The sequence below is a fragment of the Macaca mulatta genome, chromosome 4, assembly GCF_049350105.2.
Source record: "Macaca mulatta isolate MMU2019108-1 chromosome 4, T2T-MMU8v2.0, whole genome shotgun sequence".
Lineage (NCBI taxonomy): Eukaryota > Metazoa > Chordata > Mammalia > Primates > Cercopithecidae > Macaca > Macaca mulatta.
In genome coordinates, this window is record NC_133409.1 from 165923962 (window position 1) to 166212319 (window position 288358).

At 39.9% G+C, this 288358-nt stretch overlaps 1 protein-coding gene and 1 long non-coding RNA gene across 3 annotated transcripts; one reads left to right on the forward strand and one right to left on the reverse strand.

Moving 5' to 3' along the window:
* Positions 1-34747: 34747 nt before the first annotated feature.
* Positions 34748-139618, reverse strand: STMND1 (stathmin domain containing 1). 2 transcript variants are annotated; one of them, XM_078001353.1, is made up of 6 exons: positions 139615-139618; positions 62132-62221; positions 51350-51527; positions 45082-45233; positions 36578-36709; positions 34748-35530 (listed from the first exon to the last, which is right to left on the reverse strand). In XM_078001353.1, the coding sequence occupies exons 2-6, from the start codon at positions 62210-62212 to the stop codon at positions 35243-35245; spliced, it is 831 nt and encodes a 276-aa protein (XP_077857479.1). In that variant the 5' UTR covers positions 62213-62221; positions 139615-139618; the 3' UTR covers positions 34748-35242. The 2 variants fall into 2 exon arrangements, with proteins under 2 accessions (XP_077857479.1, XP_014991090.2); XM_015135604.3 differs by lacking the exon at positions 139615-139618 and having other exon boundaries at positions 62132-62419.
* LOC144340754 (uncharacterized) lies at positions 76265-207574 on the forward strand. Its single transcript, XR_013417068.1, has 4 exons — positions 76265-76482; positions 104426-104517; positions 206248-206309; positions 206461-207574. It is a non-coding gene; the product is annotated as an uncharacterized LOC144340754 (long non-coding RNA).
* Positions 207575-288358: the final 80784 nt, after the last annotated feature.

A 288358-nucleotide genomic window follows, 5' to 3' on the forward strand; every position in this document is an offset into this window, starting at 1 on the left:
TCTGTCTCTATTAATTTGACTACTCAGGGTACTTTAGATCAGTGGAATCATACAATGTTTGTCTTTTCGTGACTGGCTTGTTTCACTTAGCACAATGTCTTCAAGGTTCATCCAGGGAGTGGCGTGTGTCAGAATTTCCTTTTTTTTTTTTTTTTTTTTAAGAATAATAGAGATAAGACTTTCTGACACTTATTTTCTCTCTCCTACAAATACGCTCAATGATTCCATCTCATGATTAAAAAAATAACAAAAATAATAATAATCCCCTCTTTTTCTCAAATAAATAGCTCTCAAACTTCTGTTTTTCCTTTTTATTTATCCTGAATAATCCCTACCTTTGCTCTCTGGGATCTGTTTTTCTTTTTCTTTTCTTTCTTTCTTTCTTTTTTTTTGAAATTGAGGCAGAGTCTTGCTCTGTTTTCCAGGCTGGAGTGCAGCGGTATGATCTTGGCTCACTGTGGCCTCTGTTTCCTGGGCTTAAGCGATTCTCCCACTTCAGTCTCCCAAGTAGCTGGGACCATGGGTGTGCATCACCATGCCCAGTTAATTTTTTGTATTTCTAGTGGAGATGGGGTTTCACCATGTTGGCCAGGCTGGTCTTGTACTCTTGGCCTCATGTGATCTGCTTACCTTGGCCTCCCAAAGTGCTGGGATTACAGGCGTGAGCCACCACGCCTAGCCTGGCATCTGGTTTCTGTCTCACCACTCCTCTAAATCTCTTTTCTCCAAGAGTGTTAAACCCTTCTGGAATAAAACAATTATTTTTTGAAATAAAGTGCCCCTGTTGCATGATGCATGCACAGGAAATCTATTTCTTGATTATGTTTTCTTCCAGATGTGGTTCTTTTTCCACCTTTTGCATGTTGTCTTCTTTTCACCTTTAATTTTCTTTTCACTTAATTTTCTTTTTGGCCTTGGAATCCCTGTAGAGCAGACAGAAATTACTCATAAATAGACAGCTCTGCTCAGATGACTAATTGCTGTCATGTAGTGTAAATCATTCTTCTTGACATATTCCCTGCTGTATTTTGAGACTGGTTAGTTTATTGCATGTTTCCAGTTTTAAGGCTAGGTGTTGCTTTTAGTTTATTTTTATGTGAAGCCAAGCTGGGGCTAACGTCTGAGCCTGGAGGATGTGAGTTCTGAAAGATCTTTGAGGCCAGGCACAGTAGCTCATGCCTATAATCCCAGTGCTTTGGAAGGGCAAGGCAGAGGAGGACCACTTGAGGCCAGGAATTTGAGACCAGCCTAGGCAAATAGTGAGACCCCATCTCTACAAAAAAAAAATACACATAAATAAGGAAAAGGACGTTTTTGGAGACTGCGTCAAATTCAAAGGGCCCACTTGATTCAGCAGCACGCGTGAGGTGAGGGTCATTACCCCTGCCCAGCATGGTGTCTTGCAGGGTGGGAAACCTTGGTGGCCTTTCTAGCATTTTTCAAAGTTCCCTAGGGGAGAAGGGCTTCTAATCTGGGGGGCTTATCTATATTTTTTCACAGGACAGGGATGCTGTGTTAGTCCATTTGTGTTGCTATAAAGGAACACCTGAGACTGGGTAATTTATTAAAAAAAAAAAAAAAAAGAGGTTTATTTGGCTCATGGCTGTACAGGCTGTATAAGCATGGCACTCAAATCTCCTCAGATTCTGGTGAGGCCTCAGGAAGCTTTTAGTTACGGCAGAAGGAAAGGAGAGCCAGTGTGTCACATGGCAAGAGAGGGGACAAGAGAGACATCAGCCTCTTTCATTTCTTTCTTCTTTTTCTTTTTCATTTGTTGAGAGAGTCTCACTGTGTTACCCAGACTGGAATGTAGTGACTGTTCTTGTCTCACTGCAACCTCTGCCTCCTGGGTTCAAGCAGAATGGCAAAACTTCTCAAACCGTATGAGATGCCAATCCATGCCCTGGGTCTACTTCTCTGGAAATTGGCAGGCATTATGAGTGAGATAGTTCAAGATTTTATTGACTAACCTTCTTCCACCATGGTGTGTCTGGGGAGAGGAAAGCAGGCAGAAGCCACACCATATTGTACCACTGCAGAATCTTTTGGTTTTTCCCTTGATGCTTCTCTCTCTTTCTTTTCTTCCTTTCTCTCTCTCTCTCTCTCTCTCTCTCTTTTTTCTTTCTCGCTCTGTCACCCAGGCTGGAGTGCAGTGGTACGATCTCAGCTCACTGCAACCTCCACCTCCTGGGTTCAAGCAATTCTCCTGTCTCAGCCTCCTGTGTAGCTGGGATTACAGGCACGTGCCACCACGCCCAGCTAATTTTTGTATTTTTAGTAGAGATGGGGTTTCGCCATGTTGGCCAGGATGGTCTTGAACTGCTGACCTCAGGTGATCCACCCACCTCGGCCTCCCAAAGTGCTGGGATTAGAGGCGTGAGCCAGTGCACCTGGCTGATGCTTCTTTTTCCAAGTATATAATAAGAAGTTGTTCCTTTTTCCTTGTTAAATTGCAACTGGGAAATTTTTATTGTTTCCTTTTGGCTTCTGTGTTTGTTCACGGTATTTTGTTCATTGTCTTAGCTCGTGGTGAGAGAGTCTATGAGCTGGTTTTGTTCTGTTGTTTGTGCCTGTAAGTCCAACAGTATCATCCTCATTACTAAATTTGATGACCTTTTCTTGGTACTCGTCCTTCTCTACTTCTTAAGCATTTTAATACAGTTGACTGTGCCCTTATTTGACCCAAATTACATGATACACTCCTCCTCCCTGCCTCTGGCATCTCTCTTTTTCTGACTTCTTCATCTCACTAAAATGAAGATGTTGGACTGGTCTGCAATTCTTAGTGCTAGTTGCATGTTAGAATCACCTAGGGAGCACTTTAGAAACATTTTACTCGCAGGAATTCTAATTTCTTCAGTTTGAGGTTGAGACTGAGCATCAGTATTTTTTTTAAAAAAAAAAACACTTTCCATGGGATTTAGTGAGTGTCCAGAATGAAGAGCCGCGGACCTCTGCAGTGACAGCTGCTCCCTGATCCGAGGCTCTCAGGCTGTATTCCTCTATCAAGAAGGCAGGTGGGAGTCACCAGAAGTCCCTGAAAAGAGCAAGCGGGTGAACAACTTTAGCAAGAAGAAAGATTCCATGCACAACAGCCACAAAATTCAAAGAAGACTTAAGAACAACTGAGGAAGAGAAGCCCCAAACTCCTCTTCCTCAAGAGAAAGAAGGAAAGAAAAAAAATGTGCTGATACTGCTTAGTAAGCTTGTTAACTTCTTGGTGGGACATAGAAGTTAGATTTTCAAACAATCACCTGGATAATTTTGGTACTCAATGAGATTTCAGAACTCGCGCTCTAGATATTTTTTGCTTGTCTCCTGCCAAACATGAGCTTTCAGAAAGGTCACTCTAATCCACCCTGTCCTGCCCAAACTCATGTCCCTGGCTCTCCCGCCCTCCAGGGCTGAGCTATTTGGAACAGTCTACAGAGCTTCAATCTGCCTTTAACCCACCTCATCTGCCACTCTGTCACTGGAGCAGTGGTTCTCAAGCTTGAGTGTGCATCAGAATCATCCAGATGCCTTGTTACAAACAGATTTCCAGACCCCATGCCTAGAATTTTAAACTCTGAAGATTGGGGTTGGGGCCAATAATTTAAATTTCTATCAAGCTCTTTGGTGATGCTGCTGCTGCTGGTCCACAACCACACTTTCAGAGGAACTGGACTAGAGGGATCGTCCCAAAACAGATCAGTGCATTCCTCCATTGCCAAAAACCCTTGAATGTTTCAGATTAATTCCTGCTCATTTAGCCAGGTACACAGGCTCTTGAGCTCAGCCAGCCACATCTCCTTCTACTCCACACCTCTGGTTCAGGCACTCAGGCATTTTCCTGTCCTATCACCATACCATGTTTGTTCACACCTTCAGCCTTTGCATATAAAATTCTCCCCCTGGAGTCTTTTTCTCCTATTTCTCTGTTGGGCAGACTCCCACTCATCAGTCAAGAGTCTGCTGAAATGTCACTTTCTCTATGAAACCTTCACAGAACCTTTCAGCAATATAGTTTCTTTCTCCTCTCCTCTGTACACTAATTTAGAACACATTTCAATGCATTTTGATTACTTGTTTGCACATTTCTCTCCTTCCCTAATAGATCTAATCCCTTATAAATAAAGCTAAGTTTTATTCATTTTTTTCCCCTGTATTCTCTGCATCCTTAAGACCTAGCATGGTGTCCAGCACAGAATACATGCAAAAGAAACATTTATTGCATGAAAGACAGGATGGCCAAGGACAAGCTCTATTCTATAAGCAAGAGTTGCTTGACTTTTTCTTTAAAGCATAAAACACTTAGAGTGAAAAGGTAGAATAACTCTGTAGATGGGGGTTGAGCCTATTCATTTAGCTGGACCTGGAAACTGATTTCAAAGCTGGACACTACGGAAAAGATGCGGATTTCCAAAAGGAATTTCCCTAGACCACTATGCTCTCTACACAGGAATTAATGCCATTTTCCACATTCCCTACAAAACCCCACAAACAGGGTTTAACATTTTAAATCCCATTGGTACAAAAAAAGTTTGGCTGTGGTCTCATTATTCTGAACAAATAAACTGCAAATTATTTCACCTGATGTATTAGTTCGTTCTCACACTGCTATAACAAATTGCCCGAGACTGGGTAATTTATAGACAAAGGAGGTTTGACTGACTCACGGTTCTGCATGGCTGGAGAGGCCTCTGGAAACTTACAGACACAGTGGAAGGCATCGTGTTCACAAGGCGGCAGGAGAGATAAGAGCACACAGGAGTGAGCAGGGGAAACTGCCTTGAGAAACCATCAAATCTCGTGAGAACTCACTATCACAGAAACAGCATGGGGGAAAGCCTCCCATGATCCAATCACCTCCCACCAGGTCTCTCCCTCAATATCTAGGCCTTACATTTCAAGACGAGATTTGGGTGGGGACACGAGGCATAACCATATCACCTGACAAAAAGCAAAAAATGACTTAAACTCTTCACATTTAAAATGTAGGACATGCTGTCATCTGGAGGATGGAGTCCCAAGGTCCTTCCTTTTTATTAAGATGATGCAAGTATTTTAGGGCTTAAAGACATTTAAGTGGTCAAAGGATAAATTTAGCATAGTTCCAAAAAATAAATTACAGTCGTCCATTCTCAGGTATCTGAAACATTGGGCAGACCAGGGAATACCTACATTTATAGATAATTCTGGAGGTAAGGGTGTTTTTCTGTCCTCCGCTTGGTATTTTTGTAAAATATGCCATTGTGTTCAGTCTTGTAGAATTTATGCCATTAAGTGTTGTATATTCAGATAAAAGCTGGCCCAAGGAAAGGAAATTGTTGGCAGCACATATTTTGGTAAATGATTTACAAAAGCATGAAAGCCAGTTTGTTCTGAGTTTTAAACTTCCCTTTCAATAAAACATTGACCAAGGACTTGGAGCTCTGCCTGTGCTTGTACTTAGGAAGGGCAACACACTATGTCAGGAGTGAAAGGTTATGTTTGTGCGCAAGAAGTATTGTGCGAGTCAACTGCTGATCCAATGCAGAGGAAACATTCATGTATTCATTCACTTGACAAGTCTGTATTGAGGATCAACCATGTGCTAGGCACCCTCCTTGGCTCTGAGGACACAGCAGGGAACAAAACAACACAGGTTGCTGCCCACATAGATCTTATGCTCTAGCTGGGGAAAGATAGGCAATAAACCAATGCACATCACTATGGAGAAAAATAAAGCTAGAAGTGGGTTACAGAATGATGGGTGAGGTGAGAATATGGTTTTAAACAGGTGGTCTAGGAACAGGAATGATGACTCACACCTGTAATCCCAGCACTGTGGGAGGCTGACGCGAAAGGATTCCTTGAGGCCAAGAGTTTGAGACCAGCAGGGGCAACATAGTGAGACTCCATCTCTACGAAAAATAAAAAAATTAGCCAGGCATGATGGCACGCGGCTGTAGTCCCAGATACTTGGGATACTGAGGCAGGAGGATCACTTGAACTCAGGAGTTCAGTGTTGCAGTGAACTATGATGGTGCCTCTGCACTCCAACCTGAGTGAAAGAGGGAGGACCCTGTCTAAAATAAAATAATAAAATAAAATGGCCAGGCGCAATGGCTCATGCCTGTAATCCCAGCACTTTGGGAGGCCGAGGCAGGTGGATCACGAGGTCAGGAGTTCGAGACCAGCCTGGCCAACATGGTGAAACCCCGTCTCTACTAAAAATACAAAACCATTAGCCGGGCATGGGGGCACGTGACTGTAATCCCAGCTACTCGGGAGGCTGAGGCAGGAGAATCGCTTGAACCTGGGAGGCAGAGGTTGCAGTGAGCCAAGATAGTGCTACTATACTCCAGCCTGGGTGACAGAGCAAGACTCCGTCTCAGAAAATAAAATAAAATAAAAATAAATAAAGTAAAATAAAATGAAATGAAACAATACTTGAATGAGCCAGGTGATCAGAGAAGAGCTCATTGGACTGAAAGAGGTGGAAGAATGACCCAGGCAGCCACTGGGGCAGAGCAGATTAGAGGGACGAAAGCTCTGAGGTGGGACCCACGCCTGCCATGTTTGAGGAACAGAGGGGGCTGGTGTGCTGGAGTAAGTGAGTCGGGGGAAGAGTAGTTGAAGACAAAGCCCAGAACCCGAGGCCATTGTTATGATTCTGGCTCTTACTTGGTGTGAGATGGGAGACCTTTGTGATGTTGATCAGACAAGTAATTAGATCGACATCATGTTATAACAGGACCTTCCTGGCTACTGTCTCCAGAGTAGACAGAAAAGAGACAAGGGCAGAGCCAGAAGATGAACTAGAAGGCTATTTCAGTAATCCAGTGAGAGACGGATGTGGTTTGGACAAGATTTTAGTGCTTAGGTAGCGAGAAGTGGTTGGACTCTGATATATTTTGAAAGAAGGGCTGGCAGGATCTGTTAAGAGACTGGGTAAAAGGTATGAGAGAAAGAGAGGAGTCAAAGATGGATTTAAGGTTTCTGGCCTGAACTATGGAGAGGACACAGTGGCATTCACGGAGATGGAAAAGGCTCTAAGAGAAGCAGAGAGAGCTCCTTCTGGGACATAATGAGTTGGGATGCCGTGGAATAGTATTCAGCCATAAAAAAGAGCAAAGTAATATGTTTTATAGCAACTTGGATGGAGCTGGAGGGCATTGTTCTAAGTGAAATACTTCAGGAGTGGAAAATCAAATACCACAACCACATGTTCTCACTTTTAAGCAGGAGCTAACCTACGGGTACGCAAAGGCATACAGAATGGTATCGTGGACTTTGAAGACTCAGAAGCAGGATGGGAGGGGGGTGAGGGATGAAAAATGACATATTGGGTACAATGTACCCTAGTGATAGAAGCATGAAAATCTCGGATTTCACTAGTATATAATTAATCTATGTAACAAAAAACCACTTGTACCCCTAAAGCTATTGAAATAAAAAAGTGTGTGTGTGGTGTGTGTGTGTGTGTGTGTGTGTGTGATTTTAAAAAATGAGTTTGGAGGCTGATGATACATCCAAGTGGAGCCTGGACTTAGGGGAAGATGTTTTCATTGGATGTAAAATTTGGGGGTTATCTGCATATAAATGGTGTTTTATCCATCAGACTGAATGTGACCATCGAAGATGAATATGTAGTTAGAAAAGAGACGACGTCCAAAGGAAAACGCTCTACGCTCTCCAATGTGTAGAGATCGGGGTAATGAGGAGGAGCTCGCAAGGGAAAAAGAAGGAGCAGCCAGTGAGGCGAGAGGAAGCCCAGGAGACAGTGGCGTTCTGGAGGGCAGGTAAAGGGAATGTGTGAGGAGGAGGGAAAGATCAGCCATGTCAAATCCTGCAACTGATCAAGTACAATAAGACTTGAGAGTTGTCCAATACAGTCAGTGACCTTAACAGGAACAGCTTCAGTGGAATGGTGGGGGTGGTGCTATTACTAGAATGGGTTAAAAGGAGAATAAGCAGGAGAAAAAAAAATGGGTATAGACAACTTTTTTCTTCCTTTTACTTGACTGTAAAACGAAGGAAAGAAATGGTTGGGGGGTTGGGGGGTGGTTCTTGGAGTGGGAAGTGTGGATAAGAAGGAAACCAGGTGTTAAGGTGTGGTGGGAAGTCAGGGACCCCGAACGGAGGGACCGGCTGAAGCTGCGGCAGAAGAACATAAATTGTGAAAATTTCATGGACATTTGTTAGTTCCCCAAATTAATACTTTTATAATTTTTTACACCTGACTTTACTGTAATCTCTGAACATAAATTGTGAAGATTTCATGGACACTTATCACTTCCCCAGTCAATACCCTTGTGTTTTCCTATGCCTGTCTTTACTTTAATCTCTTAATCCCGTCATCTTCTTTGTAAACTGAGGAGGATGAATGTTGCCTCAGGACCCTGTGATTGTATCAACTGCACAAATTGTAGAGCATGTGTGTTTGAACAATATGAAATCTGGGCATCTTAAAAAAAGAACAGGGTAACAGTGATGTTCAGGGAACAAGAGAGGTAACTTTGAACTGGCCACCGGTGAGCAGGACGGAACAGAGCTATATTTCTCCACTTTCATAAGCAAATAGGAGAAATATTGCTGAATTCCTTTTCTCAGCAAGGAGCATCCCTGAGAAAGAATGCGCCCTGAAGGTAGGTCTATAGACGGCCCCTTTTAAGGCATCCCTTCTTTTATGGTCGAAGCCGAAGGGATGAAATAAGCCCCAGTCTCCTATAGCGCTCCCAGGGAGGAAAATTCCCGCCTAATAAATTATGGTCAGACAGGTTATCTGCTCTCAAACCCTGTTTCCTGATAAGATGTTATCAATGAAAATGCATGCCTGAAACTTCATTAGTAATTTTAATTCCACCTCATCCCGTGGTCCTGTGATCTTGCCCTGCCTCCATTTGCTTTGTGATATTTTATTACCTTGTGAAGTATGTGATCTCTGTGACCCACACCCTATTCGTGCACTCCCTCCCCTTTTGAAAATCGCTAATAAAAACTTACTGGTTTTATGGCTCGGGGAACATCACGGATCCTGCCGACATGTGATGTCTCCCCCAGACACCCAGCTTTAAATTTCTCTCTCTTGTGCTCCTTCCCTTTCTTTCTCAACCCAGCCCACGTTAAACATCAGGAGGGGATTCTCCCGACATTAAGGGGCCTCTAGGTACTCATAAAGAAAGAAGAGCACAATTACATGAAGCTGGGAAAGGTTCTGTAGAGATGTTGATAACACGGGAGACGTGTAGGACAGACATCCTTGATTAGCTGAGATGGGATGGGCTTTAGCTGGAGGCATGGATAGGTCGTTCACATCCCAGAAGGCAGGTGCGGATTCCTGGCCTCATTAAGAGCTCCCCCTGGATGTTAGTAATCGTGAGTTTACTGTGAGATCCGTTGTAAAGGGCAGCACTTTAGAGATCACTAGAGGAGAAGAAGTCAAGAAACTCAGAGAGAAGGACTTGGGAAGCATTACAAACATGGGTATCAGCATCACCAAAAATTAGGACAAGAGATGTGTTGGAGAATGTAACAGCGATCCAGGAGCTAAAATATTGAGTGGATAGACTAAGCAAAGTTTTGATCATTATGCAATCAAATAGAAAGACTCAAAGTGCCATAAACCCCCACAAATTTTGAGTCTACTCACCATCAAGACGCTTACTGATTTCTATTCACTATCCTTTGGTGCCACCTGCTGGACACAGACCAAAACAACACTGTAAGATGGATGAAGCCTCTTAAGGAAAAATCTTGCTCCTGGTTTTAATAAATTTCATGACAGGTGGGGAAAAACAGTTCCCAGTGAACTGTGATTAATTAGAAAACTCACCGTAGAATTTCATCAGAGGTAATCAATTTAAAAAAAAAATCAAAGGGGATGAAAGAAAAGGAAGCAGGAATGAGATGACAGAATTGTCTATTCTGTCATTTATCTTTTGGGAAATATACTGTCAATTTTGTTATTTTTTCACATGTACGTATGTTTTTCCCCTCCCACCTTAAACATTACTTGTGTTATGCCTACCCTACCACTGTGTCTTGTATACAGGGCAGGATGAAGAGTAAATGTGGTGTATTTACCAAAGATTGGAGCAATTAAGAGTAAAGACAGTTTCACAGCAATGGGGATATTACTTCACACTACCGAACTGTACACTTACAAATGCTAAGATGGTAAATTTTATGTGTTTTTAAAGCACAATAAAATATAAAAAATAATTTTAAAAGGGCAACACGAATGATCCTTGTGGTGATGGAAATGTTCTATCTCCTGACTGAGTCAAGGTCCATATCCTTGTGATTTTTGTTAACACGGTTTTGCAAATGTTACCACTGGGAGAAACTGGGTAAACGAAATATGAGTTCTCTCTTTTTTATTTCTTATGATTGCAAAATCAAGTTTACGGAAAGGAATACGGATATAATAAAATATCATTTGATATTAAAAATAAGCGGATCAAAGACTGGAAGCATGAATAAATAATACTGGTAGAATTGAAAGGACGATCTAAAGCTCATCAATATAGCTTTCTCAAATTCAGCAAAGTTGAAAACAAAGTATTTGAATCCCTTGGAAATTAAGAGTTGGCAAGAGCAATACCAGGAGACTCTCAGACCCGAATCTAGCAGCTTTGGAGAAGGATGGGCTGCATACTTTTAATTGTCTGGTAGAAAATTCCTGCAATATCTTTCTTATGAGAAATGATCATCACGAAGAAAACCATACACCAGTTATGCAAAATTCAAAATAAGAGGTTAGCAGCTTGGCGTGGTAGCTCACGCCTGTAATCCCAGCACTTTTGGAGGCTGAGGTGGGCAGATCACCTGAGGTCAGGAGTTCAACACCAGCCTGGCCAGCATGATGAAACCCCATCTCTACTAAAAATACAAAACTTAGCTGGTCATGGTGGCAGGTGCCTGTAATCCCAGCTACTCAGGAGGCTGAGGCAGGAGAATGGCTTGAACCCAGAAGGCAGAGGTTGCAGTGAGCCAAGATTGTACCACTGCACTCCAGCCTAGGTGACAAGGGTGAAACTCCATCTCAAAAAAAAAAAAAAGCCAGGTACAGTGGCTCACACCTGTAATCCCAGCACTTTGGGAGGCCGAGGCGGGTGGATGTCCTGAGGTCGGGAGTTCGAGACCAGCCTGACCAACATGGAGAAACCCCATCTCAACACACACACACACACACACACACACACACACACACACACACACACACAGATGTTAGCAAAGTGAATCCAGGGATGGTGATTGTGGTTTACATTGGTGCTTGCCTATTCATCATTCCTTTGCCTTTCTCCCTTCTGAGTGGAAGTCAGTTTGATTCCAGAATCCACCCCTTACCTGCTTGCTTCAGGGAAAGTCATCCAATCCCTCACTCCAAAGGGAGATTTGATTGGCCTGTGGATAATTTCCACTCCCTAGATAGTGACTGGTTTAGGAATTGGCATGGATACAATCTGGGCATAAGGAATGCAAGGAGCCACTTTCATAGTCCCTTGGGAAATGTCCTTTTTGCTTTGATGGGAAAGCTTCCTGAAATGACCCTCTTCTGCTAGAAGGGAGGAACCATATAGCTCCAGCTGCTACTGAAAGTCATCCTATGACCACAAGGAATTTGCACCTTAGGACAAAGCTGATGTTGAGGTCAGAGGAGCCTGTTAAGCCCTGGATCAGCCAATCATGAACCTGCCTTATTTTTTGTGTTCTAGTTAAATACGTCGATATATTTATTTATTGTTTCAATTGATATGAGTTGGGCTTTTCATTATTTTTGGGTGAAAGCATCCTGAGTGATAAAATGACTTGGTTGGGGGTTTATTCCAGGAGTGGCAGTATTGTTCTGTATCAGTAAAAATGCTGATATAATTCATTCTATCAATGGGTTGGAGGAAAAAAGCAACATGTTCATTCAGATATGGAAAAATTCAAGATAATTCGTAGGTTACAGGTTCTCTCTTATTAAACGATGAATAGAAGAGTATTTTAAAGTCCTCTCAGAGAAAGCAGAAGCATCTGGGGGATGTAGCCATGTGAATGTGGCCCTCTCTTCTCCTTTACTCCCAGTCCAATCCATATGGATTTACTGAGCCAAAAAGCTGCTTAGGTCTACAGAAAGTGGGATGAAAGCACCGTCCTGGGTTTAATTGAACCAGCATAGGGTTTTCTCTCCCAGGGGTTAGATGATTGCCTGGAGACGAATTTCAGGGAGCTCAGGACTGACAAGGGTGGATATTGGGAAGAATGTAGTATTCAGAAATAACAGGAGCCCCTGGGGAAAATAACCACCTGCCCTGACAAATGGACCTGGTTACTGGGCTTCTAGGAAGGCAAGAAGCAGCTAAATGGGTCAGCTAAGGCCTCTCTGCCCTTGAGATGGGTAAAGCACGTGGAGACAGGGGTCAGGGAGCCTTCCTCCACGTACATCAGAAGGGATTGGCAGCCTGACTTCTTCCACATGTTAACTCTCTGGGATGGAGACTGATTTAGCACCCTCCTCCTGGGGTATTTAAATAATCCTATCCGGATCCTCTACCCAAACATCCAGCAGCAACAACAAATCCCACCTAATGACATTCAGCAGTCAAAGGCAGGATGATGAGTTATAACTAACAGAATATATAATCAATAGAATGAAGCTGCTGGAGGAGACAGACAACAATTTAGTGAGGAAAAAAAAGATCAAATAAGGAGGGTCACTGGCAGCACAGAAAAGAATTTCCGAAGTTAAAAAGCGTAATTTTCCAATTAAGCAATGTCAATAAGTCATTCCAATTAAGCAATGTCAATAAGTAGAAGAGAAATGTACTGTCAAGACACAACTTAGTTGCCAGGAAGAGCAAGTCCAAAAAATATCCCAGTGACCTGAGGGGAAAAAAAGTATATCAAGAGAGATGATGAAACTTGGAGAATAGGCCTGAAAGTCTAATTCTATAATAAAGCTTCTGAAGGAAAAGAGGCAATCCTTTAAAAAATAATAAAAGAAAAGTTGAATCGATATCGGTGGCCTGTAGACAGAAACAGTATACGGATTTCCAGGCCATATTGATGAGAAAAGACTCATATCCAGGCAAATCCCAACAGAATTCCTGAATTCAAAAAATAAAGAGAAAATCATAAAATCTTAAGGCAAAAAGAACAAATCACTTCTCAAAGAAAAAGATTCTGACTGGCATTGTTACATTCCATCACATGCAAAGATAGAAGCTAGTAGAATTGAATCTGTAGACTTCTGAGAGATAAGAACTGAGAGCCACAATTCTATACCCAGCCAAGATATCGCATCTCCTGTGGTAATGAAAGAAATTTGAGAGTATATAAGAATTCAGAGATTATAAACCTAAGTGTTCCCAAATGAGGGATTTTCTTGAGCAAATACTCTAACCAAACTACAAGCAAATCCAAGCAGACATTATGATAGCATAAGAAGATGAGAAGAAATGAGCATGAGCAGTGAAACTTGAGATATTTATATTCATCATCTATTCATATCTATCTATCTACCTAAATGACTAAGGGTAGACTGTCAATGAATCTGTAATATAAGTGCAAATATAGACTCTAGAAATAAAAGGGCATACTTTATGGGTAATTTAACAATATGAAAACAAAAATACTAAATTATCTCAGAAAAACTAGGAACTGGAGTGAAGAAATGGTAACTAAAATCATTCCCAAACTTTCACTTCAGACCGTGGAAAGAAGAAGACAAAAATGTATTGAAAACATTCACTGATCTCGTTGAGATGATGTGGGGATAGGGGAAAACAGTTAATTGGCAGCCAGCTCTGGAAGGGCTCAAGTTGGTTGATTGTTAGATTTCAGGAGGCATCTCAAGGGTCCTGGTGTCCCTCATTGACAGCCCAAGCTTTTCTTCCTCTCCCTACTGTCCTCACCCTTGTCTGAGGGGACCAGGGGTGCTGGCCATGCAGAACCCACAATGCTCCTATATCATACCTGAAATAGCAGGTTTTTATGAGACTGAATGAAATGAAATTACCAACAATTGTAATGTAATATTTAACCAAGCCAATAGTCTAAGGCCATCTTCCAAGAACATTACTTTTTTCCTTTGCTGTACATTGTTTTGTGCTGGAGATGTTAGTTTTTCTAGCAACTGTTTGCAGACCAGCAATTGTTCACCTTGGACTGAGAACACAAGTCAAAATGAATATCTCTATATCAGCTGCAACTAGGATTACTTGTTTGTTTCTTTTGTTTGTTTGTAAATTTCCAGCATTCAGGCTGCACAGATCTTCGCAAGCTTGGAGGGACAAAGGACTAAACAGACCCTCCTTGGAACATTAAAACAAATGGTTCCAAGTTGTCTGAGCTAATTAAGCAGTCGCTGGTTGTCACAATATTTCTGTGGAAATGGCAATTCCCTGGCATTTGCCAACTTCCTTGTAATGTTACATACAAGATCCAAAATGGAATTTTTCATTTTATTTAACTTATGAGATTAAATTTAAGACTGACTTAATAAACCAGCCTATTTATGTGGACAGTAGAATTATTTACAATAACTCCTAATACTAATAAATTAAAAATAAATAAACTTCCAACAACAGGGATCAGCTAAATAAATAATAGTAATATCTTCTAACTTTTTTAGAATTGCAAACCCCTGAAGTGGTTTTAAAAATATTATTACCAATTTTGAATGGCACTTGAAAAAGAATGGATTTTTTTTTTTTTTTGACACAGAGTCTCACTCTGTTGACCAGGCTGGAGTGCAGTGGCACGATCTCAACTCACTGCAACTTCCACCTCCCGGGTTCAAGCGATTCTTGTGTCTCAACCTCCTGAGTAGCTGGGACTATAGGTGCGTGCCACCGTGCCAGGTTAATTTTTGTATTTTTAGTAGAGATGGGGTTTCGTCATGTTAGCCTGGCTGGTCTTGAACTCCTGACCTCAAGTGATCCATCTGCCTCGGCCCCCCAAAGTGCTGGGATTACGGGTATGAGCCACCATGCCTGGCCAAGAATGGATTATTCAATAAAAATATTTTTGGCCTGGTGTGGTTACTCAAGCCTGTAATCCCAACACTTTGGGAGGCCGAGGTGGGTGGATCATGAGGTCAGGAGATTGAGACCATCCTGGCTAACATGGTGAAACCCCATCTCTACTAAAAATACAAAAAATTAGCAGGGCATGGTGGCGGGCACCTGTAGTCCCAGCTACTCAGGAGGCTGAGGCAGGAGAATGGCGTGAACCCGGGAGGCGGAGTTTGCAGTGAGCCGAGATCGCTCCACCGCACTCCAGCCTGGGTGACAGAGCCAGACTCCGTCTCAAAAAATTTATATATATAATAAAATTTAAAAAAATATTTTATATATATGAATTTTTAAAATTTTGATCAACACATTAAAGATTGTGTTATAAAGTTTCCTTAAAATACAATAGCTGCAATTGGGTTTGAGAAGTTATTAGTTAATACAAATAGTTGTGAAATAGTAAGCTATATACATGTTGATCTCTGTCCCCAGTCCTGGGCACACAGCTCCTACAAGCCTTGTAATTTCCTGAGTGATGGGGTGCTAGGAAAATCTTTTGTTCTAATGTTTGGTCTCTGTCCCAGTTTCTGACACGGTGCTCTTCCTTCCCTTGAGATTTCCTGGGTGATAGCAGTCTTTTGTTCTAACGAGGTGACTCTTGATGGGCTCCTGGCTGGGGGCTGATCACCAGATAGACTAAGCCAGGATTAGAAGCTTGGAGCTTTCAGCACCGTCTCTCATTCTCTGGAGAGGGGAAAAGGGCTGGAAATGGAATTAATAATCTGTCATGCCTGTGTGAGGACAGTGCCATAAAAATCCCTCAACTATAGGGTTCAGAGAGCTTCTGGGTTGGCGAACACATCTCCATGCTCGGAGCGTGGCCCTCCCCAACTCCACAGGGACAGAAGCTCCTGCCCTTGGGACCTTTCTTTCACACCTTGCCCTATGCATCTCTTCCACCTGGCTATTCATCTGTAGCCTTTGTAATATCCTTTATAACAAATGGATAAATGTGAGCAAAGTGTTTCCCTGGATTTTGTGAGCCACTCTAGCGAATTAATTGAACCTGAGAAGGGGGCCGTGAGATCCCTGATTTATAGCCAGAAGTTTGGTAGTACTTAACAACCTACTGCTTGTGATTGGCAGCTGAAGTGGGAGGCAGTCTTGTGGGACTGAGCCCTTAGCCTGTGGGATCTGATGCTTTCTCCAGGTAGATCGTGTCATAATTGAATTGGATTAGAGAACAGCCAGCTGGTGTCTGCTAGAGAACTGCTTGACTGTTGGTGGAGGGAAAGCACCACCCATTTTGGTGACCAGGGTTGAAGTGTTCTGTGCTGTATTGAGTGTATGAGCGTAGGAAAAGCACTTTGGCTTTTCCTAATAAGAGTCGATTAAGGAGTCTTAAGAAAAAATGCACATACATCTTAAATATTTTAACTTAAAACATTTATAAATGCTTTCCTTTGAAAATACTTTGATGTGACATCAATGCATGATTACATTATGGATATAAACCATATCCATAATGTATTATCTATAGTTATAATTTTAGTCCCCTTAAATTAGAGGATGAAGTTTGGAAATTTACACTATGACGTGAGTGCAGAATCATCCTTTGAATATTTTTTGGCAAATTTGCCTATTCCTTTTCTAACTCCATTTTGAAAGAAGCTATTCAAAATTAAATATAAGAGCTGGTAAAATAGCATTAATAGGCCTTAGAATAGTTATAAGTGGTTCTTGGTAGGTATTCAGCTTGACCCTTGTGTACAGGGTATACTCAGGCATGCTGGAAAGTTGTCTCCTAGTCTGGAATGTGCATCTTATTGTGGGCATTGCTCAGTGTGTTTACAGACTAAATGGGAAGCATAGAGCAAACTTGAGCACACCTCAAAATCACCGGGAGGGGCCAAGTGAGGTGGCTCATGCCTGTAATCCCAGCACTTTGGGAGGCTGAGGCAGGTGGATCACTTGAGCTCAGGAATTCAAGAACCCCTGGGCAACATAGTGAAACCCCATCTCTACCAAAAATACAAAAAATTAGTCAGGTGTGGTGGCACGCACCTGTGGTCCCAGCTACTCGGGAGGCTGAGGTGGCAGGATTGCTTGAGTCCAGAAGGCAGAGGTTGCAGTGAGCCAAGATTTTGCCACTGCACTCCAGTCTGGGCAAAAGAGTGAGACCCCATCTCAAAAAATAAAAATCACCTGGAGGCCTGGTTAAAATCCAGATTGCTGGGCTCCATGATCTGATGCAGATAATCTGGGGTGGGGCCTGAGAACTTGCATTTATAACAAGTTCCCAGGTGATGCTGATGCAGCTGGTTAGGAATCACATTTTGAGATCAACTGGAATAGGCCACATATGCAAAAGATTACAACTAGACCTCTTCCTTACACTATATACAAAAATTAACTCAACACGGATTAAAGACTTAAAAGTAAAAAACCCAAAACTATAAAAACCCTGTAAGATAACCTAGGTAATACCATTCTGGACACAGGCATGGGCAAAAATTTAATGATGAAGATGCCAAAGTAATTGCTGCAAAAGCAAAAATTAACAAATGGGACCTAATTAAACCAAACAGCTTCTGCATAGCAAGAGAAACTAGCAACAGAGTAAACAGGCAACCTATAGAATGGAAGAAAATTTTTGCAAACTATGCATCTGACAAAGGTCTAATATCCAGCATCTATAAGGACACAAACAACTTTATAAGAAGAACACAAACAACCCCATTAAAAAGTGGGTAAAATACATGAACAGACAGTTTTCAAAAGAAGACATACATGTGGTCAACAATCATATGAAAAAAAGCTCATCGCTGATCACTAGAAAATGCAAATCCAAACCAACATGAAATACCATCTCACCCAGTCAGAATGACTATTATTAAAAAGTACAAACAAACAAACAAACAAATAAAAAACAGATGCTAGTGAAATTTTGGAGAAAAAGAAACACTTTTACACTGTTGGTGGAAGTATAATTAGTTCCACCATTGTGGAAGATGGTGTGGTGATTCCAAGGACCTAGAAACCATTTGACCCAGCAATCCCATTACTGGGCTATACTTGAAGGAATATAAATCATTCTGTTGTAAAGACACATGCACACATGTGTTCATTGTATAACTATTCACAATAGCAAAGACATGGAATCGACCCAAATGCCCATCAATGATAGACTGGATTTAAAAAATGTGATACTTGGCCGGGCACGGTGGCTCAAGCCTGTAATCCCAGCACTTTGGGAGGCCGAGATGGGCAGATCACGAGGTCAGGAGATCGAGACCATCCTGGCTAACACAGTGAAACCCCGTCTCTACTAAAAAATACAAAAAACTAGCCGGGCGAGGTGGCGGGCGCCTGTAGTCTCAGCTACTCCGGAGGCTGAGGCAGGAGAATGGCGTAGACCCGGGAGGCGGAGCTTGCAGTGAGCCCAGATCCGGCCACTGCACTCCAGCCTGGGTGACAGAGCGAGACCCCGTCTCAAAAAAAAAAAAAAAATGTGGTACATATACACCATGGAATACTATGCAGCCATAAAAAGGAATGAGATCATGTCCTTTGCAGGAACATGGATATAACTGAAGGTCATTATCCTTAGAAAACTAATGCATGAAGAGAAAACCAAATACTGCATGTTCTCACTTGTAAGTGGGAGCCAAATGATGAGAACACATGGACACATAGAGGGGAACAACAGACACTGGGGGCTACTGGAGGGCAGAGAGTGGGAAAATGTAGAGGATCCAGAAAAATAACTAACAAGTAATAGGCTTAATACCTGGGTGATGAAATAATCTGCCCAACAAACCACCATGACACAAGCTTACCTATGTAACAAACCTGCACATGTACCTACCCTTGAACTTAAAAATTGAGGAAAAAAAAGAGATCCACTGGCATAGGCCAATCAAGCAAGCTGGTAAGTGGAGGTCAGTTAAGTGATAACCTCTGTATAGTCTTTCTCTCATTTAACAAGTGAGCATTGCTGTTTATTTTAAATTAAGCAAGAAAAAGCATAAATTGTTGTCATATACATTTTTCCGTGATATGTTGTGTTTGGCTTAGGGATTGAACTACATTAATATAGAGAGAAAGTTTATGTATTAATTACTGGAAATTACTAGGAATTGAGTTACTGCTGTCATGACCTGGATGTTTAGGATGATTTCATTTTGTGCCTAAAAATAGCCAATCATTTGATTTTTGTGACTTACTTCTTGTTTCTAAATGACAAGAGAAAAAGTTTCAGACCCTTATCTACAAACACTTCTCTGCCAATAACATTTTGAAAATGTGGTTAGTCCTTATTCCTATCAATGGAAAGCCAACTCGGATATATGTAAATAACACTCATTTTTTTTCTCTTTATTACATGGACTTTTAAAAATCAAGCATACTTGAAGTCTCAGTGTGCTGAACTAAAATTGTCATGAGATGAATTCAACTTCCTAAACAGGAGAAGAGTCTGGAGGTGAATTTGCAAAACTGGTTGCATCAAGCTTCAGTGTTTGTTTACATTCATAGTCTTTGAGCGAAGAGCCCTGATCAAGAACAAAAACAATGGAAAGGGGTAATTGGGGAAAGTGAGAATAGCAGCTTCTGCTCTCTTCTGCTTTGAGGGCGGAAGTGTCCAAATTATTTCACTTTTCACCCATTTTCAAAACAGAAACGGAAGCACAGGTTTTTGACTGTCTTTAACTATGGGAAGCCTTAGAAACACAGTAGGAGAGATTAATCAATATTAAGAGAGACCATAATAGGAGAGACCATAGCATTAAGAATGGTACTGTGGAAGCAGATCTATTTATATGGGAAGATATTGTATTCTCTAGTGAAAAAAGCAAGATACCAAGCAGCTTATGTAGGATAAGTCTATTTTCGCAAGGAGAAAGTATTGAAGTACCTATAACACAATGTGGCAAGATCAAGAAAAATGGCAGATAGGAGGCAAGACTAAATTGCAGCTCCCACTTGGACAGAGACAGCAGTGTGTGGAGACTCACACTGTGAATTTTTGCTTCAAGAACTACCATAGGAACATACCAGGAAACTCGAGAGAATCCACAGACCCTTGGAAGGAAGCAGCCTGCCAAGGAAGCAGGCTCCGTACTGTGCCTGAAAAACTGTGAGTGTCCAAAGTGTGAAAGGGGAAATGTCTGCCCCCAAATGTACATCCTCACTGGGGAACCTGAAGGACCGTATCATGGGAGAAGGATTTGACATTACCTGGAGCTGAGATGAATTTAGAGAGCCAAGTGAAATATAGGGGTAGAGGAAGCAGTGGGAAGAGCCTTGTGGGCACTCTTGGTCCCCAGGGAAGCCATTTCTGACTTTGTCTCACGGGGGTCCTTGGGTAGGGCTGCCAGTGGAACTGGGGAAAGACCACAGGGAGAAGGAAACTTCCAGTTAAATTTTGTAACAATTTTGACCAAACACAAAGTTTCCCGGACAGAATCGGTGGGGAGCAGGCAATCTGGGAGTGCAGATAGGAGCACAGAAGCCATTGCAGGTGTGCAGAAGCCATTTCAGGTGTGAAACCTGAAAACTCTGCTTGCTTTCTCAGTGGGGACGCTTGTAGCCTGGGGCAAGATCTCAGGCCTGCTCACTGGCTGCCTGGGTATAAACTGGTGCTGTTGAGGGGACACAGTTGGAGTGAGAATGGCCTTGCTGGCTGCATGGAAGCTGGGTAAGGCCTGTCACTAACAGCTTTTCCCTACTCCCCTGGAGACCTGCATGATGCAGTAGAGGCAGCCATAATCCCACTGGAAACAACTCCATCAGCCTTAGAACCACAACCCCAACCCCCACAGCAGCCCAAGAAGCATCTGAGCTCAGACATGCCTAGCCCTGCCCCAATCTGATGGTCTTTCTCTACCCACCCTTGTAGCTGAAGACAGAGGTCATAATCTCTTGGGGGCTCTGTGGCCCCACCCACCACCTGAGAAATCCCAATACATATCCACGCAACTTTAGGGCAAGCTTTATCCTCCCTACACTACTGCAACTGATGCTCTCTTAAAAGTGTCACCTCTTGACTGGAGATCAACCAACACTAAGCCAGCACACTAAACAAAACTACAACCAAGGACCCTCACAGAATCCACTTTACTTCTATGCTACCTCCACTGGAGCAGGTGCTGGTACTCACGGCTGAGACCTAAAGACAGATCACAATACAGGACTCTTTACAGATGCTCCCTAATAACAGCCTGGAGCCTGGTAGCTCGGCTGGGTAGCTAGACCCCGAAGAGAAATAACAATCACTGCAGTTTGGCTCTCAGGAAGCCCCATCCCTAGAGGAAGGAGGGAAAACATCACATTAAGGGAGCACCCTATGGGACAAAAGAATCTGAACAACAATCCTTGAGGCCTAGATCTTCCCTCTGACATAGTCTACCTAAATGAGAAGGAACCAGAGAAACAATTCTGGTAATATGACAAAACGAGATTCTTTAACATCCCCAAAGATCACACTAGCTCATCAGCAATGGATCCAAACCAAGAAGAAATCTCTGAATTGCCAGAAAAAGAATTCAGAAGGTCGATTATTAAGCTATTCAAGGAGGCACCAGAGAAAGGTGAATACAGACTTAAAGAAATTTTAAAAAGTTAGAGGATATAGATGAACAAATTTCTAGAGAAATAGATAGCATAAATAATAAACAATCACAACTTCTAGAAATGAAAGACACACTTAAAGAAATGCAAAATATAGTAGAAAGTCTCAAGAACAGAATCAAACAAGCAGAAGACAGAATTTCAGAGCCTGAAGACAAGGTTTTCAAATTAACCCAATCCAATAAAGACAAAGAAAATACAATAAAAAAAGAAGAAAGCCTGCAAGAAGGTTGGGATTATGTTAGATGACCAAATCTAAGAATAATTGGTGTTCCTGAGGAAGAGAAATCTAAAAGTTTGGAAAACATATTTGAAGGAATAATCAATGAAAATTTCCCTGGCCTTGCTAGAGATTTAGACATCCAAATACAAGAAGCTAAAAGGACACCTGAGAAATTAATTGCAAAAAGATCATTGCCTTGGTACATAGTCATCAGGTTATCTAAAGTCAAGATCAAGGAAAGAATCTTAAGAGCTGTGAGGCAAAAGCATCAGGTAACTGATAAAGGAAAACCTATCAGATTAACAGCAGATTTCTCAGCAGAAACCCTACAAGTCAGAAGGGATGGGGGTCCAATCTTTAGCCTCCTTAAACAAAATAATTATCAGCTAAGCATTTTTTATCCAGTGAAACTAAGCTTCACAAATGAAGGAAAGGTACAGTCTTTTTCAGACAAACAAATGCTGAGAGAATTTGCCACTACCCAGCCAGCACTACAAGATCTGTTAAAAAGAGCTCTAAATCCTGAAACAAATCCTTGAAATATGCCAAAATAGAACTTCCTTAAACCATAAATCTCACAGTACCTATAAAACAGTATCACAATGAAAAGAAAAAAAAAAACCAAACCAAGATATTCAGGCAACAACTAGAATGATGAATAGAATAATACCTCACATCTCAATATTAATGTTGAAAGGAAATGGCCTAAATGCTTTGCTTAAAAAACACAGTAGCAGAATGGACAAGAATTCACCAACCAAATATCTGTTGTCTTCAAGAGACTCACCTAACCCATAAGAACTCACATAAACTTAAGGTAAAGGGGAGGAAAAAGATATTGCATGCAAATGGACACCAAAGAAGGAGCAGGAGTAGCTATTTTTATTTCAGACAAAACAGACTTTAAAGCAACATTAAAAAAGACAAAGAGGGACATTATATGATAATGCCCCTTATCATTATATGATAAAAGGACTAGTCCAACACGAATGAAGAAGAATGAAACTGGATCCTCATCTCTCACCTTATGTAAAAATCAACTCAAGATGGATCAAAGACTTAAATCTAAGACCTGAAACCATAACAGTTCTAGAGGATAACATCAGAAAAACCCTCCTGGACATTTGGCTTAGGCAAAGACTTCATGACCAAGAACCTAAAACCAAATGCAACAAAAACAAAGATAAATAGGTGAGACTTAATTAAACTAAAAAGCTTCTGCACAGCAAAAGAAATAATCTGCAGAGTAACAGAAAACCCACAGAGTAGGAGATAATCTTTGCAAAGTATGCATCCAATGAAAAACTAATATCCAGAATCTACAAGGAACTGAAACAAATCAGCAAGGAAAAAAACCAAACAATCTCATCGAAAAGCGGGCTAAGGGTCAGGCGTGGTGGCTCATGCCTGTAATCCCAGCATTTTAGGAGGTCGAGGCAGGTGGATCACAAGGTCAGGAGTTGGAGACCAGCCTGGCCAACATGGTGAAACCCCGCATCTACTAAAGACACAAAAAATTAGCCAGGCGTGGTGGTGTGTGCCTGTAATCCGAGCTAATCGGGAGGTTGAGGCAGGAGAATCACTTGAACTGGGGAGGCGGAGGTTGCAGTGAGCCAAGATCACGCCATTGCACTCCAGCCTGGGTGACAGGGCGAGATTCCATCTTAGCTAAAAAAAAAAAAAAGTGGGCTAAGGACATGAATATATAGACAATTCTCAAAAGAAGATATACAAATGGTCAAACAACATATGAAAAAATATTCAATATCACTAATTATCATGGAAATGCAAATCAAAACCACAATGTGATACCACCTTACTCTTGCAAGAACGGACATAATCAAAAAATGTAAAAATAATAGATGTTGGTGTGGATGTGGCAAAAAGGGGACACTTTTAGACTGCTGGTGGGACTGTAAACTAGTACAACCATTACGGAAAACAATGTGGAGGTTCCCTAAAGAACTAAAAGTAGGCTGGGCGTGGTGGCTCACGCCTGTAATCCTAGCACTTTGGGAGGCTGAGGCGGGTGGATCACAAGGTCAGGAGATCGAGACCATCCTGGCTAACATGGTGAAACTCCATCTCTACTAAAAATACAAAAAATTAGCCGGGCATGGTGGCAGGTGCCTGTAGTCTCAGCTACTCGGGAGACTGAGGCAGGAGAATGGCATGAACCTGGGAGGCAGAGCTTGCAGTGAGCCGAGATCATGCCACTGCACTCCAGCCTGGGTGATAGAGCGAGACTCTGCCAAAAAAAAAAAAAAAAAAAAAGAACTAAAAGTAGATCTACCATTGGACTACCATTGGATCCAGCAATCCCACTACTAGGTATCTACCCAGAGGAAAAGAAGTCATTATACAAAAACAATACTTGAGTTTATAGCAATTCACAATTGCAAAAATATGGAATCAGCCCAAATGTCCATCAATCAATAAATGGATAAAGAAAATGTGATATATATATATATATATATATTCAGCCATAAAAAGGAACAAAACAAGGGTATTTGCAGCCACATGGGTGGTGTTGGAGACCATTATTCTAAGTGAAGTAACTCAGGAATGGATAACTAACCATCATATGTTCTCACTCACAAGTGGGAGCTAAGTCATGAAGACACAAAGGTATAAGAATGACACAACGGACTTTGGGACTCAGGGGAAAGGGTGGGAGGTGGGAGTGAAGAATGAAAGAGTACATATTGGGTGCAGTGTACACTGCTTGGGTGGTGGGTGCACCAAAACCTAAGAAATTGCCACTAAAGAGCTTATCCATGCAACCAAATACCACCTGTTCCCCAAAAACTATTGAAATAAAAAAATGTTGCTGCAGTTATTTTAAGGGGAGGGGAAAGCGTTGATTCTTGGTGTTGTTTTCTTCTTATAGTTTTTAATATTTCCTATTACATATTACTTATGTAATTTTTTAAAAACTGGCAGGGCGTGGTGGCTCATGCTTGTAATCCCAGCACTTTGGGAGACCAAGGCTGGCGGATCACGAGGTCAGGACATCGAGACCATCCTGTTCAACATGGTGAAACCCCGTCCCTACTAAAAATACAAAAAATCAGCCGGGCATGGTGGTGCGTGCCTGTAGTCTGCTACTCCGGAGGTTGAAGCAGGAGAATCTCTTGAACCCGGGAGGCGGATCTTGCAGTGAGCCGAGATTGTGCCACTGCACTCCAGCCTGGCGACAGAGCGAGACTTCGTCTCAAGAAAACAAAACCAAACCAAAGAGGCAGCTGTTATTTTTAAAAAGCAGATACAAGTGACACAAAGAGAATGTAACTGTCATCTTTCACAGTTTATTTTACAATAATGCCCTTACGGAGCTGTCTGAGATATAGGCTCCACTCTGCCCTACATGAAGGTTTTGTTTATACAGATTATGTGGATGCAAAAGTGATGTATACACTGACACAATTGAGCATTACACATCTTTAGAATGTAGTACTTACTGTATAAATTCTTCAAATACTAGCTATTTCCTGATAATGAAATAATGAACACAGAAATAGGCACAGTCATACATTTCTGGTAGTCACTATAGCAATACTGTGATAAATCTGATTTTATCCCTGTGATTACAAAATTACTTTTGCAAACCAAGTATCTCACAATGTGAGTTATTTCAAATATATGTGAAATATTTAAAAATACACCTCAAATATTATTTTAAATATATTATCTTAAATATGAGTTCTCCATAACTATTTTTTCCCACCTAGAATTAAAGAATTGCTAACTATCAAAGTACGTTCTGTTAGACACAGCAAGGTCCCCTTTCACAAGGAAAACTATACAGACATTTTTCAGTTGCTACCAATTCAGATGATTATACAGATTTACCTAATCATGTGTTCCTTGCCTCATAACTCCCAGAAGGTTGTGGTTTGATTTTAGTTGAAATACCCTGGTGGCTGTTCAAATATTTAGCTTTTAAGCATTAGAAAACCAACATTATTTTGATACATAAAATTGACATTATCCCAGAAGCTCTATTTTAGATATCTCAATCTTTCTTTTAGATTACTCATCAGTACAGAACATCCTTTAAGAAGAAAGAAAAGAAAGATGATCAGGGAAAAAGCCACATATACATTTGAAGTTTTTTAAAAATATTGAAGTAACGGAATTGATAGCATTTTGAAGGCCGAGTAGTATTCAAATACAAACTCCCTCCCTGGTTGATGGTAATGGCTCTGTGAGGGTGGGAAGTTGCTCAGGGTCTCTGATCTCTGTTTCCTTATCTCCAAACCCTGAGATGGTTTTTGTGAGTAGTAATGCACTTGGAACTTTAGAGAAGTTTCTGGAATCTAGGCACTCTGCAGTCTAATAATCGCTCTTCCCATCCTGTGAAAATATCACTAAGTAAATATACAAAGTAATACAAGGTAATTTCTATTTTATAAATTATCATAAATGATAATATGTATACTTTCCTATGATATAATTATATAAATGATATCATATAAATGATGATATACAGTACATTATAATCTGTGTATTTTCTTAGTGAAAATATACACATAAGAAAATATATTTTCTTAGTGAAAATATACAGATTATCATTTAGGATGTGTTTGTCTTTTGCATATGTAACTCTATATATGTAGAGAGGTTTTCAAGTCAGGATAGCAATGATAATGATAATGTTCACATTTATACCATATAGGTGGGTTTTTTTTGTTTGTTTGTTTGTTTTTTTTTTTTTTTTTTTTTTTTTTTGCCAGAGTCTTGCTCTATCGCCCAGGCTGGAGTGCAGCGGCCTAATCTTGGCTCGCTGCAACCTCCACCTCCCAGGTTCAAGTGATTCTCCTGCCTCAGCCTCCCAAGTAGCTGGGACTACAGGTGTGTGCTACCACGCCCGGCTAATTTTTTGTATCTTTAGTAGAGATGGGGTTTCACTGTGTTAGCCGGGATGGTCTTGATCTCCTTACATCATGATCCGCCTGCCTTGGCCTCCCAAAGTGCTGGAATTACAGGTGTGGGCCACTGCGCCTGGCCTACCATATAGATTTTAATGCAATGAACATGTCATCTGAGCCATTATAAATAACAGGCAAGAGCATAAGATTATAAGAGAAAATATTATTTCAGTATTTGTCAAATTTGGGAATTTAATTTGGAAGTACTATAAATTTGGGTTGAACATATTTTGTGGTCATTTAAATTTTATTATTTGCAGAGATACGAATGATACCCAAATCTTTTTAAAATTGTCCTTGGGTAATCATTTTAGCTACTCTAATATTTTATAAGATTGACACATGCCACCATATGAACACTTCCATAGAAAAGTCTCAGGATGGGTGGAAAACATCATGTTGCTTACACAGAATTTTAGATAACTTATATGCTGTAAAATAGTGGCATATTCTAGTTTACATGGTGCATTTTATTATTTATTTGTGTTTTAAATCTGAGATATATTTATTTTAAATTTTACTTATTTTTTCAACTTTTATTTTGGATTTAGGAGCACATGCACAGGTTTGTTACAAGGGTATATTGCATGACGCTGAGGTTTGGGCTATGAGTGATTGCATCACCCAGGTACTGAGCACAGTACCCAATAGTTAGTTTTTCAACCCTTGCTTCCTTCCCTTCTTTCCCCATCTAGTAGTCCTTAGTTTCTATCGCCATCTTTATGTCCATGAGTACCCAGTGTTTAGCTCCCACTTATAAGTGAGAGCATATGGTATTTGGTGTTCTGTTCCTGTGTTAACTCACTTAGGATAATGACCTCCAGTTCCCTCCATGTTGCTGCAAAGGACATGATTTCATTCTTTTTTATGGCTACATAGTATTCCATGGTATATATGTACCATATTTTCTTTATCCAGTCCACCATTGATGGGCACCTGGGTTGACTCTATGTCTTTTCTGTTGTGAAGAGTGCTGCAATGAACATACGAGGCCATGAGTCATTTTGGTAGAAAGATTTGTTTCTTTTGGACATACACTCAGTGATGAGATTGCTGGGTCAAATGATAGTTCTGTTTTCCGTTCTTTGAAGAATCTCCAAACTGTTTTCCATGGTGGTTGAACTAATTTGCATTCCACCAAGTGTATAAACATTCCCTTTTCTGCACAAACCTTGCCAGCATCTGTCGTTTTTTGACTTTTTGATAGTAGCTATTCTGCCTAGTGTGAGATGGTATCTCATTGTGGTTAGGATTTGCATTTCTCAGATCATCAGTGATGTGGAGCATTTTTTTTCATGTTAACCACTTGTGTGTCTTCATTTGAGAAGTGTCTGCTCATGTATTTTGCCCATTTTTAATGGGGTTATTTGTTTTTTGCTTGTTCTATTGTTTAAATTCCTTATAGGTTCTGGAGATTAGACTTTTGTCAGATGCGTAGTTTGCAAATATTTTCTCTCAATTTGTAAGTTGTCTGTTTACTTTGATGATAGTTATTTTTCTGCGTAGAAGTTCTTTACTTTTTTTTTTTTTTTTTTTTTGAGACGGAGTCTGGCTCTGTCACCCAGGCTGGAGTGCAGTGGCGCGATCTCGGCTCACTGCAAGCTCCGCCTCCCGGGTTCACGCCATTCTCCTGCCTCAGCCTCCCGAGTAGCTGGGACTACAGGTGCCCGCCACCTCGCCCGGCTAGTTTTTTGTATTTTTTAGTAGAGACGGGATTTCACCATGTTAGCCAGGATGGTCTCGATCTCCTGACCTCGTGATCCGCCCGTCTCGGCCTCCCAAAGTGCTGGGATTACAGGCTTGAGCCACCGCGCCCGGCCTCAGAAGTTCTTTACTTTAATTAGCTCCCACTTGTCAATTTTTGTTTTTGTTGCTATTGCTTTTGAGGATTTTGTCATAAATTTTTTCCCAAGGCTGATGTCTAACGTGTTTCCTAGGTTTTCTTCTAGGATTCTTATAGTTTGAAGTCTTTTTTGTTTTGTTTTGTTTTGTTTTTTTGAGACTGAGTCTCGCTCTGTCGCCCAGGCTGGAGTGCAGTGGCCGGATCTCAGCTCACTGCAAGCTCTGCCTCCCGGGTTTACGCCATTCTCCTGCCTCAGCCTCCCGAGTAGCTGGGACTACAGGCGCCTGCCACCTCGCCCAGCTAGTTTTTTGTATTTTTAGTAGAGACGGGGTTTCACCATGTTAGCCAGGATGGTCTCGATCTCCTGACCTTGTGATCCACCGGTCTCGGCCTCCCAAAGTGCTAGGATTACAGGCTTGAGCCAACGCGCCTGGCATAGTTTGAAGTCTTATCTTTAACTCTTTGATCCATTTTGAGTTAATTTTTGTCGATGGTGAAAGGTAGGAGTCCAGTTTCATTCTGCGTATGAATAGCCAGCTATCCCAACACTATTAATTAAATAGGGAGTCCTTTTCCTCATTTGTTATTTTTGTCAACTTTGTCAAAGATCAGATGGTTGTAAGTCTGCAGCTTTATTTCTGGGTTCCGTATTCTGTTCTGTTGGTCTATGTCTCTGTTTTTCTATCAGTACCATGCTGTTCTGTTTATTGTAGCCTCATAGTATAGTTTGAAGTCGGGTAATGTGATGCCTCCTGCTTTGTTCTTCTTGCTTGGGATTGCTTTGGCTATTCAGGCTTTTTTTTGATTTCATATGAATTTTAGAATAGTTTGTTTCTAGTTTTATGGATTTTAGGACACTTTTTTCTAGTTGGTAGTTGTGATAGGAATAGGGTTGAATCTGTAAATTGCTTTGGGCAGTATGGCTCTTTTAACAATATTGATTCTTCCAATCCATGAGCATGGAATGTTTTTCCTTTTGTTTGTGTCATCTATAATTTCTTTCAGCAGTGTTTTATAGTTCTCCTTGTGGAAACAAAAAGGTATTTTGTTTTTGTGTGTGGCAATTGTAAATGGGATTGTGTTCTTAATGTGGCTCTCGGTATGAACGTTGTTGGTGTATAGAAATGCCACTGATTTTTATACATTGATTTTGCATCCTGAAACCTTACTGAAGTCATTTATTAGTTCCAGTAGCCTCTTGGTGGAATCTTTTTAGGCTTTTCTAAGTGTAGAATCTTATCATCTGTGAAGAGAGATGGTTTGACTTTTTTTTCTTTTTTTTCTTTTTTCTATTTAGATGCCTTTTATTTCCTTCTCTTGCCTGCTTGCTCTGGCTCACAGTTTCAGTACTATATTGGATAGGAGTGGTGAGAGTGGGCATCCTTGTCTTGTTACGGTTCTCGGGGGAAATGCTTCCAGTTGTTGCCCATTCAGCATGATGTTCACTGTGGGTTTGTCATAGATGGCTCTTATTAATTGGAGGCATGTTCCTTTGATGCTTAGTTTCTTGAGGGTTTTTATCATGAAGAGATGTTAGATTTTATGAAAAGCTTTGTCCATATCTGTTGAGATGATCATATAGTTTTTGTTTTTAATTCTATTAACGTGGTGAATAACAGTTATTGATTTGCATATGTTGAACCAATCTTGCATCCTAGGAATGAAGCCTACTTGATCATGATGAATTAACTTTTTGATGTGCTATTGGATTTGGTTTTCTAGTATTTTGTTGAGGATTTTCGTGTCTATGTTCATCAGGAATATTGGCCTGTAGTTTTCTTTTTTAATTGTTGGCTTTGTAGAATGAGTTAGGAAGGAGTCCCTCCTCCTAATTTTTTGGAATAGTTTCAGTGGAATTGGTACCAGCTCTTCTTTGTACATGTGGAGAATTCCACTGTGAATCCATCTAGTCTGGTGCTTTATTTGGTTGGTAGTTTTTTTCTATTATTATTATTGATTCCATTTTGGAACTAGATATTGGTCTGTTCAAGGTTTCAATTTTTTCCTGATTCAATTTTGGGAGATTGTGTGTTTCCAGGAATTTATCCATTTCCTCTAGATTTTCTAGTTTGTGGGCATAGAGTTGTTCATAATAGTCTCTGGGGATCTTTTGTATTTCTGTGGGATCAGTTGTAATGCCACCTTTGTTGTTTCTGAGTTTGCTTATTTGGATCTTTTCTTCTTTGTTAATGTAGCTATCCATATATTGATCTTGCTTATTCTTTCAGAATGTTAACTTTTGGTTGCATTGATTCTTTGTATGAATTTTTGGGTCTCAATTTTGTTCAGTTCCATTCTGATTTTAGTTATTTCTTTTCTTCTGCTAGCTTTGGGGTTAGTTGGTTCTCGTTTCTCTAGTTCCACTAGGTGTGACATGAGATCATTTTTGAGATATTTCTAACTTTTTGAGGTAGGCATTTAATGCTTTAAATTTTCCTCTTAACACTGCTTTTGCTGCAGTCCCACAGATTTTGGTATGTTGTGTCTCTGTTTTCATTTATTTCAAAGAATTTCTTGATTTCTGCATTAATTTTTTGTTTACCCCAAAGGAATTCAGGAGCAAGTTGTTCAATTTCCATGTAATTCTGTGATTTTGAGAGGTATTCTTGATATCAATTTCTATTTTTATTCTACTGTAGTCCAAGAGTATGGTTGGTATAATTTCAATTTTTTTAAACATATTGAGACTTGCTTTATGGTTGATCATGTGGTCAATCGTGGAGTATGTTCTACGTGCAGATGAGAAGAATGTCTATTCTGTGGTTGATGGGTAATGTGTTCATTCTCTAGATACCTATTAGGTCCAATTGATTAAGCGTTGAATGTAAGTCCAGAATTTCTTTGTTAGTGTTTTGCCTCAATAATGTGTCTAACGCTGTCAGTGGGGTGTTGAAATCCCCTACTATTATTGTGTGGCTGTCTAACTCTTTTCATAGGTCCAGAAGTACTTGCTTTATAAATCTGGATGCTCCAATGTTAGGTGCATATGCATTTAGGATAGTTAAGTCTTCTTATTGAATTAAACCCTATGTCATTATGTAATGTCCTTTTATGTCTTTTTTTTACTATTGTTGGTTTAAAGTCTATTTTATCTGATATAAGAATAGTGATCCCTGCTCTTTTTTTTTATTTTCTGTTTTTGTGGTAGATCTTTCTTCAACTCTTTACTTTGAGCCTGTGGGTGTCATTATGTATGAGATGGGTCTCTTGAGACAGCAGATAGACAGGTCTTGTGTCTTGTTATTTTATCCAGTTTGCTTCTCTGTGCCTTTTAAATGGAGCATTTAAACCACTTACATTTAAGGTTAATATTGATATGTGAGGTTTTGATTCTATCATGAAGTTGTTAGCTGGTTGCTTTCCAGTTTCTATTGTGTAGTTATAAGGTCTGTGTCAACTTAAGTGCCTTTTTGTGGTAGCAGGTATTGTTCTTTTATTTCCATGTTTAGAATTCCAGTACAAATCTCTTGTAAGGCTGGTCTAGTGGTAACAGGTTCCCTTAGTGCTTGCTCATCTGGAAAAGATTTTATTTCTCCTATGCTTATGAAGCTTAGTTTGGCAGGATATAGAATTCTTGTTTGGATTTTCTTTTCTTTCAGAATTCTGAAAATAGGCCCCCAATTTCTCCTGGCTTGTAATATTTCTGTTGAGAAGTCTGCTATTAGCCTCATGGGGTTCCCTTTGTACATGATCTGGGATTTTTCTCTAGCTGCCTTTAATTTTTTTTTTTTTTTTTTTTTTTAATGTTGACAATCTGGTGACTGTATGCCTTGTTGATCATTTGGTATAGTATCATGCAGGTGTTCTCTGGATTTCTCGTATCTGGATGTTTACCTATCTAGCAAGATTAGAGAAAATTTCTTGAATTATTCTCTCAAATATGTTTTCCAGGATTTTTTTTCTTTTTTTCTCTCAGGAATACCAGTAATTAATAGGTTTTGCCATTTTACATAATCCCATATTTCTCAAAGACTTTGTTCATTTTTAAAAATTATTTTTTCTTTATTTTAGTCTGACTGGGTTGATTTGAAAGACCAACCTTTAAGCTCTGAAATGCTTTCTTCTGCTTTATTCAGTTTATTGATAAAGCTTTCAGTTGTATTTGAAATTCCTTGAGTTTTTCAATTTCAGAAGCTCTGATTGATTTCTTTTTAAGATGTTTATCACTTCCTTTATTTTCTGGATTGCTTTAGAAGTTTCTTGGTACTGCTTTTTGATCTTGTCCTGTATCTCATTGAGCTTCCTTGCAGTCCATGCTTTGAATTCTTTATCTGTCATTTCTGAGTTTCCATTTTAGTTAGAAACCATTGCTGGAGAGCTAGTGCAATCCTTTTGTTTGTCACTATATTCAGATTTTTCATGGTGCAGAATCCTTGTGCTGGTTCCTTCTCATCTGGAGATACTGGCACTTCTAATTTTTGTTATTATTTTCCTCAAGATAGGGTTTTTTCTTTTTCTTTCTTTTCTAATTTTCTAATTTTTCTAATTTTCCAAATTCCTAATGCATGAGATTAGGTGCTCCAGATGCCTGAAGATCTGCCTGGGAGTAGAGCAGAGAGGGCCCCTCTGCACCAAGATCTCTGCACAGGAAGGGTGGGGTGATTCAGGCTGGTGTTCCAGGTGAGTGGGTGCTACGAATGCCTGGAGAGCTGTCTGGGCATGGAGTGGACAGGGCACCCCTGAATCAAGATATCTGCATAGAAGGGGTGGGACAACTCAGTCTGCTGAACCAGGCAAGCAGGTACACAGTATCTTTAAACACATTATTTCATTTGATTCAACTCTGTGACTGTGGCTATCCCAAATTAACATGTAAGGTAATCGAGATACAGAGAGCCTGAATGCCTCAGGGTCACACTGTAAGAAGTAGACTGACTCTAAAGCTTTTGGCTCTGCAATGAGTTTTGAAGAAGCCCCTCTACCCCCTTCTACCACCACCATCATACCTCACTGGCTGTAGGTGTCTGAAGTCCTACAGGCTATAGGAACATATACAACAGAGGTCCCCAACATTTTGGCACCAGGGACTGGTTTCGTGGAAAACAAGTTTCCCATGAACGTGGGGGAGGGGGTGTGGATAGTTTCAAGATGATTCAAGTGCATTACATTTATTGTGCACTTCATTTCTATTCTTATTACATTGTCATATGTAATGAGATAATTATACAACTCACCGTAATGTAGAATCAGCGGGAGCCTGAGCTTGTTTCCCTGCAACTAGATGGTCCCATCTGGGGTGATGGGAGACAGTGACGCCCAAAGGGTGTTGCTTATGTTCAATTTACTCTATAACCCTGTTTTGGTTGCTGTCACTGCAGAATGCCCTGCTGCACAAAGATAGGATGCTGGAAATGGAAGCAGGTTTTTCAGAGCTTTTGTGGCAATGTCAGGATATTCCACTTGGACTTTAATTCAGAACATACGGAGATCTGACGTTGCCTCAAACATACTTTTAAGGCCACCAGATGCAGCTGTACAATTGAAGTACACTGACTCACTTGCCACTCTATAGCCTGTCACCAGATGCAACTTCATTGTCACTTGCCACTCACTGACTTTTGATATGTGTTTGCAAGCAAGTGAGGTAGGTGGATCATTTGAGCTCAGCAGTTTGAGACCAGCCTGGGCAACATGATGAAACCCTGTCTCTACAAAAACTTAGCCAGGTGTGGTGATGTGTGCCTGTAGTCCTAGCTACTTGGAGGTCTGAGGCTTGAGGATCACTTGAGCTCCAGGAGGTCAAGGCTGCAGTGAGCCAAGATCATGTCACTGTACTCCAGCCTGGGTGACAAAGTGAGATCCTATCTCCACACACACACAAAAAAAAAAAAAAAACAAAAAAGGGGGGCATCTAGAATCATAAGACCTGATAATTGATTGAATGTGAGTGGTAAGGGAGGGAAGAACCATGGTATATTGACAATAAGATGAGAACCAGCAGCTTCTCAGCTCAGCATGTCTGCAGGGAAGACAGACACTGGTAGCAGGCTGACTCCCAGTCTATCCCCACCCTCACAACTTCCTTCCTTCCACCCCTAGCCTCAACTGAAGTTCTTCTGTTTGCACAAGAAGAAAACTCCATTCTTTATATAATTCTGAGATTAGATATTGCTAATGTAAACTATACGGATAAAACTGTAATTCAACCAACTTCAAGACGTTGCTTTATTCCTTCACAACACGGAGAAAAAAATTTATAAAACCATAGACATACAGCATAAAAAACATACAAACCATTAAAATACTTAATACAAATCCATGCAATTTGTCTTAAAGGACCAGCAGAAGATGGACCCCGCCACAAGGCAGGAGTAAACAGGAAGGATTTCATTTGGCATGAACTTATTCATGTAAGCTGAAGGCACTTATAAATTAAAGACATCTCCATAATGTTTGAAGCCACACAAAGGAGAGTGCCAAATATCTATGCTGGTCAAGTCTCCCCCTCGCTCATTTTTTTAAAGCTAGCATAGCTACTTAATTTACTCAACTGATCTTCAGCCTGTGCAACCCACATAATCATCCTTAAGCCCAAGGCAGAAATCCCAGTGGAATGAGGTCAGTCAGTCAAAGAATATGAGACATACTACAAATGTCACAAATGGGGAGAATGGATGCTTTCTTATGAAATTCACAAAAAAATGGCTTAGTAGACTATGTCATCTTCTTGGTTGTAGGACATGTCTGACTCCACGACCCCAAAACTTTCATCACTTTCGTTTCTATCAATCAAGGTTGCATCACGTTTACTCTTTTTCCTCTTCAATGGTTTTCCTCCCTGCAGGTCAGATGGTTCAAATCCAGCAGATCTCACCCTTTGAAGTCCTTTGGCAAATGCAACCTCAGCCCCACCTAGTTCAGCTGAATCTGAATGATTGGCTGAAGGCAAAAGTCGGTCACTCCGTAACCTTTTTCTTATTTCTTCTTCTTTGGTCTGAAATGCAGTATTAAAGAATGAAAAAGAGCCTGAATAACTTTCTACAAGTTGTGATTGATGTTGCTTGTATTGAACATTCATGGCTTCTCTATGTCATTATTCAGTCATATAACAAACATTTGTTGAGAAACTCTTGTTGAAGAAGGCAGACATGGGGCCTGCCCTCATGGAGCTTGGAGTCTGGTCCTTGCTCTCTGATAGGCCAATTAGAGAGCTGGGAAACAAAGGCTGTCAGACCCAGCTGTGAAGGCTGGGTCTGGCCAAGAGCACGTGGAGGGCTATGGGGGCCCTTGGTGAAAGTGCAGTAGGAGTAATGCAGCCTGATGCTCTGCAGCGGTTTCTCTCAGTTTAACACCACACCCCAACCCTGCTTCTCCTCCTGCCCCCAGCCTCTATTGAAGTTTCTCTTTTTCCATATGAAGAATGCTCCATACTTCATTTAATTCCAAGAATTGGATGTTGCTTACTTAGGCTATATGGATGCAACTGTAATTTTCACCCAACCTGATTTATTCCTTTACAACAGAAAGGAAATTTTTAAGAAAAAACCACTAAACATATAACATATAATAAAAAGCATAAAGATCATTAAAATCCTAGCTATAGGCCAGGCACAGTGGCTCATGTCTGTGATCCCAACACTTTGGGAGACCAAGGCAGGAGGATCATTTGAGGCCAGGAGTTTAAGACTAGACTGGGCTACATAACGAGACCCCATCTCTAAACAAAAATTTTTTTTTTTTTTTTAAATCAGCCTCATGTAGTGGTATGGGCCTGTAGTCCTAGCTACTCAGGAGGCTGAGACAGGGGACCACTTGAGCCTAAAAGTTCAGGGTGGCAGTGAGCTCCAAGCATGCCACTGTACTCCAGTCTGGGCAACACAGTGAGACTGTCTCTTAAAAAAATTAGTAAAATAATAAAAAAAAAATACTGATTATAGATCCATGCAATTTGTCTTAAAATTGCTGATAGGAGAGGTCTGGCATGAGATCATTTTAGCAGACAGCGAACTCCTCAAGCCTAGAGCATCTGAGAGCTCAGTACCTTCCTGCGCTCCTCGGCGGCCTCCATCTTCTCCTTGATGTCCTTCATTGTGAAATCCTTCACTTGCTTTCTGATTGTGAGTTTTTTCAGTCTGGCAGGTGGCTTTCTCAATGGCTTCTCAGTCGTGGTCAACTGGAATAAAAACGTTTTGTTTTTACATGAAGAAACAATCATATTCACTGGCAGAGGAGAACGGCAAAAGAGAATAAACAATATAAAATGTACATTCTAGGCTGGGTGCAGTGGCTCATGCCTGTAATCCCAGCACTTTGGGAGGCTGAGGTGGGAAGCCTGCTTGAGCCCAGGAGTTCCAGGCCAGCCTGGGCAACATAGTGAAACCTCGTCTCTACAAAAATACAAAAAATTAGCCAGGTGTGGTGGTGTGTGCCTGCAGTCCCAGCTACTTGGGAGGCTGAGGGTGGAGGATTGCTTGAGCCCAGGAGCTGGAGGTTGCAGTGAGCCAAGATCATGCCACTGCACTCCAGGCTTGGCAACAGAGTGACACCCTGTCTCAAAATGAATAAATAAATAAATAAATAAATAAATAAATAAATAAATGAATAAAGTCAATTCTAAAAATCTAACTTTTCAGGGGCAGATTTAAAAAACAACAATGTGAAAGTTGGTAACAACAGAATTATAATGATAAGATCTATTCGATGCCTTACAAGCACCAGGCTATTACAAAAAGGCCCTACGAATGCAGGTGTTCTTAGACTGCATAGAAGATGACCCCTTAGAAGGAAAAAATCTTGAGAATGAATATAAGATGAAAAGCAGTGGAGAATGGGGGTGAATTTGTAGTTCAAGGTGAAGAGTTCAACCTGATGATTTTATAATATTCCACAAACTACAAGTTACTTTCATCTGGGGTAGAGAGTAGTTCTCATTGCTTCTGGTTTTGTGGCAGAAAGAGATAATTAACGATTACTGAACAACAACTCTGTGCTGGGCTTTGCTGGAGGAACTTGACAAACATTTTCATGACAGCAAGGGAAAAAAATCTCACTTCATATGATCAACTACCCTTTTAACAGTGCAAAGTGGTAATAATGACTTTCTAATTATAATTTCTAGTTCCAAAATAAGTAAAATTGTCATAAACTATTTATGAAGAAAGTTTCAATGTATATGTTTTTGTTTTAAAAATTGGTTTTAAGATAATATAGATGGATTATAAAAAATATAACTGATACATAAATCATCTCCTTATCCTCTATTTAACCACCTGGCCCCCAATCCCAGTCCTTAGCACGAATCTTTGTAAAGAATTTAGTGTGTGTCTTCTCAGATATCTGCTCTGCACACATATATATACACATATAGATATGTTAAGGATATCTGTAATGTTAAACAAAACCTAAATGGAGTTATACTATACACACTGCTCTGCAATTCACTTTCTTCAATTAACTTAATACGGACATCTTTCTATATAAATATAGATTTATTACAACTGGGTGGGGGGTGGTTAACTCCAAGGCTGCATTACAAAATGAACTGAATATTGTTCTAGATAATTTCTCTAAAGACTTTTTTTTTAAAGACAAAGGAGCTATTAATATTCATTGTAATTTCTAAAAGACTGTTTTTCCAGACTATAATGCTGTAGGTACCGACAAAATAAAACAAAGAGAGGCAGTTTAGCGCAGAGTAAAACAAGGTACCAGACCGAGACTTAGTCAGCCCTGGGTTTGAATCCTGACTGGACTATTGAATGACTTTTTTTGTTTGTTTTTTTTTTTGAGACCGAGTCTCACCCTGTCACCCAGGCTGGAGTACATTGACACGATCTTGGCTCACTGCAACCTCCGCCTGCCAGGTTCAAGCGATTCTCCTACCTTAGCCTTCCAAGTAGCTGGGGTTACAGGTGTGTGCCACCATGCCTGGTTAATTTTTGTATTTTTAGTAGAGACTGGGTTTCACCATGTTGGCCAGGCTGGTCTTGAACTCCTGACCTCAGATGTTCCACCTGCCTCAGCCACCCAAAGTGCTGGGATTACAGGCATGAGCCACCACGCCCAGCGTGTGCATTGATTCTGTATGGTTCCATAAACTCTGCAATCTATGGTTTCCTCATTTGTAAAATAAGTTTAATAATACATATTTTGGGATTGGTTTTAAAAAAGAAAGAAAAGGATAAAGTAGCCACTCTGCAAATGATAGCTACTTTTCATTCAGTCAAAGCAGTGACTTTTTCCAAAGGCAGAACACAAACTCATAACCAGGACAAAGCGGACAGGGACCGAAGCACAGAGGGGAGGAAGCAGAGCCTGCAGCCCGGGGGGAGGCCATCAGGCAGCAGGAACGCCCAGCGTGTAGTGGAGACCCAGGCAGCTCTTCTCTTTGGACTCAATTTTCTCAACTGTGAAGCAGCAAGGGGGTGGAGGCCTATTAAGCTTTCTTTCAGCTCTAAAATCTATGATTCTTAGAATGTCTTCTAAAGAAAAAACACGTATTGACGTTTTGGCTCCTTTAGACCCATCGGACGGTTTATGCGGTGCAAAGTTTTTCACTACTTGAAAACCGTGGAATGTTTGTCAAAGCAAGTTCCCTCTCCCATCATCATTTTGTATTATTTTTATGACAATTGGCTCTTGAGTTTCCTGCTGGCAAAAACCACCCGCTGAAAAGAGGGAAATACTTGCTTTGGTGGCTCAACTAGAGATACTGTGAAATTAGCAAGAAAATGATTTTTTAGGGATGTTCATGCGTAGAAGGCTAAAAGAAAATTAAGTAGTAATCCAAGATCCACTAAAGAAATGCCAGATTAGGCTATACATAGGAGCCTGAACCTTGACTAAAATTCTGAGATCAGGAGTTCTGAGAGAACTTGAATTTTTCTGTTTTGGTCACCTCTTCCCGTGGCTTAATCCTACAATGATCCTCCCCATAGAGGAAGTTAATCCTACCTGTGCAAGCCATGTTCTTTCTTGAGTTCCACATTCTAGGTAAAAAAATAAAAATCATCTAGAAAGATATCTGTATTCTTTACAATTGAATTTTATGAAGTCAGAATTTATCAAATGTTGGCACTTAAAAATGTTAACAATGGGCCGGGCACAGTGGCTCACACTATAATCCCAGCACTTTAGGAGGCTGAGGCAGGCGGATTGCTTGAGTTCAGGAATTCAAGACCAGCCTGGGCAATGTAGTCAGACCCTGTCTCTTTAAAAAAAAAAAAAAATAACAATGATCACCTTATGCTTAGAGAGGTGTTACCAGTGGAAACAACAACAAATTGGCCACAACAAAATCAACCTACAGAAGTTACCAGTTCAATTATTTTCTTAAAGAATACTTTTAGAGGACTGCCAAGTTCAAAATGCTACAATTAGATTAGAGTCCTGTTTCTAGCTACTAACTTGTATATTTTGCTTCTTACATACACTGTGCATTCCTCAGAGCTTTCTTAATTAACTATTGACCTACGGATGAACCTGTCTTCATTTTGTTCCCTTAAGGGAGTCTTGTGGATAGAACAGGCCAGTCCTGCAAAAGATCCTTCATTCTTGTTTTGTCACTGTTAGGCCTCCTGGGGAAGGTCACTCTGATCATTAGCTGGTGTTACTGAGTCCTAACTCAGTCAACTTCCTCCTCCTTAAAAACTCTCTGTGAGGTTCAACAAATAATGTTAGAGACTCTTATGCAATGTGAACAAACCCTCCAACTACACTTCAGGTTCCCAAGTACAGAAGTTGCACAGAGAAGGGAATAAACGTTACCAGACACAGAGGTCAGTAGTGAATTCACAGGGCCTCAGGTAGGGAGACCCATGATGTGCTAAGTGGCAGGGAGAAATGAATTTGGGATAAAAGACGAACTCAATAATACCTATGTGGATAAATGAGAGCCAATCACATTTCTCTAAGGAGGTCTATAGCAATCCATACACATATTGACAGGTGTACATAAAACCAATGTTTGTTTACAATATAGTCACATAAGTCTCATTAGAATGTTTAAAAATACACTGAGAGATTCACTTAACAATCTGATACTTAGCTTCTTAATCTTATATTTCTTACATATCATTTTCACTCTTAATTTTTTTTTTTTTTTTTTTTTTTAGAAATGGCATTTTACCCTGTTGCCCAGACTGGTCTTGAACACCTGGACTCAAGGGACACTCCCAGCTTAGCCTCCTAAAGCACTAGGATTACAAATGTGAGCCTAGCACATTTAATCCCCCCCTTTTTTTTTTTTAATTGGGTTTTTTGTTTGACAGGGTCTCGCTCTTTCACCCAGGCTGGAGTGCAGTGGTACAATCAAGGCTCATTGCAGCCTTGACCTTCTAGGCTCAAGTGATCCTCCAGCCTCAGCCTCCTAAGTAGCTGGAACTACAGGTGCACACCACCATGCCCAGCTAATTTTTTTTTTTTTTTTTTTTAAGAGATGGGTTTTTACCATGTTGCCCAGGTGATCTCAAACTCCTGGGCTCAAGCCATCTGCCTGTCTTGGTCTCCCAAAGTGCTGGGATTACAGGCATGAGCCACCTAGCCCAGCCTGATTTTAACTCTTAAGTAAACATAAACCATTGTAGCATAAACATTCTTGAAAGATGGTTATCCAGAGAGTACTATGAAATTACTGTGGTGTTCACTAGCAAGCTTACAAATAAAATTAAGAAAAAAGACAAAGGGGGCTCTGTGGTGGACACAGATCCTCTCCTTACCTCTAGGGAGAGACTAGCTTATGGGGATGCCCCTGCTTCGGAAGAGGGACCTTCATGAAGGTGAACCCTCAATTTTCAACATCCTTTATTCAATTTCACTCTAAATAACTCAATGAAAGATAATGACCTGGCTAAGAAGCAGCCAGATCTAAGTCTGAAATGCCCTCGTATTTAAATACACTATTGTTCCACATAAGAAGTCTTATTTTTAAATTATTCTCCTTGGCTGCTTGGCTAGTTCAGTTGGTAGAGCATGAGACTCAAAGTATTTTCGCATTTATTCAATTTTCCCATAATATTTTATTTAAAAGAATGTTTTCCCCTAGAGCAATGAAAAAATAATATTTACATGTCTGTTAAGATTCACCACATTGTAGTAACTGCTGACATAATATCTTTTTATTGACTATCCCTTTTTTGTTTCCCTTGAATTCTTGTTTTGTTTTTAGCCAGTTTTATCAGCCTGGGTTTGAAAAACTTATTAAATATTAGATATTCAAAGTATTAATATTATTAATGATGAATATTATCTAATAATATTTCCATTCTTAAGACAGTTCCCCTCTCAGTCCTTCAATATTCATTCTCATCTTTTTACATTGGCCTCATAACTCTTCCCAAAATATGCAAGACACCTGGTGTCTGACACACATATGTTCTCAGTTACCCCTGAATTGAAAGAAGTTTTATCTGTGACACAGAAACTGCATCTCTTTTATTTCCTTAGGCTTCCTGAGTATAATCTTAGTTCCTATTCCTGAAATGGTATATTTTCAGGAATATTTCAGAATTCTCTTTCACAATGAATAGGGAATCAAGAATGATTTCAAATGCTTTAACCCTTCCCAGCTTTGGTAATGAATTTGGGAGCATTGCATAGAGTTTTGGTGAAACTTCAGGGCAGTAGTTCTCAACCTGGGCTGCCCATGGGAATCGCCTGGAAACTTTCAGAAGTGTGAAAGCAGGGCCACACGCCCAGGCTGTGTGGTAGGAAGTGGTACCTAGACACTGGGATGTCTGAAATATCCCCAGGTGACTCCAATGTACCGGTAGGTTAAGGACCACTGGATTAGGCGATAGAACAAGAGAGCTGTGTGTTACTGCCTGATCTGTTGCAAGACTGGCTTATGCTGGGATATCTTGGCCTAATACCAAAGCCAAAAAAACAAAATTGTGCCATTCCTGAAAGCTGTTACATTTAAATCCTTTTGAGAACATTCCCAACAACCATTCTATGCCTATATAATATGAAAAATAGTCTTCATCTTTGGTTCACTTAATGATGCTATTAAAAGTCCAGCCCATAGTTACTATTTTTTTAAAGGTGCATCTCTTTCACAAGGTAGTTTATATTAATTAACCTTGCAGGCTCCCTTGCGAAGTCTAAGTCAGAACTCATTCATCTCTGGCAATTGAATCACGGAGAACGTTTTAATGTGATTCCTACTGGCGTATGTATGTAGACATCGAAGTGTCTGTAGCATTTTCCTTAAGAAGACATTGTTTAGCTACTGAATGTTTCCACAATCTATCTGCCTCCTCTCAAACTTGCTTTCCTTTTTCTTTTGACACACTTTCTTTTTTTCTGACCCTTACAGACTGACCTACAGCTAGAAAAAAATATTTCCTCTCCCCTTTGATATTAAAAACCCATCCTTCTTCTAGTACTTTCAAATAAGATAAGGCACTCTAAAATGCCTTGTATCATGATAGCGTTGTGCAAATGTAAATTGTCATTATGTTGGCATTATCTTTTCCATTATATAATCCATTTTTACCTTCCTTTCCGCCCTCCCCCTACCCCCCGACATCCTCTTATTATTGGCAGCCTGATAATGTTATTCACAAGGTTTGGCAATCTCCTTTCCTTTCTCCCAAATACTTTCTGCAGGATTTATTTTCCTTTTTCAAAAGAAAATGCCACTTTGGCTTTTATTCATGAGTTCTCAACATTCCCCATACACAAAGAAGGAAATTAACTTTATTCAAACACTAAGTAACTCAGTCTAGGTGGCAAATTTGATTTAAATAACGAGTTTTTAATTCCTAATGGACTGTTTGCCCTACAACACAGGGATAGGCAACCATTAAGTAGCCTTTGGGTAATTTCTGATCTCTATTTCCACCATTTCCTTTTCTTTCTTTACTTTTTCATTCATTTTTTTCTCTGGCTTCTTTTCTTTTCTTTTCTTTTCTCTGGCTTCTTTTCACTGTTATTTCTTTTTTTTTTCACTTTTTCTCTTCTGCCTGTACTTTAAGGACTACTCGGAGTGCCTGGGAGCATTGGCTTAAAAAAAAAAACCCAAACAAACAAGAAAACAAAACAAAATAACAGCAACAACTAAGTCTGCTATCTTCTTCACAGGTTTCCACAGAATTTATTTAAAAATTTAGAACTCAGTCAGAGCAGGGCGCAATGGCTCACACCTGTAATCCCAGCACTTTGGGAGGCTGAGGCGGGTGAATCACAATGTCGGGAGTTCGAGACCAGCCTGGCCAAGATGGCGAAACCCCATCTCTACTAAAAATACAAAAATTAGTCAGGCATGGTGGCGGGCACCTGTAATCCCAGTTTCCAGGGAGGCTGAGGAAGAAGAATCGCTTGAACCCAGTAGGCAGAGGTTGCAGTGAGCCAAGATCGCACCACTGTACTCTAGCCTGGGTGACAAAGCAAGACTCCATCTCAAAAAAAAAAAAAAAAAAATTAGAACTCTAGACTTTAGCCAAGCTAGTTAAAATCAGAGTAAAAATATTATTCATGTTGAGGAAAAACTATGACAGATTAATCAGGATAAATTAACAAAGAAAAATAATAGTACAGCAATTTCTAGAATTCTATTTAATTCTTCATGTTTGATTTTGGGGTGTGCATATGGATAAATGTACAGCCATATTTGTTTTAGCTTTGGCATTTAGGCCTATTTATTTTCTCTTTTAAAGTTTTACTTTATTTTTAATGGACATGGAATTGTATATAATTATAGGGTACAGTATGATGTTTTGATACATGCGTAATGATCAAGTCAGGGTAATTAGCATAGCCATCACCTCAAACACTTGTCGGGCCTATTTTCTTACTGAATAAATCAGATTCAGTTTTACATTTCTAATGCCCTGCACAATGCCTATTACATAGGTAGTGCTCAAGAAAAACATTTGAAAGAATGAAAGTATGTTATTCAGTGGGGCCTATTGTTTCTCAAATTTAGTAAAACCCAATATACATTTTACTGGATCAATTAATCATTAATAATTGGAGCAATTCCTGAGTCCACAAAGAAGGATGGTGTATTAGTCTGTTCTCACATTGCTATAAGGAAATACCTGAGACTGGGTATTTTTTTTTATAAATTACGTTTATTTATAATAACTTTATAAAGAAAAGAGGTTTAATTGATTCACAGTTTTACATGGCTGGGAAGGCCTCAGGAAACTTACAATCATGGTGGAAGGAACCTTTTCACAAGGCGGTAGGAGAGAGAATGCGTGCAAGCAGGGGAAATGCCAGACACTTATAAAACCATCAGATTTCGTGAGACTCACTCACTATCATGAGAACAGCATAAGGGAAACCACTTCATGATTCAATTACCTCCACCTGGTTCCACCCTTGACACCTGAGGATTACAATTCAAGGTGAGATTTGAGTGGGAGCACAGAACCAAACCATATGAGATGGTGTGTGGAGGTGGGGGGGGAATTTAAGGGACTTAAATAAATGCTGTTATCTGTATTGTAACTTGCATATGCTGGAAATAATGACTCATGATCCATCATATTCTATTGCTAATTTTAACTATAAGCTAATGTTAATTACAAAATTACTTGCCGTGACATCATATGATTCTCCATTTCTAAATACTTTGCTGTGGCTTTGTATAATTCCTTGAACAATTAGTTCCTCCAGGATATCTGATGACTTCTGTCGCTCTCGACTGTCTAGGGGTTGGGGTTTATTGATTAATCCATTGGTTACTAGATCTTCCAAAAAAGAGGAAAAGAAAAAAGAAAGCAAAATTTAAGAATCAAGGTTTTTTCAATCAAATGCTAAATGGATGCCTTACAAACCATGCTGCTTAATTAGATCTTAGCTTCAACACTTAATATATTTCTATTATAAGTCTTTGTAATCCTTCGAAGTTCAGATTCTTCATGTTCTTACAGAGGATACACATCAACGTAATATACTGTTTACTTAGCAGACCACATATTAAGATAACAAAAAGCCTTTCTGTGTGCTGCTGTGGACTGCCTCTTTGTGGTAACAACACTTACACACTTGGGTACGACGACGTTGGTTTGCTCGAGTAATTATGAAGCTAAACCACAGCTAAGAATCAGATATTCTTTTGGTGATTCTTTGAGTTGTGGTTTGGTTTCCATGCTTTGTATGCAAAGGATAAACAGCGTGATGTTGCCAAGAGACTTCTAGTTCTGCAACTCTAAGTTTATAATTACGCCATCTACTAAGTCTACATAAGTAAAAGTGTGCCTTTTTGAAAAGAGTCTTTGAACCAAATCAGAATTGGAGTTAGAGTGATATCAGCTAAATTTTTATTCATGATTCTAAATATAAGCACTGAAACAGTTTATAGGGGAGTCTTTATAAGCTGCACTAATGAGAGAGGCTCCCCCATCACAAATCATCCAATTACATAAACAAGCAAATAAGCAGCCACAGTTATGCCATCACATTATAAAACAAACGGCGCTGGCCTGTTGGGCCAAAGACAGTTTTGCTTTTCCTGTCTGTAACAGTGCAATAGGAAGTCCTGAGAAGTGAGCTATCTTCTATGCTGTCATCATCAGGAAGTCCTGATGTAACCAAGTCCATTCCATTTAGTGGATGGCATTTTCCCATAAAAAAATTCTTTCTTTTTTTTCTTTTTTTTTTTTTTTTTGAGACGGAGTCTCGCTCTGTCGCCCAGGCTGGAGTGCAGTGGCGTGATCTCGGCTCACTGCAAGCTCCGCCTCCCGGGTTCCCGGCATTCTCCTGCCTCAGCCTCCCCAGTAGCTGGGACTACAGGCACCCGCCACCTCGCCCGGCTAGTTTTTTCTATTTTTTAGTAGAGACGGGGTTTCACCGTGTTAGCCAGGATGGTCTCGATCTCCTGACCTCGTGATTCGCCCGTCTCGGCCTCCCAAAGTGCTGGGATTACAGGCTTGAGCCACCGCGCCCAGCCTCTTTTTTTTCTTTTTGAGATTAAGTTTCACTCTTATCACTCAGGCTGGAGTGCAATGGCGAGATCTCAGCTCACTGCAACCTCCTCCTCCTGGGTTCAAGCGATTCTCTTGCCTCAGCCTCCCAAGTAGCTGGGACTACAGGTGTGTGCCACCATGCCTAATTTTTGTATTTTTAGTAGAGATGGGATTTCACCATGTTGGACAGGCTGGTCTCAAACTCCTGACCTCAGGTAGTCTGCCCACCTCAGCCGCCTGAAGAGCTGGGATTACAGGCATGAGCCACCTTGCCCGGCGAAAATTTCTAATCTCAGTGGTTAGCAGTGAGACCTTTCATGAATTTGTGCTGGGAAGATAGAAAACACACACACACACACACACACACACACACACACACTCACACACACTAATCAGATGTCTCTCACTTCAGCATATTAACCTCTCCGGTATAAGAGATTTCTAGGATTGGCCACTGCAAGTAACTCCAACAGTTTTCCTCCTGTCAATATCTGTCTAGTGCTGTTTTTTCTACTCTTGCAAGTGTTTGAAATAGAGCTGCTTCTGATTTTAAAGTGCTCTGTACAGATTTTGGCACGGGGTAGTAAAACATGTCAGACGGGGAGGTCAACTAGAAACTTGAAACAATGGAGAAGATTTCAATGAAAAGGTCAGAAGTGAATCCCCTTCAAGGAATTGGAATGATTTTTTTGGTTAGAAGGTGGCCTTGTTTGGAAGGGTCAAAATAATAATAATGATCATTTACTGAGCACTTAGGCACCTGCACTATACTAAATACTTGACACACTGTATGACATCAAATGTAAACATCAACTCAGAGTGCTATTATTATCCCTATTTTAGAAATAAACACTGATGTGAGAGAAGCTAATTAACTTACCATGGTGACACAGGTAGCATGTGTGTTACACAGGGCTAAATCTAAGTCTGCTTGGCTCCAACCTTCACTCTCTCAACTGTCCCAGTGTTCTCCCAAATACGTCATGTAAGCAGCTCCACTGTCAGTGGTTCATTTCTCTCCCAGGATGTTTCTAAAAGGAATGTCATGTTTGACATCTGTCGCTAACATAATAAAATCATTGTAACCATTGCGATCCATTCTTTTTGGAGTTCTCTAAAGAATTTGGCTTTGGCCGGGCGCGGTGGCTCAAGCCTGTAATCCCAGCACTTTGGGAGGCCGAGATGGGCGGATCACGAGGTCAGGAGATCGAGACCATTCTGGCTAACACGGTGAAACCCCGTCTCTACTAAGAAATACAAAAAATAGCCGGGCGAGGTGGCAGCGCCTGTAGTCCCAGCTACTCGGGAGGCTGAGGCCAGAGAATGGCGTGAACCCGGGAGGCGGAGCTTGCAGTGAGCTGAGATCCGGCCACTGCACTCCAGCCTGGGCTACAGAACGAGCCTCCGTCTCAAAAAAAAAAAAAAAAAAAAAAAAAAAAGAATTTGGCTTGATATTTACAGCAGCTAACTTATACAGAGATTCCTGGAATATGTCAGTCATTTCAACAATTTTCATGCTTTCTTGGGACATTGGAGAATATTGGAGATTGTTTAAAAACCATGTTGTGCTTCTTTTGATTATAATAGTTACTGTAGTAAACTTAGAAAATACAGGAACTAGTAAAAGATTAAAAAAAAATGCCTATGCTTTCACCACCCAGAGATTACCATTGTTAATATACAAAATTTTATTTTTATAAGTTCGACATCATACTGAACATACAGTTTCATTTCTTATCTAGCTAATATTTATATGAGCATTTTCTGATGTCACTGGAAACTCTTCATAAGCATAAGTGTAAAAAGTGAAATTATACAAGAAAACACGGGTGAATTCATCTTTAACCTTGGTGTAGGGAAAGGCTTTCTAACTGTGACTCAAAATCCAAATTGAATTTTAAACATTTATAAATGTTACTAGATTAAAAATGACTTTTGCAAAACAAAACTCCCCATAAACATAACGAGTTGAGTATAGATATAATGTACCTCCTAATTTTATGTATTAAGAAAGACACAATATCATTTTTGGTATTCTTGCTAAAATTGTGTAACCCTGGCTCATGCCTGTAATCCCAGCACTTTGGGAGGCCAAGGCAGGTGGATCACTTGAGGTTAGGAGTTCAAGATCAGCCTGGCTAACATGGTGAAACTCCGTCTCTACTAAAAACAAACAAACAAACAAACAAAAAACCTGAGTGTGGTGGCGGGCCCCTGTAATCCCAGCTAGTTGATAGGCTGAGGCAGACAGAATTGCTTGAATCTGGGAGGCGGAGGTTGCAGTGAGCTGAGATTGCGCCACTGTACTCCAGCCTGGGTGACAGAACGAGACTCTGTCTCCAAAAAAAAAAAAAAAAAAAAAAAATTGCGTAACCCAAATCCAATCAGGAGGAAAGCTCAAACAAACCCAAATTGATAAACATTCTGCAAAATAAATGTTTTATACTTTTCAAACATATCAAGTTCATAAAAGACTAAGAAAAACTGAGGAGTTGTTCAGATTAAAGAAGACTAAAGACCATAGATGACTAAATTAAAAATGTGATCCTGGATTAGATAGATCCTGCATCAGAAATTCATTTATAAAGAATAGTTGTGAGACAATTGACCAAATTTGAATATGATCTATAGGTGAGATAACAGTACTACATCAAAGGTAATTTCCTGGCCCGGCATGGTGGCTCATGCCTGTAATCCCAGCACTCGGAGAGGCCGAAGCGGACAGATCACCTGAGGTCAGGAGTTTGAGACAAGACTGACCAATCTGATGAAACCTCGCCTCTACTAAAAATACAAAAATTAGCCAGGCATGGTGGTGGGCGCCTGTAATCTCAGCTACTCGGGAGGCTGAGGCAGGAGAATCACTTGAACCTGGGAGGCGGAGGTTGCAGTGAGCTGAGATCGCGTCATTGCCCTCCAGCCTGGGCAACAAGAGCAAAACTCTGTCTCTTAAAAAAAAAAAAAAAAAGGGTCATTTCCCAATTTTGATCCTTGTACAGAGATTATGCAAAGAGTGTCCTTGTTTTTAGGAAATACGCAGCGGAGTATATGAAAGCAAAGTGCCATTATGTCTAACTTATTAACAGAAAAAAATCTACTTGTATAAGGGGGGATATAATGCAATGTGGCAGAAGGTTAACATTTGGGGAATCTGAGTGAAAGAATATAGGTGTTCTTTGTTTTTTGCACCTTTTCTTGACTCTGAAAATATACGAAATAAATATTTTAAAAAAGGAAACACTTGGGGAATGTTAGTGTTAAACTTGATGGTCTTAAGAAATATACTCTGCAGGGCCAGGTGCAGTGGCTCATGCCTGTAATCCCAACACTTTGGGAGGCTGAGGGGGGTGTGTATCACTTGAGGTCAGGAGTTCGAGACCAGCCTGGCCAACATGGTAAAAACCCGTCTCTACTAAAAATGCAAAAATTAGCCAGGCGTGATGGCATATGCCTGTAATCCCAGCTACTCAGAAGGCTGAGGCAGGAGTACTGCTTGAACCTGGGAGGTGGAAGTTGCAGTGAGCTGAGATTGCACCACTGCACTCCAGCCGGGTGACAGAGCAAGACTCTGTCTCAAAAAAAGAAGAAGTATACTCTGCAGATTTGAAGAGCAGAGACACAACAAGGAGGATGCCAAGGGCTGAGACAGAGAGAGGAAACTGGGCAGAGGACAAATAGGAAGTTCAGGGTACTAGGTCCTACTCACTCTGTGGTAAGATGCTTCCTGAGGACTCCTTGATGCTGCATTTTAGAAACATCTGCTTTGGTGGCTGACTTCCTCCCTAGCTGTTCTCTCTCAACACCTTTCTGCTTACCTGTCACCCTCTTCATGCCATCTTTAACATTGTACATACACCTGGCAGCACTGACTGTCCTGGGTCACCAGGTCCCTGTGTGCCTGACACTCTGCAGTCTGTGACCAACGTTGATATTTAGCATTCATGTTGCTGTCTAGAGGGAAGTTGCATCAACAAAATCATTGGAAAGAAAAAAGATGTATTTGTCAACCTAACACATAGAAGGCAGGGAGAGGCCGTTCCTGTGCTGCATTCCTCAACCTCCTAGTCATTCTAAGAGGTCACGCTGACTACATCAGAACAGCAAGGGGAGGGCGAATAGAAAATCTGTGATAACCTGAGTGTGCCAGGAAAGTTCAAGAAATAGAATCGCATGTATGAACCCATCTGCTTTCCAATCCCAACTTGTACCTAGAGAAGAAACAACAGTGGTGGGGAGCAAAAGTCTTCCCCCCTGAAATAAAAAGAGTACTTTTCCTTGAGGGCTGTGAAGTTCAATATGTTTCAAAGGCTGACCGAATATAAATAAGATGACTTAAATCGACACCAGGCGGTAATTCATGTTGAGGGAAAACACAACACAGGAAAACCCACAAATAGTTTCTAAATAGCACAAGTCAGTCATAACTACCTCTTTCACATTTCTGAAAGATTCTTTTGTTGTATATTTGCTGATACTTTGGATGCAGAAAGACAGGGAAAACAGTTTATTGTAGGTTTTATTTATTTGTGTAAATGTAGAACTTTCCCTTGGAAAGATATTATCATCGTGGGAGTTTAAATTCCTTGGAACTGTGCAAGTCCCATTCCTAAAGTCTGGCCTTAACTCCCAATAAAGCCTCTTAGTTTATTTATTTATTTATTTTTTAAAGATGGTCTTAATTACTTCATCGACAAGAAGATTAATGCTTAGCATTATTGACTCACGTAATGAAGGCCTAAGGCTAAATTCTAATGTTTCAGAGATAAAAACATTGCCATTTAACATACTTCATGGCCCAGAAAGCAATGATAAAAGGACCACCAAGTAAACCTTGTAGACGTATTTAGAGAAACAGTATTTTGTGAAGGTCTACATGAATGGGGGCAGAGGGAGGTTACCTGAATTTCCTCGTCTGTTTCTTTCACTAGGAGATGGAGAATTTTCTGAAATGGTTCCAGGTAAGCTTCCCATCTGGACTTGTTCCAGGCCTTCTGCAGTGTCCACAGTATTCTTGGTCAGAGCAGCTTCCATCTGGGGGCTGCAGTTTTCCCCACTATGAGGCACACCGACATCAGCCTGTGAAAAGGGAACAGCTTTGTTAGAATCAAGATTTCTCGGTAAATTAAAACAATGTTGCAGGGTCTGCTTTGTGAATATTTAGCCAGCTAGTATCTGTGGCGGGCTCTATAGTACCCAGAAAGCCATAGATCAGGGGTTCCCAGCCCCCCGGGCCACATACCTGTACTGGTCCGTGGCCTGTTAGGAACCGGACTGCAGAGCAGGAGGTGAGGAGTGGGCTAGCCAGCGAAGCTTCATCTTTATTTACAGCTGCTCCTCATCACTCACATTACCCCCAGAGCTCTGCCTCCTGTCAGATCAGCAGTGGCATTAGATTCTCATTAGGAGCACAAACCCTGTTGTGAACTGCACAACTGCGAGGGATCTAGGTTGCGTACTCCTTTTAAGAATCGAATGCGGCCGGGCGCAGTGGTTCACGCTTGTTATCCCAGCACTTTGCGAGGCCGAGGCGGGCGGATCACCTGAGGTCAGGAGTTTGAGACCAGCCTGCCCAACGTGGTGAAATCCTGTCTCTACTAAAAATACAAAAAAATTAGCCAGGCATGGTGGTGGGCACCTGTAATCTGAGCTACTAGGGAGGCTTAGGCAGGAGAATTGCTTGAACCCAGGAGGTGGAGGTTGCAGTGAGCCGAGATTGCACCACTGCACTCCAGTTTGGGCCACAAGAGTGAAACTCTGTCTCAAAAAAAAAAAAAAAAAAAAGAGTCTAATGCCTTATAATCTGTCACTGCTTTCCATTACCCCCAGATGGGACTGTCTAGCAGGAAGACAAGCTCAAGGCTCCCACTAATTCTACATTATGGTGAGTTGTATAATTATTTCATTATATATTACAATGTAATAATAATAGAGAAAAAATATACAATAGATGTAATGCCGTTGAGTTGTCCTGAAACCATCCCCCCAACCCTAGTCCATGGAAAAACTGTCTTCCACAAAACTGGTCCCTGGTGTCAAAGAGGTTGGCAACTACTGTTTTAAGCCACTAAACTTGTGTGAATTGGCTATAGCAGCAATAGAAAACGAATATAGTATCTAATAGGCATCTACCAGGTAAAAGCTACTATGCTGAGCATTCTGGAGGATACCAAGATAGACAAGTTCAGCCTTGAGTGTGAGAGTAGAGGTACTACGGCATTAAAACAATTTATAATAATGAAGCTATATTGTTTTTGCTGATTAAAAAAGTAATACAGATTGGATGTGGTGGTTCATGCCTGTAACCCCAGCACTTTGGGAGGTGGGGGAGGGAGGATCACTGGAGCCCAGGAGTTCGAGACCAGCCTGGGTGAGATGGGGAAACCCCATCTCAAAAAAAAAAAAAAAAAAAAAAGTGATGCTGACTTAGATTTATTGTAAAAAATAATTAAATAATATAAAAGAGAATTGCAATGGTTAGTTTTATGTGTCAACTGGGCTAGGCTATAGTAGCCAGTTATTCTGTCAAACACAAATCTTAGTGGTACTGTAAATGTAGTTTGTAGATGTGGTTAATATATGTAATCAATTGACTGTAAGTAAAGGAGATTACCCTTGATAATCTGGGTAGGTCTCATCCAGTCAATCGAAAGGCTTCAAGAGTAGAACTGAGGTCTTCCTGAGGAAGAAGAAATCTGCCTGTGAAATGTAGCTTCAACTCCAGCCTGTTCTTTTCGACTGCCTGCCCTATCCTATGGATTTTGATTTTCCTAGCCAGCCTTCATGACTGTATCAGCCAGTTCCTTACAATTTACCTATCTACCTGTCTATCTATCTGTCTATCCTACTGGTTCTTTCCCTCTGGTAGAACCTTGATTGATAGAGAAACACAGTAGAAAGTAATAATATCTTCTAGAGAGAAGCACTACTAACATTTTAGTATATCATTGCCCAGATGTATTTGCTCACATAACCTTTAAAAATACATTGGAACTGGCCAATAAGCACACGAGAAGATGTTCAACATTATTAATCAGTAGGAGAATGCAAATCAAAACCACAGTGAGATACCCCTTCATATCCCCTAGGATAACTATAATGAAAATGACACATAATAACAAGTGTTGGTGAGGATGTGGAGAAATTGGAACCCTCATATATTGCTGGACAAATGTGAAATGGTGCAGCACTTTAGAAAACACTTTGAGAGCTCTTCACAAAGTGAAACATAGAGTTACCACGTGACCCAGAAATTTCACCCCAAGTATGTACCCAAGCAAAATAAAAACATCTGTTCTTGCAAAAACTTGCACACAAATATTCACAATTATTACTTATAATACCCCAAAAGTGGAAACAACTTAAGTGTCCATCAGCTGATGAACGTATAAATAAAATGCGGTACAGTCATCCAAAGGAATATTATTCGGCAAGAAAAAGAAATTAAACACTGACATATGTTTCAACATAGATGACACTTGGAAATATTACGCTAAGTGAAAAAAGCCAATCACAGAGGCCATTCATATTGAGAATAGGCAAATTTATAGAAACAGAAAATAGATTTATTGATTGCCTGTGCGGGGGAAATGAGGATTGACTATTAATGGGTAGTCATTTCTTTGCGGAGGGCAAAATGTTCTAAAATTAGATTGTGGTAATGGCTGTTAATTGTACATTTTAAATGGATGCTATGGTTTGAATGTGTCCCTTTCAAATTCAGGTGTTACCAATGTGATAATATTAAGAGGTGGGACCTTCAAGAGCTGATTAGGCCATGTGGGATCCTCCCTCATTAAGGGGATTAAGGTGTTATAAAGAGGAGCTTCACACAGATTTAGTTAACTTGCTCTGCTTTTCTGCCATGTGAGGACACAGAAGGGCAGCCCTCACCAGACAATCAAACCTTCCATTGCCTTGATCTTGGACTTCCTATAAAAAGAAATTTCTGTTTTTTATAATTTACCCAGTCCACGGTATTCTGTTATAGCAGCACAAACAGACTAAGAGAGGAGGTGAATCACATTTTAATAAAGCTGTTTTAAAAATAAAATGAAAAGAATTATATATTAAACGATATTATATTTCTGTAACCTGCTCAACAATATGTAAGAAACATTTACCTATATCAACATACATAGGCCTACCTCATTCTATTTAGTGATAAGGAGTAGCTACTTATCTGACGATGGCATTGGAGCTCATTATGTAACTATGCCACAATGTATTTAGCCAAGTCCTACTGAAGGACATGTAGGTGTTTCTAACTTTTCAATAATATAAACTGTGTTGGAATAATACATGTGAATATACATCACTGTGAACCCATGAACCCATCCAATCATTCCATAAGAATAAATTCCTGCATGTGGATATGTTGGGTCTAAGGATATGCACATTTTATATTAATATATGTTTCCAGAAGGTTCTCCATAAATACTGCACTAATTTATAATCCCACCTTCTCCTTTCAAGGGTGTCTGTTTCTTCAAACCACAGTTCCATTGCTTGTAAATAGGTCAAAACAAAGCACAAAAATGGTCTCTCGGTGATTTAGTAAAAATCATTGATGACAAAATGCTGGTCCATGTTATATTTTTCACAGTTCCACAGCAAAATAAGAACAATGTAATGAGTTTTTCACAAAGCTGAATTAATTCAATTTAAAGAACTGTCATTTATTTTTAGAGTAAGTAAATTTTAAATGTCAATGTGTTCAGAAAGACTTTTATCGTATCTCCCTTGACTACCATGTCTTCTCTCTCCAGGTGCTGGCCCTCTTTCATTGCAAGTTTCCCACTTCTCATTTCAATGGATGTTATCAACGTCTTCTCCATCTAAGACACACATACCAGAGGAAGTCTCCTCAGTGTCTCCAGAAGCGATAAGAACACAAAGAACACATGCATCTTCCACTCGGTAATGTCTTCCCAGGATTCTTTTAATTTCTTTTTTTTTTTTTCTTTTTCTTTTTTTTTTTTTTGAGACAGCGTCTTGTTCCATCACCCAGACTTGAGTGCAGTGGTGTGATCTCAGCTCTACTAAAAAATACAAAAAAAACCTAGCCGGACGAGGTGGCAGGTGCCTGTAGTCCCAGCTACTCGGGAGGCTGAGGCAGGAGAATGGCGTAAACCTGGGAGGTGGAGCCTGCAGTGAGCCAAGATTGCACCACTGCATTCCAGCTTGGGCGACAGAGCAAGACTCCATCTCAAAAAAAAAAAAAAAAGAAAAATGAATTAAAAATAAGGCCTTGTCATGAAACTTTTGGTAAAAATGAATTAAAAATAAGGCCTTGTCATGAAACTTTTGGTACTTTCACAGTAAAAGTCATACAAATTTAAAAAAAATATACAAGCATGTTTAACCACTTTCTGGAATTACTCTAACGTTTGAAGTTCCTCAGAGGCTAAGTAGAAATCGCAGTGGCTAGGTTATGGTGGTGTCTGTCATGATCAGGTTTTCATAATTCAGTTAGGGATTCTTGCATGCTTGTAGCGGGACTTAACATAGCTCCTTATCACTGTGTTTACACAGCTAAACCAATATCAGTTCCTTGTGTTGAGAGTTAATTATTTCTGTGTCTCAGGGCTACATAGGAAATAATGAAAAACCAACCAAACAAACAAGAAAGTAATCGAAAACTTAGTGGACATGAGATTGGAATTGGCACAAGGAGAAAGCCTAAAAGCAATGATGTGCTTTTCTCTGTCTCCATCTATCTGTCTTTCTTCATGGACAGTTACTGCCCATCCTGTCCCTGTAGAGTAAGCAGAACCAAGAAAGGAGCCTTTACATACAACATATTACATGTAACATATGTGCATATGTTATATATATGTGTGTTATATATGTATATAAAACATATAACAAAAGAAAAGGGGATTGGGAGCCCGAGGCAGGCAGATCACCTGAGGTCAGGAGTTCGAGACTAGCCTGGCCAACGTGGCAAAACCCCATCTCCAATAAAAACACAAAAATTAGCTGAGTGTGGCTGTAGGCACCTGTAATCCCAGCCACTCAGGAAGCTGAGGCAGGAGAATCACTTGAACTCGAGAGGCGGAGGTTGTGGTGAGCCGAGATTGCACCACTGCACTCCAGTCTGGGCCACAGCGAGACTCCATCTCCATCTCGAGAAAAATAAAAAAAAGAAAAGAAAAGAAAAGAAAGGAGACCCTATCTGATGCTCACAGTTCATGCTAAAGGTAAAGATGCACATCATGTAAGTCATGTTGAACACTGTTTTCCTTCTTTCCAAATAAACTACTAAAAGCCAGTATCTGCGGTGACAGTAAGACAAGTATTTTCACAAGTTTATTTTGGTTTGCAGATCCATCATTTTTTGATCCTAGAGAAGCACTGAGTTACAAACAGGGTCTAGTTTTGTCATTTAACATTTCCAAGTGGAGACTCTTGGAAGACTCTTGGACTTTTTCCAAATGGAAAAATTTAATGATTTAACAATAGTAACAACAACAACAACAATAGCAAAATGCCTACACTGGAATTGAGAGCGAATCTGAGTATTTTCAGTCTAAACGATGGCTTTTCACAAAGACTTTCTGTACATTACAACTTGGCATAGATTTAAATACCACAACCTCAGTGACCTCACAATTGTGTTATCAAAGCTACTATAACTACTTGGATTTGGAATCCAGGCCTTAGCAAGGATCTCTACCCATCTGTTCTTATTTAGAGACAGTCTGCCTTTGAGCTCTGCTGGTGACCAAAACCTAAATTGTAGCAGACAAAACACAGTCTTTTATCACGAAACAACATAAACCAGTCTTCAGTTTCCAGAGCAGAAATTTAAGGTTCTTCTCTTTTGAAAACTCAGAATGTCTTTCAAATATCTTACCCATGTGTAACACATTCTGGAAATTTTAACCCAATTTCATAATGAGTGTAGACTTGAGAACAGACATAGTTTAAAGACCAGACATATTTATAAGTTAATTAGATCTATGTCTCTCAGGGATATAGCAGTGTTCGTATTCTACACATACATGAAGAATTTATATTTTCACACCAATAAGAAGTATACCTACATTAAGCCTTGGTAACATGGCGAAACTCATCTCTACAAAACATCAAAAATTAGCCAGGTGTGGTGGCTCACGCTTGTATTCCCAGCTACTCAGCAGGCTGAGGTGAGAGGATCTCTTGAGCCAGGGGAGACTGAGGCTGCATAGAGCCGTGATTGCACCACTGCACTTCAACTTGGGTGACACAGTGAGACCCTGTCTCAGAAGAAGAAGGAAGAAGGAATAAGGAAGAAAAAGATAAGAAGTGTATCTGCATTATTATACAGGTAATGATACTTGGGGAGGGGATGGGATGGTGAGTGGAATGCTCTATTTTTTCCTTGGGGGTACAGATTCAATGTGTTTCTACATTTTATGAACTTTATTTTATACCTCAGTATCTTGGGGATAACATTTTTTTAAATCAATTTTAGGTAGAATTAAAAAGTTGTGAATTATAAGCTAACAGCTATGCACAGAAATCATCAGCATTCCAAATAAGGTACTGCTTTAACTATGGACAGGTGTTTTTTGTTTATTTGTTTTTTGGTATGGATGTACTACATTTATTCTATAGCTTTTGGGAAACATATTTACCAAATAGCTTGAAGGGAATAATTTGTCAAGGCACCCTGGAGTTAAAACCTTCTTAAGTCAAATTGTTGGCAGATGCATTTTGTGAATATATTTGTCTATAGACATATAGGAAGAATTTCTTCAAAATTTGATTTTTTTCTAGTTTACCTCTAATAAATGTAATTATAAATAGCAACTATACAAAGAACATTCAGAAATATGATTGCTTAAAAAGTTATATTTTAAGAAGTAATTTACTCCCCTTTACTGACAATCAACTAGAATTTTCTTATCACGTATTTGGAAAAAACTGTGCAGGGTCCTTGGAGACCATCTCTTCCAATCCAGCCACTCCTCTCTTATAACAGGCAAGGAATTTTGGGTTATTCTTATAGATGAATAACATTTCTCCAACTAGGAAGTTTTCCATGCTTTTTCTTATTATTATGCATTATTTTATTACTGTATCTTCTCACCACTTTAGACTAAAGTAAAAGTGAAGGGGAAGTCTATATATAGGTTTCAAGAAATTTGACTTAGAATATTTTAAAGTGGTGTTACTAAGAAACATAAATATTTCATGCAAGCAAACATGTTCATTTCATTTTAAAGACACTGCTGAACTACTGCACCCTAAGCCTTATGCATTTATGAAAGCTGTGGAAGAAATTATTATCATTCCAATAGCTATAGAGTGTTTAATTAATGATAATCATACCTTTCCCAGATCAGATTTCCAAAGTCAAGTGCTTGGGGCTAGGAAAGAAGGTATATGCATGAACTGACTCTCATTCTGTTTTCAGATTATTTTAAAATTGAATTTCCTCCATGCAGACTGTCATTAGTCTAGTTATGCTACTAAGAGACAAGAAGACATTAAGGAATCTTGGAACCAGGAGGGACATGCATTCCCTCAAGAAATATTCATTAGTGCCTGATCAGTATCAGGCAATGTAGTAAGAATTGGAGATACAACGATTAAAAAACAGTGCCTGTCCTCAAGGAGGTAACTGCACAGGATGAAAGGCAAATACAGAAGCAAATAAATATAATAAAATGCTTTGAAATATGATAGTAGAAGGTATAAGATCAACCCTACCAGCATGGTGGCAGAGGTTGGGGTTGGGAGGTCGTGAAGAGCTTCAGGAGGAGTGACCTTGAGTGTCTTGTAAAATGGGTACACATTTATCATGTGACCCAGGAGAGGGAGAAGGAAAAGTCTGGAAGGAGAGGAAACAGTAGGTGCAAAGTCATGGAGCTAGGGACAGAATGGGGCTGGGGAACAAGTCCTAAGGTTTGTCTACGGTGTGAGTGTGGGGAGAGACAAGACTAGAGGAGTTAGCAGAAGTCAGCTCCAGGATGGGCCAAGACAGCATGCGAAGTAAGGATTTAGGTTTATTTTCCTTTCCCTATTCCTTTCCCTTTCCCTTCCCCTTTCCCTTTCCCTTCCTCTTCCTCTTCCTTTCCTTTCCTTTCCTTTTCAGATGGAGTTTTGCTCTTGTTGCCCAGGCTGGAGTGCAGTGCCATGATCTCAGCTCACCCTGCAATCTCCGCCTCCCCGGTTCCAGCTATTCTCCTGCCTCAGCCCCCCGAATAGGTGGGATTACAGGCATGTACCATCACGCCTGGCTAATTTTGTATTTTTAGTAGAGACGGGGTTTCTCCATCTTGGTCAGGCTGGTCTCAATCTCCTGACCTCAGGTGATCCACCCGCCTCAGCCTCCCAAAGTGCTGGGATTACAAGCGTGAGCCACCGCATCCAACCAGGATTTTATTTTATAATAATAATAGAAACAACTTATATCATGCACTTATTCCGAGTCAGCATTAGTATGAGCACTTTATGTATATTGAGTTTATTTAACCCTCACAACAACTCCACAAAATAAGTACAGTCATCCCCAGCATTAGTGGGGGATTGGTTCCAGGACCTCCCTCGGATACCAAAACCCATGGATGTTCAAGTCCTTTATAGAAAATGGTGTAGTATTTGCATATAATCCATGCACATCCTTCCGTATACTTTAAATCACCTGTAGATTATTCATAAATACCTAAAACAATGTTAATGCTATGTAAATAGTTGTTGTACTATATGTTTAAGGCATAATAACAAGGCCAGCAAAATAAATAAAAAATAAAAGAAAGATTTTTGTATGAAAAAGGGGACAAGAACAATGGATTAGCACTTTTAAGTGACATTAATGTATTTGTAGAAAATGGGAGAAAAAAGTATTTCTACATATTAGTCCAAAGTGATCATGAGTTCACCAGGCCAATAGGAGAGGGTAACAGGGAGGGTATCCCAAGAAGAGGGAATGGCACAGGTAAAGGCATAGAGGTGTGAGAAGCCTGGAAGCACTGAGCCCTGAGATTCATTTGGTTTAGCAGACCCAAGAGCCCATGAGTGACAGGTACTGGCAGAAGAGAAGAGAAGAGGATGACATTAGAGGGATAGGATAGATTATAAACTAAAGGGTTTTGCACACGAAGGGAAATTTTTCCCTTGGCAAGATAGGTGGCAGTGTGGAGGAGAAACTTGTTAGGATCCTGGCAGGAGAGGCAGAAAGACCCCATAAAAGGTAATGGGTCTCAGCAGGGTGTGGTGGGTTACAGGTGTAACCTCAGCACTTTGGGAGGCTGAGGCAGGTGGATCACGAGCTCAGGAGTTCAAGACCAGCCTGACCAACATGGAGAAACTCTGTCTGTAATAAAAAATACAAAAATTAGCCGGGCATGGTGGTGCACACCTGTCATCCCAGCTACTTAGGAGGCTGAGGCAGGAGAATTGCTTGAACCTGGGAGGTGGAGGTTGCAGTGAGCTGAGATGGCGCCATTGCACTCCAGCCTGGGTGAAAAAAAAAAGAAAAAAGAAAAAGTAATGGGTCCCTATACACAGACAGTGGCAGTTTCAGGATGGAAAGCAGAAAACAATGTTAAGATGGGTGGCCATTTGGGCACAGGCTTTCCCCAGGATACCAGGTACTAAGTCTGGAGTTAGCCTTCACTAGATTCTGGTTTGCTTGTTTCAAAATGTACTCCAAGAACCCAACAGATGTGCCCTACATGAAGTAGGTGCTGTAACTGGCACTTAATAGTGTCTTGCACAGTGCCTGCTGAGACCAAGTGTGCGCTCTTTGAACAGTAGCTCCAAAAATGACCTTCCAGCTATAAGTCCCAGTTTGCTGGGCTTCAGCCAGAGTCTTTGGGAAAATGTATTAATAGGGTTCCCTTTCACTCTTAAAAGCATAATTTTGATGACAAATTATATGGTAGCCTTATCTTTGGGTGTATCCCCTGCGAAGTGGACCTCTGAGGGTTGCTAGTGCTGTCTGTGGAATCTGGAGGGTGGCAAGGATGCAAAGAAATCATGGACCTCATTTCTGCCTCAACCAACTCATCCTTTTAGGTCTTGCTCTGGAAAAAATTCCCCATAATGTCTCCAGAATTACAGGGCATGCAACTTTGAGGAATTAGGGAAAAGAGTATTGGAACGAAACTCTTGAAAACTAAATTCTACCTTTGCTGTGCCCCCAAATTAGCTGTGCAGCCTTGGGCAAGTCGCCTGTCTCTCTGGGCCTCATGATCCTCATCTATGAATCGAGAGGACGCAGCCAGATAGGTTCTGAGATCTCTCCCAGCTTTAAGAAACGACCAAAGGGCCTATTTTCCAGAAGCCAATAATATATGGCAGCTCCTAGGGACTCCAACCTTCTCTCGAGAATCACGGTCAACCCTCGCTCTGTGCAGAACACACTCCTCATCCCGTTATTCCGTCCCTCTACCCTGGGGCGTGACCGCCTTCGCAATCTCTTTAAACTCCAAAGCCTCTCAAAATTGATCCTATAGCCATATATCTGTATCTATACTATCGATAATTTTGATATGTATCCATCTATCTGTCTAGTCCTGGTTAAGACAGCAGTTAAACACCGGCTCCCACCTGTTAACTAGGCTAGCTGTGGACCTCGACCCACCCTGCTACAGCCAACTCTTGTCGCCCCCAAGCGTGGGAATCGCGAGACCTCCCAGCCAAAAGGCTTTATGTCTGTCTGTCTGTTTGTTTATTTATTTATTTATTACCTTGACTCCCTCTTTCCAAACCTTCTCGTGCGCGGGGACACGTCTCCGGTCTTCAGTAGGCTGGGAAGGTCCGCAGCCCATGCTGCGCGCGCGCGCGCGCGCTCCTCCTCCACGGGCTTGGCTGCTGTGCGCCCCCGCGATCGTTCCCTACCGCGCTCAGGCGCCGGTGGTCCCGCGCTCCTGCGCCCTGCGCCCCTGCCCCTGCGCTCGGGCCCCACGCGCCTCTCCCACTTGCCGCGCTTAAACCCCGGGCAGGACGCACTGGGTTTCTGGGCAGCTGCCAGGAATGGTTGCCACAATAAATTACGTCATGCAGACCTGGGACCTGGGCGGCGATGGGACTCTGGTAACTGAAAACTAGAAGGTTGGAGGCGTCTAAATCACAGCTAGGATGCAAATGGCAGCCCTAACCAGAGCGAGGGGCCAGGGGAAGGCCCGCTGCCTGGCTGCGTTACTTTGAAAAGTACCAGAGTCGCAAGCATCTTGCGGGAACCTCTTATTTTTCCTCTTTGTAAAACACGGTGTGTGTGACATGCCCCTACCCCTGGTGCCTGGACCACACCCTTGTTTATAGATACTGTCTGAACTGTGTAGAAGGCGATCGTGTGGAATGCGAGGCAGGTGTCCAGTCTCTCTTGAGGGCCGGAGGACGGAGTGGAGGCGTGCCGGACAGCACCAGAAGGCAGTGGCACGAGGCGACCTCAGAAAGACGGTCGTACAAATGGAAACCCACACGATGAAGAAAAGCAGATATAGTTAGGACCATAAACAGCTCAGCAGTCACCAAATGGGTCACGCAAATCATTTTAATAGCAGGTGCATTTTATGAGCCGTTAGGCTGTATGGAAAGAGCATGGCTATGCATAATTCGAACAGAGAATTAAATCAAGAAGGTGTTATCCGTCAAAAAAGGCAGACCAGGAAGACTGCTCAAATGAGCAACAAGTTTGTCTTTTCTGGATATTTTCTTTTAATCTTAATTTTTATTTTTATTTTTTTAAAAAAGAATTAAAACAGGAACTAAAAGGAATCTTAGAGGTCTCCTATCAACTCTTTTTTTAGGTTCAGAGAAATTGAGTGACTTTCCTAAGGTCAACGGGAAGCTAGTTAATGAAGGTAGAATGAGGAACTAGGTGGCCTGACTCAGTTTCTCTGTGTCTCCATAATACCAGGAAAGTACAACTGAGGATTCTTGGAGGTGTAAAAATCCTGGGTCCTTCCAAGGAAACTAATGCTCAGCTCTGTGATAGGAACTTATTTCACTGTTACTGGATGTTGCTGTCAATTTTCCTTTTACTAAAATTGAGGAAGAGGAAAGATGAGGAAATGAAACAACTCAAAGTATTATAATTATGGAGCAAGAAACATTGAAGATTTATTGAATGAAGAGTTGAAACAAAGCTAAAATGGTGTTGGGGGAACAGCTCTGACAGTATTAACTCATGGGTGTCATAAGTCACATGTAACGCCCCAACTGGAAACTGGGGGAAATTCTCAATTAGAATATTCCAACACAAAGAACACCAATAAAATGTTCTTCAGCAAGTTCAAAATGGATGTTTGTAGAACTGTAAGGGTAAAATACTGCATACAATTTTTTTGTTTTGTTTTTCTTTTAAGGCTCTCCGTGAACAGAGATTTGCTGAGAATGAGTAGGTGGTACCCAAGTGTGTTGTGCAGGTGTAGTCTGCAGCATCCTAGGACTACAGTGTGTAAACTAAAATAAAATCCTAAGCCCACCATAACAGAACAGACCCCCTCTGAACCAAGGGGACCCCAGAAAAACTTAAAAACCAAGTTCCTGGTTATGACAGAATGAGAGGTCAGACATGCCTCTTGGTTTAGATACAACAACTGATCCGCGTTAATGTTAAAATAGAGACCAGAAGATTGACAGAACAGGCGGTGGCTCACATCTGTAATCCCAGCACTTTGGGAGGCCAAGGCAGGTGGATCACCTTAGGTCAGGAGTTCGAGACCAACCTGGTCAACCTGGCGAAACACCGTCTCTACTAAAATTACAAAAATTAGCAGGTGTGGTGGCGGGGTGCCTGTAATTCCAGATACTTGGGAGGTGGAGGCAGGGAGAACTGCTTGAACCCGGAAGGTGGAGAGTGCCATGAACTGAGATGGCACCACTGCACTACAGCCTGGGTGACAGAGTGAGGCTCTGTCTCAAAAAAAAAAAAAAAAAAAAAAAAAAAAGATTGACAGAACAGACTTTTCGTGGCAGTAACACCAAATTATAAACAGAACCTAAGGCAATGCCAGGCAATGGTTAAGTCATACACCTCTACATTTAAAGAAGAAACTATGTTCTAGTCTTGCTATGAAGTTTTTCTTTCTCTCTAGCAGCTAAACAAGCACTGACCGGAAATAAGTAATATTGAAACAATTACAACTTATCCAGCTCACAGACTCTAACTGACCTCGTGGGACACCAGCCCTAACTACAGGTTTGATTGGACAAGAGATCAATTTCAGTAACTTTCTCCTGATAAGAAGACCACCACCATGGACTGTTTCTGGCCAGTTGACAGAGGTTATATACTTGCGTGCTTCATTTCCTCAAAAGACATTTTGATGTATAGGATGTAATACATTCAAATGTTAAATTACCCCAAAGTGAACATGGGGTGATATGTTAACATGCATGTTTGTTTAATACCTATGCATCCGAACTACCTTTATGAATATTCATAGCTCCTCCTACAACCTGTTGAATATGTATGTTTAGCCAGCCTGTTCAGGATAAAGCTGTTACCCCAACCCCTCCTCCTTTGAAGTGCCTGTCTCTGGTCTTTGCAAGAGGCAAGCTTCCCAGCCTGAAGGATGGCCACCTTGCAGCCTGTAATCCTTTATAAGAAATGAAATTTTCTCTCCTTTCCACATTTCTAGATATTGTGTGTGTTTTTTAAGTTAACATATCAAAAATTGTGAAAAGGTCCTTTTTCTAGGGGTCTTGTTAGGGCCAGTTTTTACTGGCTGATGAGAACTGATTAACAGGAAATGTGGCCCCAGTTGTTAAATATAGCTGTTATTAAAATTAAATTATATAAACTTAAAATTCAACTGGCTATGTTAAAAAAAACCCATAGGTAATAAATACAACCAGATTTCAAATAGCGAGGCTGTAGAACACCTCTGAATATTAAATCATTACTGCAAAAACAGAAAATAGAAAAGAAAAATGGAAGACAGGAGAAAGAAGTGAGGAGGAAAATGAAGGAGAAGAATCAAGACAAAGTCCATTAGACAATCAAGTATAGAAGAAAAGAAACACTGGCCTCATTTTATCAAGGAATTTTCAGTCTAGGAAGATCTTTATGCATAAAATTACAACTAGGAGCCCGGATGTTACAGCAGCTGCTTATTTCTCTGCCCTGGTAGAGAAAGTATCTTTGTATTTAGTGGGTCAGAGTGAAGAAGAAAAGAAAATCCTCGCCTGCCATCACCCAAACCTAGGAGTCGGTTTTCTCTCTGTTCTGGTAGAAAGTTAACCCACATGGGATGCAGGATAAACCAGAGAGCAGCCATGTCTCCCTGTGGCCCTCTGAGCAATAGTGTATTAGGGCAGAGTGAGTCATAGGCAACCCAGAGGCTTCAAATTCCACAGTGGAAGCTTTCTGATTTCAGTTCCAACTCTAAGCTTTTCTAAGTAGTGGAAAGTCACACAGAAAAATCAGTTCTAATCCCAATACCACATTTACTGAGTTTACTGGCATTCTTCCATAAACAGAAAAATTATGTGCTGATTTTCATTCCCAAACATGTCTCAATGGACTAATTATTACAATAATAGCTAATACTTTGAGTGCTTGTTAAGGATCGGGTAAATGAGGGCAGCCAGTGGCTAATGTTGGCATTTCTACTTTATCAGCCCACTATTAGTCTAAAGCAAAGACTAGAAAACCCACTGACCACATCTTGCCCACTCTGTGTTTATAGGACACATGAGCTAAGAATGGATTTTGTGTTTTAAGTGGCTGAAAAAAAATGGAGAGTACGATTTAGTGATTTCTGAAAATTATATGAAATTCAAATGTCAGTGTTTGTAAATAAAGTTTTACTGGAACACAGAGGTTCCCATTTGTTTACATATTATCATTAACGGCTACTTTTCTGGCACAGTTGAGTAGTTATGGCAGAGATCATATGGCCTGCAAAGCCTAAAATCTTTATTATCCAGCCTCTTATGGAACATATTTGCTGATCCCAGATTTAAAATGATAAAGTAACTCCCACAAACTTATTAAATCATTACGTGGCACCCAAGCAGCCAGAAAGAGTTTGTGCTACTTTCAGAAAGCCAAAAAACTCTGAGCGTATAAATGCCACACAAGGGAATTTATCTCATTAAATAACAGAATTCCCAAGCCTGTAAAACATGTTAAGTGGTTTCATTCAGCTGATAAGCCCTCCCATGCTTCGCTGAAGCACTCTGTTCAACAGGAGGGCTATAGGGTGGGAACGAAACTTCACTGTGTTGCCCTGCTGTTTTGCATTTGAGATGTAGTGCAGGGAGCAATGTGGCTTCTGGCAAAAGACAAGAGGGCACCAGCTTGTAGGAAACAGGTGGCATTTTGAGTGTCATCTTGAATTCAAGATCAAATTTTATTTTTAAATTAAACTTATTTTATTCTATTTTGAGATGGGAGTTTTGCTCGTTGCCCAGGCTGGAGTGCAGTAGCACTATCTCGGCTCACTGCAACCTCTGCCTCCTGCATCCAAGTGATTCTCCTGCCTCAGCCTCCCAAGTAGCTGGGATTACAGGTGCCCGCCACCACACCCAGCTAATTTTTGTATTTTTAGTAGAGACAGGATTTCACCATGTTGACTGGGCTGGTCTTGAACTCCTGACCTCAGGTGATCCTGCCTTGGCCTCCCAAAGTGCTGGAATTATAGGCATGAGCCACCGTGCCCAGCCTAATATCTAATTTTAAAATCTCATGTTGTTCTGGTCCTTCACATCCCTTTGCCAGATATTTCAACCCAAACATTCCATTACTTGAAAATAGTCACCCCTCACCCCTCATATACATACATTGTGTTGCTCAGATATGAGGGGTCTCTGAAGTTTCTGGCTTCTGAACCTGCTGGGGCAGGTTGCCTCAGTAACTCTACCAAGCACATTTAGAAAGCTCACAAATCTGTCTATGAATAGTTGTGTGATAAAGAAAACTACTATTGCTAAAGGAAATTTGTATCGGAATATTATCATTAAAAACACACACACACACACACACACAACACATTTGCATAATCAAGATTTTTGCAATTCATGTGCCAATGCTTGCAATAACACCAGTGATGAATGAATGGTGTTGCCCCCAAATACAGAGTCCAAGCATATTTTCAGTATCCCTTTAAGAGAGTTGGTTTGACAGATTCTTGCAGAGAACAACTAGAAATAAATAAATAAATAAGCTCACAAACAGGGGAACAATTGTTTGTTGAACCTTGGCATTAAGCCAACAATCTTGATGTTTGCTCATTCAACACAAACTGGGTAAATACAGAGAGTAAAACACCAATCTCAGGGTAATAACTCAGAGAATGGCAGCATAACAGTAAATTTAGCTGTAATAATCTCACAGAATTGTAAGACTTCCGTTTACATCTATGTTAAGAAGCAGTTCTGAACTGCATTTAGATATTGTATAGGTCTAATACTGTGCTGAGTTTAATGGGGATGTGTAAAAGTAGAAACAATACTTGCTGAATGGCAGTTGGAAAGGCAAGCTTGCTTTTTAGAAAGCTGTAACAACTCTTAAGGTTACACATGGCAATTTTCACACACTGATATTCTCACAATTAAAGAAAAGTAATATTTAAATGATTTTCACTGCTTCCAATTTTGGCAGTACGTGGGCACAAAGCACTGAGACTTTTCGAATTAGTAGTGTGAGTTTTCCGTGCTGGCCTTGAACATATTGTTTGACGCTCCAGGGGAGTTTGGCTGCTTGAAGAACTGAAAAAATGAGGGGAAGAACAAAGCTCTCTCAGAAACCTGATTTTTTTCTCCACTGGAATGTGGTGGAAAGAATGCTGGGCCGGCTGGGTCCCTTCTGATCCCAGCCCTGTTCTGTTGTGGAGCCGCCTTGAGGAAGCCATTTAATCTCTGGGGGCTGGACTAGGAGGTGCTGGATGTTTAATAGTTCCTGGAGCTCTGGTTCTCCAAGCGAGGCACTACAGCATCTGTTTTAGAATAGCCTCTGCTGCTTGTCATCAATGCATATTCCCAGCAACAAGAACAAGTGTGCTGGATGGGAACCTGCAGGACTGGTGCCTGGGAATCTGTTTTCAACAAGTACCTCAGGTTATTCACATGCACAGGGATAACTGACACATTGCAGAGAGCAGTGTAGAGAAGAACTTGGGCTTTCGAGGGAGATTGACTTGGTTTCACCTTTGACCTTGGGACGTTATTTCACCTTCCTAAGTCCTTGTTTACTCTTCTTTAAGAAAGGAGATAGTAGGCTAGGCACAGTGGCTCATGGCTGTAATTCCAGCACTTTGGGAGGCTGAGGCGGGCACATCACCTGAGGTCAGGAGTTTGAGACCACCCTGGCCAACACGATGAAACCCCGTCTCTCCTCTATGAAAATCAGCCAGGCATGGTGGCGTGTCCTGTAGTCCCAGCTGCTTGGGAGAATGAGGCAGAATTGCTTGAACCTGGGAGGCAGAAGCTGCAGTGAGCCGAGATTGCGCCACTGTACTCCAGCCTAGGCAACAGAGTGAGACTCTGGATCAAAAAAAAAAAAAAAAAAAAAAGGAAAAAGAAAGAAGCTAGTAATAATACCTATATTCTATGGTTATTGGGAAAATTAAATTAGAAAAAAAAAAGGTCTGAAAAATGCTTCCTTCGCAATAATTATGCAATATATGGCAATTGAGATGATTTACACATTTGACATTTAGGGTAGATGCATTTTTTATTGTAAAAGAGATAAAATTATAAATTCTGGCTGAAATTCACAAACTTATCAAATTAGCCTTATTGCAAGTGAAGAAAAAGTTTTTTGTCAAATAATCTGGTTTTAAACAGAATTTTGTTTTTTTTTAAACCACAAGTTTGACTACATCTGATTTTTAGACCAACATAGTTCAACTGATATATCAAGCCACAAAGCTTTAGGAAAATCCGGGCTGGGTGTGGTGGCTCATGCCTGCCATGGCAGCACTTTGGGAGGCTGACACAGATTAACTGAGCCCAGGAGTTCGAGACCAGCCTAGGCAACATGGCGAAACTCTGTCTCTACAAAAAAATTAGCTGGGCATGGTGGTATGTAGTCCCAGCCATCTTGTTGTCTGAGGTGGGAGAATCACCTGACCCTGGGAGGTGGAGGCTGCGGTGAGCTGAGATCTCACCACTGCACTGTAGCCTGTACTTCAGCCTGGGCGACGGAGTAAGACCCTGTCTCTAAATAAAAATAAAAAACAACAAATAAAATCAGAAAAGTGTGCAAGTACTGTATGGTATATATCACCAACTAGACTCAAGCATTACCCTCATTGCAGTGGCTGTCCTCACTGTCCCTCTCAGGAAGGTCCCTCCTGAGCACGGATGGGGTTTGTGTAAGTCCCATGATTCTCGCTTCTTTTGCTCACACCCTCCTTCCCTCTGTCTTCTCTCATTTGGCTCTGCAATTATAGCAGCTACAGAGAGCTGCCTGTTCTCTGTTCTTTTTCAGAACAAGCTGCAGTGAGGGCCTGATAGTCAAAATTACTTGGAAGAAAATTACAGCTCTTCTCCCCTAGAAAGTCTGCGAGTCTCACCAGGATAATCTCACAGGGAGGCTGCTACCAATTCTCTCTGCAAGTACTGTGAAACTCAGGTACAAGCCTAGTAGGGTGGGAGTAGGGTGGGGAAGCGAGGAAGGGGCAGGGGGAGGAGGGTGAGACAGAGAGGAGAGAGACAGAGACAGACAGACTGAGAGAGAGAGAGACACAGAGAGAGAGACACAGAGAGAGAGAGAGAGAGAGAGAGAGAGAGATTGAGAAAGGTTTGGGACACCTTTCTCAAACAGATGAGGGTGCATAAGTGTGCTGGGGACCAGCCTCCACTGGGAAAGAGAAATTCCATTCTTCAACCTTCCTCTGCCTGAAGGGGCTTCATCCCCACACCAGGTGGCACCAGCGCCATTGCTTGCAGAAGTGGCTCTGCCACTTTTAATTTCTAAAACATGTATTGTGCACCTATTATGTGCTCAGCTGGGCCCTCCTGTTGGCCCACCTTTCAGCTGTGTGTTGGCAGATGGAATCCTCATAATGACAACCATTAAGGGAGTAGAGGAGCCCCGGCGAGACTGATGCACTGTGAATATGAAAATGTCATTTATTCTTAAAAAAATAAAATAACAAAGTCAGTGCCATCTTGGAAGGGGAATGTGCCAGTGGAAAACTCTAGCTCAGTTTTGTAAATGGTCCTGTGCAGATACTGCTCAGGTCAGTTTTTAAATGTGGTTACCTACCTTGCCCACCACACTTCCAGGTGCTAATATTAAGTAAGAGTGTTGGTCAAAAAAAGGTTATGAAGTTTCACACTCCACAGGGTATACAGTCGGCCCTTGGTATCAGGGTATCTGGTGTCTGCAGGTTTCACATCCACAGATTCAGCCACCACAGATTAAAAATGTATAAAATAAGAATCCAACAGTAAAAAATAAAGCTAATTAAAAACAATACAGTATAACAAGTACTTATATAGCATTTACATTGTATTAGGTATTGTAAATAATCTAGAGAGGATTTAAGGCATATGGGAGGATGTGTGTAGTTTATATACAATGATATGTCGGTTTATATAAGGGACTTGAGCATCCATGGATTTTGGTATCTGCAGGGTCCTGGAACCTGGGGAGATCGAGGGACAACTGTACATCAGCCTGCTGAGAAATGTTTTGCAAGACTCATGATTGAGGATCTTCGTACTAAGCCTTTCTTGAGGGAGTGTCTCAGACTCAACCAGCCTCAATTTTCCCATGAATTCTTCTTCATTGCCTTCCTAGATTGCTACTCCACATCTCAGCTGACCCCATACCAACAAACTCCAATAGCATCTCCAATTGCGTGCTGTGTTAAATTTTAACTTTATAACCAAACATCATCGCTACTTCCATCTGACCAAGCCCGTTTCCTTATGATGCACACACATTTGTTTAGCTCACAATTTGTTCTATATGCTTGCTTATTCATTCAGCAAGTATTTATGGAGCCCCTACTGTGCACCAGCTGCTGTCTCAGGTGCTGGGGAGACAGGAAGATCAAAATAGAACCCCTGCCTTCATGTGCCTTATTGTTTAAGGGTCAATAGAATAAACACGAAAGTGAATATATATCATGTGAGGTGGTAAAAAGGGCTGGGCAGAAAATAAAGGCTGGAAAAGAATGGAAAGCACTGGAGGGGTGGTGTGATTTTAGGCTGGAGCGTCAGGAAAAGTAGAGAAGAAATGACTGTTACAGACTAAGTGGGTTGAATGCTTCAAGCAGTGGGAACAACAAGTGAAAGCACCCCATGGTAGAAGCTTATGTGGCACGTGAGGGACTGCATGAAGGCCAGTGTGGCTGCAAGGGGGTTTGGAAGATGTAGGGACAAGGTCAGAGAGGTAGCCAATGCCAGCATCATTGCTGTTAGGACTGGGTGGGACCCCAAAAGAAGTATTAAATAGTACCGTCTAGTTTTTGTTCTTGAGGAGGTCACATGTTAATATACTGATTGTATGAGGTGCAAGAGAGTCAAAAAGGGGATAATGTATTGAGGTACAAGCCTAGGATATGGGTTGCTCCTGTTGCCCCTAGTCTACCATGCTCGTACAGATTCTGCTAGTTCTTATTCCCTTTGAAGAATTTCTCTGGCACTCAGCAGAGGATGATACCGTATTGCATGACAAAATGCCTTCATTTTTTTTTTTTCCAAATATAGTTTACTTTACAAACAGGTGGTGTTCTTAGTGATGGGGATGTTGCTCAGACATTGATGTAACTTCAGGAAACACTGCAGCAGGGAACATTCTTCTCCCCTGACAGGTTTTATAGCTAACAGCACCATCAGTCCTTTTTAGCACAGTCTCTGAAAACTTAAAAGGAGTAATTGAAGAATTCGCCATAATGGGAGGGCCTAAAACTTTCCTGCTGAATTTATTCTTGTTCCCCTTTAGAGTTAATCCCGACTGACTATTAATTAGACTGAATATTTACCGGATAAATGCAGAACGGACAACAGTGATAGATATTTGCAGTGATCTTCGCAAGGATGTTCGCCTAGCAGGGAGAATCTTAATTTCAAAGGATTCTACATAATGTAGTAAGATTGTACTTTCAATTGTTCAGAGCAGATGTGGTATCACCTCAAACTACTAAAGGGAAAAATTCAGCTTGTTATCTTCTTAGACTTTTAACTTGCTTTGAGTTAAATTCACCAATAATTTTACAATTCTTTTATTCTCATTCTGTTAGGAAAACAAGTTTTAAAATATTTATAAATTCCTGCAAGAGAAAAATAGATGCATCTCACCTGTCCCCTTTTCTCAGTCTATTATGTAAAAAGAAATGGAGAGTAAAACAGAAAACTATCTCAATTGTATGATTACCATATATCTAGACAGCTTCTAAAAATTCAGTAGAATGATGACTCTCACCTGCCCTTTCTTCTGATGCAACATGGTTCAGATAGACTTCTGCTTCCAGTCAAGATAGAGTAACAAACACTAGATTTACTCTCTCAAGGAAAAAAATTAATAAAATACCCAAATTATGTAAAACAATGGTTGTCAAGACATCGGACATCAGGCAATGAAGGACAGTGATCCTTGAGAGATGGAAAGCTAAGGGGGTGAGCTCTACGCTTAACCCCAGCTAACTACTTTGAAGGCATTTATAGATGGTAGTGCAGAGAGAGGAAACCCCAGCGGAGCCCTGTGGATTGCCTGAATTGGGGAGGAGGAGCTGAGAATCAAGGGAGGAAAAAGCGGCTCGAGTTTGCAGGGCAAAGTAGCTGATAGGAGACAGAGGGAGAATTCCGGAGAGTTGCCAAGGATCCCCTTGAGTATCCCACTGAGGACTGGTCAATACATGCATATGAGAAAGCTACCTGAGGCTGGGGAAATAACTACAGAAAGGCCTAGAGGCAATCATACTCAGAGCTCTCACGGTGCTTGTTCTTACCAATCAGACCAGAACATTCAAAAGGCATAGATTAGAGTACTAAGACAGGTTTGGCCTTGCTAGTGGGGAAAAATTAGCCCTACACTAAACATTGCTATGGTCCCACCTAACACACGGCAAAAGCAAGGACTGAACTACTGGAACTACCTCTCACAACAATGTTCAGGAATATTTATAGGAACACAAAACTATGTGGCACCCATAAGGTAAAACTGATAATGTCGCACATCTAATACAAAACTTAGCAGGCATGCAAAGCAGCAGGAAAATGTGACTCACAATTAAGAGAAAAATAAACTGATCAAAATCGACCCAGAACTGATGTTCAAATTAGCAGATGAGGGCATTAAAACTTATTATTACTGTATTCCATATGTTCATTGTTACTGTATTCCATATGTTCAAAGAGCTAGAGAAAATAATGAATAAGTAGAAACGTGAAAGATATTAAAAAGACCAAAACTTTGAACTTTTGGAGATACAAACAGATTTAAATAAATACACTGAGTAGAATTAATGATCAGTTAGACTTTGCATAAGAAAAGATTAATGAACTTGAAGGCATAGTAAGAGAAACTATCCAAAATCAAACATACAGAGAAAAAAGACTAATAAAAAAATGAACACAGTGTAAGTGAACTGAAGAAAAACGTCACACAACTGAATATACATGTAATTGGAGTCCCCAAAGGAGAGAAGAGAAGGCGGGGGCAGGAGGTGGGAACAGAAAAAATTTTGAAAAAATAATGGCCATCAAATTCCAAATTTGGTGTAAACGATAAACCCATAAACCGAAGATACTCAAGGAACACGTGGCATAAGAAACATTAAAAAAGGAAAAACTATATCAAGGAACATCTTTATCAAATTTCTCAAAACCAGTGATAAAAAGAAAAATCTTAAAAGCAGACAAAGAAAACAAGCTATGTGCCAAGGTACTTTAAAGTACTAAGCATTGTAAAATATTGAAAGAAAAATATGGCAGCCCATACTTTTATACCCTGTGAAGATATCTCTTGAAAACAAAGGCTAAATGAATACGTTTTTAGGCATACAAAAGCTGAAATAACTCATCACCAGCAGACCCATATATAAGAAACATTAAGTCTTTCAAGTGGAAGGATAATGATACCAAATGGAACCATTGATTTACAAAAAGGAATGAAAAGCACTGGAAATGGTAACTACATGTGTAAATATGAGTTTTTCTTATTGCTTAAATTTAAAGATAATTCATTGTTTAAAGAATAATAACAACAATACAGTGTGGAGTTCATGACATACGCAAATGTACAATATGGGATCACAATGATAGCACAGAGGCCAGGAGGGGAGAAATGGAAACGTACTGAAAGTATAATGAAAAAACCAACAACATGATCTCTGGATAAGCTCCTATTTGGAAACTAAAAATATTCTCCTATAAATAACCCACAAGTCAAAGAAGCCATCAAATACTGGGCTAAGAGTCTTGACATCTGGGCTCTTTTCCTAGTACTTTGGGAAATTAAACACCAGTGAATATCATGTTAATATTTTTCAAGGTATTGGAGTGTATTTGTTTTCTATACCTGCATAACAAATTTCCACAAATTCAGTGGCTTAAAACAACACATATTTATTTTCTCACGGTTTCATGGTCAGGAGTCCAGGCATGACTTAGTTGGGTCTTCTGTTCAGGACTCATGAGCTGCAATCAAGGTGTTGGCTGAGGTCTCACCTGGGACTTGAGATCCTATTCCAAGCTCATGTGATTATGAGCAGCATTCATTTCCTTGCAGCTGTGGAACTCACAGCAACTTGCTTCTTCAAGGCCAGCAAGAGAGAGCCTCTGCTTCTCCTGTCTCCAACCTCTACAGTTTCCTTTAAAGGGCTCAGGCCAGGCGCAGTGGCTCACACCTGTAATCTTAGCACTTTGGGAGGCTGAGGCAGGCAGATTGCCTGAGCTCAGGAGTTTGAGACCAGCCTGGGCAACATGGTGAATTTGTCTCTATTAAAATACAAAAAATTAGCTGGGCATGGTGGTGCGTGCCTGTAGTCCCAGTGAGAAGTGACAACGTTCTAACAGCCCTCGCTCTCAGCGCCTTCTCGGTCTCGGAGTCCACTCTAACGGCGCTTGAGGAGCCCTTCCACCCGCCACTGCACCGTGCGAACCCCTCTCTGGGCTGGCCGCTGCCGGAGCCGGCTCCCTTTGCTTGCAGACAGGTGTGGAAGGAAAGGCGCGGGCGGGAACCGGGGCCGCGCGGCGCGCTCGCGAGCCGGCGCGAGTTCCGGGTGGGGGCGGGCTCGGTGGGACCCGCACTGGGAGCGGCCTGTTGGCGTCGCCGGCCCGGGGCAGTGAAGGGCTTAGCACCCGGGCCAGCAGCTGCCGAGGGTGCGCTGAGTTCTCCAGGACTGCCAACCCCCTAGCGCCGCGCTCGAATTCTCGCGGGCCTACAGCTGCCTCCCGTGGGCTCCCGCGTGGCCCGAGCATCCCCGAAGGGCACTGCCCCCTTCTCTGGCGCCCAGTCCCATCGACCGCCCAAAGGCTGAAAAATGCGGGCGCGCTGCGCAGAACTGGCAGGCAGCTCCATTGGTGGCCCTAGCGCGTGGTCCACTAAGAGCAGGCAGTTAGCCTCAGTGTGGTAGGGACTTGGAGAACTTTTATATCTAGCTAGAGGATTGAAAATGCATCAATCAGCACTCTCTGTCTAGCCCCCGGTTTGTGGATGCACCAATCAGCACTCTGTATCTAGCTAATCTACTGGGGATTTGGAGAACTTTTATGTCTAGCTAGAGGATTGAAAATGCACCAATCAGCACTGTGTGTCTAGCTCAGGGATTGTAAATGCACCAATCAGCATGCTGTCAAAACGGACCAATCAGCTCTCTGGAAAACGGACCAATCAGCTCTCTGGTAAATGGACCAATCAGCAGGATGTGGGTGGGGTCAGATAAGGGAATAAAAGCAGGCTGCCAGCGTCAGCTGTGGCAAGTTCTAGGATACCATTTTGTGGTGTCAGGGTGTTGCTGTTTTTCTTTTTGCTGTAGCTCAGTGGTGAAGGTGTTGGGTTATTGTTGTAACACTGGTTGTGAAGGTTTGCGGTTCTTTCCTTGAGGCCAGTGTAAACCACGAACCCACCAGGGAAAATACGAGCAACTCGAGACGTGCTGCATTTATGAGCTGTTTAACACTCATTGTAAAGGTCTGTAGTTTTTTTTTTTTTTTTTTTGAGATAGAGTCTCCGTCAGTCACCCGGGTTGGAGTGCAGTGCGGCAATGTCAGCGTACTGCAAGCTCCACCTCCGGGGTTCACGCCATTACTCCTGCCTCAGCTTCTCGAGTAGTTGGGACTACGGGGACCCACCACCACGCCTGGCTGGTTTTTGTATTTTAAGTAGAGGCGGGGTTTCAGTGTTAGCCAGGACGCTTTTTCAGTTAGCAAGTACACATACACGAGAAGCAAGAAACTCTGGACACAGTGTTTGAAGAACTGTTAACACTCACCGGTAGTAGTCCCAGCTTCATTCTTCTAAGTCAGTGAGACCGAGAACCTGCCGATTCCGGACACACCAGCTATGTGGGAGGCTGAGGCACGAGTATTGCTTGCACCCTTCAACCTGGGAGGTGGAGGTTATACTGAGCTGAGATTATATTGCTGCACTCTAGCTTGGGCAACAGAGCTAGACTCTCAAAATAAAAATTAAGGGCTCAGCTAATTTGATCAGGTCCATCCAGGATCATCTCTCCTTTCATGAACTAAAAAGCTGATGTGGAACCCTAATTATATCTGCAGAATGTTTTCCTTTTGCCATGCAGTGTAACTTGCTGATGACTGATATTTCATAGTAATCACAGACAGGGTCTACACCTATCCAAGTGAAAGGGCTTATCCAGGGTCTTATTCCAGGGGCTTGGAGTTTGAGGGGCCGTTTGGGAATTCTGCCTGCCACAGAGAGAAAAGAAGGGCAGGGGAAGGATACCGTTTGTCAGTTGTTGCTCACAATCGCGTTGAAGTGACTACTGTTCTCTGATGCAAACAATGAGCTTTGACTGGCTTATTTTCTTCCTTGAGATCAATCGTAAAGTGTTGAGTAACTATAAGAATGATTATGGTGGTGATGACAGCTACTGCTTATTGAATGCTTAATATGTGCCTGGCATAAGTTCTTTACAACAAACAGAGGAGGTAGGTGGTATTACACCCATTTTACGGATATAAAGGGAGGATCCTGAGGCTTAGAAATCGTTGAGTAACTTGCCTTACTCAGTAACGAAGGGATCAAGAATCACAGCCAGTTACTGTAGGATTCTTAAATCAGTGCTAGAGAGAAAAAAATTGAAATGCAGAAAGCAAGGAAGCCTGAGTTCCATAGCAAGTTATGCTTTGTGAACAACCATTTAACTGAATTGCTTCCATTATGGATAAAAGCAACTACCTCTGGCTTTTTGGAAATGCCTCTCTCTGTTGGAAAGAACATATAGCAAAAACTGCTATACATATTTTTTCAACTCGTCCAAAGTGTGTTCTATCAATTAGACACAAATTTCCCATATCCACCTTTCTCCTGTTTCATCTTAAAGGCTAGAACCAGACTGTACAATTGTGAGTGGTTGAATTGTGTCTTGTGGATAAGTTTGATTTCGAGTGAGTGTGCATTTGGAAACATGAAACCAAAGTGCACAGGTGACACTTCCTAAGAGTGCACGGTAATTATAGGTAACTTCTGGCTGATGACTGGCAGTGCTTCTGTGATTTTATACATTTGAAACGTTTTTGCTGCCTGAAAGTCTAAGGCCATGGAATTGCTGCCTATCGGGTTGAACTACAGGTGTTGTTCTTGGAGACCACATGGTTTCATGATTCCAGATGTTGTCCGACTGAATGATGCCTAAGAAGAGACAGAAAAGTCTAGGGGAAGGGGAGTAAAGGAGTGGAGTGGGTCACCCTAAAGACAAAGGTGTGGGTGGGGATGACATAGAGAATTTCAAAAAATGTTCTCATGCCCTTTTTGTCTCTAGTTTTTGTTTTCTTCTTCTTCTTCTTGAAACAGAACCTCACTCTGTCACCCAGGTTGGAGTACAGTGACACGATCTTGGCTCACTACAACCTTCCCCTCCCGGTTCAAGCGATTCCCTTGCCTCAGCCTCCTGAGTAACCGGGATTACAGGTGTGTGCCCCGGCTAATTGTTGCATTTTGAGTAGAGATGGGGTTTCACTATGTTGGCAAGGTTGGTCTTGAACCCCTGACCTCAAGTGATCCGCCCCGCCTTGGCCTCTCAAAGTGATGGGATTACAGGTGTGAGCCACCGCGCCCGGATTGTCTCTAGGTTTGTTTGGAGAGAAGCAAGTACCACAGTCCTCTGGGAACATCCTGGCTGTTATTTGAAGAGCAATAGCTCCCAGTCAGTCAGGGCTAAGTAATTAGCATAGCCACCAGGGGGCAATAATACCACAGCGATGCTGAAATAGTAATAAGCTTGACTTTATTGTGTCCAAATCACCTACAAGAATAATCTTAGGTGAATAGATTTTGTGCTACTAATAGACTACTATACAATTAAGTACTAATACACTAATTACATTTCCGATTTAAAGTAACAGTAATAGTCAGTGTACACAGCCTGTACAGTTAGGCAGGCTTCTGTGGGGAAAATTTATCCCCTTCTGCTGTCTTCTCCCTTAGAAAGAAATCCTAGCCCCAAAAGGGAGTGTAGTGGGAATTATGGGACAGGGGGTGTTAACAGGAGCAGGGAAAGGGGAAGCTTCCGGATAAGGAAGATGAAGTCCAGGCAGGGGGCGGTGGCTCACTCCTGCAATCCCAGCACTTTGGGAGGCTGACGTGGGCGGATCACCTGAGGTCAGGAGTTCAAGACTAGCCTGGTCAACAGGGTGAAACTCCGTCTCTACAAAAATACAAAAATTAGCAGGGCATGGTGGTGTGTGCCTGTAATCCCAGCTACTTGGGAGGCTGAGGCAGGAGAATTGCTTGAACCCAGGAGGCAGAGGCTGCAGTGAACCAAGATCTCACCACTGCACTTCAGCCTGGGTGACAGAGCAAGACTCTGTCTCAAAAGAAAAAAAAAAAAAAAAAGATGAAGTCATGAGGAGTGAATTCCCCAGCATCATCTTCCTGGAAACAGGAATGCAGCCCCAAGACTCTGAGTCTCAGCTGCTAGGAACTCTGCGAGATTATGAGTCTTCTCAGTGAGAAGAGGGGCGTTGCCTTCTCTATGTGCCTTTGGCGTTTAACAGGGCTTATTGGGTTCCTAATGTGGGTAGGCACTGTGCTAGGCCCGGGGTGTATGGGAGAAATAATAATAATGCAGACATGGTTCTTGCCCCCAGGAAGTCAGGATGTAGTGGGGATACAGAAAATAACTATCAGACAAACATCTACTCACAAATCATATTAGGTGATATAAAGGAAAGTCAAGTAACTATGAGATCATATAACAAAGGGGAGGACACTTAACCTGAAGCTTGAGGGAAGAGAGACACAAACAAACCAAAAAAATGGGGAAAGAGTATTGTAGGTTGACCTTGAGGTATACTGGATTATATATAAAGAGGCTGGTGTCATTTGATGCAAGGTATCCTCTAGGCCACATAAAGGATTTGTGATTTTTATCCTAACTGCAATAATAAGTTTTGAAGGGTTTTATATAGATGATTGACATGGATCCAATTATATTTTTGTGAGATCATTCTGGCTTTCATCTGGGAAAAAAATTGAAGGGAACAAGAGTTAAAGCAGGGAGAATTGGCCGGGCGCGGTGGCTCATGCCTGTAATCCCAGCACTTTGGGAGGCCGAGGCGGGTGGATCACAAGGTCAGGAGATCGAGACCATCCTGGCTAACACGGTGAAACCCCGTCTCTACAAAAAATACAAAAATTAGCCTGGCGTATTGGCTGGCGCCTGTAGTCCCAGCTACTCGGAAGGCTGAGGCAGGAGAATGGGGTGAACCCGGGAGGCAGAGCTTGCAGTGAGCTGAGATTGCGCCACTGCACTCCAGCCTGGGTGACAGAGGAAGACTCCGTCTTAAAAAAAAAAAAAGCTGGGAGAATTATTAGGAGTCATTGGGTGATAATGAATGCTTGGTAGCGAGCATAGGAGAGAGAGGTGTACAGATTTCAGATACCTTTTAGTGAGACTCAGTAAGACTTGCTGTTGTGTTGGATGTTGAGGGAGATGTCAAGGAAGACCTCACCAGATATTTGGTACATGTCAGGGTGGATGTGGGTGACATTTATGGAATTGGGAAAGGCAGATCAAGGGTTCAGTTTTGGGCATAATAATTTTGGATGCCAAGAGACATCCATAAGGGGTTATAAGGCTGGAGCTCAGGAGGAAGGTATAGGCTAGAGATTCAATGTTAAGGATCATCAGCATAAAGCCCTCAGACGAGATTGCCTGGAAAAATAGCATAGAAATAGAAGAAGAGAGGGCCAGCTACTCGGGAGGCTGAGGCAGGAGAACTGCTTAAACCTGGGAAGTCATGAAGGGAATGGAGACATGCAAAGGTGAAGGAGCTGCCCGATGTGTAAAAGAAAAACTAGGAGAATGTAGCTTCATGGAAACCAAGAACAGAAGATCTTTCACAAAGGAGGAGGCGTCGTCTGTGTTAAAAGCTGCTAAGTGATTATCTAGGATAAGGCCTGGAAAGGAGAATTGGGTAAAGCAACGTGGAAGCCATTGGTTACCTTCCCAAGAGCACTTTCAGTTATGTGGTGGAAGTGGGAGCCAGATGAGAGGGTTTGAAGAGGATATAGGCACAGTACTCAAAAACAAATCACAGGTGGATTCAGGACTTATTTACAAATAAATGGAAGAATGTTTTCATGATTTTAGAGTAAGAAAAAACTTCTGAATACATAAGAAAAGGACAAATTATAAAGCTAAGACTCATACATTTGCCTAGCTTTATATTAATAATTTTAGTTTCTATTCAGTAATACAATAGGGTGACTATATAGTTAACAATAATTTGACTGGGTGCAATGTCTCATGCCTGTAATCCCAGCACTTTGGGAGGCCGAGGTGGGTGGATCCCTTGAGGTCAGGAGTTCAAGACCAGCCTGGCCAACATGGGGAAACATCATCTCTACAAAAAGCGCAAGAATTAGTTGGGCATGGTGGCATGCGCCTGTAGTCCCAGCTACTTGAGAAGCTGAGGCAGGAGGATCACTTGAGCCCAGGAGATGGAGGTTGCAGTGAGCCAAGATGATGCTACTGCATTCCAACCGGGGTGACAGTGAGACCCTGTCTCAAAATAATAATAATAATAACTTCTGTGTATTTTAAAATAACTAAAAGAGTAAAATTGGAATGCTCCTAACACAAAGAAGTGAAAAATGTTTGAGGAGATAGATACCACAATTACTCTGATTTGATCCTTACATGTTGTATGCCTGAATCAAAATATCACGTGTACCCCATAATTATATACAACTATTATGTACCCATAGTAATTAAACATTTAAAAATACAATTTTAAAGAAAGAGTTTCTGTTTTATTAAGAAAGTGAAACACACAAGTTGATAATGTGTATATTGGTGATCCTGCTATTTCACATCTCAGGATGGAAAGAAAATCTTGCCTATATTTCTTGGAGACATGTATAAGAATGTTCATAGTAAATTGCTTATAATAGCAAAAACGTAGAAAGAGTTCAAGTGACCAATCTCAAGAGAATTGATATGTCAATTGTGGTATAATTATTGAACCAAATGGTACACAACAACACAACATGTAATTAAAGTAAATGAACCACATGGCTGCCTCTTACACATACAACATTGAACAAAAAATTCGATGTGCAGAAGATTACATAAGGTCAGTTCCATAAGGTGTGTTCAGTTCCATAAGGTCTAAGAATATTATTTTAAAATATGACCATAAGTATCCAAAGAAAAAGCTAAAAAACCGGAAAGTATTTGCCCTTGGTCAGCAGACTTGGACTTAGAGAGTAAGAAAGGGGACTATATTTTCAATAAATAGTTTGTAGTAATATTTGAATTTTTAAAAATATATGCATGGATTTTTAAAATACAAATTGTATATATAGTATGAATTTAAATATATATATGAATATAAATATATATATATATATTTTTTTTTTTTTTTGAGGCAGGGTCTCACTGTTGCCCAGACTGGAGTGCAGTGGTACTATCACAGCTCACTGCAGACTCAAACTCCTGGGCTCAAGTGATCCTGCGTCAGACTCTCTTGTAGCTGGGATTATAGGTGTGTACCACCACACTTGGCTAATTGTTAATGTTTTTGTAGAGATGGAGTCTTGCTATGTTGCCCAGGCTAGCCTTGAACTCAGCCTCAAGTGATCCTCCTCTTCAGCCTTCCAAAGTGCTGGGATTACAGGTGTGAACCATTGTGCTTGGCCAGAAATAATTTTAAAAGTGAAGGGAGGTGAGGAAATGGAGGCTACATGAGGGACAGCTCTGAACAACGTTTAAAATTTTTAGATGACTGATGAATTTTAAACATTTTTACTTAAAAACCAATAATACATATAAAAGGGATTAGACCACGAAGGTCAAATAGATTTTTACAGTAAATCAGAATATTTTCAATGGGCGATATTCTGATGACAAGAGGTGGTTCCAGGATCTCCCCCAAATTCCTGGGCAAGCGACCTGTTTGCTCCTTTTTGCAGAGAGGGATACGCATGTGACACAGTTTGGGAACTAATGACTTAGGCTATGGTGGGTGTGAGACTCACAAAGAAACCAAGCAGAGAATAGGAACCACATTTTTGGATTCCAAAGCATGTGATTTTTCTACCTTCCCACATAACATCTAACTCTTAAAGATTGCTCATTTCTGTGTTAAAATGTTCTATTAAAACTGTACTGTAAATGGTGTATATGATAATCAGGTATTTATTTTATCTAACAGACAGTGGTGAATATGGCTCCAGAATTCTGACTATAAATAGAATTTTATTAAAGCCCGTGGCAATCTCTGCTCGCCATTTGGCTGGTGGACTACTTCACTATTTTAGTCCTTTCTTTTGGTAAAATGCAGAGCTGCACAAATTGGACTGAAAATTGTACTAATTCTGGATTCTGTTTAGGGAAATACATTTGCATCTATATTATCCTTTCTGTTTGACAGATGAGTAAAAGGAGTCACAGAGGTGTTGCTTGCTCGAGATCCTAAAACTCACAAGCAGAAGCTGCTAGTTTCCTATTCTGTCAGAGTAAATGGTGCTACTATTTTTGGTTCAGTGTTCTTTTCCATTTCTGGTTATCGTGATCAGAGAGAGAGAAATTCTACTTTGTTTCTAAGATACTCTCTGATCTCTTTCAGGCAACTCACAAGCCACATATTGTCACAGGAACTCCCACATAGTAGGTTCCTTTGGTGGTGGTGGCAGGTGGGGGGATTACATGATAAGGTCACATGTAACAAAATAAATATAAAATATTACTCCAGACTCTGTGTGAGAAAATACAATGAAATCTGTGGACTTAACCCTTCTTTAATAACTTGTCAAAATCTGTTATCTCCTCAATGCTCTGCCCTTTGAAAAGAACCAGAGGGGAATGAATCTCACGGTAATGAGTAACATTCATTGAAAACGCATTTAAAGGGTGTTTAAAGGGATAAAGATTATCTGAAGCATTTAGAAAAAACTAAAAATTCCATATGCTAAAAAGGGTAATATGAAAATAGAGTCTCATAACAAAGTAGTAATCAGATTAGGGAGAAATTTGCCACTGACAGGAAATAAGAGACTTGGAGCTGGCGCTATTGCCATCCTAGGAAGGGGTTGGGTTTCATGGGTACAAAGGAGGTGCACGAAACCCCTGCAGTGACTCAGAAGACAAAAAGCAATTTGGAAGACAGTTATAGATAGATCCAGAGTTTTATATTGTGTTTTTCAACTGAAGGGGAGTATTTTATAATGCAGGGAATATGTGTAGAATGTTACCAATCTACTCTTCTCCCCATCATCTACCACTGATCTGTTACTAACTATCCCTAAGTGGGAATAAAAGAAAATGAGCAATAAACAGGATCTTCAGCATCGGATCAGATCTTCACTTTATAAGTGCTTGAATCCAGCATGCTCTTTCATGCATCCCTATCTTTATCCAGCCGTCTCCTCTGCCATGAACGTCCATTCTTTATCCTTCTCCACCTGGCCGACTCCTATTCGTCTTGCAAAAGTCAGTCATGACACTTTCCCCGAAACTTTCTTGAATAGTCAAGCTTTTCTGTCAGTGCTTTTTTTTTTTTTTTTTTTGGTCACCTTTTGTCCTATTTTCAGGATCACTGTATTGCCATTGATCATGTAAGTGTCTGACTGTTCCCTAGACTGTGAGCCCCTTGAGGGCAGGGGCTGTTCTTCATCTCTTTTCCCAGAGCCTCCTCCCAAACATGTTTCAATATTATTATCTGCCAATGGAGTAAACAGTGTCTGGAAGAGGAAGACTCAGGATATGCCTTCATGAATGTGCCAAGGATTTACAAACCCACCCTGGTCAACCTCATCATGAAAATTTAAGTAAGCAAAAGATTTGGTTCATTGCATTTCAGCATAGACAAAAGACCTTAGAAACTGGGATAATTTGTTGCCAGGAAATTTTATTTCAATGAAACGAAATGAGTGAGTCCAGAATCTCTAAGGTATTGCCCTGCATTGCAACGTTTCCTAGATTGTTACCCCATTTTGCATCCATCATTGCTGCTCTACTTCCTCATCTCTCCTCACAGCATCATTATCCCTTCTTCTGTTCAACTCTCTCCAGCCATGGCCTCCACAGTAGGCTCTGGAATCACTGTTGGAGTCTCTAGATAGTCAAGGTGGCTTCCTTACCTTTGCTGGTACTCCAGTGAAATTGTCGTCTGTGGACACCTCCTGCACAGTACCTCTTGCAACATTTCTATCTGGGAGAGACTTTTGCTGGCTCTTCCTTTGCTTGGCAATGCCAGGCAGTTGCACGGTATCCCAGTGGTGCACTTGGGGATTCTGTTATAGCTTGGAGGTTAAGTGTAAGGTCTCCAGTTAGACTATTTAAATCTACTACTTCCATTCACTAGCTGTGATACCTTGGATAAGCTAACTGTCTTAGATAGAGTTGCTATCTCAGTGGCTTGAACTACCTAAGTGCTACCTAAGTGGGTGGCTTGAACAACAGATATTTATTTACCACAGTTCTGGAGTCTGGAAGTCCAATATCAAGGTGCCAGTTGATTTAGTTCCCTGTGAGAGACCTCTTTCTGGCTTGTGGACAGTTGTCCTGTCAATGTATTCTCACATGGCAGAGAGAGATCATCTGTCTGTTTCTCTTCTTCTTTTTTTTTTTAAGTTATACTTTTAAGTTCTGGTATACATGTGCAGAACGTGCAGGTTTGTTACATAGGTATAAATGTGCCATGGTGGTTTGCTGCACCCATCAACCCGTAATCTACATTAGGTATTTCTCCTAATGCTATCCCTCCCCTTGCCCCCCACCCCTCAACAGGCCCCAGTGTGTGATGTTCCCCTCCCTGTGTCCTTGTGTTCTTATTGTTCAACTCCCACTTATGAGTGAGAACATGTGGTGTTTGGTTTTCTGTTCCTGTGTTAGTTTGCTGAGAATGATGGTTTCCAGCTTCATCCATGTCGCTGCAAAGGACATGAACTCATTCTTTTTTATGGCTGCATAGTATTCCATGGTGTATATGTGCCACATTTTCTTTATCCAGTCTATCACTCATGGGCATTTGGGTTGGTTCCAAGTCTTTGCTATTGTGAATGGTACTGCAATAAACATACGTGTGCATGTGTCTTTATAGGAGAATGATTTATAATCCTTTGGGTACATATCCAGTACTGGGATTGCTGGGTCAAATGGTATTTCTGGTTCTAGATGCTTGAGGAATCACCAGATCGTCTTCCACAGTGGTTGAACTAATTTGCACTCCCACCAACAATGTAAAAGTGTTCCTATTTCTCTACATTCTCTCCAGCATCTGTTGTTCCCTGACTTTTTAATGATCACCATTCTAACTGGCATGAGATGGTATCTCATTGTGGTTTTGATTTGCATTTCTCTAATGACCAGTGATGATGAGCTTTTTTTCATATGTTTGTTGGTCTCATAAATGTCTTCTTTTGAGAAGTGTCTGTTCATATCCTTCACCCACTTTTTGATGGGGTTGTTTGTTTTTTGCTTGTAAATTTGTTTACGTTCCTTGTAGATTCTGGATATTAGACCTTTGTCAGATGGATATTGGCTTTTGTTGCAGTTGCTTTTGGTGTTTTAGTCATGAAGTCTTTGGCAATGCCTATTTCCTGAATGGTATTGCCTAGGTTTTCTTGTAGGGTTTTTATGGTTTTAAGTCTTACATTTAAGTCTTTAATCCATCTTGAGTTAATTTTTGTATAATGTGTAAGGAAGGGGTCCAGTTTCAGTTTTCTGCATATGTCTAGCCAGTTTTCCCAACATCATTTATTAAATAGGGAATCCTTTCCCTATTGCTTGTTTTTGTTAGGTTTGTCAAAGATCAGATGGTTGTAGATGTGTGGTGTTATTTCTGAGGCCTCTGTTTTTTTCCATTGGTCTATATATCTGTTTTTGTACCAGTACCATGCTGTTTTGGTTACTGTATCCTTGTAATATAGTTTGAAGTCAGGTAGTGTGATGCCTCCAGCTTTGTTTCTTTTGCTTAGGATTGTCTCAGCTATATGGACTCTTTTTGGTTCCATATGAAATTTAAAGTAGTTTTTTCTAATTCTGTGAAGAAAATCAGTGGTAGCTTGATGGGAATAGCATTGCATCTATAAGTTACTTTGGGCAGTATGGCTATTTTCATTATATTGATTCTTCCTATTCATGAGCATGAAATGTTTTTCCATTTGTTTGTATTTTCTCTTACTTTCTTGAGCAGTGGTTTGTAGTTCTCCTTGAAGAGAATCTTGAAGAGGTCCTTCACATCCCTTCTAACTTGTATTCCTAGATATTTTATTTTCTTGGTAGCAATTGTGAATGGGAGTTCACTCATGATTTGGCTGTTTGTGTATTATTGGTGTATAGGAATGCTTGTGATTTTTGCACATTGATTTTTGTATCCTGAGACTTTGCTGAAGTTGTTTATCAGCTTAAGGAGTTTTTGGGCTGAGGGGTTTTCTAAATATACAATCATGTCTTCTGCAAACAGAGATAATTTGACTTCCTGTCTTCCTATTTGAATACCCTTTATTTCTTTCTCTTGTCTGATTGCCCTGGCCAGAACTTCCAGTACTGTGTTACTAGGAGTAGTGAGAGAGGACATCCTTGTCTTGTGCTGGTTTTCAAAGGGAATGCTTCCAGCTTTTGCCCATTCAGTATGATATTGGCTGTGGGTTTGTCATAAATACCTCTTACTATTTTGAGATATGTTCCATCAATACCTAATTTATTGAGTGCTTTTAGCATGAAGGAGTGTTGAATGTTATCAAAGGCCTCTTCTGCATCTATTGAGATAATCATGTGGTTTTTGTCATTGGTTCTGTTTATGTGATGGATTACGTTTATTAATTTGCATATGTTGAACCAGCTTTGCATCCTAGGGATGAAGCCAACTTGATTCTGGTGGATGAACATCAATGTTCATCAGGGATATTGGCCTGAAATTTTCTTTTTTTGTTGTGTTTCTGCCAGGTTTTGGTATCAGGATGATGCTGGCCTCATAAAATGAGTTAGGGAGGATTCCCTCTTTTTCTATTGTTTGGAATAGTTTTGGAAGGAATAGTACCAGCTCCTCTTTGTACCTCTGGTAGAATTCGGCTGTGAATCTGTCTGGCCCTGGGCCTTTTTTGATTGGTAGGCTATTAATTACTGCCTCAATTTCAGAACTTGTTATTCGTCCATTCAGGGATTCAACTTCTTCCTGATTCAGTCTTGGGAGAGCATATGTGTCCAGGATTTTATTCATTTCTTTTAGATTTTCTGGTTTATTTGTGTAGAGGTGTTTATAGTATTCTCTGATGGTAGTTTGTATTTCTGTGAGATCAGTGGTGATATTCCTTTTATCATTTTTTTATTGTGTCTATTTGATTCTTCTCTCTTTTCTTCTTTATTAGTCTGGCTAGTGGTCTGTTTTCTTAATCTTTTCAAAAAACCACCTCCTGGATTCATTGATATTTTGAAGGGTTTTTTTTTGCGTCTCTATCTCTTTCAGTTCTTTTCTGATCTTAGTTATTTCTTGTCTTCTGCTAGCTTTTGAATTTGTTTGCTCTTGCTTCTCTAGTTCCTTTAGTTGTGATGCTAAGGTGTTGATTTGAGATATTTCTCACTTTCTCTTGTGGGCATTTCATGCTATAAATTTCCCTCTAAACACTGCTTTAGCTGTGTCCTAGAGATTCTTGTACATTGTGCCTTTGTTCTCAATGGTTTCAAAGAAATTATTTATTTCTACCTTAATTTTGTTATTTACCCAGTAGTCATTCAGGATCAGGTTGTTCAGTTTCCATGTAGTTGTGTGGTTTTGAGTGAGTTTCTTTTTCTTTTCTTTTTTTTTTTTTGAGATGGAATCTCACTCTGTCTCCAGGTTGGAGTGCAGTGGCACGATCTCAGCTCACTGCAACCTCAGCCTCCCAGGTTGAAGTAATTCTCCTGCCTCAGCCTCCTGAGTAGCTGGGACTACAGGTGTGCACTACCATGGCCAGCTAATTTTTCTTTTTGGTATTTTTAGTGGAGACAGGGTTTCACCATGTTGGCCAGGATGGTCTTGATCTCTTGACCTCATGATCCACTGGCCTCAGCCTCCCAAAGTGCTAGGATTCCAGGCGTGAGCCATCATACCCGGCTTGAGTGAGTTTCTTAATTCTGAGTTCTAATTTAATTGCACTGTGGTCTGAGAGACTGTTACGATTTCCATTCCTTTACATTTGCTGAGGAGTGTTTTATTTCCAGTTATGGTCAATTTTAGAATAAGTGCTATGTGGTGCTGTGAAGAATGTATATTCTGTTGATTTGGGGTAGAGAGTTCTGGAGATGTCTATTAGGTCTGCTTGGTCCAGAGCTGAGTTCAAGTCCTGAATAACCTTGTTAATTTTCTGTCTCATTGATCTAATATTGACAGTGGGGTGTTAAAGTCTCCCACTATTATTGTGTGGGAGTCTAGTCTCTTTGTGGGTCTCGAAGAACCTGCTTTATGAATCTGGATGCTCCAATATTGGGTGCATGTGTATTTAGGATAGTTAGCCCTTCTTAATGCATGGATCCCTTTACCATTATGTAATGCCCTTCTTTATCTTTTTTGATCTTTGTTGATTTAAAGTCTGTTTTATCAGAGACTAGGATTGCAACTCCTTTTTTTTTTTTTTTTTTTTTTTTTTTTGCTTTCCATTTGCTTGATAAATATTCCTCCATCCCTTTATTTTGAGCCTATGTGCGTCTTTGCATGTGAGATGGGTCTCCTGAATACAGCATACTGATGAGTCTTGACTCTTTATCCAATTTGCCAGTCTGTGTCTTTTAATTGAGGGCATTTAGCCCATTTACATTTAAGGTTAATATTGTTATGTGTGAATTTTATCCTGTCATCATGATGCTAACTGGTTATTTTGCACATTAGTTGATGCAGTTTCTTCATAGTGTCGTTGGTCTTTATATTTTGGTATGTTTTTAGAGTGGCTGGTACCAGTTTTTCCTTTCCATATTTAGTGCTTCCTTCAGGATCTCTTGGAAGGCTGGCCTAGTGGTGACAAAATCCCTCAGCATTTGCTTGTCTGTAAAGGATTTTATTTCTCCTACGCTTATGAAACTTAGTTTGGCTGGAAATAAAATTCTGGGTTGAAAATTCTTTCCTTTAAGAATGTTGAATATTGGCCCCCACTCTCTTCTGGCTTATTGGGTTTCTTCAGAGAGATCCGCTGTTAATCTGATGGGCTTCCCTTTGTGGGTAACCTGACCTTTCTCTCTGGCTGCCCTAACTTTTTTGCTTTGTTTTGGTGAATCTGATGATTGTGTCTTGGGGTTGATCTTCTTGAGGAGTGTCTTAGTGGTGTTCTCTGTATTTCCTGAATTTGAATGTTTTCCTGTCTTGCTTGGTTGGGGAAGTTCTCCTGGATAATATCCTGAAGTGTGTTTTCCAACTTGGTTCCATTCTCCCTGTCACTTTCAGGTACACCAATCATAGGTTTGGTCTTTTCACATAGTCCCATGTTTCTTGGAGGCTTTGTTCATTCCTTTTCATTCTTTTTTCTCTAATCTTGTCTTCGTGCTTTATTTCATTAAGTTGATCTTCAATCCCTGATATCCTTTCTTCTGCTTGATCTATTTGGATATTGATACTTGTATATGCTTCATGAAGTTCTCATGCTGTGTTTTTCATTTCTGTCAGGTCATTTATGTTCTTCTCTAAACTGGTTATTCTAGTTAGCAGTTTCTGTAACCTTTTATCAAGGTTCTTAGCTTACTTGCATTGACTTAGAACATGCTCCTTTAGCTCGGAGGAGTTTGTTATTACCTACCTTCTGAAGCCTACTTCTGTCAATTTGTCATAGTCATTCGCCATCCAGTTTTGTTCCCTTGCTGGTGAGGAGTTATGATCCTTTGGAGGAGAAGAGGCATTCTGACTTTTGGAATTTTCAGCATTTTTGCACTGGTTTTTCCTCATCTTCATGGATTTATCTACCTTTGATCTTTGATGCTGGGGACCTTTGGATTGGGTTTTTGCATGGACGTCCGTTTTGTTGATGTTGATGTTATTGCTTTCTATTTGTTAGTTTTCATTCTAACAGTCAGGCCCCTCTTCTGCAGGTCTGCTAGAGTTTGCTGGAGGTCCACTCCAGACTCTGTTTGCCTGGATATCAGCAGCAGAGGCTGCAGAACAGCAAAGATTGCTGCCTGCTCCTTCCTCTGGAAGCTTCATCCCAGAGGGGCATCCGCCAGATGCCAGCCAGAGCTCTGCTATATGAGGTGTCTGTTGACCCCTGCTGGGAAGTGTCTCCCAGTCAGGAGGCACAGGGGTCAGGGACCCACTTAAGGAGGCAGTCTGTCCCTTAGCAGAGCTCAAGTGCTGTGCTGGGAGATCTGCTGCTTTCTTCAGAGTTGGCAGGCAGGAACGTTTAAGTCTGCTGAAGCTGTGCCCACAGTCATGCCTTCCTCCAAGTACTCTGTCCCAGGGAGTTGGGAGTTTCATCTATAAGCCCCTGACTGGGCCTGCTACCTTTCTTCAGAGATACCCCCAGAGAGGAGGAATCTACAGAGGCAGTCTGGCTACAGTGGTTTTGCTGTGCTGCGGTGGGTTCCACACCCAGTCTGACCTTCCCGGTAGCTTTGTTTACACTGTGAGGGGAAAACCACCTACTCAAGCCTCAGTAATGGCAGATGCCCATGCCACCAAGCTCCAGCATCCCAGGTTGACTTCAGATTCTGTGCTGGCAGCGAGAATTTCCAGCCAGTGGATCTTAGCTTGCTGGACTCTGTGGGGGTGGGACCCATTGAGCAAGACCACTTGGATCCCTGGCTTCAGCCCCCTTTCAGGAGAGTGAACGGTTCTGTCTCGCTGGGGTTCCAGGCACCACTGGAATGTGGGGAAAAAAAAAAAAAAGAACAACAACCAAAAAACCCCAAAATTCCTGCAGCTTGCTTGGTATTTGCTCAAATGGCTGCCCAGTTTTGTACTTGAAACCCAGGGCCCTAGTGGTGTAGGCACCCGAGGGAGTCTCCTGGTCTCAGTTGGAAATGCAGCAATCACCCACCTTCTGCATTGGTCTTGGTGGGAGCTGTAGACCGAAGCTGTTCTTATGTGGCCCTCTTCCCAGAATCTTGTGTCTCTTCTTATAAAGGCACTAAATAGATGCATGAGGGCCTCCATCTTCATGACCTAATCATTTCCCAAAGGCCCCACCTCCAAATATCATCACATTTGAGTTTAGGGCTTCCAATATGACCCTAATACCAAACCCAGTAAAGGACATAACCAAAAAATAAAACTACAGACCTACAGACCAATATCCCAGATGAACATAGATGCAAAAATCCTTAACAAAATATTAGCTAACCAAATCCAACAACATATCATCAAAAAGATAATCCACCATTATTAAGTGGGTTTCATACCAGGGATGCAGAGAAGGTTTAATTTATGCAAGTCAATAAATGTGATATACCACATAAGTGGAATTTTAAAAAATCACATGATCATCTCAATAGCTGCAAATGTATTTGACAAAATCCAGCATCCCTTTATGATTAAAACTCTCAGTAAAATTGGCATACAAGGGACATACGTCAATGTAATAAAAGCCATCTATGACAAACCCACAGCCAGCATAATACTAAATGGAGAAAAGTTGAAAGCATTCCTTCTGGGAACTGGAACAAGACAAGGATGCCCACTCTCCCACTCTCACCACTTCTTTTCAGCATAGTACTGGAAGTCCTAGCCAGAGCAGTCAGACCAGAGAAAGAAATAAAGGGCATCCAAATTGGTAAAGGGGAAGTAAAATTGTTTCTGTTTGCTGATGACATGATTATATACCTAGAAAACCATGAAGACTCCTCCAAAAAACTCCTGATAAAACAATTCAGCAAAGTTTCCAGATAAAAAATTAATGTACACAAATCAGTAGCTCTCCTATATACCAACAGTGACCAGGTTGGGAATCAAATCAAGAACTCAACCCCTTTTACAACAGCTGCAAAAATATATAAAATACTTAGGAATATACCTAACCAAAGAAGTGAAAGACCTCTACAAGGAAAACTACAAAACACTGCTGAAAGAAATCATAGATGACACAAACAAGTGGAAACACATCCCATGCTGATGGATTGGTAGAATCAATATTGTGAAAATGACCATACTGCCAAAAGCAATCTACAAATTTAATGCAATTCTCATTAAAATGTCACCATCATTCTCAGAACTAGAAAAAACAATCCTAAAATTCACATGGAACCAAAAAAGAGCCCGTGTAGCCAAAGCAAAACTAAGCAAAAAGAACAAATCTGGAGGCACCATATTACCTGATTTCAAACTATACTATAAGGCCATAGTCACCAAAACAGCATGGTACTAGTATAAAAATAGGGACATAGACCAACAGAACAGAATTGAGAACCCAGAAATAAACCCAAATACTTACAGTCAACTGATCTTTGACAAAGCAAACAAAAACATAAAATGGGGAAAGGACACCCTATTCAACAGATGGTGCTGGGATAATTGGCAAGCCACATGTAAGAGAATGAAACTGAATCCTCATCGCTCACCTATACAAAAATCAACTAAAGATGGATTAAGAACTTAAATGTAAGACCTGAAACTATAAAAATTCTGAAAGATAACATCGGAAAAACCCTTCTAGACATTGGCTTAGGCAAGGATTTCATGACCAAGAACCCAAAAGCAAATGCAACAACAACAAAGATAAATATCTGAGCCTTAATTAAACTGAAGAGTTTTTGCACAGCAAAAGGAACAGTCAGTGGAGTAAACAGACAACATACAGACTGGAAGAAAATCTTCACAATCTATACATCTGACAAAGGACTAATATCCAGGATCTACAATGAACTCAGACAAATCCACAAGAAAAAAGCAAACAATCCCATCAAAAAGCGGGCTAAGGACATGAATAGACAATTCTCAAAAGAAGATATACAAATGGCCAAAAAACGTAAAACAATGCTCAACATCACTAATGATCAGGGAAATGCAAATCAAAACCACAATGCAATACCACCTTAATCCTGCAAGAATGGCCATAATCAAAATATTTAAAAAAATAGATGTTGGCGTAGATACGGTGAACAGGGAACACTTCTCCAATGCTGGTGGGAATGTAAACTAGTACAACTACTATGGAAAATAGTGTGGATATTCCTTAAAGAACTATAAGTATATCTACCATTCGATCCAGCAATCCCATCCTTGGGTATCTACCCAGAGGAAAAGAAGTCATTACACGAAAAAGGTACTTGCAAACTCATGCTTATAGTAGCACAATTCATAATTGCAAAAATGTGGAACCAACCCAAATGCCCATCAATCAATGAGTGGATAAAGAATGGATGTATTAGTCTGTTTACACACTGCTGATAAAGACATACCTGAGACTGGGAAGAAAAAGAGGTTTAATTGGACTTACAGTTCCACATGGCTGAGGAGGCCTCAGAATCATGGCAGGAGGCAAAAGGCACTTCTTACGTGGTGACAGCAAGAGAAAATGAGGAAGATGCAAAAGCAGAAACCCCTAATAAAGCCATCAGATCTCATGAGGCTTATTCACTACCATGAGAACAATATGGGGGAACCGCCCCCAGGATTCAAATAATCTTCCACTGGGTTCCTTCCACAACACTTGGAAATTGTGGGAGTACAATTCAGGATGATATTTGGGTGGAAACTCAGTCAAACAATATCATTCAACCCCTGATGCCTTCAAATCTCATGTCCTCACATTTCAAAACCAAGCATGCCTTCTCAATATTCCCTCAAAGTCTTACATCATTTCAGCGTTAACCCAAAAGTCCACAGTCCAAAGTCTCATCTGAGACAAGCCCAGTCTTTTCTGCCTATGAGTCTGTAAAATCAAAAGCAAGCTAGTTACTTCCTAGATACAGTGGGAGTACAGGTATTTGGTAAATACAACTATTCCCAATGGGAGAAATTGGCCAAAACAAAGGGGTTACAGGGCCCATGCAAGTCCAAAATCTAGTGGGGCAGTCAAATCTTAAAGCTCCAAAATGATCTCCTTTTACTCCAGGTCTCACATCTAGGTCATGCTGATGGAAGAGGTGGGTTCCCATGATCTTAGGCAGCTCTGCCCCTGTGGCTTTGCAAAGTATAGCCTCCCTCCCAGCTGCTTTCACAGGCTGACATTGAATATCTGCAGCTTTTCCAGGTGAATGGTGCAAGCTGTCAGTGGATCTACCATTCTGGGGTCTGGATGATGGTGGCCCTCTTCTCACAGCTCCACTGGCCAGTGCTCCAGCATGAACTCTGTGTGGGGGCTCCAACCCACACTTCCCTTCTGCATTGACCTAGCAGAGGTTCTCCATGAGTGCCCCACCCCTGTAGCAAACTTCTGCCTGGACATCCAGATGTTTCCATACATTTTCTGAAATGTAGGTGGAGGTTCCCAAACTCCAATTCTTGACTTCTGTGCACTCACAGGCTCAACACCATGTGGAAACTGCCAAGGCTTAGGGCTTGCACCCTTGAAGCCATGGCCAAAGCTCTGCATTGGCCCCTTTGCAGAGGGGCTGGAGCAGTTGGGATGCAGGACACCAAGTCCTTAGGTGGCACACAGCACAGGGACCTTGGGCCCAGCCCACGAAACCATTTTCTCCTAGGCCTCTGGACCTGTGACTGAGTGGGCTGCTGTGAAGACCTCTGACATGTCCTGGAGATATTTTCTCCAATCCTCATTGTCTTGGGGATTAACATTCGGCTCCTTGTTACTTATGCAAATTTTTGCAACTGGCTTGAATTTCTCATAAGAAAATGGGGTTTTCTTTTCAATCACTTTGTCAGGCTGAAAAATTTCTGAACTTTTATGCTCTGCTTCCCTTATGAAATTGAATGTCTTTAACAGTATCCAAGTCACCTCTTGAATGCTTTGCTGCTTAGAAATTTCTTCTACCACATATCCTAAATTATCTCTCTGAAGTTCAAAGTTCCACAAGTCTCTAGGGCAGGGGCAAAACGCTGCTAGTCTCTTTGCTAAAACGTAACAAGAGTCATCTTTGCTCCAGTTCCCAACAAGTTCCTCATCTCCATCTGAGACCACCTCAGCCTGAACCTTATTGTCCATATTGCTATCAGGCTTTTGGTGAAAGCCATTCAACAAGCCTCTAGGAAGTTCCAAACTTCCCCACATTTTCCTGTCTTCTTCTGAGCCATCCAAACTGTTTCAACCTCTGCCTGTTACCCAGTTCCAAAGTCACTTCCATATTTTCATATATCTTTTCAGCAGCACCCTGCTCCTGGTATCAATTTACTGTATGAGTTCATTTTCATGCTGCTGATAAAGACATACCTGAGACTGGGAAGAAAAAGAGGTTTAATTGGACTTACAGTTCCACGTGACTGGGGAGGCCTCAGAAACATGGCGGGAAGGAAAAGGCACTTCTTACATCATGGCAGCAAGAAAAAATGAGGAAGAGGCAAAAGAGGAAACCCCTGATAAAACCATCATGTCTCATGAGACTTATTCACTATCACAAGAACAGTATGGGAGAAACTGCCCCCATGATTCAAATTATCTCCCACTGGGTCCCTCCCACAACACATGGGAATTATGGGAGTACAATTCAAGATGAGATTTGGTTGGGGACACAGCCAAACTGTATCAATGGAATACTACTCAGTCATAAAAAGGGAAGACTTAACAGCATTTGCAGTAACCTGGATGAGATTGGAGACTGAGAGTTATTTCTAAGTGAAGTAACTCAGGAATGGAAAATGAAACATCATATGTTCTCACTCATAAGTGAGAGCTAAGCAGTGGGGATGCAAAGGCATAAGAATGACATAATGGACTTCGGGGAATCGGGAAAATGGTGGGAAGGGGGTGAGGGATAAAAGACTACAAATTGGGTGCAGTGTATACTGCTTGGATTATGAGTGCACCAAAAACTCACAAATCACCACTAAAGAACTTATTCATGTAACCAAACACCACCTGTTCCCCAATAACCTAAGGAAATAATTTTCTTAAAAAGGGATTAGGGCTTCAACATATACACTGGGGGCAGGACAGGGGGACAGAAACATTCAGTCCATATCACTGCTTCTTTGTTCTTCAGTTTCCTTACCAGTAAAAATTGATAAAATGATAATAATAGCACTTATCATGTAGAATTTTTTTAGAGAGGATTAAGTATATTAATATGTTTCTAAAGTTCTTGAAATAGTCCCTGGCACACAGGAAGCACTATTTAACTTCTTGCTCTTGTTGAAGATATCAAGGTTTGCCAAAGAATAAGAATTGTGTGAGAGGGGAGCCACATAAGTTCTGGCCAGGAAAATGCTAGAGAAACATCAGTACACATTTGATATTTTGTCATTGGGAAAATCCAGGCTACATTAAAGGAAGCAATTGTTTGAGTTTTGATGCCTATTCTCCCACTTTTGCTGCCTTTTCTATTTGGGTGACAAGATAAGTCCCCTTCTTCACATATCTCTGCATCCCAGCATTTCAAGGATCTTGATCATTATCCCCCACTAGCTAATGAACAGCTGTGAGACACAGTAAGTGGAACTTCCATTATTTTTCAAATGGGAAAACATGAAGCACTAAAATATAGAAGACCTGGTACGTGCATTTTTGCCTTCACTTGTTTAAATCCTTCTAGATCCAATCTTTCTTGTCAAATCTTCATTAATGATGGTAGTCCACATTAATTCATCCTTTTTCTAAAACCTGTAACACATTCATCATTCAATTATGTACTTTATATAATTATATTCTTGACATTCTGGTTCTCTGTATCATGCATATTAGTTATATTTAAGCAAGGATATTGAACTCTTACTAAGGCTCAGAACTATATCTTGCACAGTTATTTCCATACCTCTTCTAAAACACCTGATGTTGAGCTCTGAGAGACAGGTTTTAGGGATATGGAAGGTAATGGGTGGAAGAAAATTCAACAGTCTGTGGCACTCTCAGAAGCAGTTAGGAGACCTTTCCTGGGAAGCAATATCAACTAAGTACATGCAGCTTCAACAGCTCTGGGCCCTGGTAAATTTGAGCATGGGAGTTTACAGTGAGCCCACCAAAATACATATTGTTCCTTCCAAACCGAGCAGACCTGTCCTTTGATGAGTCTTTGTCCTGATAATCATTTCCAATCTGTGGCCAATAGAAATCTGTTTTCCTTCCCAAGAAATGTTTGGTGTTCCATGCTAAAGAATGCTTTATTGCCCTAGTTCACTCTGGCTCCATAAAAGTTAAGCTAAATCTTCTGAAAAGCTTGCACTCTTATATTTGAAACTATAGTATTAGTCTAATGAGCTTCGACACAACTGGAATTGGATATAAATGTAAGCAATGATGATTATATTTTATTTTCTAACTCCTGACTGGTCCAGCAGCATGCACCATTACCTACTCATTCGCACTAATGATTCATAAATTCTTTATTCGTATGGAATATACTGTAGTTGGCCAATTACAGTGATTTGTGGTAGACTGCACTTTGCCTTTACTTCATCTGATAGCATATGTTTGTTTTGCAATGTAGAGCGCAGATTCAGTTCCAAATTTCCTTTCTTACCATGGTCATAATGAACTGAAGCCCACTTTACATTCATGTCTCACATCCTTTTTGCATAACTCATTTTGCCTGGTTGACCCTACTTCAACTTTCCCTTCCCATATGAAATTGGCATTTTTAGAACAGGTGATCTCTATATTTAATCACCTCTGGTCTTGATGTTGCCCTGAGGCTATAGAGTGTAGGGATTAAAAATAAAATTTCAGGTGTTGGACACTGGTTGCAGATCATGGCTCCACAGCTACATGCCTTTGGTCAAGTCACTGATCCCCTTTAAGCTCATTTGATTCATGTATAAAAAGTAGTAATATGTCCCTCATAGGGTCATTGTGAGGATTAAAAGAATTAAAACACTTCTAGTCCTTAGTGCAGTGCCTGGGACATACCAAGTGCTTGGCAAGTGTCAGTTATGGTTATTCACTTTTCCTCCGGTCATTGGCAGCTATTTCCTCTGTATCTGAAGACTCCACCTGCTCCCTCACCAAACTAGTATAGTACTAGAACAAATGGAATGTTCATCCAAGACTCATGATTGATTGTTGGTGATGTTTGTGTCATAAATAATATTAGCCCACATTTGTATCAAAAGGAGGAATTATAACTGTCTCTACATGCCCTGTGCCCACTTTCTTAGGATGCTCTGCACTTGGTTGGTAATCTTGCTAGGAAATTCCTTACCTTGACTTGGCATCAACTTGCCTTTGTAGCCAACCCATGATTCCCGCAATCTCAAGCAATTCTAGTCTTCCTCCTTCCAGAGGCTTCCCAGGGTTGTTAATCAACACTATGTCCCCATCTCTTTAAGGATTTCCAGTATCAGTGTTGTAGCAGAGTCTATTATTTATCCCCTAACTCCTCCAGGAAGCCTACCAGGATTTATCAGAGGAGGTGCAGTTCCTCAACATTATTCAGGAACTCATTGTCTTAATCATCAATTATTTAATGAGTGAGTGGTAAACACAGAACATTTCCACCAATCTCTAAGCAACCACTAATCTGCTTTCTATCTCTATGGATTTGCCTCTTCTGGATGCCTTATTTAAATGGAATCATACAAGATATGGTGTTTTGTGTCTGACTTCTTTCACTTAGCATATTTTCAAGGTTCATCCATGTGGTAGGATTTACTAGAATTTCATTCCTTTTCACGGATAGATAAATATCTGTCCATAAAATATATCATTACATGGATATACTACATTTTATTATCTTCATCAGTTGATGGACATTTGGATTGTTTCCATCTTTTGGATATTATGAAGAATGCTGCTGTGGACATTCATGTAGAAGTTTTTGTGTACACCTTGGGATTTCCTAAGTATATATTTTTAACTTTTTATTATGGGAAATTTCAAACACATCTGAAAATTGAGGAAATAGTGTAACTATGGTGTACCTATCATCTGGCTTCAAGAACAATGATTAATTCACATCCCACGTTAGTTCACCTATACCCTACTCTTTTCTCATTGCTTCCAGATTACATTTTATGGCAGATTCCTGACAGCATGTTGCTTTATCCATAAATATTTCAGAAATTATTTCTAAGGGTTTTTTTCAAAAGCTTTATTGAGACAAAATTAAGATATCACAAAATCCATTGGTTCAAAGTGCACAGTTCGATGGTTTTAATGCATTTTCATATTTCTCTAATGACTAATAATGTTGAGTATTTTTCCTGTGATTGTCAAATTTTTGTCTATCTTCTTTGGAGAAATGCCTATTCAAATTCTTTGCTGCCTATTTTTAAATTGGGTTATTTGTCTTTTTATTATTGAGTTGTGTTTTTAATATATTCCAGATATGCATCCCATATAAGATAACTGATTTGGAATTATTTTCTCCCATTCTGTGAGTTTTCTCACTTCTTGATGGTGTTTTTTGAGGTATAAACGTTTTTAATTTTGATGGTCTCATTCATCTATTTTTCTCTTGTTACTTATGCTTTTGGTACTATATCAAAGCTCATGTTCCCTATCCCAAGGTCGTGAAGATTTACTTCTCAATTTTCTTTTAAGAATTTTATGGTTTTTAGCTCTTTCACTTAGGTCTGTGGCCCATTTTGAGTTCATTTTTGTGTACAGTCTGAGAAAAAGGTCCAACTTGATTTTTTGTATGTGGATATCCAATTGCCCTAGCACCATTTGTTGAAGGAACTATTCTTTGTCCACTGAAAAAGATCTTGGGACCCCTATCTAAAATCAGCTGATTATAAATGCAAGGATTTGTTTCTGGACTCTCAGTTCTATTCCATTGATCTATATTTGATTCCTGTAGCTTTGCGATAAGCTACAGTTTTGAAATTGGAAAATGTGAGTCTGTTAACTTTGTTTTTCTTTTTCAAGATTGTTTTGGCTATTTTCAGTGCCTAGAAATTCCGGAGAAATTTTAGAATCAGCTTGTCAATTTCTGCAAAGAAATTAAGTGGGATTTTGATAGTGATTTTCTTGATTCTATAGATTAATTTGAGAAGCATTGCCACCCTAACAATATTAATTATTCTTATCCATGAACATAGGCCTTCTTTTTATTTATTTAGGTCTTTAATTTCTTTCAAGAATGTTTTTGTAGTTTTCAGCATAAAAGTCTTGCACTTCTTTTGTTAAATGAATTCTGAAGTATTTTATTCTTTTGGATGCAATTGTAGATGAAGTTATTTTCTTAATTTTATTTTCAAATTGTTCATTGTTATTTTATAGTGATAGAATTGACTTTTATATATTGATCTTATATCCCAAAACCTTGGTGAATTTGTTTATTAGTTTAGTTTTAATCTTATCACTTTACCTTGAACTCGATTTTGGAATTGATCATCTTGCACAAGTCGCTTCCAAGATCCTGGGAGGGCCCCAGCAATCTGTTCATATGTTATAGTTCTTTTAAAATTGATGCATAATTTATGTAAAATACAATGCACTAATCTTAAATGTACAGCTTGATGAATTTTTACATATATTTACATCAATATAACTACTCCCAGATCAAGATATAAAATATTTTCATCACCCCAGTAAGTTTCCTCATGCATGCTCCTTTCCAGTTAACAAGCCACCCTCCACCAAATAAACAATTCTTCTGATGTTCATCCACTTAAATTAGTTTTTCCTATTCTGAATTCTATATAATGACATTATGCAGTTTGACTCCTTTGGATCTGTCTTTAATCACCCAACATAATGTTTCTAAGGTTTATGCATGTTGTTGCATGCACCAGTAGTTTTGCCTTTTTTTTTTTCCTCAGTAGAATATCCAGAATTTGTTTATTCATTCACCTGTACATGAACATTTAGGTTCTTTTCAGGTTTGGGCTATATGAATGAAGTGACTATGAACATTCTTGTATAAGACTTTTGGCAGTGACTACTCATGTATTTTGGATGTGTACATATTGCTAGGTCATGTTAACTTTATTAAAAATGCTGACCATTTATTCAAATGAGCATGCCATTACACACATCTATCATTAATGTATAATGGTTTCAGTTACTCCATCTCTTGCTAACACTTCATATTGTTAGTCTTTTTTACTTTTAGCCATTCAAATGGGTATTTGGTGGCATTTTTCTTAGTTTTAGTTTGTTTTTTGCTGATGCTTAATGATGTACAACAACTTTTCATGTTTTCATTAGTCATACAGATAACTCCTTTTGTTAGTTCCTCATTGAAGTCTCTTGCCTATTTTTAATTGGGTTGTTTTTCTTTTTATTATTGATTTATAGGAATTATTTATATATTCTGGATTGCAGTCCTTTATCAGATATATGTCTTATGAATATCCATTTTGTAGCTTGCTTTTCATTTTGCTAACTCCGTTTTATAATGAACAGAAGTTCAACATACTTCTTAATTTTCCTTTTGACTTCTTCTGACACATGAGTTATTCAGTTATTTAAAAGTGTGTGATTTAATTTCTAAGTATTTGGAGTTTTTCCAGATATCTTCTTGTTATTTATTTCTAATTTAATTTCATTGCAATAAAATATACTTTGGGTGATTTGAATACTTTTAAATTTATTGTGACTTGTTTTATGACCCAGAATATGGTCCATCTTGGTACATATTCCATGTACTCTTTAAAATAGTGTATATTCGGCTATTATTAAGAGGCATGTTCCATAAATGTTAGTTGGGCCAAGTTGGCTGATAGTGTTATTCAAGTCTTCTCTGTCCTTGCTGACTTTCTGTCTACTTTTTCTGTTAATTACTGACAGTGGTTGATATCTGTGATTGTAATTGTGGATTTTTCTCTTTCTCTTTGGAATTCTATCAACTTTTGTGTCATGTATTTTGAAATTCTGTTGTTTTGTACATAAATGTTATATCTTCTTGATTAATTGACCTCTATCATTATGAAATGACCCTCTTTATCCCCAATAATATTCTTTACTCTGAATTCTCCTTTTGCATGATGTTAAGATAGTCTAACTTTCTTTTGATTGGTGGTCTCGCTTTTTAATACAAACTGAACATTTTTGCTTTTTAAGTGGGGTGTTTAGACCATTTATATTTAATATGATTATTATGGATGGACCATATCAAATTTCTAATTGCTTCATTTTTTGTCCCAATCTGTCCTGTTCCTCATTTTCTGCCTTCTTTTGGGTTTATTGTATGTTTGAAAAATTATTTTATCTTTTTTATCTCTATTGTCTGTTTTATTTTGGATTTTTTCAGCCTTCCTTTATTATTTTAGTTTAGCTCCTTTGTTGCTTAATAGGTGTAATATTTTGTGTTTGTGTTTTAGTGGTTGTTTTAGGACTTATGTTTTACATTTTTAAATTACCATAGTCTACATTCAAGCAATATTATATCACTCCATTCATAGCAAAAGAACCTTACTGCAGTTACTTCAATTTCTTATCTCTGGCCTTTGCACTATTATTGTCATACATTTCATATAACATTACTATTTTTGCTTAAAAATGCCTTTTCTTTTTTTGAGACAAAACCTCGCTCTGTTGCCTAGGCCACAGTGCAGTGGTGCGATCTCTGTTCACTGCAACCTCTGCCTCTTGGGTTCAAGCGATTCTCATGCTTCAGTGACCTGAGTAGCTGGGATTACAGGCATATGCCACAACCTCAAGCTAATTTTTGTATTTTTGATAGAGAAGGGGTTTTGCCATGTTGGTCAGGTGGGTCTCAAACTCCTAGCCTCAAGTGAGCTGGCTGCCTTAGACTCCCAAAGTGTTGGGGTCACAGGTGTGAGCCCTCACGCCTGGCCTAAAAATATCTTTTATAACAGATTAAATATGTTTTAAAACTCTTATATTTATGCCTATATTTGCCATTTCTGGTGTTCTACATTCCTTTGTGTAGATCCATATTTCCATCTGGTATTATTTTTCTTCTTCCCTAGGTACTTCCTCTAATATTTCTTGTAGTGTAGGTCTGACGGTGATAAATTCTTTTAGCATCTCACCTCTATAATCTTAGTCTCAGTGGGTTTGGACTTCCTATTATTACCCAATGGAAGAATGCTTCCACCAGGGAACAAAGTAATGTTTCCATTAGATTGGGTGCTGAAATTACTCACTGATCATTTAGGGCTTCACATGCCAGAGAACTAACAGCTAGGGGTCACTGTACTTTCTGGAATCACCAGTATTGATTTCCTAAAGGGAAATTGGGTTGCTGCTATGCAGTGTGGGCAAGAAACAATATGTCTGGAACCCGGTAGATATATTGGAGAGCCTTTAGTACTTCAGTCCTTGTTAATGGAAAATTGGAGCAACCCAGTATAGACAGGACCACCAACAACTCAGATCCTAGAGTAATGATGGTTGGGATCACCTCAAGGACTGTAGCAGCTACATTTTATGCTAATTACTTTCTCTTTTTTTTTTTTTTTTTGTGCTACCTTCTTTGAAGATCACTGCTGTTAAATAACTTTATCATATTATATATCTCACATAACAGAGTTGCTGATGGAATTTTGTGCATCTGTCCTGTTGGAGAGAGAAATTTTTCACCGGGTAAAGCTCAAGCATGAAGGCTGAATGGTGGAAGAGGTAGGCTCTGATGGACATTACAGTTTACTCCTCTAGATCCACTTTTCCTCCCCAGACCATGCTCCAGCCTGCTCTGTGCTTCAGCAAGTTGGCCTGTATGGACTATGCTGGTGGCTTCTTTGCACTCTGTCCTTTGGTTGGGCTTAGCCAATAAGAGGCACTGGCAGGGCTTGAGAGGGTGGGAGGAGAATGAGGTTGCATTATATATTTTCTCAGATCATTCTCTGCTGGCCTGCCACGAATTGGCCACCTCACTCCACCAAAGGTAGTTCTTCCTGTCAGGTAGCCCTTTCTATGCAACTCTCTTTGAGTTCAAGCAGCTTCTTCCTCTTCTTACACTTTAGATCAAGGGGTGGTAACAGCTCCTAGCCCTAGCTAGCCTGAGATTACTGTACAAATTTATTGGTTTTCTTGATGTTTGCCTGCACATTATTAAACTCTTCTCATTATCCAAGTTTGCAAATGCCTTCTGTTTCTTGCTGGGATCCTGACTGGTACGGTTAACCTGTGGATTGATTTCCTTAAACTCATTTTTTCACCCCTTATCCCATCAGATATGGTGAGGAGGTGTAAGTTTAAATACCGTAAGCACAACTGAAGGCCAGCCCATGCATTTCCAGTGAAAATACTTTTATGAATAGAGGGCGTTGGCTTGATGGAGATCCCAAACTTGGCATAACACCCAGAAAACAAGTTTGGACATTATTTTCACTTTATTTTGTAATAGCCCTGAAATTACTCAGTAGTAACGAGGATGTTGTTGGTGCAGTGGCAAGGGTGTTGTAATGAGATATCCCTGGCTATCGTCCTTGGGCAGTGAGATAGTGATAGGTGAGGAGACGGGATTATTGCACTGGGAACTGGATAGATTTTCAAATACTGATGGAGACAGCTTGAAGAGGGAGAGGAGGAGATGACAAATAACTGAGGGGACTTCTAAATACACCTTGATGTACTTCTCAAAGATAGAGGGTGGCCCTAAAAATTAGGTCTTAGAGTGTTGGCGGGGTCGGGGGAGGGGGTGGGGGGAGGAGGGTCTACAGGTAGAAGCTGACTAGAACTGTTTTTACAAGAGACCCTGAGAGATGTGTAGATGTGCTTTGTTGCCAAAAAGCTGGAGTATCACCCAGTTGCCAGCCTCCCATTTTTGTGAATAATGTGGCACAGCCCCGGAACACTGAGTATTTTGAACTGTAGTAGTTAAAAGCTATCTGTAAACGTTATCTATAAGACATCAGTGCCCTGGTCATGAAATCTGTATCCCCATCCAGAGGGTACTTGTAGTGGAAGAAATGGCATGCCAGCCCCAGGAGGCGATGTGGACCATGGACATCAGTGAGGAGAGCGGCGCTGGGCATATATGAGGGGTTCTTCATGAGCACGTGTGTGGCACCTAGGGGACTCCTGTGAGTAAGAGTGGGAGATGGAGAGCTGGATTAGCCAAATAGTGGAGATAAACTGTAAAGTCTGAATTATTTCTAGTACTATGACTTCATTCATAGCCACAGCCTGAGTGTAGGAGCATTAGGATCACACTGCCACATGCTCCTCTGTCCTCTGGACAATCTTAGTTCTCTGTCCGATTTTTTTTTCAGACTTCATGTTGTCATTTTGAGACTCTTTTTTCCCATCTCTTCCTTCAAGTGGGACCTGGAAATTCCTGCTATTATATTTTCCCAGGTTTGGTACCCCTTTATTTTATTCATTTTTACATTTCATTTTTGTTTTTATTTTTAATTTTTGTGGGTACATAGTAGGTATATATATTTGTGGGATATTATGAGATATTTTGAGAGATATTACTATGAGATATGAGATATTTTAATACAGGCATGCAATGCATAATAATCACATCAGGGTAAATGGGGTGTCCATCACTTTAAGCATTTATCCTTTTTGTTTCAAACAATCTGATATACTCTTTTAGTTATTTTTAAATGTGCAATTAAATGATATTTTTTACTATAGTCATTCTGTTGTGCTAGCAAATAATAGGTCTTATTCATTCTTTCTAACATTTTTTTTTGTCTCTGTTAACCATCCCCACCTCTCTCTCCCACCCCAATACCCTTCCCAACCTCTGGTAACCTTCTTTCTACTCTCTATCTCTATGAGTTCAATTGTTTTAAGTTTTAGCTCCCACAAATAAGTGAGAACGTGTGATCTTTTAACACCCCTTTATTAATAGCCAAATTTTGGTGATTCATTAGTGTGCAAAGGTAGTATCTTTTCAGTTCCTACTATGTCATTTTCAGCACTGTACAATGCACAGGATAGTGTATAAACATTTTAGGTCAGTTGAATTCTTTCTATTGTGTTTGGGTTTAGTTTTTCTCTCCTTTCATATATTTACTTCTCTTCTGAAGAACAAAGCATAGAGTAGAAATAATTTCTATAAATATTATTATGCAAATATAAATGCTTGTATGCAATCCACTTCCAGATGTACCTGGGTATTAGATGAATATGAATTCTCAATATTTCTAAAGAGAAGTATCTTATTTGCAAGTGTAATCCCTAACTGTTCCCAAATGCTTTCTAATAAATCCTTTTTATTCCTGAATATAAACTCATTTTCTCATAAGAAACCATCTGGAAGAGGCAAGAAGAGCCATGTCATCTTTTGCACATCTCACAGTGAATCTCTACCTTGTTATTTAATCAAGGTATCAACTCAAATTTTCGTAGCTTCTAGCTTGTGTTTAAAAAGTATTATTGAGGCCGGGTGCACTGGCTCATGCCTGTAATCCCAGCACTTTGGAAGGCTGAGGTGGGCCTATCACCTGAGGTCGAGTTTGAGACCAGCCTGATCAACATGGCAAAACCCTGTCTCTAACTAAAAATACAAAAATTAGCTGGGCATGGTGGTGTGTGCCAGAAATTCCAGCTACTGGGGGTGCTGGGGCAGGGGAATTGCTTGAACCCGGGAGGAGGAGGTTGCAGTGAGCGGAGACTCTGCCACTATATTCCAGCCTGGGCGATAGAGCGACTCCATCTCAATAAAATAAAATAAAATAAAATGAAAAATGTTATTGATGTTTACCACTGGGTATGTACATTAGAAGTAACAAACTGAAGGCCTGGGGGATGGAGGGGACATGTGGATCTTCTCCATCAATCATAGTTATTCTGCCTGTTCCTACCAATCTGCAAACCTCTTCAACTTCTACAGCTTACTTTGACTCATCTCCTTCCCAAAAAGCAGATCTTTCACATAGGAGCACTGTGCCCTGTTAAGTTTGCCAAGTTTTCCGAGCTCAGTTAAGTTTATTGAGACTTGTCTATGACACAGCAAAAAGTAAAAATAGCACCCCACCCTCTTGGGATTGTTATTAGGATTAAATTAGTGAATACATGTAAAGGCTTAGAACATTGCCTAATGTATCTTAAGTGTTTAGTAAGTGTTAGCCTCTATTAGTGTTTTTATGATTATTATCATTTGACTCTGTGTCCTAAAGTGCTGAGACCAGTACTAGGGAATGAGGAGTTAAACTTGACACTGGGGAAAAACGTGATTTCACAATACTAGTAATGTTTTATCAACCATTATAATTACATGTAAAATACTATTTTTGAATAACAAATCCAATCTGTGCTCATCATATTTGTAATGATCTTACCTACGTGATAGCTAGTGTTCTCATGTGTGTGTGTATATATAAAAATAAATCTATATATATTATAAATTATATAATATAAAATACATAAATATGTTATATATAAATCTATATATTTTTATATATATAGGTTTTATTAAGTTAGTCTATGGAGCAGAGTTCTTTCTGGAGTTCCAAATAACCCACTCTATTTATAATTGCTGGAAAATTCTAACTACTCATTACCTCATTAACCAAAACTGCTTATAGAGAGCATGAGATTCTTTGCATGAGATTCTCCCCCTCTAAATTCCCCTTAGAACTCATTCTTCATTGGAAATGTTTTATTTTTTGGTTGACTTAGAAGAAGAAAAGCATTGGATTAACTGCTCTATTTCCAAGGAAGCTTTTGAAAGTTTGAAAAGAAAGCACTGTGGTGAAAATATGCTTTCCTTTATGCACCAGGAAATATAGGAATGTAGGTTTTGCCTAAAACAAGGCAATACCTTGTTAATATTCATCAGACAAGGGTCTTAGTTTGAATACATGAAAGATTAGGCCACTATATATTCTGCATTGGGATGGGACAGAGGAAGGTGTTGATTTACTACAGAAACCAGATTTTGAGTGTGTTGCTCTAATTTGAGACTTTGGAATAATCTTCATGGGGTGGGGATGAATGTGTTCTAGGAATTTATGAAAACACTGGGTAGTCAGGCCGGGCGCGGTGGCTCACACCTGTAATCCCAGCACTTTGGGAGGGCGAGGTGGGCAGATCACGAGGTCAGGAGATCGAGACTATCCTGGCTAACATGGTGAAACCCCGTCCCTATTAAAAAAGAAAATACAAAAAATTAGCTGGGAGTGGTAGTGGGTGCGTGTAATCCTAGCTACTCGGGAGGCTGAGGTAGGAGAATGGTGTGAATCTGGGAGGCAGAGCTTGCAGTGAGCTGAGATCGTGCCACTGCACTCCAGCCTGGGCAACAGAGCAAGACTCCATCTCAAAAAAAAAAAAAAAAAAAGAAAGAAAGAAAGAAAGAAAGAAAGAAAAATAAGCAAACAGAAAAAAACACTGGGTAGCCAATAGGGAGAACCATGGCACACAGCAATTGTTGCCTATCCAATATCTGTTGCCTCCTTCATTACTAATATCAGAATTCTAAGTGTTTGAAATGGCAGGTCCAGCTAAAAATATACATTCCCCAGCCTCCCTTGGAGTGACAAGTAGCCATGTGAAACAGTCCTGGCAAACGAGTTACAAGTAGAAGTTGCTGGATGTGTTCCAGGCAACTTTCATCTCTTGTGGCCTGGAATGCAAACACTATCAGGTGAAGAGGCAGCCCTTTGTGACCATGAAGCAACAAGAATGAGGCTAGCTGGGCGCTGTGGCTCACACCTGTAATCCCAGCACTTTGGGAGGCTGAGGTGGGCAGATCACGAGGTCAGGAGATCGAGACCATCCTGGCTAACACGGTGAAACCCCGTCTCTACTAAAAAAAATACCAAAAACTTATCCGGGCGTGGTTGCGGGCGCCTGTAGTCCCAGCTACTTGGGAGGCTGAAGCAGGAGAATGGCGTGAACCTGGGAGGCAGAGCTTCCCGGCAGTGAGCCGAAATCGCGTCACTACATTCTAGCCTGGGTGACAGAGCAAGACTCCATCTCAAAAAAAGAAAAAAGAAAAAAAAAAGAAAAAAAAAAAAAGAATGAGGCTAAAAGTCACATTTTAGGGATGAGCAAGAAGAAACACAGGGCTGTGAATACCCTGATATTGTTGGGGAGCTGCTGTACAAACCTAGAGCTCCTACCTCTGGAGTAGGTAATGTATAAGAGCATCATATGATATTTAATTAAACCACTGGAAGTTTGGTTTTCTTTCTTTTGATTTTTCAAGCTTTTTAGGTGAGACAGAATGTATAGCTGTCTACATGGAATCATTTGAGGAAGTATTAACAGATAACTTTGACCAAAACAAAATAATCTCTTCTATTTTCTTGAGTATTCCTGAGATACTACAATACATCTCATTTTTTGTTTTTTGAGACAGGGTCTTGCTCTGTTGCCCAGGGTGGAGTGCAGTGGTGTTGTCATGGCTCATTGTAGCCTCAACCTCCTGGGCCCAAGCAGTCCTCCCACCTCAGCCTCCTGAGTAGCTGGGACTACAGGTACACACCTGGCTAATTTTTATATTTTTTGTAGAGATGAGGTTTTGGCAACACTTACATTTTTCCTAATGGTTTCACGTTCATTTTAAAACTCAAAAACTTCTGAAAAACAACTGTGTCAGTTGAAATAATGATTATGTCATTTTATTTCCTGTATTCTTGATGCTCTGACATCTGGGGCCTTACTGACCCTGAAGGGATTGCCCCTTCCAGGGTTAGTTAATAGCTAGAGATAGCAAATCACCTGTCTTTGAGTGTGCTTTTGATATACAAACCAACAACTTCAGAGCCCATAGCTGCAACCTCCTCGTTTTAGTGGGCTCTTACACTCTGGGCCACTAGCATCCTGCCCTAATCACTCCAGGGCCTGGTAACACATGACGAGGGTCCACTCTTATGCCTTGGGTTTGCTGAAATTATTCAAGCTAGTGAATCCTAAACCTGCTTAGCCTGCTTACCTTGCCTGGCTCATTCCTTCCCATGAAAACCACAGCAAAGCCTACCACCTTCAGTCCCTCCCACTCACTGACAGCTCATCATGCCTAAGTGTTTGCCATGTGGCCCCACATGGCATGCTTGGCCTTCTTTCTAGAGGACTTTGACTACAATTAAGACTTTCTCCTTCATGATAGTCATTTCCATGTCTGCATGTCTTACCATATCTGATTAAAACAAACTCCAAGTACTGGTTGGGTGTGGTGGTTCATGCTTGTAATCCCAGCACTTTTGGAAGGCCAAGGCAGGTGGATCACCAGAGGTCGGGAGTTTTGAGACCACCCTGATCAACATGGAGAAACCATGTCTCTACTAAAAGTACAAAAGAAGCCAGGCGTGGTGGTGCATGCCTGTAATCCCAGCTACTCGGGAGGCTGAGGCAGGAGAATAGCTTGAACCCGGGAGGCAGAGGTTGCAGTGAGCCGAGATCGCGCCATTGCACTCTAGTCTGGGCAACAAGAATGAAACTCTATCTCAAAAACAACAACAACAACAACAAAAACCAAAAACCAAAAACAAACCAAAAAACAAATCCTAGGTACTGTTGAACAGGAAACCCACTCAAAGGGCTTAAACATAATGAGATGCATTCTTTCTCACAACAAAAAGTTCCTGGATAGGGCAGATCCAGGTGTGGTCAGTTCAGTAGCTAAATTATGTCTTAAGCCCAGATTCTTTCTTCCTTTCTGCTGTCTTCCTCACAGGCTGACCCCTGGCTAGCCTCAACCTTGTCCCTGGCTAGCCTCCTTTTGGTCAAAAGATGGTTGCTTCTGTTCAAGGTGCCATTTTCAGACACTACAAAATGGAGCAGAAGAAGAGGGACTGCTTCTTCCTACAAAAGGAAAGATTTTCCCAGAAGCCTGCTCAGTAGATGTCTTCCTATCTGTTCTTCTCAGTACTTCCCAGAACTGAGCAACCTGCACACCTTAACCTGTTACTATCAAGAGGAATGGGACCACCATGATTGTCTGAGGCTAATGAAGATTTACTCCTGAGTCGCAAAGAGGAGGGCTGAGCACCCCAACAAAAATAAGGGTTTGCTAATAAGGGAGGCTGGATAGAGAGCCAGCAGTGTCTGGAAAGTCCCTACACTTTCACAGTGACTTAGGATTTAAAGTAAAGGACATTCTTGTTTGCACAGGGAGAAAAGGTCCAAGAACATAAAACTCAGAATAAGCAGTCACTCTGTTGAGCTATCAGAGTACATTTTGGGAAACACAAATGTCCCCTCTTCTCCAATTTTGCCTGCAGATAAGTCAAGTAACACCAGGCTCCTCCTGAAGACCTCCCTGGCTCCTAAATGGCCCTCCTCAGCACATTCTGCTCCAACACTCATCTTTCCTCCACCCTCTCTCCTCTTTCTTCTCTCTCTCTTTGCTCTGCTAAAATCATGTGAATTTACTAAGCCATTTCTCTCTTCTTCCCTGAAGCTCTGCTTTCTAAGGGAATGTCATGGCTGCCCCAACTCATCCCTCTTTATTGTATTGGGATGGACAGAACTAAGGTTTCCACTTACTACAGAAACTGAGCTTTCCATTTTTCCATTTACTACAGAACTAAGTTTTCCATTTACTACAGAAACTGAGAAAATTATAGCTGTTGCTATAATTTGATGAGACTTTGGGATCATCTTCATGGAGATGGGATGAATGTGTGCCACAGCCATGCTTAATGACAGGGATAAGTTCTGAGAAATACATCATCAGGTGATTTTGTCATTGCATGAAAATCAGTGTGTACTTACACAAACCTAGATAGCATAGCCTGCTGCACACATAGGCTAGATGGTACAGCCTATTATTCTCATGCTACTAACCTGTATGGCATGTTACTGTACTGAATACTGTAGGCAACTGGAACACAATTGTAAGTATTTCTGCATCTAAACATATCTAAACAGAAAAGGCACAGTAAAAACACAGTATAAAAAATTAAAAATGGGATCAAGCGCTCATGTCTGTAATCCCACACTTTGGGAGGCCGAGGCTGGCGAATCACTTGAGGTCAAGAGTTCAAGACCAGCTTAGCCAACATGGCAAAAACTCGTCTCTACTAAAATACAAAAATTAGCTGGGTGTGGTGATGGGAGCCTGTAATCCAGCTACTCAAGAGGGTGAAGCAGGAGAATCGCCTGAACCCGGGAGGGGGAGGTTGCAGTGAGCCAAGATCGCAGCACTGCACTCCAGCTTGGGTGACAGAGTGAGAATTGATCTCAGGAAAAAAAAAAAAAAAGGATAAAAAATGGTATACTTGTATAGATCACTTACCATGAATGGAGCTTGCAGGACTGGAAGTTGCTTTGGGTGAGTGAGTGGTGAGTGAATGTGAAGGCCTAGGACATCGCTTTACCACCTTAGACTCTATAAACACTGTACACTTAAGCTGCACTACATTTTTTTAAAAATTTTCTTCAATAACAAATTAACCTTAGCTTACTGTTAACTTTTTTTTAAACTTTATAAACATCTAAATTAAGAAAAACCTGTTGACTCTTTTGTAATAACACTTAGCTTAAAACACAAACACATTGACCAAGCGTAGTGGCTCACACCTGTAATCCCAGGACTTTGGGAGTCCAAGGTGGGAAGATCACTTGAGCCCAGAAGTTCAAGACCAACCTGGGTAGCATAGGGAGACCCTGTCTCTACAAAAAATTTAAAAATTGGCCGGATATGGTGGCGCACTCCTGTGGCTCCAACTACTTGGGAGACTGAGGTGGGAGGATCTCTTGAGCCTAGAAGGTCCAAGCGGCAGTGAGCCATGATCATGCCAGTGCACTCTAGGCTGGCCAATGGAGTGAGACCTTGTCTCAAAAATAAATAAATAAATAAATAAATAAATAAATAAATTAAATACACTGTATAGCTGTACAAAAATATTTTCTTTCTTTATATCCTTAGTCTATAAGCTTTTTTCTATTTTAAAAATGTTGAATATATTTGTTACTTTTACAACTTTTTTGTTAAAGATGAAGACACATACACATTGCCTAGGCCTACACAGGGTCAGGATGATCAGTATCACTGTGATATTGACATCACATCAATATGTGGAGACATGTTGTCCCACTGGAAGCTCTTCAGGGGCAAGAACACCTGGAGCTGTCATCTATAACAACACCTTCTTCCAGAATACCTATTTTACAGTTAACTTTTTTTTTTTTAGTAAATAGAAGGAGTATACTCTAAAATAGTGATAAAAGGTATAATATCAACACGTAAGCCAGTAACGTAGTCATTCATTATCATTTTCAAGTATGTGCTGTTCCTAATTGTATGTGCCTTACTTTTATGTGACTGGTAGTCCAGTAGGTTTGAGTTCACCAGTATCACCACAAAGACGTTGTGCTAAGACCTTATGATGGCTACAATATCACCAAGTGATAGGACTTTTTCAGCTCCATTATAATCTTATGGGACCACTGTCATATATGTGGTCCATCATCGATTAGAAACATTGCTATGTGGTGCATGACTGTATATGAATATATTGAAAGGTTGGTTAGTCAAAGGGTTGGACAATGGCAGGCAGTCAACAGAAATCTCTTTTCAACCAAGTATTCCAAGTGTTGGCCTCTTCAATCCTAATCCTGCTAATTTCTTAACAAATGGCAATTACTGTTAGAGACAGAAAAAACCAAAGTGTTTTTCCAACTCTTACATAATCAACACACAGAGTACTTCAGACGTCTGGTCACAAGAGTGTGTGTGGGGATTTTTCCCTGCACCAAGCAATTTTCCATGAACACCAGCTGATTGTCCCATAATCCAATTCTGACACTGTCTGCCTGGAGATAGGATCAGATCCCACAGGTTAAGGGCTCAGTCCCAGAAGACTGCTCCCGTTTCAGATGCTAGTAACAAACCCCAGGTTGCAATCTGTGCTTCTGAACAGCCAGCTGTAATTTGGGGTTCCCGGAGTTTGATTAGTTTGCTAGAACTCTGGGAAACATTTTATTTGCATTTGTGCATTTATTACAAAGGATATTACAAAGGCTATGGATGAGCAGCCAGATGGAACAAATGTGTAGAGTAGGGCAAATGGGAAGGGGCACAGAGCTTCCACACATTTTCCGGTGCACCACCCTCCGGGAATCTCCATATCTTCAGCAACACAGAAGCTCTCCAGACTCTGTCCTTTTGGTTGTTATGGAGGCTTCATTACTGATTACTTGTAATGTATGAATGATTACATCATTGGCCATTGGTGATCAAGTCAAGCTTCAGCCCCTCTCCCCTCCCTGTAGGTTGGGGGATGGGGTTGAAAGTCCCAACCTTCTTATCCTGCCTCGGTCTTTCTGGTGACCAGCCCCCATCTGGAAGCTACCTAAGAGCCCTCAGCTATCAGTCATCTCAGTAGCCTACAAAAGACACTCTGAGAACTCCAGAGATTTCAAGAGTTTTAGGGGCTGTGTGCCAGAAGCAGAGGAGCCAGGTGCAGAGACCAAATATGTATTTCTTACTATATAACAATATCACCCGACTGTAAGGGAATTTGCCAACTATATCCCACATGACAACATTTTCATTCTAATCACTTTATTTAGGAGGTTTGAAAATGTGGATAGTCCAAATTAAAGCCAGGGGAGTACAGAGAGTTGCAGTTACTCCAGATTTATCCCCAACTGGGGGCCTAAGTTAACTGTGGTGTGGGTATGACTGAAATCTACCTAGCTTCATTCAGCCATCTCTAAAGTAGATGAAGACCTCGTGATGCCAGGTGTGTTACCATAACATCAGATCGGAGACAGAATCTTATCCTGGTGAAAGGAAGAGCCCTCGAGCCAGGCTTGCCTGAGTTTGAAACCTGACATAGCTGTCACTTTAAATTTGGTCCATAATGTGTCTCACTTCAGTTTTCTCTTGTAAGTTGCAGATAATAATGGGGTCATTGTAAAGGGCAAACATATGTACAGCCTCTACCTATAACAGTGTCTGGTATCGAGTATGTACATAGTAAGTGGAGGTGCTAATGTTACCATGAAAGTGCGTGCAACGTAAGTCACTATGTCCTTGTCTTGATTAATTGGTTAGAAACAAAGAAGTCTTCCTTATTTCTAAGCTTCTTCATGCTCCCCTCTGGAGAATCTGCCCAGGGGACAGAATTACTGAGACTGCCTCCATCAACACTTCTCCATTTTCAGACTAGTATCAGACCCTTTCATTCAGTCTTGCATTATTTGTGAGCATGGAAACATTCATAGCCACTTAAATAAAAATAGTAGCATCTATATTTAAAAATTCATACATCATGGGTTAAAATATTAGAAGTGACAGCTGGAGTTAGAATGAGGTTTTGGTGATATCTTAATGGTGCAATAAGAAAGCTCCAAAATGCTTGCTTCATCCCTACCCTCAAGTCATCAGAATAGTCACTGGAAGGATTTTTATTAATAATATATGGGTCACCATATCGGACAAATAGCAATGGTCAGCTGTCCATAATTCTTTCCTGGACAGAGCAAATATAAAGCAACCAACCAATGGAAACTGTAATCTGGGAGTATTTTATCATGGCAATATAATTTTAAGTGGAAAATTTCTATATGCCAGTTTAATACACTTTTAAAATTTGCCCATTGTTGCATCAAGGCCATTTTTGTGTTGGTCTACATCTAAATCACCTTTGCCAGGCATGGACCTCTTACAAGGAAAAGATATTTCTATCATTCCTCATAATATCCAGGCAAAACACTAGTAAATGTCCTAATAATAGGGACCTGGATGGTTGTAGTGTGATTTGATTTTTCTTCCATTTAAGTGTGATAGAATCACAAAATGGGAGAGCAAAATGTCTGAGAGATTATAGCCGCACAAACACTGTGTGGTTTGAAACCTTGGAAAACTCACTGTCCAGAGATGAATGCCAGATTATATTCTGTATCACGTGCTGAAAACAAGGTTGCAATCTAGGCCAATGGAGTGCTTTTCTTTTCATTCTAAAGCTGCTTAATGTGTGTAAAATATTGTCACAATTTTAATGCAGTTAAATATTCTTACACTTGCTGTAAATATAAGTATTATAAAGAGGTATGTCTCTCTGCTAGCTTCTCATGAAATAATTGCAAATCAAAGTGACACAAATGGCTCAGAAAGAAATGTGAAATGAAAGGGTTCATGTGTGAGAAAATAATGGTATATATTGAGTCTGATGTGAACCTACTTTAAAACCTGTATTTTTGTGTTATGTTTTCTTCTCAAAGAAAAGGTTTTCAAGGTCCATCTCTAAAGGCTGTTTAAGCATTATGTATCTGAATTAGAGGCTTACTTGTACTGAAACGTGACTGTTATGTTTCTTTTGTTGCTGAAGGAAGGCTCCGTGGCATGTTAATTTTTTCAGTCACTGATATTTACTTTGAGCAGGAGCTATGGAAGAGCTGTGATAATGATCCAGGAGATAAGCAAGTGAGAGAACAAAATAGAGCAATGTAGAAAAGTTGCTCACGTTACATGGAAGCCAGGTGTCCAAAAAATGGAATTAATAGAAGAGGCAATTTTGTACCAGATTGAGGAAACTTTGGACTTGGAGCCAAATCCAATCTTCCACTTCAATTTAATCCTATGCATGAAACAAACAGCAAGAGACTATATTTTCATTTATGCCTATAGTTACCCAAGCACAATGAAAACATAAAACTGACCATTGGCAACTTCTTTAAAAGCCACAGAGTGTGGAATGGAGGCTGAGCCCAGACCATTCTCTCTGCAGCTTTTCATTTACATAATGCAATGTTGTCAGCGTTCTCACATGATTTCCTAAGCTGCTGATTGATGAAGTAGCAGGGCAAGGTAGTTTGATGTGGTGCAAAGCGCACTGGTTTTGGAGGCACAGATCTGGACTCAAAGCCCCAGGGGTCATTTATTAGCTATTTACTGTCTCTGAGCTTCAGTTAAGCCTCCTCTTTTGCAAAAGAGTACTAGAGATACTAAGTTTCTTCTAAGGTTCTGGGGATGATTAAATGGGATGATTTATGGAAAGCATTTTTTACACAATAAACAGCAGTTGGTGTTATGCTAACTCAATGCTGTTGATATCATAAGTTTTGTTTTCGAAAACATCCCTTTCAAGATGTCCATGCAATTTCTGGGTTTGGTGCAGGTCCCTCAGGCCTTACCCTCCCACCACTGTCCTTCTGTTGTCACAGGATACTGCTGCTGATCCCTACAATGCCTGGGGACGTTTATCCTTCTGCACCCAGCTCTCCTCTGCTGCTGTCAATACCACTGCTATTGACGCCCCTGTGGCCTCCAGGGAGAGGGCATTGCTCTCCCTGTCTACCTTGTCACCAACTTGGAATACATTCTTTCTCTTAATTCCCCACTACAGGGCAGACACCAGCCCATTTCTTGGTGAGAGTTTACCGGGAGTTCTGAAGTGATGGACAGGAAACATAACTCAGAGAGAAATTTACGGACACAGCCTACTTCCTGTGCCACCCTCCGGGTGCCTTGCTGGGCCCCCAAAAGAAGAGCTCCAAAGTGCTCCAGATATCAGAGCTTGGGCCTGAGCAGCTCCAAGTCTCAGACAAAGGAGGAGATATTCCCTCATAACCAATTTGAGGCATGCCTCTGAGTCCTCTTTTCCTGTCTCATCATTATCTCTTCCCGGGGTGATTCTTGTAGGAATAAACTCAACCCCCACCAAGAAGAAGGTGCTCTGGTCATAGTAAAATAACAGCCCCAACAATAAATGGGTGAAGATGAGCCTCAGTCGAGGCATGTCATGGAGATACAGGACTTGTTGTGATCTGCCACTCCCTCCTCACCCCCTCACCCTCACCCACCTGCCTACCTGTCCAGCTTCCACGTTTTCTGGGAAATCATTTGTTGAGATTGGTTGAGCCCCTGGGGTTGTCAAGCAAATGAGGCTGGCCAGTTGGAACCCGTACGTGGGTTCTGAGATTGGACTCCAAGACCCATCATATTGGTAGCAATGAGGTTGTGGCTATTCTACTTTCCTTTCACAACTGGCTCTGGAATTGGGCCAAAATGAAGCTACAGGAGGAAAGCAGGACATCGGTGGGTGACTGAAGGAGCAAGAGAGGGGAGAGATAGAAAAAACAAGTGTGTCATTTACATCAGGTATAACTCCCAATACAATCCCTCCCCCCTCCCCCCTCCCCGTGATAGGCCTCGGTGTGTGATGTTCCCCTTCCTGAGTCCAAGGGATCTCATTGTTCAGTTCCCACCTATGAGTGAGAACATGCGGTGTTTGGTTTTCTGTTCTTGCGATAGTTTGCTGAGAATGATGGTTTCCAGCTGCATCCATGTCCCTACAAAGGACACAAACTCATCCTTTTTTATGGCTGCATAGTATTCCATGGTGTATATGTGCCACATTTTCCTAATCCAGTCTGTCACTGATGGACATTTGGGTTGATTCCAAGTCTTTGCTATTGTGAATAGTGCCGCAATAAACATACGTGTGCATGTTGATGGGTGCTGACGAGTTGATGGGTGCAGCACGCCAACATGGCACAGTTATACATACGTAACAAACCTGCATGTTATCCCCATGTACCCTAGAACTTAAAGTATAATTAAAAAAAAAAAAACAATGATGAACATGAGGATTGGATGAAAAGAAGCGTAGGGCAAGATAAACGTGTTGTAAAAAGAATGTGTGTTCTGTATTACAAATTCTATTCTAAAATCAGTGCTAATTAAAAAGAAATCAACAAAGTCCACAGAGGAAAAAAAAAAGAAATTTTAAATTATATTCTAAGTATTGGTTGTTACAAAGTATTAACTACAGAACTCAAAAGTGATGTAAATTTAAATAAACTTTGATACAGATTAAAAAAAAAAAAAAGAAAAAACAAGTGTGGCCAGGGAAGTGTGTTTGTCTCCTTTGACTGATTCTCTCTCCCTTTCTCGTGTGTGTATGTGTGTGTGTGTGTGTGTGTGTGTGTGTAATTTATAAATATCAATGAATGGATATGCACACATATTAAATATTGTATTCAATGGAATATATATTTGAATACAGTATATGTATTGAATAGACACAGTTGAATATATGTATCCATTCGAATAGGTATACATATATACCTATATGCATATATAAGTGTGTATGTGTATATATATTCAACTGCTGTCTTTAAATCTTTGAGTCTTACTGCATCCCTCAGAATTTTTTTTCAACAGTATTTCCTTTCTTCCTTCTACTTGTCTCCCAATCTCCCTTTTAAACACAGCCACAATATGGAACAATAGTTTTAAAATTGTTTTCTTCTAATGTATTTTCCTGTTAACAGTTTTTCATATGCAAAGAGGCTGAGACCTATATTTGATATATATCTGTTTTTTACTTATGTTGCCTCTGGACATCTTTTTCCCATGGTCAGTAAACCTCTACAGAAAAATGTCTCCACCCTTGTTCTAAGTAAACACTGGAATGTCCCCCTTTGCAATGCTGCCTGCCCATGAAATGCTGGGCAGCAACTTCTGCCACCCAGCCATGCTGGCAGGGAAAACAGTCAAGAGGGCTCTGTGCTAGAGCAAAGCAGCAGGTTAGTAAGATGAAGGGCAGAAGCTGTAACACAGGCAAGATCTTGCTGGCATCTATGGGATCAGTTCCTACAGCTCTAATATAACTCGAGTTAATAAAGTACATGTTGTTGCAAAGTCAAGCACCACTAGAGCTGACTATTAAGATTGGCAATGGGGAACCAAAAGCAAAGTGCTTGGAACAAATGGATGGCTTTTCTCCAAGACAGGCTGGGAAAACATACCCTGTTTTCATGCACACAGTTCTAATCTGTGCCTAAAAGTATGTGGAAGTAACTAAGGAGAATAGAATGCTGAGAATTTTGTCTTTAGAGTTAGAAAGATTCCAGTTCAAATCCCAGCTATGCATCTGCTACTTGAGCTGTCCTTGGCAATGTTACAGAGGAGATTTCAGACACTGGATCAGTTTGGTGAGAGATATAGTAAGGCAGATAAAACTTTCAGCACTTCTTATAATCAATTCCAATTTCCAGCTATATCTAAATAGGCCAGTCCTATGTTAGGTAATGAGGCAATACATTTTACCCATGAAGATTCTACTTAGTTCCAGGTTTCTAAGTGTGCTCCAGGACTAGGGCTGAGTTACAGGGAATTTCTGGCTCCAAAATTCAAGAACCAAAGCCAGCACATCTTTACAGTCTTGCTTCCTACCTAGTGCCGTATGGGAGGCACTAGCTCCTAACAGCCTATGGTGAACGTAACTAGCTCCTGACCACTGTCCTCTCGCCATCAGACAATGCATTCAAGGTCTTAGAAATCTGAAACTGCACATATTCCTTCATCTGTCCTGGGTGGTGGAAGATAATTCTGAATTTTGATATTTAAATTATAGTTAATGTTAATTGAATATTAATATATATGGCAATGTGAATTTATTAATCCTCTCCAAATCATATAATTTATTTTATTAATATTATTAATAAAATTTATTATGTTGATTTATTGTGTATTAATGCTCTCAACATAATTCATATAACTTCAAAATAGTTATCTTGAATTATATTTATTTTATTATCTTATTTATTTTATTAATCCTCTCAAAGGAGTTATTATTTTATTAATCTCCTCAAAATTTTATTCTTTTATTACCCCTCTCAAAATCATATAATTCAAGATAACTATTTTGAAATAAAATAATATTTGAAATTATATTTTGAAAAGTCACACTGCATACCTCAGAATGTCAAACTAGAATGAACAGCACTAAGATATATTCTAGTAAAATTGCTGTACCTTATAAAAGAGGAAAAAATACTTTGGTGGGATCTAACCAAAAGGATATACAATTTAGACAGGGGAATAAATTATACTATCATCAGACTTTCAAACAATAACAGATAAAAACGTAATGTATACTATATATTCAAAGAAAAAAATGTGAGGCAAGGATCTTATATCCAGCAAAACTGACTTCCAAGCATAACCTGAACAGACTACTAAAGATGGAAAAACTCAGGGAATATTGTTGGCGTGAGGTCCTTCTCAGAATGATATTCAGACAACCAAAATAACTAGAGATATAATGACAGGAGATGAGCTGGTGAACATTAAGTGTATTGTTACTTTTGGAACTAAGACTTAATGAGGCTCAAAAGAAAGAGAGTACACTATGTAATGGATATATGTTCTGACAACGTAGACACTGGACAACAATTAAAAATGGGAAGAACGTGAAAATTTTAAAAAACACTTTTAGTATATATATTGGTAGTGGTAGTATTAGCTTGCTTATACTGTGTGGTTTGAACAAATAGCGATGGTATATTCTAATTGTATCATCCCCAGTATCCTTTAGAGCCAGGATTCTTGGTGTGAAAGAAAGAAAATACAGTTGTAATATAGAAAAGTGTAAGTAAAACATTTGTAACCCTGTATTTAAATATAAAGTCAATATGAACTTATTATTTTATCTCACATATAATTTTTCTAGCTCTATCCACTAAAAATGCCTTAAAACAATGACTAATCCAGTAGCAACAAGCATCCTAGTACCTAGGCAGTGGTACTGAAACACTACTAGATTTTTCCACTGAAGGATATCAAGGCTTCTTGGAGAAATGGTTGATTCTAGTTCTGGAGTAGGAATGCACAAAATGAGCCTGGAACATCTTGTCATGTCAGAGAGCAAGCAAGTTATCAAAGATGACTGGGTCACATCAAAAGGATTCAGGAGCTAGCTTGAAGATGCTCCCTGGTCAAATATGGAACAATATGAGCTTTAATAAAGATAATAATTGGAAGTGGGGAAAGAAACAAGCATTTATCCTCACTTGCCCATAAGAACTATTCCACTGAGTAACCAAATAGTAGGTGGAGAAATGTTTCTCTTTTAAAATGTACTTCAATGAATAAGGAAAGAAGAAGTTATAGAATTTAACATTGTCATTTTGCACCTGACAATGAATTAATGGATTATAGAGGTCTAGCATAATGGCTGCAGATTATAGAAAAGTAGACAACAAAACATCATTTGCTTCCCAGTGGAAGAAACACAGTCACCTATAGTCTTGCAAAAGAGATCAAACCTGAGTCTTAATCCACGAAATCTAGAGTATGAGAAATATACTACAACTCAAATGGCCCAGCCTCTTTAACAAATACATTGTAAGGGGGAAGAAGGATGGAGGGAAACGTGTAGACTAAAAGAGATCTAATGCACATGTCAAATTTGGTTTAAATGAGAAAGACCAGACTTCTGTTTTCAGTTGGTGAAGGAAGCACACACTCTCTGTCCCACTAATCACAACTAAAAACACGGGGACAGAGTAAACAAAGCAACTGTCTGAGGACTCTGAAAATAAACAATAGCAGGTAGATTGGGAAGAGAATTAAAAATGTGAAAACTGGTGAATGGCATGCAACTTTCCTATTTCTTCTCTTTTCATATTTCCCTGATTAGTCTCTGGGTAGCCTGAATCCTGGAACTGCATAACAAGCAAGGGTAGAAAAATCTCCAGAAAAATCCCTGTTTTTCTAAGCAGAGGATAAGGAAGGGGTGGGGTACTTCAGGACAAAGACAGTAGGGGAAATCCCCTGTTTTCTTCCTCTCCTGCCCCCTCCCATGGGGCAAGACCCAGTCCTGAAGATGCATTACTGCAGCCGTGTTGGTGGCAGCAGTGGTGAACAGTCAACTAAATCCCTGAGAGAGAGAAAAATCCTCTCTGAGGAAAGAAACGAGGAAAAGGATCCCTGTTATCTGAAAGGGTGGGGAGAGCCTTTTGCTTCTTTTCTCTTGCTGCTTCAACCTGGAAGTGAACCATACCATGGAAAGTGTGTAACAGAATGGGGAGGATAAAATCCTGTATTTCTAACTAAGAGAGCAGGAAAAGGGGATTCTGAGAGCTGGAGAGCATAGAGATACCACAGAGGAGGGAGCTTGAGAAAAGAATTCCATAAATCTGTGCATGAAGTCTCAAGTCCACTCCCAGATATACCTGATTGGAAACAGAAAACAGAAGAGGGAGCACTTCCCAACTCATCTTAGGAGACCAGCATTGCCCTGATACTATAATGAGACAATGTCAGCACAACAAAAGAAAACCACAGAACAATATCTCCCATGTAAAGATGCCAACATTCTCAACAGAATATTAGCATATCAAATTCATCAATATGAAAAAAGAATAATATGCCACATCCACATGGATTTTATCTCAGAATGCAAGGCTGGTCCAATATTTGAAAATCAATGAGGTCCACCATATTAAAAGACTAAAGAACAAAAAAACACAGTATCATCTCCGTAGAAGCAGAACAAGCATTTGAAAAAATCCAAAACACCTTCACGATGTGATCACTCAGCAAACTAGAAATAGCAGGAATTTTTTTTTTTTTTTTTTTTTTAAGACGGAGTTTTGCTCTTGTTGCCCAGGCTGGGTACAATGGTACCATCTCAGCTCACTGCAACCTCTGACCCCCTGGGTTCAAGTGATTCTCCTGCCTCAGCCTCCCAAGTAGCTGGGACTACAGGTGTGTGCCACCATGCTTGGCTAATTTTTGTATTTTTAGTAGAGATGGGGTTTCGCCAGGTTGGCCAGGCTGGTCTTGAACTCCTGACCTCAGGTGATCCACCCCCCTCGGCCTCCCAAAGTGCTAGGATTACAGGCATGAGCCACAGTGCCTGGCTGGGAAATTCTTTAATCTGATAAAGGACCTCAACTAACAACCTACAGCTAATATCAGACTTACTAGTAAAAGACTGAATGTTGCCCCCTGAGATCAGGAGCAGGACAAAGGTGTCCACTTTCACTGCTTCTATTTCACATCATGCCGGAAATTGTAGCTCATGCAATTAGGCAAGAAAAATAAGGTGCAAACATATTAGGGAGGAAGAAATAATACAGTTTCTATTCAGAGACAACAGGATTATCTATATAGAAAATACTGTTATTTAAAAGTTCCTAGAACCAATAGGTGAAATTAGTAAGGTTGCAGAATGCCAGGTGATCATACAAAAATCAATCTTACTTCTATATCTTAGCAATGAATAATTGGAAACTGTAATTTTTTTTTAAAGTACCATCTACAATAGCTTCAAAAGCTAAATAGGTATAAATATAACAAAAGACATATAGGATCTATATGCTAAAAAGTACAAAACGTTGGCCGGGCATGGTGGCTCACGTCTGTAATCCCAGCACTTTGGGAGGCCGAGGTGGGTGGATCATATGAGATCAGGAGTTCAAGGCCAGCCTGGCCAAAATGGTGAAATTCCATCGCTACTAAAAATACAAAAATTAGGCATGGTGGTGGGCACCTGTAATCCCAGCTACTCAGGAGACTGAGGCAGGTTATTGCTTAAACCTGGGAGGCGGAGGGTGCAGTGAGCTGAGATGGCGCCACTGCACTCCAGCCTGGGTGACAGATGGAGACTCCATCTGAAAAAAAAAAAAAAAAAAGTACAAAATGTTGATGCTAGAAGTCAAAGTAGACCCCCAAAATGGAGAAACATGCTTTGTTAATGCATTGGAACACTAAATATAGTTAAGACGCCAATACTTGTCAAATTGATCTATAGATTCAGAATGATTCCAATAAGATAATCCCAGCAGAATTTTGTAGAAATACACAAACTGATTGTAAAATTTAGTGAATATTGAAGGAACTACCATAGCCAAAGCAATTTTGTAATAGAACAGCCAGACGACTCCCATTACTGGATTTTATGACTTATGGTAATCTAGACAGTGATTTTTGCATAAGGATACACACATAGCTCAATGGAATAGAAAATACAATCCAGAAATAGAGCCACACAAACATGGTCAACTTATTTTTGATAAAGGTGTGAAGACTAAATGGAGACAGGAGTGTTGTTTTAACAAATGGTCCTGGAACAATTGGTCATCTATATACCTTATACCTTATAAAATATTTTACTTAAAATAGACTTTATACTTAAGCCTAACTTCTTTTTTATTACAAAAATTTTAGAAGAAAACAAGAGAAAATCTTTGTGATCTTGGATTGGGCAGTTTTTGGGATCGTGTCAACCAAAACATGATCTATAAAAGAAAAAATGATAAAGTGGACTTAAAAACTAAAAAATTTTGCTCTCTGGAGGACAATGGTAAGAGAATGAAACAAGTGAGAGACAGGGATAAAATATGTGCATATCTCATATGCATCAAAGGACTGCTACCCAGAATGCATAAATAACTCTCAAAACTCAATAAACAATTTAAAAATGGAATCCAAATAGATGCTGTCCAAGTAAGATAGAAAGATGTCAAATAAGTACGTGAAAAAATGCTCAACACCATTACTCCGTGGGGAAATGCAAATTAAAAGCACAGTGAACTACCACTATGCATCTATTAGAATGGCTAAAATAAAAATAAATATATAAAACTTAACAATTCCAAGTGATGGTGAGGAAACAAAGCAACTCGAACTTTCATACACTGCTGGTGGGACTGTGGAATGGGGCAGTCGTTCTGGGAAACAGTTTGACAGTTATAAAGTAAAACACGCCCTTAACGTATGATCCAGCAATCCCACTCCTAGGTATTTAACCTAGATATATAAAAACTCATGTTCACACAGAAACCTGTACACATATGTTTATAGAAGCATTCTTCATAGTCACACAAACCTGGAAGCAATCCAAATGTCACTCAATGGATGAATGCATTTACAAAACTATGGTGTTATCTACGCAGTGGAATATTACTCAGTGATAAAATGATACTAACTATGTGGATGAATCTCAAATGCATTACACTGACTAAGAGAAGCCAAGATCAGGGCCACATGCTGCCTTGTCTCATTTATATTACATTTCAGAAAAAGACTACCAGTAATTGACCAGGGGAAAGGGTAGGGGGAGGTTTGACTACAAACGGGTAGTATGAGGGAATTTTCAGAGGCAATAGAACTGTTCTGTATCCTGATTGTGGTGGTGATTTCATGAATTTATGCATGTGTTAAAACTAATTGAACTATACAACCAAAAGAGCTACTTTTACAGTATATAAATGTTAAAAACAAACAATACTATACTTAGATTATAAAGAACTTCAAGAAAGTGACTATAGCTGGATGCAATGGCTCACACCAATAATTATACCACTTTGGAAGGCTGAGGCAAGAGGATCCACTTGAGTCCAGCAGTTTGAGACCAGCCTGAGTAACATATTGAGAACCCCCTCTCTAAAAAAATTTAAAAAGATAAAAAAATAAAGAAGAAAGAGAGTATTATAAAATTCAGGATAGTGGTTGCGTTTGGTGAGGTGAAGAAGTTGTGTTTGGATTGGGGAATGTGGAGGAAATTTTTAGGATGGCTGGCAAAGTTTTGTTTTTCTTTACCTAGTACTTATTCCTTAGGCTGTACATTTTAGTGGCTTTTCTGTATCTATAGTTTATCTAACAATTAAAAGCTATGTAGATGTTGAGTAAATAAAGTGTCAACAAAAATTTCAGTATGGTTTTACATAGAATGTGTCAAGCTAAAGAAGAAAAACAGTAACAATGACTACGAAAGCATGGGGGATTGCGTTCCCAGATAACAAATATTATCACAAAGTTTAAATGATTAACATGTGGTTTTAGTTTAGGAAAGGACATGAGCTCATTGAGCAACAGAATAGAAGATGGAGTTGAGAAGCACACCCATGCATATGTGTCAACTTGAGTAGCACAGAGCAGACATTTAAGAGTTAAGGGAAAGGATGGATTATTTAATTACTTGTGCTAGAATAATTGATTATCCAGATTTTAGCAATTATCTCACTGCCTCATACCATATGCAAATATAATTTCCAGTAAGGTTAGCAACTTAAACATAAAAGATGAAAATTATAAACACTTAATATAATATAACAGAATATCATTATGACTTCCAGGTAGGAAAGCATTTCTTAAGCTTCAAAAAGTGGAAAGCCTAAAAGGAAAAAATATGTAAATGGAAATTAAAGACATCTGTTTTATCAAACTCTATCATCAAACAACTGAAAAAAATCCATAAATTAGGAGAAATTAGTTTCTCAAATTATGAGTGACACAGGACTAGTATCCAGAAAATTCAAATTAGAATGAAAATGAGATACCACTGCACACTAAAGCGACTGTCAGAAATCGAAAAGATAATACCAAGTATTGACAATGATATACAACATCAGGAACCTTCATCTACTGCTGGTGTGAATGTGTGAACGTCAACTGGTACAACCACTTTGGAAAACAATTTGCACTGCCTAGCAATGTAAGAAAAGTGCAGAAATGATTAACACGAAATTTGAAAAGGGAGGAAAAAGGAGACATCTGGATGGGAAATTCAGAGAAGTTCTAAGGTACTGGTAACACTCTGTCTCTTAAGCTGGATGACGAGTATTGGGGCATTTGTATTATTAGTAGACCTTAAACACTACGCATATGTTTTGTACACTCTTTTGTGTGTGTGATCTATTAGAAGGTTTCCAAAAACCTTCTAATGGCACATTATCAGCAGCTTTTTCAAATATGCTGAACGACTTCATATTATTTAGTAAACATAGGTTTTCCTAAACACCTATGTTATGCCAAGTATGTGCAAGATCTTTTAAGGTATATAAGAAAAGTGTGATTTGAATATTTTATATCAAGAAGGTATTCATGTATTTGTATGAAAAGTTGAATGAAAAGTCAGAAAAACACAAAGCTTGTTTCCTGCATAAAAATTTAGAATTTTATTCAGGAGATGAGAACACACAAGAGGGGGCCTTGGAGACCTTTAGACTGCTCTTCAAGAGGGGGATATGGTATGTCAAAGATGTGCACTCTATGGGAGAACTAATGCACCATCACTGCACCTCAAACAACCTAGATCTCCACAGTCACATGTAAGGGAAATTTCATTAGGCTTTTAAGTCCATTTGTTCCACAATATAAAAACACTGGGCAATATATTTAAAATAGAAGTGCAACAGGCACATTGGCTATGATAAACAGAAATTTGTTTTACAGGCAGTTTCTTAGGGTTGCTCTATTCTAAATAGTGAAATACACCTACTTGTGTATTTAGCATAAAGAAGCTAAAGGAAGTAAGACTCCACTTTTTTTTTTTCATCCATTCCATTTTATCATAGCTCACCTGCATTTCAACTTTCCACCATAATCTTGGCACCTTGATATCCTCCTACTTCCTGCACTCCTTTTAGAAATGGAAGAGTGAAAGCTTATTAGCTTACTGTTGGATTTGGAAGATCCAGTGGATTGCTCTCTGGTAATCTTTTGGGGCTCACAAAATGGTCTCCCATTGGGATTTCTGCATTCTCTTCTGAGTCTCACAGTTGAAGCTGAGTATAACTATCAGGCCATGGTGGGCACAGTGGCTCCTGCCTATAATCCCAGCATGTTGGAAGGCTAAAGCAGGAGGATCACTTGAGACCAGGAGTTTAAGACCAGCCCGGGCAACATAGTGAGAACCTGTCTCTACAAAATTTTTAAAAGTTAGCCCAGCATGGTGGCATGCACCTGTAGTCCTAGCTACTCGGGAGGCTGAAGTGGGAGGATCACTTGAATCCAGGAGTTTGAGGATATAGTGAACTGTGATTGTACCACTGTACTCCAGCCTGGGTGACAGAGCAAGACCCTGTCTCTAAAACAAAAACAAAACCGAAACCTAGGTGGGCATATAATTTGATATCCAAAATGGGACACTTTTGAAAATGTCATTGGTGATTACTTGAGGTAATATACTTGAGGAATATTCCTTGAGTGTGTAAATTAGGGCCATCCTAGACAAAAAGGGACACATGTCATCCTCATCATCACCAAACTAGAATGCATTGAGAAGCTCAATCAGGAGGGCAATGGGCACTGAAACTTTGGGTGAGGAGTGGTGACAGGTGCCATGATGTTTGCCCAGGTAAAGAGATGGAGACAAGGCGCCGTGACCACTTGGTGAACTGTGTGCACTGGGTGTGTAGTAGAATGGGACAGCCTCTGTAAGCCTGTGCTTTATGGCTCATGGATATACAGATTCCTACAGAACAGCACAGCACAATCAAGGTTGTGTGTGTGTTGGAGGTGACAGTGTCTCTGTTTGTGGTGTGAGTGTCTGCAGGTGAGGGTGTGTGGCAGAAGTGACTTTTGTCAAAGTCCCCTTCTTTTTGCTCACTTTCTGGATATTGCTCTATTTTTACAGTGATGCTGAGTTTCACAGAGTTGGCCCACTGCCCACCTTTCTTAAGTAGGCATAAAATCTGCATTCCTTCTACTTTTTCTTCCTGAGTCCTAACAGTTTATGAAGTTACACCCATGGGTCATGAGCGCATGTGGAGGTGCTGGTTAGATATCTCTGCTTGAGAGAACGGACAAAATCAGAGAAGAACAGAGGGCTATGCAAGGCACGAGAAAATAAATGCATAATAGACAGCCAAACAAGCAGAAAGTTCCCAGAAACAATCTTACCTTAATATACAGCAATTCTGCCCTCAACTCTTCCCCTCCGTACCTTGCTCATTAGTCTCCGCTCTGCACACACCTGATGTTCTTTCATTTATTAACTAAATGTAGTTACTGAGTCCTTGCTGTGTGCCATTCTACATGCTGGAGATAGAGTGTTGAACAAGACAGGCAGGCTGTATACCTTCACAGCAGTGGAGGCAGACAATAAACACACTAAAGTTGAGATGATGTCACAGAGCATGGTGTGCTTTGTAACTGTAGAAGCTTAATTAACACTTACTGAGTGCTTACTCTGTCAGATGTTGATTTACATGATCTGTGTCTGTTATTCACATAATCCTCCCATCAGTTTTATGCTACAAGTGAAAATATTATCATCTCCATTTTATAGATGAGAAAACTGAGGCACAGAAAGAAGGATTAGGTCACTTTCCAAGGTCACACTGTCAATAAGTGGTAAAAGTGGTAAAACTAAAAGGTAAATACGGATCATCTGATTCTTGAGTCCACATTCTTAACTATTATATCACATGAACTTCTGCACTGCTTGAAGGACAACAGGCCAGCATAAAAGTAGAAAGTGCAAGGTGCTAAGAGGCTGTGTCTGGGATGAAGAGCTTGCTTTAAATAGGGTGAAGAAGGAAGATCTCTCTGAGGAGGAGGCATTTGAGTTGAAACCTAAGTAATGGGAAGTTGTTGAACATGCAGAGATCTGAGGGTAGAATTTTCCAGGCAGTGCAATCGGCTAGTTCAAGGATGCTAAGGCAGAAAGAACCTGAATTGTTTGAGGGACAGAAAGAGGGCAAATGGGGTGGTCATGATCTTTGTGAAAAAGGGATCCAAATTTAAAAGAGAAAATTCTGGTTTACTATCTTACCAGTTTCTTCATCTATATAAAGGGATGCCATGTTTCTCCAGCAACTATTTGGTTATTCAGTGGAATCGTTCTTACAGGCAAGTCAGGATAAATGCTTGATTCTTTCCCCCTTGCAATTATTATCTTTATTAAAGCTCAAATTGTTCCATATTTGACCTTACCCACTTGTTATAGAATAAAAAGAGATCATGGTAGCCATTATTATAATCACTGTTATTAACAACACATCCATAGTAAATAAAGCCTGGCCAGCTTGCCTTTTTTCATAAGAACATGCCCCTGTTCTAGTCAATGCTTAATCAGAAAGGCACAGTGTAGTGAGCCCAACAGCCATGTAATTTAAAGTTATCACATCTGTCTTGTAAGGTAACTATTCTTGTCATCATGTAGATGAGGAAATGAAGGCTCTCCAAGGTTGAATAATATTACCAAAGTCAAATATCTAATGTAAGTAATACGACCGCAATTTTATTTTTTATTTCTTTGAGACAGGGTCTCACTCTGTCACCCAGGCTGGAGTGCAGTGGCATGATCACGGCTCACTGCAGCCTCAATTTCCCAAGTTCAGATGGTTCTCCTGCCTTAGCCTACCGAGTAGCTGGGACTACAGGTGCACCACCATGCTCAGCTAATTTTTGTATTTTTTGCAGAGATGGGAGTCTCACTATGTTGCCCAGGCTAAGATTGCCATTTTAACTCAGTTTTGTCTTGCTTCTCGCTTCAAAGAAACTTATGTTTCTTCTACACCATTCCTCTTTGCAAACTCATCCGGAGCAGGCAGGGAGCAATGGTTTTATCTGTATTATAGTGTCGCCTGCAGATGCAGACACTGTGATAAATCATTTTTAGATGGAGAATCTGATGATCATGATGATAATACTGGAATGATGATGATAAAGTAGAACAAAGTGAATTGGAGAAATGAATTGCTTCAGCCATGTTCCTGTCCTCAGGTGTTCAGCTGCTTCTGATAAAAGCGCAATCTTCCACTGCTCTTAACGCTGTGTAGGCTTGGCCTGAGAGAATCAAGAATAAAGCTGATTGCAAACTTGGTGCATAACAGAGAAAATAAAGACATCATTTACTGACTGATTTGGACTAAGAAAAGATGTATTTACTTGCAGTTTATTATGTTGAATGTGACAGGCATACATTTGTGCTTTTTATTGAATGATGACTTACTACATACAGGAATTGGTGCAATTTGTAATGCAGATTATGTTTTTAAACAAAAAAGGGTGCAAATACACTGATGGCTGTCACATGACTCGCTCTGCACTTCTCAAAAAGTGGCTGGAGCGTGGGCGGAACGACAAATATACCCTAGATGCACAAATGTAATTTCCAAAGAAGATGATTCTGGGCAGCTTCCAATTCAGTCGGGCAGATTTAGACAGAAGAAATCCATGGCTAAGAAAAGCTAAGTATCCTAAAATAGCAGGAATTGGAGTAGGATCATGTGAATCACTCCCATTAACTGCTGAGATGCCTCCAGACAGAGCAAGAAGAGCCACAGCTAAAATCAGGATGTGGCGTGAAAGCGTCCATGTTGGATCTCTGTAAGATTCCCAAAGTTAAATACCTGGGAATCCCATTTTCCTTCTAATGATGGGAGGTGGGAGCACAGGAAAAACGGAGGAATCTCCATTCTATGTGAAATGCAATGGAATGAGGGCTTGGCTCACAGCTGATTTTCTGAGTAATGAGTTTGGTGACCTCACCAGCTTCTAGGCATTGGGCCAGATCTTGTCTCGTGATTGCACATTTGTACAATTCCTCGAGGATGCAGATTTGGGTTTTCCACTTGAAGTGGGTTTGTGAATTTACGAGTGGGCAGGATTCAGTCTATTTTCCCTGATAATCAACCATCATATTTGTTTCCCTCAAAACATAATGGCATTTAAAACATCCTAGTTTCTTTGAAATGAAGGCAAATTTTATTAATTGCTTTTCTTCATCTGACTGTTTGGGCTTTACAGCTCACTTCCTCCAGTGATCCAGCCATTAAGGAGTGTTCATTCATGCTAACAGCTTCCATTTAAACTGCTTCTGAGTAATATTAGTGGCAATGGATGATTAAAGGGGCAACCCATGCAAAGATTTGAAAATAAATAGAAACATTTTTATTCCGAGGCTTTTATTTGCCTTGGAGGAAGGCAAAGCTGGGCATGACATAATTTTCAAATTATGTTTTACGGCTTTCTCATCATTTCAAATATGACTCTCTTTTGTTTAACGGAGATGTCGTGGCCTGGGAAAAATATCTCAGAATGGTTTCTTCTCTTACGATCTTGGCGCTTCACAATTATTAATAATTATTCTATGGAGATTTTGACTCTGACCTCCCCCAGTTGGTAATTTACTATAGGCAACTTTCACTCCTAATGATCTGTTATTTCTTTGATTTTTATTTCTTTGAGACAGGGTCTCACTCCCTACCCCTTAGCTCACACCTGTTGCAAAGCCCTGGCTCTTGTGCAAGAGCCCCCCAGTGCATTTCAAAGAAAGGCTCAGCTTGCCAGCTCTTCTCAAAAGTTACCACAGATCGCGATTCCATTTAAGGCCTGGGCGCAGCGTCGGAGGCTAGAACAACTCTGCGTCTACACTGCAAATCCCTGCCCAGAGAATTCATGCTGCAAGCAGCGCACAGCAGCGGGCCGGTGCCTGTTTTACACGGTGGTGAGGCGGCGGGTCTATTTTTAGGCAGCCGATGGTACATTTGCCTTCCACAGATCTGCTTTCCCCCCTCTGATTACAAAAAGAGGGCCTGCGTCTGTGCAAATGAAAATCAATGGGTGAACCAAGGAGTGCCAGCGCGCTGTGAGCCCTTTTTGTTCCTCAAAGGCTCCAAGACCCTGTGCGCCGATGCCCCGCCTTGCCTCAGAAACTGCTATTTGGACGCAGAGGTGTTTTGACCAAGGGCATTTGGTCTTTTGTTTTGTTTTGTTTTGTTTCATATTCCAGGCAGGACATGAAATAGGAAAAAAAGGAATGGAAATTGCCATTTCCACCCTCCCCACAACTTTCCTGCCATGAGCACTCGCAGGCATGGCCATGTACCTCCAGATCCCTGTAGGACAAGCCCGGGGGCTGCGTGGGTGGGGGCAGCGGTAAGGAGAAAGAAGCGGGAAGAGAGGCAACCACTTGTCCTCAAGTAGAAGCAAACGAGTGGCATCAGGATCCTTTCCATTCTCCTCCTGAACCACTGCCAGCTTAGGTGAACTTTCCTAGGACCAGTACTAGTGTCTGTGGGGAAGGGACTGCTGTAATAAAGTGCCACAGATGAGGGCTAAACAGGAGAAATGGATCTCTCACAGTTCTGCAGGCTGCAAGTCTGAGATGAAGGATCATCTGGGCTGGTTGCTTCTGAGGGCTGCGAGGGAGAATCTGTCCCAGGCTTCGCCCCTGCTTCTGGTGGCTTGCCTTCAGTCTTTGGCGTTCCTTGGCTTGTAGAAGCATCACCCCAACTATCTGCCTTCATCTCCACTTGGAGGTCTCCGTGTGTGGATGTGTCTGTGTCCAAATTTCCTCTTTTTATAAGGACACCGGTCATGTTGGATTAGGCCCGTCTTAATGACCTCATTCTAACTTGATAACCTCTATAAAGGTCATCAGAATGTGACCTTTTCCAAACAAAGTCACATTTGGAGGTTCTGGGGATTAGGACTTCAGCATATCTGTTTTGAGAGGACACAATTCAACCCATAACAGAACCCATGTTGAATTTCTTTTATAAATTCTATCATCTGTGCAAGTGCAACCTCTAGCACATTGGTCATGATGCTCTTCCCAAATTCGCAGCTGCTGCTGGTGACCTGGGGTGGGATGATGGGTGCTCTTGGCATTCTTTGAACCTGGCCTGCCACAGAAGAGTGAGAAGTTTTCCTTGCCTCTGGCTTTATCTTTTCCACACTTCTCTCTGAAGAGAAAAGACAATACTGAGGCTATTAACTTGGCACTCGTGTCAAGGATCAAGGGAAGGTAGGTTTATTCAGCCAACGCTTGCTGTAAAGACCCACAGTAGCTGGCTGGCCCTGAAGGCAGAGCCCTCTGCTCCTACATAGGCAGAGGCAAATTGTACTGGCAGCTTCCCCTTCTCCCCAGATCTGCCACTCACACCTGTGCATCCTCCTTCTACCTGCACACCAGAAAGGGTGGGGGAGTCGGCACTGTTGTGGGTGTTCCAGATCAGAACTCACTTCCTGAGTCTCAGGTTTGCAAGTGGTATTGTTTCTTACCTGCTGGACTCTGCATCTGGCCATCCTGCCCACTGGGCCAGCTCTCCAAGCTATCTGGATCAATAGGGACTGCCTGATTCTTTATGTATATTTTTTTCTCAGGAATTTGATTTCTTGATTATCATAGTTATAACCAGATCCTACCTGGCAAGCAGGCTCTGGGGCTTGACCCCATCCATACTGAGCATTTCAATGTCCCCTCCTAGAATCTTTCCGTTTACCAGAGAGCCAATAGGTCAGTGGATGTGGAAAGAAATTGTTGTCTTGCTTTCCTCACAGGCTCATTGGCTGGAACAAAGGCTTGCTGTGACCTGTATGATGTTTCACAAACATTACGTGCTACTATAATTAGATAGAGCTGATGACATAATATGCAATATAAACAGAACACTATATATTCTTGTCAACGTGTGGTTCTCAGGATAGCCCAGTGCATTATTCAGGGTTCTTCAGAGAAATTGAACCAATAGGATGTATATGTAGTAGATGGATATAAGGGGAGATTTATTATAGTAATTGGCTCATGAGATTATGGAGACTGAGAAGTCCTGTAATCTGCTGTCTGTAAGCTGTAGAACCAGGAAAACTGGTGGTGTAATTTTATCTGAATCCGAAGGCCTGTGAACTGGGGTAGCCAATGGTGTAATTGCCTGTTGAGTCTGCAGGCCCAAGATCTACAATAGGAGCTCAGATGTTTGAAGGCAGGAGGAGATGGATGTCCAGGCTGAAGGAGAGAGTATTTGCCCTTCCTCCACCTTTTCGTTTTGTGTGAACCCTCTGTGGACTGGAGGATGCTGCCCACAGCCATCATCACTTAGTGAGTGATCTTTATTCAGTCTGTTGATTTAAGTGCTAATCTCTTCTGGAAGCATCATCACAAACAACCCAGAAATCATGTTTTACCAGCTCTCTGGACATCCGTTAGTCCAGTCAAGGTGACACACAAAATTAATCATCATGCCCAGTAAGCTATTGGTCATTTCCATTTCCAAATGAAGAGGTGAAGATAAGAATTGAAGTGAAGGTGCAGAGTTAGTAAGGAATCCAAAGTTAAGATTTTGGATTTAAAATTAGCATTCTTTCCAATGTTCCAGAAGGGATGATCACAAAAATGTACTGCTCAGATCTCCTGCTGTCATTAGTATACACCACCAATGGCCACGACTGCTGTGCTCCAAGTCTATCTCCGTGTTCATGCCCAGGCCACATTTCCCCCCAGGTGCTACAGCCAGTGATTTTTCTGGCTCCCCAGGGTCCCGATGCAGCCTTTTCCTGAGAAGGGTCAGTCTCCTCTTTCTGACATTAGCTTGAGGACTCCACAGTCGCTGGACGGGGACTTTCTTGGAACTCTGCTGCAGTCTGAGATTCTCCCTGCCCCACCATTCCTCCTCTTTTTTACAAGGGTCTTCCTGCATTGTGTTCTAAATACTGTCCCCACCTCTATGGACTCTCTCCTCTATTTCTGTCACAGGCATTTACCCCAATAAATCTCTTGCAAGGCTAATTCTGTCTTGTTATCTGCTTCTCGGAGGATCCAAACTGATGCACTAGGCTTCCCCTTTCTCCCTGTAAAATGATGACTGCTAATGTCAATTCATTATTTGTGTAATATTTTTATGTACTCAATGTTTTTAAGGATTGGATGGGTGAGAGGAAGGAGAAAGAGAGCAAAGAAGGAAAGAAGCAAAAGGGAGGAATATGAAACAATTACATGCTGTAGTCTTTGCTTCTAAGACAAGACAATTGCACATGAATGAAACGTAAGGGAGACACAATATAGCTATATGATAAAGTGGCAACTTATGTGTAGAAGACTGTAGGAATGAGTGGAGATATATAATAAGAGACCTGGAGTTTTTAAGAAAGATAAGTCCCCAAGGAGATGGGTGAATGCCAATAATTGGGCTTTGAAAGATGGGTAGGCCTGGGCTCAGTGGCTCACGCCTGTAATCCCAGCACTTTGGGAGGCTGAGGCGGGCAGATCACCTGAGGTCAGGAGTTTGAGACCAGCCTGGTTAACATGGCAAAACCCTGTCTCTACTAAAAATATAAAAAAATTAGCTGGGCATGGTGGTGGGTGCCTGTAGTCCCAGCTACTCGGGAGGCTGAGGCAGGAGAATTACTTGAAACTGGAAGTTGGAGGTTGTAGCGAGCAGAGATTGTACCACTGCACTCCAGCCTGGGTGACAGAGTGGGGCTCAATCTCAAAAAAAAAGAAAGAAAGAAAGATGAGGATCTTTATAACTACCAGGTAGGTGGGGTGGCATTTCAGGTGAGGGAAACAACATTGCAGGTAGAATAAATATGTCCCTTTCTATCTGTCTTAGACCGTTCAGGCTGTTATAGCAGAAAACCATAAATTGAGTGGCTTATAAACAACAGAAATTTATTTTTCATAGTTCTGGGGACTGAGAAGCCCAAGGTCAAGGCATTGCAGATTCGGTGACTGGTGAGGGCCCACTTCTGGTTCATAGACTGCTGCCTTCTCATTGTGTTATCACATAGTGGAAAGGGCTGAGGGAGCTCTCTAGAGCTTTTAAAAGGGCACTAATTCCATGTATAAAGACCTAATTACCTAACAAAGGCCCCACTTCCTAAGATCATCACATTAGGGATTAGGATTTCAATATGTGAATTTTGGAGGGACAACAACATTCAGTCCCTGGCATACAAAATACCTGGAAAATAGGGAGATGCACTATAGGGCTTTAGGCATTCTGAGATTAATAGACCAATTTGTGCCTCAGGTATCTCACATGTAACATGGCAGGTAATAATACTGTTTCACAGAATTTTTAATGTGGATTAAAGAATTAAGATGTTTTAAAGCATTTAGAACAGTTCCTATAGCAGGGGAAGTGCAATTTAAGTGTCTATTAAATAAATAACTGGAAATAAGTTTAAATCTGGGAGGCAGAGAGAAGGAGTTTGAGGTGAAGAATGGAAAAAGCCAGAAAACAATGCAAGGAAATGCATTCTGGCAGGAAATGTAGCAGGAAATGAGAGTCACTTATTCGCAGAGGAGAAATAACATGATAGGGATGGCTTTAAAAAAGATTTTTTCTGGTACTGATATGAGGTAGAAATTAGAAATGGGAAACCTGAGACAAAGAAGACCACACCTCAACAAATATTTATTCTATCTTAAGAGCATATATACATGTATCAAGGGAATGAATAAAAGAGGAGAATTAAATATGATCCCAGACTTTAAAATGTGGATTATTGAAAGGATGTTAGTGTCATTAATAAAGACAGAAAAGAGAGGAGATGCTTGCTTGTTTGGGGAAAGAAGACAAAATTTTTGGATAGGATTGGATGGGGAAAGAGATCTGAAGTGACAGAGTTTACTGAGTAATTGAAGATATGGAACTGAAGACAAAGGAAGATTTCAGGATCCAGAGTTTGGATTCACTGGCATTAGCTACTGAGATAAACCAAGAGGGGAAAAGCTCATGACTTAGCCATGAAACAGCACTGCCATGCTGACCAGAGCAAATTCCCCAAAACTAGTTCTAGTTTACTGTCTACTGAAGGCAAAATAGTTCAATGACTCACAGACTAGTGATCACTGTGATACCTTTGTTAACATGTAAAAAACCCTGCAAGTATTGAAACAACTGAGAGCTCATTTAGTTTTAAAAGTGTTCAATCTTACTAGGAATAGAGGTGAACTTCCTCAATTTGATAAAGATTATCCACAGAAAATCTACACCCAACACTATTCTTGACAGTGAGAAACTAGAAGCTTTCTCGCTAAGATCAAGAATAAGACAAGGATGTCCCCTCTCACCATTCCTTTTCAACATCATACTGGAAGTTCTAGCAATACAGTAAGACAAAAAAGGAAATAAAAGGTGTACTGATTGGGAAGAATAAATAAAACTTTTTCTATAGATGACGTGACTGTCTACAGAGAAAATGCAAAAGAATCAATAGAAAACTTCTGGCACTAATAAGCAAATATAGCAAGATTGCAGGATACCAGGTTGGTATATGAAAATCAGTCACTTTCTATATTAGTCCATTTGTGTTGCTATAAAGGAATACCTGAGGCTGGGTAATTTATAAAGAAAAGAGGCTTATTTTGACTTATGGTTCTGCAGGCTGTATAAGAAGCATGGTGCTGGCACCTGCTCCTGGTGAAGCCTCAGAAAGCTTCCAATCATGGTAGATGGCAAAAGGGGGAGCCAGTATGTCACATGATGAGAGAGGGTGTGAGGTGGGGGAGGTTTCAGGCTCTTTTAAACAACCAGATGTCCTGTGAATTCATAGAGTGAGAACTCACTCATTATCACAAGGACAGAACCAAGGCATTCATGAGCAATCCACCCCCCTAAACCAAACGCTTTCCACTAGGCTCACCTCCAACATTGGAGGTCACATTTCAACATGAGATTTGAAGGGGAAAAAACATACAAACCATATCATTCAGCACATGCCCCCCAAATCTCATGTTCTTCTCTCATTGTAAATACAATTATTCCTTCCCAATAGTCCCCCAAAGTTCTAACTCATTCAAACTCAGCATCAACTCAATCAAAAGTCCAAAGTCTTGTCTGAGACCCAAGGTAGGTTCCATCTACCTATGAGCCTGTAAGATAAACAAACAAACAAACAAAAACCCACAAGCTATTTGCTTCCAAGATACAATGCTGGTACAGACAATGGGTAAAAATTCCCATACCAAAAGGGGGTAATCAGCCAAAAGAAAGGGGCAATGGGCTCCACACAAGTCTGAAACCCAGCAGGGCAGTCATTAAACCTTAAAACTCCAAAATAATCTCCTTTGACCCCATGTCTTGCATCCTGGGCACACTGATTAAAGGAGTGGGATCCCAAGGCTTTGGGCAGCTCTGCCCCTGTGGCTTTGCAGGGTGTAGCCCCATGGCTGCTCTCATGTATTGGAGTTGAGTGTCTGCAGCTTTTCCAGGCTCAATATGTAAGCTGCTGGTAGTGCTACCATTCTGGAGTCTGGAGGGTGGCAGCCCCTTTTCCACAGATCCACTAGGCAGTGTGCTCGTGGGGACTCTGTGTGGGGCCTTCAACACCATATTTCCCCTTGGCACTGCCCTAGTAGAGTCTGCGAGTGTTCCACCCCTGCAGCAGCCTTCTGCTGGGCACCCAGGTTTTCTGATACATCTTCTGAAATCTATGGAGAAGCTGACAAGCCTTCATTATTGCATTCTGTGCACCTAAAGACTTAACAACACATGGAAGCCAGCAAGGCTTACGGCTTGTGCCCTCTGGAGCAGTAGTTTGAGATGCAGCTGGTGCCCTTTGAATTCTGGCTGGAGCCAGGGTGGCTAGGATGCAAGAAACATTGTCCCAAGTGGTGCAGGGCAGCAGGCCCCTGGGTCTGGCCCCCCAAGCCTTCTTTCCTCTAGGCCTCTGGGCCTGTGATGAGAGGAGCAACCTCAAAGACTTCTGAAATGCCTTTGAGGCATTTTTCTTATTGTTTTGGCTATTGGCATCTGGCTCCCTTTCAGTTATGCAAATCTCACTAGCAAATGGTTACTCCACAGCCAGCTTGTATTTCTCTCCTAAAAACACTATTTCCTTCTTTACCACATGACCAGGCTGCAAATTTTCCAAACTTTTACTCTCTGCTTTCCTTTTAATTATAAGTTCCAACTTTAAGTCATTTCTTTGCTCCTGTATCTGATTACAGGCTGTTAAAAGCAGCCATGCCACATCTTGAATGCTTTGCTGCTTACAAATTTCTTCTGCCAGATACCCTGGCCCATTACTCCTAAGTTCAAACTTCTGCAAATCCCTAGGACATGGACACAGTGCAGCCAAATTCTTTGCTAAGGTGTGTCAAGGACGACCTTTGCTCTAGTTCCCAATAAATTCCTCATTTCCATCTGAGACCTTGTCAACTTGGCGTTCACTGTCCAAATTTCTATCAGCATTTTGGCCACAGCCATTTGATAAGTCTCCAAGAAGTTCCAGACTTTCCCGTATCTTCCTATCTTTTTCTGATCCCTTCAAACTCTTTCAACCTCTGCCCATTACCCAGTTCCAAAGCTGGTACATTTTCAGGTATCTTTACAGCAACACCCCTCTCCTAAGTACCAGTTTTATGTGTTAGTTCATTTGCATTGCTATAAAGAAATACCTGAGGCTGGGTAATTTATAAAGAAGGGGTTTACTTTGGGTCATGGTCCTACAGGGTGTAGGAGAAGCATGTGCCAGCATCTGCTCTTTTTTTTTTTTTTTTTTTGAGACGGAGTCTCGCTGTGTGGCCCAGGCTGGAGTGCAGTGGCCCGATCTCGGCTCACTGCAAGCTCCCCCTCCCGGGTTCACGCCATTCTCCCGCCTCAGCCTCCGAGTAGCTGGGACTACAGGCGCCCGCCACCATGCCCGGCTAGTTTTTTGTATTTTTAGTAGAGACGGGGTTTCACCGTGTTAGCCAGGATGGTCTCGATCTCCTGACCTCGTGATCCACCCACCTCGGCCTCCCAAAGTGCTGGGATTACAGGCTTGAGCCACCTCGCCCGGCCAGCATCTGCTCTTGATGAGGCCTCAGGAAGCTTTCAATCATTGCAGAAGGCAAACAGGGAGCCGGCATATCATACGGTGAGAGAGGAAGCAAGAAAGGGGAGGTGCCAGGCTCTCTTACAGAACCAGATCTCGTGTGAATTCGTAGAGTGAGAACTCACTTATGACAGCGAGGACAGCACCAAGCTGTTCATTTGGATCCACCCCCATCACTCAAACACCCACCTCCCACTAGGCTCACTTCCAACATTAGAGGTCATGTTTCAGCATGAGATTTGGAGGGGACAAAACATCCAACCATATCACTTTCCCATATGCCAACAGTGAACACATGGAATTTGAAATTAAAAATACAATATTATTTATATTAGCATTCCCCAAAATGAAATACTTAGGGATAAATCAAAATATGTATAATATATGTATGAGAAAAATGATAAAACTTGGATGAAAGAAATTAAAAAAGAACTAAATGAATGGAAAGATATTACATATTCAGCAATAGGAAGACTCAATATTGTCAGAATGTCCATTCTTCTCAATTTGATCTATTGATTCAATAGAATTCAATTCAAAATCCTAGCCAATTATTTTGTAGCTATTGACAAATGAATTCTAAAGTTTATACAAAGAGGCAGTTGACTCAAATTAACCAACACAATATTGAAGAACAACAAACAAAGTTGGAGGACTGAGGCTTCTGACTTCACCTGTTACTATAAAGCTACAATAATTAAGACAATATGGTATTGGCACAATAATAGAGAAATAGATCAATGAATAGGATAGAGAGCCTAGAAATAGAGCCACGTAAATATAGTCAATTGATCTTTGACAAAGGAGCAAAAGGAATACAATGGAGAAGAGATAGGCTTTTTAATAAATGGTGTTGGAACAACTGGAAAAAAATCTAGGCACAGATCTTACACCCTTCACAAGAATTAACTCAAAATGGATCACAGTCCTAAACATAAAACACAAAAGTATAAAACTCCTAGAAGATAATGTAGTGGAAAATCTGAATAGTCTTATGTTTGGTGGTAACTTTTATTTAATATACCAAAGGTACAATTCATGAAAGAAACAATTGATAAGCTGAACTTCATTAAAATTAAAAATTTCTGCTCTGTGAAAGACACTGTTAAGAGAATGAAAAGAAAAGCCACAGGCTGGGAGAAAATATTTGCAAAAGACATATATGGTAAAGGACCATTATCGAAAACATACAAAGAAATCAAACTCAACAACAAGAAAACAGCCTGATTTTAAGAGTCCAAAGGCCTTAACAGACACTACACCAAAGAAGATACACATAAGGTATATAAGCATATGAAAAGATGCTCCACATCATATGCCTCAGGAAATCAAATTAAAACAACAGTAAAATACCACTGCACACCTGTTAGAATGGCCAAAATCCAGAACACTGACAACACCACATGTTGGTGTGGACATGGAACAACAGGAATTCTCACTTACTGTTGGTGGTAATACAAAATGGTGCAACCACTTTGGAAGACAGTTTGGTGGTTTCTTACAAAACGAATCATACTCATACCATGCAATCCAGCAATCTCACTTCATATTTACTCGAAGTTGACAGCTATGTCTACACAAAAACCTCACATGGATATTTATAGCAGCTATACTCATAATTGCTGAAACTTGGTCAAAATCATGATGTCCTTCAGTAGGTGAATGGGTAAATAAATTGTGGTACATCCAGACAATGGAATTCATTCAGCACTGAAAAGATACGAGTGATCAAGCTATAAAGACATGGAGGAAACTTAAATGCGTATTACTAAATGAAAGAAGCCAATCTGAAAAGTCTGCATGCAATATGATTCCAACTGTATGACATTCTGGAAAAGGCAAAACTATGGAGACAGTAAAAATATCAGTTGTTGCCAGGTGTTTGGGAGAGGGAGGGATGAACAGGTAGAGCACAGAGGATGTTTTGAGGGCAGTGAAACTACTCTGTATGGTACTACAATGGTGGATGCATGTCATTATGCATTTGACCAAACCCCCAGAAGGTCCAACATCAAGAGTGAACCCTGGCTGGGCGCGGGTGACTCGTGACTGTAATCCTGGCACTTTGGGAGGCTGAGACGGGTGGATTGCCTGAAGTCAGGAGTTCAAGACCAACCTGGCCAACGTGGTGAAACCTCGTCTCTACTAAAAATACAAAAAATTAGCCGGGCATGGAGGCGGGCATCTGTAATCCCAGCTACTTAGGAGGCTGAGGCAGGAGAATCGCTTAAAACCCGGGAGGTGGAGGTTGCAGTGAGCCGAGATTGCACCATTGTACTCTAGCTAGAGCAACAAGAGGGAAACTCTGTCTCCAAAAAAAAGGAGTGAACCCTAATGTAAACTCCAGACTTTGTGTGATCATGGTGTGTCATGATGTGTCAATGTAGGTTCATAGTTGTGACTCTGGTTGGGGGTTGATAATAGGGGAAGCTGTGCATGTAGGGGAGTAGAGGGCATATAGGATATCTCTGTATCTTCTCATTTTTGCTGCAAACCTAAAACTGCTCTAGAAAAGATAAAATCTTAAAGTATTCCATCTTTATTCCACAATTCTGTTTCTCAAGCAGGGCTATATGTGGAAAATCTCCATGAGAGAAGCTGTAAGCCTTAATTCATTCATATCTAGCCACACCGCAGCCTGGATTGGTTTATTACATTAGCTCACAGTCATCTGGGAAAAGCAGAAAATATTTTAAACATAATGACTAACCTGGCTTCCTGCCCTAGATCCTTGAGTTTCAAACCAGGAGTTTTCAAGCTTTTTTTTTGACAGTAACATTAAGAAATAAATTTTACATCACAACGTAAGACATGTATACTTAATGCTGAAATCCTTACGATGTGCAATGCACTTTGTTATTTTTCTTTTCTAGGCTATTTTATTTATTTTAAAGAGTGCTAACTGCAACCCATGAAGCCAATTTCATGATCACTGGATGGGTCATGACCTGCAGTTTGAAAAACAATGGTTCAGGCTACAGGAGCATCCGCTGCAGGCTGAGCCCTACTAATCCGGCAGAAATTCAAACACAGCTGAATAGTTTGAGGTCAAGGTTGCTGCTTGGCCAACTCTCACCTTAAGTCCTATTCTGGTAATTAAGCTCTTGCTTTGTTTCTCGTACTCCAATTCTAATACAGAATCACTATTTTGGATCCTAGAACGATAGTCTTTTTTATGCTCTATTTCTCTTACCTTAAAGTCTCGCTTCACGTGGCTGTGTCCCCACCGCACAGAGCATCTGAGATGGAACGTCAGGGCACAGTGAAGGAAGAGGCTGGTGGCCAAGATAATCTTCATAGGATAAATACACGCAGAGTAATGAGGCCCACAGACCTGGCACTTAGTACTAACTCTTCAACTTCTAGCTCTATGGCTCATTTTATGCACCTGTAAATTTGGAATCTTATTAGCACTTTTTCAGTGGGTCTGTTGTAGGGATAAGGTGAAATAATGCAGTTAATGCAACTAGCAATAATTATTTCACAATTTTGCTTGCAGCAAAGTTTGGTAACAATAGAGTTCCTAGACTGTGGCTATGGCCAGTGTTCAGCAGATTCTGGTGTCCTCTTCCTCCTTTTAATATTACTCTCCCTTCTCACAGCCTACTACCCTAAATAGGATTCTTCATTGGTTATTCCTGTTATGGTAGTTGGTGAGAACCCCCTTGAAAGCTATCCAGCCCGTGGGTGTTGACATTTTGAGAGAAGATGAAGACTAGAGGTCTTACAGAAATAAATGGCTCCTAATTGAACTTCGGTCATCATAAAGGGTGTTATTTTGGCTAGGAGAATCTCAGTGATTGGCACTCCTCAAAACATTGTAATTGGGGTGGAATTTAGGTTTACAAGTTGGCGCCGTAACTCAAGGCATCTATTTATACACTTGGCTTTGACCCTAATGATATTAAAGCAGAGGTTAAAACATTTTCAGTGTTGCTCAAAGATCAGATATATCCACAAAGTGTTTAAGACTTTTCATATTGTTAGAGAAAATCGATTAAGTCAATAACTACTCCACCATGAAACACTGGTGCATATTTTGTATTATTTCATTTAGTTAATTCTAATTATTAATTAGTTTACCTCCCAAGAACTCCATCTCCCCCTCTCTCAAACTAACTCTTGCAACACTTTAATTTTTCAAGTACTACGCGGGGAAAGTCTGCGTAAGGCATGTGTAATTTTAAAATGGATTAAGTACTCTTATATCACACTCTTCTGTTTACACCTCTCTCAAGATGGTGTGTATGTGTGTATTTGTGTGAGATGTGTGTGTATGTGTGTGTGTGTATATTATATATATGAAATCTGGATATGTTTATAATATTCAGACATATGCTTATAAATATTCATGAGGCAATTCATACATAAATGAATAATTTAAGTTCCCTAACATCACCCGATCTGTTTATAGAATTCCCTTTCTGTCCCGGTTGAGCATCACCTCATAAAGTTCTTTACAGACACCTTTTCTCAGCTAGCACTCTGTTAAGTAGGTGAGTACGTCTAATGCCACTGATAAAGTCTACAGAATAGTATTAATTTCCTAGTCTTAAAACCATACACATTATTATCTTACAATTCTGGAGATCAGAAGTACTAAAATTCATATGAATGTTAGGATTTGTGTCCTATTTCTGTAAAAATGACATTGGAATTTTGGTAGGGATGACATTGACACTGTAGATCACTTTGGGTAATGGGTTATCTTAATGATGCAGTCATGTGTCACTTAAGGACAGGAATACGTTCTGAGAAATTCATTGTTAGGCGACTTCATAATTTTGTGAAATCATAGAGTGTACTTACACACACCTAGATGGGATAGGCTACTACACGCCTAGGCTATAAGGGATAGCCTGTTGCTCCTAGGTTACAAACTGGTACAGCATGTTACTGTACTTAATACTGCAGGTAATTGTAACACCGTGGTAAGTATTTGTGCATCTGAACATATCTAAACATAGAAAAAGTAAAAACATTGTATGAAAGATAAAAAATGGTCCACCTGTATAGGGCACTTACCATGAATGGAGCTTGCAGGACTCAAGTTGTTCTGAGTGAGTCAGTGAGTGAGTGGTGGGTGAATGTGAAGGCCTAGGACATCACCGTACACTACTATAGACTTTATAAATACCATACACATAGGCTGCACTTGATTTGTAAAAAATATTTTCTTTCTTTAATAATAAATTAACCTTAGCTTTCTGTAACTTTTTTGCTTTATAAACTTTACAATTTTTTAAAACTTTTTGACTGTTTTGCAATAACACTTAGCTTAAAACACAAACACATTTTAAAGCTGTACAAAAATAGTTTCTTTCCTTATATCCTTATTCTGTAAGCTTTCTTCTATTTTTAAAATTTTGATATATTTTTTCCTTTTTAAACTTTTTTGCTAAAAACTCAGACACAAACACACATATTTGCCTACCTTTACACAGGTCAGGGGCGTCTATTACTGTCTTCCATCTCCACATCTTGTCCCACTGGGGGGTCTTCAGGGGCAATAACAGGCATGGAGCTGTCATCTCCTATGATAACAGTGCCTTCTTCTGGAATCCCTCCTGAAGGACCTGCCGGAGGCTGTTTTATAGTTAACTTTTAAAAAATAAGTAGAAAGAGTACACTCTAAGATAACAGTAAAACTTACAGTATAGGAAATACACAAACTAGTCACACAGTTGTTTATTATCATTATCAAGTATTGTGCACTGTACATTATTTTATGTGCTATACTTTTTTTTTTTTTGAGATGGAGTCTCGCTGTCACCAGGCTAGAGTGCAGTGGCACAATCTCGGCTCATTGCAACCTCTGCCTCATGGGTTCAAGCGATTCTCCTGCCTCAGTCATCCGAGTAGCTGGGACTCCTGGTGCGCTCCACCATGCCCAGCTAATTTGTTAATTTTTAGTAGAGAGGGGGTTTCACCATGTTGGGCTGGATGGTTTCTATCTCTTGACCTCGTGATCCGTGCACCTTGGCATTCCAAAGTGCTGGGATTATAGGTGTGAGCCACTGCACCAGGCCTTTATGTGCTATACTTTTATATGATTGGCAGTGCAGTAGGTTTGTTTACATGAGCATCACAACAAACACGTGAGTAATGTGTTGCACTTTGTTATTACAGTGGCACTGATGTCACTAGTCAATAGGAATTTTTCAGTTTCATTAGAATCTTATAGACCACCAGATGTGTGGGCCGACACCAAAGTGTTGTTATGCGGTACATGACTGTATTAATTCTTCCAATACATGAAAATGAGAAATCTTTCCATTTATTTCTGTCTTCTTCAATTTCTTTTATCAATGTTTTGTAGTTTTCAGTATACAGAAATTTCATCTTTTTGGTTAAATATATTCCTAAGTATTTTATTCTTTTTGATAATATTACAAATGGAATTTTTTTTTTTTTAAGCTTTGGGGTTTTCTTTTAGATAGCTCAGTGTTAGTATATAGAAACACAGCTGATTTTTTTCTTTTTGAGTCAGGGTCTCACTGTCACCTAGGTTGGTCTCAAACTCCTGGGCCCAAGCAATCCTATTGCCTCAGCCTCCTAAATACCTTGTACTGCAAGTGTGAGCCATCATGCTTTGCTAGTTTTTAAAAATATTTTGTAGCAACTAGGTCTTGCCATGTTGCTCAGGCTGGTTTCAAACTCCTGGGCTCAAGTAATCCTCCTGCCTCGGCCTCCAAAAGTGCTGGAATTATGAGTGTGAGCCACTGCACCCAGCCTCTACTAAAAATTTAAAAATTAGCTGGGTGTGGTGGTGTGTGCTTGTAATCTCAGCTACTTATGCAGCTGAGCAGGGAGGATTGCTTGAATCTAGGAGTTCAAGGTTGCAGTGAGCTGTGACCATGCGACTGCACTGCACGGTAGTCTCAGTGGCAGAGCAAGACCCTGTCTCTAAGAAAAGGAAAAAAAAAATAGATGAAAGGATAAAGAAAAAAAGAGGGGAATCCTGTTATTTGTGACAACGTGGATGAGCCTAGAAGACATTGCATTAAGTGAAATAAGCCAGACACAGAAAAACAAATATTGCATCACCTCATGTATGTGAAGAATCTGAAACAGCTGAACTCATAGAAATAAGAGAGTAAAATGATGATTCCCAGGGCTTTGGGGGTGGGGAAAATGAGAAGATGTTGGTGAAAGAGTACAAACTTTCAATTATAAGATGAAGTTCTGATGCCTGTAATCCTAGCACTTTGGGAGGCCAGGGTGGGCGGATCACAAGGTCAGGAGTTCGAGACCAGCCTGGTCAACATGGTGAAACCCTGCCTCTAACAAAAATACAAAAATTAGCTGGTTGTAGTGGCATGTGCCTGTAGTCCCAGCTACTTGAGAAGCAGGAGAATTGCTTGAACCCTGGAGGCAGAGGTTGCAGTGAGCTGAGATCGCACCACTGCACTCCAGCCTGGGCAACAGAGTGAGACTCTGTCTCAAAAAAAAAAAAAAATAGATGAAGTTCTGAGGGTCTGATGTACAGCACGAATGGTGGTATGTTACTTCATTTGATTGTGGCAGTCCTTACACAATGCATATGTATATCAAATCATTATGTTGTATACCTCATGTTCAATTTTTATTTGACAATTATTTTTTTAAAAAAACTTCTACATTAAAAAAAAAGTATGAAAGGTGTCAGCAGGGTTGTGTTCCTTCTGGAGAATCTGCTTACTTAACTTTGCTGGCTTCTAGCAGCTGCCTGCATTTCACGGCCTCTTCCTCTATCTCTCTTTTTTTTTTATTTTTTTTTGAGATAGGTTCTCACTCTCTTGCCCAGGCTGGAGTGCAGAGTGACACCATCTCAGCTCACTGCAACCTCTGCCTTCTGAGTTCAAGCAATTCTCTCACCTTAACCTCCCAAGTAGCTGAGATTACAGGTTCATGCCACCACAGCCAGCTAATTTTTTGTATTTTTGGTAGAGATGGAGTTTCACTATGTTGCCCAGGCTGGTCTCAAACTCTTGAGCTCAAGCGATCTGCCCGCCTCGGCCTCCCAAAGCATCTTCCTCCATCTTCTAAGCTACCAACATGACATCTTCAAATCTCTCTTTGTTTCCATCCTCACATTTCCTTTTCTGACTCTGACCCTCCTGCCTCCTCTTAGAGGAACTCTTGTGATTTCATTAGGCCCTTGGAGAACCCCAAATCTCAAGATCCTTAAGTTAATCACGTTTACAAAGTCCCTTTTGTGATATAAGGTAACATTCACTGGTTCTGGGGACTGGGACATGGACATCTTTGGAGGGTCGTCGTTCACCTTTCCCTCTGTACCATAAGTACAAAGGGAAACAGTGTCACATAATAATTTCCTGTATGGCAAACTATTTCTTGCCAATAAAAGGAAAGGAGTTTGCTCATGATGGTATGAGTGCTTATTCTAACTCTCTAGATGTCATTCCAAATGCCTTTATCATTTTAAATACCAAATATATATGGCATTCCAAATGATGAATAACAGGAGACTATAAATAGGCCTCAAAGGCTGGAAGCTCTTAACAACAGAACGGGAAAGTCTAAAGTTACTTAAAAATTATTAATAGTGCAGTCCCTTTGCTTAATTTTTAAAAGTGTTAGGCCTTAGATGCTTAGGATAAAAAGTCATCACCATCTTGGTATTCTCTCTACTTAAAGGAAATCCATGTCTTTTAAAATCAATGTCTTTAAAACCACTCATTCTTCATTAAATTGTTGATTTAACCAATCAGTGTTTACTGAGCACTCACAATGTGCCAGACACTGCAGTGGGCACTGGGCATAATACTGACCAAGATCAATATGATTTTCACCCTTATAAGCTTACAGTCTCGAGGGAGATAGGAAAAGCAAGGAAATTATCACCACACTGTGCAATAAGCGTGTGATAGAAATGGTTCTCACTGCCGTCCAGTTACACCCCAGTCTTAGTGCTGGGCACTGTCCCTTCCATTTCACCATCTCATTCCTGCGTGTCAGGGTCCCATCGCCCTCTCATGGAGGAAAAACTAATGACTATTCCGAGCTTTTGATAAATGGAAGGGAGCAGCACCAACCACACATTTCAATGGGAAAGCAACAATTTATGTATGATAATGGAAACTGTCAAGGAGAAGATGCACCCTTTTGGGGTACTGTGTGGTATGCCCTAGAATGGCAATGAATGGTTAGCAGACATTGGTTGGGCTTTAACATGAATCCTGGTGTTGTTTACCATACAGTTAGTGATTCTGATGCTTGCCCCACTGCTGTTTGTTCTGCCAGGTCGAGCCTCTCATTCCTACCCCCACCTCCTCTAAGGCCATGCACTTCTTCCCTCGCCCCATCACTTTCCTGCTCCTCCACCCAATCTCCTCCACTTATAGGCAGGGTAGGGAGGGGAGGCTTCATTTTCTTTCATCCTCTTTCTACTGTTTTTTCTATGGTCTAAACTGTGTTCTCCGATTCCCTCAGGACATATCTTCAGATATTCAAAATCCTGTTTAGAAGTTTTTAAAAAAAGAAACACTGAACATTGACTGTTTCCTGCTTTTTAAATTCCTGCTTTAACAATCCTCCTTCTCCTCCAGGCAAAGTAGATGCCTCTGACAACGGAAAAGTCACGCAAGCACAAGGATGCTGGGAAAAGCAAAGCACAAAGGCTGATGTTTGGAGATATTATCAGGCGCTTACTGTTATGACAAGGGAAGTTCAGGATGCAGAGGGGCCAGAGGCATCGTCTCCAATCAGATCCCACAGGGCCTTGTAAGGAATGCTAAGAGAGCCTGTCTTTGCTGTGAGAGCAGTACAGAGCCACCTAATGGTCTTGAGCAGGGAGGTGTCAGGATCAGATTTTCACGTTAGAATATCAGTTTGGTAGCAGTGTGGAGAAAAGGAGAGAAAACACTCAGCATAAGGAGAGCAGCAATAACACAGATGAATACTTCAAGTGAGAAATGAAGGTGACTTGCACTGGGATAATAGAGCGTGTTTGGAAGGGTCTGGATGCTTTTGTGAGATATTTAGGAAGTCCAGTGGGCAAAGCTTAGTGGCTGGTTGAATGTGGGAGATGCAGGAAAAGAAGAGGGGTCAAAGATGATTTCCTGGGGATCCCTTGTGAACGACTGAACTTCTTATTTATGCGAGACAAGGAGCATGGGAAGATGAGCAGGTGGGGTGGAGGAGGGGAGCCAAGAAAGTGAGTCCAGCTTGAGGCGTGTTGAATCTGGACATTCAAGTGGAGAAGTTAAATAGGCAGTTGGATATCAGATCTGGGGCTCAGGAATGAAGTTCGGGCTGAAAATAGAGATTTGGGATTCATCAGGGTAAAGCTGATAATTACAGCTACAAGAAAGATTGAGAATATTTGGGGAAACATTTTGAGAATGAGGGCATGTAAGGGGACCAAGTCAGGACCTTGAAGAATATTGATATTTTAAAGATAGAGAGGGAAACAAGTCTGTCAGGGAACCTAAAATGGAACTGTAGGCAGAGAACCAGGAGTGTGGCATGTTGCAGACTGCAAGGAAAAATTGTGTGTGTGTGTGTGTGTGTGTGTGTGTGTGTGTGTGTGTGTGTGTGTGTGTCTGTGTGTGTTGTTTAAATGGGTATGGTAAACAACAACAAAAGCCGTGGAGAAGTCAGGAAGGAAAGAATAGTATGTCCCAGCAAAGTTATTAAGCAGTTTCAGAACCTTAGAGGGGCAGAAACCAAACCACAGTGGTTTATAAACTGAAGGGAATTTAAGAAAATGAGATCATTGATCGTTAGAGAAATGCAAATCAAAACCACAATAAGATACCATCTCACACCAGTTAGAATGGCTATTATTAAAAAGTAAAAAAATAACAGATGCTGGCCAGGTGTGGTGGCTTATGCCTGTAATCCCAGCACTTTGGGAGGCTGAGGTGGCTAGATCACTTGAGGTCAGGAGTTGGAGACCAGCCTGGCCAACGTGGTGAAACCCCGTCTCTACTAAAAATACAAAAATTAGCCAGGCATAGTGGCACGTGCCTGTAGTCCCAGTTACTCGGGAGGCTGAGTCAGGAGAATCGCTTGAATCTGGGAGGCAGGCATTGCTGTGAGCCAAGGTTGCCTCACTGCATTCCAGCCTGGGCAACAGAACGAGACTCAATCTCAAAACAAAACAAAACAAAAACAAACAAACAAAACAGGTGCTGGTGAAGTTGTGGAGAAAAGGGAACACTGAAACACTTTTGGTGGGAATGTAAATTAGTGCAACCATTGTGGAAAGCAATATAAGCAGCATGGCGATTCCTCAGGGAGCTAAAAGCAGAACTAAATCCCACCCAGTAAACCCATTACTGGGTCTATACCCAGAGGAGTATAAATAATTCTACCATAAAGATACATGCATGCGAACATCGATTGCAACACTTCACAAGGGCAAAGACATGAAATCAACCTAAATGTCCATCAATGACAAATTGGATAAAGAAAACGTGGTACATATACACCATGAAATACTATACAGTCATAAAAATGAAGAAGATCATGCTTCTGTGGGAACATGGATGGAGCTGGAGGCCATTATCCTTAGCAAATTAATGCAGGAACAGAAAACCCAATACCTCATGTTCTCACTTATAAGAGGGAGCTAAATGATCAGAACCCATGAACACAAAGAAGGGAATAGCAGACACTGGGGTCTACCTGAGGGTGGAGTGTAGGAGGAGGGAGAGGAGCAGAAAAGATAACTATTAGGTACTAGGCTTAGTACCTGGATGATGAAATAAACTGTACAACAAACTCCCATGACATGAGTTCACCTATGTAACAAAATTTTACATGTACCCCCCAACCTAAAATAAAAGTTTTTTTTTTAAAAAAGAAAGAAAATGGGATCAGTAAGGGAAGACAGATTTTTCCAGAAGTGTGACTAAAAACGGAAGGCAAGAGTTGGAGGGCAGGGATGGGGTGTATGATTTAAAGTCTAAGGAACAAGTATTTCTAAATGCTATTAGAATTTGAAAAAATCAATGGGCATTTCTAAGCTAAACAAATTTCATATTATACTTTTCCCAAATATTAAATATCCAAAATAATTTGATTCATGAGTAAATTATGTGGCTTAGTTAAATAAAATCTTTCTTTTGCCTGAAATAGCCAGAAAATAAAATGAAGTTAACTATGAGGTGTTTTTTAATTGGTCTAGTAATTTTGAATATATTATGTGTTAAAAGAATGAGACAGTATCATTTCAAAGAGTTCATTCTCTTAAGATGTAAAATGAAAATATCTAACATTCTTGATTTGGCTTTCTACTTGTTCTTGTATTGATATATGTATGTACATCATACACATAACATAACATATATATGTTATGACATTTTTACATACTTATGGGTTACATGTGATATTTTGTTACATACATACAATGTGTAGTAATCAAAATAGAGTAATTAGCATATCCATCACCTCAAACATTTATCATTTCTTTGTGTTGGGAATATTTCTTTTTCTTCTTTTTCTTTTTCTTTTCTTTCTTTTTTTTTTTTTGAGATGGAGTCTCTCTCTGTCACCCAGGCTGGAGTGCAATGGTATGTGCAGTGCAGCTCACTGCAACCTGTGCCTCTCAGATTCAAGCGATTCTCCTGCCTCAGCCTCCCGAGTAACTGGGATTACAGGCACCCGCAACCACACCCAGCTAATTTTGTATTTTTAGTAGAGATGGGGTTTCACCATGCTGGCAGGCTGATCTCAGGTGATCCACCCGCTTCAGCCTCCCAAAGTGCTGGGATTACACGCATGAGCCACCGCGCCCTGCCTGTTGGGAATATTTCAAATCTTCTTTTCTAGCTGTTTTGAAATATAAAATAAATTATTAACTATAGTCAGTCTACTGTGCTCTTGAACACTAGAATTTATTCTTTCTATCTACCTGTATGTTTGTATCTGTTAACCAAACTCTTCATCCCCATAACCTCCACCACTTCCCCACACCCTTTTCAGCCTCTGGTAACTCTTGTTCTATTCTCTACCTCCACAAGATCCACTTTTTAAATTAGCTCTCATATGTGAGTGAGAAGATGTGATATTTGTCTTTCTGTACCTGGTTTACTTCACTTAATATAACGACCTCCAGTTCCATCCATGTTCTGCAAATACAGGATTTCATTCTGTTTTTATGGCTGAATAGTATCCCATTGTGTATTATACCATATTTTTGTATCCATTCACCCATTGATGGACACTTACGTTGATTTCATATCTTGGCTACTTTAAATATTGCTGTAATAAACATGGGGATGCAGGTATCCTTTTGATACACTGATTTTCTTCCATTTAAATAAATACCCAGCAGTGGGATTGCTGGAATCTATGGTAGTTCTATTTTCAGTTTTTTTGAGAAACTTTTATTTTTCCATAATAACTGTACTAGTTTACATTTGTAACAACAGTGTATGAGTTACCTTTTCTCCGTATCCTTGCCAGCATTTGTCATTTTTTTTATTTTTTGTCATTTTGATAGTAGCCATTCTAATTGGGCTGAGGTGATATCTCATTGTGGCTTTGATGTGCATTTCACTGATGATTAGTAATGTTAAGCATTTTTCCTATACCTCTTGGCCATTTGTATGTCTTCTCTTGATAAATGTCTGTTCAGATCCTTTGCCTACTTCTTAATGGGATTTTTTTTTTCTGTTGAGTTGTCTGAGTTTCTTGTATATTCTGGATACTAGGCATGTGTCAGGTGAAGAGTTTGCAAATATACCATTCTACATGTGGTCTCTTTACTCTGTTGATTGTTTCCTTTGCTGTGCAAAAGCTTTTTAGTTTAATATAATCCCATTTGTCTATTTTTGGTTTTGTTGCCTATGTTTAGGAAGTTTTAACCATAAAATCTTTGCCTAGGTCAATGTCTTGAAGTGCATCTCCTATATTTTTTCTACTAATATTATAGTTTTGGGTCTTACATTTAAGTTGCTAATCCATTTTGAAATTATTTTTGCATAGGGTGAGAGATAGGGGTTTAGTTTAATTCTTTTGCATATAGATATCCAGTTTTTTCAGCACACTTTTTTGAAGAGGATGTCCTTTCCCCAGAGTATGTTCTTGGCACTTTTGTCAAAAATCAGTTGGCTGTAAACACTGAATTTGTTTCTGGGTTCTCTAGTCTGTACATTGGTTGATGTATATGTTTTTATACCAACATCATGCTGTTTTGATTACTATAGCTTTGTGGTATATTTTGAAGTCAGGTTGTGTGATGCCTCCAGCTTTGTTCTTTTTGCTCAGGATTTCTTTGGCTATTTGGGGTCTTTTGTTGTCACTTCCAGAATATTACCATTCTCTCATCTTCTTTAAAAACAAAATACCTGCTATGTGGTTGATAATAAGCTGCTGTAACACTCTCTGCCCTTCCTTTTCCCTGATGTCTACTGAGTTCTGGGTCACACGCCCATAGTGTTTCATTTCTTCCATTCAGCCTGTACTAATTGATATCGCTTAGGCTCTGGGTTGCTTGTGCTGCCTTCCTTCTTAGTCACCCTCTCTGGGTTACTTATCATAAGATCTGATTAAACCAGCATTGTTTTTATTTCATAAAGTGTCTCTCAAAGAGCTAGTTTTAGGAGTGGAAGAAGTTGGTGCTTGGTGCTTTATATTCAGTCTTTGGTTTCCTTACAGAAAACCTTTTAAAATACTGGTCAAAATTCAAAGACTTATGTAGTCAAAACTGATAATATAATCTGTAAATGCTTTATGTGGGCTGAGATAAATTGCCTTTCATCATCATCATGAGAAAATGAGAGTGGTTTCTGCTCTCAAATCTGCATTCAGGAAGCCCACTTTCTTCTCAGAATATCTTCCTTTCTACATGTGACATGCGACTGTCTGATACATGGGTCTCCATCATTTTCTTAAATATTAGTAATGAGTAATGTCTTTCTCAAAAATTTTAGATAAATACAAATACAACTTTATGTTAATAAAACTATAAGAAAAACTGATACACATAATGGGAATAAAAAAGTCAAATGATCTTTACTTGCAGATAACATGATGGTTTATAATGAAAATGCCTTAAAATTTTACAAAACAACTACAGATGTTTCTTGACTTACGGTGGGGTTACATCCTGATAAACCCATCGTAAATTGAAAATATTGTTAGTCAAAAATGCATTTAATACATCTAACCTACCAAACATCATAGCTTAGCCTAGCCTACCTTAAATGTGTCCAGAATACTTATTAACCTAGAGTTGAGCAAAATCATATAACGCAAAGCCTATTTATAAGGAAGTGTTGAGTCCTTCATGTACTTTATTTAATGCTATACTGAAAGTGAAAAGCAGAATGGATATATGGGTACTTGAAATGCAATTTCTACTGAATGCATATTGCTTTTGCACTATTGTAAAGTCACAAAATCATAAGTGAAATCATTGTAAGTTGGATATAATCTGTACTAGATAAGTAAATTTAGCAAGGTCACAGTGAGATGTGAAGCCAGCAGAGCTTCTGGGTTGGATGGGGACTTGTGTCTAGCTTAAGGACTGTAAATGCACCAATCAACACTCTGTAAAAACAGACCAGTCAGCACTCTGTAAAACTGACCAATCGGCCATCTGTAAAATGGACCAATCAGCAGGATGTGGGTGGGGCCAAATAAGGGAATAAAAGCTGGCCACCTGCAGTCAGCAGCATCAACCTGCTGGGGCCAGCTGCTGAGCTGTGGAGGCTTGCTGCTGCTCAGTTTTTGGGTCTGTACTTCCTTTTTGAGTTACAACACTCAAGGAGGGATCTGCAGCTGCATTCATGAAGTCAATGAGACCATGAACCCACCGGGAAGAACAAGGAACTCCAGATGTCCCCACTTTTAAGAGCTGTAACACTCACTGCGAGGGTCTGTGGTTCCACTCGTGAAGTCAGCGGGACCACGAGCCCACCGGAAGGAAGAAACTCCAGATACACCTCAACATCTAAAGGAGCAAACTCCGGACACGTTGTCTTTAGAAACTGTAACAATCACTGTGACACTCCTACTGCGAGGGACCGTGGCTTCATTCTTGAAGTTGGGGAGACCAAAAACCCACTGGAAGGAACCAATTCTGGACGTGACAGGATCCATGATCAATATGCATGAATTAACTGCATATATATGAAATACTAGGTTGGTGCAAAAGGAATTACAGTTCTTAACATTACTTTTAACAGAAAAAAACAGCAGTTACTTTTGCAACAACCTCGTAGCAGCACACACTAGAAGAATATCAAACTAATTTAAACAGATTTCTAAAACCAGAAAATACTAAGAGGTAAAGTGAAAGAAAAGACAGAACATCTCCAAACTGAAAACTACAGAATATAAGAGAAATTAAAGAAACCAAAATATATACTGTATTCATAAATAAGGTTCAATAGTCTTAAAATGTCAGTTGTCCTCAAATTTATCTGTGGATTTAATACACTGTTAAAATCTCAAGATATTTTGTAGAAACTGAAGAGCTTGACCGGATGCAGTGGCTCACACCTTTAATCCCAGCACTTTGGGAGGCTGAGGCAGGTGGACCAGGAGATCAAGATCAAGATCATGCTGGCTAACATGGTGAAACCCTACCTGTACTAAAAATACGAAAAAGCCAGGCATGGTGGCAGGAGCCTGTAGTGCTAGCTACTTGGGAGACTGAGGCAGGAGAATGCATCATCCCGGGAGGCGGAGCTTGCAGTGAGCCAAGATCGCGCCTCTGCACTCCAGCTTGGGTGACAGTGCGAGACTCCGTCTCAAAAAAAGAAAAAAAGAAACTGAAGAGCTCATTCTAAAATTTATGTCGGAATGCAAAGGACCTAGGGTAGTCAAAATTATCTCAGAGGTTTAAAAAAAAAAAGAACCAAGCTGGAACCAAGTATGTAATTTAAGGACTCACCATTAAGTTCTATAATCAACAGAGCGTGATATTGGTATAAGAATGTGCAAATAGATCAGTGGAATGCAGTACAGTTCACTCATAAACCCACACATTTGTGTTGAAATTATTTTCAACAAATATGTCAGGAGAATTCAATAGGGAAAGTGAAGTTTGCTTTTTTTTTTTTTTTTTTTTTTCAACAAAAGAGTTCTGAAACAATTGAATAAATGCATGGGGTAAAATCAACTTAAACCACGCCTTGTACGTCACAAAAGTTAATTTGAGCTAGATCATAGACTATATTTAGAAGCTAAAACCATAAGTATTCTAGAAGAAAGCATAGAGTATCGTGACCTTGAGACAGGGATATACTTCTTAGAAAGCACAAAGAAACACTAAAACTAACAGAAAAAAATAATAAATTGAACTTCAGAAAAATGATTATAAGTCTCTGTTGAGAAAATTAATCAGCAAGCCACAGACTAGGAGAAGATATTTCCAGTACATATATCTGACAAATACAGGCATCCAGAATATACAAAGCAAAGACAATGCTGAGTTACCAGATCAACAAGTTCTGTGAGAACATAATAAATTTATCTGGAAATAGGTATGATGACCATCTCATGACATCCTGAGGCCAGCTCAAGGGTCCCAGTGGAGGTTTCTAGCAAGAGTATCCTTTCCCGGATACAGACATCCCAGAACATGATTGCAACACTTTCCCAGTTCCGTTTATTCACCAAAATATGGTTACTAAAATCTTCCCAGAGAACTTTTGTAAGCCAACTTGTAACAGTGTATTTTCATGCAATATCCAGTTTAGCAACTGCAGAAAACCCTGGAGGATTTGGGAAACTGCTCCAAAAGATTTTTGAAAATCCTATGCGTGGGTGGGTAATCAGGGCTGTGGTAATTTAATTCAATAAAGGATAATTATAGAAAGTTATCAGAGAGTCAAAAACTCTCAGAAGGAAACATTTATACAGTCTCTTTTCTCAGAGAGCTGTGCTTCAGAGAATTGGTTGGTGAGTCTAGTTGGAAGGTTTATATAAGTGAATTCCTGCCTTCAAGTGCACAGTTTTCTGAGGATGAAAGTATAATGCACTATGGTGAACTAAGAGGATTATTTTAATGCTATAAATGAACATTTTAGCTAATCAAGCATTGTGCACTGGTGAGAAGAGTTTAAATTCTGAGGTCTCAATCAAAGTATTGGAAAGGCTTTAACTCTCAGATTACAGCCAAAAGAATGTCATTTTTCCTGATTATTAAAGCAATATTTGCATATTGTAGAGATTTTGTAAGGCTTTCAAAATTCCTTTCTTTATTTTTAAAGCGTGAAAAAATCGGAAGGAAAAAATTGCTTACAATGCCATATTCAATTTTTCTTACTCATATTATCATAGCTTAGACCATTTTGTAGGTTGCTTTTTTCTTCTAACATCATATATAAACATTTCTCTATATTTAAAGTTCTCCACGAATGATTTTTTTCTTTATCTCCCTGTTGGTGGATATTCAAGTTGTTTCCACTTTATCTTTCTTTATGCAATAATGAATCATGCTGTGATGAACGTCCCTGTGCATTAATATTTTATCTATTTCAGAACATATTTTTAGACTTCTACTCTGAAGTTGTATTACTGTGTCAATGGAAATGAAAAACTTCCAGGAGCTCAATGTTCCATCAGACTGTTTCCAAAACTGTTGTACCAAGCTTCCATTTTATGAGTGCCCTAAGATTGCCTCTTCCACTATACCTTTGCCAGCACTTGGCATTCTCAGTTTAGAATCTTTGCCCATTTCACAGGTAAAAAACACTCTCTCTGTGGACCTATTCTTTAGAAATTAGTATATTCAATTCATTTTTGCTTATTTTAGTGGCTCATTTCCCAACTTAGGATATATTTATTCTGAGTTGAAAAATACATGAAAAACTTCCCTCCAATTGTCAATTGTCCCCCACCCCCCAAATCATTTCTGATAATCTTTCCTGCTCTTTCGTACTAACACTCCACTTTCCTCCTCCCAATTATGAAGGCTGGTTACAATGTCTACCAGATGTTGATGTGGCTGTTGGATAGGATTTTGGGGGAAGGATAGATGCAAGAAGTTGCTTTTAGTTGTTTTCATGTTTGAACCAGAAGACTGGTTCAAAACATCCCTATAACGTGGATTGAATACTATCTATTTTCTAAAATCATCAGAATAGCCTGAATCTGATTTCTGATAGCCTGTGATAGTTCAGCTTCACATCACTTCTTGTGAAGTTATCGGTTTACTGATTATTGACTTGGCATGGTTAGAAGACCTGGCACTCCATATCCCCAGAGGCATACTTCTTCTCCACATTTCTTTTGGCAGACAGCTAGACCGTTTTTGAGCATCTAAATCTTGAGGATACAAAAACATCAATTTCTCCCTGGAAAACCTGTATTCACTCAAGTCTCTGTAGTACAAGAAGAATAACCTAAGAATGGGGTAGAGCACACTGGCTCAGGTGACCCAATTGGTGGCAGTTATTTGGCAATAGAATTTTATTGTTTTAATGAAAGGGCAACACTACGGAGAGTAAGAGGGAAGTGGAGAAGTAGATGGATAGAGAGAGAGAGAGAGAGAACCCCAAAGAGATAAACAGAATGAGAGAGAGAGAGAGAGAACAGAAAAAGACACACAGAGACAATAAGACACAGTGAGAAACAGATTGTGTCTGCGTGTCTCTGAGAGACAGAGAAACCCACTAATGTGGAACAGGGGATTTAACTTTTAAATATGCAGTGCTGCTGTCCTAAAATATACCTTTGCCTGCAAGGCTGCTGCAGGTTCATTTCAGCAGTTGGAAAAGCTGGCCTGATTTGCACAGTCTCTCAGAGGTTCCCCACTGGGTCTCTGCCCAGGAGTCTGTCTCCTTGTTGATGACTACCTCCAGGCAGATAACTGCTTCTGGGTGAAAGGACATGAGGCATCCAACTATTGAGATGATGATTCCATTAGATTATTCTACAATAATTAAGTCGCAGAATAGAACTCAGGGTGAGGAAGTAAAATCCACAGATAAGAAATGAAAAGACAATGTTTTCATTCTTTCTTTTTCCTTTCTCAGCATATTATATCTCTAATGTTTTCGTTCTTCAGATAACTAGAAAGCCTTAGGGACTCCTAGGAAATAGTGAATAATTAATAATGAGGAATTCAGATCTTTCAGTCAATGAGTGAGGCCAGAAGACCTGAAGGCTGTTCTTTGGTGGAAGGTCTCCCTAAGGTCTTCCACTGAGGTGGTCCTGTTTGCCAGCCTCTTCAGATTTCAAGATGAGACACGTGCAATAATTACGTTAGATATTGTTGCCGAGCCTGTGGGTTGCAACTTTTGGAAGAGCAGGTGGGCAGTGTACTCTGTGAAGTGCTGATGGTCCATTCTCAAGGGAAACACCTGGAAAATGTTGCAATGGAGTAGAGAGGGAAAACGAGCTCTGGGAGGATTTCATCAGTTATTCACAGTTAAATATGGTTGTTTTGATTTGATATAGGATTGGGGGCTGAAGATCCCCATGTGCAGCCGAAAGAAGATAGGTAAGTGCGGGAATTGCTGTAAATTCCTCCAACTTGCTAATACTTCCCATAGAAACAGACTGTGCAAGGTAACAATACAACCTTTGCTTGTTGATGTTAACCTATCTCAGATGAAGGCTGACTTACTTGGAGCTTTTGTAAAGAAGCTCTTGCAGGACTAAGTGTGTGATCATTTCCTTGTCCTCACTGATTTGATCCAATCTTTTTATTGCCCTTGAGATTTGGGGACTTTAGGGTGTGCTGGTCCATGCCTTGTTCAGCAGATGGAGCTCTACAACTATGCAGGAAATGACATATCTAGGTGGTGACCCTTTTTAAAAAAAATTCAAAAGAGATGATCAGACTTTGAGAGAGCTGAACACCATGGACTATGGCGGTAGAATTGTTCTTATGGAATTTTCTTGGAAGGAAGTGATTCTTGATGTGTTGCTTCTGAAAAGTGTGCAAACACAGAAAAAGTTAATGGTAAACGTTTTCCTTTTTACTATGATGGCTATTCTTTGCCATTATTCGAGGTCAATTAGATTTGATTTGGGGGGTTGGATTTGTTAATGTTATAAGCACATGTGGCACTGGTAATAATCACAGCTTGCCAAGTAAGCAACGGGGAATTCACTGTTTAACTTAGAACCACATCATTTCTCTTGATTTGTTTGTTGGGTCCCAAGGTTCTAGCTCCATTAAGTTCTCAGAACTTTTATCTGTTCACTTATGTTTGCTATCTTAAAGCAACTTTAAAAATATTTTGGCTGGGTGCTGTGGCTCATGCCTGTAGTCCCAGCACTTTGAGAGACCGAGATGGGCGGATCACAAGGTCAAGAGATCGAGACCATCCTGGCCAACATGGTGAAACCCCACCTCTACTAAAAAAAATTTTTTTTTTGAAATTAGCTGGGTGTGGTGGCGTGTGCCTGTAATCCCAGCTACTTTGGAGGTTGAGGCAGGAGAATCACTTGAACCTGGGAGGCAGAGGTTGCAGTGAGCCAAGATCATGACACTGCACTCCAGCCTGGGTGAAAAAAAAAAAAAAGAATTCTTTTTTTTTTTTTTTTTTGAGACAGAGTCTCGCTATGTCGCCCAGGGTGGAGTGCAGTGGCCGGATCTCAGCTCACTGCAAGCTCCACCTCCCGGGTTTTTACGCCATTCTCCTGCCTCAGCCTCCCGAGTAGCCGGGACTACAGGTGCCCACCACCTCGCCCGGCTAGTTTTTTGTATTTTTTAGTAGAGACGGGGTTTCACCGTGTTAGCCAGGATGGTCTCGAACTCCTGACCTCGTGATCCGCCCGTCTCGGCCTCCCAAAGTGCTGGGATTACAGGCTTGAGCCACCGCGCCTGGCCAAAAATTCTTTCTTAAAAAGGTAACTTTCCTCAAATATGTCATATTTAATATAAACTCAGATAAAAGTGTTTGTGATCAAACAAAAACGCCAATAACAAATGTGTTAAGGAAAAAACAGACATCCATGTCATCTTCTCCACTACTCCTACTGAAATGCTGAAAATTCTATAAGAAATACTTGAAATCCGTAAGACTTCAGTGCCCAGACACCATTCTGACCATAGAGTTTAAGCTTAGTTGAAGTTAGTTGATGAATGAGTGGTTGTCTAGGTGGGTAGATGGACAGAAGAATGGATGAATGGTTAGACTGATGGACAGATGGATAGATGGATGAATGAATGGATAGATGAACAAACAGATGGATGGATGGACAGATGGATGGATAGATGGGTGGATGGATAGATGGATGAATGGCTGGCTGGCTGGCTGGTTGGATAGATGAATGAAGGAAGAAGGGAGGGTGAGAAGGATGGATGGATAGGTGGCTCAAGGTTTTTGTGATCGTTGCTGAAATTTGTCCACAGTGCAGGGCTGTTATTGGTGCTTCCAGAAAAGTACACAATGATTACTTTATGGAACTTGCTAAGAAAACCTAGCCAAAATAAATGTTGTTTTACTTCCATCCATAGTTTATAAGGTACTAGAGCATATTTTGTCTCTAAAGTCTGCAGACCTCTAAATTAATCAGAAATAATAGACAAATAGTGCAGTAACGTTTTTATTTTCTTCAGCACAGCAGAAACAAGAAAGGAAATTTTGGAACTGGTATAAACTAGTTTTTATGAATTTGAGACTTGCCTGCAGAATATTTGCCAAGAGTTGAGTAAGACTAGAATGATGAAGTGTGGTATTTGTTCAGTTCAACAAACAGTAATTGAAAACGCACCATGTGCCAGGAAGTATACTAGGCATTGGGAAACTACAAGTGAATAAATCCATTTCTGACTCTGAGGATGATACAATCTCATGGAGCAAGTGATATAAATAGATGATTTTGGTACAGTATGATAAATTGATATGATTACTAGTAGTATCAGAAGAAGAGAACTACATTATAATGTTCTTGAAAGCAAAGATTACCTTATTAATCTTTATTCCCAAGTGCCTAGCAGAGTGTCTGGAACATTGCAGGGCTCTATACATATTATTGAATGAGTGAATGAAATCTTGGGGTTGAAAAATGTCTTGAAGGAGACAATCCCTAGAACATCAACAACAATAAAGATAATGAAGATCATGAACAATACTCACTGAAAGCTTATTATGTGCATTGCATAAAATACTAATTCGTATCATCGCAATAAGTCTAAGATAGATGCAATATTTAGATAGAATATCCCCATTGTACTGAGAATAAACAGATACAAATTCCCAGCTACTAAGTGTTGAGGCCAAGATGAAATCCAGCACCCTCCTGAAATATGGAGGGGCATTTAGCACATGAAACATGAAGCACAAAGACAGAGCAGTGAGAAATCAACATCTGCAGCGATGTAGTAAGGAGCTTGGATTTTATGCTGTAGGAGATCAGAAAGCACTGAATTGTTTGATCAAAGAAGTGACGTGGTTAGATTTGCTTTTTAGCTAGGTCATTCCAGTTGCTGGTTGGGGGCTGGGTGTAGTCCTTGAGAGTAAGATTGGAGGAGTGCTGAAGGATAAAAAGAGTTCACCTTATGAAAGATGGGAGGGCAAGAGAAGGGTTTCAGGCAAGGGACAGAGGATGTACAGAGATTGGGAGATGAGAGTAGACATTCACAGCGAACTTGGAGTATTTAATCTGGCTGTAGCATAAATCCCCAGAGTAAAAAGAGATAAAGGTAATGAGAAATGATGTCAAAGAAGTAAATGGGAACCATATTGAGGAGTCTGGACTTTATCCAAGAAAAGAAGTGAGACCGCTAAAGAGTTTTTAAGCCTAAGGGTGAGATGATTATGTGTATGTTTTAGAAAGAGCCCTCTGTTCGGTGGAAAATAGACCAGAAACTGGAAAGACTGTGAACAGGAAAATGTGTTTGGAAGCCCTCACCATAATCTAAACAGGAGATGATGGCAATCTGAAATAGAGCAGCCGTGTTCAAGAGATATTTAAAGGATGAAATCGACAGGATTTTGTGAGTGAGTGATCATCAAGGAAGGAAGTAATAAAAGAAAGTAAGAAGTAAGGTCATTGCAGGTCCCTCTACTTAGAAGTGGAAGATGTCTCATAGGGTTTTGGCTTGATCAACAGAATAGATGGCAATCACTGAGATAGGAAATGAGGGAGAACGAACAGGTATCTGGGTGATCCAGGGTGGTGAGGATAAATTCTGGACATCTTAAGTGACTGGGATTAGAGGACAATGAGTGTCTTGAAGCTCATGTGACATGTCTGGGATAGAGATGTAGCTTTAGAAGTCATTTGAGTAAAATTATTAGTATTAGATGCAATGAACACTTTTGAGCAGCTGTTACAGATGAGGAAATGCTCTGGGACATTCTGTCTTTAGGATGAGGTGATTTGTGAACATTTGGAGCAAATCAATTAATCAAATATTTTCAGTGTGCCTGCAACTGAGTAGATGAAGGTTTCGAGTACAGGGCTGGTTAATGGGAAGCGTCTAAGTAGGAGACATAACTGGTTGTAACTAGGGTTGCCATTGGTGCCTGGGGGCATAGGGTCATGTGACTTGTAGAAGAATGTGAGACTTGGTTGCCGTCACAAAGGAGATTATTGTCTAGTGAGATACAACTAACTGTACAACTAACTATTGTCTAGTTAGTGAGATACAACACACAAGAAACAATAAAAATGATGCATTTATTTTTAAAAGGATACATTTATGTATGCTAAGTTGGCAGTACAAACTAAGGGTGTTTTAGAATTTCCAAACACGGAGAGAACACTGTGGGCTGGAATAGTGGCAGCCATTTGTTAACTTGGCATTGCATTTTCCTGGGATGTTTTTGGGAATAGGAGTAGATGGGCCCGAATGAGCAGTTCCTTTGCATGGGTTGTATGAGGCCTCACACTGCTGTACCCTGTTTTGCCTCATCTCTGGACAACTCAGGTGTTATCAGCGTGTGTTTCTCCAGCTCACAAAGTTGAAGAGATCACGTGGCAAGCTTCAGAGAGGTGATGGACCTGGGCATTTTGGAATGGGCATCCCAGGCTTGGCAAACATGATGGGCAATGAGCAGTATGAGTGGGCTGAAAATGAGTCTGGCACTGAGGAGAGCACTCAGGAGACTGTTAAGTACCTTAAGGCTTGTGTTGAACAACGACAAGGGGCTGTTTGCTGGAGCTCTCTTCCTGCCTCACTTAGTGAGCTCCAGCTCAACTTCAAGACCTCTGCAATTGTCACTACCTCCATGAAGGTTTCTGTGATTCCTCTGGGCAGTCAGGCTGTCCTCTCTATGTGCTTCCAAGGCATTTGATTACATCTCTTATTGTAGCATCAGTCACACTGCTCTGAACTTGTTCACAAGTCTGTTTCCTCCATAGACTATGAGTTCTTTCAGGGATATAAACTATGTCTCTTTTCTTTGCCACCCCAGGCTCCTAGTACAGGGCACTATAGAAGAACCTTGATTAATGTTAGCAGATAAAAGATTTAAATAACAGATGTGGTAGGACTTAGCTCTTCTCCAAATAGGTTTACTCGCTGAACTCAGAACAATCTTCTGCCTTCTTCACATTGGCGCCCTTCCTCTCTTAACTCCTCCCTTGAAGTCCTGTGCATTCTTCCAGGTACTGCTCAAAGCCTATAGCTTCTGTACAGCCTTCCATGACAAAGAACACACCCCCTCGTCAGCAATCTTTGGCTCCTCTAAACTCAGAGTCATACTCTTCTAGACCTGAATTCCACTATTTCACAGCTGTGAGAAAATGGAAACCTGCAAGTGTGGGATTGGAGTCATCCACAAGTTACAAGAGCACAGCTCAGTGAAGCTGCCTTTCTATTGTCCAGACAAAGATGGACACAGCTGAACAACTGAAGTGATCTTGAGATCTTCATAGAGATCTTCTCTGTGCAATGGCACCCCCTGTCTCCATAGGGTTTGGTTGTGTTTCAGTGAGATTATACATCAAGTCTTCCAGCTCAGCCTGACCTCTGCCTTTGCTTTCTGTGTTCTGTTTTGTGATTACAGTGGGTAAACCCATGCCTAAGGGGAATATGCTGACATCTTCTTTCCAGATATTGCTGACCTTCTTGCCTGGATTTCTAAGCACAGCCAAACATTAATAACGCCACTTTTTCATTAGCAGGCTCTTAGCAGAGCACTACATTAGGTAAACCTGAATAAAAGTGCCAGCGCAAAGAGTTCAAATGCTTCGGGGTCTCCAAGTAGCTGTTCTACCTGTGGTTAAACAAAAAGGAATGATCATGGCTTTTTTCCTCTGGGGAGCTTTCACCCATTTTAAAGTGGGCCAGTAACTCCTCAAACAAAGAGGAAGCAACCCATATTTAAAGCAGTGTCTGCTTGTTTCTGTTTTAGCCATTTTGGCAAACTCCTTGAAAAATGAAATCTTTTGGCCTAAACTCAGTTAAATCTCAGATGCATTTACCGTGCCAAGATAATTCCAATTTAGCATCACCTCACATTATTTAAAGCTGTGACTGAGGAGGTATCCATAGCAGACATTGAACAGAAATGGCTTGACATTTTGCATATTATTTGTGTTTTTTTGTTGTTGTTGTTTGCTTGCAAAGGTGGGCTTGGATATTGAAATATATGGAAATGGGGCAGGGGGAGAAAAAGTAATTCATTGGTTTATCCTTTCAACAAATATCTTCCATGCACTTTGTTCCAGATACGGTATCAGGTGCTAGAAATAAAGAGATAAGCGTGACCTAATCTCTGCTCTTGATAAGCTCATGGGGATACAAAGATTTATAACCAAGATGAGAAGCCCTAAAAATATAAAGTGCTAAGTGCTGTGTGCAGAGGCACTGATAATGGACCACCTACACTTCTATGGGAGGATTAATTTCAGCTGGAATTTGAAATGCAAGTAAAGTTTGCTCAGGGAGAAGAGCATTCTGGGCAGAGGAAAGAGTTTGCGTAAAGACAGAGAGACAGGAAAAGGCAGGGAGTATTCTAGAAGCAAGAAGTGATTGTAGGATGTAGGATGTTAGGGAGGCGTCAGGCACATAAGCTGAGACAGACACAAAAAGTCCAGATAAACCATAATAAGGACTTGAGATTTATCTGTAAGCACATGGAGGTATCCCTGATATTGAACAGGCAAGAAGGTCAGCAATATCTAGAAAGAAAATGGCAGTGTACTTCCCCCTAGACAGAGGCCTACCACTGTGATGGCATTCCCTGTTTTTTGAAAGAGAACACTGGCTGCAATATGGACGATCTCTTGAACATGAAGACCAGGAGCAAGTTTAGGAGACTCTATCACGAATATCAGGGGAGAGATGATGGGAGTCTGGATGAATGTCATTGGCAGTGAGGAAGGAGAGAAGGGACCATTACAAGAGAGATTTTGGTGGTAAAACTAACAGGACTTAGTCTGATTGAATTTAGTTGGAAGATGGAGGAGGCATCAAGGATGACTCTGAATTCCCACTTGGATGACTATGGGATGCCAATAATAGGATACAGCAGAAGCCACTTGGGCTGGGGTTGAGGGAATGAAGGGTGAGTGAAAGGAAGCTAATAAGTTTGGTTTTGAACATGTCAAGTTTGATGTGTCTACAGAGCGTGTTGGTCAGTGGGATGCAAATGTATCTACCTGATCTCCCCAGACCTGTGGACTCAGCATGTTTGGTAAACAAGAGAGTTTCAAAATGGCTCCCTAAGTAAATGTAATCAGTTCTTCCTATCTCATCACTTACGCAGGTCATTTCTAAGGTGCCCTTAGAATAAAATCCATGTGCTCTACCATAGTTGAAAAAGTCCCATGGGACCTGGCCCCTGCTTACTTCCTGACCCACTCCACTTGAGCCCCACTGGTCTTGTTTCTGTTCCTGAAACACCTGAGAGCTCTTCCTTATCTTAGAACCTTTGTCTATGCTGTTGCTGCTAACCTTGCAGATCTTTTCATTTATGACTCCTTTGTATCAGCTTAAAATGATCTTTTCAGAGAGGACTTCTCTGTCTACCCCATCTAAACTAAATGACCCTCTTTAGATCATGATGCATAACCCTCTTTATTGCCATTACAGAACTTTTATTGTACAATTATGTTGTTCATAATTTGGGATGCTTTTGAGGGGGCTGTGTTTTATTCCCCATCCTGATCCCTCTCCATGGATTCTCCATGAGAAGAGGGAGCCTGTTATCATAGCTCTAGCATCTAAAACAGTCATCAAAACATAGTAGCTGCTCAATAAATATCTGCTCAAGGATCTAATAAAGGAAGTAAGAAGGACGGTAGGAAGGAAAGAAAGAGGAAGGCACTATGGGAGCCCAGAGCATTGCATCTGACTCAGACCACAGGAACCAAGGAAGTGTTATGAAAGAAGTGAGGTTGGACTGAGTCATGAAAAATGAGATACCAGCTAGACTGCGAGAATGAACCACTTTAGTTGGAATGGGCAGAGATGAGGCTGGGAGATGTCCAAGAGCCGGTGGTTGGACCCTTCTAGAAAAGACCACAGAGCATCCTTTAGTGGCCGAAATGTGATGTCATAGACCTGTATTCTGGCAGATCTATTACTGGTTCCTGCTTCAGCAATCTTCCGCAGATTTGACATGACATGCCTTTATGTCACTTCTTCTCATATATTTCCCATCCTGGTTTCTCTGTCCTAAATTTAGGATATCCCATCCTAAATTTCTGTCAACTCCATGTATGCAATTAGAAGAGGTAATTTGAAGAAAGGAAATAAGAAAGGAAGTTCCAAAAAAAAATCCTTTTTTTTTTTTTTTGTCACTGCCTCCGGGAGCCTTGTCTCTGCTGAGAGAACAGGGCTCTGAGTGCTCGGTAGTGTTGTCTGTTGTTAGATTGAGCCACTGCTGTGTGCTATTTGTGCAAGATTTTGGCAAGAAGAATGCCGAGTGACTGCTGTTTCTCCGGGCCCCTCCAGAAAATGAGATGCCTGTCTCCCCAGGCCACTCGAGAGAGCCAAATTCTAAATAAAATAGAACTGCATCTTCATGCAGACTGTTGTGTACACTGCATTCAAAATACTTGTTTCTGCTAGTTTTCTTTAACTGGTTTTCGGAGCTTGCATGGTTTTAGAACTTTCCCTACTTGCTTCCTGTGTCCTCATCTCATCCTCCTTTTCTATCTGTTTTCCTTTAACTCCACATCAGAAATAAAAAGTGCACAAACTTATAATCATTTAGTTGTAGACTTGAAGATCAAACAGACAGGCATACATTTGAGAAAATAAGAGTGAGCATTGCTCTCAGCTTTTCTTTAAACTTCAGTTATTGACATGTCAGTATATTGATATATCACCAGAGTGGCCTTTTCCCTAGGCACGTGTCAGCATTACTATTTTTCCTTGAATAGACTTACTTTTTAAATTTTTACTCATGGTAAGCATACAAAGTCATGAATAAGATGCTTTATTTATAATTGTTCAAATGCACATTAAAATAAATAATCAACTATTGACATGAAAAATATCCATCCTTTACCAACTAAACTCATCTCAAAAAGGTTCCAGAACTGGGGATATACTGGCCCAAGGCTAAGACCTGAGCAATTTACATCTGCAAGGGCAGAACTCATTGCTCCTGAGAATTCAGACCCAACCCCAAGATTTAATGGGGCTTCTCTAGGCATGTTTGCCCCCTTTTTAATTGGGGTCCCATTCTATAGAATTCTAAAGAGTGCTCTGCAGATTGATCAGTTAGTTAATATTCATAATCATCCTTCACAATTTATGAGAGTCAAAGGCATGCTAAGTATCATGATTTTGAAAACACTTTCTAAGCAGCAGTCTTCCTTTATGCCTAAAAGAAGAAAGTTCTCTTTTAGGCCTCTAGAACTCTCTCCCTCCCATAATGCCACCTCCCCTTCCCTTCTCCTGCTAAATGTTTTCTAGTCTCCTTGGTTTTGTGGCTTTTATCCATGTTCTTCCTGGTTTTTCCTTTGGGGATCCACAGTGCAGCTCATAGCAGTGGAGTTTGTCATCTTGCGTTTGCTCTGAAGATGTTCTGCATGTTTTGTAACCTTTGTACATATCCATATCTAGCTTTGGAAAGGAATGAGGTGTTCCATATGAACGAGTCTTTAGATAATTAAAGCTTATCTTCTGTAAGCTCCCAAAATATTTAAAAAAATCCAAACCATTTTGATCAAAATCTTTCTAACTATATTACACACTTGACTGCCTTCTTATACAAACATAATATAACTTCACCCAGGGAGACAGCAACATGTGTAGGGTAGAAGGCACGTTTCACATCGGCCTGCATCTGTTTCTACTGCTGCTTTTCTCTTTGACCCAAGAGTGACACCATTGCCTGTTAATTAGGTCGATTTTATTGTTCTGACTCCCAGTTCCTGTCTTCAAGGAGCTCATAGTTTTATTGGGGAAGAGGATATGTAAATATGTCAAAGAGACAATTAGTGATAAACATCTTGAGGCTCTAACACAGAGGATCAAGGACAAGTCATGGCCGTATTTGGTCAGAGAATGAATGGGAAAAATAAGAAGATGCCTGAACTGCATCTTAAAAGATGAATAGAAGTCTGTCTTAAAGACCAGAAAGGTAAATGCATTTCAGAGGAGGGAGCAGTACAATCAAAAGGCACAGAAGCTTGAAAGGGTGTGATACCCCAGCTAATATGTCAGTGGGTAGTTTTCTGTGGCTAAAAGGAAGGTGAACAGAAGAACTGGTGAAAACGAGGCTGATAAAAATCTGCAGAGACCAGATTGTAAAGGGCTTTGTTTGCCAAGCCGAGTTTTAATTTTTCCTTCAGGCACTGAGGAGCCCTGAAGATTCATGAAGAGTAATGTGGTATGATCAGGTCTAGGTTTTAGTGATGGGAATATCACTCTGAAGCATTCTTGCATTTAATAGCTATTTATTAAGCACCCACTGAGTGCAGAAATTGATCTCATCCTCGAATACAGGCATAAACAAAGTGGACAGACTCCTTGCTCTCATGCAGGTAGAATTGGGGATGAAATGGGACTTAAGACAATTAGGAGGTAAATAGAATTGTCCAAGATAAAAATTTTAAGAGATTTTTGGATGTAGAACTGACAGTAATTGATCGACTGTAGAAGATGACTCTTAAGAAAATTCCCGAGATTCAGACTAGTGTTGTGGATTGGTGGTGGTGGGCATTGACTGGGACAAGCCAGCAGCTCTTTGAGGGGAGAGATAATCTCTTCTATCTTTGGGAGCATTCCCTGGCACTCTGACCTAATGTCACTCCTATCCTGATTCAAATAATCATCTTCTCTTCCATGATACCACTACTTCTAGTTTTGCTTCTACTGTTGAACTTTAACTTCAGTATTTGCCTGTCTTTCTCCCCTGCTGGTCTCTGAGATTTTATTTCTCTCTGCAAGCTCAGGACCAAGCACCTACACACTTGGCACTTCAAGAAACCTTAGCTGAATTATTAGTAAGGAATGGAAGGAACTAAGGAGGAGAACAATAGAGCTGATAAATGAGTTTAACTTCGAACCTGTTGAATTAGGAGGGCCTCTGGGATGTGAATGAAGAAGAAAGACCAGAGCCTTAGGTATATATTTGAGAGTCATCAGTATGTATTTAGATGTGCATGTGAATGATATTCTTTGGGCAGAGAGTCTCCAGTGTTCTTTAAGTTAAAAAAAAAAAAAAAAAGAATAGAATTTCAAGGAGATGGGGTTGTGGGCAATACCGAATACCACAGAGCTATCAATGAAGATAAGAACTAGAAAATATTTGTTTAATTTGGTAACCATGTTGGCTAGGATGGTTTCATTGTAGTGATAGGGTAAAAAACTAGATTGAAGCAGGGTGGTATGGAAATCATCCTGCTGAATGCAGGATGTTCTTGTAAGAATCTTTAAGAAGGGAAGGAATAGAGGAGAGTGGTTGCCAAAGGCAATGGGAGCTATCATGCCGGGGAGAGGTTTTCTAACATGAGAAGGACTGAATATATTTTATACTGAAGGAAATAAGAAAAGACTGAGGACATGAAAGAGGAGATAAGTGATAGAGTAGGTCCCTGAGAAGATTAGAAGCTACAGAGTACAGGTGGAGAAGTTGGCTTTATACATGCTGGGGGCACCTACTACTCCAAGACAGAAGAGGAAGATGTGTAATACTTGCAGTAAAGGGGGCATGTGTTAGTCCGTTTTCACACTGCTAAGAAAGACATACCTGAGACTGGGCAATTTACAAAAGAAAGAGGTTTAATTGGACTTACAGTTCCATGTGGCTGGGGAAGCCTCACAATCATGACGGAAGACAAGGAGGAGCAAGTCACATCTTATATGGATGGCAGCAGGCAAAGAGAGAAGGAGGAAGATGCAAAAGTGGAAACCCCTGATGAAACTGTCAGATCTCATGAGACTTATTCACTACCATGAGAACAGTATGGGGGAAACCACTCCCATGATTCAATTACCTCCCACCAGGTGCCTCCCACAACACATGGAAATTATGGGAGTACAACTCAAGATGACATTTGGGTGGGAACACAGAGCCAAACCATATCAGGGTGCAGGAGATGGAGGTACTCCCTGGTAGAAGAACTGAATTTGCTCCATGAAGTGAAACGCAAGGATGTGCAAAGCCAAGAAAGAAGAGCACAGAGAAGGCCAGGAACCTCAAGGAAAGTCATGAAGAGCTGTAACCACATGTTGAGAAATAGAAGAAGGAATTGGTAATGACCATGTAGAAGAATGCCTTAGAGGCAATTGCCCCACCCCCACACATCTTCCCAGCCGGAATTCCATAGCTTATTCTGAGTGTCAGAATACCCTCCTGTACTGGTTCCAGGAATCAGTTGGTCTCTTGGGTCTCTCTTCAAAATCTGCTAGGAGGAGCCATTTATTTCCTCTCTGTGCTTTTGGATGGGAAGGAATAACTTCCAGCAGAGGGCTGCAAAAAACACTGCCCCTTGGAAACAAAAGACACTTTCTTTGCTGTCCCTGCCTGCCATTCCCTTTGTAGTGTATCTCGCCAGTGGGGATTTAAACATTCTTCATTCTTCTCTTTTCTTTTTTTTTTTTTTTTTGAGACGGAGTCTCGCTCTGTCACCAGGCTGGGATGCAGTGGCCCAATTTGGGCTCACTGCAATCTCTGCCTTGCGGGTTCAAGTGATTCTCTGGCCTCAGCCTCCCGAGTAGCTGGTATTACAGGCGCACACCACCACGCCTAGGTAGTTTTTGTATTTTCAGTAGAGACAGGGTTTTACCATGTTGGCCAGGATGATCTTGGTCTCTTGACCTCATGATCTGCCCGCCTTGGCCTCCCAAAGTGGTGGGATTACAGGTGTGAGCCACCACGCCTGACCCTTAAAACATTATTTTCATGCACATCAAAATTGTCTGCAGACTCAAAACTTTAAATATCCACTGACTTTTCCCTTTACCCCCAACTATTTATAGGGGCTACATTGAGTTGTTTACTCTGTGGCAAAAGGCTCTGGGAAGTGTTACTTTTATTGTCCTTGGACGAGCTTTTCATAGTTATTCTGACTGTTCCCTCACTCCATTTCCTGGTTATTGTCAGAATATCTGCCTGTCATAGCCCATGTATTAGATTCCTAAGACTGTCGTAACAAAGTACTAGAAACTGCTTGGCTTTAAACAATAGGCACTTATCCACTCACAGTTCCGGAAGCTAGCTGTCCAAGATCAAGGTGTCAGTCAGCAAGGGCATGCCTCCGCTCAAAGCTCTAGGGAAAATCCTTCCTTGCCTCTCTCTAGCCTTTGCTGGTTGCTGGCATTCCTTGGCATGTAGCTGCATCATTTCAATTTCTTTCTTTGTTTTTTGAGACAGGGTCTGACCCAGGCTGGAGTGCAGTGGCACCATCATGGCTCACTGCAACCTCTGCTTTCCGAGCTCAAGCCATCTTCCTCTCTGAGCCTCCTGAGTAGCTGGGACTACAAGGGAATGCCCCCATGCTTGGCTAATTTTATGTATTTTTTTTTGTGGAGATGCGGTTTCATCATGTTGCCCAGGCTGATCTTAAACCACTGAGCTCAAGCGATCTTCCTGCCTTGGCCACCCAAAGTGCTGGGATTACAGGTGTGAGCCACTGCACCCAGCCATCATTTCAGTTTCTCCTCTGTCATCACATAGTTGCCTTTCTTCTGGGTGTGGTTGTCCATAACCATATTTTCATGTGGCATTCTTTATTTTTCCCTGGAGACAGGGTCTTTCTATGTTGCCCAGGCTGGAGTGCAGGGGCTACTCAGGGGTGTGATCATGTGGCCTTCTTATAATGATACCAGTCATTGAATTTATGACCTCATCTTAATTAATTACATCTACTACAAACTTCTTTCCAAATAAGGTCACGTTCTGAGGCTCTAGATGGACATCTATTTAGGAAGGGAACACAATTCAACCCAGTACAGTCCTCTTCCAATTTCCTGTTATTGACATACTACGAGCTAGGACATCAGTTTAATCAAGCATGGTCTCTTCTCCCTGAGCCTTCCCCAGAATCTGAAAATCAGCATGCTGTCCTTAGTCTTCAAGCTGGCTCCAAGCCCTACTCTTTTTTTCTGGTACTCCAAGGCACCAGATTTCTCAGTGAGGAAATCACTCTCTCTATTGTGAAAGAAAGATGTGGAAGGTCCAGCCATGTCTACGCTCCTCCAAGTGTAGCTCACACAAAGACGGTGGAGTACACTGGGGATTCTCAACCTGTGGCCACTCCCCACAGGGCCTCTAGACAGGGGTCTTAAGGGTTTGCCTGGAAGTAGTAACTACTAGTACCTAGAACATTTTCTAGAATCTTCATACCAAATGAAAGCTATCCACCAACTGAGACCCCAAAAGTCTATTAAAATGACGTATTAAATCTCATGTTATTTTGGATGATAGAGTATGAGTGTTTGTTGATAAGTATATTTCATTGCTACAGATCAGAAGATTCCTTTTACTATGTTTTCCTTTTGGGCCATGCTGAGTTGGAGTCATTTGCTGGTAATTTATCCACGAGGTATAATTTTTGCACCTTCCTGATTTCCATTTTTAATTTGCAGACTTCTACTTGACCTACTTATGAGGAGGTTAAGGCTTAAAGCTATAGGTCTCTTGTGCCTTCCTCACCCCTGTGCAAAACCACACAGGTAGATGTGCCTTCTTCATGTTGAACTCCGAGCAATGTCCCTAAGGGAAGAGGAAGGCAGAGAAACTCCCACGTGCCCTTCTCAGTGACTGTATTCTCCATAACAAGACCTTGTCTATTGTCTACAGCTCAACTACCAAACCTTTCTCTCAGCTCTTGCTCTGATGCAGAGGGGGCATTAATAACAGGCAGGGTAGCCACTGCTTAAGGCCTTAGTATTTTCTCTGGGGTAGGTTTCCCACAACCCATCTTCAAATACAACAACTCCCTACTTTCAGTCAAGAACATACGGGAGTAAACATGACCTGAATCAAGAGAGTTGAAGTGGATGCCAGACAGAAAAATACAAATAGGAGTATTTATAGCATGGCAGGAAGAGAACTTGAAGCAAAGTGTACAGAGAAGTAAACAGTGGGGTTTGTCCAACAAAAGATTTACCTCTCCACATTTGACTTTCATTCAGTCACTATATTTTAGCCAATCCTTGATTTCTTCTACTTCCACAAATTCATATTATACAGCACTTCTGTTTCTCTTAGCATTGATTCTCACTTTTAATCCACCTTGGCCTTCTTTCCCCCTGCTGGAATATTTATGACTGGGTAGCTTGTAGTGATTTTGGTCATGCATTAATTTATCTCCGAATACTTTCTATTTCCTCCGTGGCTTTCTCCTCAACAGCTTTATCCTGTTTCATTTCCCTCAGCACTTTCCCTATTCTTCCAAAATTAGCTCCACTAAAATTTAATGTCTTTAGTTTCCCCTTCTGCTGTGGCTTCAATCCTCCCTGGTATAAACACAACTATTATTAGCTAATCCCTTTGCTTGTGGGCAAGTTTGTGGCTACATGCCACCCTCCACTCCCCCCAACTATGCCCTTGGTCCTAAATCCAGACAAACACACAGCTGAGGTTGCCTTGTGCTGATGGTTGGCATGAAGAGCTGGGCTGCGTGATGCACGCACCTATTGTGTAAGTTTTCCCTGCTCTCAGAGTGCCCCAGTTTATCGTAGAGCACAGGGTGTTCGGCTAACTGCTCTTCCCTCTTCTGATACTAACCACTCTGCCTAAGCAGCTATGACAGTGCATCCCACAGTTAAAACGCGAATTCCCTTTGGACTATGAAGAGGGAATGCACTGGAGAAATCCACTGACTGATTTTTTTTTTTAATGTGCTGCGTTTTCTGACACTGCTGAAACATTCACGTGGAATGTGCACGCTCTCTCTTTCAGCTTACCACTTTCAAGATGTTCTGTCTGGGCTTGCTCTCTGCTGTGTTTAGGGTATTTTATTCAGCATTAAACTTGAAAGCCTAATTTGATGGACATGACTGAAAGATTGATGCAAAAATTGTTGCTGTTTATGCTTCCAGCCTTCTGGAATAGTGGGAAAATACTCACCTCTCCTGAACATTTGCTCCGCTCTGGTTGCCAAATTATCTAACAGCCCGTCAGTATCCAATTTGACAGCATGGTATTCATTTTTTAAAAAATTATGCATTGCGGTGTCTGTTTCTGTCTATGACAGTTTCCTTTAATTAATTAATAATAATAATAATGCTTTGTCTTTACATACTGCCTTTTAATTCAAGAATCTTCAAGTGCTTTGGCTCTCGTTGCCTCCGTGGAATCTCATGGAAAAGGAGACGAGGACAGAGGTTAAGTTGTAAGAAGAGCAGAGCTGTGTTGTAGGTTTCCAGCAGCCCTCATCTGCACACAGGAAGGTCTTTCCTCCCCAGTTCAGTGCTCTGGTGTGGCCCATTTTTCCTTGTCTCTTCTCATTCCCATGCTACCAGCCCCTGCCCAGTCCCCACTTCCTTGATTAGGAGCCACCCCACCCCTTCCAAACTCCTCTCTCTGCATTTCTCCCACTATTCACTAACTCTCTAAGGATGGTGCTGGTGACAAGTGAAGTCCCTTCACTCTGAAGGTGACATGGTGTTGAAATTAGAAGTCCCTTTTTTCTCTTTTGCTGTTTCTTGACCTCACTGGTATATTTATGGTGTAGGATAGTAACAGGTTAGTACGAGGACTGGGTGAAAGATATTCTTTCTTCTCTAAAGAGAACAAAGACAACAGTTCTCCATGGTCCTTCTTATTCAATACTTCATTTGCATAGCCCCATCTAATATCTGTCACTCGTTTGCTTGTTTATGAATAAATGGAAAACATATAGATTCAGTTTGTCCCCACAGATATCCTTTTTGGGGTAGATGCTGTGCTGTAGAGGTGGGCTATGGGCACAAATATAAGGTTAAGACATGTTGCCTGCCCTTGAAGAGCTTATATTTAACTAGAAGATGGGATTGAAATAAGCACACACACTTCTAGGAGTAATACAGACCTTGTTAAGAGAAGTAAAAGATTTGGTACCTATTTAAAGAGGGAGGACCACATACATCCTTGGAGGACCCGAAAAGTGTTTTATTAAAGAGGCAAAAGTTGAAATGGGTTATACGAGACTTGAAAGAGTTACAAGACTGAGATTGGGGAAAGAATAGTGTAAAAATACACTGAGAACAGTAACAGTCCACTTTGGCTAAAGGGCAGAGTATAAGTAGGAGGATTGGAGAGGAAAATTGCTAAACAATTGGCTGACATTTTATCCCAGCAGGTCTCAATTGTGGGTGAAACGTTTCTACGTCAGGCTAAGGGTAAAGATTGGCCGCTGAACAGAGCAAAGCTGAGATCAGAGGTAACGTTAGGAAAATCAATCTGGCAATGGTGTGTAGAATAAATGAGAATAAAGAGACTTATGCGTAGAATAAGTGGGAAATAATTTTAGAGATGAAAGAATTCAGACCCGGAAACATTGTATCCTTGGGCTCAATAGACCCAATCGCTTATTTCCAAGGCCCTGAAGTCACTTACTTCCTGGTTGTCTATGCAACCAGATCAGAAGCCTCCATTGCTAACCGTGAGAATCTCAGCAGCAACATCCCTGACTTAGAGCAATGCAAATAGCACTGGTGTCATTATGGGATACACACAAAGGAGTTCTTGGGGAGGGGTTACTGTAAGGACGTTTCCCACATAGCTAAACTAATGCTCTTGTCCTCTTCCCTTGTATAGACTTAGTTCCATGAAAAAGAAAAGCGATTTTTTCCAGTAAAAGATTTCCTACTAAGATATTAAAGGTTGCATTTTAAAAAGTAAGGATTAAAAAATAGAAGAATGAGAATTGACCTGACATACATATTTCAAAATTGCGTCAAATATACAACTGTCTGCATAGAGAAATAAGGCCCTTTGTGTTAAGAATGTGAATTTCATTGCGCTATTGACAAGGATCCTGTTCTGGAGATTGCTGTAGCCCTGCCTATACTATGGAAGGTGTGAAGTGTGCCCACTGGTTAGAGTTGCAATGGCAGATTAGATAGGGTTACATTGTCTCTTTAAGCCTTTATATGGTAAGCAAGGGGGCTGGAATGGAAAGTTACTGCTAAGAAACCGGACCTTGAGAATGCATCTTCCTTTTGGATACTCTGTCATTTACTACTTTTTTGTTTTTTTGATCCTATTTGCCAGGTTCTGGAATGCAGTGTGATCATGGCTCACTGCAGTCTTGACTTCCTGGGTTCAAGTGATTCTTCTTCCTCAGCCTCCTGAGTAGCTGGGACTACAGGTGCCTGCCACCATACCGGTATAATTAATTTTTTTTTTTTTTTTTTTTTTTTGTAGAGATGGGGTCTCATTATGTTGCCCAGGCTAGTCTTGAACTCCTGGGCTCATGTGATCCTCTGACCCTGGCCTGCCAAAGTGTTGGGATTATAGGTGTGAGCCACCACGTCTGGCCTAAAATTTCTATTCCTTATTATAATTGTTGAGTTAGTCTTGGAAGTTGAATAGCTAACAAATGCTCCAATTGATGTCTGCATGCCATTTGGATTAGGATAACAGACACTGAGACAAGCAGTCTTACTCATTTTCAATTTGTAAAAAGATGAGTCTCTTCTTGGAGTTCAGTGATTGTAACCTTGTGCGTGTGCATAGCATGCGTATGTGTGTGTGTGTCCTGGAGTTTCACATCTGCTTTTACAGCACTTTGCCAACCAACAGACCAGACTGCTTACCAAATCGACAGCTGCAACCTAAGCAGGATAACTTGCCAGAAGTGACTGTTTTGGGGGTTAGCTCATCCTGCTGAATGGAACCTTCTCCAGGGTTTGTTAGAAGTTTTTGTTTTAATTGGACCTATGTCAAAAGCCCCCAGATACATGAAGTTGTTGTAACTTAGCCAGCCGCCTTAGAAAATCAAAAGCTGTATAATGCATCTCATTTATTCCAAGCACCATGCAGTCACTGTGCAACAGCCTTTGTGACTATAGAATGAGCCAGATAGAAAAATATGGCCAAACATACATCCTGCAAGCAAATTAAGTTTGAAATTTCATTTTTTTAAAGAAACATGTATTTTTCAATATCTGATGTGACACAGGTTATCCTTTTGGTTAAGATTAACTAGGAGGCCAGGCGCGGTGGCTCATGCCTGTAATCCCAGCACTTTGGGAGGCCGAGGCAGGCGGATCATGAGGTCAGGAGTTCGAGACCAGCCTGGCCAACATGGTGAAACCACGTCTCTACTAAAAATATAAAAAAATTAGCCAGGCGTGGTGGCGGGTGCCTGTGATCCAAGCTACTTGGAAGGCTGAGGCAGGAGAATCACTTGAACTCGGGAGGCAGAGGTTGCAGTGAGCTGAGATTGCGCCACTGCACTCCAGCTTGGGCAAGACTCTATCCCAAAAAAAAAAAAAATTAAGAAATATTGGTATGTTTAAATAGCCATTTGGCTGCTAGTAATGGTTAAGCCCGTTGCTATCAGTTCAAGATCTGTTTGTTAGCCACCATGCCCAACTGATTTTTGTATTTTTTGTAGAGATGGGGTTTCCCCATGTTACCCAGGCTGGTCTCAAACTCCTGGGCTCAACCTATCCACCTGACTTGGCCTCCCTCCCAAAGTGCTGGAATTACAGGCTTGAGCTACCACCCCGGGCCTTATAATACTGTTGACTCTTGGACAGCATGGGTTTGAATTGTGCAGGCCCACTTATATGTGGATTTTCTTTTGCCTTTGCCACCCTGAGGCAACAAGATCAATCCCTCCTCTTCCTCCTCCTCCTCCTCCTCAGCCTATTCAATGTAAAGACGATGAGGATGAAGACCTTTATGATGATCCACTTCCACTTAATAAATAGTAAATATGGTTTATCTTCTATATTATTTTCTTAACATTTTCTTTTCTCTAGCTCACTTTATTATAAGTATATATAAAAAACATACACACACACATATATATATAAGCCAGTATAAATATGTATAACAGACAAAATATGTGTTACCTGATGATGTTATCTGTAAGGCTTCCAGTCAAGAGTAGGCTATTAGTAATTAAGATTTGGGGAGTCAAAAGTTACACATGAATTTTTGACTGCACGCAGCATCAGTGCCCCTAACCCCTGTGTTTTTCAAGGGTTAATTTTGTTTTGAATTTGCTCCCAAATACACAATTAAAATGAGGTTTTTTCAAAAGTTCTATATGAGCCCCTTTTGTAAATGATCATTAAAAATCCCACAACTACAACAAGTTTTTGGTTTGTTAGGTTTTAAAAGTTTATCTTATATTTTTGAATATAGATATAAATCTAAGAAAGAGATTGAGAACTTATCCCTCTCCAATTCCCCAAATGAACATTTGGACCTAGAGTATGGATACAGCCAAAGAATCCTTATTTGAGAGTTACTAAAACTGAAGAGTTACTAAAACTGAAGCGCTCATCAATTTGCAAGTAAGTTGACATTTTCCCCTCTCTTAAGTGTGGAATTTTTCCCCTAAATACCATGACTTCTGCCGAGATCATATGGTTCAGTCTTTTCAAAGTTTAGAAGTTATTTAGAGTTAGTGACCATCTTATGTTGAATATTACCTATCTATTAGGGCAAGTTGGGAGCTGCTATGTCAGTTTTGTATGAACAAAAGTTCTTTTGACTGTGTTTCTCCAATCTTCCATTTTCTCATGTAGAAAATGTATCAGTAATCATTTTCTCGGGTGACTGAGCTGGACACCACTTGGCTCACATGCTCACATGTCTCAGACTTGTCCTTCCTCTTCCATAGCTGTTCTTTTTTCATCCACCCTACTCCTTCTTTAGCCCTCTTCTTATGCTGTGTACTTTCTCTGGGTGATTCAGTTCACCCTCTCCTTGACTCCAAGCACCCCCATGAATCTTCCACATTCATAGTCAGCTCAGACCTCTTTCCTAAGCTCCAGATCCATAACTCCAGCCACTTCTTGGACAGCTCTCTTTAATTATCCTATGGGCAGCTCAAGCACAACATTTGCAAAATTGAACTTCTATCTTCCTATGCAAGTGCACCAGCTAGAAACCTGGGACTCATCCTAGATCAAATCCCATCAATCATTATGTTCTACCTTTTCTTCTCCCCAAATCTCTCTCTGTTCTACCTCTTCTTTTTATTCTCATAGTTACTCTTTGAGACCAGGCCAAGATCATCTCTCTCATGAATTATTGGCAAAGCTACCAGTCATCCAAACTTAGGAATGGGCTTCTGCTGACCAGGACCTGCTGGAAATCCCTGTGCCTTGGTTTCCTGTCTCTCTGTCTTAGCCAGAGGCAGAGGCTGCTACATTATTAGGGAGCACACACAAAGAGAGATGTAGGGACAGACAAGGGGAGAGAGACTCGGAGGGCGGAAGAATCAATACAAGGGTGTGTTACTGCATTGGCTATTGCTAAGTGTGACTGATTGCTTGAGCCTGGAAAACAATCTTCTGAAAAGCCACAGAAATTCCTTCCCAGGACCATCCTTCTGTGGGCGGGGGATGGGGGAGGGGGAGGGGGAGGGGAAACTTAACCCTGTGATGTAATAAGTTTCTGAATGTACAGATTGAGCATTTGTGAGTGCTGGGAAGGATCCTGTGATGTCCCACACCTTGATATCAACAGGGAAACCCCATGGTGGGAAGTGAAAGGCACTTGGCCCGGGGGAGAAGCAGGCAACCATCAGGATGCACCTTTATTGAGTCTGCTGGAGCCCATGTAGAGCTATCTGCAATGGCAGCAGCTGCAGCAAGAGACTGGAGACTGAAAAGATCTGAAGTGGTACCCGAGAGATGCATGATCTCCCTCCAGCAAAGATAGAGTGCTTCAGTAGCCAGCTGCCCAAAGCATAGGTGTCATCTTGCCCTCCTCTGCTTTAAATGATTCTTTATCACCTAGAGCAGTGGTTTTCATGCTGTGGTTGACAGAGTCCTAGGGTCTAAGGCAAGGAGAAAGTAAAGGGCAGACTTTTGATCCACCACCCCTGCTTCACTAGGGAACAAGAAGCCAGCTGCAAACTACAGTTTCAAAGCCTTGGCATAGAAAGGGGGGCGTCCATATACCTTAACAGCTCATCCATCTATTGCCTACATCAAGGTCGAAGTGAGATTTGAAGGGCGAATAGGAGTTAACTAGGGAGGAGGAAAGAAAGATCATTTAAGGTGGAGGGAGCAGCATGTGCAAAGTCCCTGTGGCAAGCAGGAGCCTGGTGAGTAATGCAGATGGAGGAGGGCTGATGAGGATGTGGCAGGGGTTGGAGAAAATGTGGAGCTAGATGAGAGTGAGAACAGGGCAAGGGCAACCTGGCACATTGGCTTCAGTAATAAGCTTCATCTTAAAAGCAATGGTGAGTCATTGAATCCTTTGGGAGAAGGGATGATGAAAAAAAAATCCGAGTTTTAAAAAGATTATTCTGACCATGTATCTGAAGAAGAGCTGAATTGAGTGGCATGGCTCTGCAACCAACATGCTAGGGAGGGTAAAAGGCCAACAGCTCAGGGGCTGACAGCTAAGCCTTAGAGGCTGCTTGGGAGTTCTAGATAAGCTCAGAGATTTGGAAGCCTGGGGATGGCACAAGGAGGTCATAGAGAGTGGGAACTCAATTCCAGAGGCATTTGCCAGAGCCAGAGTTATTAGCACTGGTGACAGCATGGCACCTAAAAGAATGGGTGGGTCAAGCTATTCCTCCCAGATGCTGGGAAGACTCAGAGAATGTCCTTACCAATGAAATGGGGAGACACCTTGAAAGTCTGGGCAACTATCCTAGAGATGTCTTTCAGCTAGAAGGGATGACAGGTGATGTGTTTTCTGCCATTGGCATAAATGCAGGGTAAAGAGCAAGATGAACTTAGCAATGGGAAGTAAAGTATGTGGTATTTAAATTCAAAGTCAATACATAACCAACTGAGTCAGCCCAGCAAGATGACTCACTTAAGATCCCTTCAAAATTGATTCATCTTATACAATTTGATATTTTTATAGACATCAGCTTCCATTAATTAAGGGAGTTACACATTTGGAAACAACTGCTGATCTTGATCATGACTACTCCTCACAGCTCTGAAGAAGGAGAGCTTTGTTTGGATGTCATTTTTTGACTCAGTTAAATACAAGAGAATTGCAGTTAGAATATTAAAACAAATATATAAAGTACAAGTGTATGAACTGACAATAAGAAATGACACTTTGGCTAGCCCAGACATTTGCACTGGCCTGAGCAGTCTCTTCTCCCCCTTTTAAGCCAGCTCTCTGGGAAGCCCGATCATTGCAGGGGAATTGGTAATCATGGCATGAGAATTGGATTGGAATTTTTAATGGCATAGTCTGATAGTTTTATACATTCCACCTCTTAGATGGGGACATACTTTCTATCACACAGAGAGTATCTTCTCCCTTTAGCAGTGCTTCGATAGATGTTGCCAAATTTGATCTCTGTGACTTTTCTTTCTCTTTGCACCATAGTCTTTTTCGTATCCTGCCATAGATTTCTCAGATATTTTCCCACACAGATGAAGAACTACAGGTCACAATTTGCTATTTCTTTATATCAAGAGCTTCCCACCAAGTTTAATATAAGTAAAAATCCTGATGCTTTTTATGATATAAGAACCAAACTCAAGTACCCTCAGCCTTCATTATAGCAAGTCCTGTTATTTAGAAGTTAACCAGTTGGAAATTCAATGCATAGCAGCCTCTGATGAATGAACACAGTCATTCCATTTATCCGATCACAAATATGTCCTTCTTCAAAGGTGAGTAATTTCAATTTCCATGCCTCGGCTGCTGAATCTGCAGTACTTGCTCTTGTAATCACACATCATTCCAGATAAACATGGAGGCGAAACCAAGAGAGAGGAGAATCAAGGGTATTATTAGCAGTTCTTTTCTTCTTAAGCCTTTCCTCTCATCATATTTCCCCTCCCACCACTCCAAACCCAGCTTCCGCTCCTCCTGGTCCCAGTACATATGCGCAAAATTCCACTGAGATAGAAAAACAAAACTTGGGGTGGTGTGAGACCACACACTGGGAAAATAAGACAGCTCTGATGAGACTTTGTGCATTGCACATCCGTGCTTCACCTACCACCACCATTTCCCAGTCGCTTTTCCAGATCTCCTGCCCCATCTACTTCCTTTGCCTAACTCATGGCTTCAACTCTCTTCTCCATTACTTTGCCCTTTCTTCCCCATCTGGCATCAAAGGCAGGTAGGGGTATGTGTGTTGAGAGATTAAATTGGATTGGAAGGGACTAGAATCAATTGAAAGCCAGGATGAAAGCCATCTACCCACACCCCAGAAACAGCCCCATAGAAAGGACATAAAGTTGATGAGAACCCCAGGTAGAACCCCACAGCCCTATCATTTTGACTTTTGCTTTCTTTTCCAAACTGGATCTTCGCACTCTACATGACCTCTCCCCTTAAAAAAGGAAGCAGGGATGAGATGACCTCAGTGTGTGCCTGTACATTCTGCTTCCAACTACTTCAGGATCTAAAGAGACAAAGGCTCAGTACTGGCCCCACGGCGTGGCTACTGAAACACCATATCATGTCATTTAACCCCAGACCCTTCCTTTCACCCATTTAATGAAATAGCAGATGGTATCCTGACCTAGGCCCTTCCTGGACATTGTGGAGATGGATAATGGAGAGAAGATTCATTAAGGACCCTTTGAATGACTTACATTGGTTTCAGATAACTCTGGTGACAGAATCATTTTCATTTGAGTGGGTGAGTAGACGGATACTTATTAAATAAAGACAGTCAATCATGATAAGCTAGGCACTTGATAAATAAAGATCATCCACCGTGACGACGTTGTTCTGGGGTGTATTTTTGCAGTGCCTCTAGTTATACTGAAGACCCTCAAGTGTTCTTTGTGGCTGTGAACTTTGGCCTGATATGGCTCCCTCCCTGTACATTTTACAGGTACATTATTGTAGCACCTCAGTGCTCAGATATAAATGCTAAAAACAGAAAGGAGGAAAAAAATTCTACTTTAAAATAATGACAGGTTGGCAGGTTGAATGGTGGGGTAATAGGAACAAGAGGAATTATCTGCTTCAATGATACTCATTCCACTGTCGTATTCACATTAACACTACAGGCATGACTGAGACAGAGTTCCCATTAACACGCCCATTCCAGTTTGCTCCGTTTCCTCTGTTCTCCTATACTGATCAGTTCCTTTAGAAAGTGTCCTCAGGCTGAAATTTTCCCTGTTTGACATCAATTCAAAGGTAAATTGACTGCAAAGTTTGAGGCAAATTCTAATTGTGTTCATGTGTGCTTCACAAAGTGTACAAGCCTACTCTTCCACTCAATTTTCATACTCAGGAGCCTTCTCCACAGCCCACATAGCGTCACTGACAATATTTGATAATACACTGTTGCCTGCTGCATCGCCTAAGGATAAATTGCTTTTAATTTTGCCCATTTAAAAAAGGGAGATTAAATGTCACGACATTATTGTGTCAAACTAAATCATGTAACTATGGTACAAATATTAGCAAAAATATTAATTGCATCTACATTTACATTACAATAAACAGATTAGAAGATAGATAGATAGATGAGATAGATTCATGTTGGTTTCTGTTGATTTATATTACCATACCGTCAGTGATAAGTTTGACAAAAAGAGCAAGAATTGTGCCAAAAAGCCTTTATATATTCCTTCTTGCCCCTGCAGATTTAATGGCTCATAGTGTTCTTTGGAGGAACATAGATTCTCCCTTTGGATTGCAGGAATTGCGTGTTGATTTGTGTCCAGTCTTCCTGGATGGAGAATTTTCCAAGCCACATTGGCGGGGCTGTAACCAAGGATGTCTGAAACCTGGTGGGCATGTAACCAGGAAGATATTTTTGAAGGTCATCCCAGTTCAAAGCCATCTTGCTACAGGGTGGCAGAATCCCAGTGGGCTGGGACACCAGTGTATGAAGCTGGACTGAGGGGGTAGCAAGGCTGACCGGGATATGGGAACTCGTGAACAAGTCAAGGTGCCTGAGTTTTTGTTACAGAGTTTCCCTGAAGCTTTCCAATTGCCAGGGATGCTTCTTTGAATGATTCCAGACCGGGATGTTCTCCTTCACCGCACTAACCATGGATGGGGTAACCATTCCAGCCTTGCCAGGATGAAAATGTTACCATATTGTTATTCTTCATTTCCCTTCCCCAAAGAACAAAAAGGCATTTAACTAGATCTTGTAGGCAGAGAGCCCTTTCTTCCAAGTCAACATGTAAACAAAATGCACAAGAAAGAAACCAAACCACTTAGTCTCCATCACTTACTCCATTCTAGTTTCTTCATTCTATTCTTCATTTTCTCAGATACAGAAAGAGAAAGAACAAAGACTGGATATTTTAAAAGATGTGTATGTTTTCATCTAATTCGATTAATGTTATTATACCAAACATTGGAGAGGTGTTAAGAAGAAATTGTTTCTACTTAAACTGCCTAAAAAGCAATATTGCTTCAGTCTTGTTAAATCAATTACTCTCTGGGCTTTCAGGAGTTGGCCAGCTATGTTTGTATGCCCTCAAAAAGAGCTGAAGTTGCAGATTTATTATTTAAAACCTCTATGATTTGCCGCCCTCCAAAAAAGAAAAATAGAATCCCATCTGAAATCCAGATTGGACCATTTCAATAGCAAACACATTCATGTATTATTTCTGGCACTTCCTTAGCGTTAAGGACTTCTTTGGCCATCAGTCAGGCCCAGCTTTCATAATGAAATCTATCCCTTAGATAAAGGGAAATCAACAGACTTGGTTCCTTAGGCTAACGTGATTTTCTGACTTTCGAAGGGCAGCAGCTTGTTTATTGTTTTTTTTTTTCATCCTGATAAGTTTCCAAGGCAAAATGATTTATCTCTGTCCAGTTCTTCTTGGGATATTCACTGGGCAGAAAGTGGATTAAGGAAGAAGTAGAGAATGGACTGAAATAGAAAGAGAAGGAACTCCAAGGGCAATACTGAAAAGATGATGGCTTAACCTGATTACTGTGTATCCTCTAAAGAGAGCAAAAATCAAATTAAATTGGAGAAAAAGAAAGTAAAAAGAGAAGGAAATTGCAGTATTTTGGTCTAAGGGAGATTGCATTGTAGAGTTAATAGAATTTAGATGGCAACATCATTTTTAAAACTAGATTGGCTCATGCCTATAATTCCTGAATCTACTGTTCACAGGCAAGGTTTGTGTGTGTCTTTTCCTGACATGACACGAGAAAAAAAATGTTCATGAATGATAATTGCCTAGTGCCAGCAGTCACATAATTCCCTTTCAAAAGAGAACAGGGAAAAGAGCTGTTGCCAAGGTAAGCCTGGAGGCTGTGAAGACCCAGAGCTCTCCGTTATCTGAGGCTCCACCCACAGCTTGTCATTTCTCCCCAAAGCATCTGTCTGGCACCTGGGAAAGTTCCCTTCCTGAGCCTGACTTGGAGGCACCACCCAGCTGGGATTCACCTCCCCCATTCACCACGACTGTGTGAGCTCGGGATGCTCATGGTTCTCTGGGGGAAGCATCCAGATGTGTCACTGAAGGTTCTTGTCCTCAAGAGATAAGACATCTGGACACGTGAGTGATGTAGTAAGTCCAGGATTGAATGTAATAAATGCCAAATTAGTGTGCAGACTGAGTATTCTCAACTTTGGTATCACATCCCCATAGGCTGTCATGGTCAGTGAGGAGAAGGGAGTGGAATTAGGGCTGTCATTGCTAGAATAGCGCATGCTCCCACAGCCTGCCTTATAACAAAAACAGGTGGCATTTGTATGGTGCCGAGAGTGCACCTGGCATTAGGTAAGGCATTGTACCTGCCTGACAACAATTCTCTGAGTCCATCAAATGAAGATAGTAAAGAGTACCTACCTCTTAGGTTGTGAAGGGATTAGGAGAGATTATCCATATGATGCACTTAGTGCCTGGTGAAATAGGCAGGAAATTGCATCATCTTACTCAGTTGACAAATGAGGAAACCAACGTTGAGGAGTGCTGAGGAAATTCTAATAAGTAGTTATTGGTAGGACCTGCATTCTAACTTTGGTCTGACTCCAAAGGCCAGTGTCTTAACTTTTATGTTTTGCTGCTCTGTGGTAAATGGGCAAGTGTGTAGACCAAGGTGAGCTCTATCAGTGATGTTGAAATAGACACCCGCTAAGCGCCACAGGAGAGGATGGTAGGATGAAGTTATAAGAGACGACACCATGGAGGAAGAGAGGTGTGGGAAAATGGTTAGGGTGGGGAAGGTAGAGAGGAAGGCAGTTTAGAAGATGGAGAGGTCAGCCTGCTTTGGAACTGGAAGACAGTGGGTAGAGCAGTCTGGGTGAAGCTGGTGATGAACCTGAGAAGGAGGACATTAAGGAAATTAAGCTCACATTGCAATCTTGCTCTCCACCATCTACCAGGCACGTGCAGCAAAGCCTCCTCCTCAGATACGGATTCCCCTTGTGGTCTTCTTCTCATCCTTTGAGGAAGCAACTTGATAATGCAGCTGTGTGCTTAGTCAATCCCCCAAATGCAAGTGCATCATGAGACCTTGGCAATGATCTGGTTCAACCCAGCAGAGGATCTCCTCTACAGGGGAAACATTTCCAGGGACGGGGAACTCATTGCTTCTCAAGGGAGCCCAGTTCTTTGATGGAGAGCTTTCATGAGTAGAAAGCATTTCCTCATGGCATCTCTGCTTCTTGAGCCCCTCAGGTATTTGAACACAGTTGTCTTGTGCTGAGTTTCTTCTTGTCCAGGCCGAGTGACCCCAGTGCCCCCACTTTTTTTTAACCCTCTCCCTATATCTTTGCTTTGATGCAACTACCTCTAGCTTGCAGCTTCATGGAAATCACATGGCTTTGGGGAGCAGGAAATGAGTTCACATTAGCAGCTGTCCTTACATATAGATCACCAGTTAAAAGGGCAGGTTAGGAGAGAAGATGAGGAGGCTACCACCTACACATGTACCGAGTAGCTATAGTGAAACTGAAGTCAGAGGCAACCTTATTTGCAAAGTGTTTCAAGAAGCTCAGCACAGCTATGAGCTTTACTAACTTCAGAAGTCTATTTGCTAAAATCTTGCAAAACACCCCTGAAAAATTCAATTATTTAAATTTCTATTATACTTATTTAGTTTTATAAACTTTTAGAATATATTTTTTATTTTAATATACATTTATTTCTTTTTTTCTTTCTTTCTTTTTTTTTTTTTTTTTTTTTTTTTGACAGTCTCTCTCTGTTGCCCAGGCTAGAGGGCAGTGGTGTGACCTCGGCTCACTGCAACCTCTGCCTCCCAGGTTTAAGGGATTCTCCTGCCTCAGCCTCTTGAGTAGCTGGGATTACAGGTGCCCACCACCACGCATGGCTAATTTTTGTATTTTTAGTAGAGACAGGGTTTCACCCTGTTGGCCAGGCTGGTCTCAAATTCCTGACCTCAGGTGATCCACCCACCTCGGCCTCCCAAAGTGCTGGGATTACAGGTGTGAGCCACTGCGCCCAGCCTATATATTTCTTACTATATCACAATAGGACAGCTGTATCACCCTATTCCTTTATAGTTTTTGTCATAAGTGTTGCTCTTAGAAAGTCTTTTCTTCCACCAACACAATATAAATATTTACCCATATTTTCTTCTGTAGTCGAAGTGTGAGGCCCTCAGGTGCGGTTGGTGCAGCCAATTATATTCCTCATTTCCTAAGACATTATTGGTGGTTAATCTTCCTAGGTTCCTCTCTACTTTTTAAAATCCCTTTCATCCGTGTTTCCTATTCCAGTCCCGCCATACAACCAGTCGAATGTGTTAAATATGCATCGTTTTTGTATGCATTTGTTTTACCTAAATATGTATTGTATAATGCTCACACATTTTAAGCGGCATGAGTGATACTGCGTTATATATCTCATTCTATTTCTTACTTGTTTTGCTCCGGACTACATTTTTAAGGTCCCTCCTTGATGTTGGTGTGCCTTGGGTCCGTTGCTACTGACTTCTGCTCGGCCCTCCGTGGTACGCATGCCCCACATTTCACCCAATGGCCCTCCCTGGAATGGACGTGCTGCTCACCTCCAGCTTCCACCACCTTGAACAACAAACACTGCATTCACTTAGGGACTTGTGTGAGAGGAAACTCAGTGCACCAACATGAAGGACTTTGACAAAGATGAACATAGACAAAGTTAGTGGATGACAAATAGTAAAATGATCTTTGCAGACCCTAAACTAACAAGAAACTGATATCTAGAACATATAAGGAACTTTCTCAAATCAACCGGAAAAATACAGAAACTCCAAAAGAAATTTGGCAAAAAAAATATAAACTGGCATTTTACAAAAATGCAGGGCTGGGTGAAGTGACTTATGTCTGTAATCCCAACACTTTCGGAGGCCGACGCAGGCAGATCATTTGAGCCCAAGAGTTTCGAGACCAGCCTGGGAAACATGGTGAAACTCTGTCTCTACAAGAAATACAAAAATTAGCCCAGTGTGATGGCTTGCACCTGTAGTCCCAGCTACTTGGGAGGCTGAGGTGGGAGGATGGCTTGAGCCCAGGAGGCAGAGGTTGCAGTCAACCGAGATCATGCCACTGCACTCCAGCCTGAGTGACAGCGTGAGACTCTATCTTAAAATAAAATAAAATAAAATAAAATAAGATAAAATAAGATAAAAGGAAATAGAAACCTCCCAAAATTAACAAGTATATAAAGAGATATTCAAATTCACTTGTAATCAGAGAAATGCATTTTAAAACACTAATGAGCTTATTAGAATGCTGAAACCAGAAACTAGACGATCTCAGGTGTTGGTGTGGATTTGGAAGCATAGAACCCTTCTCGCGCTGGCAATGGAAGGGTGGCAGCCATTAGGGAGAGCAATCTGGCAGTGCTTCGTGAAATTAAGTACCTACAATGCTCCTGTCCCAGAAACTCCACTTTTTTACCAACACTTTTATAGTTTTGGTTTTTGTTTATTTCTAACACATACCTATTTTATTCATCTGGGATTTATTTTGTTGTAGAGTGTAAGTATTTAGCAATATTTATTTTCTCCAAATGTTTAGCCAGTTGACCTAACACCTTTGAATAACACCTCCTTTCCCCCTCTGTCCTTCTATCACTCCTAGCTTCTCATAGATTCCTGGGTCTGTGTCCAGGTGTTAGATGTCTAAGCAGCATATCTCGGGGTTGCTAAGCAGTGAGCACTTGGAGAATGTTTAATCCTTCCTGTGTTTTGTGCTTTGATGTCAAGAGCCATGAACCAACCACAGATCCAGAGAAAAAACTGTCACAGAAACCAAGTGCTGTTTTCCTTGGTACTTACACATTCTTGATGGATAGAACTTTGGTTTTATACTGTTATTCTTAAATGAGCTCCTTCTCACATTCTTTCCCTCCTTGCTGGTTGCCCAGCCTTCTGATAGCATCTTCTTTGACTCAAGAAGTCAGATGTCTCTCTCTCTTCTCTCTCTCTCTCTCCCTTTCTGTCTCTCCTCCCTCTTTCTCTCTTCCTGCTCCTCCTACTCTCTCTTCTTCCCTCTCTTCCATCTCCCCTCCCTCCCTCCCTTCTTTCTTTTCTTTTCTTTTCTTTTCTTTTCTTTTCTTTTCTTTTCTTTTCTTTCTTTCTTTCTTTCTTTCTTTCTTTCTTTCTTTCTTTCTTTCTTTCTTTCTTTCTTTCTTTCTTTCTTTCTCTCTTTCTTTCTCTTTCTTTCTCTTTCTCTCTCTCCTTTCTTCTCTCTCTCTCTCTTTTTCTTCTCCCCCTTTCTCCCTCCCTCTTCCCTTTATCTCTCTCACTGAGCCCCACACTAATCCTGTTTCAAAAAGAAAGTTTAAAGTCTTGAACAGAGTTTGGAAATCAGAAAACCCTTCTGGAGATCAGCAATTTGGGGATTTCACTCAGCCCAAATTAAAGAAAAAAAAATATCCTTCAGAGTTGAAGTGCCTCTTTGTTTCATCATAGCAGGCCTGTTGGCACTCAGGCAGGTCTTGCCTCCCTGTACAGGCTCATTCTAACCACCAGATGCAAGGCATCTGACCATAGAGGGTTAAAAGCCTAAGCAGCAGCAAGGATGCCTGAAAACCACCTTCATATTAGGGAGAGCAAGTCGCATCCAAGGCTGCAGGAAAGTGTGTCTGCTTGAAGAATGTCAGTCACTTTGGGTTTAAGAGACACAGACAGCACTTAAAGGCTGTCAGTCATTTCTTATGAGAGGAGTCAAGAAACTTTTAACATATGAATTGCCAATATTTTATACAGTAAATTAGAAATATATATCCATATATATATATACACACACACACACATATATATTTAGTAAATGTGAAAAATTATTATCTCCCAGCTTGGGCCATGTCTTTTCCATGAGACTATTTGGAGTAGCATTTATTACCTGTCAGTTTTTTTTTAAGTTTAAATAGATGTGTTAAAGCGTAAAGAAAAAGATCTAGTCTGACCCCCCTTGACTGTAATGCTCTATAGTCAATTTGGAAACTGACAATTTGCTAAAGTAAGAAGCTGTCCTGCTGGACAAAGTTGACATACAAATTGTGCTATCTGCTACAGCAGCCACCAGATACATGGGGCCATTTAAATTTAATTAAAATTCAATGAAACATTCGTTGCAGTCACACCAGCTTCATTTCAAGTGCTCAACAGCCCCATGTGGTTAAGTGGCTACTGTACTGAACAGCACAGATAGAGCATATTTCTGAGATCACAAGAAGTTCTCTTGTACAATGGTGTCTTGACTCTCGCTACTCAAAGTATGGCCATGGCCCAGCAACATTGGCACTGCCTGAGAGCAACACTGGCTTCCTGGCATGTGACCTGGGCAGAGTTGTAGGGCTTTTCGCTCAGGAACTGTTTGAGACTGTTGCCCAGGCTGGTCTTGAACTCTTGGTCTCAAGCGATCTGCCTGCCTTGGCCTCCTAAAGGGCCGGGATTACAGGTGTGAGTCACTTTGCCCAGTTCTGCATTTTCATAAAATGATAGTTTATACTTTTTGCCCAATTTCTATTGGAGTTTCTGTATTTTTCCTGTTGATTTGAGAAACCACTAAATTACTAAGCACTTGCTTTAGTGCTTTGTCATCGCCATCTTGGAATTGTTCATGATTTTTGAACAAGGAGTCCTATATTTTGCACTGGGCTCCACAAATTATGTAACCAGTCCTACTTGAGCGCTTGCTCCAAATGCAGAGGCTCAGGCCTCACCACCCACCTGCTGAATCAGAATCTACACATAAGGAGACCCCCAGCTGAATCTTCGGGACATGAAACTTCGAAAACACAATCCAGAAGAGTAGTCCAAAGATTTTAAGTATATGTAACTCTTTCTTCAAATTGACTCTTTCTTTAAATTAAAATTAAATTTGCGTAGAGCCAAATATATAGAATAGATTAAAATAATTATGCCTTTTACTCAATTTATATAGTCATGGTTTGGCTATAAATAATAACTGGTTGTTTTTGGATTTGGGGGTTTGTGTGGAAGAGCTTGAATGCCACTAATCTAGATGCCACTGGCTGGAGACAGTTTATGATGTTGAGACACCCCCAATTCTATAACCACAGAGAACTGGGAAACCCCACGTGAGCCAGCTGTCTTGGAATAAACAGACAAATCAGACCCATGATAACCATAGTATTACATAATCTTTGTATGTAACATTAGCCAACACATATTAGTGTATTTGAGAGCTCCCAGTTGGTACTAAGCACTTTACTACATTACCTCATTTAATCTTCACAACTCTATAAAAGAGGTTAAGATTGCCTCTTATGCAAGAGTAAGTGGAGGCTTGCAGAGACAACATTTGAACCCAGGATTAGGGTGGGATGAGTGAGGTACTCAATGTGGGTATAAAATTGAAGGGGGCAGCAAAACATTTAGTAATCAAGATAAATAATATCTGAATTCAGTGTTTGAAAAAAGTAAGATGAATGCAAGAATATCCGTAATGAACAAACTTTAATCATTTTAAATAAAGATGACAGGCTACTGTTCTTGGCTTGACTTATGACGCTATATTATTGTGCAATGGGAATCAGCCTGTCCGATGAGTCCACGGCTTCATGGCATCACATGGCTATGGAGTCCCCAGCCAGGTTGATGAGTGTTGACAATAGTGCATGAATAGATTGGGCAACACAGGTTTTATAGAATAGTCCTTGATTTCTGGTTGTAGGGATTTTATTAACTTTTTCCATTTTGTTCAAAATAGGGGTGGATGTTTTGGTAAGTGTATATAGGAGGCCACATTTTTCTTTCTGCCTCAGAATCCAATGTGAACTGCTGCTGCTCAGCTTTTTCAGATTCCAGAGACTGGGTCAAACGCCTACCTCTGCCCACACCATTGATTCACAATCCTGGCTACACATGACACTCACTAAGGGAGTCATGAAAACAGCTCCATGGCCGGGTCCCATCCCCAGAGGCCACTTCCCTTTGTCTGGGTGGTTCAAAATGGGGTCTGACACTGGGTTTGTTGCAAAACTCTCCAGTTTATTCCAATGTGTGGCCAAGGTTGACAGTGACTTTGCTACATTACACTGCCTTTCTTGAGGGATCACGGGAGGCTAGCACACAAAATACAACTCTCTCTGAGCATAAGGTAAGGTGAGGTCAGCTGGAAAGCACATGTGCTTCCAGCTTGGAATAAGAATCGTGGCATTTTAGATCTAGATGGTGCCTTAGGAGTCATAGAATGTTTGAGCTAAAAGGACCTGGAATTAGATTGCCAGTTTCACTGATGAGTAAACAGAAACTCAGAAAAGTTACCCCAACTTGCTAACAAGAGGCAGAGAGACAACAGAAACAAAAGGCTCCTGACCTCGGCCCGAGCCCTTTTCAAGGAACCCATCAGAGAAAAACCACTTTCGGCTCTCACCAAAAAGAAATGAGAGCAGCCACCAGTGTCCATAGCTCTCCCCAAAACACTAGAATCTACTTAATTCAGTGTTTTAAAATGTTCTTTTCCAGAATAAACCTGATTAATCCAAATTTCCATAAATAAAGTGCCAATTTGCAGGCCAAATGGTTTTTCTGATCCGTACGATGTTTTCAAAAGTTGATCCAGGCTGGGCACGGTGACTTGTGCCTGTAATTCCAGCACTTTGGGAGGCTGAGGTGGGTGGATCACCTGAGGTCAGGAGTTCAAGACCAGCCTGGCCAACTTGGTGAAACCCCATCTCTACTAAATATACAAAAATTAGCTGGATGTGGTGGTGGGCACCTGTAATCCAAGCTAGTTGGGAGGCTGAGGCAGGAGAATTGCTTGAACCGGGAGGCAGAGGTTGCAGTGAGCTGAGATCGCGCCGTTGCACTCCAGCCTGGGCAACAGGAGTGAAACTCCGTCTCAGAAAAAAAAAAAAGTCAATCCAACATTTAAACATGGGGAGATTTTCCATAAAATTTTACATAATGTATATGCTTCTACTGAATACCTGGAATACTTGGCAATATCCCTGATGGTAGCACCGGCCAGAGCTGAGTCATTGCTGCCTATTGTAAAGAGGCCCAAACCCTCCTATTTTTGTTACAGCCTCCACTACTTCCAAGCCTAGTCATGACTCTAGGCTGTCTAAATGTCACCGAAAATTTTAAAATTCAAGTCGACATCTCAGAAATGCCAGAATCCTCCACCCAGTCTGTTTCATGCATTCACGTTAACTGTTAGGCCCTGGTGGCATTTGAGTTTGCAACCCCTGATTTTGTCATGATAGGTCCACAACGCACCAAACGCTGGGGCAGAAAGAGCAGCCCAGACTGCGTGGTGAGGCTATTTTTCTGCAGCGGAGACCTGAGGAGGTCTTTTACGAAGGCTTATGAGGGCAGGACCTTCTATTCCTGGTTTCCCCACTACATCGCTTGGTTTTCAGTTGTATCTATAAACCCCAAACTATTCAACATTTTTTTTCATTCAAAATCTTTGTTCTATGTCATCAAGGTTTTTCTTCCTGCCTGATTTGTCTGTGCTCTTCTCCTATCCCGGAATGCCCTCCCTCTTTTTATCTGAAGTCCAATCATCCTTCTAGGCTCAGCTTCCTGGATTACTCTGATCCATGCGGGTCTCTCCCTTCTAGGAAACTCTAATGACCTCAAGTCAATAGAGAAACCTTATGTTCCTTTGATTTCCCTAGGTCAGAGGATAATCTCCTTAGATTTGCCTGTGTATAATTCCTTTGAATCCTCCCTAACACCCGGGACCGGGGTATACAGACCATGGTGTGACTTAGGGTCCCCTGTACTTTCCTCCAGGCGGCAGGAACAGGCGATGCAGCTCCCACTACCAGCCACGAGAGGTCGCTCATCCACACACATCTTGCCCTGCCCAGGTTCCGTGCTGCACGTAGATTACTGGAGCCTCTGGAAGTAGGGCAGGCTAATTTATTTCCTCTCCAACACAGCCTCGGGCCATCAGAGCCTCTGATGTCAGGGTCCCTGCCGTGCAAGCTGCAGAATGAAAACACTGCAAATAAGAAAGGTCACTGCATCCGCTCTGCACATTTACTTCTCACCTGAAATCTCTGCCTCGCTAGCAACATCCCAGCTCAGGCTCGGAAGATTTTCCCAACTCAATATTCCAGCAGGAGGTAGAAGAAATCTATGACTACTGCGTGTATTACGGGTGTGCTTTTACAGATTATTGCATCAGGTCCGTGGTCCAGCAATGTGCCAAGAAAGGGTTCCATGCACTTTCGTCTGCTCCCATCCCCAGGGAGTTTCCCACTAGAGCACTGATGCTCCGACTCTGTTCTGCTTTTGCTATTACTGTTCTCCACTAATAACAACACTGACCTTTTAAAACAGGCCTTCTCAAATGAGCCAGCCTTAAAGTAGAGGTAGTGGCCAGGTGTTATGTCAGAGATTTGATGAATCCAAAGTAGCAAAATGAAGGGAGCACACTAATTCCAAAAATGGGACAGATGCCACAGGAAGGTAGGAGAGCAAAAAATGTAGGTACCTAAGGTAATACCAAACACGCGTGTCCAAGTACCCAGCATGGTGTCATGTTAGCATGGTGTCATGTTGGCATGGCAGACCGGAATGCCGACATTAGTTGGATCTGAGTGATTGTAAAGGTTTAGTGAGGAAATGTGTCAGTCAGAGAGATTCAAATAGGTGTCCAGAGACTGGGAAGGAAGGTAGCATAGAGCTCTGCTTGGAAGCCCTGGACTCCAAAGCCCTAAGCACAGGCTTTCTGGGCTGGCTAACATGTTTCAACATCGTCTCTAGGGAGCATTCAGACCTACTGGCAAACCTTAAAGGAAAGTCGAATTTGCCATCAATTTCACCCATCACTTGCACCACGATCGAAAAGGTGTGTTTATTAGTAGAGGCAGCACAGCATCTGTGGAGCCAGACTTCCAAAGTGAATCAGAGTTCTGATGTTTACTAGCCATGGATTACACTCTGTGAGCCTCAGTTTACTCATCTGTTAAAATGAGACTAATAACCCTACCTGAGCACAGGGTTTCTATCAGGATTAAATTGCTTGGAATGGTACCCGATGCACAGCAAACACTTATGTAAATACAAGCTGTTATCACTAATATTATTGTTATTCATTTTGTTATCCATTCTACACAAAACACACAATGAAGCCCCTATTTTCCAGGCCTGACTGTGTCTTAAAGAAAGAACACGAAAGAACTTTTTCAGAAATAGTGTCAATTTCATACCTAAGCAATGACAATGTCACTTTCAGTTCAACAAGGCTCTCTCCTTTCCTATAAAGCAAAGTTAATAATGGTCTTAGAGCTACTTATTTCACTTTATTCTCCCACTCTTTAAAAGAAGTCTAAAAGAAAAGGGTGAGAACATATTCAACGATACATGAATTCAACAAATATCTCCTGAGAGCCTGTTGTGTGCCAAGCATTGTTTCAGGTGCTGGGATGTAGCAGGGAGGCAAATCTTCAGTCCTGCCCTAACGAAGGTTACATTCTGGTACATGGACACAGGCAAAAAAGGAGCAGGGAAGCAGACAAGGTAGTTCAGATAGTGTTGGATGCAATAAAGGAAATGAACAGGGTGACTTGGAGGGCCACCCTGTTAATCTTACTTAAGATGGGATGATCAAGCAAAACCTGTCTGAAAAATGACATGTGAGCTAAGATCTGGAAGATGACAAGAACTAGACATGCAGACAGCCAGCCAGTGCATAGGTATAGAAAGTGGAAGGGACCCTGGGGTGAGAACAAACCTGGACAATTCAAGGACAGAAAGAAGGCCTAGGGACACAGTGTAATGAAAAAGGGGCGTCTTTGTCCTGTAGTATTCTGCTGTAACAGAATACAACAGACTGGATAATTTATAAAGGACTAAAATTTATTTCTTATAGTTCTGGAGGCTGGAAAGTCCAAGATGAAGGCACCAGCAGGTTTGGTGTCTGGTGAGAGCATGTCTCTGCTTCTAAGATGGTTCTTTGAACACTGAATCCTTCAGGGAGGAGGAACACTGTTCTTCATGTGTCTGAAGAGCAGAAGAGAGCAAACCCCATAAGCTCTTTTTCATAATGGCATTAATCCATTTGTGAGGGCCGAATCCTCATGACCTCAACATCTCCCATTAGGTCCCACCTCCTAACCCCATTGTACTGGGAATTAAGCTTCCAACACATGAATTTGGAAGGGACAAAATATTCCAACCATAGCAAAAGGAGAACGGTATAGCATGAGTTTGGAGAACGAGGCAGTGGCCACATCACGTAGGGCATTGTTCACTGGGGTAAGGTGTGTAGATCTTATTCTGATGAGAAGCTATTGGTCATGATCTACGCAGAGTAGACACATGATCCAATTTATGTTTTAAAATGTGGGAGAAAGACTGGAAACAGTGAAACCATCTAGGAAATGAGAGATGATAATGGCTTGAACCAAGCTGGACATGGTGAAGATAGAGTGAAGCGGATGGATTTTACATCAACTTTCAAGTTAAAACACAGAATTGCTGATAGTCTAACAGTGGAGGTTGAAGGAAAGGAAGAAATTAATGGTTATTTTGCAGATTTTATACATGAGTGGGTGGTGGTGGCATTTACTAAGAAGCAAAGAAAATGAAAGAAGTAGACTGGGCTAGGGAAAGAAGGGTTTGGTTTTGCACATGATACATTTAATATGATTATTAGACATCCAAATGGAAATATCACATAGGCAGTTGTCTATACAAATTTGAATTTCAGGAGAGGGGGCTGGGTATGAACATGCAAACCTGAGGGTCATCAGCAAATAGGGATCTAGAGCCAAACGCCCGACTGAGATTATTCCAGCAAGAAGGTGTTCTGGATACATTACGTAGCCATTTACCTGGGATGGGGAGTATGATTGAGTTCACTGATAAGGAAGTCTCACAAGGTTTCCACTAGAGTCAATTTCCCACTCCTAGCTCAGATGTGCAGACCCAGGAATGGCAACACACTGAAGATGAGGGAGAATCAGAGAAGGGGATTGTCTCTATTTTGTTTTTTATCCCTTAACTTTGAAGTTTTTTATTCATCATGAAAGTTTTTACTCAGTGCCAAATACACACTAATCAAACTGGTTTCCTGGTCCACACTGTGAGTATAGCACTGGATAGAAATTATGGGGGGCAGATTAGATAAATAAATATGATTCCTTCCTGTCTGGAATTCAACCACACAGAAAGAAAGGAAATTACTAAGAGTGAAACAATCCAAGTAAGGCATTATATGAGTTTAGTTCAGGAAAGAGAAACCATACTGTTTAGTTTGGGGAAAGATTGCTTTAGTAAACTAGGTGCAGAAAAAATTGTGGAAGGGCTGAAGAGTCTGCTCTCCACTGACCCTTGGAGACCACCTCCTAGAACATGACAGAACTGACTGCCAGGGAAACTAGTACGTTTGAAGCCACCACCAGATTAGTCAAGCTCAAGAGCTCATTCTGACAGCTGCAATTCAGACATCAGGGAGCTGCCAACACTGTGTGGCCATGGAAATTGCCTTGGGGGCACTCATCAGATTATAGAATAGGCCCTGGAACACTGAGACCACTAGTGCCTCACCACCGTTCCAGCCCCTCACTCCCCATTCACACACACACAACTCGCCCTCGGCGCTCAGGAGAAGGGACGAGGAATATTGCTGCAGAAATATTTTGTATCTCTACAACACCATTTTTGCCACTTGAGAACAGCCAAGGGTAAAGGAAAATAATCTCCACTTCAGTTTAACCTTAAAAATCCAGCACTTCAGCTAATTCTCAGAACCTAGTTCCTGGCCAGAATCAGGGCTGCAACAGGACCCGAGACATATAGTTCTCAGCTTTCTAGCCTCCAAGTTTCCGTGAAGTAGCCTAGAAGTGGTTTTGAACTGGGGGTGATTTTGCTAACACACCTCGGGGTCTGTGCTACTGGCGTCTGGCAAGTGGAGGCCAGGAATGCTGCTAAACATCCTACAACACACAAGACAGCCCCCACAACAAAAGATTATCTGGCCCAAAATGTCAATGGTGCTGAGGTTGAGAAATCCTGCTACAGAAAGGGTGAAATAAAGATTAACTAAGTCAATTCACTGTACCTAAAAATGGCTAAGGACTCAGGTTAGTTACTTAAATAATATGTCTCTGGAGTAATTTGTTTTTAAGAAAGTCAATTGGGTTGGAGCTAGAGTAGTTAGATAATTTTTAGTGAATGACATGAGACTGGAATTGCCTTCTGAAGAATGTGAAGGATGGTACATGCTGAGACAATAAGGAAGATGGCAGGAGTAAGGAAGGGAAAATGGTCCACCCACAGCCTGCCCTGTAATTAACATCCCTACTAGAATGGTACCTATATTACCATCCATGAACCTACATTGGCACATCATTTTCACGCAGCGTTGGCAGTTTACATTAGGGTTCACTCTTGCTATCATACATTCTACGGGTTTGGATGCATAAGTTTATAATGACATGTATCTACCATGATAATATCATACAGAGCATTTTCCCTGCCCTGAAAATCTCTGTGCTCTGCCCATTCATCCTTCCCTCTCTCCTGACCCCTAGCAACTACCGATCTTTTATACTGTCATGATAGCTTTGTCATATAGTTGAAATCATACAGCCCACTAGTGGACTTTTAAAATCCATAATTGTCTTTAATTGTCTTTCTTCCAATACCAAATCTTCTAACATTTTAGGGAAAGGATTGTGATTTCTTTTTTTATGTGTCCAAAAAGTATTCAATAAACACTTGTGGAATGTGTGAATACATTACTAGTAATGACATTTCAATATCCCAACAATCAGAAGTGGATAATTCTTTGGGAAAGAAGAGTCCTCTCTGAAACATTGATTTATAATTAAAATCTAATGGGAAAATAAAGCAGCAGCTAAAAGAGTCTGGATCCAGTATTGAGGAGCTGGGTAACCTTTTTCCAACAGTCTTGGACCATCTATAAGTCTATGACACAGTGACACACTTTTAGAGACAGAGTCACATATAGGAATGGCTTTCTGAGTAGTAACTGCAGTTGCAAATCATATAATAATTATGGTTTGTAAAATTTCTCCATAATTTTAGGTGGTATTGTTTATTCATCTTAAGTTACCAGGAAGGAGTAGGAACTAGGGAAAGAAGAATAATTTCCTTTACAAGAAAATGAGTAATTCTTTCAAAGTACTTCAAGATTTCCCATACCATGATTATAAGATATATGTACCATTCTTTTCCCTGGAAGAAACACCTGATTTCGGTAACATCCTTTAACAAAATTGTTTTGCCAACTGTATACTCAGCACAAGGATAAATTTATGTTTTATTTTTAGAGGTGTTTATCAGAATCTTGAAAGAGCTGAGTATGTCTTTGCTTAGTCAAAGACATTTTGATTTGGTAATGTAAACACAACAAACTAGAAAAGGCCTTTAATGTTGAAATTATGGGAGATGAAATATTTAATGTTCAATAGTGAAACAGCAGGAAAATTAATTTGCCAGGAATTTTTACAGAGGATAACTAACCTCCAAGCACCATCCTTCATGTCTGAAAAAATGTATCTATTATTTCAAGTGTCGGTCAGGTCAGCCAACACTAATTATGGGATTTAGTACATGTGCATGAAGATGGGGGGTGTAAAATTGCCAATCATTTTCTACCCATGGAATTGAAAATTGCAGAATATCAATTACAATATTGTAAAGAAAATGGAATTAAATTTTTTTTTGTTTATACCTGAACAAATGTTTCTCACTTCACCTTAGATGAATTCTGGTATGTATGTGTTTTTTTAATTTATTTTAGAGAAAGTAAGTAATAGGTGGACAGGGCCTGTTTTGTCCTAGTCCATTCTATGAAAGGAAAGAGATTTGCTGGCAGTTTTGGAGAGAGGGTGAGAAGACAGGGAACTGCTTAGCAAATAATTAAAGAATAAAGCCTTTGCCCTTCCTGAAGGCAATAAAAACTTAATAAAACATTGAGAAGTTGAAAAATGATTATTCTCATTTTGTGTTTCTCAAGTCCTACCATAACATCTGTACAGACAGACATTCTGCAGAATTTTTGTCTAATGGAGAAATGAGAAGGAGTGAAGCTTTGTGGAGGCAAGACAAGCGGGAGGGCATTGCAGGGAATGGTAACTAGGTGGGCAGGAGAGGTTGGCCTTTATCTATCCTCAGGCCTCTCTTCTCTTTGTATCCTCTCCCATCACCTCACCTCCTCCCTCCCTGCTTCCCTCTCTACCCCATTTCACTCTCTCACCTCCCCTTTCACCTATCTCCCTCCCCCTTTTTGTATTTTCCCTCTTCTTTGTCTTTCTCCCACCCAACCTCTTTTTCTTTTGCACTGCCTCATTTCTTTGCATAGCATATACCAGAAGCATGTTTATATTTTTGTATTCATTAATCAGTGTTGTGTATTTTTTACTCAGAATTTTAAAGTGAATCAAATATCTTATATATCTTCCACCCTGATCTCTTTTCCTATCCTCCCCATCTTGCCACTGCTCCCTCAACACCACCCCTCCCAAAGAAAAACAACTTGGTTATTGCTTGCTTTTTTTATTTACTTGTAGTTTTTCTATGCTAAGTTAGTGATTCTTAACAGGAAATAAATATCCTCGCCCTGCTCAAGAAACACTAATGAAGAAAATAAAAATGTTGGAGAAATTTTAAATGGTATGCCTCTCTTTGCTATTTGATGTATGTGTTTATTCTCTGCCTTATGCTAGAAATAATTAAGAAGACCTTACAAAAATATGAATAATTTAGAAAGATAAAATAAATTAATAGGTCAGAAAATGAGTAAAAGAAAATATGAAGATAGAAAGTTTGAAAGAATCAGGAACAAATCATATATGAAATTTGCTGGAATCAGCTCCTCTTCTCATTTTGACTGACCAGATCTATTCAAATAGATTGTTTTTAGCAGAATATCTTTTGCAGAGGTAGGAGGGGGAGACAATTTTCTTTGGAGAAAAGCTGGTCTGGATTTCTATCAGGTTTTCTATTGAGTTGTCATATCATGGCAATTAGCTAAGCACAATCATCTAATCTCTGCTGGGAGAAGTCTCCTCAAGCACAAAAAAAGAAGAATGAGGGTTATGAAGGGATGATGTTGAGGGTCCAAACCAGAGGCAGGTGAGAGCTTACACCTTCTCATGACTAGAGAGAGCTTGCACGACGCATTATGTTCTGGAAGACAGTTCAGCACGTGCATTGACTTATTTTCCAATTTTCTCATTTATCTCAATCAAGATTTCTCAACCTCAACACTACTGACATTTTGTCATACTGACATTTTGTGTGTGTGTGTGTGTGTGTGAGGAGATGTCCTGTGCATTGTAGGATGCTGAGCAGCACCCTGGCCTCAACCCAGTAGAGGCCAACCAAAAATGCTTTTGGATATTGCCAAATGTATCCTGGGTGGCAAAATTACCCGTTGTTGAGAACTACTGATCTAAATTCATTCATTCAGTCCAGGGGTTCTGGTGAACTGGAGAGAGGTGTGTTCTTCCTTCAAGGGGCTTGAAGTCTTTAGTTGGAAAATTAAATGCAAGTATTTGGACAGTAAATGAATGAAGGAAAGAAAGAATGAATGAATCATCAAGCCTGGAGGACCTCAGTTTTCTCCTCTAAAAAATAGAGATCTTTTAAAAAAAAGATTTATTGAATTCTTACTTGGTGATAAACATCATGCTTGGTACCTGTTTTTTTTAGGTTGCTGTGAGGACCAAGTGAGATGATGCATGAAAAATGTTCGGTGCAGTTTCTGATACATTGTAAGTGTTCAGTAAATGTTTACCATTATGATGTTTGTTATTATTACCATTGTTATTATCAGCATATATTTAAAGCTTTATTCTTTTCAAAGTTATTTTTAAATGTCACCTCTCTTAATAGTCATAATGACTTAGTGAGTCCGTTTCACAGATGAAGAAACTGAGGCTCAGGGAAGAGATGTATGCCATCAATGCCGGTAAATGGCAGGCCCAACATTGAATCTTGTTAAATCCAACTGTTTCCACCTCGTCCATATTGTCCTCCAAAAAGAGAAGAACTGGCAGGAGAAATGACACACAGTGGGAAGTCCACGATGGGTATGGTTGGAATCAGCTGTGGACATCTGTTTTTTCTTTTCCAGACACAACTGCTTCTAGACTATTATGTTATACTACTAGAAAATGAAAATCCTCACCCAACTTGTCATGTTTGTGTTTTTTCTAAAACACTCTGATGCTTATACAAACCCACACATCCTATCCTAACCTCAGTTCAAAGAGCTTTTGTTAGCAGAGGTGCTATGCTTTAAAAGCCATTTATACTTCATGTGCACTGTACACGTGGCTGGGTGCAATTCAGAGTGAAGGATTCTCTGTCTTGCTTCACAAGCACTCGATCTTTTTCAAGAAAATCTTTGACTCATTACAACTATGTCATGTATCATATAGAAGATCCCCTATTCAAGTATTGTGATGTGTACTTGTGCTAGTTTCTACACAAGAGGGAGGTATTTATTAGGCCATGCTGCCAACAATTCCTTGTAATATATGACTTCACTAAAATACAGTTGATAATGTGAGATCCTTGTTTGCCAAAACTTAGTCCTCAAGATTGAGAGTTAAAAGAGATGTCTGACAAAGCAGGTAAAAGATGCTGCTTGAAAGTCAAAGAATAGAAATTACAATGTAAGGAAATCGTTACTGCCCCATGAAAATGTGACATTATAATTGTTCTGAATGTCAAAGTTGAATTTGGAAAAATATTGACATTTACCACCTGAGTATCAACAGTGTCATTTCACCCCTATACAGTTAGCTGTTCTTCCCGAGCCTTCCCACTTTATTACCACCACTTTGCCTCCATCCACCTACACATACAGACCAACAACACATTTACAGCTTGTGAATATTTCAACAGTGTGCTTTTAAAAGGTGCATTAAATTTATGCTAGATGTTGTGCTTCTGACGTGGATAATGTTACATGATGGTATAAAGATCTCCAAAGAGCTATTCCTATTAATAAATTGGCAGATGAAATATAAAAGTCAGACACCATTCCTCATTCTCAAAAAAATTATCCTATTACAATGATAGAACTTCTTCTAGGAGAGTACAGGACCTCTTCTGCCTAGAAGAAAAACATGTTTTTCTTTTTTAAAGTATTATGAGAAAGAAAAAACTAGAAAGGAAAATTAAAATTAAATGTACATTTTGGGAAGCAAATAAGTTAAAATATCATGCAAAGCCTTTAATTTAGAAAACCTGGGAGGAGTTCCTTGTTAATTTAAAATTCACTAGATAATAAAACCCTATGCATGAATTACAAATATTGTATCATAATTTATACTATACATACACATCGATTATATGTCTAGCAACCATTTAATGAATGCTTCAGAACACAATCTTAAGCCTGTATGTATCCTGTCCAAGAACTTAAAACAAAAACAAAAACAAACATTGTTTCTGGACTCTATGTGGCCAGGAAATTACAAGATTTTCTTACTCTCTATTATCATGCAAAAGCTTAAGCATATGCACATATGGAAGTAAGTCACTGAAGGTTTCTAGAACAAATACTCTCCACTGGTGCCTCTGCCCACATATTATAACTCAGGCTTCCTAGAAGAAACTACCTTTTTAATTGTTACTCATGAACATTTAAGATGAATTGTACAGACTTCTTTTTCATAAAGGCAAAACTATATCTGAACAATTTCAGTCTTAAAAGATCTCAGATGTTTCCAACTGTCCCATCACGGAGGGTAATATTATATATTTCAGGGTCTGGTTGATGTAACTTAAAAAGCTCTAAGAAGTAGGTTTGGGCAATTCACTTAACCTATCTGACTTCAAATTTCTCACCTATACAATGTCAGTGGTAATACTTGATAATGTTTTTCGAATATTTACTATATTCTAGGCACTATACTGTATGCTTTCATTATCTCACTTAATACTTCTAACAACCCTTTAATGTAGGTTTTATTATTACTCCATTTCCCAGATACAAAACTGAGGCTTGGCGATTAAGCAACTTATTGAAGAACACACAACCAATGGGTGGTCTAGTAGGAATTCAAAACTAGGTACAACTCATCTCAGAGCTTAAACTCTTAACCATTATTTATTAAGTTAAATGCCCTTAAAATATTTAGCAGAGTATCTGTCAAGATAGCAATAAAGGGTAGCAATAGATTTTAAAACGAAATATCTGTCTGAAGGTATCTTTGTGTACGACACAGATTCTAAACTTTGGTCTATATTTGAATCACAAGGGTGATCTTAAAAAACAAAATAACAGCAACAAAAAGCCCAAACTTTTGTTCTAATACCATCCCATACAAATTGAATTAGTATCTCTGGGGCTGAGACCTAAATATCTGTTTTGTTTTGAATTTTTTTTTTTGAGACGGAGTCTCGCTCTGTCGCCCAGGCTGGAGTGCAGTGGCCGGATCTCAGCTCACTGCAAGCTCCGCCTCCTGGGTTCACGCCATTCTCCTGCCTCAGCCTCCCGAGTAGCTGGGACTACAGGCACCCGCCACATCCCCCGGCTAGTTTTTTGTATTTTTTAGTAGAGACGGGGTTTCACCGTGTTAGCCAGGATGGTCTCGATCTCCTGACCTAGTGATCCACCCGTCTCGGCCTCCCAAAGTGCTGGGATTACAGTGTTTTGAATTTTTAAAGCTTTCAAAGTTCTGATTTCCAGTAAGATGGAAAAACATATTCCACTCACTCAATGAAGTTAAACACTTGAACAGAATGCATGGAGCGGTTATTTGAGGGCTCTGAAAAGTAAAAAGTAGATGGATTGGGTAAGACCAGAATTCTAAGTACTACTAAACCATCAATGAATTTACCTTTGTTTTGTTGTAATTGTTATTGTTTGGCCTGGGCTCAGGCATCCTGAAACCCACAGGTGGCCATTGGTATAGACAGAAAGAGCTTCAGAAAAATCCTTTAGTTCAAACACAAGAAGAAAAGGGGTCTCAGCATATAGAGACAGTGTTTTTATTTCTTTATTTTCCTATTCTTTTGCTCCCCAGGTCCCAGTGGCCTATAGGCATCTGAAACTCTGAAGGAATGGACCTTCCTCTCAGATGGATGTAACTAGAATTTCAAGAGGGTGAGGGGGAGCCCCTGCTATTGTCTCTCTCTGTCCTCCCACTGCTTGGTTCTGGATATGGGATATGCAGGAATTACATGGCAGAATGGGCAAATAAAGTCCAGCTTTCTACCAGAGGATTAAAAAAGAGGAATCTCAGAGAACTATAATGTATCATGGAGATAGCAGAGAGGGAAAAGCTCAGGAAAGTAAACTCATAAAAGTATTTCTGAACTCCTAGTCTTATGAGCTGCACAAATATATAGTTGACCTCAACCAGCATCCTATAAACTTTGAGAATTGAACTATAGGACAGATTATTGGCCAGGTCTCAGAATGGCCACTGGATGGTGCAAACCTGGGACTGATCTGAATACCACTACAAAGCTTTGAAAATGGAATAGACATTGAAGCTACAGAAGGCTGTTTGAAACTTGTGGCCTCAGTCAAAACATGCTGTTCATCCGGTAAAACAAAAACTTCAAAATTCTTCATAGATTTGAATAAGACCCAGCATCTTAAAACATAATCCAAAGTGTCCATGATAAAATAAAAAATTACTCAGCAAATGAAGAACCAGTAAAATCTCAAATTGCCTGGAAAAGGCAGTTAACAAATGCCAATGCTGAGATGATATAGATGTTGAAATTATCTGACAAAGACTTTACAACAGTTATTATAAACATGCTCCAAGAAGTAAGAGTAAATATTTTGAAATGAGTAGAAACATAGAAAGTCTCATAAAAATTGAAATTATAAAGAATAAAATAAAAATGTGAGAGCCAAAAAGTAGAATAACAAAAATAAAAACTCATTAGATGAGCTCAATAATAGAAATGGCAAAGGCAAGAGTTAGTAACCTGAAGATAGACCAATAGAAATTATCCAACCTGAGCAACTGAAAGAAAAGAACACTGAAAAAAAAAAAAGAAAGAAAAACAAACCATGAATAGAGCCTCAGGGACCTGTGTGACAATCACAACATTGTAATATTAACATCAGTAGAGTCTTAGAAAGAGAAAACGAAGTGCATTTTCCAAAAAATGTTAGAAAATAAATGGCTGAAAAGTTTAAGTTTTGTGAAAGACATAAACCTGCATATTCCAGAAGCTAAGAAAACTCCAAACAGAAGCAAACAAACAAACAAAACCCCCCCCCACCCACAAAAACCCCAAGACCAGATACATAATAATCAAACTGCTGAAAACTAAAGACAAAGTATTAAAAACAGCAAAGAAAAAAATAGCACATGACTTATAGGGAGCAATGTTTCAGCTGACTGTAAATCTGTCATAAGAAACCATGAAGGCAGAACAAAGCGGTGTGACATTTTAAAAGTCACTATAAATTTCTCATGAAAAACTATGAAGCCAGAAAGAAGTCGCATGACATTTTTTAAATGCTGAAAGCAAAGGAATATTAACCCACAACTCTATATTCAGGAAAATATGCACGACAAATGAAGGAGAAGTAAAGGTATTCTCAGAAGAAGGAAAGCTAAGAGAATTCTTAACCAGCAGACCTCCTCAAGAAGAACTTCCAAACATTTCTAATAATCAGACAGAAGGTAAGTGATACTAGAAGGAAATTTAGAATATCTAGAATGATGAAATAGGTACAGAAACGTTAGATATGTAGGTAGATATAGTAGACTATTTTTCTCTTTAGTTCTTTAAAATAATTGGGTGATTGAAATAAAAAATTATAACATATCAGATTAGGTTTTCAAAATATGTAGATACAATGCTTTAGATAGTTACAACATTAATGGGAAAGGGTAAAGGATCTTTTTTTTTTTTTTTTTCAAGACAGAGTCTCACTTTGTCACCCAGGATGGAGAGCAGTGGCACAATCTCGGCTCACTGTAACCTCTGCCTCCCAGGTGCAAGCAATTCTCCTGCCTCAGCCTCCCAAGTAGCTGGGATTACAGGTGTCTGCCACCATGCTCAGCTAATTTTTGTATTTTTAGTAGAGACAGGGTTTCACCATGTTAGCCAGGTTGGTCTCGAACTTCCGACCTCAAGTGATCCACCCGCCTTAGCCTCCCAAAGTGCTGGGATTACAGGCATGATCCCACCCTGGCTGGGCTGGCAAAGGATTCTAAATAGTAATAAGATTTCTCTATTCCACTTAAAGTGATAAAATACTGATTTCCAGTCAACTGTAAAAAAACTATGTATGTTTATTGCATTCTCTCGAACAATCACCAAAAAAACTATACAAAGAGATATAGCCAAACATACAATAAAAAATCACAATGGAATACTAAAACATGTTTAAATAATCCCAAAGAAGGCAGAGAAGGGGAAGCAGAAGGAGGAAAACAGAGGAATAAAACAGAAAACAAATAATAAAATGTGGACCTAAATCCAAGTACATCAATAGTTATCTTAAATGCAAATGGTCTAAACATGCCAATTAAAAGACAGAGTTTGTAAGCTTAAAAAAACAAAACATCATGACCCAACTATATGATGTCTGCAAGAAACTCATTTCAAACATAATAAAAATATCAACAAGGGAGAGTCTGAGAAAAGGCATCAGAGTAAAATAGAAAAAAAAGCTTGGAATATCGTAGGGAAATATCACCTATCTTGTAAGTTTTTACATATATCTGGGTTATAAAAATAAAAACCCACTAGTACATTCATTAGAGAATTTTTTATGTAAAACTCAAGACATCTTTCAAAAATCGCTTCTATTTGTTTCCCTAAAACTTGATTGACCTTAGGCAAGTCATTTCTCCTTTCTGAACCTCCTTTCCCTCATCTACAAAGTGAGGGGGAGGGACTGTCCCCATTCACCCTACTCTTCTTCCAACATGATAAGACTTTATCTGAGATTTCTTCCAGTTCTGTGATTTTTTTCCTATGCTTCTATTTTCCGGCTAACTTTTTTCTATTGTTTTCAAATCACTCTGTATTGGAGCCAAATTATCTTTCCATTGTTCTGTTTAACTTGCAAAGAAAGTATTAAAGATAAAGCAGGTGGGAACCTGACTCACTGTCACTCAGTCAAAAGCTGTGGTCTGGAAATCTCTCAGACACACACATCTTGAAACAAAAGCAGAAACCAATATGGAAAAAAACAAGTAGAACAAGTTCCAACTGAACATCTTGCTTTATTTTCTCCTGTCAGGTAGATAAAGGCTTTAGGCAATATATATAGCCAAATATTATTTATGTGTATTGAAAACATGGATACATTGCATTTGGAAAGTTACTTGTTACAAACAAAACCTAGCAAATTGTTCAGACTTTAATAATGTGAGAAGAAACAGAATAAATTAAAAGCTAACCACGTTTTTCTCAGCTTCCTGATGGGTGTTGTCCAAACAGCTTGAACAATTGCAAAATATTATTCAGGTAATTTCCAGGCATTCTGTTGTTATCATTTTAACTTAAGAAAAGTTTATTGAACATTTACTGCATCGTTCTAGCTCTAGACTCTTTGGAAGACATAAAGATGTAAAAGATATGGTCTCTATTTTCCAGATACTGTGAAAACTTCTTACTGGACTTACTGTAAATTCCAGGAAGGCAGAAAATGTGGATGTTTTGCTTATCACCATTTAACCAGTGACTGGCATGGGTGCTGTGTGGGTGTGGTCCAGATTAGTTACTGGAAGATGTGAGAAAATTGATTACAGAGCTAATCATATTTAGCTCCTTACTGAGAGGATGGATATCCATACAAAAATGGAATTATATGTATATATTTTATATATACACACACATTTATACATATACACACAGTTTGTTAGTTTGTTATATGTGTGCATATCAGAAACAACAAGCAGATATTTTTAGTGTTTTTTTAACTTATGTAGACCCCAAAACACAATAAGACTGATGAACATTTTCAGGTTCATAGCTGGTTTTCTGAGAGTCCAGTAAAGTGGCACTTCTACAACTTGAATTCCTACACCAGTCACCTGGGGGATCTTGTTAAAATGTAGATCCTAATTCAGTAGATGTGAGGCAGGGCCTGAGATTCACATTTCTTTTTTTTTTTTTTTTTTTTTTGAGACAGAGTCTCACTCTGTCGCCCAGGCTGGAGTGCGGTGGCCGGATCTCAGCTCACTGCAAGCTCTGCCTCCCAGGTTTACGCCATTCTCCTGCCTCAGCCTCCCGAGTAGCTGGGACTACAGGCGCCTGCCATCTCGCCAGGCTAATTTTTTGTATTTTTTAGTAGAGACGGGGTTTCACCGTGTTAGCCAGGATGGTCTCGATCTCCTGACCTCGTGATCCACCCGTCTCGGCCTCCCAGAGTGCTGGGATTACAGGCTTGAGCTACCGTGCCCGGCCGAGATTCACATTTCTTATAAACTTCTGTTGATCACGGTGCATGGACCACATGTTGAGTATGAGGTGCCAGATGTAAGCTGTGTCCAGGTCCAAGTAAAAGGAGCTGCAATGATTGCAATGTACAGACCTGACAGGGTAATAAATACAGAATTTTAAACTGGGATGATGATAGAGATTATTTTCAAGGAGGGAATCCCTAGACATAAGAGATTAAAAGCACCTTCTTCAGTCTCTACAGATAGCTGTGGTTTTGTTCCCACTGGAATTGGGCCTTGGGGCTCCTTTTTAAACCCTTCCTTTTCCTTCTACAAATTGATTGTCTAATTTGGTTTAAAAATGAAGTTTAAGAGCAGCCACTGGTATATCCATGGATGGGAAGAAGGACATTCCCAGCAAAGACAAGAAGCATGTTCTAAGCTGTTGCCTCTGTATGAATGAGTCTTGGGTCTTTGTTTAGCAGGGCTGAGTTACCTTTTTTCTTGGAATCTCTTGCCCAGATGGCCTATGTCTGGTTCCTGCAATAGAAGAAGGAAGAAAGGAATTTGGGAAATGAGAACTAGTGCTCAGAGATTTCCCAAAAAAGTATTCCTGGAAGCCTGAATCAGAATTTTTTTCTTTTTTTTTAACTCATGCCAGCTGTTTGGTGGTTATGAGTGATTTGGGTCAGGCCAGTTTAACTTCCATCATGCCAGGCCCTGAGACTGAATTTCTAGTATCACCTGGACTCTCTGTCTTCCCTAACCCTGACTTGGAAAATGTCTGATTCTAACCATTCTAACAACACTGTGTGATGTTACGTCCTAAATAACCCCTGAGAGACTATTTTTGACCTCCTTCTGTCTTCATGAGACTAGCCCATGTGGATGAGAATGAATGTATTTGTGGAAGGGAGGATGGTCATTGAAAACCTAAATGAACTCATTTTCTAACTTGCCTGAAGTCACCAGCATTTTTCATTCATTTGGAGATTGTTTTCAAGGGGAGATTGTCATGCTAACCAAGTCTAAGGACAGCTACAGAATCTGGACTTTCAATCTGCAGCATGTCCATCATCAGATGATGATAAACTGTGTGTGTTGGTGCATTGTGGGAGGGGGTGCACGGGCAGGAAACATTAATAACAGTTTGTGCTGTGAGCTCAAGGAAATCACTGGTGTGTCATCATCGCTAAATATTGGAGGGTCTTAGGAGTCTCTAGATCCCTGGATCCCTCTTAGCAGTGAGGATCACTGACTTCCTCTTCAGTGAATGGAAATCTTACAATAAGTTAGCATCAACATCTTTGAGCCATTTCCTTCAGAGAAACCGACTGCTTTTCAGGGGACTTTCTCTCTGTGAATATTCTCCTTCTTCCCACGCCCCACTGCCTCCAACTCTTCAAATGAAAGAGAAAAAGCAAAGGCAGCAAGACAAGTGTAAATGTTGAAGGTACGTTGGATGGAAAGCACATACACAGGGAGCAAACACACATACATCTGAGTTATGGCTGTGTCAGTAACCAGCTGTGTGACTTTCAGCAAGTTGCTTAACATCTCCTATGTTTCCATTTGTGGTTATAAAATAAAAGGGTTGGACAAGAGGATTTCAACCTACTTTCTTCAGCCTTAAATATCTAGCAGTCTACAGCTTAGCTTCCTTCTTGAGCTCATAAACCCATGCATGAGATTCTTACTTATGAAACAAAAACTCATGAATGAGAATAGTGTCCTATTATCATACGACATTGGAATTCACTTTAAAAAAAATCAAGATTACCTGGGTGACTAGAACGTCTATTAAATCCTCACTAAAGTCAAGAGGAGATAATCGCTCAGTACATTAATTTTAAACTAATCAACTCAGCAGTTTGTGGCTGGTAGTTGATCTCTAAGTCATTTTCCATCCTCTAGTGAATTCTTCTCTTTTCCTTATCCTCATCATCAGTTGAGATCACTTCAGCTGACACTCTGGGGTGAATCTTTAGTCAGTTACCACCACCACCAATCCTGACTCCAGGCCAAGGGATTTTAACATAGAAACACAAAACCCCATCCTTGAACAACAAAACATTGATTCTCACAGGAAGTAGCTCTTGCTTTGTTTTAATAAAAACAGTCTTAGAGCTCTTACACACACACACACACACACACACACACACACACGCAAACCATGTGTGGAAAAAATGTGTCATTTGTACCTTTGCCTGGAGGAAAATGTTGAGATTGCACCTTGATTAATAGAAATGGAATCACCGTTGACTCTCTACGTGATTTTTCTCAGCAAGTGGTAGAGGCACAAAGTGGAGTACTCAGAGAGTCAGAAGAAATCCGATCTGAAGTGACTTGGCGTTTTGGTGCACCCAGAACTGGAGTGCTGGGAGTCAGATTTCAGGAAATAGAGGGGAGGAATTTGAACTGCATGGAAGTGATTACAAGAGAGATAATGGACAATTACATCAGAACTAACTCAAACCTGCCAAGAGGCTCAGTCGCTCTTCATTAATAATGGTGATGCTGGCAACAAATGAAATAGATGAGTGAGAGGCCTTGACTGAGCGTTGCTTCAGTTTGCATTCTGCCAACAAGTTTGCATGTGGCAAGCTGTAACTTTACTACTCAGAGTCATAAAAGAGCTGGGCACCATTCCCAGAACATTGCTAACTTTTCTTCTTTCTTCTGTGGTCCACATATTATAATTGTATGATTTTTTTTTTCCAAAGCCATTTTCAACTCTGGAAATGGAGGGACTATGCAATGCACATGTTATCCAAGTTTAGACCTAGTTCTCTTCTGATGAGTTCTACACTGACATTTAGCTCCTGGGGGAACGGTGCTGGTTTAAAAGGTACATAGGATGACTTGCCCCAGTCACAGATGAAATGATACTAGCACTGCAACTGGATTGAAGCCCATTTAAACTTCACAAGGATTTGATTAGCTAAAGATGTCTTCGGAAAGTCCTGGACCTCAACCCAGCCCCCTCTTACTCTTGGCGGGTGATCTTAGTAGGATGTTAGATATCAGCCAACTCAGCTTCCTTTCCGTTCACCCCCAAAGCTCTGGGGATTAACCTCATTTTCGCCTCCCTCCCTCCATCTCAGAGAAGAAAGTATCCCTCCTCTTCTCTAAGTCACACTCACCATTTATGTCCTGAATCGCATCTCTTCCTTCTTGAGTCTGCAATGTGATCCATGCATGCACTTGTGTGAATTCACAAATGAAATTATGGGATCTCCTTCCATAGCTTTCTCCATTCCACACTCTCTGGCCCCCAAGGGCCCCTTTACCTGGTTCTTCAGGTCAGAAAGATGGTTATTACCTGAGTTGTAGCAGCCTGCATCTTGGACTCACTTTCCCAGCTCTGTGCTTAAAGCCACCTGCAGGGCAAAGCCATGAAGAAAGAAAAAGAAAGAAAGAAAGAAAGAAAAAAAGACAACTGGGAAATTCATTCCCTTGCAGGTCACTTCTACGTGTTTCAACTTCCCTCCACAATTTGCCTGATTTGACCTAATTTTCAGAGTCCTCTCCCATATCATGTCCTCTGTGACTGAGGGAGATGGTTATTATTTAACCTCTCCTCTGGGTCTCTGCTCCTGGCCTTCAAGCAAGACCACTAGCTCTTCCTAAGACATCTTTGTCTCACCTTGCCTCCTTAGCCACGCCCCATCCTGCTCTCTTCTTCCTTTTCCTTTCCAAGCTCCTTGAAAAGGTACTTTCCACGCGAACTTAGACTTTGTTTCTGGCGTAACAGGGCAAGTCTGCCACAGTCGACCTCTCCCACTGATGATAACTAAAAACTCTGGGCAAAATACAGATACCAGCTCCTCAGGGACTCTGAAATTAAGCCAAAGCAGGCAGATTGGGGAGGGAGGTTGAAACTTGGAGAGGTGACTTGCAAAAGAATGAATTTCTGGAGTGCATTTTCATCCTTTTCTCACGTCTTTTCCCTGAGGGCAGCCTCAAACACAGAGCTGGGAAGGCTCAGCTGGGCTGATTGCTAAAACTTATATGATAGCCCCAACTTTCTGGATGGAAGATCTAGGAAAAGGGGCCAGAAGTGTGGAGAGGAGAGAGTTAGTGAAGGGGATCCCATAATCCTGTTTATGAACCCACACAAGTGCATGCATGGATCAGACACAAACCAGCAGAGCAAAGGCTGTGAGAACGGCACTGATATTAAAATGCAGCCCACATCACAGATTAATTTCTAAGTGGCATGTGCATGGGATACACTCAGAGCAGCATTCCAAAGGCTTTAAAAGCTAACCTGAGATTAGAACCACCACCCACAGGAAGCAAAACAGAACTTTCAGTCTGAATCTGACCAGGTTGCGATATCAAACAAATAAAAAGTCAATATTTTCCATTTGTTTAATAAAATAGCACAACACATAATATACACAAATGTCCAAGGTACAATCCAAAATTGCAGAAACATACATAGAACTGAAAAAATGTGACCAATTCTCAAAGGAAAAGAAGCAACATATGACACACTAAGATGTCCCAGGGGTTGAAATTCTGAAGGAGAGGTTTGAAAACAGCTGTTATAACTATGATCCATGAGGCTAAGGTGAAAACACTTAAAAAAAAAAAAAACAAAACAGATATCCTCTGTAGAGAAATAGAAACTATAAAATAAACCAATTGAAAATTGCAGAACTGAAAAATGCAACATCTGAAACTTTAAAAATCATTGGATTAGTTCGACAACAGAGTAGAAGTGACAGAAAAGAAAAGTCTATGAACTTGAAGATAGATCAATAAAAAACTATCCAATCTAAAGAACAGAGAGGCTGGGCACAGTGGCTTATGCCTGTAATCCCAACACTTTGGGAAGCTGAGTTGGGCAGATCACCTGACGTCAGGAGTTCGAGACCAGCCTGGCCAACATGGTGAAACCCCGTCTCTACTAAAAACACAAAAATTAGCTGGGCGTGGTGGTGCATGCCTGTAATCCCAGCTATTTAGGAGGCTGAGTCAGGAGAATCGCTTGAACTGGAAGGTGGAGGTTGCAGTGAGCCAGGATCATGCCACTGCACTCCAGCCTAGGCAACAGAGCGAGACTCTGTCTCCAAAAAAAAAAAAAAGGAAAAAAATAAAGTAAAAATAGAACCTTAACGACCCATGGAACAATATCAAAAGACCTAACATACATGTCATTGGAATTTCAGAAAGAAAATGAAACAGATTGGCGTCAAAAACTTCCACTATTGGAGGATATAAATTTGTAGACTAAAGCAGCTCCATGAACCCCAAAGAGTATAAACAATAAACACAAAGAAAACCACACCAGACACACCATAATCAAACTGCTGAAAACCAAAGATTAAAAACAAAAACATCTTGAAAGCTGCAAGAAAAAAAGGACACATTACATACATGGGAACAATGATTCTGCTGTGACTATGTCAGCAGAAGCCTCAGCAGCTAGAAGACAGTGAATTGATGTCTTTAAAGTGATGAAAGACCAAGAATGAGGCAGGCCTTTTACATCTGAGAGAGATTAGAGTGCAGGCTGGTTACTAAATGCGGGCTCGGGTCCAGAAAATGGCACAGAAATCTAGAGAGTAGAACTGCATTGAGGCTCAGAAACAAGAAAAGTCCTGGTTAACAATCAAGGCTTGACCTGAATGTCAGATCTGAGACACACACACACGCACGCGCGCGCGCGCACACACACACACACACACACACACACAACATACAGGGTCCAAGTGACTGTCATGAAGCTGGAAGTAGAGGTCAAATGGCCACAGCTGAATGAGAGAGGTCTCCTGGGGCTATCAGATTTGGCTAGCCGTTGACTCTTTTTTGTATGTATCCAAAATGCCTCACCTTTGTACACACAATTCTCTCTGCCTTCATCTCCGACTGTATCAACTCAAGAGGACTAATTCCTACTAGTCCTGGATGACCTAGTTCACATGCAGCGCCATTTAATCTGCAACGAACACTTACTGGATACCAGCTATGTAGCAGGAGCTGAAGTTCTCTGTAAAGCCTTCCCAGATCTTCCTACTGAAAGCAATTTCTTTTTTTTTTTTTTTTTTTTTGAGACGGAGTCTCGCTCTGTCGCCCAGGCTGGAGTGCAGTGGCCGGATCTCAGCTCACTGCAAGCTCCGCCTCCCGGGTTCACGCCATTCTCCTGCCTCAGCCTCTGGAGTAGCTGGGACTACAGGCGCCCGCCACCTCGCCCGGCTAGTTTTTTTGTATTTTTTAGTACAGACGGGGTTTCACTGTGTTAGCCAGGGTGGTCTCGATCTCCTGACCTTGTGATCCACCCGTCTCGGCCTCCCAAAGTGCTGGGATTACAGGCTTGAGCCACCGCGCCCGGCCCAGCAATTTCTCTCTCTCTGAGTTTTCAGATTAACTCATTGTACTTGTTTCACACTTCCTGTTAGAGTTGGCCATGTATACTCTATGTTATCCGAGGATAGAGGTTGTGTGTCACTCATCTTTGTGTTACCAATGGGGTTTATCACTGTAACTTAAACGTACTTATTGCTAAGTTTTTTGTTTTTTGTTTTTTTGTGGGGTTTTTTGGGTTTTTTTTTTTTTTTTTTTTTTTTTTTTTTGAGACAGAGTCTTGCTCTGTCCCCCAGGCTGGAGTGCAGTGGCACGATCTTGGCTCACTGCAAGCTTCGCCTCCTGGGTTCATGCCATTCTCCTGCCTCAGCCTCCCGAGTAGCTGGGACTACAGGCGCCTGCCACCATGCCCGGCTAATTTTTTTGTATTTTTAGTAGAGACGGGGTTTCACCCTGTTAGCCAGGATGGTCTTGATCTCCTGACCTCGTGATCCGCCCACTTCAGCCTCCCAAAGTGCTGGGATTACAGGCTTGAGCCACCATGCCTGGCGTTGCTATGTATTTTTAAAGAACCAAATGAAGGATAGCTTTTTTCCTTCTAATCCAATTAGAACACTACCCATCGTTAAGTGTAGTATGAATTGCTTACATTAAAAAAAAAAATAGCGTGATAAAACAATTGTCTTTACTATAATTAGCAAATGATACAAAAATTAGAAGACAAAAAGAACATTGATATTTCTTAGAATTATTTTTTCATAATTCTTTGGCCTTTCCTCATGCTCATAAGAATCAGAGAATACAGGCAGACATTGTATTCTCTCGACAGGGCCGGAAGAGAACTTAAAAATAAAAGATCAAGCTCTTATAGAAAACTGAGAGGTTAAGAGGGTGCCCCAAATCTTATGCTACTTGAACTGGACTAAAATCCAGTCTTCCCAACTCTCCATTTGAGGCTCAGGCTTCCTTTAATTCAGTACTACAAGGTCTAGATGTAATGAAAGAACAGAAGAACAGAGTCTGGTTGAGCGAGGCTGGATGGTTGGCTAGCATCACTGAAGAGGCTGGTCATCTCCTTCTCCAAGAATAGGGAGCTGTTGTGAAGGTCACCTCTACGTTCAGCTAGCTCTTCCTGTGTGTTGATGGCTGAATACAACAGCCACTCCTGCCTCACCAGCTGGTTACCCATCACTTCAAGGACCAGAGACTTCAGAAGGAGCCAGTTATGAAACAAGGGGAAGAGCATAGTTGGAAATAAAAGCTATGCATCTGATTTCATTTCTATCAAAAACACGTTGAGTACACTGCAAAACCCCTTATTGCTTTCGGTGCCTCAATGTCCCCATTTGTGAAAACGATGTTGACGATGCCTGTGACTCTGGAAACAGAAATGGAATGCACGTCAACTGGCCACCAAGTCAAACAGATTTTCGATGCAAATAGAAACAAAAAGCTGGGGGAAGTATGAAGAGGTTTAAGTATAAAAGAAAAACAAGAATGAAAAAGATAATCCTTTTAAGAAGTTGATTTTTTTTTTTCTTAGTCATTCCCAAAGTAAGAGGGCCAGGGTGATACTGCCAATGCTTAACTCCAAAATAGATAAAAGGTTAAAGAAAAAAAAGAAGGCAGCTCTATTGGGGGAAAAAGTCCTGAAATAACCCATCACTGATGTTCAAAAGTCACAAGGTCATCATTCATCTTTATAAAAAGAGACATGGAACAAAGACAAACAAGGTAAAGGGCTTACTTTTTACATAACACCAGGACAGGTAAAAGAAATCGCTATAATTCCTCAGGCCTTGAGCATGACAGAAAAATTTAAAGCTTTAGGAAATATCCTATGAAATGCTATATTTCTGGTTTCAACAAATGCTTGGAGACATCATGAAAGTCCTTTTGATATGGGCAGAAAGTTTTGTTCATCATTTCTTTTAAATTCTTTAAAAAATATATATATTTTTTCAAAATCTTACAGTCTAGTCTCTGTGTTGACCTAAGATTGGTCAGAGGCAAGCAAACCACAACTTTAGAAGCTTACATCTAATTGTATTACCCTAGACTTTAACATTCATTAACTTCAACCCAGAGCAATACATTACTCTAACGAGAGTTAACATTACCGATTCCACAAGCCTGCCGTTTGGCGCTTCCATATAATTGCCTTTGTAGTGTTCTTTTGAATCTGCCTGTGCACACACACAGACATACATTCTTACAAATGTGGAGTGGAAGGAAAAAAGTCTGTGTTCATCCAGTGAAAACTTGACACAGACATACCACAAATTGCAGAGATAAATGCGTAAGAGATCAGGGTCATTGACTAGTTGATACCAAGAATAAAATTTCTTCAAAAGCTCCTATTTATCTAAAAATGTATGTAAATTTCAAGTTATATACCATTATATATATATATATGTTTCTTTTGATATTAAAATAATATTTTCTGCCAAATATCCTAATAGGATGGCATCCTCCAGTATAGTAAAACATAGAAAGAAAATCTACAACACTGTCTAGAATTCTGCTATTTTAAAGCAAAATTATTTTCTCTTTTGAATTATTCACATGTCCATACCAGTTACACACTGCAGCTTGCAGAAGTGTAATACTAAGAAATCTTATAATTTTTTATTAAAAGTCCCAGAAAAGTCCACATAAGATAGTTTTAATTATTTTGCCTATACAACCAAGATTTTCTGGAATAATTCCAATTTCATTCTTTTCAACAAATATGAATTTCTATTGCATTTGTAGAAAATTGTCCAACATGTACACTCACATAATTATTAAAGTCTATTCTAGAAAGCAGTTCCCTGCAGCATTATATGTAATGATAAACAGCTGAAAACAAGTTAAATGCCCCTCAGTAGGGGAATAGTTCAAGAAGTTTTGATACATTTCTATAGTGTAACATAAAGCAGAATCAGGTAGATCTCTATGTACTGAAAAATATCAAGTTACTGAACAGATGTTTAGTATACTCTCATTTGTGTCACACTTATAAAAATTTTACCATATATTTTGTATAGGGTTAGAAAGTTTCTGGCAAGATATACCAGAAACAAACAAACAAATTGCCTCTGGGGTTAGAGTGGAGGGCTAAGGAGAGATAGGGACTTTTGCTTGTCACTCATATTCTAATTCCCAGTGTATCTACCTTGCCTTGATGCATTAAACTCTTTCCTGAATTCTTCCAATCCTCATTGCTTTCCACCCTGTCTGAGATCCCATATTGTCATAACTCATACAGTCCTGGCCATAAGATATGAGCTTTTATGAGACTGAAATGAGCTGTTTGGGGAAAAAAAAGTAAATGTCACAGAACTTCACTAGCTATGGGGTTGACTGTTGAGGGTTACAGCCAATAGGTCAACACTAGCATTAAGATGGATGAAGTATTCCAGTTACCCAAAATATCAAGAAAGTCCTAAACAGAAGTGCGGCTAGGAGCTGCCAAGTGGAAGTGACACAGGAAGTCAGGCATACGGGAGCATTGTCGTTTCAAGGAGTCTGATGTGTTCCTCAGCTAGTTGCAGCATTACCCAATATCTATGTTCCCTTCTTCCTTATAACAGAATCCACATTTTGTTTGGGGCTACAAAGTGCCCAGGTAAAAACACTTCTTTAGACTCTCTTGATTTTAGAGGTGGCCGTGTTGCTTAGTATTGCCCACCAGGGTGAAAGCAAAGGTTTTTTTTTGGGTGACACTTTCTGAAAATTATTATTTCTTGATGAAATAAAAAGGGACAGCATTAGCTAGCTTGTGCCCTTTGCCCTTTGTATTTTAACCTGCCTGGAAATAGATTTGAGGCCTGGGAGTGGCAAAGTCATCTTGTAACCATAAAGATGAAGATCACACCATGAGATGGCAGAACAAGAAACCAAGAAAAGCCTAGGTCCTTGTTGAACTCCTAAGGCATCTTCCGAAGTCGTAAGCAGATGCTCTCTCTGGAGCTCCTGTTATATGAGAAAAATGGCCTTCTGCTTGGCTAAGCTGGTGTAATCAGGTTTCTATGGACAAAGGTAATCCTAACCAACTCTGTGTGCCAACCGTGGCTTGGGCTAGAGGAAATGAGGAGCTGTCAAGATTCCAGAGGGGTAACAAGGGCTCTAGACAAGAAAGCTATAATTCTGTAGAGTGGAAGAGTTTGGAAAATGACCTAGGAAACTCCTGCAGCTGCCAGGCAATGACTGGGTAAACAGAGGGGCTGCACATTAGCCTGTGCTCAGGTGCCCAGGATTGGTCTGGTTGTAGGGCAGGATCATGCAGGAAACACACATCAGGGTGACTTCTGGCTATGATATAAAAGTGCGATAGGAAGGACATTCCACACTCTTCCCAACATCAGCCACTGTTAGATCCTCAGCCTGTGGGGCCAATGCTGTTTTCCAAGTGCTCTTCTAGGTCATGTTGAAGAAATCTGTACACCATCTCCTTTGCTTTCTCTTCCAGGGCTCTAACCCGAGCTTCAAGCCCCATTTGTATGCAGCTGTCCGTGGGTGTCAGTAGTTGTTTGACTTAGCAGTGCCGAGAGCCCCGGGTTGGGAGTGGAGAGAAAAAAGGGAAGAGCTGCATTCCAGGCAACATGCGCCTAGAAGGACCTGCCCTCTCCTGCTCACTTTTAAAAAGGCTCCATAGTCAAGGAAAGGTGAGTGAAAAGGATAAATCAGTGTTAACTGAAAGAATTTCCTTTTTATTTTTTTTTAAACGTACTCAGAAGAATGCATTATCTGTTAGTAAGTAGTGTAAGTAATTATCTTTCGCGTGGAACTGGTGTATTTTAGGCAATCCCACTGAAATGGCGTAAACAACATTTCCTGTGTCAAAAGCAGAGATCCAAGTCTGTTTTAGAATGGTCTTAATCTCCATCTCTTATAATTTCCACCAATAACTTGTCTTTTTATATATGCTGGCATCTGCGTGAAAGACAGCATCCCACATTGACCAAGTCTCCATCTGGTGACAGACGGGGGAACAGGAACGTAGACTGTCACTTTATGCAGATGGATTTCTATTAATACAAACAAGTGACCCTAAAAGAGAAATTGGCTAGCTCCAGCATAACTTTAAGAAGATTGTTCTGAATTTCCTGAAAACAGGTTATTTCTAAATACATGATGTTGCCTTTCAAACAGAGATCAGGCATTTTGTCCTTCTCAGAGCTGGTTTTTCCTAGTGGGTTCGCTGTTCTGAGCCTGTGTGTTTGGAGGAGTATGGGCAGGAGATGCAAGGAAGTGGTTGCCAGGAGGGCAAGAGGTGTCCTGTGGGAAGAGGCCCAAGTTCTCCTGGTCTCTGTTCCAGGACCCGTGTGTTATGAATCTTTGAGAGAGCAGAGCATAGGGGTGAGGAGAACAGAGGGGAAAGGAAGTGGTTTAACCCACTGTGGCTCCTGGTCTCTTGTCTCTTGCATCACTGTGAGAATAGGTGGCTTTTAAATATCCTCGCGTACTTCCATCAGGTAATGTACATTCTGAACTTATATAAGTGATCCCTTAGAGGATCACTAGAAAGGCTTTAGCTGGCTACTTCCTCATCCACAGTGACCACCCCTGGCCAGCCATGACCAGGAGGGCTCTACCTGGGCTATGGAGAGACTCACCAGAGGGACAATTCTGAACCGGGAACAACCCAGTAGCCCGTCAGTAGAGATGGAGCGATGGTGTAGCCATGAAACAAAATCCTTTGCCATGACTTGAGAACGCATTTTGTAACAGTTTCCTTCAAACTCCAGTTATTTCAGTAGCACTTCAGGGTTTTTGCCCTGCCTGTGTCCAGCTCTACTATCATGGGCTTAATATTTTTCTTTAAATGGACTTGGTTTTTAAACTATAGAATCCCACATTATCCTTGTTCTGAGTGATGATATATCTATGCTACCATGAATTTGAGGTGCTAACTATATTTTTTCAATGCACATTAACATAAGTAGATAACTATCAAAATTAAACTTGTTTAAGTGTTAGTTAAAATCGTCCTGAGTATCCCCGGTGGTACACTTCCCACCTTCTGGAGAAACTGTGCTTTAGAACAGTATTTGGTATCCCTGGGGAAAAGGCTATGCTCTCATCTGAAGAAAAAAAGGCTCGGAATGCAGTTTGATCACAATTTTGTGAAAATGATATCTGTGTGTGTGTGTGTGTGTGTGTATGTGTGTATGTGAAAAAGTTCTGGATGTATGTATTGTTAAGAACAGTTAGTGCTATGTAATATGGTATAAGACTGAGTTGTGGTTTGTTGGTTTGTTTTATAAGTAGCACCTTTACTTCAAAGTGACAATGAACTCATTTATCTTTTTAAATAACAGCTTTTCTGAGATATAATTCACATATCATCACTGCTTGAGGAAAGCAACCTTGTAGCCAAGTCTGATATTGGCAATACATTTGCAGAGTATATTTATAATAATCGTCAAACTTGTGTGATGTTAGTAAAACTGTTGGCTATTTGTTTAAGGTACATTGTTTCTATAACCTATCTAAACTTGCTTGGGGTTGGCCCACCCCCAAATTATGCCACATTGACACAAGGATTATTTTGGGCTACAGGCAATTAAGACTCAACAGATACAGAAAAAGTTATCTACCCTGCTTTAGGTTTTATCTGCTTAAAAGTAAGGTATGGGTTGCCCTTTGAGGAAGGAGTCTTCCTTATATCAGGGAGAGAAGGGCTACCATTGTCCTTGAATACAGAGTCAACACCAAGATGGGTATGCATAAAGACTTTCACAAAATGACTCCTATTTTCCATTCACCTGTATGTTTCCATACTTCCTGAACAATTGAAGCCTGATAAAAATGAACAAAATTACAAAAATTTAGTATACACATCTAATTACCTTTTTCAAGAATCATTGCAAAGTTAATTTCCTTATAGCAATAACACAGAAGGGAGTTCCTTATGCTGGCCTAGGCACCCCTTTCCGATGGGTTGCTGTGAATCTCCTGTTGTTTGGAAAACTGGCACATTTTAAAGATAGATTATATGGCACCTCGCTCCAGAAACTCCATTCTGGTTTGATCATCTCAAACAATGGACTCCCTGAAGTCCAAGCCCTTTCCCTTATTTTAGAGTACGTAAGCCCCTGCAACTGACCTCTTCAATTCTAACCAACTTTTCTTTGACCCCAATGCATGTAAATATTAAAAGTTACGTGCTTTTTTCCTTGTGGAAAAAAATGTACGTACCAGAAAATTCACCTTTTTAAAGAATAAAATTCAGAGTTTTTAGTGTATTTACAGAGTTGTACACCATCAACAATATCTACTTTTCATCAACCCAAAGCAAACTCTGTATCCCTTATCAGAAATTCCCCCATTCCTTCCTAAACCTAGACCCCAGCAATCACTAATCTACTTTCTATCTTTATAATTTGCCTATTCTGGAATTTCACATAGATAAAATCATACAACATATGACCTTTTGTGACTTGCTTCTTTCCTGTAGCGTAATGTTTCCAAGGTTCATCTATGTTGCAGCATTTCTATCTTTTTTGTTGTGAAATAACATCTGATTACCTGATATACCACATTTTGTTTGTCTGATCATCAATTGATAGATATTTTTGCTGTTCCACTTTTGGTCTGTTATAAATAATCCTGCTATGAACATTCATGTATAAGTTTTTACGTGGACATGTGCTTTCAGTTTTCTTGGGTATATACCCAGGAGTGGAATTGCTGAATCATACAATAACTCTGTTAAGTTTAATGAACTATGTTAAGTTTAAGGAGTTTAAGGAACTGCCTAACTGTGTTCCAAAGTCACTACACTATTTACAATCCTACTGGCAGTATATTAGGATTCCAATTTCTCCATGTCCTTTCCAACATCTGTTATTGTCATTTGGACTTTAGTTATCCTAGTGGATATAAAGTGGCATCTCATTGTGGTTTTGATATTCATTTCCCTGATAACTAATGAGCTCTTTTTTATATGGTTTATTAGCCATTTGTATATCTTCTTGACAAATGTCTATTCAGATCCTTTGCCTATTTTTCAATTAGTAATTTGTCTTTTTATTGTTGAGTTGTAAGAGTTCTTTATTCTAGATTCACATCTTTTATCAGATACATGATTTGCAAGTACTTTCTTCTATTTTGTGAGTTGTCTCTTCACTATCTTGATAGTGTCCTTTGATGTGCAAACGTTTTTAATTTTTATTCATTCCAGTTGTATTTTCTTTTGTTGCTTGTGGTTTGAGTGTCATATCTAAGAATCTATTGCCTAGTGAAGGTCATGAAGATTTATGACCTATGTTTTCTTCAAGCAGTTTTAGAGGTTTAGCTCTTCTCATTAGGTCTGTGATCCATTTTGAGTTAATTTTTGCACATTATTTCAATCAGAGGTCCCACCACATGCTTTTCATGTGGCTCTTTGGTCCTCTAAGCACCATAGTTAAAAAGACTGTTCTTTCTCCATTGAATGGGTCTTGGGAGCCTTGTTGAAAATTAGTTGAACATAAATGTAAAGGTTTATAATTCTGTGCTCTCAATTCTAGTCCATTCATCTATAGGTCCAGCCTTATACCAGCACTTCACTGTCTTGACTATTGAAGCTTTGTAGCAAGTCTCGAAACTAGAAAATGTGAGCCCTTTAACTTCGTTGTTTTTCAAGATGGCTTTGGCTGTTCTAGGTCTCTTGAATTTCTAGTTTCTGCCCCCCAAAAGGCAGCTGGTATTCTGCCACAGATTACATTGAATCTGTAAATCAACATGGGGGGTATTACTATTTCCCATGAACAGGGGGTATCTTTTTAATTTAGTTAGATCTCCATTAATTTCTTTCACAATGTTTTATAGCTTTCAGTACATATGTCTTATACTTCTTTTGTTAAATTTATTCCTGAGTATTTTATTCTTTTTGGTGCGATTGAAAATGGATTCAGATTGAATTTTACTTTCTTTGGTATCTTTTTCTACATTTCTAAATTATTTACAATAAAGACATAATGCTCCTATAATCAGAAAGAATGTGATAAATAACCATTTCAGCCTCATGAAGATTTGAGAATCCTAGATGTGAATTTTCTGAGGATTTGTTTTGTTTTAATGTCTGAATTTGGCTTCTAGTTTGATTCAAGCAATTCATGAAGCCTCTAATGGAGCTTGAGAAGTTGGCCTCATTCTTAACTGCATGTTTAGCATATTGTAAAGATGTAAAGTACAAATTTATTACTTGGGACATCACAGATTTTACGCATATTGTTTAACAAAAATGAAAGACACTTTGTTGGAAGCAAGATCAATAAATGTTCACTTTAAAACCTTGAGTCTATAAAGAAAGTCAAAATAAAGCACTTCATGCTCCTGTAGAGTAGAGGGGAAGGGAATTAGGGTTTCAATGAGAAGGGAAAAAATGCCTATTTGCATGATCCAAATTTTTAATGTAGCTGACCCTGACAGAGAGATTAGCTGGATCAGCCGCCCATGCCTCTACCTCACTCCAGGCTGTAACTTACCTTTACCTTGAGGTTTATTATATTCTAGCTTTTAATCAGGTCTGTTAGCTAAAGCACGAGGTTCATTGGAGGTCTCCCCTGGACACCTTGGCCCAAGACTTCCATTTGCAGCTTAAACCTGTCCTTTACAGGTTATTTGTTTGTTTGATTGATTGTTTACTCTAAATCCAACAGAACTTGCTTACACTGTGTTAGTGAACACAGGACTTGTTTGGTTGTTGTGGCAGCTCCAGATAGTCAGGTCATTCATAACAGATCTAAAAGATCCCCTTGGTCATAAAGATAGTCCCCTAGGGAAGGTTAATACTGCTACAGCTAAAATCCCAGCTCCTGGCAAGAAAAATTATACACCAAAAAAATTCCACAAGGAGAACAAGTGCCCAGCTACAAAGGTTACTCAGATGAGCTGTTGGCAAAATCTTGCTTTTATAATTTAGGCCTCTCAACCCTTACCTGAAGAAAGTATAAACTGAAACTCAAAATGCATATGAGAGTGTGTGTGTATATATATATATATTACATATAATATATATATATGTATAATTTTCTGGCATCATTCATGTTTCCCAGCAAGCCCATGTCATGGATTGAGAAAGAAATACATGAGAATTCCCACTCAGAAAGCACTCATGAATATGAGCATTCCATGGATTTTATTTTAGAAACAAATCTGTGGTCTTCAGTCTCAGAGAAACAAAAGAGGGTAGTTCACAAAGCTATTAGAATCTCTTTAACAACTGCCAGCCTTTGAAACAAAAATCCTAGTCAATTGAATCCCTTCTTCCGAAACCCAGACTTCAAAAGTCTTGTATACTAACTTCCCTACCCACTTCTTTCACCATGTAAAGCCTCGAAAAATTGGCTAGGAATGTGGTCAGCCCCATAGCATCTTTCAGAGTAGACAAGGCTTCCCAGGGATGCCCCTCTTTACAAAAGACATGTAACTTCTTTTCACAACCAGAACCTGAACAGAATTCTGCACCCCTCAGGGGACTGTAGAATTCACATCCAAATAAGGCTAGGCTCACTTCCCAAGAAAACTGAGTCAAGGAGCCAGGTAAGAAAGAGGTTAAAGTCTTCTATGTGTCTTCTTAAGAAGGAGGAAAAGGCTATCACACTGGAAAGAGGACTGAATAAAAGGGTCAAGGCTTTCACCGAGATTCTGCTCATGAGGTGGAATCTTGTGTGAAAGCATTTTCATCAGTACTCGCAGCAAATTGCACATCTGCTCATTTCTCCCCAGGAAGCTTAACCCCAACTCTCAGCCAATCTCTTTCTCAGCAGTCACAGAACAGTAGCCTGTTCCTCATCTCATTCACCTGCCTTGCAAGCCTCTTCCTTCTCAGATGGACTGATAGGGCCCCAAATCCTCTCCATCACTGCTGCGCTTGGTCCTGATAACATAGACTTGATCAGCTTCAGGTCAGCAACGGTAAAGTCGTTTAAGGCCATGTCCTCAAAGAGAAACATTGCCTTTCTTTCTGACACTGGGAATGTCTAAGAATGTGTCTTCTGGTGACAACTCATCTTTTCCTTAAACAAGCCAAAGGGGGAGAGCAAATACAAACATTCTGACTGCATGATGTTCCTCTGTACTTTAACATTACCCATTTACAGAATGTTCAATATTTCAGAACATTCTTCCTTATCCTAATTTTTGATTCTTCTTTATATTCTTCTCTAAGCTTCAGGGCAGAGGAATTCTAGTAGAAGCAAAGACTCTGGCTGGGTTGATTTTTACTGTCGCTAGAGGGTCAGCTTGTGGAATATCAGTGAACAAGATACCTTTCATTCAGATAGCAAGAATGTACTTCTCCTAATTCTTGCCCAGCTTCCTGATGGGACCAGCCTGGTCCATCGGCGCATATAAATCCTACTACTAAGAGGCGCACAGATTCCCTTAATGTTTGGAATCACTTTGACAGTTTTCAGCATATGTTAGCTTACTGAACACTTGGAGGAACATTGAATGACAGGTTTGGCAATGGTTCTGTTAAGATTTCATCCACAAAAAAATAAGAACAGGAAGATTTATCCCTATCTGTCATTTACCATGGGTGTCTGCATGAATCAATAAGGACTAAATGAATATCGGGATAACTTGTCAATGGTATTTTGAGTGAGTTTATTATGAGTTTATTATGAACTTTGCTACATCTCTAACCAACGAGCAGTATTACTGACTATTAAGAAATCTTCACTTTTAGTTTTTCTCCATTCTTGAAATGGATTTCATTTTTCTTTCTTTTCTTTTTTTTTTTTTTTGGAGACAGGATCTCCCTCTGTCACCCAGGTCACCCAGGTTAGACAGGAGAGCAGTGGCACAATCTCAGCTTACTGCAACCTCTGCCTCCTGGGCTCAGGTGATCCTCCCACCTCAGCCTCCCAAGTAGCTGGGAATACAGGTGCACACTACCATGCCTGGCTAACTTTTGCATTTTTTTTTGCAGAAAGAGGGTTTTGCCATGTTGTCCAGGTTGGTCTTGAACTCTTGGGCTCCAGTGAGCCTCCCACCTTGGCCTCTCAAAGTGCTAGGATTACAGGTTTGAGTCACCATGCCTGGCCTTAAAATGGATATTTTAAACAGAGTTGAAAGACATTAGTTCTCCCCTTAAACCTACCCTCAAGCACTTACTAATAACTTTAAAATGTTAATTGAGTGAATAAAAGATGAATGAATGTGTGAAATAAAAATGGAAAAATATTCATGGCATAATGCTAAGTAAAAATGTAAAATTTAAAATTATAGCTATGAGTTAATCATTCCACAAATGTATACATATATCAGAACACCACAATGTATGCAACAAATATATACAATGAAATAAGAAAATAAAATAAAATTATAGCTATAATATTGCTGACAATGTATAAAAGTTAAATACACATAAGGGCAACCTTAAAACATAACATGGACAAATGAAAACATTGATTTTGTTATGCAATCAGATCAAAAAATGTTTCATGTTATAATTAACATTCTTATTGCAACAAAATGATATTCTAAAAATGAATGAATCTGATCACACATAAAACTACATATGGAGGATTATGAGATAAGAAAGCTAATAATATAACAAGAGATGATCAAAAGATTTAAAGTATGCTTTCAAGATATCAACCTCAATCGACCTAACCAAAAATTGTAAATAAACTGAAATCCATCTTAACTGTCCTCTTTGGATGAGCAGACCATCCTATATTTTATTTTAATAAAAACTTTTTATAAGAAAAAGTAAAAGAAAAATATTGGCAAGGTTAAAAAAACCACACTTTTATAAAACTGTGCGGTATAGACCTCAAGAGTGAGCATAAAGTTTAACTGTCAGGGCCAACAATAACTGGAGAGGTGAAGATGTCTTGGTGTGACTTCCGCAACAAGGGTAATAGAAGTATCAGATGTTCTTTTTTTAAAAAACTTTTAAGTTCAGGGGTACATGTGCAGGTTTGTTACATAGGTAAACTTGTGTCATGCGGTTTTGTTGTGCAGATTATTTCATCACTCAGGTATTAAGCCTGGTACCCAGTAGTTATTCTTCCTGATCCTCTCCTTCCTCCTATCCTCCTCCCTCCAAAAGGCCGCAGTGTGTGTTGTTCCCCTCTGTGTCCATGTGTTCTCATCATTCAGCTCCCACTTATAGTGATAACATGTGGTATTTGGTTTTCTGTTCCTGCATTAGTTTGCTAAGGATAATGGCCTCCGGTTCCATCCATGTCCCTGCAAAGGACATGATCTTGTTCTTTTTTATGGCTGTATAGCGTTCCATGGTATATATGTGCCACATTTGCTTTATCCAGTCTATCACTGATGGACATTTAGATTGATTCCATGCCTTTGCTATTGTGAATAGTGCTGTAATGAACCAGCACATGCATGTGTCTTTCTAACAGAAAGATTTATGTTCCTTTGGGCATATACACAGTAATGGGATTGCTGGGTCAAATGGTATTTCTGTCTCCAGGACTTTGAGGAATGGCCACACTGTCTTCCACAATGGTTAAACCAATTTACACTCCCACAACAGTATATAAGCTTTCCTTTTTCTCTACAACCTTGCCAACATGTGTTATTTTTTAACTTTTTAATAATAGCCATTCTGACCAGTGTGAAATGGTACCTCGTTGTGGTTTTGATTTGCATTTCTCTAATGATCAGTTGATACTGAACTTTTTTTTCATATGATTGTTGGCCGCATGTATGTCTTCTTTTGAAAAGTGTCTGTTCATGCCCTTTGCCCGCTTTTTAATGGTTTTTTTTTCTTGTAAATGTGTTTGTTTCTTATAGATGCTGGATATTAGACCTTTGTCAGCTGCATAGTTTGCAGAAATTTTCTTCCATATATATATAAAATTGTGACTATGTATGTGTATATATATATAATAATTATGATGGTACTCATCAAAACTGCAGGGTCCTCAAATTGGGGACATCACATTGGGAAAAATATACAAGGAATCTCTATGTCTATATTTTTATATATAATATATTTATTTATTTATTTATCTGTTTTTTGCTTTTATTGGAATTTTATTGAGATGATTGTAGATTCCCATGCAGTTGTAAGAAATAATATAGAGATTCCTTGTATACTTTGCCCAGTTTCCCCCATAGGTAACACCGGCAAAACTGATGGCAAAACTGATATGATCTACCCATCTTACTGTGATTTCCCTGGTTGTATGTGTGTGTGTATTAAATTCTATATCATTTTATTGATGGCTTCCAATTTTTACCAAATTATTTGCCCTAATTTTCTCTTCAGATGTAGTTCAAAAGTGCAATCCATCCCACATTTAAATTGGAACATTATGCATCTGCCCCAAATTAAATACTCATTGGCTTTCTATTCTTCCCTTTAATGGTCTACATCAGCTCTCTTCTTAACATTATGAAAGACAAAGTTTCTTGGACTTAAATGAGCATGAGTCACTGCTGGGTTAATCTGTTCCATCTGGGTATAGATTCCAGATTTTTCATGGTTTATTTTTTCATTCAAAAATATTTACAGTTGGTTACTGAGTCTTTTAAGTAGTATCCTAGGAGCTTAGTGTACAGTGGGAAGCAACAAACATGATTGCTGCTCTCGGAAGACTTACAGAATCCTAGACATACAAGATTGTGCAAACATCAACAGAACTGCTGCAATCACGTAGGTGAATGTAGCCTTCTGACAGATTTGCAGAAAGGATGGTTATGGTTTTTTAGAAGTTCAATGCAATTTCTTCATTTGCCTTACCAAATAAACCTTCACTTCGCCTCCATAAAGATATAGTATAATATATTATAAAAGAACTTTAAAAAGTAATACTGAATTAATATTCAGCTTCTGACACTCAAAGGGATTATGCAGCCTAGTACAAACCAAGCCAGCCAAGCTATTGTCTTGAGAGAAGAGTCTCCTAATGTTTTCTTGCCCTTTAGCCTATCAATGGCCAAGCTTGAAAGACCTAGTTCACAGAGTTTTTCAAAGTAGAGTGAAGATCCTGTTTCTTCTACTCTTTCCAACCAGGCCAAAATTAATGGGAGGAGGTATGGGGAAAAATTAGAAAACAAAACAAAACAAAAAGAATAGAGTTTATACCACACATCCAACTATAGTGTGAGTGAAATTTGCTATCTAGCTAATGTGTGTTAACTAAACAAAAACTATATTCGCCATAGATGGTCTTCAAAATTAAAACAGAAAATTTTTAGCCTCAGGTTGACATATTCAGAATCTCAGAATACAGGCTGGGCACAGTGGCTCATGCCTGTAATCCCAGCACTTTGGGAGGCTTAGGCGAGCGGATCACTTGAGGTCAGGAGTTTGAGTCCAGCCTGGGCAATACAGTGAAACCTGTCTCTACTAAAAATACAGAAATTCGCCGGGCATGGTGGTGCATGTCTGTAGTTTCAGCTACTTGGGAGGCGAGGCAGGAGGATTGCTTGAACCCAGGAGGTGGAGGTTGCAGTGAGCCGAGATTGCACCACTGCACTCCAGCCTGGGTGACAGAGCAAGGCTCCATCTAAAAAAAAAAAAAAAAAAAAAAAGAATATATTTTGGAACTTGCTCATTTGGGTCCACCTTTCTAAGAATCCTTTTTCTACCCAGGCTCTGTTTAGATTATTTTATGGTTGAAACAGTCAAATTGTTTCACCTGCCCTTTTCCAGTCCAGAACTCTCATTCACCCTTTGGGCAAGGTTTTCAACCAAATTCTTCTTCAACTGCTTGAATTAATTCAAAGCTCTTTTTTTTTTTTTTTTTTTTTTTTAGTAAAATTTGGCTTTGCACAGATACCCTGCTATCTCTGTTTTTCTCTGTTCTTGAAATGGATATTTTAAACTGGATTGAAAGACATTAGTTCCCCCTTAATCCTACCCTGCTGTGCACAAATAGGATAGCCCCCATCTGGGCTAGTATACAAGTCAGGATACTAAATTTGCACAACAGAATGTAGGCTTTGCCACCTGCACACCTGTTATTGAAAGCATATGGCTCTCTCTTTAATCAACAACACAAAACATAGACTCTTCAGGCACTCCTCGGAGATTTCAGGCCTGCCTCTGATCCAGCCATTGGCAAAAGCTTACTAGAAACATCTGATATCTGAAGGAGAAACTATAAGACATGCTAACTACACATTCCTTTAGCGACCTAGGTTAAAATCTTTCCCTCTATATGTCAATATTTCAAACACAACGTATCTGGACACTCTCTGTGATCCTCCACAGAAGGTCTTGCACTAACACGTATTATAATGGACGTAAATGCATATTTACTTGTAGTTTATTTTGGCATCATTTGCAATTCTGTGCCTGATGATCGTATCTGAAAATCGGAGATGGAGGTGAAGAAAGCTGGAAAGAGCCCACGGCCTTCACAGATGTATGGAACCACCCTATAGCCCTCAATTGCCTCTCTCTGAACTTCTTTCTTGTGAGAAATAAACTTCTAAATTATTCAAACCACTGTTATTTTGAGATTTATTCATTATATGCAGTAAGATCTGAGCCCTGGTCAATAGTAATCTTAATAATCATTGTCTTGCTCACTCCTTCATGAAACAAATAATTTGTATCACCCCCAAATACAATGCCAAATATAAAAATATATATATATAAAATAGATAAAATACAATCCCTGCATTCAAGGAGCAAGGAAACAATAAAAATATAAACAAGCCACATATGTAATTTCAAGTTTTCTAATAGCCACATTTAACACAAAGCAAATGTAACAGGTGAAGTTGATTTTAATTACATATTTTACTTAACCCAATATATAAAAAATAATATCAGTAACATTAAATCAGTAGAAAAATAGACTATTGAGATATCTTACATCATTTTGAGATTAGGTCTTTAAAATCCAGTATGTGTTTTACACTTACAGCCCATCTCAGTGTGGACTAGTACACATTTCAAGTGCTCAAGGGCACACATGGCTAGTGCCTCTAGCCACTGAATACAACATTAGGCAGCACAGGTCTAGGTGAGTACACGCATGTGCATATGTGTGTGTGTGTAAATGCATCATGACACACAGCATGGTGAAGGTTACAGCAGAGACATTTGCCAAATGATTCGGGTAGTAAAGGATGCAACGCTTACCGCTGTCTGGAAATAAAGAGGAAAGGGTCATTGAAAAAGGAGGATTCATTAGAATCTTAAAGAAAAATGTAAGATTCTCACCCGTTTTATTTTTTTTCTTATTTACTTCATTAATTTTATTTTCTATATTATTTCATTTTCCTCTCAACTATCACTTTCTTTTATTTTAATGTTTCCCTAGAAATTACATTAAGGACCTACAATATACCAAAATTGAATGTTAATTAGTACATTTCACTTCTTTCTAAAAAGTACATTTCTGGAAAATAGAATGGGGATTTCTCAAAGAACTGAAAATAGAACTACCATTGGAATCAGCAGTCCCACTACTAGGTATCTACCCAAAGAAATAATTATATCAAAAAGACACCTGCACTCATGTTTATCATAGCACTATTCACAATAGCGAAGTGATTAAGTCAACCTGTCTCCATCAATGGATGGATGATCAGATAAAGATATAGACACACATATATATATATACACACACACACCTTGGGATACTACTCAACCATGAAAAAGAGTAAAATCCTGCCTTTTGCAGCAACATGGATGGACCTGGAGGCCATTATCCTAGGTGAAACAACTCAGAAACAGAAAATCAAATACTGTATATTCTTACTTGTGAGAAATGAAAAATAGGTCCACCCGGACATACAGAGTGGAATAACAGACATTGGAAACTCAAAAAAGTTGGAAGGTAGGAGAAAACTGAGTGTTGAAAAATTACCTATTGGATACAATGCTCACTATTTCAGTAATGGGTACACTAAAACTTAGCTTTCACCACTACAAAATGTATCCATGTAACAGAACCACTTGTACCCCCTAAGTCTAAAGAAATTAAAATTCAAATAGAATATGTTATTACAATATGTTTCTTTCTGCATTGGGCCATAATAGGTCAAGTGGAGAAACCCAGCAATAAAAGGCAAATGTAAACATGCTTGCTTTCTTTCTTTTTAAAATAGATATTTAATAGCTTAAATGAAGAAAAGAATCCAGGCGAGGGAAATGCACCCTGTTTTGGGAACTGCAAGAGCTTTTTAAAAAATTGAGGAATAGAATATGAATACAATAAGCGTATTTGTGTGCCATTCATAACTATAGAGTGTAATGACCAATTTTAAAGGGAACACTAATCAAACTATCACCCAGGTCAAGAAAAAGAACATTGTCGGCCGGGCACGGTGGCTCATGCACGTAATCCCAGCACTTTGGGAGGTCGAGGTGGGCGGATCTCACGAGGTCAGGAGATCAAGACCATCCTGGCTAACACGGTGAAACCCCGTCTCTACTAAAAATACAAAAAAATTAGCCAGGCGTGGTGGTGGGCGCCTGTAGTCCCAGCTACTCAGGAGGCTGAGGCAGGAGAATGGTGTGAACCCGGGAGGTGGTGCTTGCAGTGAGCCAAGATTGTGCCACTGCACTCCAGCCTGGGTGACAAAGCAAGACTCCATCTCAAAAATAAATAAATACATAAATAAATAAGTAAAATAAAATAAAATAAAGAAAAAGAACATTGTCATAACCCAGAAGGCCACCATGTGCCTCTTGCTGGTCATATTCCCTCTTTCACCCCAGAAGTAGCAATTATCCTAATTTTAAGACATCAGTTGCTGGCTTTTCTTTGCAATTTTATCCTGTCTGTGCATCTCTAAATAATATGATTTACTTTTGTTTTTTTTTAAACTTTTAAAATGGAATAATAGTTTCTAATTCCTTTGTGTTTTGTTTCTGTCATTCAACATTGTTTTTAAGGTTGACACATAATCCTCTGTGTAGCCTCAGTTTGTTCCTTTTCATTTGTATATAGGATTTTGTTTGTTTGTTTGAGGCGGAGTCTCGCTGTGTCTCCAGGTCTGGAGTGCAGCAGCCCAATCTCGGCTTACTGCAACCTCTGCCTCCTGGGTTCAAGCATTCTCCCACCTCAGCCTCCTGAGTAGCTGGAATTACAGGTGCCCACCATCATGCCACACTAATTTTTTTTGTATTTTTATTAGAGACCGGGTTTCGCCATGTTGGCCAGGCTGGTCTCAAACTCCTGACCTCAGGTGATCCACCATCTCGGCCTCCTACCTTCTCCCGCAGATGACCTTTCTGAGTATCTGTGACATAGGTTGAAATATAGATGGCCAGCTGTAGCTTTAACTCACCCGAAAGTTTAAGCACTCAAATGAGACAAACGAAATATTGTTGAATCCTAATTCCTAATTTCAGGGAGAGGGTTTCTGATTGTCTTAGCTTAGGCTAGTGTCTAAACTTGTCCTATTCAACTGTGACCAGTAGAAGGAGCAAGACGTGGGTCCCATTACCACTCAGTGGAGTCTACATTATCGGACTTTATCAGAAAGAGGAGAGAGGAGTGGATAGTTCTCTAAGGAGGAAGCGTGGTGATGGTAAGGAAACAACTAGTATTTCCAAAACAGATCTTCTACACCTTAGGAGGAGGAACATCTAGGCTTCCTACTCAAATGAGAGAGAACAACACTGACATCAAAACTTGTCCACACCAAAGGGATGAAGTCTGAAGATACCTTATATTCTTTGTTTCAGATTTAATTCTGCCTCTTGTCTCATGCTAAGTCACAGAAGAATTCTATTTGGGATTATATTCCCTGTACCCATATTTCCTGGGGTTGAGTCAGCTAGCTACTCAAAAAAGCATTTGTATTCTTATTCTGTTTTTTTGGTTTTTATTTTTTGGTTTTGGTTTTGAGACGGAATTGCACTCTTGTTAACCAAGTTGGAGTGCAATGGTGTGATCTCAGCTCACCACAACTTCTGCCTCCTGGGTTCAAGCGATTCTCCTGCCTCAGCCTCCCAAGTAGCTGGCATTATAGGTGTGTGCCACCTTGCCTGGCAAATTTTTTTTTTTTTTTTAATTTTTAGTAGAAACGGGATTTCACCATGTTAACCAGGCTGGTCTCGAACTCCTAACCTCAAATGATCTGCCTGCCTCAGCCTTCCAAAGTGCTGGGATTACAGGACTGAGCCACTGCACCCGGCCAGCATTTGTATTCTTCTTTCTCAGTGTATAATTGTTACTAAGAACTAGCCGTCCAGCCAGGATTCATATTTCCCAGCCTCCTTGGATTTAGATGCAACCATATGGTTGAGCACTCCCTAATGAAATGTGAGCAGGCCAGATCAACTACAGCCTCCCATGTGGCACTCTTCATGCTCTCCTCCAGTTGATTGCTGGTTTCTAAGGACTCTGAGGCCCTACTAGATGGAAGAGCCACAATATGGAAGGAGCCTGGGTTCCTGAATCACCACTAGAGGAAATCTGCCCATCTACCTGGGAAAAAGACTTCATTTGGGCTGTTAAATGAGTAGAAATAAACTCCTATTGGGTAAAGTCACAGCTATTTTACACTTTACTTAAGACTAGTAATAATTTCAAAGTACTTCCAGTTTGACAAAGAATAGCTCCAGAGAATTGCTAGAATTCTCTGCGACTCTACCAAACATGGCATATAAATCCCCCTCTGCTGAACTCTACAAACCAAAGGAGTGGTAAACATTGTATATAGATTGTTCAGCCTGCAGAGGGTTAACTACTCTGATGCTTCTGCTTGTAGGAAACACCCAAAATTCAGGAAAGAAGTTGCCTCCATTTTCTCCTTTCATAAGAAAAAGTACTGTAAGAGTAATCCTACATTCCAAGGGGTAAGGAGAACCATTTGGAAATTTTGCTTGGGGGCTTAAAATGCCTAAGTTTGTCACTGAGTCATCAATTTGCTATATAATAAGTAGAGAGAAGCAAAAGACAGTCAAAAATAATTTCTTTGTGCTGCAGGGACTGTTAATTCTCCTGTGCAGATATGCAAATTTGAAGAGTACTGGGGATATATTGTGACTCCTATGCTCACAGGTGAGGATTTGTACACTGCAACTTATATCGGTGAAAGGAAGTATGCAAATCATAAGACAGGAAATAGTAGCTTAGCACAGAATTTCTGGGTAATTTCACAGGCTGCTAATCAATTTCAAAGGAGTTCCACTGTGTAATAGTTAGGAAACAGCCTGGAAAGAGATGAGGGATAGGGCATTTCTAGTAAGGAGAGAAGAATCTGGTGGCATTATTCTCTGTGCCACCCAAGGGGCAGCAGTAATTTCAGATAGTCCTCAATTTATAAATGAGTTACATTTCAAGCGTCATTGTTGTTTATTCATTCTTTCAACGATTTAATAAATGCTGATAATGCCTATGTACCACAAGATTATATTTTGGAGAAAAAGTGATAAATAAGATAAAAGATCTTGCTTGTAAGCACAAGTATACTACTATGGATATATAAACAAATAATTGCACTACAAGAGAAATTCTGCAACAAGAGTACAAGTCAGTTGTTTGGAAAGAAGAACACATTTTTGCAATAAATAATGTTATTGAAAATGGCTGGAATACAAAATCAACTGACCAAAGTCAGCTTAACACATAATGTAGCTAAAACACAGTGAAAAAGGGATTATTTCAGTTACACCTTACTGTCTTTCATCCTACTATCTTATTTTCAGAGATGATTAAGGCAGAGTAGGCAATCCTGAGGATGAGTAACGTATTACCAGTCTATATTTAAGTGTAGTCGTGTGCTGCCTAACAGTGTTTCAGTCAATGAGGGACCACATATATTAATGTAACAATGGTCCCATAAGATTATAAAGAAACTGAAAAATTCCTGTCACCTAGTGACAGATATAGTGGTGGTAATGTCATAGTGCAATGCATTGCGTGTTTGTGGTGACGCTGGTGTAAAAAACCTGCTGTGCTGCCCATTGTATAAAAGTATAGCACATGATTATCAAGTACGTAATACTTGATAATGATAATAAACAATCACTAGTTTATGTATTTACTATACATTTTTAATCATTATTTTAGACTGTACTCCTCCTACTTATATTTTCAAAAACATTGGGTAAAATAGCGTCAGGCAGGTCCTTCAGGAGGGATTCCAGAAGAAGGCATTGTTATCATAGGAGATGACAGCTCCATGCCTGTTTGTGCCTCTGAAGACCTCCCAGTGCAACAAGATGTGAAGGTGGAAGACAGTGATATTGATGATCCTGAACCTGTGTAAGCCCAGGATAATATGTGTGTTTGTGCCTTAGTTTTTAACAAAAGTTTAAAAAGTAAAAAATAAAGTTAAAAAATTGTTTTTCTTTTGTCTTTCTTTTTTATTTTTTTAAATTATACTTTACATTCTGGGATACATGTGCAGAACGTGCAGGTTTGCTACATAGGTATACATGTTCCATGGTGGTTTCCTGCACCCATCAACCTGTCATCTACATTAGGTATTTCTCCTAATGCTATCCCTCCCCTTGCCCCCCACCGCCCGACAGGCCCCAGTGTGATGTTTCCCTCCCTGTGGCAATATGTTCTCATTGTTCAGCTCCCACTTATGAGTGAGAACATGCAGTGTTTAGTTTTCTGTTCCTGTGTTAGTTTGCTGAGAATGATGGTTTCCAGCTTTATCTATGTCCCTGCAAAGGACATGAACTCATTCTTTTTAATGGCTGCATAGTATTCCATGGTATATATGTGCCACATTTTCTTTATCCGGTCTAACATTGATGGGCATTTGGGTTGGTTCCAAGTCTTTGCTATTGTGAATAGTGCTGCAATAAACATATCCCATCAAAAAGTGGGTGAAGGATATGAACAGACACTTTTCAAAAGAAGATATTTATGTGGCCAACAAACATATGAAAAAAAGTTCATCATCACTGGTCATTAGATAAATGCAAATCAAAACCACAAAGAAATACCATCTCACTCCAGTTAGAAAGGTGATTATTAAAAAGTCAGGAAACAACAGATGCTGGAGAGGATGTGGAAAAATAGGAACACTTTTACTCTGTTGGTAGGAGTGTCAATTAGTTCAGCCATTGTGGAAGACAGTGTGGTGATTCCTCAAGGATCTAGAACTGGAAATATCATTTGACCCAGCAATCCCACTACTGGGCATATACCCAAAGGATTATAAATCATTCTACTACAAAGATGCAAGCACACATATGTTTAAAAATTTTTTAATAGAAAAAAACTTATAGAAGAAGGATATAAAGAAAACATTTTTGTACAGCTATATAACGTGTGTTTTAAGCTGAGTGTTATTACAAGAGAGTCAAAAAGTTAAAAACATTAAAAAGTGTATAATGTAAAAATGTTATAGTAAGCTAAGGCTAATTTATTGCTGAAAGAAAAAATTTTGTTTTCTAAATTTAGTATAGCCAAAGTATACAGCAATGATAAAGTCTACCGTAGTGTACAGTGACGTCCCAGGCCTTCCCATTCACCACTCACTCACTCACTGACACCCAGAGCAACTTCCAGTCTTGCAAGCTCCATTCATGGTAAGTGCTTTTTACAGGTGTACCATTGTTTAATCTTTTATACTGTATTTTTACTGTACTGTTTCTCTGTTTAGGTATGTTTACATACACAAATACTTACTATTGTGTTCCAATTGCCTACAGTATTCAGTTCAGTAATATGCTGTCCAAGTTTGTAGCATGGGAGTGATGGGCTCTACCAGCTAGCCTATGTAGGTAGTAGGCTCTACCATTTAGGTCTGTGTAAGTGTACTCTGTGATGTTTGCACGATGACAAAATGATCTAACGACACATTTCTCGGAATGCATCCCCGTCGTTAAGTGATGCACGGCTGTAAAACCAAATCTTTACATATCAGGTTCTTTCTCTAGCACCTCCACACTGGGGAGTTCTGTTATAGTAAATGAACTATCCAAATTATTTATTTTCTAGGCAACATCAAACCTTCACTCAAGTGAGGGAGATGGGGCCTTGTTGAATAAACCTAGATGTGTGGGTGGGAGTATCTGGAGGCCAGCAGTTTGGGAAGTGGGCCTTAATATGCTTCTGAGCTCAGAGTGTCTGAATTCCTGTACCCTCCTAGCTGGCATTGTGAATTTTCATTGATGTTCATGAAGAAATGTATGAGTCTTCCAGCAGAAAACAGATGGTACATTCAACTGTAATTTTGAGAAATTTTTTGAAGGACTGTTTACAATGATGAGAATGGAGCCAGAGAACAAACAAGGAATATTAAGGCACCCAGAGGCTGAAAGCAGTGGGAAGCTCTATCTATCTATCTATCTATCTATCTATCTATCTATCTATCTATCTATCTATCTATCTATATCTGTCTGTCTGTCTGTCTATCTATCTACCTATCTATCTACCTCTTCATCTATAGAATGAGATTTACTGTAAGGAATTGGTTAACATGAGTATGGAGGTTGAGAAATCCCAAAATCTGTAGTTAGCAAGCTGGAGACCCAGGATAACCAAGATGTAAATTCCAGTTCAAGTCTGAGTCCAGAGGCAGAAGATTGGTGTCCCAGTGCAAGCACCCAGATGGGAGGAATTCCTTCTTACTCAATCTTTTTGTCTATTGTGACATTAATTGACTGGATGAAGCCCACCCACATTGAGCACCCAATCTGCTTTACTTAGTCTACCAATTCAAATGTTAATCTCATCCAGAAACATCTTCACAGACACATTCAGAATAATGTTTGACCAAATATCTAGGCACTAGGTGGCCCAGTCGAGTTGACACATAGCATTAACCATCACGAGGGGCAAGGGATGAATGATGTTACCACAGCCTCCAGTGAGCTGAGCGGTGGGTCTCCAGACAGGATCTATAGTTGAGAGATATGCAGCTGCTCTCACAACAGCTCCGAGGCAGGGAGGAAGAGGGGTAAACACTCCATTCTTTCTCTCTACACTCCTCTCTTCCATCTCCTGCCACTGCCTCCCATTGGCCCAACCCAACCAGAAGTCAGTGGATCAGGGAACTTGAGCGGTGTGAGAGTGCAGCCAGCAGAGGTCAACGTCCTGGGGCTCAGAGCAGGCAGATAGAAGAGGAGAATATATTCAAGAAAGGACAAATGAAGATAAACCACCACAGCAACCCCCAAAACTTTTCTAGAAATACTTAGCAAAGTGAACTCTGAAATAAATACTGTTGCTTATAGCCAGGGATGGCCTGGAGTCATTTTAGTCTCAACATTAAACAATATTAAGCATTAAGCAAAAGGGGATTTGTACCCCATATATAATATTTGGAGTATACCAATTACATATGAATAAATTTAATAAATAAATTTTTAATAAATAAATTTAATTAGAGATCTGTAATTCTGATACAGTGCTTGTGTGTATATCTCTTATCTCCTCTTTGAGGATGTAAGCTATTGTAGGGCAAAGGTGGTCTTAGAATTCTACAGTGCATTGAACACGGTAGATATTCCATAAGTATTTGCTGAAAAACTATTTCCACCTCTTTTCCTTAAACCTAATAGGAACGGATGAAATGCAATATAAAAAACAACAAAGGTTTCATAAGTGTCATATGGAATCAGCCAAGGAGAGTTTTAGCTCAGCAGGTAGTAAGAGTGGAACTAAATTGCTTAGTCTAAGACTTCTTAGAGCTAACGCATTTAGCAAATGTTTATGGAGCACCTATGCTGTGCCAAACACTGTGTTAAGCTTTTAGGATACAAAACTAATGCTGTGAAGGAAGAAATCCATTAAGCATACAAACCACTCATGAACCACTCAATTTTTATGGCATGCAACCAGTCAATTGCCACACAGCTGTTTGGATCAGCTTTGCAGAGGTCTGATTCAGTTAAATCAATGAAATGAGTTGCCTAATCCCCTTATTTTAGACATGCAGAAACATGCTTCATTTTGCTGTCCACAGCCCTAGTGCAGGTTTATTCCTTGACAAAACTTGGGTTTGCAATGACACAGACACTATCTTATAGATTGTGACCAAAAAAAACTCAATAAAGCTATGTGCTGTGCCACTTTCTCAAAGCTACTCCCAAGACTGGGGCCCAGTGATGAGAGGTCCTTGAAATGGAAGGATTCCAGTTAAGAACAGTAGTCACGGAACAGTTAGGCTTTCTTTAGCAATGTCAAATGCCAGCATATCCCGCGGAGGAGCATCTTTCATATCTGCAGACAAAACATTGTCCCCATCCACCCAACAATTTCAGCTAGCATTTCCTTCTAGACCCTGAGGCATGAAAAGCCACTATTTACTTGAGTGGGTTTTCTCACAGCAAAACAGCCTTGTCTTTCAACTTCCTTTTCTAGAACCAACCCTGTCTTGCTTCCATAATACTGAGAAAAGTGGATCAGAGTCTCCCGCTGTTTGTGTCAAATAGCAATTCTTTTATGTTGCTCTATTATAAATGCTGCTCAGACATTTTGAGTCAAAACTGTGAAATATCCCTTCTTGCGTCCCCATTATCCATTCTATTACCAGATTTAAGACTTGTGAATAATCCCATATGTGACCTTGGTTAGATGACTCTTTTTTTAACCAGGACAAAAACCAATTGAGTGATTTCTTCATGTAGGTTGTGCCAGTAATTGAACATCCTACACTTTTTTAAGAGCACTATTATTTGATCTCAAAATATTCTGTAATGGGATGGAATATATTTTCTTCAGAATTTAACTTTATGCTAATTATGTCTAGCACAGGCTCTGAGACATACATTAGAATTACTGAACTATAATGTCAATCAAATATCTTCAGTAGTGTCAATCTGAATAGAACACTCGTCTGCTTTCTTAATATAATCACTAGTAATTTGTGGTAATTTGGTGTTTTTTTTTTTAAGACAGGGTCTCGATTTGCTGCCCAGGCTGGAGTGCAGTGGCATGATCATGGCTCACTGTAGCCTCCACTTCCTGGGCTCAAGCGATCCTCCCACCTCAGCCTTCTGAATATCTAGGACCACAGGCATGTATCACTACACCAGTCCAATTTTTTATTTTTATTTTTTGTAGAAGATGGGGTCTCCCTATGTTGCCAAGGCTGGTGTCAAATTCCTGGGCTCGAGGGATCCTCCTTGCCTCCTGCTCCCAAAGTGCTGAGATTACAGGCATGAACCACTGTGCCCCACCACTAGTAATATATTTTTTAATTAACTTGCTGATATTCTCACTAGTTGCACTTCTGGTTGAGAAATAAGAGTGATAGTTACGACAGTTCTTCCTTCTTTACTTTCAGATTTGTTAACTCAAATTACTATAGCTTTTATTTTATAGGTATTTGCTTATACATTTGTAGATTATAAACGTTTTGAATTGAGGGACATTTTATGCTTGTTTTTTCTCCCCACAACCAACCTCAAATATAGCAACTTCAATATAATAAATACTCCACAAATGTTTGTGGAATTGAATCAATAAATTTTTTTTTTTGAAAATAATAACATGCATGGTAAATTTGAGGAAATCTCTCAGAAAATACAATAAAAACACAAAAATATGAAAAATAGGAGAGAAAAGAAAATTAGGGGGTCTACATGGATTAATAAATTTCTAGTAAAATAGAAAAATAGAAAAATTAAAGAGGTGATATTGCCACATGAGTTATACAAGAAAAATGTCAAAAACTGAAGATCATTCATTTGCAGATTGAAAGGGTCCATTGAGGGCTAAAATGAAGGAAGAAAAAACTAACATTAAATCAAATATAATTGTAAAATTTCAGAACCTAAAATAAGAAATAAACAATAAAGGCTGTTGGAGAAAAGAGATCAAACACCAATGATCAGTGATCATATGTAGCTGTGTTTTTGAATAGTGAAATTGGAAGCTATAAAACAACACAATGATACTTTGAAAATTATCAGGAAAAACTAGTCCAACCTAGAATTCACATAATAAATCTATTATTAATCAAGTATCAAAAGAAAAGACATTTGAAGTTCTCAAAAATCAACTTTTCACATACTCTTTCTCGTGATGCTATAGGAGGATGCATTCCATTTAAGCAAGAGAATAAAGCAATGAAGAGAAGGACAATAAATCCAGGCAACAGAATCAGAGATTTCCCAGTGGTATGATGAAGAGAAGGCTCAGGATGAAAGCTACATTCAGATTCAGGTTACATCAGGAGGTTATGGGTTCTAGGAGAGATACTGATCAGAAAAATACAGAGTAGATTCAGTTCCCTGTGTTTTGCTCATGAGGAAGTGATTTATTTTACATCTTTACAGAAGTGCTTAGGGGAAAAAATTATGGTATATAAAAAAAGTGCATGAAAACAAGAAGGCAACTGTAAATTCTAGAAAAAAAAAGTCATTCAAAAAGAGTAAATATACTTATATAACATTTTGTACCTCAGCCTGAACAATTTTAACATAATTATAATAATATTGGGAAGTTGAAGAAATTGGAAGTATTATGTGAATGTGTATATAAGGGAAAGGGTGTAAGAGGGTTAAATTTTTATATCCATAAAAGAAAAAAATTAATAGTTAAATTTTAAATTATGAATAGTAATATCAACTGATATGGTTTGGCTGTGTCTCCACCCAAATCTCATCTTGAACTGTAACTCCCACGATTCCCAGGGTGTCATGGGAGGAACCCGGTGGGAGGTAATTGAATCATGGAAGCAGGTTTTTCCCATGCTCTTCTCGTAATGGTAAGTATCACAAGATCTAATGGTTTTAAAAAATGGGAGTTTTGCTGCAGAAGTTCTCTCTTTGCTTGCTGTAAGACATCACTTGCTCCTCCTTGCCTTCTGCCATGATTGTGAGGCTTCCCTAGCCACGTGGAACTGTAAGTCCATCAAACTTCTTTCTTTTGTAAATTACCCAGTCGTGGGTATGTCTTTATCAGCAGCATGAAAACAGACAAACACATAAACCATGTATTTTTAAACGTCATTGTAAATATAAAAAAGAATGTTAAAAGGATTGAATGTGATTATCTCCTCAGGTGACTAGAGCTCAGAGGTGGAGAGTAGTGGAGCTGAGGATAAAATTAAAATTAAATTAAAAATTATATAATGATTCCCCTAAATTCATGCAACTATATTTATATAATTTTTTTTGTTTGAATGAGTCATTAAATTACATCTCTGAATAAGAGAAATTTTGGAACTACCTTAATTTTATTAACAAATCTACCCCCAAATTTATTATTTTTCTTATTTTCAAAAAGGATTAAGAAAGTTTAAATGTTAAAAATACATTAAACATTACTTAAACATGCATAAAGCATATTAAAAGCCATTCTGAAATACAAAGTGGCTAAGTAAGACACAGAAGCTAAGTCAGTGCTATGATTGAGCATTAAATTGTGCTCCTAGCTGGCTACAGAGAGTGAGAATTATTTATTTTTTAACCTCACGGGGGAAAAACACAAAAATTAGAATGGAAAGAAATTTTTCCTGGCACTAAAGTTTTGGAAGTGTTTAAGGTATAGATGATTATAGAAGGAACATTTGTCTTGCATCTTTCACAGGAACTCAGGAACTGAAACCAGTCCTTCATTAGTTTTTCTTAAATATTTCCTTGTCATCCCATCCACACTATCACTACCTTTGTTCAAGGTCTTATAATCTTTCGCTTAGACTTATTCGATTGTCTCCTAATGGAATGTTATTTATTCATTCAGAAAAGATTTAAAGACCTAAAAACAGAATGAGAAAATTTCAGATCAAATACAGAAGGCAAAACCCCAGAAATATAGAAAATAAGTGTAATACTCAAAGATTCTTTAGCTTTGAAGGCAGTCGCTGATCTGGAAGAAATGGCCATGAACTTTGCTTTGTGAACGTTTCACACACACATATAAATATATAATCAATACACACAGCAACAAAGGCATATATGTTGGGGGTAAACAGATGAAATTGAAGTGCTCTAAGATTCTTGTACTTTTTAGAAAGAAGTGAAATGTACTAATTTAACATTTGATTTTGGAATATTGTGGTCCTTATTGTAATTTCTGGGAAATATTAAAATAACAGAAAGTGATAGTTGAGAGGAAAATGAAATAATACAGAAAATAAAATTAATCGAAAAAGAAAAGAAAACAGGTGAGACAAGTAGAAGGAACATAATAAAATGGTGAATTAAACTCAAACCAAGGTACATGAGTAATTACATTAAATGTAAATGGGGTCAGACACGGTGGCTCATGCCTGTAATCCTAATACTTTGGGAGGCCGAGGCAGGTGGATCACTTGAGGCCAGGAGTTCGAAACTACCCTGACCAACATGGTGAAAACTCATCTTTATTAAAAATACACAAAAATTAGCTGGGCATTGTGGCGGACGCCTGTAATCCCAGCTACTCGGGAGGCTAAGGCAGGAGAATCGCTTGAACCTGGGAAGCGGAGGTTGCAGTGAGCCGAGCTCTCGCCACTGCCCTCAAGCCAGGGTGACAGAGAGAGACTCTGTCTCCAAAAAAAAAAAAAAAAAAAGTAAATGGACTAAATGCTTCAATTAAAAGATTAAGAAATTGTCAGACAGGAAAAAAGTCAAAGTCAAGGATATAATCATAAGAGAAATATAAAACATAAAGATATAAAAAAGTAGAATGTTAAATTATAGAAAAGGCATTAAGCAAGCAAAGGTGACCACTGTTACCAAGGCTATTCAGTATTGTGTTGGAAGTCCTGCCAATCAGTAAGGAAAAACAAATGCTATAAGGATAGGAATGGGATAAGCAAATTATTATTTTTCATAGATGATATAATTAATTTTATATTAATATATATTATTATAATTATTTTTTTTTTTGAGACTGAGTCTCACTGTCGCCCAGGCTGGAGTGCAGTGGTGCAATCTCGGCTCACTGCAAGTTCCGCCTCCCAGGTTCATGCCATTCTCCTGCCTCAGCCTCCTGAGTAGCTGGGACTGCAAGCTCCTGCCACCATGTCTGGCTAATTTTTTACATTTTTAGTAGAGACGGGGTTTCACCATGTTAGCCAGGATGGTCTTGATCTCCTGACCTTGTGATCCACCCGCCTGGGCCTCCCAAAGTGCTGGGATTACAGGCGTGAGCCACCATGCCTGGTTAATGTGTATGAATATTCAAAATAATCTATAGATAAATTATTGGAATCAGTAAGTGAGCTTAGAAATATTGGAGGATATAAAATCAAAATTGAAAAAGCTACTGTATTTTTCTATAAAAGCAGCAAACAGGTAATAAAATTAACAAATATATAACATTTATATCATCACCAGGAATATCTGTTACTTAGGAATATACTTAACAAAACAACTCTTCAAAGAAAATTTTAAAGCATTTTAAAAATAAGAGTTAAATTGAAATATTTACAATGATGTACATGGGTAAGAAAACTATATACTATAAAAATGTAATTTTTCTTCATATTGATCTAGAAAGCTATACAATTCCAATTCAACTCTAAAGACCACTTGCTCCCCACATGTTTTTCTGTGTGAAATTGGACAAAAGAGTAAAATAACTTTTATGTGAACATAACAAAGGCCTAGAATAACAAAACTCTCCTGGAGAAGAAAAAGCTGAGTCTTTCTTTTCTCTATGAAATATCTAAACTTAAGAAACTGTGTTAATTAAATGGTGTTGATGCAAGACTAGTGGAACGACAAAGAGAGCTGGGAGACAGATTCCACACATATGGACACCTGACCGATGTCAGAAATGACACTGGAGAATAGTGAGAAAAGAGAGTCTTGACTCCTTTTAGAAATATTGCCCTTTACAAATAATGCTAATTGCACAGAATTGGACCCATAGCTCACATTCTTACATAAAAATCAACAAAACATAATTATAGATCTAAAGCAAAAGCATAATCTTCTTCTTCTTCTTCTTCTTCTTCTTCTTCTTCTTCTTCTTCTTCTTCTTCTTCTTCTTTTTTTTGACACAGAGTCTTGCTCTATTGCCCAGGCTGGCATGCAGTGGCGCGATCTCGGCTCACTGCAACCTCCGCCTCCCAGGTTCAAGCAATTCTCCTGTCTCAGCCTCCCGAGTAGCTGTAACTACAGGCATGTGCCACCACGCCTGGCTAATGTTTTGTATTTTAGTAGAGATGGGGTTTCACCATATTGGTCAGGCTGATCTCAAACTCCTGACCTCAAATGATCCACCCCCTAGGCTGCCCAAAGTGCTGGGATTACAGGTGTGAGCCACCACACCTGGCCAAAAGTATAATCTTTTAAGAAGACAGTATAGATTGGAAAATATACACAGGATAGGCTAGGATAGTATTTTAGAATATATAGAAAAAAATATTGCCCAGGTATGGTGGCATGTGGGTGTAGTACCAGCCACTCAGGAGGCTGAGGCAGGAAGATCACTTGAGAACCAGAGTTTGAGACCAGCCTAGGCAACACAGCAATACCCTGACTCTTTTTATAAAAATTGAATAGAATAAAATAAAAAGAAAAATATTTTAAACAAGATACATGAAGTAGAATTAATAAAGGAAAAAACTGATAAACTTAACCATATTTAAATGAAAAGCTGTTCATTTAAAAACTCTATAAAGAAAGGGTAGAGAGCCAGACGCAGTGGCTCACGCCTGTAATCCCAGCACTTTGGGAGGCCGAGGTGGGCAGATCATGAGGTCAGGAGATCGATACCATCCTGGCTAACACGGTGAAACTCCGTCTCTACTAAAATGCAAAAATTTAGCTGGGTGTGGTGGTGGGCACTTGTAGTCCCAGCTACTCGGGAGGCTGAGGCAGGAGAATGGCGTGAACCTGGAAGGTGGAGGTTGCAGTGAGCTGGGATCGCACCACTGCGATGGTCCAGCCTGGGTGACAGTGCGAGACTCTATCTCAAAAAAAAAAAAAGAAGGGGAAGAGAAAAGCCACAGAATAAGAGGTATTTGCAATACTGGATAAATAACTTGTTCCTAGGATATTTTATCAAATCAATAAGAAAGACACGAACTCCAATAGAAAAAGAGACATGGAAAAGGTACACTACAAAACCCCAAAAGAAAGAGAGTTCTTGAAAACGCACTCTACAAAAGAGGAAACATACATGCTGAAAAACAATGAAAAGGTGCTCAACCTCATTAGAAAATAAAGAAATGCAAATTCAGCCCACAGGTTTCTATACAACCACCAGATTGGCAAACATTAACAAATCTGACAAGACTAAGTACTAGTAATGATATGGAGTTACTAATACAGTAACTCTCCTGAAATACTGATGGGAAATAGTTCGCCAATATCCAGTAAACCACTTTGGTAGAACCACTTTGGAAAGCAGTTTGGCAGTATCTAGTAAAATTAGATACTTTCCGTGACCAAGCAAGTCACTTCTAGATTTAACATCCTTGAAAAATTTGTGAAACCTGTGCCTTAGGATATATGTGCGATACCATTCATAACCCCACGGTTTGCAGTGTCCCAAACTGAAAGCAACTCATCTCTCTATCAAAAGCAGAATGGAAGAACTACAGTGTATTTGTACAATAAAATCCTGTACACAGGCTGGGCGCAGTCTATAATCCAAGCACTTTGGGAGGGTTGGGACTAAGGGGGCGTAAAGAAACTGAGAGACACAGAGAAAGTAGCACTGGATCCTGACATTACAGCTCCTAGTTCTGTTTCTCAGGGGGAGTCACAGTTGCATGAAGTACTTTTGTGTCTTTCCAAAAAAGACAAAGCGTCTTTTTTTGTGTTGGCACGAGTGTGGCTGAGTTAGTTGTTTGTAGCCAACTAAAATTAATTAACTAAAATTAATTTCTATTTGGTTGCAGAGGACTACCTCCTTGAGGACAATGATGATGATAATGGAGTCTAACTGTAAAGTCAAGCCCACTCACTGCAGTTATTACTAAGTAACTGAAATAATACCCTTCTTTATATTTAAAATGAATGTCTTATCTATATACTGTAGTTGTGTCTCAGTTTTTCATCCAGTCTGATAATCTCTGCCTTTTAATTGGAATGCTTAGATCATTTAAATTTAATGTAATTTTTTATTTTATTGGGTTTAAAGCTACGTTTTGCTGCTTATTTTCTCTTTGTCTCATATGTTTTGGTTACTTTTTCTTTTTCCTGCCTTCTTTTGATGTGAGTATTTTTCAGGATTCCACTCAATCTCCACTATTGCTATTCTCCTTTGTTTTATTTTTTAGTGCTTATGCCAAGATTTATAAGATACATTTTTAACTTACCATAGTCTATCTTCAAATAATATACCACTTTAAGTATAATTTAAGAGCCTCGCACTAGTATTCACAATGGTACACTTTCGTTTCTACCCTCCTGTCCTTTATACTAGAGTTGTCATACATTTGATTTCCATATGTGTTATGCCTTGATAGGTATTTTTTATTAATTTTGCTTTAAGCAATTAATTATCTTTTAGAGACACTTTAAAATAATAAAACATTGTCTTTTGTACTTACCCACATATTTTTCGTTTCTGGCACTTTTCATTCCTTCATTTTTGTGTATAGAACCAAATTTGCATCTAATATTATTTTTCTTCTGCCTAAATAACTTTCTTTAAAATTCTATAGTGTAGGGTTTTTTTTTGGCAATGAGGTCTCTTAGCTGTTGTTTTTCTGAAAAAGGCTTTATTTTGTCTTCATTTTTGAAAGATATTTTGCACACTGCAGAATTCTAGGCTGACAGATTTTTCTTTCCGTACTTTCAAGATGTTGCCTCACTGTCATCTACTCTGCGTTGTTTTCAACAAGAAGGCTGATGTCCTTACCTTGCTGCCTCTGCACATAATGTGTTTTTCTTCCTCTGGTTGCTTTTATTACTTTCTTTTCATAACTTGTTTTAAACAATTTGCTTACAATGCGCCCTGGTGTGGTTTCATGTTTCTTCTTGGGTTCACTGAGCTTCTAGGATCTGTAAGTTTATGTTTGTCATCAAGTTTCAAAAGATTTACCCAACAGTCCTTAAATGTTCTGCTTTTCCTTCCTTCTTTCTTCTCCTCTGGGACTCCAGTTACATGTATGTCAAACTTCTTGATATTTTCCTACAGGTTACTAGTACTCTGTGCTATGGTTTGAATGTGTCCCTGAAAAGCTTCTGTGTTGAAAACTTAACTGTCAATGTAACAGTATTACAGAGTGGAGCCTTTAAGAGGTGATAGGGTATGAGAGCAGACCCATTCCTTATGAATGCATCAGTGTGGTTATTGAAAGGGTGGACTGGCCAGTGCGGTGGCTCATGCCTGTAATCCCAGCACTTTGGGAGGTTGTGGTGGGCGGATCCCTTGAGGTCGGGAGTTCAAGACCAGCCTGGCCAACATGGTGAAACCCCGTCACTACTAAAAATACAAAAAATTAGCTGGGCGTCGTGGCAGATGCCTGTAATCCCAGCTACTCAGGAGGCTGGGGCAGGAGAATTGCTTGAACCTGGGAGGCAGAAGTTGCAATGAGCCGAGATCACGCCACTGTACTCCAGTCTGGGCAACAGAGCGAGACACTGTCTCAAAAAAAAAAAAAAAGGGTGAGTTAGTTCTTGCAGAGTGAGTGAGTTCTAAGAGAACGGGTTTTGTAAAAGCAAGCTCAGATTGCTCTAGAGAGCTCTTGTACATGTGCTTGCTTGCCCTGCTGCTCTTCCATCATGTTATGTCATAGTACGAAGCCCTCACCAGACGCTGCCTACATGCCCTTGAATTTCTCAGCCTCCAGAACTGTGAGCCAACTAAACTTCTTTCTGTTATAAATTACCCAGTCACAGGTATTCTATTATAGCAACAAAAATGAGCCAAGACACTCTCTTTTTTTCGGGCTTTAAAAATAATCTGTTTTATTTTGAGGCGTTTATATTGCTATGTTTTCAAGTTCATTGCAATGTCCAATCTGCTGTTGATCCTGCTTGCTATAATTTTCATTTCAGGTATAGTGTTTTCCATGTCTAGAGGTTCAATTTAGTTTTTTTTTTTTTTAAATCTTTCATTTATTTTCTCATTATGTTAATATCCTTGACCATAGTTTGTTGTTGTTATTTGTTTGTTTTGGGGTTTTCTTTTTTTTTTGAGACAGAGTCTTGCTTTGTCACCCAGGCTGGAGTGTAGTGGCACAATCTTGGTTCACTGCAGCCTCAACTTCCTGGGCTCAAACAATCCTCTCACCTCAGCTTCCTGAGTAGCTGGGACTACAGGCACATGCCACCACGTCCAGCTAATTGTTGTATTTTTTGTAGAGACAGGGTTTTGTCACATTGCTCAGGCTGGTCTTGAACTCCTTGGCTCAAGAGATCCACTCACCTCGGCCTCCCAAAGTGATAAGTTTACAGGCATGAGCCACTGTGCCTGGCCACCCTTGGCCATATTTATAATAGCTACTTCAAGGCCTTTGTCTGCTAGTTTCAGCATCTGTGTTATTTCTGAAATTTTTTCTATTGATTGTTTTTTGCTTTTGTTATGAGTTCTATATTTTCCTGCCACTTTTCATGCCTGATAATATTTTTATTGAATACTAGACATTGTGAACCTCACATTATTGAGTGCTGGATTATACGGTATTCATTTAGCGTGGGACTTTGTTCTGGAATGCAGTTATGTAACTTCAAATCAGTTTGATCCTATCAAAGCTTTGCTTTTAACCTTTGCTAGGACAAGGCCAGAAAAACAGTTTGTCTACGGCTAATTTAGCCCCACTCACTAAGGAGAGCCCTTTCTGAGTTTTATACCCAATACCCATTTATTCAAATTCTCTCCTCTTTGACTGCTGGGGATGTGATCCATTTCCAGTCTTATGTGAGCTTGGGAATTTTTTCAGCCTCCATTCTGGAAGTTCTTTTCCAAATTTTTTTTTTCTGCCAAAAAATGAAGGGTATCTTTCTGCACACCTATCTCTATATCTTTCTCTCCTCTTTCTCTTTCTCTCTCTCCTCCATCAGTATTTGTACCATTCATTTTAGCTGTCTTATGCTTCCTGAATGTCAATCTCTGTCTTTCTTAACTCAATACAACTGCTGGCTTATGTTTGGGTTTCCCCTCCCTGTGCTATGGCCAGGAAAGTGCCTCCAGATGAGAAACTGCAGGAATCATAGGACTCACTCATTTATATTTCTGCTCTAGAGATCACAGTCCTGCACTCTCTTTTGTCTAATGTCTGAAAACAGTTGCTTAATTCTACAGCAGTTATTCCTTCATAAGCAGAAGCAGAAGTTCTACTATATTTTGTGTTGTGCTGTTTGTTTAGTTTTTTTTTATTGTGGTGATGGTTTTTCTTTTGCATGATATATCTCATTACATTCAGATGTGTAATAAAATTGGTCTGTAATTGCTCTGATCTCACAGTGCTGAAGAGCTGTGGAAGAGAGGGAGGATCAGGGAATAAATTTTATCCCAATTTGGATGAATCATTCCAATGCATCAGTTTAAATTGTCTCTGTAAGTAGCACAATTTCTGCTTAGATGAGAAAATAACATCAAGTATTTCAAAGTTCTGCCATCCTCCTAGGGTGACCAGTTTATACTGGTTTTCCTAAAAGTTTTCCAGTTTTCGCGCTACAAGTCCTGCACACTGGAAAACCACTAAGTCCCAGACAAACTTGGACAGTTAGTCAGTATGTTCCTCCAACTTGTATCCAAGATGAAATCTGATTTGAGGGGCAGTGGTGTGTCTTCCCATCCCCGTGGCTGCAGAGGAATGATTAAGTATGAACCAAGTGACCTGTGCGTTCTTACTGGCCACCAGCCAGAACTAGTGAACAGAGACCCAATTGTCCCATTCCTGGCTATTTTCCTAGAGCTGAAGCAATGTGTCTAGGGAGCAATGGCTGTCTCTTCTTGATGACCAGGCTTTATCTCAGTGGTCACTGGCCCACGGAAACCCTGTGTTCTGGCCAAGACTTGTTCTTCCTCCAGATTGACCCATCTGTCCCACAACCTTCATGTATAGGGTCACTGCACAAAAACCCTTACTGGCAAGCTCTTCAGACAGCACTCTTAGCTACCTTTGACATCTCTCTGCAAGGCACACTGGAAATTCTTTATTCTGTCCACAACTTGGGCAACGCTGTGGGGCTAAACCAAGATCCTTTATCTGCCTAACCATATGACGTTACTGAATTTAGTTTCATGTGGTCACCTTCAGCATGTTGTGGGAACAGTGAATGGTCACCTTTTGCCATCATGAAAGGGAACTGGGTCAAGCTGATCTGCAATCAACATTTTCCTTAACCTGCCTAACATCCCTTCCCAAACTGGAAGCTGAGTCTGGGGATCAGGAATACATCTGACTGCCCGTTTCTCCTACGCTGGCTCCCTTATTTTCTCACTATTCTAGGGGAGCTGAAAGAGATGGGATTTGGGCTTTTCACCTCTTCTTTGTCATGTGTTTCTTCTACAGGCCCAAAGCATAAAGAAAACAGATCCACCAGGTCTACCTCTTGTTATGTAAAAGAGGGATTTAAAAAATACTGTAATCATTTTTCCTCTATAGCCTGGCTTTCTAGATTCACATCTCAGAAATTGAACATTAACTCTTATTTTTTTTTTTTTTTAAGATGGGAATCCCCTCTGCCATCTAGGCTGGAGTGCAGTGGCATGATCTTGCTCACTGTAGCCTGTACCTCTGGGCTCAAACCATCCTGCCACCTCTGCCTCTCAAATAGCTGGGGCCACAGGTGTGTACCATCATGCCCTGCTAATCTTTTGTATTTTTGGTAGAGACAGGGTTTCACTGTGTTGCCCGGGCTGGTCTTGAACACCTAAGCTCAAGCAATCCACTCGCCTTGGCCTCCCAAAGTGCTGGGATTACAGGCATGAGCCACTGCACCCAGCCAACTCTTTCTTCCTGCATTTCAGCCATAATATTTTCATCCTCCCTTTGCCCTCTCTATGCCCAGCCAGGAGGCAAATTCAAAGGAAAAGTACGTTTGTATATTTCAAAGTAAGACTTCCTTACATGTGATTTCTAAAATTTAACTTTTAACCTTCTTTAGTTTTAAATGTACTTACAGAAGACAGTAGTTCTTCTGGATTTTCTTTTTTTAAATTTTTAGAATCTTTGTATTTCTGTGAGGGAGTTTTGTCCTTTACATATTGGCATAATTGATATCCTCGCCTTACATCTGTTACTAATATTAAGCTTTCTATTCCTGTAAGGCTCCTTGCTGTTACCACCTTAAAATCTTTTTATTATAAATTTTTCATCAGTTTTGTTTTGTAAGATATGTATCATAGTCTCAAATCTGCTCATATATTAGTTCCCAAAGTTTCATGGGGATATTAAGAGCTGTTACTCACAACAAAGAAATTGTGCCAATAAATATGTTTGGGAAATTCAGGATACATTAAAGTAAACAGCCTTCTCACTGTAGTTCTTATAATTTTTAATATGTTAATGAATTTTAGGCTCCAACAGCAGAAAATACACAACAGGCCAAATTTATTTGAACACAGAATCCCTTTTCCAACAAACCTTTAGTGAAACAATTGTCTTATAGAAAACTATTGGAAAAATGTGGTGCTGATTTTTACATTTTTGCACCTATATTTATGTAAATATTAGTAAATAAAAGTACTACTGTTGTCTGCCCTAAATATTCTCTGGTTCCTCCTGAGGTTTATTTTCCAGCTTTCTCCACTCTACTCGATGACTCAAAGACTTTCTTCTATGGGCTTAGCTGGGTTTCCTCTTCCTCTGGGTCTCAGTTGGGTTCAGCCCGTGAGGCTCTGGTGGGAGATGGAAGCATGGGAGGAAAGAGCCCATTCTATCTACTTCCATGGTGCCCTTCCTGTAGGGCCATGAATTGGCACAGCTGTGTGCTTCTCTTGAAGGCTGCAGCTCCTGGCAGGAAGCGTTTCTATAATTATCTATTTTTCTTTTCCTTACCTCTGCGGACCTAGGAGTTGGTAGCAGCTACCTGCTCATACTATCCCCAAGTGTTTCACCATCTCTTGCTGGTCCCGCATAACCTCCTACAAGGGTTATGATAAACCTTCATTAAACTCTCCTCAGTTATACCTTGGGTGTGAGTGATCAGTTGCCTGTCAGTTCTCTGATTCACATCGTGCTCACTGTGTAAAATATCAAAATTAACACACTTATGCTTTCTCATCCCTTTTCCCCTGCAACCCCAATTTTTGTTAGTTAATATGGAATTCTTTTTTCTTTTCTTTTTTTTTTGAGACGGAGTTTTGCTGTGTTGCTCAGGCTGGAGTATAGTGGCACGATCTCATCTCACTGCAACCTCCGCCTCCTGGGTTCAAGTGATTCTCCTGACTCAGCCTCCTGAGTAGCTGAGATTACAGGCATGTGCCACCACACCTGGCCAATTTTGTATTTTTAGTAGAGGCGTGGTTTCACCATGCTGGTCAGGCCTGTCTTGAACTCCTAATCTCAGATGATCTGCCTGCCTCAGCCTCCCAAAGTGCTGGGATTACAGGCGTGAGCCACTGCGCTCAGCTGTTAATACGGAATTTTATGTGTAATTTCATAGTTTAAAGTATTATTAATATGATCATCATTATTTTATGTTGAACATTTTGTCTATTAGGAAATGTTAAAATAAATGACATTTTGCATTCTATCTCTTCAATCATACTAATAAATATTATTTAGAATAACTCTGGTTTAAATAGTTTTAAGGCTCACTTTTAGTACTTTTGTACCAAAGTTTCTATGTTCTTGAACGTTACCTTGGTTAATTACTTGGTTAGCTAAAATAGTTGTCAAAAAGAATATATAAATTGTACATTTTCAAAGTCATTGCTTCGTCTACAGTATCTTTCTTTGTCTTTCTCAGAATAATCATTGCGCTTGATGTGAAATTCATGAATCAACATCCTCTCAAAATTTTTTAGACATTGTTTCCATTATCTACTGTATTTGAAGAGTATCGAGAAATTGTCCGGGGCCAACTCAATTTTTCTTTGAGGCTCATTATGTCCATCTTAGTTTCCATCGCTGCCAACCAACATTTCAGGGAAAAATATCTGCATTTCAGAAACCTTCTCCTTCCTCCCTCCCTTCCTTCCTTCCTTCCTTCCTTCCTTCCTTCCTTCCTTCCTTCCTTCCTTCCTTCCTTCCTTCCTTCCTTCCTTCCTTCTTCTCCTCCTCTTCTTTCTTCTTTGTTTCTTTTCCTCTCTCTCCATCTCTCTCTGTGTGTCTCTCATACACACGCATACACTTTAATATGCGTAAATATCCTGCTCTTCTAAATCTCCTATGAAATGTAGCATTTAACCACATTTCTCGCCTATTTCAGTCTTTACCATGAAACTTGCAAAATGATGATTTTACCATTTTTACCAGTTGGTCTCTAGCACTCAACTGTAAATGAGAGCCCTCTCTTCTCCCTGAATTATTTATTTATCTATTTATTATCAGCATGGATACATGATTTCCTATTTTTTTTCCAATGGTTTAAAAGTCATTACTGTACTTAATTATTTTAGTTCAGAATTTCCCAGATCTGGCCAGTGGGAGTCTCTCCAATCTGAGACACTCTCTTTAGACATTTAATTGCTCATTTACATCAAGATTAAGATGCAGGGAATCAGATGCTTATGCTCAAGTCACCAGCCTGTTCTAGAACTGACATCATTTTCTCATTGTACATTTCCCCATAGCCAGAATAGGCATTAGACATCAATGCACTGAGTTCTTTCTACATTGCCTCAACCCCTCCCTGATGATATTCTTTTGTATACTGATTGCTATAAGCTTCTGTATATATGCACATGTGTTTAAATTAGAACAATCTGTAGATAAAACTTTTTTTAATCAGGTCACTGTAAAGCAAGGTCTGACATATTGTACATAAATTCAAATGTGCTTATGCAAAAATCTATCTAAAAATATAAACCTCATGTCTGCAAAGTCTAATGATATGTGTGTGTGTGTGCGCGGGCGCGTGCGCGCCTGCGTGCATGTGTGTGTGTGTGTCTGTGTGCGTCCACTATGGCTGGAAAACATCCAGGGAAACAAGCTATCTCTTATTAAAACCACAGGAAAGGTGGCATTGGGTGCAGCTGGTTATCAAAACCAGGCTTTCCCAAGGCTTGCAAATGGTTGGTTATGAGAATAGCGAAGTCCGGTAGAACACAGAAAAAGGAAGGAAGCTGGTATGAATTAGAGCTGAAGCCAAGCCCAAGGCAGAGACTTGATGTCAGATACGGAGCAGAAGACTCTGGCCTCCGCTCAGCTGAACCAGAGGTAGAAGCAGCCCAGTACTCTGGAGAGCTCCTGAACACAAAAGGTTTGCTAGGCTTGTAATCTTCCAAACACCATTTTGATTCTCTGCTGTGTCTGGAATTCTTAGAGGACTAAAAAGCTTCTATGCCCCTCATGTTCCTGCTGCCCCTCTATCCAACCATGTAACCATTTCCATCCTCCTAAGAGCTTTTGCAATCTTTGCACTGGGGAGGACAGGTTCTCATAGAGTAGTCATATCTTTAGAGGGGTGTGCACAGCCCAGAGTAAGGACTCCGGGACAAAGCACCAAAAAAACGACAAAAATCCTGGCATTCCCCTCTTACCTCTGTGTGGGTGAGTGTTGCTGCTGAGAGTGGCCTCTCATGATACCTCCTTGCATGTGTGCATGGCACGTGAATGTCTCAGAGGGCTACATGCAATAATTCACAAACTCAGTTTTTAACCCCCCTTTTGCCATTCAGCTTGTGACACGTGGCCATCAGAGACAGCACCCAGAGTTACACAGCGCTCCCTTCCCAATGAGGCTGCCACATGTCACCAAGAGCTGCAGTTCTCTCTCGCACATTTTGCATAATCAGTTTCTATTCTGTCGTGTTCTCTCACACATGGTGCTCTGAGACTATTCTGGAAAATAGAGAATTTTTTCAGTTTAGATGAGTAGCATGATTTTACGTTGTGCTCAGCCTGTTTGGTAAATGAAATCAATTACTCATCTATCTGTCAGATGAAGAGAAAGACACATGCCTGCGTGTAACCTGTTTTTAGATCCAGAGACCATCGCTTTGCTTCCATCACGCTGAGAATAACAACAATCCACATCATGGCCCTGAAAGCTGATGTTTGCATTCAGATTTCTAACTTAAAAAATTCCACACCATGGGTTTCTGCAATAGCTTCTAAATGTTTCCCCTCCTTTGAATACATTCTACATTCTGTAAGCCATTCTCTGATCAAACCTTTGGAAGCACTACTTACTACTTGGCTTACAGACTGAGTTTTATCGTTGACTGGCTACCCAATCTAGTAAAATCACACCTTCCCCAAGCCGCAACTTCCTGAAAAGTAACACTGGGATCATAATACTACTTCTTCCTTAAAGGATGGTTAGGAGAACTCACTAAAAAATTGTAGGCGAAGAGTTTTGTAAATTATAAATTCTTAGAAGGTGTTCACTATTTCTATGATCTTTCTATGGCTTCTCACTACTGAAATTTCAAACTGTACTCCGGCATGTAAACAACTCTTGGACCAAAATCCACCCAAACACATTTTTGTCATTTTTGTATGACTCGCTGGTGTGAAACTTCTTCCCCAGCTGAACTTGTATCCCTGCATTTTCACTGGGTGTGGCCAAAGTTGAATAATAAAGTCCAGAGAAGTGCAAGACAATGGAGAAAAAGGCAAGAGTACCAGATAAGTTGGCAAAACTTAGATTTCAGTAAATATTTTAGACATCGATTTTTCATCCAACTCACAATGCTCAAGTGCAACCTCTCAGCACCTTTATGTTGGAAAGATGACTAGGGTTTGAATTACACCAATGACGTTTTCCAAGTATGTGACCTTAGGACACTCACTTATAATTTCCTTTTTTCCTCTGCTGAAAAGTTTGAACCTTACCAGACAGTTGGGAAGAGTTGATGTGGCAAAGTACATATATATATATATATATATATATATATATATATATATATATATATATATCTCCATATCCATATCCATATATATACTTTTTAAGTGTTAAAATATTAAAGGACCACACAAATGTTAGTTTGCCATTGTTGGGTCATTGCAAGGACTGATGAATTCATAGTGCTTAAAAGAAACCTGCAGAGCAATTCTTTTGATCCACAAATCCTTGTCTAATCTCGATGGCAGATGATTCCGTTAGTCTCTCAATAGGTCTGTCCTCAGATTTCATAAGTAGCGCCATTGTAAGGGCAGAGGAGAAGTAAACAATCTAAAAATACTTTCCTCACTAATTTCCCCTAAATTTGGAGAAACAGACAGCGTCTGTGAAAGCAGTAGCCTCGTGCTAGAGCATTCATGGATGAGTCAAACCCCTTTCCATCCGCTGCCAGAGTTTTATTCATTCAGGGGCTGTCGACTCAGTTTGGGGCTCTGTTTTCCTTCCTCTTCCTGCACACTGCCTCCTTCTCAATCTGCATTACCCATTAGCACACCTCCCCGTGGGAGGACCAGGAAAGAAGACATTAAGTCAAATAAGTCGATATGAGTACTTTTAACAATTTACACCGGTGAAAGAGCAGGTTAAATAAGTTGTGGTTTGTAAGCACTCTGTGAACTTCATTCATCTATGACCGCTCTTTCTCCTTCAACAGAGCCACAAATAACTACAGGTGGACTCTCGCGGAGCCCCTCTAGTAAAAACTTAGCTTCTTTGGCAAACAGCCATAAAGCAATTTTGATGTGTAGGGTTTTGTTTTTTTCTTTTTCCTTTTACAAATAATGAAATGCCACTCATCTACTTAGAACCGCTCTATGGACCTTGAGGACACCCAGGCCAGGAAATGGCAGACCCCTAGAGAGTGGCTGCCCTGGAGCAATTGTCTTCATAACAGAAGAAGTGGGGAGGACATAAGGTGAAGGGGGAATAGCCTTCAGCCAAATCCCAATAGAGATAGTGCATTCTTCACCTGAATTGCATTCTGCAAGCATACTTCCAAGACGTATTCACTCCCCTGAAAACAAGCTGCCTAAACATCTGTGGGGAGACAAAGGAAAACATGGGGAAGGAACCCAGAAATGAATATTTCAGCATAAACGTGGGAAGAAGTACACTGCAACTTGCAAACAGCCTTCTGTACCACATGCCATAAATTAACACAATATAAATTTATACATATTTACACCACATAGTCTCTAACTATATAAATCCTCAATACTCAGACTTGTGGAGTAGGTGTAAGAGAACAGTCCATATGTTTATTCATGTTCTGTGGAACTCTAGGGAACTTGGTGATTATACACTCTCTCTCTCTCTCTCTCTGTATGTGTGTGCATAATTAAAGATGATTCTAAATGTTTAAATCAAATTAATGCCTAAAGGCAAAACACTGTTTTAGAAAATGGTGCCATTTTTCAGATAATCACAGCCCAAAAGAATTTTAATTCTATTTAACTAAGCTTTCACCTAGTTGGTTTATGTATTCCAAAACTTTGGTAAATAGTGACTGATCTATACATAAAGATTTTGTAAACTTTTTATAGATGGAAAAGACAATTTAAAGGACTATTCCCTAGGATCTGTTATCCCCATGAAAGAAAGTAGGATTAAAATACAAGATTTCACAATTTATACTTGGAAACTTCTTAGCTAATGAGAGACTTTGTGATATCTTGAGGGTTGGGGAGTGGGAGGAAATATCAGAATAGTGGGGTTCTCCTCCTGGCTCTGCCATTTACTTATTCTTCTTGGAAAAGTCCCTTCACCTTTCAGAGGATAAGGGAAATAGTAATATCTGCCTTGAATACCTCAAAAAAAATGTGAGAGTCAATGACACAGAGCTGCTGTGAAAGTACTTGGCAATTGTAATGTCTTTATATGTACTGTCAAGTCATTGTTATGGTTTCTTTTATAATTCACTAAGCAAACAAAATGCATTCAATTTCTTTTATAGCTTTCTTGGAAGAAATCTACAGCTGGGTTGCTGTTGACACTCTTTGTATCAGAAGAAAGCCATCCACGATGGTCAGAGAAGCAGCACATCACAGCACCGATTGCCAGATTGCTTTGGCACATGCATATGTGTGGGCGGGGACTGTGGCTGTGTCTTGGACACTGCCCAGCACTCAGTGGGCACTTATTAAATATGGAATAACAAGAAGTATTTTAGAGGGAGATGGTTGTCTGACACAAACAAGACAGCAATTTTTTCACATGTCACCCATTTAAAGGTATAGCAGCTGTGAAGTGAGTAGAGCCTTCATTGTACATGTAGGCACCAAAGAATCATACTAAAATAGAGTTGCACTTATCATAGCCGAAGTCATAACTGTTACACAATGACTACTAAGAGTAGACGCTTAGTCTCTTAGTCTCTGCTTCGCTTTACACTGACAGCAAATAGAATCGACTTCAAATGATACCTTGTCTCTGTTTCAGTCTGCCTTTTTTTCTCCTCCTTAAACTATGAGAGGATGGTAGTATGCATCATTTGAGGACTACAGAAAAGAAGTCTTTCTTATGCTTTCTTCTGCCCACATCCTTATAAACATGGAAAAAGTCTACACATCACAGAGATGCCCTTAGACTACATATAATGACCAGGATATAAACCCAGGCTCGTGCAATGATAGAGGAATGCTCGGTTCATGCTGACACCCCTGTCCACTCCACACCATCGCCAGTGCCACCATGCCTAGCACAGCAGTGATGGCTGCAGTGGAGTTACCCAACCTCATGCTCAGTGAAGTCACTGGTAACTACGACTCCATGTGAGGAACAGATTTTTGCAGGTCTAAAAATTAAGAGCAGTACCTAAAGGACATGCGGGAGCACCAGGCTAGAGTGAAGCCCTGTGCAGCCTCATTTTTAGGAGTGAAGGAAGGACCCGTAATGAATGAATAAGAACATTTGAAATGTTCGCTTTCTTACACTTTTTCTTGTATGCCACTCACAGCCTGCTGGGGATAAAGATGTGAAGTTAGGAATGCCCAATCGAGAGTAACATTTTCAATTTTAAGATCACAGATCATTTTGCCAGTCTGATGAAATCTATGGACTCCTTTCCAGAAAAATACATGTGACACAAAATTGTAAATGTAATTTTAGAAGGTTGATTGCCAGTCAAACCCTGTTTAAGAACTCTGGAGAATTAAGGAAAAGACAGCAAGGGAGGACTACTTATTAGGCTTGTATAGAAACCGTAGGGCTAAAATGGAGAAGTAGAATATATTAGTTTCCTATTGCTGTTGTAATAAATCATCCCCATTCAGTGCCTTAAAACAACACAAATTAATCTTCTTACAGTTGTGGAGGTCAGAGGCCTAAAATGGTTCAGTAGAGCTGTGTTCCTTCTGGAGGCTCTAGGGGAGAATATGTTTCCCTACCTATCCCAGCTGCTGATTTCTTGATTCATAGCGCCACATCACTCCAACCTCTGCTTTCATTATTCTATCTTGTTCTCTGACTCGGACTCTCACCTGCCTTTTATAAGGTCCTCTGGGATTGCATTGGACCCACCTGGATTATGCAAAATAATCACCTCATCTCAAGATTCTTAACTGAATCACCTATGCAGAGTTTCTTTTCCCATGTAAGTTAACATATTCAGTTTCTGGGATTTAGGATATGGACATCTTTGGGGCCATCATTCAGCCTACCACAGGCTGCTTCAAGGTTTTCACATTGCACAGCACTATTTGAGAGAATAGACTGGCATTGAGGCTAGAAGAGTTAGCCAGAAATTGATGGTGGGTATTTGATTGACATCCAAGCTTCTATATTTTCAGGGGAGTTACTGAATGGGGCCAAATCTAAGCAATGGGAAGAAATTAGACCTCCATGCTTGAGAAAAGCATAATACTTTTTCACCCCATGACTCCAGGGGAAAGTTGCCTGGGCTCACTGTATCTTGAGTATCTTGAATGAAACTCTGCAAACTGGCTCATTGAGAACCTCAAATGGTAACAGCTCTGAAAGACAAGGAAGAATGAAGAATACACTCGAATATGTTGAGCATGTGTGCTAGTCAAAATGATTTATATTATTCTTCCCACAGTTTGCCTGATACTTGAAAGCCACTTTTTTCTAAAATTTCTAAATTATTATATTAGTCTGTTCACATGCTGATATGAAGAGATACCCAAGACTGGGTAATTTATAAAGAAAAGAGGTTTAATTGACTCACAGTTCCTCATGGCTGGAGAGGCCTCATGGCAGAAGGCACCTCTTCACAGGGCGACAGGAGAGAGAATGAGTCCAAGCAGGTAAAATGCCAGACGCTTATAAAAGCATCAGATCTCATGAGACTCACTCATTAACACAAGAACAGCATGGGGGAAACCACCCCCATGATCTAATTACCTCCACCTGCTCCTGCCCTTCCCATGTGGGGATTATTACAATTCAAGGTGAGATTTGGGTGGGGACACAGAGCCAAACCATATCAATTACCTAGATAATCTCTTCAGTTGTCCTTTTCATTTTGTCTAGATAAACAGGATAATGTCCAAGGTAGGATCTGAACTTGTAGAAAAAGTAATGAACATAGGTCATACTATATTAGGACTTTGCAATTACCTGGAGAAACACTTGCAGATTTCATATACCACTAAGAGGTATTATTCTTAGCAAGATTCACACTTGGTATGCTCAATTTCAATATGAATTCAATATTTGAGGAGAAGGAAATTAAATCAGCACTTGGGTTGTTGTTTTCTTTTTTGATCTACAGCAGACTGGTCTGTCTGGATCCTGTGATCAAGATAGAATGTCATTATCCTGGTTTTTGTCTGTGACCTGTCAGAGCGGACGACTGGGTTTGAACTGAAAGGCAGCACATATGCTTCTGAAATGCTTAATTGTAGCAACACAGAAACATTGAATAAGCTTCATGTTGAAAATGTTGTCATTTCTCTTCCTAAGCCCTTCAGTGTTAAAACTGGGCAAAAAATAGATGGTCGAGCAAAGGCTGTTGTTTCCCTGATGTTCTCAGAAGCCAGCTCCCAGTTCTTGGCTAAGGTTTGTTGCCGAGTTTGAACTGAAGCTGGTGAGCAGATGAATGCTATACATCTCCCACAATGAAAATCAATTGTAGGCTTATATCTTTCTAGAGCATTGCACCAGAGTACTGTTGATCTGCTTTTTTGCTTTAAATGGAAAACTCTCTGGGGAAGTTTTGTGTACTCTAAACAAGATCTCTGTAGGATCAGATAATAGGGTCTGTGTGAATGTAATACAAAATAGAGAGAGAGAGGCGGGGGGCAAGCATGCTAATGCAGATTAGAAATTATTCAGCTGAGACTTTCATTTACTGAGGCGCATAATGTAAAAATGCCACTATCTCAACTGCCATTTTCTTGTGATTTCTCCAAAGATTTTGGGACGATTATTTTTAAAACAGAACTGCTTTAACTCTCAAGAAGTCAGTTCTGGAAACAAAACTTAATATGTGTTTCGTCTACGCTATTTGTATTTTTAAAATTGCACATACTTTGAAGGTAATACTTAAAGAATAGTAGATATGATTATCACTGATTTCATTTGGATAATTAAGGAATACTTGTTTTGAAAGGGGGTACTTTTTAAAAAGGAAATAGAAAATGTTTAGATACCTCAATTTAATGATCCAAAGGACAAATGTCTGATGTACAGGATACAATACGTATGATAAGGACGCTACTTTTAGTGCTATGATTACCAAATAGGACCACGTCATGAAATTCCATATGTTAGTTCTTGACATGTTCCTTCTTGTATTAATGAGGGTTGTCCAGAGAAACAAACAATAGGATAGATATACACATATATATATATAAAGAAATTATATATACATATACATACATACATACATATCTACATATCTATCTATGAAGAAATACATTATCGGGAATTGGCTTATGCAATTATGGAGGCTAATAAATCTTAAGATCTGCAGTCAGCCAGCTGGAGACCAAGGAGAGGCAATAGTGTAGTTTCAGTCTGAAGGCTGGTGGGCTTAACACCTAGGAAAACCCAATGTTTCAGCTCAACTCCAAAGACGGAAAAGAATTTTTTAAAAAATGATGTCCTGTTTTCAAGGTAGTCAGACAGGAAGAGCTCCCTCTTACTCTCAGAAGGGTCAGCCTTTTTGTTCTATTCAGGTCTTCAACTGATTGGATGAGGCCCACCCACATTAAGGAGGGCAATTTGCTTGACTCTGTCTACTGATTCAAGTTTTAATCTCATCCAGGAACACCCTCACAGACACACCCAGAATGCTTGACCAAAGGTCTGAGAACCCTATGGCACCGACTAGTTGATACATAAAATCAACCATCCCTGATAACCATCACTCATCTACCCATCCATCCAGCCATTTATTCGTTTGCTCGATCTACATTATGAGCACCTACTGTGTGCCAAATTTTGGGGCTAGGAGCTGGGAACACCAAAACAAATAAGGTGGTTTTGACTTCTAGCAGGATGGCATGAGGAGCTTCACAAATCTGCTAGCCAGTGAAACTGGTTTAAAAATATATATATATATTTCTTTCAGAGATGGGATCTCCCAAGCTAGAGCTCAGTAGCACAATCATAGCTCACTGCAGCCTCAAACTCCTGGGCTCAAGTGATCCTTCTGCCTCAGCCCCCAGGATATGGCGTGCACCAGCACACCTGGCTAATTTTTTATTTTTTATTTTTTTGTAGAGATGGTGTCATGCTATGTTACCCAAGGTAATCTTGAACTCTGGCCTCAAACAATCCTCCCTCCATGGCCTCTCAAATTGTTGGGATTATAGATATGAACCACATGCCCAGCAAAATTATTTTTAAAACCAAAACAAAAATAACCATTTAAAGTCTCTAGAATCTGTTCTAAGGGAATACAGCAAATAAAGAAGCATTTAGGAGAACCTACTAAAACTGAGTAAGAACAGTGAGAATCTGTGGTATCTGAACCAATACCACTCCCTCCTTCTCCTCTCCAAGCTTAGTGAAATGGAAACTACACTCCAGACAGCTAAGAGCACATAGCTCCCTCTCCAGACAGCTCCTGGTCAGAGGATGTCAGCACTTCTCATCTTGTCCCCAGCTGCCTATTGCTGAGGCTAAAATCTGGGTGAGTGCAGCCAAGAGATAGAGGCTCCCTTCTTCCATTCAGCCTGCACTTGTGGGAAGGCTTTGTGTTGGGTGCAGTGCTGTTGATTATACAAAGGCCCCGATTGCTGTTGTATCATCTCTCAAGGTGATGGATCTATGCCAGGAGAAGTAAGCTGAAAAGACCTGAGGCTACTAGCCCCTCTCCCTTCCATCAAACATTCAGTTCCAAAAGTGAGGTGTCACTCAGAGAGAAATGCACTATTGTCCCCACTTCCAGCCCCAGATCTACAGCCCAGAAATTTTGCCCAAGTAGAGAGGCAGACTATAAAGCAGAGAGCCCCAAGTCTCTTCCTAAAAGAACTTACTTCATTCACAAGAAAGTATGCAGAAGTTCAAACCTAAGCGCATGATCAAAAACAATGGACTTGTGGTTTAAAAACAAACAAAAAAAATTAAAAAAAAAAAAAAAACAGTTGAGAAGACATTGACAGGTTCATTGGAGATATACGCTAAACTGTAGGTCAGCTATTTTGCTGGAGAAAACAGCCAGGGAAAGAGGAGCCCTAGAAATCTGCTGGGAATTCATGGAGCTCAACATCTGGGTATAGTCAGTGAAAGAGATAGCTAAAGAGAGCTGTGCCACTTTGTCAAAACCACTGTCATCCCAGAGTGACTGCAGGCTTACCCAATGTTGTACCCTCTGAAGAACATCAGAGACTTAACATAGAGGAGTGAGGAGAACAGAATTCACTAAAGTTACGCAGCGGCAATCAAACAAATAAACAATAAAAAGCCTGGGCGGTGGAAGGATTGTATTCAGAGTTGCTATAATGTATTATCTAAAATGCCCAGTTTCCAACAAAAAATTATGAAACATACAAAGAGAAAGTATGAACCATGCACTGGAAAAATAAGCAGGTAACATAAACTGCTTATAAAAACAACAAAATGTTGGTATAACAATGACTTTGAAGTAGCCATTACAAATTTGTCAAAGAACAAAAGGGAACCATAATTAAAGAAGTAATGGAAGGTATAATGATAATGCCATATAAAATAGACAATATTAATAAAGAGATTCTAATTACAAATAAAATGTAAATCATGGAGTTGACAAGTACCATACAGTTGGCCCTTGAACAATGCAGGTTTGGGGCACCATCACTCTACACAGTAAAAATATTACATGTAACATTTATTGAAAATTGAATTGCTTAATATGTACCATAGACTGGGATCTGCAGCTGTGGTTGCCTGCCATTTCAAGATATTTTTTAAAAAACCAAATTCATGAAATTTACATTAAATTTGTATATAACTTTTGACTCCCCCAAAAGAGTCTGATCAAAAATCCAACTGCATTTGCACAAAAGAGTAGAGTTAGCCCATCCCTTCCTGTGTTAAATCCTGATGCTCACTTCTCTTTCTTATTAATAAATGCCATTGGGGGCATTTTCTTTTTTCTAGAATAGGGCACTTTCATCTGCATTAAAAACCTGTTTAGAAAGATATCTTTTCTTTCGATTATTTTCTTAGTGGCATCTGGGAACTCACTGCTGTCTCTTGGTTGTCAGAAGATGCTTCTCCTGTTATCCTGACATTTTTAAAGCCAAACTTTTCTCTAAAATTATCAAACCATCCTTTGCTGGCATTAAATTCTCCAGCATTAGATCCTTCAACATCTTTTTGCTTTCAGTTGTCATATAATGACTTTGCTTTTTCTCACATCATATGAGAGGTTGTAAGTATGCCTTTCTTTTAGCAATCCTATGCCCACATAAAAGCTGCATTTTCTGTATGAGATAAAAATGTATTTTGCAAAAAGGGCAAGGTCTTTACTCCTGCTGGTATAGCTGCAATGATGGCTTCATGAATTTCCTTTCCTTTTCTTTCTTTTTTTTTTTTTTTTTTAAGACAAAGTCTGACTCTGTCACCAAGGCTGGAGTGCAATGGTGCAATCTCAGCTCACTGCAACCTCTGTCTCCCAGTTCAAGCAATTCTCCTGCCTCAGCCTCCCGAGTAGCTGGGATTACAGACGTGCACCACCACACCCAGCTAATTTTTGTATTTTTAGTAGAGATGGGGTTTCACCATGTTGGCCAGGCTGGTCTCAAACTCCTGACCTAAGGTGATCCACCCGCCTTGGCCTCCCAAAGTGCTGGGATTACAGGCATGAGCTACCCAGCCCAGCCTTCCTTTTCTTTTTCTACAATGTTCATTCTAGATTTCTTTATCTTGAAATGGCAGGCAATCACGGTTACAGACCTCAGTCTGTGGTATACATTAAATAATTCAATTTTTTTCCAGGAATGTCATGACTTTTCTCTGCTTCTTGGGAACATTTCTGGCATTACTTTGCATGGGTCCCATGGTGTTATTCAAGGTTTACAACATTACACTAAGCACAGTGAAAAATACATAAGAATCTTGAGAGATCATTTTTTATTGCAATGTGCAATTTATTAGAGAGAAGGACTGCTCACAGGAAGATGATTAGTATCACATGTTGTTTTCAGCATATTCTCACAACACTTGAGCTCACTGTAATAGAAATGGAAGGTGGCTATGAAATTATTACAGTAGTAAAGTATATACTACAGTTAGTTTTATGCAGTTGTGATTTAATACTGCCCCTTTACATTTGTTTACATTTCTCTTGACTGTGAATGGCATCATGTACAGTCTGTAAGTTTTGATAAATGTTAACTTTTTATAATAGATTTGTGTATATTTTATGGCTCTAAATGATAAAATAGAATGGCATCTACATATATTTTATGCATTCATGACATATCTAACTTAAAAGATTTTGTTTTATGTTTCTAGGCTATGTGATTCATTTGTGAATTTTGAAATTGTCACAAATTTCCAAAAAATTTTCCAAAATATTTATTTTAAAAAATTCACATATGTCATTCAGATGTCAACTATACTGAGATGAGAAATTCACTAGGGGGGCTCGATAGTAGATTTGAACTCTCAAAAGAAGGATTTAGCAAACTTGGAGATAGAGTGATAGCACAGAGAGGGAAAAATTGAAGAAAAATGAACAGAACCTTCAGGAAAGGTGGGATGCCATGAGGTACACCAGCATACATATAAGACTATAGTTGGGGGAAGAAAGAGAAGAAAAAATCTGAAGAAATAATGGCCTTAAATACCCCAAATTTATTGAAAAACATTAATTTATACACCCAGGTAGCTTGATGAACTAAATAGAATAAATGCAAATGGAACTACAAAGAGACACATTATAGTAAACATTCTGAAAGCCAAAGACAAGGAGAAAATCTTGACAGCAGCAAGAGAAAAATGACTTGTCATTCACAAGGGAACTCCAATAAGATTAATAGCTGACTTCTTATCAGAAATAATGGAGACCAGCAGGTAGGGACATAATATATTCAAGTGCCCAAAGAAAAATGTAATCAACCAAGTATCCTATATCCAGCAAAGTTCTCTTTAAAAAATGAATGTGGAATATAAATTCCCAGATAAACAAATGCTGAGAGTTTTTTTTTTTTTTTTTGCTAGGACATAGACTACTAAAGGAAGTATAGTATGTATTTAACACCAAAGAAAAAAGCACTACAGAAAATTCTTCAGGCTGAAAGCAAGTGACCCCAGATAGTAATGTGAATCCACACAAAAAAACAAAGAACATTGGTAAAGGTAATTATGTAACTATAAAAAGACTATAAATGCAAATTTCTTCTCCTTTCTTCTCTCTACTGATTTTAAAAGCAATTGTGTAAAACAATATGAATATAATGTATCGTTGGTCTCAAAACATATAGAAATGTAATATCTTTACCAATAACAGCAATAAGAATGTGGGTGGGAGCAAAGCTGTACTGGGCTAAGGAAATGACTCCAGATGGTAGCTTGACTCCACAAGAACAAATGAAGAGAATCAGAAATGATAAATAAGAGGGCTAATATTAAAAAAGCTATAGCTATATAATTGCTGTCTTTTATTAGCTTAGTTTCTTTAAAAGACATAACATTATATAAAGTAATCATTATAACAATGTATTGCTTGGTTTATAACATTTATAGATGTAATATGTATAATAATAATACCATAAAAAGTGGGGAAAGGGAATAGAGCTGTGTAAGAGTGATATATCTATATCTCACTGGAATTAAGTTAGTATAAATCTGAAGCTGATTCTGATAAGTTAAGGTGTATATGTAAGCCCTATGGCAACCCCAAGGAAATAACTCAAAAATATAGTGAAAACAATCATTAGAGGAATTAAAATGTTACACTAGAAAATACTCATTTAATACAAAAGAAAGCAGTAAAAGAGGAATAGAGAAACAAGAAAAGATATGCAAAATATAGAAAATAAAAAGTAAAAGGAAAGATAGTATCTAATGGGAATGAAGCAAACAATTCAACTCAAAGGCAGAGATTATTAAACAGAATAAAAATTACAAGATTTGCTACATGCAATTTATGGGAAATACACTTTAAATCCAAAGATACAAACAGATTGAAAGTGGGGACTAGAAAAAGATATTCTAAGTAAATAATAACCAAAAGAGAGTTGAGCTGGCTATACTAATGTCAGACAAAATAGACTTTAAGTCAGATATGTTACAGGAGACAAAAGAATATTATACATTGGTAAATGGGTCAATCCATCATGTAGATGTCATAATTATAAACATATTTGTACCTCATACCAGAGCTCCAATATATATCAAGTAAACAGAGAATTAAAGGGAGAAAGGCACAATTCTACAGTAATAGGTGGAAACATCAATACTCCACTTTCAATAATGAATAGAAGATCAATAAGGGGATAAAACACTTGAACAACACCATAACCAACTAGACCCAAAAGACTTATGCAGAATCCTCCACACAAAAACAGCAGAAAACACATTTATCTCAAGTGCATATAGAACATTCCACAGTATACCGTATCATAGGTTACAAAACAAGTGTCAACAAAAAGAATCAAACTCTGCAAGATATTTGAGGAGATTTATTCTGAGCCAAATATGAGTGACCAATGGGCTATGACACAGCCCCACAAGATCCTGAGAGCATGTGCCCAAGGTGGTCAGCTACAGCTTGGATTTATACATGTTGAGGCGAAATAAGGCATCAATCAGTATGTATAAGATATACATTGATTCAGTCCAGAAAGACAGGACAACTCAAAGTGAGGCTTCCAGGTCATAGGTAGATTCAAAAGATTTTCTGATTGGCAATTGGTTGGAAGAGTTTCTCTAAAGACCTAGAATCAATAGAAGGGGGTGTCCGGGTTAATATAAGGGGTTAATGGAGACCAATATTCTTATTATGCAAATGAGGTCTCCAGGAAGCAGGATTCAGAGAGAATAGACTGTAAATGTTTCTTATCAGACTTAAGAAGATGCTGGACTCTTAGTTAATTCTCTCTTGGATCAGGAAAAAGACCTGGAAAGGGAGGGAGAGTCTCTGTAGATGTAGATTTTCCCCACAAGAGACAGCTTTGCAAGGCCACCTCAAAATATGTCTCAGAAACGTATTTTGGGGTAACATACTTTGATTTCTTTTAGGGCCTGCTATCTGTCATGCTGGTATCTTATTGCTACAGAGAGTTTGTTTTGTCAGTCTTAAGGTCTGTTTTAATGTTAATGCTGGTCAGCTGTGCCTGCATTCCAAAGGGAGGAGGATTTAACCAGGCATGTTTGACTTCTTCCCATCATGACCTGAACTAGTTTTTCAGGTTAACTTTGGAATGCCCTTACCATAGAAGAGGGGTCCATTTAGTTGTATAGGGGTTAGAATTTTAGTTTTGATTTACGTAAGTCTCAACAATTTAAAAATGCTGAAATATACGAAGTATCTACTTCAACTGCAATGGAATGAAACTAGAATTCAATAACAGAAGGTAAACTGAACATTCCCAGATACATGGAAAATAAAAAACACATTCCTAAATGACCTAAAGATGAAAGAAGAAATCAAAAGGTAAATTAGACAATACCTATAGGAGATGTGTTTTCTTGCATCATATATAGTGTCCTAGCCCATCAGCAATGCTAAATTCCGGAGAGGCACATAGCTGTTTAATTGAACTGCTGTCTTCTCAGGGCTAAGAGACTGACTAAAGAGATACGGTATTATATATTTTAACGTGTTCTTTTCTGTCGGTCCCAATTTATCTTTCCACTTCTTTGTCTGTCTCTATCTAATAACCTCTAAGCCAAATCTCTCCAAAGCTAACAAGCTGGCTTTTAATATATGAAACTTTTTTTTTAAGTTTCAAAGTGAGGACTGAAGGAAATCAAAATATTTTACCTGAAAATATTTTTTTGATATATTTTTGAATAGTTGCCACAGGGCCAGCTGATTGAAATAGCCCTGCAAAGCTGACTTTTGAGGAGAAATTTGCATCTGTAGAGAATCTCTATTAATGCATCCAGGTCTTCCCTTTCCAGGCCTTTCCTGAATCTAGGAGAGACTGACACCTTTGAAAGTCTGAAAAGAAACATTTACCATCTATTGTCTCTAAGGGCTACTGCCTCTGAGGCTTCATCTACATAACAAGACCCCCTGTGCTAGCCAAGCCTCTTCCTTTGTCCCTCTTATAACTTGTCTTGCCAATAAAACCAGATTTACCAACATAATCTGCTTTTGCCCATGCTCTGAGACTGTGTAGTTTCTTTTTTTTTTTTTTTTGAGATGGAGTCTCGCTCTGTCGCCCAGGCTGGGGTGCAGTGGCCAGATCTCAGCTCACTGCAAGCTCCACCTCCCGGGTTCACGCCATTCTCCTGCCTCAGCCTCCCGAGTAGCTGGGACCACAGGCGCCTGCCACCTCGCCCGGCTAGTTTTTTGTATTTTTTAGTAGAGACGGGATTTCACTGTGTTAGCCAGGATGGTCTCGATCTCCTGACCTCGTGATCCACCCGTCTCGGCCTCCCAAAGTGCTGGGATTACAGGCTTGAGCCACCGCGCCTGGCCAAGACTGTGTAGTTTCTATAACCTCAAGATGGTATATAAGCTTCTGTACCTCATTAGGGGTTTGGACCTTACTCTGAAGGCTGCCTTGTGCACATTTTAAATAAACGTGTAGGCCTTTTCTCCTATAAAAAAGAAAAGAAAGAAAATACCTTTAGACAAATGAAAATGAAGACACAACATATCAAAACTTAGGCATATACCATTTTAATGTAGACATATATCACTTTAATATAGGCATGTACCACTGCCAGCATTGGTTAGAGTCAGTAACCTAACCTTCCGCCTTAAGACACTAGAAAAAGAAGAAAAGAACAAACAAAACCTAAAGCAAGCAGAAGGGAGAAAATAAGAGCAAATAGAGCAGGAATTGATGAAACAGGAACAGAAAAACTATAGAGAAAATCAATGAAGCAAAATCTGGATATTTGACAGCACAAACAGAATTGACAAGTATGTAGTTAGACTGACCAAAAAAGAATGAGAGAAGACAGAAACTGAATTGAAAGAGTGGACATTACCACCAACACTGCGAAAAATAAAAAAGATGAGAAAGGATTACTATAAACAAATTGTACCATAATATATTTTATAATTTAAATAAAATGGACAAATTCCTAGAAAGACACTAATTATCAACACTGACTCAAGAAGAAATAGATAATCTGAACAGACTTAAAACAAGTAAAGTGATCTGAATTTGTAATCAAAACAATAACCACAAAGAAAAGTCCAGACCCAGATGTCTTCACTGGTGCATTCTATTAATATTTAAAGAAGAATTAATACCAAATTTTTATTAACACCTCCCAAAAATAAGAGGAAGGAACACTTCCCTACTCATTCTATGAGGGCAATATTACCCTGATACTGAAGCCAGACAAAGACATCACAAAGAAAAAAGAAAAAAAACTACAGACCAGTATTTCTTATGACTATGGACTAAAAAATCCTCAACTAAACACTAGCAAAACACACACAGTAACATATAAAAAGAGTTATACGTGACAACAGAGAAGAATTTATCCCAGGAATGAGAGGTTTGTTTTCACATCCAAAAATCAATTAATGTACCATACCAAAAGAATAAAAAACCCAAATCACATGATTATCCCAACAATTTCAGAAAAAAAATTAGACAAAATCCAACACTTTTTGACCATAAAAAACACTCATCAGAACTTCTGATTTCTGGCCCAGCATGAAAAGAGTTTTAAAGTCATCACTCTGTTATAAACAGGTAAAAGGCTGAACAAACTGAAAAAAATCAACAAGTCTTCTTAGATCTGTCAGAGAAGTGAGGTCTCAGGGAAAATTACTGTCCTCAAAATTGGAGAGAAAGACAGGTGGATGCAGGGAATCAAAACTTAGTAGAGCAGAAACTCAAAATGAGAAACCTCCACAGAAGCCAGTAATGGGTTAGGAAAACCCAACAATTGCTAGAGGCTCAGTGTGGACAAGTCTGATAGTTAAAAAATAAAAAATGAGCACGGTGGCTCACACCTGTAATCCCAGCACTTTGGGAGGCTGAGCTGGGCAGATCACCTGAGGTCGGGAGTTCGAGACCAGCCTGACCAACATGGGGAAACCCCATCTCTACTAAAAATACAAAATTAATCAGGTGTGGTGGCACATGCCTGTAATCCCAGCTACTCAGAGGCTGAGGCAGGAGAATCGCTTGAACCTGGGAGGTGGAGGTTGCAGTAAGCTGAGATCGCACCATTGCACTCCAGCCTGGGCAACAAGAGCAAAACTCCATCTCAAAACAAACAAACAAACAAAAATCACAACTCCTCTGGGGAGCCTTGTCATAAAGTGGCCCTGACACTTTTGTGAATTTTACCCTCAGGAGCTCTACCAGGTTCTCACTGTGAATATTGGAGAAAAATCCCCTTGTACTTCCAGCAGGGGGAGGATAAAACCATCACTTTGAAATACACCAGAGAATTCTGTTCTTAACAAGACCTGCCCTCAAGAGAAACTATTTTACCAGAGTCTAATCTGCTAGGATTTTGTCAGAACCCAAATGACCTGGGGGAAAGGGAAACTGAACTCCAGCCCTCTCAAACTGCCTGTGTGGGGGAAAGGAAATACCCACTGTTGACATCCTGTCCCGTCTCAGAGGAAGGAGGAGTGGAGGAAACTGAAAAGCACTTGTGAATTTCACAGCTCACTGGCATAGGCTCACCAAAGGTCTGAGACCAAATCACAGGACTCTAAAACACTTCCTATTCCCTCAGCCCCTACAGCTTACCACCACATCATTGAAGGCCTGTTTACTAAAGTTCCTTTTAGCTCATACATCATGTTCAACTTGGAACAAAAGTTACAAGGCATACTAAAAGGCAAAAAACTTGGTTTATGAGACAGAGCAAGCATTTGAACCTGAGTCAGATATAGAAGGGATGTTGGATTTATCAGACTGGAAATTAATAAAAACTATGACTAATATGCTAAAGCCTCTTATGGAAAAAGTAGATAACATGTAAGAACTGATGAGTACTATAAGCAGAGATGGAAATTCTAAGAAAGAATTATTATTATTATTTTTTAATGCTAGAGGTCAAAAATACTGAAACAGAAATGAAGGTAGACATTTTATTAGATTTGGAACAGCTGAAGAAAGACTCTGTGAGCTTGAGGATATGTTGGTAAAAACTTCCAAAACTGAGAAGCAAAGAGAAAAAAGACTGATTAAAGAAAAGAACAGAATATTCAAGAACTGTGATAAAACTACCAAAGGTGTAACATAATGGAACTATCAGAAGGAAAACAAAGAGAAAAAGGAACAGAAGAAATAATTGAAGCAATCATGACTGATAATTTTCCCGAAATTAATGTCAGATGCCAAACTGCAGATCCATAATGCTCAGGACAAATGCCCAAAATACTGCATCTAGGCATATTATTTTTAAACTTCAGAGAGTCAAAGAGAAAAAAGAATCTTGAAAGATGCCCAGGGGAGGGGAGAGACACCCTACCTACAGTGTAGCAAAGATGAGAATTAAATCTTATGGAGCCTCAGAAATTATGCAAGCAAGAAGAGAGTGGAGTGAAATATTTAAAGTATTGAGAGAAAAAAAATCCACAAACCTAGAAATATGTATCCTGCAAAATGATACTTCACAAGTAAAGGAGAAAAAAAGACTCTCAGACAAACAAATTTGAGGGAATGTGTTGCCAGTAAAACTGCCTTGAAAGAAATGTTAAAAAAAAAAAAAAAAAAAAAAAAGTCCTTTAGAGAGAAGGAAAATGGTGTAAGTTAGAGACTTGGATCTACATAAAGAAAAGAAGAGCACTGGAAAAGAAATAAGTGAAGATAAAATAGAAGCTTTTATTTTGCTTAATTTAATTTATCTAACAGATGACAGTTTGTGCAAAATAATATTAGCAGCAATGTATTTGATGGTTATAGCTTATGTATAAGTGAAATGAATGACAGAAATGACACAAGAAATGGAAGGGAGGAATTGGGAATATTTTCTTATTATGAGGTATACTTTACATGTGAATCAGCATAATGTTACTCAAAAGTGGAATTTGATTAGTTGTAAATGTATATTAGAAACTCTTGGATACTCACTTTAAAAAGTAAAAGAAGTATAATATATATGCTAAGAAATGAGAAAAAATAGAATTGTATAAAATGCTCAACTACAAAAGGCAGAAAAAGAGTGAAGATGAAACTAGGAAAAGGAATAAGGGGAACGAATAAAAAACTGTAACAAATATGGCAGATATTAATCTAACTATATCAATAATCACTTTAAACATCAATGGTCTAAATGCACCCTTTAGAAAACAAAGGTTGTCAGATGAGAGCAAAAAACCAGACCCAACTATATGTTGCCTGCAAGAAACCCACCTTAAATACAAAGACACATACAGATGAAAAGTAACAGGATAGAGAAAATTATACTAACATTAATTATAAGAAAGATAGAGTAGGATATACTAATTTCAGACAGATCCAAGTAAGGAAAATTATGAGGAACACAGAGGAGCATTATGTAATAATAAAGGGGCCAATTTCCCCAGAAGACATAAAAATTCTTAATGTGTATGTACCTAACAACAGAGAGGCAAAACACATGGAACAAAAACTGATAGAATTGCAAGGAGAAGTAGTTGAATCCACCAGCAGAGTTGGAGTCTTCTAAACCCATCTATCAGAAATGGACAGATCTATCAGGCAGAAAATTAGTAAGGACATAGTTGAACACATCACTACAATGAATTAATTGAATATAATTGACATGTATAGACCATTTCCTCCAACAAGGCCACAATACACATTCTTCTGAAGTTCACATAGAACATTCTCCAAGATAGTCCACATTCAGGGCCATAAAACATATCTTAACAAATTTAAAATAATAGAAATCATCCAAGGTATGCTCTCATACCACAGTGGAATTAAACTAAAAATGGTAGCTTGAAAAACACAAATAGAAATAGAAGGAAACTTTCTTAACCTGATAGAGGGCACTCATGAAAAACGAATAGCTGACATTATATTTAATGGTGAAAGACTGGATGCTTTCCCCCTAAAATCAGAAACACATTAAGAATGTTCATTCTTGCCACTTCCAATCAACATTGTACTAGAAGTTCTAGCTAGGTCAATTAAGCAAGAAAAAAAATAAAATAAAATGCATCCAAATCGGAAAGGAAAAATTAAAATTATCTCTATTCACAGATGACATGATCTTGACGTAGAACATGTTCTGTAATACATTGAAACACTATAAGAACTAATAAATTCAGCTAGTTTTCTGGATACAAAATAAATATACAAAAATCAATTGTATTTCTATACACTTGCAATGAGCAACCTGAAAATAAAATTAAGAAAATGATTCCATTTATAATGGTGTAAAAATAAACTACTTAGGAAAATTTTTAACACAAGAAGCACAAAACTCATACACTAAAAATTATGAAACATTGTTGAAAGAAATTAAAGAAGATCTAAATAAATAAAACATACCACATGTTCATGGATAGGAAGATATAATATTTTTAAGATGGCAATACTCCCAAAATTGAGCTACATATTTAATGCAATCTCTATCAGAATCCCAGCTGGCTTCTTTGTAAAAATTGACAAGCTGATTCTAAAATACATATGGAATTGCAAGTGACCAGGAATAGCCAAAACAATCTTGAAAAAGAAGAACAAAATTGGAAAACTCACAGTCCCTGATTTCAAAACTTACTACAAAGCAACAGTAATCAAGACAAAGTGGTACTGGCAAAAGAATAGACATATGGATTGTATGTATATCACATGAATCATGGAATTGAGAGCATAGAATTAAACTCTCATGCTTATGGTCGACTGATTTTCAACAAGGGTACCAAGACACTTCACTAAGGAAAAAAAATCATTTTTTGACAACTGGTAGTGGTACAACAGAATATCCATATAGAAAAGAATGAAGTCAGATCCCTACCTCACACTATATACAAAAATTAGTTTAAAATAGATATAAAACCTAATTTTAAGAACTAATATATTAAAACTCTTAGAAGAAAACATAGTAGTACATCTTCATGACTTTGAATTCTTAGATGGGAATCGTGGATTCTCATATATGACACCAATGGTACAAGCAACAAAAGAAAAAATACCCCATAGCCTTGGCCCAAAGGCTCCTTCAGCTGGTAAACAACTTCAGCAAAGTTTCAGAATACAAAATCAATGTACAAAGATCACTAGCTTTCCTATACACCAACAACAGCCAAGTCAAGAGCCAGATTAGGAAGGCAATCTCATTCACAATTGCCACAAAAAGAATAAAATACCTAGGAATACATCTAACCAGGGAGGTGAAAGATCTTTACAATGAGAATTACAAAACACTATGGAAAGAAATCAGAGAAGACATAAGCAAATGGAAAACATCCCATGATCATGGATAGGAAGAATCAATACCATTAAAAGGGCTATATACTGCTGAAAGCAATTAACAGCTTCAGTGCTATTCCTATCAAACTACCAATGACATTCTTCACAGAACTAGAAAAGACTATTGTAAAATTCATATGGAACCCAAAAAAGAGCAAAAATAGCCAAGGCAATCCTAAGCAAAAAGCTGGAGGCATCACATTACCCAACTTCAAAGTATACTACAGGGCTACAGTAACCAAAACAGCATAGTACTGGTACAAAAACAATCAAATAGACCAATGGAACAGAATAGAGAGTCCAGAAATAAGGCTTCACACCTATGACTGTCTGATCTTCGACAAAGTTAACAACAACAACAAAAAAGCAATGGGGAAAGGACTCCTTTTTCAATAAATGGTGTTGGGATAACAAGCTAGCCATATGCAGAAGATTGGAGCTGGACCCCTTCTTTACACCATATACAAAAATCAACTCGAGATGGATTAAAGACTTAAATGTAAAACCAAAAACTATAAAAACCCTGGAAGACAACTTAGGCAATACCATCCTGGACACAGGAATGGGCAAAGATTTCATGACAAAGACACCAAAAACAATCTGAACAAAAGCAAAAGTTGACAAATGGAATCTAATTAAACTTAAGAGCTTCTGCACAGCAAAGGAGACTATCAACAGAGTAAAAAGACAACCTATAGAATGGGAGAAAAAGTTATAAACTGTGTATCTGACAAAGGTTTATCTAGCATCTGTAAGAAACTTAAAAAAAATTACAAGAGAAAAACAAACAACCATATTAAAAAGTGGGCAAAGAACATGAACCAACACTTTTCAAAAGAAGACATACATGCAGCTAACAAGCATATGAAAAAGTTCAATATTGCTGATCATTAGAGAAGTGAACATCAAAACTACAATGAGATACCATCTCACACCAGTCAGAATAACTATATTACTAAAAAGTCAAAAAAATAACAGATGCTGGCAGAGTTGTGGAGAAAAGGAATATTTATACACTGTTGGTGAGGGTGTAAATTAGTTCAACTGTTGTGGAAAGCAATAAGGCTATTCCTCAAAGAGCTAGAAGCAGAACTAACATTCAACCCAGCAATCCCATTACTGATTATATGCTCAGAGGAATATAAATCATTCTATCATAAAGATACATGCACATGAATGTTAACTGTAGCACTATTCACAATAGCAAAGACATGGAATCAACCCAGATGCCCATCAATGACAGACTGGATAAAGAAAATGTGGTGCATATACATCATGGAATACTATGCAGCCATAAAAAAGAATGAAATCATGTCTTTTGCAGGAACATAGGTGGAGCTGGAGGCCATTATCCTAAGCAAACTAACACAAGAACAGAAAACCAAATACCACCTGTTCTCACTTATAAGTGGGAGCTAAATGATAAGAATACATGAACACAAAGAAGGGAACAACAGACATGGGTCTACTAGATGGTGAAGCATGGGAGGAGAGAGAAGAGCAGAAAGGATAACTATTAGGTACTCGGCTTAATACTTGGGTGATGAGATGATCTGTACAACAAACCCCTGTGACATGCGTTCCCTTATGCAACAAACCTTCACATATATCCCCAAACCTAAAATAAAGGTTAATAAAGAAAAATACAAAGATAAATATTATTTCATAAAAATGCATTTTTTTGTGTTTAATAGGACACCATCAAGAAAATAAAAAGACAATACACAGAATAAGAGAAAATATTTATAAATAATATATCTCATGAGAGACATACAGAATTTTTTAAAAGAACTCTTACAACTCAATCATGAAAAGACAACCCAATTTTAAAATGTTCAAAGTATCTGGATAAACATTTCTCCAGAGAAGGTATACAAATGGCCAATAAGCTCATGAAAAATGCTCAACATCATTAGTCATCAGAAAAAGCAAATCAAAGCCACAATGAGATACCCTTCACACTCGTTAAGATGGCTAAAATCATTAGTCAGATAGTAACACGGAGTAAAAATGCTGTGGAAAAACTGAACTCTCATACGCTACTAATAGTCCAGGCACTTTGGAAAACAGGGTAATAGTTCTTCAAATGGTCAAACATAGAGTTACTATATGGATGAGAAACTCCTCCTTGATATATCCAAGAGAACTGAAAGCATATGTAAGCACAAAAACTTGCACATAAATATGCATGGCAGCATTACGCATAATAGCCAAAAAGTAAAATCTTTGAATGGATAAACAAACTGGTATATCTGTACAATTAGATATTATTCAGCAATAAAAAGGAATGAAATGTTGATAGATGCTACAACATGGATGAACCTTGAAAACATTATGTTAAGTGAAAGAAGCCATTCATAATATTATGTGATTTCATTTACATGAAACGTGCGGCAAATCTCTAGAGATAGGAGGTAGATTTGTAATTCCTAAGGGTTAGTGGGAAGGAGTGGGAGTACAAGGGGAATGATGGCTAAAGTGTAGGGGTTTCTTTCTGAGGTGATAAAAATGGTCTGAAAGTGACTGTGGTGATGGTTGCATATATTCATAAATATACTAAACCCATTGAATTGTACTTGGACACTTGCTGTGCTAGAAATAAGCACAGGATGCTCTGGGAGCCGATGAGGGGGTTAGAAAAAGCTTTGTGGAGGAGGTGATGCTTGAGCTGGATCCTAAAATATAGGTAGAAATTGGCCTCTTGGAGAGAAAAAGAGAGAGAATAGGAAATGTAAAAGGACAAAAGAAGGAGGGTGTTAATGCCAGAGAGGACAACATGAGCAAAGATGTGAGGGAAAGTAGTAGCAATGGAAATTAAGGTTTCAGAGACAGTCATGGGTCTGAGCATGACACTTGTGAGACTCAAACGTTCAGGAAGGATTGGAATAAGGTCCTGATGTGATGCACATGGACTTCACACTACAGGTTAGTGGCATACGAATACGCCACAAACATTGCCACGTGTTTGATCTTTATTTATCACTGAAGTGTGCTTTAACCAAAAAATATGCCATTGTAGCAATGCATGTGGGAGAAATATTGAACTGAGCAGGTCATGCAACATAGCATAGAGCCTTTCAGAAATGGCGGCAAATTTTAAAAATTGCATGTTTACTGAATTATACAAAACATTCCCCATACCTCTAAAGGACAACCCGACCAAATATAAGATAGCCCTTTTCAAACAAGAACTATGGTGAAGGGCATTCAAAGGAAAGTCCAGTGACTGTAGATGCATTTGTAAATGCTATATGGCATAATTGTGCTGCTGCTGTAGCTGTGTAGTAATTATTGATGACTGGTTTTAAGCTTTTAAAGTCCTTTAAATGTGCTTCCAAAAAATAGTATTTTAAAATAAGCTATGAAAGACATAAGGTCTGGGAATGCTGCTTTGAGCTATGAGGTTTATTCAAATAATTAAAGCTAACTGCAGCAACAGACAAATACCCGTATATCAGAGACTGAATATAATAAAGGTTTATTTCTTGCTTATGTAAAATCTGATGTAATTTCCTCTTGATGCTACAACAGCTGGAGTATGTGTCCTCCAATGAAAGAGAGGAATAGAAGAGACATCAGGCTCCTAGTGGCCTTATTCCAGAAGTTTCACCTATCATTTCTGTTCCCAGGCCATTTGCTGTGGTCTCAATGTTTATTTCCCCTCAAAATTCACATGTGGCAACTTAATCCCCAGTGTGATAATATTAAAGGTAGGGGCTTTGGGAGCTGATTATGTCATGAGGGCGCCACCTTCATAAGTGGGACTAATGCTATACAGAGATCCATGGGGTCTTGTTTGTCTTTCAACCATGTGGGAACACATAGAAGGTGCCCTTCATGGCAGGGCAAGGTGGCTCACGCCTGTGATCCCACGACTCTGGGAGGCCAAGGAGGGCAGAACACGAGGTCAGGAGATCGAAACCATCCTGGCTAACACAGTGAAACCCCATCTCTACTAAAAATACAAAAAAAAAAAAAAATTAACTGGGCGTGGTGGCAGGTGCCTGTAGTCCCAGCTACTCAGAAGGCTGAGGCAGGAGAATGGCGTGAACCTGGGAGGTGGAGTTTGCAGTGAGCCAAGATTGCATCACTGCACTCCAGCCTGGGTGACAAAGTGAGACTCCATCTAAAAAAAAAAAAAAAAAAAAAAAAAGTGCCATTCCCAAAGAATGAGTTCTCACCAGACAATGAATCTCCTGGTAACTTGATCTTGGACTTCCCAGCCCCTAGAACTGTGAGCAATACATATCTATTGGTTATAAATCATCCGCTCTGAGGTATTTTGTTACAGCATTCTGAAGCGACTAGGACACTATTGGTCAGAAATAGTCATGTGGCCCAATCTACTCCAAAGGGGCCTGGGAATATATGGGAGCTCCTGGATTACTTAGTGAGCACCAGCTGCCCTTGCTAAATGTATGGAATGAAGGGCCTGAGGTTACAGGTTGAGAGACCTCAGTCTTGGATTGGCACTAAGCCAATAATATTGG

Bases quoted from the DNA above. Each gene is read 5' to 3' on its own strand.
- STMND1 (XM_078001353.1), bottom strand. From the start codon at position 62,212: ATGGGCTGCGGACCTTCCCAGCCTACTGAAGACCGGAGACGTGTCCCC. The intron at 51,528-62,131 runs GTAATAAATAAA...CCCTTTTCACAG, and splicing joins TTTGGAAAGAGGGAGTCAAG to GCTGATGTCGGTGTGCCTCA. The intron at 36,710-45,081 runs GCAAGTAATTTT...TTTTTATTCCAG, and splicing joins GAGAATCATATGATGTCACG to TTGACCACGACTGAGAAGCC.